Source organism: Camelus dromedarius, chromosome 10 (assembly GCF_036321535.1).
Source record: "Camelus dromedarius isolate mCamDro1 chromosome 10, mCamDro1.pat, whole genome shotgun sequence".
NCBI classification, from domain to species: Eukaryota; Metazoa; Chordata; class Mammalia; order Artiodactyla; family Camelidae; genus Camelus; species Camelus dromedarius.
In genome coordinates this window covers 46,695,666-46,949,338 of record NC_087445.1, presented here as the reverse complement: position 1 = coordinate 46,949,338, position 253,673 = coordinate 46,695,666, and the positions used below count along the sequence as shown (strand labels likewise).

Sequence of the window (253,673 nt, the reverse complement as noted above, 5' to 3'; positions counted from 1 at the left end):
CCAGCCAAACATCAGAAAAAACAATGGCCCCAGCCCCACCCCACCAGCAAAGACTAAGCTGATGGCCTAGATTTCTACCCTTGCCAGGCTATGACAAGGCAGCCCAACCACTCCCCTGCCAGTGTGGTATCAGAGGAGGCTGAGCAGGGAGGTGGGATGTTTATGTCCCCTGGGAAGAGTAACAAGTTCCCACCCCACACTGTCAGTGGAGACTACGTGGGAAGCTCCTTCTCCTTCCCACTTGACTGGTATCAGAGAAGGGGGCCTAATGGAAAGTCAGGACTTGTGTCTATGCTTATGAAGCCACCCCTTCCCATGGTGTCAATGGAGATCATGAGAGTCATACTAGGCACTCCTGCCTCTGCCAGCCAGAAGGGAATCAACAGAGCCCTAGTGAAACTCCTGTTCTTCACCCAGCAGTAAGAAGGATACTATCCTCCTAGGAATGCAAGGCTGGTTTAATATTCAAAGATCAGTCAACGCAATCTACCATATTAATAGAATAAATAGGAAAAAATCGCATGATTGTATCAAGTCAAGCAGAAGAAACTTTGGGAAAACAACACTCATTCATGATAAAAACTTTCAGTACTGAACCTGTGGTCCCAGCCAGTGAGGTAGGGCAAGAAAAATAGGCTACAGATCAAAATTTTTGAAGAAAGGAAAAAACCTGTCATCATTCATAAATAAATATCATTCATAAATGCCTACTACGTACAGAATCTAAAATAATTTAGAGATATAAGTATATAAAAGAGAGTTTAGCAAGATCCCTAGATAAAATAAATATACAAAAACCCAACTGTATGTCTATATTCTAGCAATAAATATGAAACATTTTTAAGGACACCAAGAAATATAAATAAAGATATTTATATATTGAAATAAAAAATAAATACTACCATACAGAGGTAAATCTAGCAAAAGAGCTCTAAGACTTTTATGCATATAATTATAAATTATTAAGTGTTTTGAATGATATTAAAATAAAGAGAGAAATATTTCCCATTCATAGGTAAGAATATTCAATATTACAGAGATGTTACTTCTCCCCAAATTGATCTATACATTCAATGTAATCCCAATATTTTAATCTCTAAAATAATTATTGTAAAATTTAATAAGCTGGTTCAATAATTTATATGAAACAACAAAAGACCAAGAACAGCCATGACATATTTGAAAAAGTATTGAGTGGGAATAAAGGGATTTACCCTATAAGAAATCAAAACATAGAATAAAGCAATATTTATTAGGGAAGTGTAGCATTGACACAGGAATAGACATACCAATGGAAAAGAACAAAGATCTCAGCAACAGACCAATTTATGTTTGGAGACTTGACATATGACAGAGATGGTAATGAAGATTGGTGGAGAAAGGACAGGTTGTAAATGCAATGAAGACAAATGGGAATACATGTGTGTACCAGGGAAAACATATAAAATACTTATAGCAGCATTCAGTTGGGAAGCAACCCAATTATTCATCAAAATAGAATGTATAAATAAGCTGTGCTATGGTCATATAATGGAAGTCAGCAAAAGAAATTAATGAATTTAGCTACACTCCTAAATATCAATGAATCTTACAAACGTAATATTGAATGAAGAAAAAACAAAAAAAAAGAAAACCTCAAGTGATCTGATTTTTATAGAGTTCAGAAAGACGAAAACCTAAACTATACTGTTTAAGGATGTATCCATACATGATAAAATTCAAAAAAAGCATGGAAACGATTGTAACTAAAATCAGGAGTGTGATTATCTCTGTAAGGAAAGAAAGACGACTAGGAGTAGGGAAAAATACTCAGGGAGGTTCCCAGGTGCTGGCAATGTTCTACTCCTTAAATTAGGTAGTGATTACTTTATTATTCTTTCGATTTAAAATTTGTTTTATATATTTTGATATGCATTTACATATGTGTGCTATATATCACATTTTAAATTATTTTAAACACAAAACTTTAAATACTGCAATGAGATGTCATTTCTCAACTCAGTTTGGCAAAGGCCAAAAAGTCTTAAGACCAACATATTATGTTGACAGAGCGTGGGAAAACAGACATTCTCACATACCGATGACAAGAATGTGTAAATTGGCAATATCTATCAAAAGTACAAACGTACATTAAACCATATTTTACTATATGTACTAAGTTATTAATATGCAAGTATGTTTGTTGTAGTACTGATTGTAATAGCATAAGATTGGAAAAGCTTTGAAAATCTAAGTGTCCATTAATATTAGACTAGTTAATTAAATGATGATACAACTTCACAATGGAATATATGCAAACATTGAAAAGAATGACGCAGTACTATGTATTTTTTCCCAGGTATATATCTCTAAGGTATATTGTTAACTGAGAAAAGCAAGACAAGACAGAGTGTATTTGTGCTAAATTTATTTTGGAGGCAAATTTAGCACAAATGCACACTGTCTTACTATCTTACTTTCTCGCTTAACAAATGCATAGAATATCTCTGAAGAAAAAGCAGACAAGAAATTGCTAACATTGGTTGCCTTGAGGGAGACGAACTGGGGGACTAGAGACAGAGGTTTAATTTTATTATACCTTCTAAACCTTATGAAGTTAGTTCCAAGTACAAGCCAGACCTATTAAATAACAGTGATGCTGCTGCTGCAGCTGCTGCTGCTGCTGCTGATGATGATGATATCAATGGTGATAAAAAGAATTAGATGTACTGAGATTGAAATCCCTGCTCAGCTGTTCACAAGACATGTGGTTTTTGGTAAATTGCTTAATTTTTTTAAAGCTTGGTCCCTCAAATAAAAAAAAAATAGGGGGATAGTAAAACGATCTCCCAGGAAGACTGGAAGTAGACACTCAATATATATGTATTGCCGGATTTTACTGAACTTATATAATATGTGTGAAGCACTTATCATGGTGGCCAGCACGCGGGGGAGCCTCAATGAATGCAGCTAATTCTGCAGTGGCTGCTGCTGTTAGACATCTGTCCTGCCTCTCCATTCTGGGTGTCTAGTCTTTCAACTTGGGGACAAGGTGCTCTGTCCCTGAAGCAAACACTGGCTTCTCTGAGATGCCAGGAAAGGCTCAGGAGGAGGCCAGCATCTGCTGTGCTCCCCTCGCCGCCTCCAGTTGGCCATGTCCCTGTCACTGTCTCTAATTGTGACGGGTTGGGGGGATGTGGTCCCTGGAGCCCCCAGGTAGGCTGGGCCCCTGCACCCTGTGCACATTTTACATTCCAAACTTTAAATTGCTTCTGGGACTAGAAGGGTCCCCGTAGGAGTCCATGGCTGCAGCCTGAGGACTCTCTTCACTGTTGGGGAAATAGGCTCTTGGGATTCCTGGGCCTCAGACCAAGATGAGAGGTTCTCTACATGAAAAGTCTGTAGCAGAGATGCCCAGGGCTCATCGACAAAGCTGGGAGGAAGGAAACACCCACAAGAGGCTAAAGTTCCCACAAGGACTTTGGATGAAAAAGAAGAAAGAGGGTCTCAGAGGTAAAGGAAGTCAGGCAGGGGAGTGTCTGGGTATTACTCTGGTATCCAGGCTCTCACCCCGGCGTTCAGTCAGCAGTTGAGGATTGTGTCTGGGATCAGGGGACTCAGAACAGCGGCCACAAGCAGGAATCAGGTGGGGAGAGCTGGGCTGTGGCGGGGACAGAGGTGGTGGCCATGCCTTCTGTAGAGCATTTCCTGTACAGACTTTCCGCCTAGCCCTCCCTCTGTTCCAAGACACCATCCCATGGCTGGTGCCACAGCAGGGAGCAGCAACCAGAAGTAAATGCCAGGCGGGCCCTCACGCTCTCCAGTGCTCACCACTGATCCAGCCCCTGCCCTGCTGCTCCATCCTCACGAGGAGCCAGGGAGGGGAGCGGGAGGGGTCCCCAGCCCCTCCTGCAGAGATTTCTCAGAAGAATGGGGCTTCCTCTGGGTCAGAGGGTGAGCAGACTGGTGGGCCTCAAGGCTAGTCCATGTGGTTCCCACTCTGTGGCTACTTCTTCCCATTTTTCTCACTTTCCTTTGATAAATACTAAGATTTTTATCCACTGACTACAAAGTAACTTGTGCCTGTTGTATTAAGAGAAAATTTGGTCATACTAAAGAGGTACAAAGAGGTACAAAACCGCTGATTTTGCTGTAATTTCCTTTCAGTCACTTCTAGCCACGCATATCATCTACCTAATTGAGATTGTAACGGTGTGTACAATTTCCTATTCTCCATTCTCATTTATCACTATAGTGGAATAATATTATAGTACAAAAAATTACAAACATAATGTTCATGTCATTCCATTATATGAAATGGCATAATTTACTTAGGCATTTATTAGTGGATGGTGATTTTTCCCATTTTTTGCTCGCAAATACTGCTGTGGTAAGAGCCTTTACTCCAAGATACTGGCCCTCCACTCTCATGGATTCCGTACAATTATTTCTCAGAGCTGGAATTGCTGAGGTGATGGATATGCAGGTTTTTCAAGTTTTCCCTCTTTCGAGGCAAACAGCTCCTCAGAAAAGCTGTATGAGCGTGTAAGCGGCTCTTTTGACCACACTGAGCTGCCTCCCATTCCTCAGCTGCCTGCTGGCTCCAGAGACAGGCAGGGACAGGACCACAGCAAGACCAGGCCTTTGGGACAAGCCGGGAGCCACACCTACAGGTACGGGCACAAAGTGAAAGCTTCCCTTCCTCTCCCTGCTCCTGCCTGGCCTCCCCACTCCTTTCATGGGCTGTGGGAGTCAGAGCTCTGTTTTCTTCCCTTCTGAGTCCCCTCCAAAACCTGACACAGCACTTCCTGGTGACCATTCCTTGATGGGAAACCAGGCATTCAGATCTCCTCTTCACACACACACACACACACACACAAACACATATACCCTCTCCCCACACCCGAAGGAGTGAGTAGCCACCTTCACCAAGGACTGCTGCTTCCCTGCACAGGGCAGTCCACGAGAGTCAGGATGCCCAGAGAAGCACCAAATTCAGCCTTCTCATAATGCACATGGGGAAACTGAGGCCTCGGGAGGAGAAGGGACTTGCTCAAGCGACATAGAAGATCCATGTCACGGGCAGGGGCAGGTCCCACAGCTCTGGTCTCAATGTGCAAGGTCTTCCTAGATGTTCAGTCTGTCCCAATTAAACCAACTTTTATTTAGCACCTTTCATATGATAGGCACTAAGACTTCCACGGATGCAGCTCTCACACAGGTCAAATCCTGGACCTCATTCATGCCCACACCACATTATTCATGGGCAGGGGCTTCTGTGTGCGAAGATCTGTCTGAGGGCAGTGGACAGAAGGGCTTCTCTAACAGTAGCCACCTTCCTTGGCTTCTGTAAGTACAGCATGTCCTTGTCATTATTGAATTTTGTTTGTGACAGTGACCGTAATGTTTACTTTTCATTTCCTGGAGGGGCTGGGAGAGCCATTGGGAGGAATGAGATCCGCTGGGGCAGGAGTTCATGGCGGGGCACCCAGGGTGGGCTTGCGCTGAGCAATCAGGAACACCCTCACGTGCTGAGCCAGAAGGCAAGGCAGGGAGGTAACAGGCTTGTACAGGAAATACGATGAAATCCGTAACTGCATACTGGGGGAGACTTCTCCTGGATTAGATCAATGGTTCTCTGCTGGGTGCTGTTTTGCACACCGCTCGCCCCCCAGAAACATTTAGCAATGTCTGGAGAAAGTTTTGGTTGTTACAACTCTGGGAGCGGGTACTACTAGCAACTGGTAGGTAGAGGCCAGGGGTGCAGCTAAACAGTCTACAGTGCACAGGACTGTTCCCCCACAACAAAGGATGATCAGCCCAAAATGTCAATGGTGCTGAGGTTGAGAGACTGGGTTCAACTCAGGGCAGGAGCTGAAATGCCTGACAATACATCTCACATAAATTCTTTCACGATGAGTGAGGCAACAGCGTGCTGAACAAAGAGATGGATCAGAGAATACACAGAGCTGGTACTGGAGAGACAGGATCTTTTAAAAATCTGTGCACCAAGACATCAAGGCAGCTATTTGGTGAAAAGAACTCAGAATTGGGGCCTGCAATTTAACCCCAGCTCTGTCATTCCACCCTACAGAGCAAAATCTTTTGCTCCTCTGAGCTTTGGTGACTTGCTCCATAAACCTTGAATGACAATATCTTCTCCATGGGATGTTTCAAAAAATATGGTACAGAGTAGATGCTCATTAGTATTAACCACTCATCCTCCATCGTCCACCCACTCCTACACATACGCCCCACTGCAATTAAGAAAGAGCTAGAGAAATATTATCAATGAGGATTCTGGATTTAGCGTCTGAGCAATTGCAGCTAAAAGACTAGAAACCCTCTACACAAAGACACATAGGTCTCCCTATAAGCTAGCTGCCTGTATGGAACACAAGGATGGGGTCAGAGAGCCGGAATATTACACAAGAATAAAATACAAGCATAAAAGGACAAAGAAAAAAAAATTCCTAAGTTACCTCCAAGCTACAAATTTCACCAATATCCCAGTGAGATGAGGTTAGAAGTTGATGCTGTATGGTCTCCTATCTGTTAACTGTAGTGTGTATGGTTATTAATCACTGAGTCAACTGGTCAGTAAGCTGCACAGCTGTCATCCCAGAGCAAGGTTCAATCACTCCAGTCAATACTTGTGTTGACATCATAAAGTTCCTCCCCATATAGGAACCTCCTCATATACTGCTGTCAATCTGTATTAAAATAGGCAGATCCCAATGCTGATGACAGTCAAGTTTGTGTCACTGATGGTGGGCAGACTGGAAAAGTCTTCCTCAATATGGCTGAGCCTTTATCTGGGCTTGCTTCTCTCTGGAAGTGGATTAACACTTTTATACAAGTTCCTTCCAAATGTAATCAAAATTTAAGGAGGCTTTAAAATTTGCTGCTTCTAAGAATTGGATCAGCTTGAGGATTTTCCTCCCTGAGAATCTAAGAAAACTCAGATGAAATCAAATTTCTGTATATTTACATTAAAGAGAAATTATTCATAGCATTTTCCAGCCATTAAACATAAGACAGAGGAAAAGCTCTCCTTGGCTGGGGATCAGCTCCCCTGGGTTCAAGTCCGGTCTCTGTCACCAACTTAGAAGACCTGAACAGGTCACTTCCCTCTCTAGGCCTCCGCTGCTTTGATGGGCAATGAGAGGATGCAGCAACACGAGAGAAACCCCTCACATAGTGAGACTGCTGGACACTCTCACCCAATCCTGGCCCACTGAAAGCTCTGCTCCAGCTCTGACCTTCTCTCATCTAAGAGCTGAGGACACCTACTGTCTCTTGTGGTCATTTTTCTCTAAGACACACACGCTCTCCTGTTATGCAGCAGGTCTTGACCATGTACCAGATGCCTGGGACTCTTCTTAAGAAAGCCTGATGTGCTGCTTTTGTACTTTGCTCACGACAGATGGGATATTACATGGAAAAAGCTAATCAGACCTCTCCAGTGCTGGGGTTCATTCTCCTGGGCCTCTCAGCCCACCCGAAGCTGGAGAAAACGTTCTTTGTGCTCATCCTGCTGATGTACCTGATGATCCTGCTGGGAAACGGGGTCCTCGTCCTGGTGACCGTGTCTGACTCCTGCCTGCACACGCCCATGTACTTCTTCCTGGGGAACCTCTCCTTCCTTGACATCTGCTATACAACCTCCTCGGTCCCTCTGGTCCTGGATGGCTTCCGCACACCCAGGAAAACCATCTCCTTCTCAGGCTGTGCCGTGCAGATGTTCCTCTCCTTCGCCATGGTGGGGACAGAGTGTGTGCTTCTGGGCATGATGGTGTTTGACCGCTACGTGGCCATCTGCAACCCCCTGAGGTACCCTGTGGTCATGAGCAAGGCTGCCTACGTGCCCATGGCTGCCAGCTCCTGGGCTATTGGTGGTATTGCTTCTCTGGTACACACATCCTTGGCAATTCAGCTGCCCTTCTGTGGGGACAACATCATCAACCACTTCACCTGTGAGATCCTGGCTGTCCTGAAGTTGGCTTGTGCTGACATCTCCATCAATGTGATCAGCATGGGGGTGACCAATGTGATCTTCCTGGGGGTCCCTGTGCTGTTCATCTCTGTCTCCTATATATTCATCATTGCTACCATCCTGAGGATCCCCTCAGCTGAGGGGAGAAGAAAGGCCTTCTCCACCTGCTCTGCCCACCTCACTGTGGTGATAATATTCTATGGAACCTTATTTTTCATGTATGGGAAACCCAAGTCTAAGGACTCCCTGGAGGCAGACAAAGAGGATTTTTCAGACAAGCTCATCCCCCTCTTCTACGGGGTTGTGACCCCCATGCTCAACCCCATCATCTACAGCCTCAGGAACAAGGATGTGAAGGCTGCCCTGAGGTACCTGGTGGCTCAGAAATACTTCAGTCAGTGATGTAGAAGGAGCTTTCAGTAAGTGGAAGTAAGGACTTCAATCATTTCAGCTGCCATTCAAAAGCCAAGTCAACTTAACTGGAACAATCTCTTGCCCTTAAGTCCATTTTCAAGGGATGTTTAACTTTTCAGAGTGTATTTCCTGAGTTTTGGCCATATGTCTGACAGCTTCAACAGATGCCAGAAAATAAATACTCTAATTAAATGATGAAGATACACCGAACACGTGCTAGAACCAACAACACAGGAAACTGAGAGCAAGCCTAATGGCCCATATTGTGTCTAAACTGCAGAGTCAGTACAGAGAAGCGAGGTGGCCACCCCAACTGGAATCACCAGGAGACTCAGGGGAACAAGGAGGAAGTGGAAATTTTCATCTTGGACTTCTGTTTATTAGATTCAGATGTCTGAAATGCTAAGAAGGACAAAGAAGCTTGACCACATAGAAAGATTTGGGGTGGGAATAATCTATTTTGATAAGCTGAATTTCTTTTGAGCTATGAAAAAAAATTGAGGCTTTTTTTCTTGATACATGGCACATTCTGAAACACTGCTAGTAAATTAAATTAAATTACGGTACTTCAATAAAAAAAGAAAAGACGGAGTAGAGTTTGAATTTGACACTCATCACTTATAGCAATTCCTAATCAAAAAGCTAGTATTCTGTTAGATAACTCACATTCTGGAAAAAAAAAAGATACATGATAGGTAAATAGACAGATAGAAATAGATAGTGGCTAAGTATGTTTGTAGACTTTGGGGTTGGGGGCTAATGTTTGACAGGTTTCTCTGCTCTGGGAATTCTCAGAGACTTTAATATGCTCAAGTGCATGTGAATGACCAAGAGATATAAAGTCTGTAGCATTTCGTGAGTCTCCATAGTTTAGCACAATAAAACTGGGAAGTATTTCTTACTTATGACCTTGGACAGATTGCTTACCATCACTCAGCCTGTTTCTTCAGATTTTAAAAACCTAACCACTTTATTTTACATGGATTTGATGAGATACTATAAATGAGTGCTCTACAAATAGTAAGCATCACAGTAATGTAAGATATTGTCAGAAGTATTATTATGAGTGCTACACAGTGCTATGTGCCACGTGGAAAAAAGTGAGACATAGTTCCTATTTGGAACAACAGACACAGAAAATGGATGGCAGTGGATGAACAGAAGCAGTTTTATGGCAAGTTATATTAAATGCTGAGAATTCTGGAAGAATAACTTAAAAGAGAATTTAGAAAGTGAATCCAATTTTAAGAATACAGTAAATACTGGAAATTTTTGCTTCAAGTGATATTTAAGTTTTCTTATATTTATTAAAAATGAATTGCACAAGATAATGATGCACATTGTGTTGATAAAATTTCACTTTCTGTTTGTCAGTCATGTTCCTGATTTCTACTTTGCATCAGCCAGAGTACAATCTAGCTCTTGCAAATATACAAGAGTGACATCTAGTGGCCACTCAAGCAAACTTCAGACACTTGCGGAGCCATGCAATATCATCCTTAGAGGAAGCTTCAGAGGCCTTTTCCTCTTGTTCAACCTTAGCTACATGATGCGTGGAGCTCCTCTCCAGTATCCCTGACCTCAGTTAACCATCACCTGCTTGGACACCTCCCTTGACAAAGAATTCATTACTTCTGGATTCTAGCTGTTTCATTCAGCCCTACTAGCAAATTCTTTCTTGAATTATGCTGAAATATATCTTCCAGTAGCTTCCACCTTCCAGTCCTAACTCAGCTTTGCGTCTCTACGTGAAATGCACCTAATCTGCTTCCTTCTGACATATGAAGGTAATTCTTCTACTCCCAAGCCTATTCCCCTCCAGCCTAACCCACCCCAGCCCTTCCTCCTGTGCCAAAATTAATCAACAGTACCCACCTGGCAGCTACTGAACTGTGTCTAGAGCATCATCTCTTATTTTAGCAAAAGAAAGACTGTGATATTTCTGAAAGTACCTTGGGAATAACAACAGCACTGCTTGATCAGACTGACATAGAGAAACACTTTGAACAACCCCACCTTCTTGGTAGGCTGTCCTCTATTCCCTTTCTTTTCCTCTGAGTAATGGCAGCCCTATCCTTTTATGTTGCAAGTTACATGATCTTGATGTATTGTTAAGTTAGCAATCACATAAACTGTCTTCTCTAAGAACAAAGGCTAACCCCACTCCAGTTACACATTCCTTGTCTTTTCATTGACTGGCATCATCAGTCTTTCTGAAAAAGTATTGCTATGATACCACACCATATAGGAACTCATTTCTAATATCCCCCAAATGAAAATCAATAGAATGGATAAAATTATTTGGTGGGACAGGTGGAAACAAGGACTTGCTCCGTCCAATTTGCTTCCAGTTCCTGGCTGTGTTGCCCCAAAATGCCCTTGAGCAGCAGCAGCTGGTTACAATGTCCTGCTTCTTTCCGCATTCTTATAACCAGGCTCATTGTTTTGGGTCTTAGTTCCATAAGGCTCCTCCCCAAACACCAACACAAATTCCAGAGGAATCAAAGATTAAAACGTAAATTTAAAATCCTAAAGATTCTAGGTGAGAATCCTCCTCTAGGTGAGGATGATTCTGGGAAAACGGCAGTTTGTTCTGTAGAATCCATGATGCTTCACGACCCAACCCCAACCCAGCTACTCTTATTTCCTAGAACAAGCAGCTGCTGAGGCTCAAAGGCCATGGGCAATGCCCTGGCTACGGTAAGGTCCCAAAAGATGTAGCAGCAGAGGAATTTTACTCCTCTGTACCAGGAGGTCCTGGAGACAAGCACCAGGGTGTTGGGGCAGGAAAGGAAAGAAACACTGTGGTAGCTAAGTCAGGTTGGGTGATTCCTGGCCACAGAAGGGCAAGGCTGTGGCTTCCATGTCAGGGTTGCTGGAAGAGCCCAAGGTCTCTGGCCCTGAGCAGGGGATGCCCCAGGCTTTACTAGCCTTGGCAGCTTGGGGCCTGTTAAAGGACTCACAACTGGCTGAGGTCTCACATCCTAATTCACAAGAGATGACTACCGCACTTGCCCCACTCTCAGGATGCAGCAACCTAAAGTGTGCCAGCAGCAGGGCAGCTAGCATCCAGACAGAACAACAAACAGGACCTAGAGAAACAAGTCTCCTAACGTAAGTGAACTGCAAGAGGAACAAAAACATGCCAAGAGTATTCCAGGAGCTTTAAGTCCAGCACATAAAGTCTTTCTGATAAGATGGCAAATTAAACACTTGTACAGAATGAAGTTGGCCAAGAAAAAACACAGTATGATGCAACTTGAGGAGAATGCAAGGTCAGAGGAAGGTTTTGAGGGAAAGAGAGGGGAAGTGAATAAGAGGACATGAAAGTGTTCAGAGAAGGAAATGCCAGGATTCGAATCCAACTCCAACACCCTATGCCTTTCAGCTCCAGCAGCACTTACCTCGGCTTCCAGTGGGGCCCAGAGATGGGTAAGAACGAGCACAGACCCAGCCGGGGGAAGCAAGCAAGCAGGTACAGGAGAATTCTCCTGTTCTTTCTCCCGGTGAGGGGACACACACCCTGTGTCCCACAAGTATAGCTGAAAGAAAACACAGGAGGGATTTTAGGCCCTGGGCCCTAGCAAAAAGGCTAGATGTCGCAGTTTCGTCTGCAGTTTCAGCTTCTCACCAGGCCTCACAAGGACTTAGCTCACTGCTTGTTCTAGGAAACAAGTGTAGTTGGGTTGGGGTTACCAAGTGTAAGATGCCTATAAAGAGATTCCTGACCTGTCCCTGCTCAGCTCCACACCTACCCCACATGACAGTTCAGTAAGGACTTGCATTAAGGCCTGGAAAGGTTATACCACTTTTCAGACAGTGACTCCTTTTATTTATTCATCTATTTTATTTTTTTCAGAATGACAACGTTTTCACCCAATGACATATGCTACAAGAAGGACTATTGTGACTTTATTGTTTCAGGCACAGACACACTCACCAACTTATTACTCAGCACAGCAGCTTCTAGTTGGACAATATCATACAGAAAAAATAGGAACTGTCTGCCACATATACTGCCAAGCAATAGGAATGAAGAGGCAGTATCTCCTGTGACTTTTTAGTGGGCTGTACACATGGACTTTTTTTTAAATTGAAGTATAGTTGATTTACAATGTTGTGTTAGTTTCTGGTGTACAGCAGAGTGATTCAGTTATTCATATATATGTACTTCTTCATTATACGTTATTACAAGCTACTGAATATAGGTCCCCATGCTATACTTTAGGACCTTGCTGTTTATCTATTCTGTATATAGTGGTTTGTATCTGCTAATCCCAAACTCCTCACTTATCCCTTCCCACTCCCCTATCCCCTTTGGTAACCATAAGTGTGTTTTCCATGTCTGTGAGTCCTTTTGTTTTGTAAATAAGTTCATTTGTGTCATTTTTTTTAGATTCCACATATATGTAATATCATATGGTATTTGTCTTTCTCTGCCTAACTTATTTCACCTAGTATGATAATCTCCAGGTCCACCCCTGTTGCTGCAAATGGCATATTTCATTATTTTTTATGGCTGAGTAGTATTCCATTGTGTGCATGCATGCGTGTGGTGTGTGTGTATGTGTGCATACACACCACAACTTCTTTATCCAATCATCTGTTGATGGACATTTAGGTTACTTCCATGTCTTGGCTATTGTTAATAGCACATCCACTATTTTTTACATGTTTTGAAGAACTTGTGGATTTATTTTTTTTGCCCTAGAAGTATTTCCTGTGCTATGATTTTATTTATAGCACAGTTTAATCACAAGATTATCATGAACTCCCAAAATGTTGAATTACTTTTGAAGAAAATAGAGCAGAAAGCAGACTGCACCTTCCAAAGAACCCCTTCTCCACCAGCCCCTCCCACTATCCTCCCTTGGAAAGTACTGTAAACTTCATTATATTACATTTCACATATAAACTCCGTTTACTTCCTAATTGCCATTTGTTACATACTTGTTTTCATTGTTTAATTAATATATTTTTCTATCTGTGAATACTGTTTAGGGTATCTTGGGTCAGGATGAAATGTATTCTAATTTTTCCCGTTAAAATCAATAGAAAACGTTTTCTATCCATTGACTTTCTTCCCCTCAGCAGCAAAGTTTTTAGGAATGAACTGACATTTTAAGCCAAGGATAAAGGTACTTTTGGGATTAGCAATGCTCTCTGCAGAGTAAAAATGGAGTCACGTTGCCTCACAGAGCTTATGGCTGTTATCTTCAGAACCAACTGGCCATGGAATGCTCAGATTAAACACTGTTTCTAGATGTGTCTGTGAGAGTGTTTCCCAATGAGGTTAACGTTTGAATCGGTGAATTTACAGTACACTGCCCTTTCCCAATGTGAGTGGGCATCACTCAATCTGTTGAGGGCCTGAATAGAACAAAAGGTGGAGGAAGGAGGAATTCACCAGGATATCCCATCTCGTCTTCTCCTACCTCAGACTCAGATTTACATTATCACCTTCCCTGGTTCTCAGGCCTTTTGGTCTCAGACTGAGTCTCCAGTATCTACAGACAGCAGATTGGGGACTTCCCAGACTCCCTAATTGTTATGAGCCAATTCCTCATAATAAACAAACAAATAAGTATCTCCCATTGGCTCTGTTTCTCTGGAGAATACTGACTAATTGGAGCTAGAATACTGATAGGGAGCAAAGGGCCTATACCAGCTGTCCTACAGGAAAGGTTTCTCGAAGCTGTCATGCTACAATTCTGCTTGCAACCCACTGGCCATAACTTGGCCATGCGGCCATAGTTAATTGCAGGAGATGCTGAGAAATACAGCCTTAATTCTGGGCAAACATGTGACCTAGTTAAAAATTGAAGATTCTTTGATTGTGGAAGAAGGGACAACCAGATATCAGGGAACAAGAAAATAACACACCCACCAGTGCCATGACGACCACCATGACAAGAACTGGAAACGCCCACACGAGAACACAAGGCAAGGCAATTGGCTCCATCATCCCCAGAACAAGGACATTATGGCGGAAGCCTCCCAAAAAAGTCCACAGCCCGTCTGGGGCTGGAACTGTCTCGACCGGTCATCTTGGCTGACATCTAGGTGCACCCACTCAAGTGCTTTTCTTTCCTTTTCTCTTTTGAGCAACAAAGCAGCCATTTCATCCCTCTGCCTCTGCTGCGAATTCTTTCACAGCCAGCAGCCAGGAGCCACACTTTGGTGGGTCTCCTAATTTAGGGGTCTCTCTCTCCTCTAACAAAACCACTTTGGAGCAGAACTGATATCCCCAGTAGCGAAACACTTCACTGTTCTACTTCACCAACTCTTGTAAATAGTCCTCAAAGTGCACAGCTGAATCTTCTGGCAGAAAATACCAAGTCTCAAGACACAGCTGGGCCTGATGATTTAATTAAACCAATTTCACCAAACTCAAGGACATACAAGGGGGCTGCAGGAACCATCAAGAGGTGTTCAAAGCTGGTTCACCATCCATTTGAAAATACTGAGAATTCATAACATTTTGACTCATCCACAGGTGTTAAGTGTCTATAATTAATGACCCATAGGTTTTGCTGAAGGGTCCTACTCTACCCAGATTTACAATTCAGATTTAGTTTTAATAGTCCACAGCTCTCAAGTACCTCATGGGTCTCTCACAAATACTTATCTCTAAGGGAACACAAAGTTCTCACCAGAAGTCTCAAGTGACTTCACCTTTCTGGACTGAAACAGGTATACTTGGGGGCCAACTTCTGTTTCTGCTGGTTAATCACAGGCTTCAGCATCTGAGTAACAAGCACTTGGAAAGTGCTGTGCTATTCAAAGCTCCCCTGAGGCTGGCTACACCTTGGGATCTGACCTGTGGGATAGGCAGATGCCATATCACAACTGAAGGTGTAAGGAAATAACATTTAATCCACATGCATCTGGATGGGATGACCATGAGAGTTTGTCAGCATGTATGCCACGCTGCTCTACAAGGTGATCCAGGGACCCACTTCTTTCTTTTTGCCCTACTGTCCCCTATATCATTGTCCTCATTCAATTGATCAAAGCTGGTTTGACACTTTATCTCAAACATTCCAGCCCAAAGAAAGGGGACAGAAAGGGCACGGACTGTTTTTACTGAAGGATTTGACCTGGAAGTTGAAAACATCATTTCCACTCAATCCTATGGGCCAGAATTTAGTCACACGACCATACCTAGATGAAAAGAATGGTGGAGAATAGAGTGTCTAGACAGGAAACCAAGTGCTTAGTTAAAATTTAGGGATTTCTATTAGTGAAAGGGAGAGGTGAAAAATGGATATTAAAAATTATTGGTCTCTGCCACAATGACATTTATTTAACGGATGATTGCTAGATCATGGTTAGTGGTTGACAGGATGACTCGGAATGTTTGGGAGAGGGGATTTGATCACTTTTGAGAGGAATTGATTACTTTAGGGTAATTAATTAGGTTTAGGTCTGAGTAGGCTTGAGAAAAGGAAGACCATTGAGTATGTCTGGATTGACAGAGATTATATTTGGTGAGAATGCATTTGTTGATTAGAATAGGAATTTTGACAAGATATGTAACTCCCAGTTTAACATCAAAATGCAAAGACAGGATTCACTTACATTTGGTCATTTCTTGAGAAGTAACATTTTTGTTTGCTAAATACTAAAACTTTGAAGTAAAAATTGGTTATACTTAGCTATTCAAAAAAGTTAAAATGTTCAATTCTCTCTCCTCCTTTTCCTTGTGCATTGTACGTTAACATCAATATTCATACCATTTCAGGTCCATTTGGTCTCTTAAAACCTAGCCACAAGTAGTTCTCAATAGCACCTCTGGGCAGACACCAAAGAAGTACATCTGATCCTAAGTAAAATCTAGTAGCTTGCCAGGATTTTCACCAGTTAGGAATTATAGGAATTTAGCCATAGAATTTGAAAATAAATTGAAGTCTCTTTTTAGCCACTTTTTGTTTTTAGTAGAGACCAAGATCCCATTCATTGCGAAATGTTTTCATAGGCATGAATGCTTGTGTTTGATCCAGGAATAATAAATGATTGACTGTTTGTTACCCAGCGCAGGGTGGGGTGGGATTCCTGGCACTTTTTTTTAAGCAAAGGAAAAAACAACTGGGCAGAAATTTGTTCTTTCAACAGCTTTTTGTGGAAATGTAGATTAGAGAGACTAGGGACTTTTTTCAGCCCTTACTGCAGTAATTACAAATATGGTTACACAAAGCCAATGGGAAGGCTGTTTTAAGTCCACTATAACTTACCTGACTTAGATGTTGCCATTAGGGGCATCAACTAACAAGACATCTTCAGCTTATTAACTTTTTTATTTTAACGAGTTCTGAGTTCAAATATTTTCTTTTTAAATAAAAATATTTGCTTTTGCTAAAGCTAATTTGAAATTCTTGAGTGTTGACTTGAGTATGCACAGAAAAGATCAGTTTTGTTGGAAGTAGCTGGGAAATCACTGTTGGAATTTAAAAACAGCTAATGTGTTATGTCATTACATTTCATTGTAAACTTTTTTACAATACAGAATAATATTTAAAATTCTTCTTAACCAAAACCTTAATGCTAGGCATCACAAAAGAAAAATTTGTCTCATTTAACTGGTCTTAACCAGCAATTCTTAAACCTTTTTGTCGTGAAGAGTAGCAGAAATTAAAAGACTAAAAATATTTTAAGTTGCGAATAGCAGGAAATAAATACTCATATTCTGTTGGCGCTAGTGTAAACTAGGTCAGCTTTTTAACATAAATCTGTAATGTGAGGTAGACATGCAAGACAAGGAGACTGAATAAAGAAAAGAAAATTCAGTCATGCTCTAAGAAAGAAAACTAAGGGGCCTAACGGTCAAAAGTCCGGTTTCACAGGTGGGGTGCCTACGCATTAACAGACTGGCAGCCGAGTTACCAAATTTAGCAAACAGAAATACAGAATGGCCAATTCAGTTGGGATTTCAGACAAACAATGAATACTTCTTTAGTATAAGCATGTCTACACACCTGGAGCGGTGTCCGGTATTTCCGCCCGAAGCATCTGCGCCTGGGAATCTTCGCCGCAAGCATTTCCGCACCGAACATTTTTGCCGCAAACATATTCGCGGCATCGCTAATTGGCCGTAAGGCAATTTTGCCGTAAAAGATAAACTAAGGCACAGTGTGAGTCGGGGGCGTTGAAAAGGACGTAATGAAACGTGAGAAATGAATAACAAAATTAAAGACTTTATTTCAAAATACAAAATATTTTAATACATTTAAAATCTGTGTAGATTCGTGGCAATGCTGCACAAATAACTGATTTTATTTTGTGCGTTGTACCTAAGTGCTTGTCTTCCGAGTCTTTTATTCATAGTATTTTACACTTTTTTTTTTTTTGCTTGTTGATTCATCTTCTTGTTCAGCATCACATTTTTTCTTTTTATAAAATTTCTTCCTTTGTTAAGAGAGGCTTCAGTTTCCAAATTGTAGGATATATTTTGTAACGGAGCTTTGTACTGTATTGTGAAAGTCTCTACACTGTTACTTGTTCTTGGCATATTGTCACACACCCACTGATAGACGTTTCAAAGTTCTGTGGGAGATGTGGGTTCAACCCCATGCCTTGAAGGACCTCGAGGCCTCTTTCCCTTACAACTGGTGTGTTTCAAAGTAAGAAGCCAACTCTTGAGGCAGATCATCATCTGTCAGCTCAATAAAGTCACTCATAATGTCACCAACTGGAAGAAATGCTAACGCATTTCAACTGGTTAAAACCAACCTGTCAAACCCCAAACCGGCAACCCATTATTCCATCTTTCACGGCAAAATTGCCCTACGGCCAAATAGGCAGCGAAAATGCTTGCGGGGAAAATGCTTGCAGCAAAGATATCTACAGCAAAAAAGTTTATGACAGAAGTACCCAGAACCCTTTGGGACATACTTTTGCTTTAGGAAGTATTCATAGTTGGAATTGAAATTTTACTGTCAACCTATGTTTTATCTGGCAGCCCTAATTTAATATAAAACAGGAGGAAGAAGAAAGGAAAGTTTCACCTTGGATTGTTGCTGAAAGTCCTGCCTTGAGTCTCCTTCCTCCCGTCCCCCAAGGAATAGTACTGCCAACCTTTTATCACAGGAATTGCTCAGCTAGTCCCTTTATTTTACCCTTATCCTCAGATCTGTTTTACAATATCCTCCAATATCCGTCATAAATGTTCTCTTTCTTTCTTTTTCATTCATAAGCCTTTTCAATTTCAAGTTGCAATTAACAGCCCCGGGTACATTCCAGAGTCCATCCTCTAACCAATCTCGAAACTAGAAACTGCTAACTTTCCCAAGGGAAGGGCATAAGATGCCAACTCCAAAACAGAGGACACAAATAAATAAAGGGCTAAATCTTTGGGAGGTGCTCAACCCCAAAGATACAATTGTTTCACTACTCTAGTGCTTTTGGAAGGAAGCAAATATCCTGCAACAGACAGGTGGGAAAAGATCCTTTCAAGTACTTGTATATGAAGTTTACCAGGAGCCTGATTAGTTCAAACCCCATTTATCTTGATTGAGGACTAACTTCCCTCTACCACCACTCAGATCTTTCCAGGCTTAAAATGGCCTTACAAATATAAGAAAATATAATCAACTGAAACATTAAAAATTATATAGAAATTTGGACACTGGCGTGATATCTGATGATAGTAAAGAATCATTGTTAAATGTTTAAGGCTGTGATAATAGTATTATGGTTACATTTTTAATAAGAATTCCTATCTTTTAAATACATCCGGGAATGTTGGCAGATTAAGTGGTATTTCTGGAATTAGCTTCCAAAGGTAGAATGTGGAATGGCTGGAAGTATAAATGCAATACCCAAGCTTGTTGAAGCTGGATAATGGGTACCGGGGAGCACAATATACTAGTCTCTGTGCTTTTATATATGTTTGAAATTTGCCATAATAGAATTTTTAAAATTAAAATTATCATATCCATTCAATGGAATATTATTCAGCCTTAAAAAGGAAGAAAATTCTGACACAGGCTACAACATGGATGACATCTGAAGACATGCTAAGTGAAATAAGCCAACCACAAGAAGACAAGTACTGTGTGATTCCGCTTATGTGAGGTATTTAGAGTATCAAAATTCATAGAGACAGAAACTGGTTGCCATGGGATGGGGGTGGGGGAAGTGGGAAGATAGTGTTTAATTGGTAGGGAGTTTCAGTTTGGGAAGATAAGAACAGCTCTGGAGGTGGATGGTGGTAATGGCTGCGTAACAATGTGAAGGTACTTAATGCTACTGAACTATTCCCTCTAAAATGGTAAATGTTATGTTACGTATACTTTACCTTGGTAAAAATCATCTCCATCTAGTTTCATACGTAAAAACTGTAAAAAATGACTTTCATAATGGACAGCACAAATCAAAATGGAAAATAGCAATACAATCTGAATAAGGGGACTAGAAAGTAACTTGTATTATTGAAGAATTAAAAAAAAAACATTCTTTTCACGATGGGAAAAAAATCTATCCTCTCAGTCTCGCCAGATGACAAATTTAAGTGTCCTTCTATCTTTGAATTTACAGAATAAAAAGATCATAATAATAAATAAATAATAATAAATAAATAAAAAGTATCACATGGTTCTAAATTATTGCAAATGGATTAAATGAGCTTTTCTTACAAAAAAAAAAAAGATTATCACAGAAAGCAAGCATTGCCATGAGACAACTTTTACCCTCAGCAGTTAAGTCGAGGTCAACAGTTAAGTGTGACCATTTCCATAAGCCCTTTTCTGCCACAAGACCTGGAATGTGCTTTGTCCAGGTCGCCACACTTCACTCTCCATCACATCACTCAGGTGTCTGCATGAAGGGCACCCCCTCACCTACCTAAGACAGACACACTTCCATAGTTTTCCATCCCCTACTGTTTTGTTCTTCTCCATAAAACTCATTACCACCTGAAAAGTAATCTCTTCATTTGTTTATCTCCTCATTAGAATGTCCACTCCTTGGGGGAAGGGCTTCATCTGCTGTGTTTATTGCTAACACATAGTGCCCAGCCCAGGGCACAGTACAGAGCTTAATACATAATAGTGCTCAATAAATATTTGTTGAATGAATGAATGAATGATTGATGTAGGAAGCTTTCACTGTGAAGAATGCGCATTAGATTCACTTTTGCTTACTGCAAAGAAGGACAAAGGAAATGTCATTCTCTGCAACTTGAACTGCCATTGACAGGGAGTAAACTGTAAGGGCTTTGTAGGGGGTAAACCACCAGGCAAATGGAGATTACCATCATTACATTAATGTGACATTGTGCTAGATGCTCTGTGCTCTGTAAAAATGACAGGACATATTCCCTGCTTATGTGAATGAAGTCATCAGCCAGTTGAGATGCTCCCAGAAGAGCTCACAGATATTCTTGACCAAGAGAAACAGATTGTGGCAGGTAAATTTCTAAGAATATTGGAGACTTTTATTCAAAGAAAGCTTTGGGGAAAATAATCATTTCAATTTTAAGAATAGAACTTTGAAAATTAATTTTGTTTGCCAAAACATGAAAACGACCTAAATGTCCATTAACAGATAACTGAATAAAGAAGATGTGGTATGTTTATACAATGGAATACTACTCAGCCATTAAAAAAATCAAATAATGCCATTTGCAGAAACATGGATAGACTGGGAGATCATCGTACTAAGTGAAGTAAGCCAGAAAGAGAAAGAAAAATACCATATGATATCACTTATATGTGGAATCTAGAAAAAAAAGACACAAACTTATTTATAAAACAGAAACAGACTTACAGACACGGAAAACAAACATATCGTTACCAGGGAGAAAAGAGGGTGGGAAGGGGTAAAATGGGAGTTCAAGATTTGCAGATACTAACTACTGTATATAAAACAGATAAATAACAAATTTATACTGTATAGCCAAGGCAACTAATTCAATATCTTGTAATAACCTATAATGAAAAAGAATATGAAAAGGAATATATATGCATACATATGACTGAAACATTATACTGTACTCTAGAAATTAACACAACATTGCAAATTGACTATACTTTAATTTAAAAAAATTTTAATAAATAAAAGCCAAAAAGAAAATTAACTTTGTCTTCAAACACTAATAAAAATTAAATATTTATCAAAAAGTAGCTCTATATAGAAAAATGAATATTTTGTCAATAAAGTTTTATTTACTGTGAAGCAAGTAGATCCCATTTCTGGTTTCTCCTTATTTGCACCAAATCACCAAGCTGCTGTAAGTACACAGGGTGGCATCTAGTGGCCATTCTAATAAACTACAGCTCCTTGAAAGCTCAAGTTAGAGAGCCAGCCAGAGAGCCATCTTGCCGGTTTCCAGACTTCCAAATTTCACAGACATACAATTTATTTCTAATGGAGACTTATCTGGAGACTTGTCAAGATTGTATTTTGTCACGTTAGGATGTTAAATAACAACAATAATAAATACCATCTACTAGCTAACAACAAGCTAGAAAGAACATAATGTCAGAATAAAGGAAATGTTCTTTACATTGCAAATATTTAGCATTGTAAAAAATGGATCACATTGTCTTTTCTTTCCTCAGTAGGAAAATGAAACCTGGAAAACTTTATGGACAGGTACCAATGTACAGACTGGTAATTGGGAACGGCTGCTCAGTTGATGAATTCTTTCTACAATGTCCTCTGCTTAAGGACTCCCAGCAGTGGAGAGGTGCTCCCCCACCACTGCTACCTCCTTCCAGCCCTGCATGGTAGGAGGTTTTTCCTTAAGTAAGGGTAAAATTGGCAGCCTCCACCCATAGGTCCTGATTTTGGCCTAGGGGGCAAGAGTCTCCCTGAAGTAGCCTAAACCGTTTTTATTTTCATGTGTGAAAGCGTCTCTCAGATCCCCAGTGCCCACCTCCCATAAACCTCTTCCCTAGGCTGAATCCCCCATTCCTTCAGTCAGTACTACACTCAGCTGGCAGAGCAATAAAGTACATTCTATGCCTTCCAAGAATCTGGTTGCTACAAAGTTAAGATTACAGATATTCGTGAAAAGATCCTGTGAAAGATTACAAATCTGAAAACGTCTTTCCCTAGGCTAGCCAATTCAGAGCAGTACAGAAGTTTACTTATTCACCAACCTTGGCAGACAAGCAGCAGGCACCCAGGGGGCTACAGTCTCTTATATCACAAATTATATCATTTGTACCTTTAAGTAAAATCTCCTCCACCATGCCTTTTGCGTCACTGAATAATGCTGAGTTGTTTCTTTGATCACACTCCATTCTAAGTTTCTTGCTAGTGGCCTATTCTTTCAGTAGGAACACATGGGTTAATCTGCCACTTAATTTGTTTTAGCTGTGAGTGATTTAAAAACCACAACCTCACACCAACAGTGGTGAATAAGATGGTGTATCTCTCTTTGGTGTGCCTGGAAATAGGCATTCTAGGGCTGGATGGTGCCCCCTGCAAAGTCAGGAGGCCAAGTTCCTTCTATCTTGTTCCACCATGCATGGTTTCCATTCCCAAGGTTACTCTATGGTCCAATGTGGCTTCTGTAGTTCCAGCCATTATATCCACATTCTGGCCAGACAGAAGGAGGAAAGGCAAAGAATAGTACTCCCTCCCTCTTTAAGAACATTTCCCTAACATTGTCCCCCACTTCTGGTGGCCATTCCTAGCTCCAAGGGAGGCTGTGTTGTTCTAATAATAAGGAAGAAGGGGAAACTGAGGTTGGGAGCCAACTAGCTAGTGCCATATGTATAAGCGCAGACATAAGGTCAAATGATGACTAATCAGTCCCAGGGCTCAGCCTCTCTGGAAAGTCGCTAAGCTTAACACCAAACTATAGGACTCCACACCGAAAATTCCCTAAAATAAGATCAGTGACCAGTGGGCAAAATTGAGACCAATGAAAACGTATCCAGTAGAATCACGATCATTCAAGCAAATAGGTTGTTTTAACCCAGATCTTCTGGATAAGTGTTTCCATGCAGGAATTCCTTCCCAGATAGAGACGTTATGTATTTCCAAAGTCCAAATCCTAATAAAAATAAATTGAGGAATCTAGAAACCTGGGGAAAGTATTCTCCTCTGAGCACTGAAACTTAATGATCAATATAGCAATGTCACTAGTTCAAAGGAATCCACTGATACCAAATTTAAAGTAAGAGAAGAAAACTTTAAGGCATGTTTGGAAAATTGAGGTCGACAGTTCCTGAATAGAATGGGAGCAGGAAGGAGAGAAGTGGTCACAATCTAATCAGTCTTGCCTGTAGCTGTTGCCACCTTATAAGCAGTGGTGTCCTACAGCTGGCTTGCAAAGGAGAGAGAGACAGAGAGAGAGTGAACCAGCTAGTTACGCACATCTCTTTCTGACTCTCAGTGGCATCACATCAGTAGCTTGAAATTGACCACAGTGGAAATATTTACACCTCCCCTCAGAAATTGGCAAAAACTACATATCAGGACTTTTCCTGCCCCAGAGAGTCGGTATACCAGCACATACTAGTCATAAGTGAGTGTCTGTGTCCTGGTCTATTTCTAACGGTAAGTCATTTTTACAAATAAAATAAATATTAGTAAGTTCATACACATGGAATCCTATGAGTGGTGTCAGAAAAAATAACAAACTTTGGAAGCAAAATAAGTCCTTATATTGGCAATTGCAATAAGTGATTCTGTGTAGTGCTATTAAATTTGCTGGTGGGTCTGAACGTTAATGTTATTTGAAAACTTCCCAATAATGATTGCTGCCATTTCCAAGTGTTTGAGTATTCACCACAGGCTATAGTTCTCTGTAAATATTCAACAGAAGCGATGCAAAGAGAAGATGTGATTGTTGTTGTAGAACACTCCAACGTGAAATCAGAAACTGCTCTAAAATCTGAATTGGCCAGGCACATGAAAAAATGCTCAATATCGCTAACTATCAGAGAAATGCAAATCAAAACTAATAAGGTATCATCTCACACCAGTCAGAATGGCCATCATTCAAAAGTCCACAAACAATTAATGCTGGAGAGGGTGTGGAGAAAAGGGAACCCTCCTGCACTGCTGGTGGGAATGTAGTTTGGTGCAGCCATTATGGAAAACAGTATGAAGAGTCCTCAGAAAACTAAAACTAGATTTACCATATAATCCAGCAATACCACTCCCGGGCATATATTCAGAGGGAACTCAAATTTGAAGACACATGCACCCTAATGTTCATAGCAGCACTATATATAATAGTCAAGACACAGAAACAACCTAAATGTCCATTGACAGATGACTGGACAAAGAGGATGTGATATGTATATACATATATGTATATGTATATTTTATACACACACACACACACACACACACACACACACACACACAATGGAATACTACTCAGCCATAAAAAAGAATCAAATAATGCCATTTGCAGCAACATGGATAAATCTGGAGATCATCATTTTTAGTGAAGTCAGCCAGAAAAAAGAAAGGAAAATACCATATATCACTTATATATGGAATCTAAAAAAAAAAGATAAATGAACTTATTTATAAAACAGAAACAGACTCACAGAAATAGTAAACAAACTCACGGTTATGGAAAGGGGAAGAGGATAGGAAGGGGTAAATTGGGAGTTCCAGATTTGCAAATATTAACTACTATATATAAGAGATTAAAAAACAAATTTCTTCTGCATAGCACAGGGAACTATATTTATATCTTGTAGTAATCTATAATGAAAAAGAACATGAAAATGAATGTATGTATGTATATGTATGACTGAAACACTATGCTATACACTAGAAATTGATACATCATAAACTGAGTATACTTCAATTTAAATAAATAAATAACAAATAATCTGAATTGGCAAGAGCAATTTTTTTTGAAACCCACGGGCTGGATTTATTTGCTCTCTATTCATTTTCAGATCCCACCATCTCCACAAATTTCAGTTAAGTAAGGACAACCCGACAGGGGTCTCTAATCAGTCCAGGTGGCAGTAGCCAACAGCAAGAGCAATATTAAAGTCAATGGCAAAATCAAGACTAGGGCAAGCAGACCTCCCCTCCCCAAAAAAGTTTTCATTAAAAAAGGAAATGAGTGTTTGTGAAGCAACATGTACCCTAACGCCCAACTTGAAGATATTTGGGACACACCCTTAGCTCAGCCAACATCAATGCAAAATGAAAGTTTTCCACGTCTGGAATATTTGTCACATAGTAAAGATTAAGACTATCAGATGGAGCAATTCTTTGTGTTTTTCAAGTTCATTTTTAAATGACAACTTTTTAACATCAAATATTTGTGGTATTCTCTTTCAATTTTTAAGTGATTTTCACTTGGCATTTATTTGGGGTTAATGTTCCCTTCGTTTTAACATTTTCTATATACAATGTCTATATCAGGTACAGATCATTTTGAAATAATCTTGTCACAATATATTGGTTCATAATAATAGTAAACTATAAACTGTATTACTTACTGAAAACTTCTGAGACTTTTAACATCATACTATCACAGAAAATTGTTCACTGTTTATTATTGTGATCAATCCTTATTTAAAACCATGTAAGCAAGTGTTATGAAAAGTACAGAATAATTGATGATTTCAGGAATTCTCAAGAAAGTCAGTTCCCCTCTTGGAACCTCAGATCAGCCACCTGTAAAAGGCCAGGAGGGCCAGGAGAACTCCATTTCCCACTCACAGGATTCATGCTGCTTCGTTCCCCCGCTAAGCTCATGCAGGAAGAGGGATCAGTTTTGTTCATCTGTGTTCAGTGTTCCTGCTAAGTGGAGCTTTGGCATTCCTCAGCCCAGGAAGCTCTTTTTGCAAATAACCAGTCATGGTAAAGTTTGCTTTTCTGAACCTTTGTACCATCTCTTTTAAAAATTATTACATGGAATAAAAAGCAACATATGCTTGTTAAAATAAATTTAAACAATGCGAAGTATATAAAGTAAACGATGTTTCTGTTTACTTTATATACTTCTATCCCCAGTGGTAATCATAGCCTTCCAGACTTCTCTTTATGTTTATACAAACACATATACATATGTGTCTGAACGGGGGACCTGGGTTCAGGATCCATGAGCTGTCTCAGGAGGCAGAGGTGGGTGAGAGTTCACCCAAGCCTCCCCCTCAGGATAGGCTGAGTCCCAGCACACCCTCTCCACCCTCCCCAACCCATCTAAACACACCCCCTCAGGCCCGGAAGTTCCTGCAGTCACCCTCACACCCAGATCCCAGTGTTTTCTGGAAACTTAGCAACCACCCCCCAACTCCTCAGCCTTATCTACCTCAGCCATGTGAATTAGTCAGAATGTGTGTGTATTTGTGTGTGTGTGTGTGTATTTGTGTGTGTGTCTGTCTGTCTGTCCTGAGACTTTGTCACCATTTCTTTGTGTTTGTGATTTTGTATCTTTTTCTCAGATTGGAGTTAGTTCATTTTGTAACTTAGAAAAATAAATAATAATAAATAACAAACAGTGAATAATTTTCTGTTCTTTTCCTTTGTTAGTTTCTTGCTTTTTCTTATCTAAAAGCAAGCCATTTATTACAGGAAGGACAGATAGACAAAAAGGGAAAACATGAAACACATAAACAGCTTCACCCCCCCAGAGACAATCACCGGTTAGCACCAGGGCGTGTAGCTCTCCGCACCTTCTACGCATCTAAGCGAATTTTAACAAAGATAGAATTTTACCATAGGGCACATTTATAGTTCTCCAATTTTCTCTACTTTTTACTTACTAATTTATGATAAATGCCCTTTCATGGTAATAAGTTGAAATTTACCTCATTGTTTTTAAGCCTGCCTGGTGTCCGATGTTATGTCTGCTAAAATTTGCCTGACCAGCCTCCCTCTGATTGGCCTACTTCTGACTTTCACTGTTAGAAATGCACTGGAGGAATGCATCTGTTTGTGTGTGTGTGTGTGTGTGTGTGTGTGTGTGTGTGTGTGTGTGTGTGTGTGTGTGTGTGTGTCAGTGACTGTCTTTTCAAGTGTCATGTCCTGAGGGGAGCTGGGACTAGCGCACAACAGCCCTTTTCTACTCCTTGGAACAAGTGGTTTCCTTTAAGGAAGGAACATGTTCCGGAAAACATGTTATTTCAGGGCCTCCCTGATTCCAGGATCCAGCCTGTCCCAGAGAGAAACTCCAGGCTGGTTGCAGGGCCAGGAGTGTGGAGGAAGAGCAGGGCAGGGGGTGGGAGTGTCCTGACAGCTGGGTTTCCAGGATCTTCCCTCTATCACACATCCTCTAGACAAGGGGACAGGATTCTCCCCTCCTCCATACCAGGGAAACTGAGACCCAGCTAGTGAGTGGGGGGCGGGGGGGCAGGGCAGGGCTAGGGCAGAGCAGAGATGAACAGAGCAGGGTTCTCCCTGCCCTTTGTCCTGGGGTGGAGCTGGGAGGGAAGTGGGATGTGGGCCAGGAGAGACACAGTCCATACCTGTGCAGGTGCGAAGGCTTAGGGAGGCCTTGGCAGACCAGCTCAGGGCTGAGGTCTGTTAACCCAGAAGTCCAGCCCTGGGCAGATGTAATCTGGGATGAGGCTTCGTGGGCTGCCCATTCAAACTGTATATGGCAAGGACTCCTTTCTTCTTCAAAGACAGATCTGAGGGGGGCTCATGTGAACAAGGCTATTACTCAGGGAAACCCAGGGCAAATCAGATCCCCGGAACTCCAGCTTTCCCTTCATCCTGAAGATGTGAAATGGGCCAGCTGAGAGTTTGCTGCAGACCCCACTCAGGAAAGGGCAGGTTAGCTTTGCACCTGCAAGTTCCAGCAGCGCTGGGAGGCACCGGCCCAGAGTGCCCCACAGCGACGGGTTAGGTCCCTCAGGTGTAAAACAGATGATGGGGTTGCTGTGAGCATGGACTAGTTGATACACAGAAAACACAGTGCCCGCTCCATAGTAGGAGCCCAGGAAATAGGAACCAGCATTAGTAGAATGAATAGAGATAATGCTGCATTTGGAGACTGGGAAGCCGGGGTTCAAGTGTGGCTCCCCCCAGATTTCCAAGTGACCTTGAGCAGCCCCTTCCCTCACTGCCACCAGGTAAACACTCCCGGCTTTGCCAGCCTCCTGGTACCAGCCCTAGTCTCTGACCTTATATTGCCACCTCCTTCCCTTGGGACAGAGGGGCTCCCTGCTGGCCTGTTACAGAGACCCTCCCTCTTCTTACACAATGGGCTGCACTGGGCCGAATGGCAGGAGCACTTCAGGCCAACACTCCACAATGTATGCACACGCGTGCGGCGTGCGCGCGCGCGCACACACACACACACACACACACACACACGGAAGAAAAGTAGGACTGTAGCGCTGCTCACCCCTTCTCTGGGTCATCGTTGCAGGCGCCCCTTAACCCCAGCCTCCCATCATCTCTGAGCAGATGCTCCTGCTTCACGGAGAAAACAATCTGGCACGAGGCCCTCATCTCGCTCCTCCCCCCACACACGACATGAGCATTTACCTCTATCCTCAAACATCTTTCCAGCAGCATCCCCCCACACCCCGCCATCCAGGCCTGGCCCCTCGGACCGCTCCCTGTGCTCCAGCTCCCAGCACCCCCCTCCCTGGCTCTCTTCCTTGTTGGTGCGCTATCCGTGTCTCCCTCTGCGATCCTTTTACTTTGGGCCTCACACACACACTCAGCCTCCCCTTCTTAAAAGAACTTATTGTTAGTTCTTGAAAGACTAATAATAAACTCTCCTTCAAGGCACCCTCTCTGACCACAATACATGTTCCTTCTTCCCTTCAAATTATCTTCAGCTGTGATCTCCTGCTGACTCAGCTTCCACTGACTACACCACCCCAGCACAAGCACACACACCCACACACACACACACATACCCTACTCTACTCCCTTCACTCAAGCTATTCTCACCAAGGTCATTGTTAACTGCTATGTTGCAAAATCAAAGGCTTCTTCTCCGAGCTCACCTTCTCCGGTCCCCCTAATGCTTTCAACCAGTTGACCCTGCCTCTCTGAGAACCACTCTCTCCCTCATAGGGTTGCCAAATAAAATACAGGACACCCAGTTAAATTTGAACCTCAGATAGACAACAAGAAATGCTCTAGTATAAGTATGTCCCAAATATTGCATACTAAAAATTAGTTATTGCCTGAAATTAAAATTGACCAGATGTCCTGTATTTGTATTTGCTAAATCTGGCAGCCCTACTTCCCACTTCTCTGCCCCTCTTGCTCTCCACCTTCCCGTCCCTTGTCTAGCTGTCCCTCCTCGGCCCCTCCCTTTTGTCAGCCTGCTCCAGGACTCTAGCCTTGATTGCCTGCCCTTCTCAAACTCCCTGCTCTCCTGGGACTGCCTTGTCCTCGCCCTCGCCCTCAGCTTCGCCTCCACATGGGGCTAGCCACCCCCTTAGTCTCCAAGGACCTTCTCTCCAGCTCCTAATGCAGAAGTGACCACTCCCCTGTAGCCACAGCAGATTGCAATGCTGGTGTGTGTGTGTGCACGCTTGGAAAGACTGCACCTGTCCTGCCTGACAATCAAGGCTGTCTCTTTGTTGCCTTCATCTTCTGTTGCTCAGAAACATGTTGGCCAAATGTGGCAAGAAGGGGTTCCCCCAGAAGCTGGCTGTGGTCTAGCCTCATCTCCTCATGCCCACTCTGGCTGAACCGCATACTCCCTGCCCCACACGTTCTCTGAACTTCCAGCTCCCTCTGTCTGGACACACTACCCTCAACTAAGCTTGTCGAAGGGCCCTCTTTTCTTCAAGTCCAGCTCAAAGGCCACCTCCTCCCAGGTTTCCCTGAGTCTCTCAGCTCTCCCTCCTCTGAGCACCTGTGTTATTTGCACTCTTGTCCAGGTGACTAAATTGGGAGTTCATCATGTGCTGGGACCAGGTCTGGTTGACTCCCACGTTCCCTGGGGGGTGTGGGGGCCAGGTACACAGTCAGTGCTCAGCCATGTTTATTGACTGGAGGAGAGAATGACTGAATGAGTGCATGAGTGATGGAACCAATGAGTGAGCAGATGAGGAAGTAAGGCTCAGTGAATAGATGGAGTGGGTAGATGGACAGACGGACAGACAGATGGCCGGATGGTTGGATGGATGTGTAAATGAGTGGGTGGTGAGCCAGTGAGCAACTGAAGAGCCCTGAGGGCTTCATAGAGTGCCTGCCACCTGCAGAGGGAGGCTGCCCCCCACTATTGCTTTGTTTTCAGAGCTGTGTGAGTCCAGCCTACAGACTCTCCCTCTACAGACCCAGGGAGGGTTGTGACCACACTGTACAGAGGCAAAGTCCTGGGCCTGGGGTCCTGAGACTTGGGTCCAGCTGAAGGTGCTCGTCCTGCAGCAAAGCTAACCCTGCTGGATGACAGAGAGGGGCTGAGGCTCGTACTTTTCTCCCCTCCCACATCTTGCACCTCTGTCTCCACCCACCTGGAGGTCCTGCGGCCAGGTATTTCTTTGTGCCCGGACAGGCTCACCCACCTCTGAATGGTCTGGGCGCCTCAGAGATCAGGCCCCTGCTGAGTTCCTGTGGAGGTGCACAGACCAGACCCCTCAGGGAAGAACTTCAGGTTGCAGGGCTGCTTTGCCTGAGTCAAACTCTGGTTAGGGGAGGGGGAGGGAAGAGCAAAGGTGGGGGAGGGTGATACTAAGGGCCTGTGTCATGTTTTGCATAAATTTGCATAATTCCCTCTGTCTAATCCTGCTTCCTCCTCCTTACTCTTACTGATGTTGATCTTATAAACATCTCACACCCCATATTCTGTCTGGGTTTCACCTTCAGAGAACACGATCTGAACAGTTCATTCTGCTCAGTCTCCAGGTCATTCCCTGCAGCTGGTGGCCCTTCACATGCATCTATAAAGGCCCTACTTGGGGGCTCCAGGGTCCAGAGTGACCAGAACATGGTCCCCAGGAGCTCCTGTCCCTGGGCTGTGCTGCTCCCTTCCCTGTGCTCAGCCCCCTCCACCTCTCTCCATCATCCTGACCCTCTCCCTGGCCCCTTACCCTGCTGCATCTCTGCAGCCCCAAGCCTCTCTCTCTGAGAGTCCCTCCTGTGGCAGCCACATGGCCAGGGTGGCCAGACCTCCTCTCAGGGTCAGTCCTGCCCCTCCTTCAACAGGCAGATTCTGGAAGAGTCATCCCTTCAGGGCTGGACTGAGACAGGAGTCAGGAGACTCAGAATTCTGCACCCTTCAAACTATACTCTAAATATGGCACGGCATTTACTTCATGGGTTCAGAGAAAACAGATTTTCTATAAACAAAAACTGAACATATCTTTATTTGTGCTGCAGACAAGAGTTTTGTTACATGCTGTCAACTTAACATAATGTTTTAACTTATTCAGAATTAGCTTTCAGTTCAGGATTTTTCTATCATTCCTGAGTGAGGCAAATCACTCACATTCTCTAAGAATAGAAGTGACCTATAAGAACACAGTAACAAAGTCTCGTTCAAAATATGTTTCAAATTCTTCTTTCTGGCCTTCCTGTTAATAAAACGTCTCGTACATTCTGTGACTTTTTTTCCTCTTTGGTTTCCTTTTGTGGTTTCCCAACTCTGGTTCTCAGGAGGTCCATAAAAGGATATGCATTTTCAATTATAAAATAAATCACCAGTTCCCAGGACGCAGCCCTCTGGCTTCAGAATTTCAGGGCTGATTTCAGGTACCAGGTAGGGGGGCAGATCTCAGGGCTGGGCTCCCTAGGATGTGCTCGTTGGTGCAAGTGGCAAAGTAGCTCACTGGGGGAACAGATAAGGAGCGGTTTGTAGAACTGTCCACTTGAGGGAGCTGCTTCCTCTGGTGGCAATAGAACCACTTTCACAGGCATCCTGGGATAACTTGAGTTCTCCAACACTCTGCTCATGATAAAGCCCAGTGATATTTCAGTTCACCATGTAGATCAGAAGAGCTGGCCCACCACGCTGCCCAACACTGCTGGGTCACTCACTCTCCGGACCTCTCCTTAGCTCCATCCTGTGGGTAGAGTCCAGCTGAGCTCTCAGGGGTCAGAGCTGACTCCCACCTGGTCTCATCACTGTGCGTCTCCCAGGCTGGAGGGCAGGGCAAGCCAGAATGGGATGGGACGGGAAGTTTGCTGGACAAAGGCAGGGAAGGACAGGAATGCCACGCTTGGAGGAGTAGGTCACCAGGGAAGGGAAGGCTTGCTGTGGGGGCAGGTGAGTCTGACCCACTAGCAGAGCAAATTCTGGGGGCCGTTAGGCCTCACATGAAGGTCCAGAAGTCCCGGGCACCTGCCACTGGCTGGGCGTGGCAACTTGGCCCCGTGAAGAGAGAAGCCTCCTGGCGAAACGTGGCCACTGTAAAGCTGCGGCCCGGGCCCCCCTGAAGATCCTGGGCCCTCGAGTCACAGCTGAAGCAACAAAGGACGCAGGTGATGGCCACGGTGACCACGAATAGCACGGCCACCACTCCGATCACTGCGGATTCCATGGCCCCACGTGGCAGCTGACCCCCTGAGCAACCTGGGGTGTATCTTGGAGGCTTAGCTCCCCATCCGAAGTGGGGTGGGAGTCTCTTGGTGACGGCAAGTACCCTTGCTCCTCTGGCCGCTCTCCCTGTGGTCTTCTAAGAAGACACTGGTCTGAGGCCTTGGCTCGTGCCCCCGCTGGATCGCTGGGCACCCCCCATGGCCCTATCGGACCTCAGAGTCTCTGTCACCGTTTTCTAAGCCTCAGGCCAGGCTTCCAAGAGCTGCGGGCAACTCCGCTGGCAGCTCTGGAAGAAGTGCTGTCCTGAGAGACGTGAGCTCAAGACTCTGGACGCGGAGGAGCTGGAAGGAGAGGGCAGAAGACTTTGCTCAGAGGGAGCCTCGCTAACCCGGCCCTCCGGTGACGCCTCCGGATTTCAAGAGAGTTCATCGCTCAGACAAAAGACAAAATACTCCCCCTCCTGTGGATCCGGGATGAGCCCAGGCTCCTCCCCAGGAGGAATAGTGGGCCAGTCCTGGGATCAGCCTATCTGCTCCTCCCGAGGCCCTGGCCCAGGGCTGGGGGCAGGGACGAAGTTGGGGGCAGGGCGCAGGGACAAAGGTGGGGAGAGGCAGTGGCAGCTCTGGGCAGACACGGGGAGCACTGCTAGGTCACCACAGGTGCCCGTTTCACTTGGCCTCCTTTTCTGCACGGGGTGGGAGACCCTGTTTCGATGGGGTAGGTCGTGCTCTGGGCGGGATATCTGAGCCCTTTCAGTGACTGATGCAGGCTCCTTAGTTCCGAGGTTCCCGAGAAGCCCTCCTCTGCACCAGCCCCCAGCCCACCCCACTCCAACCCCCCCCCCCTTGCTGCCCACTGCTCACAGATGTGAAAACTTACCCCAGGCTCCCTGAGGGACAGCTCAGCTGTATATCACGCCGTGGCCAGGAGTCAGGCCTTGGCATGTTCATCCCTGGGTGCTGCAGCCTTGGGCCTGCCTGGGACGAGGCTCTGAGCTGTCTAAGCGGCTGTGACACTTCCTGAATTCCTTCCTCCAATTGTGAGTGAGGGCCCAGGACCCGCACAGCTGCTGGACCCCTTGGTGTCTGTACTCACGCCACCCCACCCCACCCCCACGCACCCCCGTGCCACTCCAGCCCTGCCCCTGCCAGGGTCTCCCCTTTCCCGAGTCAGCATGGGGCGTGAGCCAGGCCCAGGCCACTGAGTAAGTCTGCCAGAAGGGGCTTCATCCTGACTGTCACTGGGTCACAGCCTTTCCACAACCAACACTTCCTGAGACCACCACCCTGTCCAGAAAGGAGGCTGGGTGATGAGCCCCACTTTACCCAAACTCAGAGAAAGGGAGTCGTGAGAAACTAATTCCAGGTGCTAGACACAGCCGGGCATTAGCTCACGTAATGGTTCCGGCAACACTGTGAAGTGATATTATCTCCATTTCACAGAGGATGTCACATAAATAGTTACAGAGGTTAAATGACCTGCCCACGGCCCATTGCTAGTTAGTGGTGAGAATTAAAGCACCAACTGGCCAGGGAGGGGCTTCCCTTCCTTCCCTGCTAGTTCAGTGCTCTCTCCAGGTACCACAGGTCCACAGAGCAACTGCCTCATCCTGCGGTTTCACTGATCAGCATGCAAAGGCTCAGAGAGGGCCAAGGGCTAGCCCAAGGTCACACTTTCCAGTTTCTCCAAGAACCCAGTCAACTTTCTTTAGCAGCAGTTTTAGGAAACTGCCTACACACAGAATGGGAGAGTGACTCTGTGGAGTGAATGATACTCTACCAAACTCTCACTCTTTCCTTTTCTAAGATGACTAGACAACCTGGGCTCAGGGCTCCCCCTCCATGTGGGCCAGCTGGGGCTGTGACAGGAAGCTGGACATCTTGAATTATTTGTATTAACCAGGGACCAGAAACAGGAGGCAGGAAACATGCTGAGCCAAACTGGGGCCTGTGGTTTCAGACTGAATTACCGAAGTCAGTTACTCAATTTAGGAGAGGGAGGGCTCTGGGGCCACTGCTAATCCTAAGGGTTTTTTCCTGGTATCGTCTCTTCTTCTTGTGACATTTGTAATCCTGTGATAGGCAGTCCCTGCCCATGAGCCCCAGACACAAGGAGGCTCTCAGATATATCTACCGCTCAGGTACACATCTGTCCTTCCGGCACCCATCTTTGTCAACTGACCAGAAAACAGGCCACACCCTGTAAATTCCTCTTATACCAATAGGGAAAAAGGTGGTGACAGGCATCCTGGTTCCCCTAGAGGCTCGAGGCCACACTTAGGAAAGGCAGGCCATCTGAGGCTGACATGGGGCTCTGCAGACAGATGAGAGGGAGGAGAGGGCCAGGCCAGTGGGCCACAGACCTGCACAGGCCTCCAACACTGGGGACTTGGGGTGGGAGCACGAGCTCCCTCAGCCAGGCCCCAGGAGCTCAAAGGCCTAATCTTTGCAGGGTCTTACTGCTCTACTTGGTGTCCCTTGAGCCCCAAACTTCTGGTAGTGGTTATTCCAACCACATTTACTTTTCCAGAGAGCTTGAGGCTCTGAGACTCCTTCCTGACCATCTGTTGTGTGGGCTGGTCCTATGTCGGGGGAGCGGGGAGCCCTCAAAGAGTTCTCATATCTATGAGGGCAGGGGACTTTCAATTCCGCCAAAAACCTCTAGGGAAAGAGAAGTGTGGTCAGTGCGCCAACAGAAACAACAACAACAACAATAATAATAATAAATTGGAAACCCATAGGAGTGAGCAACAAATTCTTCTTGCGCAAAGACACAGAGAGGGGAAAGTTCAGGGTGTTTTCTGACCCTGAGTATTGGAGCAGTGTGAATAGGACCAAAGGAATCAGACCAGGGGGCCTTGAATGGCCAACCAAGAGGCAGAGACTTGCCCCAAGGGCAATAAGGAGGTTGTGTTGTAGAGGTGCTTCGTGAAGGGCCAGGGCTGGTGCTGGGCAGACTCAGAGGGGCTGTGGCTGGAGTCCAGGCTGGGAAGCCACAGGGGATGAGGGAGGGGAGGTGGATTCAGACAGCGCTGTAGACCCAGGGTCCACTTTCCCAAGTCAGAAATCTAGAGTGGCTGTCCCTCCCTCTCCCTGGCACCCTCCTCCTACCCCAGCCCTCCCAGAGAATCCACCGGGAAATAGAAAAGAAACAGGACATTCTGTTCCAGTGAGTCACCAGGCCCTTGACTTCCTGGCCTGTTCTCGAGCCCCTCCCCACCACCTTGCCTGGCCCCCAAGACTCTCCCTGCACACCCCTCCCTCACTTCCCACCCCAGCTCACAGGAGTTCCTTCCTCACTGAAGGCCCCAGAACAAGATTTCCATCCTTGCTGTGGAATTCTGCCAGCTATTCCAGGCTATTTGGAAACATGTCTCCAGGCTTTGGCAAGAAGTTTCTGTTACCTATCTATCCCATTTTAAGGAAGAGGAAACTGAGACTCCAAGGAGGCAAGCACTCCACCAAGCCACCCAGCACCACATTCTCCCTCTCAACCACACCACCACGCAGACATAGGCACTGGCAGGGACAGGCTAGCTGGAGACTCAAGGCTTGGGTGAGAAACTCTGACCGACCCAGTTACCAAGGAAACAGTGAATCCAACACAGCCCATGAGTAGGGCCACTGCAGGTCCACCGCTCAGTCTGCCCTAGAGATGGGCTGGAAAGAGGACTGGAGATAGAGTGCTAGGGGACAGCCTGCCGGCCTCCCCTGTCCTCTCTGAGCCCCTGGACCATCTCACAGGACCCCAGAACCCCACAAGTACATAGAGAGCCCTCTCTGGGCAGGGCTGCATGCAAACCCTAACTCCTCTCCCAGGTCTCAGGCCCTACGGCATCTCACCTACTGTCCATGGAGCCCTGCAGAGTCACCCAGTCTCCCCTACGCACAGCTTTCACCAGGCACTTACTTCCCACCAGAGAGGAAGGTCCAGGGCAATGCAGACACAGGCCTGGCCACTCTCTCCCTCCCACTTGAGTTACAATCAAGAGCCTCTTCACAAAAGCCTCTTTGTGGTTTTTATTCTCTTATATTAAGGCACCATTGAATTGACTGTGCAGCCTCATACCACCTTCTGTAAATGAGAGGGCATTGCCAGGGCCCCTCCCAGCTTCTGGCCCGGCCAGAGGCCTAAGAATTCGGAGAGAGCAAGGTGCACCTTCTGTGCATCTGTACACACCAGAGCACTGGACGGGCAGTCACTTCCGGTGTCCAGTGAGAGTTACAATCACAAGGTGGTGTCCACCCCAAAGGACCACCCATCGTACACTGGGGCAGAGTATGCAAATGAAGTCCAAGCAGACCCTGGTGTTCACTGGAGAGGCACCCTTCTGCATGGGAACTTCGGGGTCCACTTGTCCTGGTGATGGTGGGACAGGCAGCGGCTGTCGTTCACAGGCATCAGCGGCGGCCTCGGTGGGCGTGGTGGTGGGCATGGTGGTAGGTCTGGTGGTGATGGTGGTGGAGGCCCGCATGGGACATGTGAGTCCCACGTCTGGGATGACGGGAATGGTACAAGTGGCCTAGGTGACCCCGACCTCGGGAGACCCAAGATTGGGCCCACCTGACTCGGTTTCTCCTCACAGGACGGTTCCTCTCCACGTCATGTTCCTCCCGTCTGCAGGACAAGCAGGTGGCCAGCAGAAGCAGCAGCAGCAGAACAGCCACAGCAGCGCCTGTGATCAAGCCCACGAGGGTTGTGCTCCCCAGGAGGCCGAGCATCTGGGAGCTGGACCGGGCCCTCCGCTCGAGGGCTCCTTGCTGCTGCCTCCCCTCCGGTGGCCTCGGCTCAGCCCTCACAGTCGCTGGACTTTGTTTTCTCAGCTCCTGTGGGCTGGAGAGTGGCCAGGGAATGTGGGCACAGCCTCTCTGAGCTGGACACGCCAGCCAAGGGGAGGCCAGGAGACTATTAGCTCTGGGAGGCCCACAGCAAGGCTGGGTGGGGACAGAGGAGCTGTCAGGAGGGGCTGAGCAGGGACAGCCCTGAGGCTGGAGATAAGAGGTCTAGGGCCCCTATCCCTGCCACCTAGCCAAGTGACTAGGCCAGCCCCTTCCCCACCCTGGGCCTCAGCTCCCTCCTATTTCAGAGACAGTACAGCGCAGCAATTGAGAATGTGGGTTCTAGAACTGAGGTGGGAAGCCCCATGAAAAGACTGGCAGGACCCCTAGGTAGGGCCACTACTTTCCCACCGGCCCCAACCAGTTCCCTGGCCTGGCAGCATTATCTCACTTTTGTGTTTCTGTAAAACGGCTTGCTTCTAAGAGGGTGAAACTTACCCCTAAGATTCTATTGGTTCCCAAAGCTCACTCCTGATTGGTCCATTTCTAACACCTTGTTTGCATATGATGTTGCAAAACGTTGCAAGGTCTTGACTGGTAGCCTATAAAAGCCTGTGTAAACCTATAGACGGGGTCCAGAGCTTGGAGTGTTAACTCCTCTGGGCCCACCAGCATAATAAACCTGAGTTCTCCAACCCTCTGAGTGTCGCTTGGTGTCTCGCCAGGATCCAGGTTGCTGTAACACTCTGCTGTGACACTTTTCTGTAACAGAACCACATGACTCACTAGCCCTGTGACTGGGCACAAGTTTCCTAAGCTCTCAGTGCCTCAGTTTCCTTATCTGTAAAATAGCTAGTACAAGTATGTTTCCTCATAGGGTTTTCTGAGGAGTTAAGATTTATCAAGCACTTAAACCAGTTCCTGACACCTGTTTGCCATCAGTGATATTGCAGTGGGGTTTGGGCAAGGAGACTTGGGAGACCTGGTCATCTGCGAGTCTGTGGCTCCCTGTCCTGCAGTGCAAAGAGGCCTCCGGCTCCAAGTCAGTTTCTGTTGAGCAAACCATCCTGCACTTCAGGAACTTGGGCAGGCCCTGCCAGCAGATTTTTATCATCCAGGGAGGCTGAACAACTGTCTCTGGCTCCTCATTCCTGTCGGGTCTGGGAGGAAGATGGTCTGGGTGTGAGCCCAGGGCTGCAGGAGGCAGGAAGGGGGCCGCTGAGGTCAGAGAGGTCGGGACTGGGGCCTCCTCCTGACTCCCAGTCAGCAGGCTCAACTGGCCATAAACGGAAGGCTCCTTTCTCTGTCCCACCCTCCCTGCCCAGCAGTGGTGACATGCCATTCCTGCCTGGTGGAGAATTTACAGAGTGGGCAGGACTTGAGCAGTCATGGACCCCCCTCTCCCTCTCCCACTCCTGGTCCTGAATCCTCTGTTCATCCTAGACAAGCAGTTATCCATCCCACCCACACATCCAGGGATGGGCGCCCACTATCTCCCTGGGCAGCCCTTTCTGCTGTGCGCTTGTTGGGCAGTTCTCACAGCTCTTCCGCACACGCTGCAGGGCCTCCCCAGAGCCCCAGCTCTGCGTCTGATTCTACGGGTGCCCAGGGTGGTGGGGTGCCTCCACAGTGAGCCCCCACCCTGCCCCTTCCTCTGCTTTTCCCCTTGCCACCCAGAGGGATGTTTCCAGCAGCCCACCTCTGTGTGACCTTGGCAAAGTTCCTCCCCTGCAGCCTGTTTCCTCACCTGGAAAAGTGCCAGGGCAAGAGGTGACTTCTGGGATCCTCCCTCTGTGAGCTAAATTCAAGATGAGCCCTCTTAGGGAAAATCTCCTCTGGATGAAAAGGCCAAACTTTCCCTTCAACCAAATTGGGCTCAGGGGACAGCGGGTCTAATGAGTCATGGGGCCTTCACCCTGGGGATTGAGGGTGGAGGGAAGAAGCCACTTGAACTTGTAATGACGCTCAAGTGAGAACTCCTTCCTATAGCTTCTGGAGCCCCAGGAGCGCAGCTGCCTTCCCTGGGGGCCTGTTAAGGAGGGAAGTCTGCTGGAAGGAGGAGGAGGAAGAGGGCAAACAGAGAACTTTCTCCTTCAGAGCTCATCCAAGGAAACTCCCACTCCCACACCAGCCACTGCAGGGCCCTAGTAACCGGCAGCCGTGCAGAACTCCTATCAGCACAAAGGGCCTTTTGGAATCACCCAGACCCAGCCCTCGCTGCGAGTTGGAGAAACTGAGGCCAGAGAAGGGCAGGAACTTGCCTAAGCTGCCCCAGCTTTGTACAGCAGGTCATCAATACAGCATGATTTCTACAGTGAGGCGGCACCCAGAGTGAGTGTTTGATATCAGCTGGGGACCATTCACAGAAGTAACAGTGAAAGGATGTGGGGATGTGGATGACTCTAGCGGGGCAGGGATTTGGGGGAGAACACCCACCTCCCCACAGTGCACATTATTTTCTTTCTTTTTTATTAATTTTTTAATTTTTATTTTTTAAATTTATTTTTTGAATAGAGGTACTGGGGATTGAGCCCAGGATCTCATGCATGCTAAGCAGGCATTCTACCACTGAGCTACACCTCCACCCCCCCACCCCCTACCACAAGGTTATTTTCTTAACTGCAGGGTCACTCCCCATCTGGATAGAAGATGGAATCCCAAGGTGGGCATTTGATTTGATGCTTTGGGCACTCAGGGGCAGATGTTGAGACCACAGTCCTCCAGGACTTCACAAGTGACCAAGCTCTTCTTTGAGGGCTTGCAGCTCTGATGACTTTAGAGGATGGGTGGCTGTGTCTAGGGATTCCCTGCCTCAGAAAAGGCTGATTCCCTGTCCTGTAGCGTTGTTGTTGCATTTCTCCCATAGGGTCAGCGCTTCTGCCCATTCCACAAGCAGGCTTCTGAGCTGAGGGGCAGGAGTTCCAGACCATACATCTGGCTGATGGGTCAGCCTTTTGGAGTTCATATCATTAGCTTCATGTCCATACTTTCCAGGGTGCACAGACCTCTGGCTGTACTTATACGCATGCATACACTTGAAAACCAACATTGCACTGCAAGAAAACTCCTGCACCAAGAATTGTGTGTGTGCACACTTACGCACAAGTGCACACAAGTTCCCTAAAAGCTCACAGACTTATGCTTGTATTAGCTGCAAGTGGTTTTTCGCTGTCCCGAGACAGCAACCATTGTTTTCCCTAATTGGTAGCACCACCTAGCGGTGACACTGTAAATAAATCAGTTTTGTATTCTGACCTGTCAAAAGTTGTAGTTTCCTGATCTTCTCTTATAGATCATAATTTAAACCCATCTGTTCCAAATTCTGGTCCAGAAACTTCAAGGAATTTCTACAAGATATAGTGCAGATGGAACCAGACTGATGGGTGACTAAGGGAGAGCATCCCTGGGAAGCAATGGAGGGGCCGCCCCAGCAGAGCCATCCTAAGCCCCACGACAGACAGCCAGGACTAGGCATTAGGATGAGGTCGGCACAAGTAGGAAACAGGTTGGGTGATGTTGGGAACTACACAAGTGTCTGCTTGCAGAGCATTTGGCCAAGATTTAGCCCACCCTCTGGTTTGCACAGAAAAGCAGGGACATTGGCCAGCAGGTTCCTAACCTGTACGCTCATGCCAGCTAGAGAAAGGAGACGCTCCTCCAGCTAACCTTGGGCTGTCTCCATAAATACTGGAAAGAAGTTGCCTAGCACAGCAGCTAACTTCTCTCTTCAGGAGCCCTCCCTGCACTAATCATGGCCAACTGGACACCCCCATATAGAAAACTAAACCACAAACAATCAGGCTTTTTTTTTTTCTTTCTTTCTCCATTGCCCGGAACCAATACACTTGAAAATAATTTGCATAATCTTTTCTAGAACCATTTCAAATTCCAATCCCAAACACACACAGATCTGGGTAGGTCCCTCTACAAAGTGAGCAAATAGAGAAAAAAGATTACATATATGAAAAAAGATTTAAAGGTATTCTGTCCTCATTACTAAGGTTGCTAGAATCTTAAAAACAGAGACTTAGTAAAATTCCCGAATTTATATTCTAAGTAATATTCAAAGGGTTAATCCATATATGAATTTGGGAAAATATACAAAACAGGAAATTTACTTTCACATCAAAAACCAAATCAAGAAAGACTGCTTTGAGAACCCTCCCCATAACTCTGAAAGAAAAGAGAGAGAAAAAAGAAAGGCCCAGGAAATCAAATGCAGTTGATCCATAAACAACGTTGGGGTTAGGGGGGTCGCCCCCATGCAGTTGAAAATCCCCTGTAACTTTACAGCTGGCCCTTGGTTCCGGGATTCTGCATCTGTAATTCAACCAACCACGGATCGTGTAGTACCTCGTGTAGTACTGCAGTATTTAGTATTGAAAAAGATCTGTGAGTAAGTGGATCCATACAGTTCAAACCTGTGTTGTCCAAGGCTCAACTGTATACCTATATAATTGACATTCCAGAAGTAGAGAACAGAGCCCATGGAGAAATAATCATTAAAGAAATGAATTGTCCACCTGAAAAATTGTCTTTAGATTAAAAGTCACATTGAATCCTAGGCAAACTCTTTGAAGAGGCCAGGCCAGACCATGGAGGTATTTCCAGGTAAAAATTTTAACATTAAAAATGTTAAGTGAAAAAAAGTATAACGGACAGCAAAATGGTACAGCCACCATGGAAACAGTTTGGCAGTTTCTTCAAAACTAAATCCACTCTGCCATATATGATCCAGCAATCCCATTCCTTTGTGTTTACCCAGAGGAGTTTAAAACTTATGTCCACACCAAAACCTGCACATAGATGTTTGTAGCAGCTTTATTCATAACTGCCAAAATTTGAAAGCAACCAAGATGTCCCTTCAGTAGGTGAATGGATAAATTAAAGTACAGATAATGGAATATTATTCAGCACTAAAAAGGAATGAGCTATCATGCCATGAAAAGACATTGAGGAATCTTAAATGTGAGTTACTAAGTGAAAGAAGACAATCTCAAGAGGTTCCATACTGTATTATTGCAACTGTATGACATTCTGGAAAAGGCAAAACTATGCAGGCAGAGGGATCCATGGTTGCCAGGACCTAGCAAGGAGAGAAGGGTGAGCAGGTAGAGCTCAGAGGATTTTTAGGGCAGTGAAACTATTGTGTCGGATGCTATAATGGTGATACATGTCATTATATATTCATCAAAATCCATAGAACGGACAGCACCAAGAGTGAACCCCAAAGTAGACTATGGACTTTGGGTAACTATGACATGTCAATGGAGGTTCATCGATTGTAACAAATGTACCCAGTGTGGCTGTTAATAGTGGGGAAGGCTGTCTGTATGTGGGGCCAGGAAGTATTTGGAAACTCTCTGTACCTTCCATTCAAGTTTGCTGTGAACTTAAACTGCTATAAAAAAAAAAATCTATCTTTAAAAAAAGAATAAAGAAAATAATCCTACAAACAACAGGAGCTTTTTAAACCATTTCAAAGAATAGAGAAAGGAAGAAACCTTTAAAAGTGTTTAAAATTTATATAATTTACTTTATACAACTAGCCTAACCCTGATACCAGCCCTGGCAACCATAGCACAAAACTTCAAAAAGGTTAAAAAATAAGTAACTTATGTATAACCCTAGCAGAATATTGAGAGACAAACTACTCCAGAAACAAGTAAAGTTCATTCCAGGAATGTTGAGTGGTTTGATGTTTTTAGAAAGCTATTGTTGTAATTAATTAAATAAATAGGTGCAAAAGTAGAACCATGTAATCATCTCAACAGATGGCCAAAAGACATTTGACAAAATTCACTAAGGATTCCTGATAAATTATGCAAGTGAACAACAACAAAAATACACGTGTACTATGAGAAGAATACTCTCTTAACACAATCAACAAAAATACCTCAAACAACAGCAGACATCACGATTAATGATAAAGCAGCACGGACGTTCCCATTCGAATCAGAAACAAGCAACTACTCTCACTACTGTCATTTAGCTTAGTATAATTAAACAAAAGCATAAAATAAAAGGTGGAAGTACTGTACTAGGTAACTGCATATCTAGAAAACTTAAAAGAATATGCCAGAAAACTATTCACTCTAATAAGAGTTCAGTGAAGAAAAATTTTAAATAAAAATACAAGAAGCAGTGACTTTCCCACATAATAGAAACTTAGTCAAAAACAGAATAAGTGCATCAGTAAAATTGGCAACAAAAATATGAAATGTCTAGGAATAAATTGAAAAAGAATGCTAATAGGTGGGGAAAAGACACCCTGTTGCTGAGGGCTGTGAAGGAAAACCTGAAAACTGGAGGGAGGCGCGTGTGTGTGAAGGGGAAGAGCCCCCACCGTAAGTCCATGTTAATCATGTGAATCCTAATCGTGTGATCAATGTTTACAGGCATCTGTTGAATGACTGTACAAGTGATAAAGGTAATTTTTGAAATTACCTTTCAAAAGGTAAATTTTGAAAATAAACATGCTTTTTTATTTTGCCTTTCTAAACACATGAGCTTCTTCCTAGTTGGTCCAGGGAATCCATCTGGAGAAAAGTTTGAATTATTACAGAAAGAATACAAAGAGAAGGAGTTCATACGTCATCTTTGACATTTAGAGTAAGACTTTGCCTGGCAAGTCAAGCCGTTTTCCTGAGAGGATCTGCTCAATTCTTTTTTTCATCCCCTTTCAACATTAGTCAAGAACCAAGCTGAGGACCCAGCCCATGGAGTTCCCCCTTCACGTGGAAAGCCACCCCATTCCACGTGTGACAGCCGGGTGGCAGGTATGAAGCTCTAAGGGAGATGAAGGCCAAGATATCCAGGGCCAGGGAAGCCTGGTCCCTTCTGGCCCCACGTGACGATGGAAAGGGGAAAGGAGACAGGAGAAAGAGGGACCAAGTGTGAAACGCGGGAGGCAGCCCCTGGGGAACTTCCAGAACAAACAGGGCACTGCAGAAGGACGGGGGTAGAGATGGAAACACGGAGACGCCGAAGTTATTTGGATGGGAAGTATGGGCAATGAAATCTGGGAATTCATGGAAAAGGTGTTTTCTTTTACATTTTTTATCAGAATATGTTATATCAAGAGTTAATTTCTTCTTCAAAAATTAAAAATAGAATTACTTTCCTGAGTATAAATAATCCTATAATAAAAGACAATGACAAAATTAAGCAATTAGAGGTACACAATTCTCTGCATTCCATTACAAATTTATTCTTAAAAATCTCATGTATTTTGGGACTTTGTGTTTAAAAAAAAAAAAAACCCCAAACAGCTCATTTTGCACCTGTGATGTTACAGTATGTCTGATTTATCTTTATCAAATTCCGCTTGTGCATTTGAGGCGGTGAGTGCTGGGAATGCTCACGTTACAACTGTAAACACACCCAGACAAAGGGCTGGAGAGCTCACGGTGACCTGACAGGGCTTCCCAGGTGGCGGGGTTACAGGGGATCGATTTTTATTTCTGGCAATCTATATTTTGAAAATCTCAACCATAAGCATGTTACTTGTATAATAATAAAAGCAACAAAGTTATAGCAGTTTTAGAAAAATATTCAGAAACCATGTCCACCCAAGCAGAATAGGTCTGAATCCTAGTCAAGCCATCTCCCTCCTCCACCAAAGAAGAGAGCAGCCAGACTCCAGAATCATCAACTCCACTGGTGTCAGTAACTTAAAGATGCCCCAAGGGGGAGGGTATAGCTCAGTGGTAGAGTGCATGAGGTCCTGAGTACAATCCCCCGTACCTCCATTAAAATAAATTAAAAATAAATAAATAAACCTGAAAAAATGCCCCAAAGTGGAAGAAGTATACAGACTGGCTGTCCTCAGGGGTATGTGGGAGCTGATTCATCCAAAGGGACCTTTTCCCCTCCTCCCCCAGATGGAGTGCCCATGGGCCTTTAGAAGTGTGTATGCAGGTAAATGCAGTAAATTCTCTTGAGCCTCAGTTTCTCCTTATGCACAATGAGGGAAAGATTGGAGACAGATTGAATCTGTACAGCCTAAGGTTCTTTCCTTTCTGCCTTTTCAGGTCTCTACCCTTCTGAAACTACTATTTAAAGACACAGGAGTGACCTTTAAAAATTGAGAATCAGTATGTTGTACACCTGAAACTTATGTAATATTGTACGTCAACTATGTCTCAAAAATTAAAATTAAAAATATATATTTAAAAATGTTTAAGTATGTAAAAAAAAAAAAAAAAAGCCCTGGATAAATTGTATCCTGGGGAGCAACTCAGTGCTCAGCCTTTCCAGGTTGGGCCAGGATGCATGAGATATGTCACAGACAACATCAAGAAGCCTTTATTCAGTATGTATTGGCAGCGGCTGCTAGGTTGAGCTCGGATCAAATAGAACAACCCAGACACAGCCCTTTCCCAGCCATACCTTGCAACACACACAAGATGATAATGAGCCCAGTCAGTGCTACGGGCCTTTTTGGTTTACAAAGAGTTTTCAGCAGCACAGTGAAGTAGGTAGAGCAGGTATGAAAATTATTTCCACTTTAAAAGTGAAGAAACCATGGCTCAGAGAAGTTAAGCGTCTTGCTCATGGTCACACAGCTTATAAGGGCCAGAGCAAAGATCCACTTCAGAGCATACTCAAAAGGGTAACTGAAGATGTTTCAATGAAAAGATTGTTTAAAGAGCTAGGAGCAGGGCTAAGAGAACTGACAGTGGCCTAGGAAGCAACCCCGAATGTTACCAGTTGAACTGTGTCCCGCTAAGATGACACGTCGAAAGCCTAGCCCCCCAGTACCTCAGAATGTGACCTTATTTGGAAATAGGGTCACTGCAGATATAATTAGCAAAGATGAGGTTATCCTGGAGAAGGGTGGGCCATTAATCCAATATGACTGGTGTCCTTATATGAAGAAAAGAGACACAGAGCTGTGGGGAGAGCGCCCTGTGACCACGGAGGCAGAGACAAGTGCTCCACTGCGAGCGAACCGAGGAACTAACACCAAGGATCCCCAACCAGCCGCCAGAAGCTAGGAGAGCACGGATTCTCCCCTACAGGTTTCAGAGGGAGCTCGGCTCTGCTGTCACTTTAATTTTAAACTTCTAGCTGTCAGAACTGTGAGAGAATACATTTCTATTCTTTAACAACAACAACAACAAAATACAACAGTGCTACCGAACCCGAACCAGGTTTGCTTTGCCCTGCGTGCAGCAAATCAGAATGCTGAGATGCCCAAATTTGCAGCCAAATGAGAAAATGAGAGAACAAGCCTCAGCTGCGTGTCCCTGAAGGCACCAGGCTCAGGCTTGGGGTATTTATAGGCTAAAGATCAAAGCAGCAGGGCGGTCTGAGGCGCGGGGAACGTGGGGAACACAGGGAAAGGTGATTGGAAAAAGGTGTGTAATCATTCTTCTGCGCAGGCGTAACTAAGCTACAGGCGCTGCACATTGAAAAATGGAGACCTTAGCACGATCTAAGGGTGGAGTTTTCAACCCTCTGATGTCAAGAAGTCACCAAGCAGACATCCAGTGGGAGTGTCGGTGGTCCTATCCAGTCTTTACTTTCTCAGCTTGAACACAACACAGCTGACTTAAAGTTCCTGGAAAACGACTCAGACAAACATCTTGTTTCGGCTACTTGCTGTTTGGAGGGCATGCAAGTCTTAAAATGCCTTTGATTACTGAAGGCAGGTGATGGATTTGACTAATAATTACCCACATTTTCAGTAACCCCCCTTACCCATGAGAAAGATATGTTCTAAGTCTCCCCGGGGATGCCTGAAACCATGGATGGTACCAAACCCTAAGATATCATGTTTTTTCCTATACATACATATTTATCATAAAGTTTAATTCATAAATTAGGCACAATAAGAGATTAGCAGCATTAACCACTCATAAGATAGAACAATCATAACAACATACTGTAATAAAAATTGAGCGAATGTGTTCTTTCTCTCAAAATATCGTATTGTACTGTACTCACCCCTCTTGTGATGACGCAAGATGATACAACGCCTACGTGATGAGGGAGATGCAGTAAGGAGAATGAGCTACTACTGACTTTCCGACATATCTGCTTCAGGTGATTGCCTTTTCTTCACACTTCCACAGCTAGAAGATTCATTCATACTGTCAATCTTATCAACCTCCACATACAAATTTTTTTTCTTTCCACATTAAGAACTTTCACCCTTTCACTAAAAGGAGGCACTTTAAGGCTTCTCTTGGCATATCCAAATTGCCAGCATCACTCCTCTTGCACTTTGGGGCCATTATTAAGTAAAATAAGGGTTACTTGAACACAATCCCTGGGATCCCGCGACAGTTGATCTGATACCCTAGCAGGCTACCAAGTGCCTAACCGTCCTGGGCAGGACAGAGCTGGACATCGCGAGATTTCATCATCTTACTCAGAACGGCACACGATTTAAAGCATGAATTGTTTATTTCTGGAATTTTCCATTTAATATTTTTGGAGTGTGGTTGACCACAAGTAACTGAAACTGCAGAGAACAAAACTGCAGATAACGTGGGGGTGGGGGACTACTAAAATTGTGACCCTTAGAATTATACTCATTTCCTTAACTAACAACTATCTAACCAGGCCCTGTATTTGGTGCTGAGGCTACAGAGAAGAAAAACAGTCTTTGCCCTCCCAGAGTTTGTTACCTTGGATGGGAGACAGAAATATAAATGATCACCATGTACCAGGTAAATTCCAGGACTTAAGTGTTCTCAAGGCCCCAGGGAAGTGTGAGGAGAGGGTCATTCGTGAGCAATACAGTTCTTTCCCACTCTACTGTTTTAATAATTGCCACAGTAATTACAGATTTATCTCACTTAAACCTCATAACAATTCCATTCCCCACACGTTACACAGGAGGCTTACAGAGTCACTGTACTTGCTCTGGGTCACATAGCTAGGAAGCGGGGGAGCCAGGATCAAGCCCAGGCCTGCCTGACCCCAAAGCCTACCTCTAACCCCCAGAGAGGCTGTGCTGGATCGAGAGATGCAACAGGATGCCTCACTCAGGAAAGAGGATTTGTGTCTCTGAGAATCCACAGGAGAGGAAAAGGAGGACATGAGGGGATGATGGAGAGGAACAAGGAAGAGTTTTTCAAGGACTTTGCCCTAAAAATTTGAAAAACTGATTAGGCTTTTGTGGAACAATGTTCAAAGTCATAATAGTTTCCTGTGGGGATTTCCAACCATCCTCCACCCACCTCCCAAAAAAAAAAAAATGTTCTTAAAAGCAGACAATAATCAAAAGTAAGATGGTTGGATAGATGGACTGATATGTGATAAAGCAAATGTAGCAATGGTTAACAATTGAGGAAATTAGAGTTTTAAGTTTATGGCTACTTACAATGATTTCAACCTTTCTACATGTTTGAAAATTTTCACATACACACAAAATGTTGGAGGCAGGGGAAATAAAGCAATAGTTGTGGGGGAAAGTAGGAGAATAGAATTTTCTAGTGTTGTCCCACGTGGCAGCTACTAGCCATGTGGTGACTGAGCACATGAAATGCAGCTCATCTGAGTTGAGAGATTCCATGTGTGTAACATAGATTCTAGATTTCAAAACCTTAGTACACAAAAGAATGGAAAATATCTCTATTAATTTTTATCTTATTTACATGTTGAAATGATCATTTTGATATACTTGGGTAAATAAAATATATTATTGAAATTAATTTCACCTGTTTCTTTTTACATTTAAATTACATATGTATCCTGCATTGTATTTCTACTAGACAGAGCCCTCTAGAGCATCCAGTTACCACAGGTCCTGGTCCTTTGCTCTGGACCAAGCCCCATGCTGGGGGTGCTGAATCAAACAGTCACAGGCTCAGAGAGCTGAAGGTCTAGGTCCTGGGGACAAGCAAAGACAGACCTGAAAACATGAGATGATTTCAGTATCTTAGGAATCTCAGTGACTTCCTTGCTTATGGGTGCCCACTTCATGCTTTTTGGATTAGACTTGGGGGCAGAACCTCCCTTGGGAACACCCAGAAATATGTGGGAGTGTTTGAGGTTATCAGGATGACTAGGGAGATGGGGTCAGTATTTCACATGCAGAAGCCAAGGATGGTAAACACCCCACAATAGGAGGGATAGTCCAGTGTGAGGAAGAACTGTCCTGTCCAAAACACCAGTAGGTACCTGTGGAGAAGCCCAGAAGTAGAGGAAGAATGACACACCTCTTTCAGCCCTCTGGATGGGGACTCTGAGGTCTGCTTTCCACCTGACACCATTATTTCTGTGGAGGCAAGAACATGGAGCTTCCTGGGGTACTGAATCACACAAATTCAATTCATATCTCCTCAAGGGTAGGAAAAACACTGTGGGACAGTCAGGGACACCCAAGGGCTTGACTCCCAGCAGGAAACCTCTCTGCTTATGAAGACTGACAATGGCAGTGCTCAATTAGCCCAACTTAATTAGTCTTCTGGGAGCCTGTCTCCAGAGCTTAGGGCACCACCCTCCAGTATCAGGCCACAGGAACAGAGCATTTCTGGGAATGGTGCCCAGTGAAGATGAGTCATCCCTTTGGTCTGATCTTAGGGCTGGAGCTATGAGAGTGGGTGGGAAGTGTGGGCAGGTGTCCCATATAACTTAGGTGGAACAAACACGGAGGTCCCGAAATTCCACAGATCCCAGAAGGCCTTAGTTGAGGAAGAGGTAAAGGTGTAAGGACTCAGAGGGAGGTGGGGAATCACTGCCAACTTGTGAAAGGATCAGAAATCCCACCTTAGAAGATGCAGAAGTCCAGGTGAGAGATGATGGGTGCCTCCCTCACGACTGGATCAGGGAGAAGAACAAGTGGAAAAGATTTAAAACATATTTTTGAGATGGAATGAAGAGGACATTCTAATCCATTTGGTGAGGAGAATTAAGGAGAAGGAGGAGACAAGTATAGCTCCCAGGTATCTAGAATGAGCCACTGAGTAGTAGAATGGGCAGGAATAACTTTTAAAGAAACTTATCAGTGAAGGTAGGAGAGAGATGAGGCAGCAGCTGGAGGAGGAACTTATATCAAAGAAGATTTTATTTTAAAGATCCAAGAAGATTGAGCCTTATGTTCTCAAGGGAGTTAGCAGGGGAGAGGAGTGATTCACGGAATGAGGATCCTCAGAAAGAGAGAAGGATTAGGGTCAGGGATAGGGATGGAGTGGGATGTTTTGAGATTGATTCCTTGTCTCAGTGCCTAATGTTGTGAGCCTCCCTGGCAACTAGATGCTTGAAGTGATCCTCCTCAGGGTTCATGTCTCTTCTTTCTTGCCCATTTTTTTTTTTTAATTTAAGCTATGTGCTATTTGCTATAAAAATCTAAAAAAAGGTTATAGAAAAGTTGAGGGGGGAGGGTGATAGCTCAGTGGTAGAGCGCATGCTTAGCATGCATGAGGTCCTGGGTTCAATCCCCAGCACCTCCGTTAAAAATAAATAAATATATAAACCCAATTACTCCCCCCCCAATATTTTTTAATTAAATAAATAAAACAAAACAAATTTTAAAAAGAAAAATTGAAAGCAAAAGGATAGAAAAAGATACGTCAATCAAGTATTAAGCAAAAGAAAGCTGGTATAATAATATTAATAATAGACAAAGTAAATTTTTAAAGCAAAAAGGATTATTAGAAATAAAGAGGGTCTCTATATACACAGAAAAGATTATTTTCACCAACAGGATATATCAGCTTTAGTTGTGTATGCACTTGATAACATAGTCTCAAATATATAAAGCAAAAGTTTATAGAACTGTAAGCAGAATCTGATAAATTCATAGTGAAGAGAAAGATTCTAGCACATATCTTTAGGTAATTGAGATATGAATTAGACAAAATAGTCATTAAGTATTTAGATTTGAACAAATAATTATAAAGCTTGATAAAATGGACATATATAGACACATTGCCCTCAACAGAGAGGACACATTGTTTTTAAGCATACAGATAATGTTTATGAAAAACGTCCAGGGAGTAGGTTATAAAGCAAATCTCAATACATTTTAAAGAATGGGTATCATATATACCATATTCGCTGACTAAAATGAAATTAAATTAGAATTCAAGCTGAGATCAATTTTAAAATTAGAAGGTTAACCTAAAAACCTCCATTTGTATGGGAATTAAGAAATATACTTCTATAACAATTAGAAGAAATAATAGTAAAAATTAGAAATTATTTACAACCATACAGAAACAAAAATAGTATACCAAAACTTGTGGAATGAAATGAAAAGAGCACTTACATTAGAAAAAAAAAGTCTGAAATTTAATGAACTTAAAAATTGAGAAAAAAGCCAAAGTTAGCCACATAAGGACAATAATAAAGATTAGAACAGAGATTAAATCCAACAGAGAATAAAAAAAATAGGAAAAAACCAACAAAACCAAGAGTTGGTTTTTTGAAAAAAAAAAAATCAACAAACCCTTAGCAAAACTAAGAAAAAAAAGAGAAAAGACTCAAAGTGAATCAGAAATCAAAGACTAGACGTTACAACAGATGACACAGAAATAAAAAGGAGCGTAAGGGATTACTACGAACAATTACACACCTACAAATTGGATAATCGAGAAGAAATGTGTATGTTCCTAAAAACACACAACCTACCAAAACTGAACTGAGAAGAAATAAAAAGCCTGAAGAGACCAATAACAAATAAGGAGATTAAATCAGCAGTCAAAAACCTTCCAACAAAGAAAGCCCAGGACCAGCTAGCTTCACAGGTGAATTCTACCAAACACTCAGATAAGAATGAAAAACCAATCCTTCTTAAATTCTTCCAAAGAAGAAGGAGGAGGAGGGGGAGGAGTGGCGGCACATGTGCAAACTCATTTATCAGGCTAGCATCACCCTTACACCAAAGCCAGACAAACCCCCACAAGAAAACTGTAGGCCAATATCCTTGATGAACAGAGATGCAAAAATCCTCAATAAAAATACTAACAAACTGAATTTAACAGCACATTAAAAGAATTATACACCAAGACCAAGTCAGATTTATTCCTGGACTGCAAGGGTGGTTCAACATATGAAAATGGATCAGTGTAATACACCACATCAACAAAATGAAGGACAAAAGCACAAGATCATCTCAATTGATGCAGAAAAATCATTTGATAAAGTTCAACACTCTTTCATGATAAAAACAGTCAACAAAATAGGAAATAGAAGAAAACTACTTTCAGCATAATAACAATCATATATGAAAAACCCTCAGCAAACATAATACTCAGTGGTGAACGACTGAAAGCCTTTCCTCTAAGATCGGTAACAAGGCAAGGGCACCTGCTTTCATCACTTTTATTCAACATGGTACTAGTTCTAGCCAGAGCATTTAGGCAAGAAAAAGAAATAAAAGGCACCCAAACTGAAAGGAAGAAATAAAATCATCTGTTTGCAGATGATATGAGATTTTATGTAGAAAACCCTAAAGACTCCACACACACACACACACTCACACACACACACACTCACACAAAAGCTGTTTGAAATAATAAAGGAACTCAGCAAAGACCAGGATACAAAATCAACATACAAAAATCAGTTGCATTTCTATACATGAACAATGAATAATCTGAAAAGGAAATTATAAAAACAATTCCATTTACAACAGCATAAAATGAATAAAAGAATAAAATCCTTAGGAATTAACTTAACTGAGGTGAAAGACTTGAACAATAAAAACTAAAAAAAGAAAAAAAAAAAAAAAACCAGATGTTAGAATGGCAATAGATTTCTTGTCAAAAACAATGCAAGCCAGAAGACAATAGTGCAATATCTTTAACGCACTGGGGGGAAAATACTGTCAGAATTATGTCCCAAACAAAACCACCTCTCAAAAATGAAGACAAAATAAAAATATTTTCAAACATACAAAAGTTGAGAGACTGTCACAAATAGGCCATATCTACAAAAATGTTTAAAAAAAAAAACTCATTTAGGTAGAATAAAATGATACACCAGAAGGAAATTTAGATCTACACAAAGCAATTAAGATCCCTGGAAGTGTAAAATGTATAAATAAATATAAAAGACTTTCTTCTCTGATTTTTAAACTTCTTTTTTAAAATAGTTGACTATTGAGCAGCCATTGTCAAAATCAGTATCATTCCATACCCACTAGGATGGCTATGATCAAAAAGGCAGATAATAACAATGTGAGGTTTTGGAGAAATTGGAACCTTCATAGGTTGCCGATGGGATGTAAAACGTTGCAACCATGTTGGAAAACAGTCCGTCAGTTCCTCAAAAGGTTAAGCATAGAGCTATGACCCAGCAGTTCCACTCTTAGGTATATACCCAAGAGAAGTAAAAACATATGTCCACAAAAAACTTGTACAGGAATGTTCGTAGCAGTATTATCCATAATAATCAAAAAGTAAAAGCTCAAATGTCCATCAACTGATGAATGCATAAATAAAAATCCATTGCCATAGACAGTGATTGTGTCCCCCAAATATTTATAGGTTGAGATCCTAACCCCTAATGTGACAGTGTGAGGAGATGGGGCCTTCAGAGTGATTAGATCGTGAGAGTTGAGCCCTCAAGAATGGGATAGGTGCCCTTATAAAATAGACAAAGAGAGCTCCCTCACTCCTTCTGCCGTGTGAGGACACAGCTGGAACACGGCAGTCTAAGAACCAGGAAGTGGGCTCTCACCTGACACCAAATCTGCCTGAGCCTTGATTTTACACTTGCCAGCCTCAAAAATTATGAAAAATAAATTTTCATTGTTTATAAGCCACCCAGTCTATGGTATTCTGTTATAGCAGCCCAAATGGAAAAAGACATCCATACCATGGAATCTGATTCAGCAATAAAAGGAAATTAAGTACTGATACATGCTACAATGTAGATCAACCTTGAAAACACTATGCTACAGGAAAGAAACCACTCAAAAAGGGGCACATATTGTATGATTCCATTTATATAAATAACCAGAATAGGATTATAGAGACAGAAAGTAGACTAGTGATTGCCTAGGGCCAGAGGAAGCTTGAGGGGAAAAGGAGAGTGACTGTTAATGGGTACAGAGTTTCTCTTGGAAGTGATAAAAATGGACTAAAATTGATTGTGATGATGTTTGCACAACTCTCTAAACATAATAAAAACTGTGAAATTGTACACTTTAAGTGGGCAAACTGTATGGCATTTGAATTATATCTCAATACAGATGTTATTTTACAAAAGAGCTATTGATACATACAACATGGATGACCCTCAAAGTAATTATGCTGAGTAAAGGAAGCCGTATTTTAAAGAGCACATTCTGTAAAATCTCACATAAGTAAAATTCTAGAAAAATGCAAGGAATCTACAGTTATGGAAAGCAGACCAGTGGCGGCCTGGTTGGGGGAGGGCGGAACAGATTACCAAGGGACATGAGGAAACTTTGGGGGTGATAGATAAACTCAGAATCTTGATTGTGGTGGTGGTTTCGTGACTGTATACATATGTTAAAATTAATCAAATTACATGACTTAAATATATGCAGTTGTACATCACTTATCTTCAATAAAACTACAACAAAAAAGCCTCCTAAAAACCCATACTTATATATGATCACAAAATCTATTTCTATGTGTAGATACATGTATGTAAATGACCAGAAAAGTACCTGATAGACATACATAAAAATAAGAACACTGGTTACCTTTGGGGAGTGAGGAGGAGAGACATGAAAGGGGAGACACTTTGACATTATGTACTTCTGCCTTCTTTGTATTTTTTACGAGAATGCTCTATATATACAATTTGTATAAATAAACAAAAAGTTAATAAAATCACTTTTAATTTTAAAATAGTTAAATAAAAATCCAACAGCAATAACAATACCCAGTTCCAAAATGAAATGTCCCAATTTGTTAAAGAGGCCCTTAAACCAATAGAGGCAGGGACTCTGAAAACTAGAAGGAACCTCAAGGAAGAACCATCACAATGACTGTTTTAAGTGCTGTGGAGAGGGGCCGGGAAGAGGGGCCAGATGGAGGTGAGAGGTTCCCAGTGACTAACAGACCTGGGCGGACTGCTTTGCATTGAGGGACATACAACTCAAGGGCAGACAAATCAGTGTTGTAAAGCCAACTTAGGTGACCTGAGCCAGCTCCCTCAGTCTCTAGGGCAGTTGTCCCGTCTGTACAATGAGGATTGGTCAGGATGGCCCGGGAGGACTCTCCTGCTCTGCTCCTGTGAGATTTGAGCCAAGACCTGTAACTCTCCTGGAAAGCAACTTTGCTGATCATTTGTTCACTCACGCATTCATTTCTTTTCAAATGTATTCACTGAGAACTGCTTATGCATTTATTTAATGGTTCAACCACCCATTCGTTTATTGATTGTATAATCACTCACGGGCCAGCACGGACTGGGGACTGACCTGTGAGGGTGGATCCCTGGCCCTGAGCCACCTTCTCTAACTTTCCCACACCAATTAAGATTTCTGAGTAGACTCTATGTAATTGGGTCTTTGGGACATCATCCCTGAAGCACTCCAAAGTTTCTAAGCGGGGCCCATTTCCCCTTCTCCCTCTAAATTGCCTTGGGGATTGTGCAGTCCCTTGGCACAGGGAGCTTTGAAAGGTACCTGCTTCATTTGGCCCACCTGCTCCCTGGGGCTGCTGGCTGGCATGGAGCTCGGAGCTGCCCAGGTCAGGCAGTCCCTGTCTGCCCACAGCAAAAGATACCCTGTTCAGCCTTGAGGCCACCAGAATTTCCTAATTCTACCAAAGCTGACATAATTCAGAGAATTCCACTGAATTCTAAGCACTTTGTCTACTCCCACTAAATTCTAAGGTCTCCGCTTAATTCTATCAAGTTGCAAACACCTCACTGAATTCTAGGAAAGCCTAGGCACGTCTTCTCAGTTGGGACAGCCAGGTCAGTGTGAAACTGCGTGTCCTGCCCACTGGGGTTCCCTGCACAGAGGAGGCTCAGACCTGCTTCTTTGGCTATATTCTCCTAGCTCCAGCCAGAGAAGCTTCCTGGCCTCTGAAACATCTTCCCGGGAGCAAGGGACATGGATCTGGAAGAGCCTGAATGTAAGTGAAAAAATGGGGAAAGGGGGGCAGAGAAAGGGGCCTAGGTTGGGAGACAGGAGCCCCAGGGAACTACAGGAGTCTTGGCCTCCCCCTCCAACTCACTGCGTGGTGCTGGGGAAGCGCCTTGCCCTCTCTGAGCCTCAGCACCCCCAGAGATAGCAAGGGGGTGGCCTCGCTGATCTGTAAGACCCCTCCCAGCTCAGCCAGGTGTCATCTAGGCTGGGAGCAGCTTGTGTTTGGCAGCCAGATGCTCACTCCCAATTTGTCTCAGCCCCAGGAAGTCTCAGCAAGACAGGAAGAAGTTGGCTGTGGCCAGACTGGGGCTTCAACTTGGTCTTCAGAGTCTGGGTGAGGAGGGGAGGGGACGGCATCCCAGTGGGCTGCAGCGGGTAGGCAATGGGCAGGAAGTGAGTGAGAGGGGCGAGCACCAACTTCCAGGCACAAACAGAGCTGTGAGGCACAAACAGCGGAGGACTAGACATGGCTCAGGAGAGGACAAAGGAAGGCTCCCCTCGGGGAGGTGGCATTTGAACTGCTTTTCAGATGGCATTTGGCCAGGAGAGAGGCGAAGGCATGAAGGACACTGTGGGGTCTGTGGACAAAGCTTCCTGGCCCTGCTTTGGGAACCAGAGTTCCACAGCCTGCAGCCACATCCCTCCTCCGCCCCTCTTCATGCAGGGCCCACTCCAGGCAGAGAGAGAAGCAGAGCAGGAGGCTCAGATTCTCAGTGCTCAGGCCAGAAGGCAGACTAGGCACTGGGCGGATCTGGTGACCATGTCCCTGGCCCGGTTCATCCCGGGCAGAATTTGCTCCCCACCCTCAGATTTGCTTCTTTAGTGATACCTCCATGGCCCCTGCCTGGTCTCCATGAACTTCCTCCTGGGGGAAGTGGTCCTGCCTGGTCTGCACTACTAGTTCTGTGTGTGTGTGTGTAAGAGAGAGCAAGAGGGAGTGCCTGCTGCACACGCACATACACTCAAGGGAATGACCGTACACGTACACATATGAGCCTGTGTGGGGCATGTACACTCACAGGCATATGTGTGCACCTGGGTGTCAGGCAGGGGTCTGTGCACACATGCAGGCGGGTGCAAATGTGGTGACCTATGTGGGTGTATGTATATTCCCAGAGGTAGTCGATGACTGCAGGTGTTTGCCAGTGACTTTAAACTATGGTGTGTAGAACCTGACAGAGAGGCTGTGGCCTGACGCAGCCACTGGGGCTGCAGGAACGCGCCACACCACCTCTGCACCTGCCCAGCCCTGGCGAGGCGCCTGCTGCTCTTGATACTCTGTCCAATGGGGGTGTCTCTCCAGGAAACCAGCCTCGGAGTTTCCCTGCTGAAACTTGAAGGGAGCTGGCAGCTCACGTTCCCCTGAACCCACAACATTCTCTAGTCACAGTCAAACTGAGGCAAGACTTCTATGTGAGTTCGCAGGACTAGGGCAGAGCTCTCCTTGCTGCAGAACAGGCCCCTCAGTCCCTGAGGTAGGGCCCAGATCTCTGGGCCCTGTGTTTTTCTGTTTTGTTTTTTGGGAACTGTGTTTATAGGAGTAAGAGGAAAGAGTCCCCCAGGCCGCCCTGCCTGGACCTCGCTGGGTGGTGGAGGCCCAGGGAGACCCAGAGAGACTCCATATCAGGAAGGATTGTGTGGCCCTTCGAATGGCCTGACAGCAAAAAGAATAGAAGAAAAGTCTGTCTAAGGGTGTAATGTGCTTTCCATCCCTAGAGGCGTGCAAACTGAGGCAGGAAGAAGCTAGGTGTTGGAATGGGAGGGGATTTCTGCCCGGGAATGGTTTGGATTCAGTGGCCTGCGAGCACATGTGTCCTCATTTGTTCCCCTAATGCGTAGCACGATGCCTGGCGTGTGGTAGGAAGGTAATCAGTTCTTGATTTTGAAACAAATAAACGTGAGGGAACTAAGGGAAGGCAATTGTGTCCTGTAAGGAGGCATTGACAGGCATTGGTGCTCAGCCCAGACTCCGGCTTGGGCAGTGCATCCCACGGGGTAAGTGACATCATGCTAAGTGCCCAAAACACTAAGGAAAGGCTAAGTCATGCTCCTTAGCTAGTGATAAGGGCATGTGGGGGTCCTGGGAGAAAGACTTCCATCTAGTGTGATAAAAGAACCACCAACATTTGGAGTTTAACAGAAGCAAACACCTGCTCTGAGCATGGTGCAGCTGTCATGCTGTTGGGAGGACTGGATTCTAGACTCACTGAGCCAGGGACCCACTGTCTGGCCTCAGTTTCCTACCTTCACGATGGGAGATCCGTGAGTTGACCTCTCAGGATGTTTTCCACACTGATGCCTAGGAGTTCATGAAGCCAAAGCAGCCCTGGCTCAGGTTCAGAGAAAATGGGAGGTTTGGAGCAGAACCAAAATGTCCATCCAATTTTAGCCCAAAAAACACATGACGAAGGCAGATTCTGAAGGTGCGTCTGCACGTGGTAGCTGATGAAGCAGGCCCTGTGGGAGGACAGGTGGAAGAGCCTCCTGATAGGCTCAGAGGCCAGGAGCCCCTCCAATGCGTGCTCTGTGCGTGGAGACTGAAGCTGACCTGAAGAGACAAGATTTCTGCAGGCTGAGGGATAACGGAGAGGGCATTCCCAACAGTGGGAATGGCGTAAACCAGTTCAGAGGATTCCTTAAAGCTGAGAGGGCCCTCAGAGACCATCTAGCCCAGTGATTCTCAAAGTGTGGTGTCTTGACCAACAGCAAAAGCATCACCCAGACCTACTGAATTAGAGGCTCTGGGGGTGGAGCCCAACAATCTGTTTCAACTAACTTTCCCGTTGATTCTGGTGCATGTTAAGATTTGAGGACCTCTGATCCAGCCCACTGTTTCCCAAACTATGTTGGTGGAATACTTATCTGCAGGAGGCTGATGGGTGCTCTGTAAAAGGAGAATCTATAGTCAAAGAAGTTTGGGAATTACATGCTCTATACTGGTTTTGGAAAGTCACAAGTCACACTGGTATATTAAAGGCTCTGAGAAGTCCTGCAGTAAAGAGCTTTATTTAATTTTGATTAACCCAGTGTTATCTCAAACTGATTTTTCAGATTGCCTACTAACATTTCCATTAATCCTCTCTTAGAGAAATTCTGATCCAAATCAATCCTTTTTCATAGGGATGAATCATGGCCTAGAAGTATGGGGATTGCCCAAAGTCCCAGAGAGAGAGTGTGTGTCAGAGCTGGAAAAGACCCTAGCGATATGCCTCATCCCAAAAAAGACTCCGTGGGCTCCCCGCCACCCTGTACCCTCTTTCCCTGCATCCCCACTATGTGTCCCTCCAGAGTATGGAGCCAATCAATAGGACAGAGGTCTCTGAGTTCTTTCTGAAAGGATTTTCGGGCTACATGGCCCTGGAGCACCTGCTCTTCCCTCTGTGCTCAGCCATGTACCTGGTGACCCTGCTGGGGAACACAGCTATTGTGGCGGTGAGCGTGCTGGATGTTCACCTGCACACACCCATGTACTTCTTCCTGGGCAACCTCTCCATCCTGGACATCTGCTACACGTCCACCTTTGTGCCCCTGATGCTGGTCCACCTCCTGTCGGCCCAGAAGACCATCTCCTTTATTGGTTGTGCCATCCAGATGTGTCTGAGCCTGTCCACGGGCTCCACAGAGTGTCTGCTGCTCGCCATCATGGCCTACGATCGCTACCTGGCCATCTGCCAGCCGCTCAGATACCCTGTGCTCATGAGCCACCGGCTCTGCTTGTTGCTGGCGGGAGCCGCCTGGGTGCTCTGTCTCTTCAAGTCAGTGACCGAGACAATCATCACCATGAGGCTGCCCTTCTGCAGCCACCTGGTCAGTCACTTCACCTGCGAGATCCTGGCAGTGCTGAAGCTGGCATGCAGTGACACATCAGTCAGCGAGGTCCTCCTGCTGGTGGGCGCCATCCTGCTGCTGCCTGTGCCCCTGGCCTTCATCTGCCTGTCCTACATGCTTATTCTGGCCACCATCCTGAGGGTGCCCTCAGCTGCTGGCCGCCGCAAAGCCTTCTCCACCTGCTCGGCACACCTGGCAGTAGTGCTGCTTTTCTATGGCACCGTCATCTTCATGTACATGAAACCCAAGAGCAAGGAGGCCAGCATCTCGGATGAGGTCTTCACGGTCCTCTATGCTGTGGTCACGCCCATGCTGAACCCTGTCATCTACAGCCTGAGGAACAAGGAGGTGAAGGAGGCCGCCAGGAAGGTGTGGGGCAGGAGACGGACCTCCAAGTGAGGGAGGCCTTCATTCACCTACAGTGAGGATAGGCTGGAGCGCAGGGCTGTGAGTCTGGAATCTTCATCCCAGCAAAGCAGCCCTGAGTCCCACTGATCCTGCCCCCTGGTGTGGCCCTAGGCCAGCTCTCAGCATCACTCCCTGCATCTTCACACCAGCCTCCTGGCTGGCCTCGAGAGTTCAGTCTTGTTCCTCCCAATCTATCCTCTGAGGGGCATTCAGAGGGATCTCTTTGAAAAGCACATGTGATCATGTCACTCTGCTGACTGAAACCCCTGAAGGTCCCCCCAGCACTCTTAGGACAAAGTGTAAGCTTTCCCAGGGGACATTCAAGGCCCTCACCAGCTGGCCCTGCTGGCCCTGACTAACCTCCCTTCCCACCCTCTGCCCACAGCCCCCCTCCTGTCAGCAACGCCACAGCCACACGTGAGCCTCGGTATTGCCCAGCCCTGCTCAGCTCAGTGCCTTCTTGGTTCTTCCCACAAGGCAGCCCCACCCAGCACCCAGGTCTGCATGTGAAAGGACTGCCTGACCCTTGAGCCCGTCTTGAATGCCACCTCCACCGGGAAGCTTCCCCACTCTGTGCCTCTTGCTGTGCTCCTCCTGCTTTGTTTTCAGTGTCACTACAGGAACAAGGAGTGTTAGGTTCCACTCTGTCCCAAGGTTCAGCCCTGCCCTCCCAGGTGTCTTAGATAAATAAATGAACACGTTGATGTAGGGGTGACAGTGGCAGAGCCTGGGTCCTTCTCAAATCTGAGCAGAGCCAAGATGGGGTTCACAGGTGACAGGCATGGTCTCATGCCCCTGGAAAGGAACAGCAGAGGCAGTGATAAGCCCCAGCATCCAAGATTCCCAGACCCATCCAGCCACCTGGACACCAATCTCCCCGAGCAGCCCAGGCACTGGATTCTTCTGTCTCCTTTCAGCAGAAGCAGCTTCTGGTGCCCCCTTGCCCATCATCCAGACCTCCCCTGGCTTTGGGGAGATGGCTCTACCCCTCCTCACCCCACCCCCTAGGACCCTGCTACAGCTGCCCCTTCCTGGTGCTCAGCCTCTTCCCAGCTTTCCTCTCTGAGAGCTCAGTGAACACCTGGTGGACGTGGACTTGGATTCACAGAGCATCTCCACTCCCTGCTCTCCTTTAGCCTCAGTGGCACCGTCTGTATGATGGGAGACCTGGCTTGACCTCCCAGCGGTAGGCTGGCTCTCCTGCCCCCTGGCTGTAGGTAAGCACAGCCCTGGCTTGAGCCACCTGTTCCCTTCTAGTCCCTCCTTGGTCAGAACAGAGGCACAGAGGAGGGAAGCTCAGCCCCACAGCTCCCAGCCTGACCAAGCCAGGGTGGCTGCTGCTACGACATTCTGCTGGGCCTCTGATGCCACAGCAGGATTTGGACTTTATCCTGTGAGCATTGGGGCTTTACAATCACGCTTACTTCAAGGTCATTGATTAGGTGCCATTCTTCACCAATGAAGTTGGTGAAGAATTTTCTCTAATGTCTATTGTTAACTAAGGTGCAGTGAAGTAGGTACTGTCACACACTGCTGGCGGGGATGGGGATAAATATATATGAACTTCCTACAAAGTAAGCTGTAGGTCTGAATCAAGAGACTTCAAAATTTCAGACCCTTTGACCCAACACCTCCACTTCTAGGAATTAGTCTAAGAAAATTATTAGAGCTGCAGTCAAAAATTTATGTATAAGAGAATATACACACACACACACACACACACACACATATATACGGATATTAATCATGACATTATTTATGGTGACAAAAAAAATTTCAGAATCATAACATCCAACCATAGAAGAATGCTTAAATAAATCCTGATGGAACCCCATGATAGAATGTGATACAACCATTAGAAATCTTATTTTTTGAAGAATATTTGATGATGAGAAATGTTCACACTGTAATTAATAGAAAAAAGCAGAATATATAACTTTATACTCAGTATAATCCCAATTTTTAAGGTATTTTTCTTATGGATATATAAGTAAGTATGCATGCAGAAACTTTTGGAAAACGATGACAAATTATTAACTAACAGTTGTTTCCTCTGGGTGATGGGGTTACAGATAAATGTTTTCTTAATTATTCTTTCCAAAATTGTCCAATATTTCTAAAATGAACATGACTTTGAACTTAAAAAATACTGTTACCGTTCTGAGAAATGGAAGATGTAGAGCACAGATGAGTGGGGCCCCAGCCTGAGGGCAGGATGTGAGGAAGCTGGTGCCTTAACCAGGTGGGCAGTCAAGGGGAGAGGGTGGAACTGAGAAATGCTGGGGATAGTGGAAGTGGCTGAGGGACAGAGGGGACTACAGGTTGCTGCCCAGGTTTCTGGCTAATTGGGTGGACAGTGCTCCACCCTCTGACAGGAGATGGGGATGTTGACAGAAGCAGGTTGGAGGGGGTGAGAGGTGTGGTGATGCTGTTTAGACACACTAATGTGTTTAAACAGAGGCGGCAAGAGGGAGCCATTCCTGAGCAGCTGGAACATAAGTGGTGACAACAGTCCAAAATTTTACTTTGATTTGTGTGCTTGATCAAAAATTCCAAAAGACAAATCATAGTATAATGGGAAAATCTGCAACTGCTGCTGCTTTGTTTAAGGCTGTTCTTCAGTCCCTAAACTGTGTCAAGTTGTCCTTCTTTTATTGTGAAGGAAAGAGAAGGACATGGGAAGGGAAACGGAAAAGGAAACCTGTAGAAACACACGCACCTGGCTTAACCCCTGTCTTAATGGTCCCTCACAAGTGCTCTGGGTCTCCCCCTGTACAGCAATCTGCTTTCCTTAACCTTCCACGAGTGCAGGTCCCAACAGCACTCCTGGAGGAAACACCCATCTCACAGACCAGGGCGCCCAGGCCTAAGGCAGGGGGTCACAACCCCTGAGCCTCAGGTCCCAGGGGCAGGACTGCAATGAGACCCAGTCTTCAGATTCTCAGTCCAGCGTCTCTCCTGTGCCTGGCACACCCAACCAAGGCCCTCTTGGGGCAACACAAGGAACCGGGGGTCTCTGAAGGCCCACAGCTGCCAAACCTGCAAACTTGTGCAGCTGCAGAGTTTGAACTTTAAATTGGGTAAGGACTGTAAGGTCCCCAAGATCAGGGAGCAGGCGAGACATCTATGTGGCAGGGGACTGGAAGGCTGGTCCTCGGGGCCTCGGCCCTGGCCCATCCCAGCACAGTGAGTCTGCTGATAATGAATTCAGCACTCCCTTGCTCCACTCTCCCAGAGCCTTGAGCCTCTGGTAAATACTTACCATGTGCCCAGCTTTGTGCTAAGAGCTTTCTCTGAATCCTCCAAAGAAGCCCTTGAGGAAATACTATTCTTATCTCCACGTTAGAGGTCAGGAAGCTGAGGCTGAGAAAACTGTTAGCAAATGGCTGGCCTGGGACTTGGGCCCTGGTTGGTCCGACTCCAGAGCCCACACTCACCTGCTCTGCTAACACAGCAGGGGTGTGTGAAGCGGGAATCCCGGGTCCAGGCATTCCGGGGAAATTTTAACAGGAGCCTTCTTCTTTTTGTCCCCTTACTTTTCTTTTAAAACAATTTGTGACATCTAAAATAAGTATTCAGTGGTTCAAACTAGATTTACCAGCCAATGAAACTGATATGATATTTCCCTTGCAAAGTGACCCTGGGTCTATCTGACCTCAGGATTGGAAGTTGCTGGAAAGATGTGAGGGAATGTTTTGGTGGTTGTGCAGAATACGAGAGACCACCTAATTGAATGGTTCCATTTCACACAAGGAGAAACCTGACCATACAGCAGAATCGGAACAAAGGCAAGACTCCAACCTAGACCCTTCACTCCTGGTCCAGGGCTCCTTCCATCCCATCCCCTGCCTCTCAGGAGGTGTAAAACAGGGGAGGGGATTAGACAGTGATTCTCAGAGACACTCAATTTCCTATCACTCTGTGAACTAGATTTTCTGGGGCACGACAAAGGGTGAGACACGGGCAGATAGATGCTAGAGTGGTTTTCTGAGTGTACTGTGAAATGCCATCATACCCAAGTGCACAGCAGTATTTCTGGTTCTCCTCTTTCTGGGCATGTGGTAGGGCTACGCAGGCCAGTGGGTTGTGGGCAGATGGGTCACATGTCACTTCTGGGTTGGAGCAATTAACTGCTGTTGGAGAAGCTCTAGTGTGTTCTTCTCCAGCCATAACAGCTTGTGATGTCCCAGATGGTGAAGCCAGGCTCTCTGAGTCCCTGAAAACATACAATGGTCAGGTAGCATGAGAAACAAACCTTTCTCATGGTCACTAAAATTATGAGGTTGTATGTTACTGCAGCAAAACCTAGCTCATCTTAACTGATGGACCAAGGGAACAGCAGCTGCTCTCTGATGACGCCTGATGTCCCAACACAGGGGTTCATGTTGCAGTCAAAGCTGTCAGTAGCCTGGCCACATGGTATTTTCCAAACACAGCCTCATTTCTTTGGGGCCATAAGCCTACGGCCTTGTGAGCTATTCCTAATTTCTGTGAATGTGTTATGATCAGACTCTTACATTGTGAGGAAACCCACCACTCTCCTGATTTAGTTCTTCAGAGAAAGCAGCCACTCCTGCAGGTAGGAGCCTAGCACCCCCAAAGCTCTTCTTCCGGCAATCCTGCGGCTGCATCACTCTGCTGTTGTGTGTGCATAGGGGGAGAGGAGGGAAGGTGATCCCAAGGTAAGATATTTGGGATGAGAATTTTGGACAGGAATATGACACTGGATCTCCAATAGTGCCTTCCGGGTGCAGGGACTGGAGGGTGTTAGGGATGAACTGGACACAGCTCTTTGATGTCCGTAGCTCAGGGTCTACTGTGAAAGAGAGAATGGCACACACAACAAACTGTGCAAATGGCTGGGTGAGCGTCATGTCAGGGTGGTCAGTTCTGTGGAGGCATCTGAGAAGGCCCCGCAGAAGTTCCTGTGAGCTGAGCCTCAGGGGGTGAGTGGAAGAGAAAGGCCACCCCAGTCTGAGGAAAGAGCACGAGAAGAGGGATGAGTCAGGAGCGCGTGGGGTTCGTCCATCAACAAGGCTGGAGCAGGCGTGTGCAAAGGGATGTATGAGGCGGTGAGGCAGGAGGGCAGGCCAGATCACCAAAGCCCTCAGATGCCTCTGCCATTCCCACCTGGTCTTCTTTTGAAGACAAAGGTAGGAAAGGGAAAAGCAGTCAGGGGGTTTCCCACCTTCTACCTGCCTGAAAACACCCCCACACCGGAGCCCAGCGTCAGAATTTAAGGTTAATGGGTCTTTTTGTAGCAACACACCCGACAAAGACCAAGCCCTTATCACTGATTCTGAAATGAAGCTGGTGGCTTGTTGAAGCCACATGAAGTTATAATGCTGAAAAGATGCTTCCTTTCAACTTCTTTTTGGACCCGGGTTTTACTTTGTCTTTACACCAGATTCAAAGAGAATTTCAGAGGTTTCTAAAGCCCAGAGAGAGGAAGGGATGTATCCAAGGTCACCAAGAGAATGAGGGAGGGAGTGTAAACTGTTAGGGCAGAAGCTGCCCCTGCCTCTGCTCTCTTCCCAGCACATAGCACATAGCAGGTTTTCAGTAACAATTGGCTAAATGAGCCATCACACTCAGGCAATTCTTTACTTTTTTTGGTCAAACCTCAGCAAGAGAATCCCTACCTTTAAATGTTTACATGGGTAAGATTTGTGGCCAACTGCTGACCCAGATTAATCAACTATCCCTGTATGTTCCATAAACTCCCTTAACAATCACCCTGAATCAGGCTGGAGGAGGGAAAACCAGCACAGACTCTGGGGGGAGGGGGTCATGACAGATGCTGGAGCTCCTGCCTGGGAGGTCTGGTGAGCACAAATCCAGCAGGTGCCTTGTGGCTGAAGACACAGTCTTCCATCTGGAGCCTCCACGCTGGGCGGCCCACCAGCACTTGTCTGTGTATGTTTCATCGGAGCTGCACAGCATCCCCATTTTTCAGAAGGAAACTGAGTCTCAGAGGCCAAGTGACTTGGTCGATATCACACAGCTAGTCAGTGCTGAAGCTGGGATGCAATACTGGGTGTTTGAGTTGCGTGTTGAATGCCTGTTGAGCGACTACCCTTGGCAGCCCTCACTGCATGAGGTGCAGGAAGGAAGGAGACAAGAGTCCTGCTCTCAAGAGTGGCAGAGGAGACAGGTGCACAGCACAGGAACACGGAGGATGGCCAAGGGCTGTGGAAGTACAAGAAGGGAGCAGGTGACTCTGCAGGGGCAGGAGGAACAGGAGAGGAGAGATGGAGCTGCGCTCTGAAGGATGAGCAGGAACACCCCCACTGGGGAAGAGGAGGACATGCCTACAAAAGGGAACTTCTTGGGCAAAGATGTAGTGCTGAGGAGGCACATGGTTTATTCAGGAGAGGGTGAGCCCATCAGCCCCTACAAATGGTAGGTGTAATTTCAAGCAGAAGGAATAAGGAGAAAAAAAAAAAATCCAGCCCTGAAGGAGGGACAGGGCTCCAAAGCGGTCACAGGACATTGGCCTCACAGTCAATCTCTGGGTGAAGGAATGGGGTAATTATATCTTCTGAAAGATCAGAGTTCACACTCAGCTCCTATTTCCCCTTAGACTAGGGGTCACCTGGGCCACAAGACAGCTTTCCCATCTAACACATGATACGTGGCTCCCTCCTGACACTGGCATTTCCCAAGGAGGCCAAGACCAGCTCAGAAGAGCAATGAAAGCTACCTGGGTGAAGCCTCTTCCCACCCTCCCTTCATAAAACTAATCAGTGACTGACAACATCTCTGCCAGATTAGAAGCTGGCTTTCCCTCCTCGTGTGACGTTGCCAATATTGTTCATCCTAAAAAGCAATATGGAAGCCAAGGAGTGACTTGGCTTTCATAACCGGGGTTAAATGCTGTGGGACATGGGATATGTAGGTTTTGTAGGTTCTTTCAAAAATCAATGGGTGGTCCGTGATTCCTTAAGGAGAGATGACGAGAAATCAGGCTTACACATCCTATGGAGTGGAAAGGTTTGAACTTTATGATCAAAGGAGCATTAGCTGAGCATCACTCATCACCCCTCTGCCTTCCAGAGCTCATCTCACCTAATTCAAGGAAGAAGAGCAGCACTGTGACAGGTGTGGCATCTTTTTGTCCCCTTTTCTTATTGCTCTAGCCCCAGCACATAAACAACACCTAGCACAGAGTAAGCATTCAACAAATATTCAGTGAGTGAATAAATCTGAAATGCTCTGGGCATTATTCAACCATATGAAGTCACAACCTGGAAAAGATGCTTCCTCTTTAACAGTCAAGAATGCTTTGCATTCCAAAGGAGCATGCGAAACATGAATCCTATTCTACTGTCTCCCCTGAGCCCACCCTGGGGGTGAAGAGAGATGAGCCAAGGGGATTAGAATGGGCCCCATCTCCCATAAGTTCCATCAGAACCACAGAGCTGAGAGGGCCAGCTTGCAGATCTGAAGTCAGCTCCCTCATTACACAGATGGTGAGACCACATTCCAGAGGTAGGGCTGACCTGCCCCAGGTCACACATCCAGGGTGCTTGGCTCCCAGGACAGCCAGTGCTTTTTCCAACACCTTTGTGGTGCAGGTGGGAAAGGAGGGAGAAAGAGATGGAGGGGGCCAACCAGATGGCTGTGACAGAGTATGTCCTGCTGGGGCTACACGAGCACCATAACCTAGAGGTGGTCCTGTTTGCGCTCTGCCTGGGCATCTACTCCATGAACGTGCTGGGGAACTCCCTCCTCATCGGGCTGAACGTGCTGGACCCCTGCCTGCGTAGCCCCATGTACTTCTTTCTCAGCAACCTCTCCCTCATAGATATCTGTGGCACATCCTCCTTTGTGTCTCTCATGCTGGTCAACTTCCTGGAAACCCAAATGACCATCTCCTTCCCTGGCTGCGCCCTGCAGATGTACCTGACCCTGGCGCTGGGCTCCACCGAGTGCTTGCTCTTGGTTGTGATGGCGTACGACCGTTACGTGGCCATCTGCCGGCCACTTCGGTACCCAGAGCTCATGAGCAGGCAGACGTGTGCGAGGATGGCAGCACTGAGCTGGGGGACAGGCTTTGTCAACTCCCTGCTGCATTCCACTCTCACCTGGAGCCTCCCCTCCTGTGGCCACAATGTCATCAACCACTTCTTCTGTGAGATCTTGGCCGTGCTGAAATTAGCCTGTGGGGACGTCTCTTTCAATGTGCTGCTAACAATGGTGGCCACGGCTGTCCTGACGCTGGCCCCACTGCTGCTCATCTGCCTGTCCTACGTTTTCGTCCTTGCTGCCATCCTTAGGGTGCCGTCCGCTGCCAGCCGGCGCAAAGCCTTCTCCACCTGCTCTGCCCACCTCACAGTGGTGGTAGTCTTCTATGGGACTCTCTCCTTCATGTACTTCAAGCCCAAGGCCAAGGACCCCAACTTGGACAAGATCATTGCACTGTTCTACGGGGCCGTGACGCCCTCCCTGAACCCCATCATCTACAGCCTGAGGAACGCAGAGGTGAAAGCTGCCGCCAAAGCTCTGCTGAGGGGAGACCTGCTCTCCAGGAAAATGGCCCACTTCTCCAACGCCCTCAGGCAGGACAGGCTAGGTTCTATGGTAGGCACAGCTTCAAAATCTCAGTGGCTTAAAACCACAAAGGTTTCCCTCTCCCTCACGCTGCAGGTCTGTGAGAGGTTGGCTGGGGGATCTGCTCTGCATCAGCGTCTTCATCCCTCTGGGACTCAGGATGATAAACAGCTACTATGCGGCATATTGCTGGTCAGAATGACAAAAGGGAAAAAGAAAGTGACAAAGCCTGCACTGATTCTTAAAGCCTCCACTTAGAAGTGACAGGTTACTTCCACTTCCACCTCACTGGCCAACGCAAGGCATGAGGCCACGGCTAATACCAAGTGGGAGGGACGCACGTGCCCACGCATCTGGAGGGAGGGGGAGGACTGAAGAATTTCAAAGAGCATAATGACAGCCACAGCATCCTACAGCCAACCCAGGAGCTACTAGAGACTTCTAGAGCCTCCTTTTCTCTGGAGGTTTATCATCCCAGGAAAGCTCTGGTTGCTTACCTGTGGTGGCTCTGGATTGGTCGAGCTAACTTGATTGGAACTGTGCCTCCCAGAGTTTCCTGCCCTGTGAAGTTCTGAGTTAGGCTGACCACAAGAGAAATCTGCATGAGATCTGAAAGGCAAAAGCCAAGCAGCCCAGACGTGGTGGGAGCGCTCACCTTGCTGTTAGTGCAGCCCCTCCTAGGGCTCCTGCATCCCCGCCTCCAGCTGCTCTGAGCCCTGCTCCACGTGCAGCTCCGGGGCAGAGAGTGTCAGCTCCTCCTGCAGGTCACAGTGTCACTGCAGTTGAAGGAAGGCAGGGAGGGCCAAGCACAGGTGCCAGCTTGTCCTCCTGGGGGATAGTCTGTCCTCTCTGCCCCCTTTATGCCTGCCAGCCCAGATGACCAAGAGAGGCTTCAGACCCAATACCAAGGGCAGAGGCACAGCTCTGCACAGACTTCTCCAATTGCTCCCTTAATTTACAGGTCCGTTCTCCGCAACAACTCCCTTATATCACTCAGAGTGGTCCTGCTACTTTTTGGCCAAACCCTGGCCAAACTCTTCTGATCAAGAACATACCATGGCTCCCCATTACTATAGTATGAAGCCCACATTCTTCAGCTGAGTCCTCAGGCCCTCTGGAACCTGGCCCCCCTGCTTCTTCAGCCCGATGCTCCACTAATCCCCTTCACACAGGCTGACCTCCTCACTACAGTATCTGTACTGCCCATACCTCGGTGTCTTGCTCACACTGTTCTCTGGTGAGACCTGGGACTATTTTTCAAAGCCAGCTTAGACACCGTCTCTCCCACGCAGCATTTCCTGGAGCACTTTGAAGGAGTTCTCTTTCCTTTTCATCCAACAGCACTTCGTTGGAAACTTTTGCTCGGTATCCATTGCATTCTGCTTTGCATTCATGATATTTTACCACAATGTGGGCTCCCTGAGGGCAGGATTCAACCAGTCCAACTCATCTCTGCAGCTCCCACAGAGCTTTCCCTAGAGAGGGTTTACTGAACTGAACTGTCACTCAGAAACCCTCACATTGTCACATTTGGGGTTGAATCCTGCACTACTGAGCCTGCCCTAGGCAGCTGTTGGCAGTCAGGGGTCTTAGTCTGACTGTGCGGACAGAAAAGAGCAGGGAAGCAACAGTATCTGCTGGCCACAGCCCTGTATTCCAGGAAGTCACCAAACAAGCCAGGAAATAACAAATGACCCCCATCTGGGGAGCCAGAAGTCCAGGGTTCTAGACCTGGTTTAGCTGCTTTGCCCAGCACAGTCTTCTGGCTGGCTCTCTCCCTCCAGGAATCCCACAGGCTCCTCCAACTCAGAATGTCCAAAACTGAACTCATCATTCTGTCTCCCAAAGGCGTGACACCATCTCAGGGAATAGCACCAACACCCCCAAGTCACCAAGCCAGAAACATGGCAGTCATCAGAAGCTGTCTCATCCCTCACTGACCCACACATCCAGTCAGTCACTAAGTCCTATGGATTTGACCTTGTAACAGCTTCTTGAGTCAGTCCCCTCCCTTCCACTGACATCACCTTAAGAAGCCTTCACTATTTCTCTCTCAAATAGTGCAACAGCTATGTCACTGAACTTTCATCCTCCAAACTCGCTCCAAAGTCCTCTACACTAGCCATCAAAACACCAATCTGAAAAAAAAACTAAAAAAAAACCCCCACCAATCTGATCATGCAACTCTCCTGCTTAAATCCCTCCAAGAGGCCACTGCCCATTTCCCATAGGATGAACAGCAGACGCCACCCGTCTGCCCAACATCATCCTTGGCTACCTGCCTCCACCCCAACTCCACCCACAAACGCCCTCCAGGCCCAGGCACACTGAACTATTCCCAACTCCCCGGTAAGTATCAGTCTTTTCTAACTCCATGTCTCCTCCTTGTTGTTGCTTCTCATGTCCAAACACTTCTTGACCTTTAGTTAACATGTACTGGATACTTACCACATACCAGGCTAGGCACTATGCTGCATTCTAAGTGCGTTCCTGACTGAGACCAGATGGGATGATGGAAATCTCAGGGGAGGAATGCCATATAGATACTGGTGACCAGAGAGAACACTCTCCCAATATCTTGGCATTATTAATCTCATTCAATCATCACTCAATGCCCTCCATACCCCAGCTTCCAGAAAGCCCCTTCTGACCCCTCCTAGCTGGGCAGGGTCTGTCCCAGCTCTGTCTCCCTCTTCAGTGCCTTTTGTACTCTGCTGTGTCCTGAATTCCAGTTATTTGGGTTCAAGTGTCCCTAGTAATCTGACTCTACATCCTAATGTGACGGAATAATATTTCTGATACAGAAATAGATTTCTAGCCCACACCTCTCATTCCTTCTCACCATTCAGTTGGCCACATCATGCTCTGCTCAGTGCCCCAAGGAAGAGATGTGATTGCAGAAAGCAGACAATAAAGAGATGTCTTCCTGGCGCCTGGCTTTTGAGTTTCAAAAGCCTAGGCTCTAAAGGGAACAGAAGAGACCTAAGGCATAAACAAAATCTTTGGGAGAAAGCATAAGGAAAAGTAGGCTTTTCACCTCCAGATGAGTAAGATTCCTAAGCTAGGGAGAAGGAAGAGAGAGGAGGAGGGGACATTGTGAGAGCATTGGCACAAGAGGGCCCCCAAAGGGAAGGGCCCTAAGACCCATTCTCCAGGCCAAGACCCTGGATGGGTTTCCAGGATCTGAAAACTGGAACAGCTCATGCCTTGATGGTCAAGTAAAATGCAGAGCAGGATCCCAGGAAATAGCTTCAAGGTGTGTCTAGGGATCCAAGGTCTCACAGGTCTTTGCAGATGGCACAGAAGTGACGGAGAGAGCCTCAGGACTGAAAAGGATTATGCAGACGGAGACAAGAAACCACTCTGGGATGACCTGCCTGCACTGCTGATGGGTGACCAGGTAGGATGACAGAAATCTCAGGGGATGGCTGCAGTTTGGACCCTGCTGACCAGAGGGAAGGCCTTCCAACATCTTGGCATTATATAAGATCCTCGGGACTCAGCTGTGACCTTTGTAGAAAGAGAAGAAATCCCAAAATGACAAAAGATTGTTTCTGGCACGCAGGCAAAATGGGGGCTCAAAATAGAAGTAACATTCTTGTGATATTTCTTGCATATCTGAGATCTGTACCTGCTAGTCCAATTTTCTGAGCCCTCAGCTTCCTTCCCTGTTGGTGTGGACACCACAAGGGAGGTCTGTCTCACTGATTTAAATCATTGCAGCACGTCCGCATGCGCACCCCTCGCTGCTCCCAGCTGCTGCAGCCTGACATGATGGGGCAAGAGCCTCAAGCAGTAGCTTCAGCAGCTCATTCCAGCTGGGCTGTCACCCCTGCTGGATTTCCACGAGGTCCTCGTTCCTTCCCCTCCCCATACCCTTTGCCCCCAGGAAAAAAGGCAGTACAGAATCAGCAAGTACTTCATCGGAGACACAAAGACTCCACCTGCATCAACTCAGGATACCAGCCATGGCAGCCCCAGCCCCAGCCCCAGCCCCAGCTGTCCTGCAATCCCCTCCCAGCACAGCACAGCCCAGATGCTGCCGCTGGGAGGGAGGCCTAAGGCCAGAGTTGCTGAGCTGCTGGGAAGATTCGGAGACTCAGCTTCCCCAAGATGCACTCCATTTCCTCAGGGATGATGCCTTGTCCTGAGAGGGCTGTGTCTCCCTGGGAAGGAATCCATGTCCTCGGGGGGCTCCACACCCCTAGGAGGGGCTCCTTGGTACTCAGGGTGCTCTGCGGCCTGACACAGGCTCCAGTCCTTCAGATGCAGGAGGACTCCAGGCCCTCGCGAAGTGTGCCAGGTCCCTGGAAGAGTCCATGTCCTTCAGAAAGACTCCATATCCTCAAGAAATACAACTTGTCTCTTAACCCTGAGAGGGCTCCATGCTCCCAGGAAGAACCCCAGGAAGGGCTCTCTGCCCCTAGGAAGGGTCCATGTTCCCCAAGGGCCAGCCCAAAGCCCCTCTCAGCTGGCACAGATGCTGCTGACTGTGGCCCCTCCTGGGCCCACAAGGCCCAGCTCCTCCTGCTCATTGATGCACAGCTGGTAACCGCAGCCCCGGGCCCGGGCTCCAGATGGGACCCGGTGATCAGTCTTGGCACGAGGGGGCAGCAAGAAGCCCACACTGCCAGCGATGAGCATGTGCCAAATGCTGTGGATGTAGAAGTAGTTGTCTCGGGTTTCCACAAAAGCGTAGAGCAGGACGGCACTGCCTGCAATAAGGCTGCCTGGGCACAGGTAGAAAAGCCAGCGGCGCCACGTGGGTGGGTAGCAGTGCCGGCGGCGGACGCTGCGTACTGTCTGAGGGAGGCAGAGAAGTGCGGCTCAGGAAGGTGAGGCCTTGGAGCCCTAGCCAGAGCCAGTCACTCTGAGGCTTCCCCTGAGCCCTGCTTGTGACCTGAAGGCACCTGCCAAGACTGGAGTTAGGCACTGACCATAGGATCCAAGCCCACCTTCCTTAAACTGGAAACCAGATACCCAAGTCTCTGCACCCAAGTCCTGCTGGGGCCTCCCCTCTCCCCCGGCCCTCCCAACCTTACCCAGGCTGTGGCCAAGATCCCCAGGGCAAAGAGGCTGGGTCCAAGCAGGTTCCAGAGTCCATGCCGGTCAAGCTGCAGAGCCATGGACAGCAGCATAGCCCCCAGCAAGTACAGCACCTAGAGAAAGAGGTCTCCAGGGGCTGGGCCGGGCAGTGAGAGGCACTTGGCGATGCCTCCGGGGGAGGATGGGAGTGGGTTTCACCTAGACTTTGTCCCCCGGGGCCCACTCTGGACTGACCTGCTTGACCACAGGCTGTAAACGAGCCATGGCAATGACAGTGACCCACACGGACATTAAGGAGCCCAGGAAATCACAGAACTGCAGCACATCGTAGTCCATGATGCAGAAAACCACAATGCCTGGCTGGTCACAGGCATGGTAGAACTGGGGGGAGAAAGGACAGGCATTGAGAGAATGTGGGGCAGAGGTTCAGGTCCACAAAGCCGGAGAGAGAGGCCACAAGGGAGGTCAGAGGACACAGACTAAGCAGAACTGGGAAACGTCCGACCCCACTCCTGAGAAGAATATGGTAGAGGCCCCGTCTCTCTCAAGCTGAATGTATTTGGCAGGCCTGACCCTCACCCTCACCTTCCTAATCTGCCTGCTTCTGGAATGTGCTGTGGAGAGCACCAGGCCAGGGGGTCCAGATCTCCCAGGCTGAGGCCAATCCTTGCCTAAATCTCCTTGTGCTCGCATAGGTTGTCTCACCTATAACCTTGGCCAATCTGGACCCCAAGCCTCCACCACACCCCGGTCTCTCCTGGTAGCTCAGACTCTGAGTTATGCTTCACCTTCAGACCTTGCACTAACTGGCCCTCTGCATCCCCTCCCACCCAATGCCATGGGCAGGGACACAGTAAGAAAAGAGGCAGTCCCTAAAGCCATGGAGAAGTGCATGGCACTTTACAGCATGGGGAAGAACATGGGGAAGGGACAGTGTTCACCCACTCTACACCATGGGAAACACAGTAAAGAACAGAGTGCTGAGGAACTTAAAAGGGGGTGCAGGGGACACAAGTAGAACTGGAACAAGCTATACTGGGCACCCCAGTTAAGAAACCAAGGTCTCCTGTCAGCCCTTGGGTCTGTGGTCTCCACTCCTGTGCCTCTCTAAACGATGCTATCACGGCCTCGGGCAGCCTGTGTCCCCTTATTTGTGAAAAGGGTTCCCAAGGAGAACTTGAGTTCAAGTTCATTTTGTCTTGGAACATTTGCTGTCACCTTTCTCTAAACTTCTGTATATAATTTATGTGATTTGAGTACTTATTGATGCCAAACACTAAGACCATATATGGTTTTAAGAATATCTTTGAGGCAAAGATGACAGGAACATGCCTCCCTCTGTGTCGTGTGCCTTATGAGCCCATCCAGAGAAAAGAAACTGGGTAGGACCTCTGAAGACAAAAAGCTCTGTCCGAGATCAAGCATCACAGTGGCACGCTCACGCCTCCCATCTCCTGACAGCATCCCTGCTAGATGTCAGGAAGAATGGGTTGTTATGGTGATGGAAGCAGGGTTAAGAAGAAAACTCTCAAAGCTGTAATGGGAAAAGAAAAGGTTTTGACCTACATAAACTTGATCAAAATCTACTCATCGGAGCTGAGCTTGAGACATGCCAGCAGATTTTAGGGGATCAAGAAAGTTTCTTAAGATTCTGTGAATCAATCTGTTTGACCTCTGTCCCCTGCACTGTACCCCAGTGCTCAGGGAGCCATGGCTACTGAGGGCATCTCTTGATAGGAGAGACAACCCTGTGTAATTGCCAGGATTGGGCTGAAATGCATTTGGCTGAACTGAAGCTGGGGCAGGAAAGCTAAGCATTTACCATCCAAAGGTAGCCTCTGAAGTGGCCTGATCACTAACTGGTGGGGCCCTTTAGTCACTACTTTCAGCCCACATCAGTTTCTTCATCATGCTATTAAAAGGCAACCCTAAGTCACAAGGGCTCTCAGCCCAAAAGAGAGGTGGCCTTACAGACTTCAGTGAGACAGGTATCCAGGCCTCTAGAGGCACAGCTCTGGGTGTGGTTGGGATATCCAGTCCACAGCTGAGGACAGGGACAGTGGAGCAACACAAGTTGTTCACTCACTGACAGCAACAGGGTCTCGGTAACTTCTGAGGAGAGTGGAAGTGAAAGAAATCTAGTCTCCTATTTGAACAAGTTAGAGTTGAGAACAAGAAGGTGGCGGTGAGGTCAGGAAGCAGAGTTCAGGGAAAAGGAGCAGTATATCCTGAACCTGTATCTCAAACCATGACACTCCAATCTCAATCACATAGCAGAGCCGTTAAGAAAAAGCGAGTGGGAAATGGAAGCAGGTCTGTTGTGAAAACTGACAGAATCCAGACCAGATGCAGAGGTGCCCCCAGTAGAATTCCCCAACAGAATGGAAAAACAGACTCAAAAGTTCAGTCTCAAGAGACAAAGGATGAGGAAGAAACCGCTAATGTTTCTTTTCAACCTGTTGAAGATTGCACCTGTCATTCAAATTACAAAATTTATAACTTTAACCAACAGAGGAGAAAGGGTGAACAATATAAGAGCTATAAGATAATAAAAATTATTATTACATAATATATAATCTTTTAGTATTATTATCTTGTAGCCCTTATATTATATAATAGTATTATATAACAAACAATACTATTAGTATTATATAACATATAGCTGTTATATAATATAAGGGCTATAAGATAATAATATAAGGGCTTTATATAAGAAGATAGGAGTTTAGAAAAAGAAATTTTAAAAAAACTTAGGGATATTAACTGGAATTGCAAAACCCTGGGTTCAATTCCCTCAAATTTCAAACTGCAGGTCTTAAACTTGTGTATCTATCTTCTTTCTTTTCCTTCGCTTCGGAGGTAAAGCATGTTGTCCCTTCAGGAAGAGCCTGTTTTGGAATGATTGTGTGTTAAATGAGTATCCCAGGCTTTAGAGAGGGTTTACAAGTCTGAGGACATGGATCCCTCTTATGCATTATTAAATTGAGAAAATGAGTTCTCACTGGGAAACTCTGACTTTTCATATGGGTCCACATCAGCATTAGAATTAATGCTTGAATATGCCAAAAAGGCTTATTTTCCAATTCTTTTTTTCTCATATGTTATTAATTGGGAGCTAATTTGGTTCCTAAACAAATCAATATTTTGGTCTTTTTCTACTCTACTTCCAAGACCAGATACAAGTACTACAGCTCACTGAATTACCCAATACCGTTTTATGATTTGAATTTTATTTCAAAGTATTAATTTTACTTTGCAGCTTCACCAAGCACTTGTTCCATATGCCTGACTTTCAAGCATATAGAAGGAATTGGCCAAACATTTCTGGAATAAACCCTTCAACCTCAAATAAGAGAGGATATATACCAGCAGAAAAAAAGCAAAGCTGAATCACTTAATATTGAAAACACATCTAAGAAAGTAATTAATTGAAGGCTGATTTCCTCCTAAGAATTCCTGCACTGAAAAAAAAGAGTAGGGAAAAATGGAGAAATCAGCTCTGAAGCAGATTAGGGGGAAATCATCTCTCTAGTATTCTATGACTGATTATTCTCCAAGTGCACTAAGAGGTCAGAGAGATTAAGGTCGTAGAAAACATGTAGGGGTAGAGTCCAATTAAAATTACCGTGTGAAGTGAACAACATGATCTACACTTCACCAGTACTGATCTGGCTACTGTCACTGCTGAATGTCTGAAAATGCCATCAGTGAAGTCCATCACTGACTCCCTCACAGGGCACGATTCACTAGGGAAACCAGCCAACAACTTGTGGCAGCTTACTTCATTGAAACTTCTCAACCCTGAGGAGACAGCATCTTGTCATCATATATCCTAGGTATATATCTGTCTCTTCTACCCACAGTGCTTCAGCCTGCTTTATTATTAATACATGGAGCAGAATCCATTATCTATTGCCATGGCACCCCATCCATCACCATCTCTAACCAGGAGACACAATTTATAGTAAATAAGGTAAAGCAAATTGCTCACCATCATAGATTTCACTGGAGTAACCATTTATCCATAACCTAGAAGCAACTGGCTCAACAGAACTCCGGAATGGGCTACTGAAGGCTGAGTCATGTGCAGTGGCACCTGGGAGACTCTACCCTGAGTGTCTGGAATACTCTCCTGTCTGTTTGGCACACAGTATGTGCTCAGTAAGGTTTTAGTCATCTTACACTTCATGCCATGTATACTCATGGAAGAATATCCCCACACCAATAAACTTTCCCCCGTGCAAAAAAAAAAAAAAATATATATATATATACATACATATACACATATACACACAAAAATATGTTGCAGTATTGTCTCACTGAAAATTGTGGACTAATTTTTAGATTAGTATTCCCATTGTCAATAGAATTAAAAAGAAATGGTAGAAATAACACAGAAATATTGGGGGATTTAAGAAGAGAAATTCAGACTACAAATTGGCTTCTATCAGTGTAATCTAATCTAATTTGACACTTTCCTCAGCTTTGCATTTTTTTTTACTTAAAAGGTAATTTTGGAAAATTATCCTAAATTGTTTTTTTCCTGTGGATTTTATATTTTTATAACATAACTACACAGTTCATCTAATGCTCCAAAACAGAGTATCCAGGCAGTACAGAATTAAAAACTAGAAATGCAAATATACTCAATCCAGGCAATCCAGGAACATTAGCACTCAAGATAGAAAGAAACCTATTGCTGTTTCTTATTTTCTGCTTCTGTTTCCCCTTGGCAACAGTCATGGAATTTTGCCAAGGGCCATTGAGTATTACTTGTATGATGCTATGAGAAACAGAAGAGGTAACGAGGAGGTAGACTTGCAGCCAGGATCTCAGAGATCAGCTAGGGGGCTTCAGGGGCCCCAGGATGTCAGCTCTGTCTGGGTCTTCTGGGATCCAACTATGAGGACTCAAGTAGCCCTGCAGGACATGTGGCTTGAACCATATGGGTTTCAGGTGCAATGCCTGTTTTATTTTCCCTGTGATTTCTTGTATTTGGTTTAGTTATATTTTCTGATCTTTTGAATGGCTCTTCTTACATTTTAAGAATTTGAGAACTACTAAACCGAGGTCATAAGTTTCTCTGTATACTCCAAGAATTCTGAGAAACTGAAGTCAGTTTAGAAAAGTATCAATGCATACTCACTGTCCTGGTGCAAGGGGAACACTACAGCTCAGTGATTACATGAGAGGCTCTGGAGGCAGGCTGAGTGAGAATTTTGGTTGTACCACTCAACTCAGACCTTAGGTAAAGTATTTAAATTCATCTGCAAAAAAGGGATGATGACAATATAATATCTACCTATTATTACAATGCTATTGGGGGGAGTTGATGAGCAGTGTCTGACACACAGCATGTACTCAGGAGATGTTATTTTTCTGTTAGTGTTATCTGAACTGTCCAGCTAGATACAAAGTCAAGTACTGGGTTTGTGGCCTGTTTTTTTCTTAACATATTTTACATATTTACATTTTGCATTTTAAACTCCTGAAGAACAGAGCTACCAGGCCCTGGATGGGACCTGACGCACTACTCCAAGGTTTTGAAGACAGGGAAGACTGTCATCTACTGTGCTGGTACTGATACCTGTGATATGACCAATGGGCCTTTAGATGGAGGATATGGAGGAATGAAATAAGTCTAAACTAAATAATGAATGGGAAAGAGGGACAACAGGGAACCTCCCTGGGAAAACTGAATCACAAGCAGCTCTCCATTTTGGCCCTTGTGGAAAAAGAACAGGACTTAGAGCAGGACTTTAGGCAACCCCTCAGAGCCAATATCTTTTCCTTGATCTTTGCTTATTGCCTCATTTAAGAAAGTGGAAGCTCTGTATGTGGTGCCAGGCACTTTTGGCTCCCCCAGCATTCCTACCAGGGGAAGGTCTTTTCTGGTTGATATGCCATCAAATCCCGAAGATGAGGAGTCATCTGGTACCAAACTCTGGAGCCAATGCCCAGGATGCTTGTGCGAAGTGCAGGAGAATGGACATGCTCACCCCACTTAGGTATTCTTACTAACTGTGAACCATGTCAGATCTGCACATAACCAAAAGGGCACTGGTGAAACAGCTATTGCTAGAGGATTTGGTGAGCAACAGTATAAAGGGTGTCTGGCAACAAAAAAAGAGAAGCAGTGTCTAATATAAAATAGCATGAGGCACTGTCAGAGCAGGTCTAAAAAAGGGTCCGGTGAAACAAAATTGGGATGTGCTGTTCTCATGAAGCTTAAGGGGCCAAGGTCTCTCTCTATGGAATGGTACAGCCCACTCTTCCTCACCTGTGGAGGAGCGTCCAGGACCTAGGACATGACCCTCAGTCTCAGGACATTTGCCCCCTCTTTCTCCTAGATGATAAGTAGATATTTGTAATTTGGACATGTGTCTGATCTGTTCATGCTGGACAACAGGGAGGCATGTATTAGTTTTTAAGACATCCTTGTCACTAAAACATGAGAAAAAGTCTGGATTCACCTAAGATGTTTGCAGTGCTCATAGGCAGGCCCTATGTATCACAAGATGCCAAGAGCCCAGGGATGAGATGAAAAGATCCCTAGATGCAGCATTTCAGGGGGAATGTGTACACACTACTCCATATTGTAGGTCAGGGGTTCTCAGCCAGTGTGTTGAGGTAAAGGTCCCCTCTGCCCTTAATGTAGACAGGCAGGGTGGGGGACAGCTGGAGACCCATACTGTCTCCAGTGGCTGTTATCTTAAGTCGCAAACAGTGTAGTTCCTTTACCCCAAGTGCCTTACAAAAATTACCATGTTCTATGCATGCCATGTATATATGAAATGACCAGGAAGTACTGCTGTAGAAGACACAGTTTAGAGGAGCCATCCTCATACTATGAAAGTGTAGACATCCCCAAACTCGTGGAAACCACGGTGGAAATGTAGACCCTCACCCACCACCATGGATAGGGACTCGGTGAAGGCCACATACCGTGGAGAAGAACATGGTGAAGGTGTAGACAGCGGCTTCTAGCACGTATCGGCTCCGAATGGCCAGGACCACGGGTGGCAAAAACATGAGGTTGCTCAGGCACAGCAGTAGTGTGGACAGCAGCTGGAATCCATAGGTGAGCGCATCCGCACTGTCGGTGCAGCCCCAGCCCCGCCACCCTGCGGGTGGGAAGGGCACAGGATGGAAGACAGAAGGCAGCCATGGGTTCGGCAGACACTTCTGCTGGCGGCCTCTGGCCAAGCCCGACACCACGGCCAGGGGACACTCTGCCCCCGCTTTCTCTCCAAACCCAGCAACTCAGGCTGCCGCCTCCCTCCCGTCCCCAGCTGGGCTCCCTTGCCAGCCTGGCCGCTCACCGGCCTTGCACTCGCAGGCGGCGTACAGGTAGTTGTGCGTGCGCAGCAGCTTGCACTGGCCGTAGGGCCCGCAGTCGTCCACGCACGGGGACAGAAAGGTGCGCAGCCGCACCTCGGCCGTCGCGTTCCGGCACCGCACAAACCTACGCACAAACTGGCCGTCACCTGGGGCCTGGGGTTGCATCCTCCCAGCCCCGCCCCGCCCCGCCCCGCCCCGCCCCGCCCCGCCCTGCCCCGCCCTGCGCTGCTCACCGAGGCCCCACCCCGCACAGGGAGCGCAGGGTCAGGAACCAGGTCCCCGTCTGCGGGAACGGGATTCGCAGCCTGGCCACTCTGGAGGTGGCACTGACCGTGAGGAGGAAACCGGCCAGGGACTCTGAGGGGAGAAGGGAAGGGGCACTGTGGGGTCAGGACTTAAAGAACCCTCATCCACCTACCCCTACTTCCCAGACGCCCAACCATCCTTCCTCCATACCCTCCTCCCCCTTGCCCCAAACTTCCAGCCCCCTCCCACTCCCTAATTCCTCACCCCACCTTTGGAACAGGTCACGGCTGCATCCCCCTGGCTCAAGGGCACCTCATGAGTCAGGCATCCGAACACTGTCACATTTTCCTGGTGCAGGGAGCTCTGGGCAGGGCAAGTATAAAGATGAGGCTGTCACACCCTCCAGGTCCTCCTACCACCACCTCCAAACTCCTACACCTCTCAACCCCTCCCCAGAAGCCCCTCCCGGCTGTCACTGGACACCCCATTCTGGCAGGTGCTCACCACACTGAAGGCTCCCCTACCTCCTTCATTCTTACAATAGAGAAACTGGGAAACACCACCATCTTCCACAGCAGAGATCTTTCAAAGACTGATGAGAAGGCAAGGCTAATTCTTAATCTTTTCTTTGGGCAGAATGGTTTAAATTCTGTCCAGGCAAGAGAGAACACCCTCTTTCTCAGTCTGTCTAATTTGTTGAGGGGAAGGGGAAGGGCACTGTTGCTGGATGTAGAAACTGGTTGTGAACAAAGGTAACTGCAGTTTATCAATCATCTTCAGATCTTCACCTGGGCCTGAAGGCAAGAGTCATGTAAAGAAATGCACTCATCCTCAGGTAAAATGATCCTAGGTACTGAACAGTAGTAACAGAATGCCTGTGGGATTAAATGTAGCAACTGGCTGGGATGAAAAGAAACCGGATATCCACAAGAGTAAATGGAAAGGGTTGTCCACAAGAATAAAGGTAACAGGAAGCTATAAGATCACCTCATTCAAGAAGGATTTGAGGCAGCTTATTAAATACATATAATAGGATAAAATAAATGCATGAGGGAAATTTACAAATCAGGATAGGAAAACAAAGTCTGTCCCTAGACATGGGCCAGATATTTGATGCTGACTTCCAAGCAACCAAAGCAAAGAAGGAAACATGATGAGTGACCAGATTTGCGAGTCCACAAGATAAAAGTTAATCAATCTCAGAAGCACTGCACCCAAAAGGGTGGTTCTCAGTTAACTTTGAATCAAGGAAGCACTAAGTTATTTGCAAAAGATGAAACTGACAAGGGCTTAATTTCCAGAATATATGAACAGCTCATATGATTTAATAAGAAAAAAACCAAACAACCCAATCCAAAAATGGGCAGAAGACCTAAACAAACAATTCTCCAATGAAGACATATGAATGACCAACAGGCACATGAAAAAATGCTCAATATCACTAATTACCAGGGAAATACAAATCAAAACTACAATGAGGTACCACCTCACACCAGCCAGAATGGCCATCACTCAAAAGTCCACAAATGATAAATGCTGGAAAGGGTGTCAAGAAAGGGTCGTTTGGTGCAGCCATTATGGAAAACAGTATGGAGATTCCTCAAAAGACTAAAAATAGACTTACCGTATGACCCAGCAATCCCACTCCTGGGCATATACCCAGAAGGAACCCAAATTTAAAAAGACACCTGCACCCCAGTGTTCATAGCAGCACTATCTACAATAGCCAAGGCATGGAAACAACCTTAATATCCATCAACAGATGACTAGATAAAGAAGTTGTGGTATGTTTATACAATGGAATAATACTCAGCCATAAAAAATGACAACATAATGCCATTTGCAGCAACATGGATATCCCTGGAGAATGTCAAAGTGAAATAAGCCAGAAAGAGAAAGAAAAATACCATATGACATCACTCATATGTGGAATCTAAAAAAAAAAAAAAAAGACAAATGAACTTATATATAAAACAGAAACAGATTCAGACATAGAATACAGACTTGTGGTTGCCAGGAAGGAGCAGGGTGGGAAGGGATAAACTGGGAGTTCGAGAATTGCAGATACTGACATATAATATAAATAAGTTTATACTGTATAGCACAGGGAAATATATTCAATATTTTATAGTAGCTCGTGGCAAATAGAATATAAAAATGAATATATGTATATTCATGTATGACTGGAGAATTGTGTTGTACACCAGAAATTGATACATTGTAAACTTGACTATAACTCAATAAAAAGAAATAAATTTAAAAAAAAAAAAGCACTAAGTGCCTCCTATCCTTAACTGCCAGAGTGAATTTCATACAACTTGCTCGTAACCTCCCTCAGTGCAAGCCCAGGGCAATATGCCAAATTATTCAGCATAAGCCCTTCTGGTGAAAGCCAAGCAAAAATGTCCTCTAGGTATGCAGTTTTCTGATCCAAATGTCCAATTCTTGATCCAAGGGAAAAATCAAAATACTTGGAGGGAAACATCAGAGTAGAGGTGCCAATATACCTTTCAGAATAAACATAACAGGCTGTCTGAGGTGTGCAGCAAGTGTCAAAGCATGCAGATGGCTGGAATGTAAGCATATGCCCTTTAGAGAAAATGGACAAGAATGCAGAGAGGGATAGGGTTAGGCAGCGAGGGCTGGGCCGCTCCTCTCAGGATCCTGAGGAAGAGAGAGTATGGATGAGGCTGGCCTCTGATATAAGCTCTATGGTTTCAAGGTCAAATCAAGACTTCACTGTCACTGACCAAAGTCATGGTAATAAGCAAACACAAAATATATAGTCTTAGCCAGAACAGAATCAGAGAGCAAGATGCAAATAAGGAACATCTCGGGGTTGAAATCAGCTCTGTCCTGACCAGCAGGACCACTAGAAAGTTCTGAGCCATGTCCCATAAAATACCACATCAAGCCACAGACCAGGTCTCAAGTGGGCTGACAGGAAAACTGTCCCTGCCCCAGAACTGGGGGATAGTAGAATTAAAAGGATTCCTGGCTGAGGGAACAGTAGTTAAATTATTAGATCAACGGCAACCCAAGACAGTTGCCAGTGGCCTGACACAAAACTCTGCCCTTAGCCCAGTCTTATTCAATGCTGAAAATAATGACTAAGTCATGTAGAAGGCTAGCTTTTCAAGTGTGTGAGTTACATAAAACAGAGAAGACCCAAGGCCCAAACCAGTATTAGGCAATGCCTCAAAGATGGACATAAATTCTTCCACTCGGGTTAAAAAGTGCACTGCAAAAACACAAGATAGGAATTGGCAGTGTTTATATGTACCAGGCTCAGGGCATGAAAATGCGCATGCCCCTTGGTTACAACTAGCTAAATACAGCAGTCAATGTGGATAAGGACTAGGGGGGCAATGTGGATAAGGCACTAGGGTGCCTTCTTCTATTTTCCAAGGCTTTCATGTGTGATCCTATTACTTCTATAATTAAAAAGTAAATGTATACAATTGTTTTGAAGAAAAAAAGATGGAAAGGAAAAAGACCCAGAGGTCTTAGTTCACCACAAGCCTCAAGTCCCACAGTGTGAGGCAGCAGCTGAAAGAGGTAACTTGATCTCAGGCTGCCTGTCACCCAGCTCAGACCACCCCAGATCACTTATTTCAGAGGCACAGTGACAAGCAGTATGAGGAGAGAGCGGAGGATGAAGAGAAGTCTCAGACACTGAGGTTCAGCTTTGGTGAGATTGAGAGGCATCTGAAGGGCTGTTAAAATTGGATAGAGATGCAACAAATGTACCACACTAAGGTATGATGTGAGTAATACAGGAAACTGTGCGGGGAAAGAAAGGAACTCTCTGTACTTTCATCAGTTTTTCTGTAAGCCTAAAACTTCTCTGAAAAATAAAGTCTATTTATTTAAAAAAAATGGACAGAGGTAGATGACTGGATATTGCTTCTGAGGTAAAACAAAGATCAGTGGGTAAAAATCCACGGAGGCAGACTTCAACAGAATGCCAAGAATACCTCTGGCAATCAGAGCTGTTTAAGTACGGACTGTATGGTCTCAAGAGGTGGTGAACTCCCATCACAGGAGATCTGCAAGAAAAAATCCACACCTGCCACAGAGAGAGGCCCTTAGTGAGTGGCAAGTTGGCCTGCAAAACTGGGAAAATCTGGACCATTCTGAGCTGCCCTGGCTTCCTAGCCCATTTGCAATAAATACTCAGGGCACATTTGTTGACCAGAATTGGGCTGATACATGGTCTCTAACCATAAAACTGGGTGAAAGCAACCTGGATAGGCTTCCTGGAGGAGGTAGGGCCCCTTCACCCCTGACACCATCTCCTTCAAGTTCCACCACAGGGCGACCTCCCCGTTCTCCACAAAGAGTACCGCATTGAGCTGGAGCTCCAGGCTGAGGACACCTCCGCTGTCCAGCACTGGCAGCAGCCTCAGGGCAAACACAGCTGGACGCTCAGGGGGGAGGGCCACGCTGGGGCCAAAGAAGATGTAGAAGTGGACGGAGAAGGTGTCCAGTTCATTGCGCAGCGTCGGGCGCACCGGCCAGCAGTGCTCGGGAGGGGTTGTGGCCCCAGGCCCCTCAGCAGGGGCTCCGAGGGATGGCGGCTCTGGGGGCAGTGACTGGCTGCCCAGTGACTGGGGCATGTTCATGGCAGCTCCAGGGACCAGGGCACGGGACAGGCTGGGCTGCGGGCACTCTGTGGGGCAGAGAAAATTGGAGCTGGGGCCTGCTGCCCTCACAGCCCTGCAGCCCCACCACAAAAGATCTGAGCCAGACAGGATTTATCAAAGGGTGAGGAGGGTGACAACTATAACCAAATGTCTCCTAGGAGTCTGGCATCTAAGTTCACAGGACAGGGTCCAGGGCCTTCCTAATGTTCACAGCTAACAGAATGTCACGTTGAGGAAATCAAGGTCATCTCTCCCTCCCCAAGGGCAATGAGAACACTGCTGAAACAGATGATGGACCCTCTTACTCACTTGCAAGGGCTTTGGCAAGGACATGACCCAGAGGTCCTAGCTGTCCCTGCCTACCCCAGGACACTGAAATAGAGATTAAATCAAGGAGAGTAATGAGGTCGCTTAGTTAGCCCCCAGTCAGGTGCCAAAAAATGATCTGAAGGCCTTCCAGTGAATGGAAGCTCCATGTAGGAGGGCTTTGGGGAGTGTGAAGGAGCCTGGGTAGGGTCAGGGAGGTCACAGGGACATAGCCGAGGATCAGTGAACACAGCCACTATGCCTGCCCCTTCCCAGCTACAGGTGTGGACAGAGGCTGGGTGGCTGGACAGGTGTGGGGCTTCTAACCTTGCAACCGCACACACAGCTGGAAGCGGATGGTCCTGCCAGGGCCCCGCGATGGTGTCTCCACACGCACGTAGACCCAGTGCCCCCAGGGGGGTAGTGCCAGCTCCAGCTGGCATACTGATGTACCTCCACAGGCCACAGAGCTTGAGTTGTGCAGGGGTGGGGCCTTGGGACGTAGGCGCAGTGTCAGGGGGCAGGCAGATGCCCCTCGGCCCCCCACACACACCAGCTGTGCTGAAACCCTGTAAGTGAAGCTGGGCACAAAGACCCTGGGCAGAGGGGAGGTTGGGGGTAAGAAAAGACAGGGTACAGAGAGGTGAGAGGGACACAGGATGAGGGAAACACTGGGAAGAAGGGGTCATGGAGAGGTAAGGGACACAGGAGAACAGGAGACCTTTTGGGGGTCTTCCCCTCTGTCCTGGGAGAGAGGGAGGGAGGGTCGGGCCAGCCCTCAGGCTCTGGGTGGCCCAGCAGTCCAGGTTGGCTGGAGGGAGAGCAGGAACAGCAGGCAGGCTAAGAAGCCAAAAGAACCTTGTTCCCTTTTTGAGGTCAGGGAAGGAAGACAGGAAGGGCCCGGTTTACGGGAGCATTCCACTTACTTGTACAGGGCTGAGCGATTGTGGGGGGAGAGGGTTTGTTCTGAGGGTCGCCCAGGCACCAACACAGCAACGTCCAGCAAACGCCGGACAATCAGCTGCGGCTGAAGGAGGTACTGACACTCATCCTGTAGACCCTGAGACAAAAGCAGGGGTGATAGGAGGGGAGAGACAGAAAGGTGCACTAAAGCAAGGCAAACAGCCTGCTGAGGACAGGGACAAACCTCCTCCAGCCCTCCTGCTTCTGGGGCTATGACTGCAGTCTCTCTAAGCTCTGGGTCCTTCCTAGGTCTGCAGGATCTGTTGTGACCCTCAGCACTGGCTGAGGTTTAGAGACACAAAACCAGGCCCTCCTGACAATCAGGCCCTGCCTACCCTCCTCCAACCCAATCCCTCCTCCTGAGTATCCCTGGACAGACCCTCAAGGTAATTTTGAACCACTCCATTCCCTGACCCTCAGGAACGCAGAGCACTAGCACTCCTTGAGCATAGGAAAGCTCCTTAAAGGCCTCCAGTCCAAACCTCCCTCCTCCCCCAGCTGAATCTTTCATTTCCTTTATTCTCCACCTGCCCCTCCCAAGTGCTTGTCCAGCCTCTACTTAAACACCCCCAGGAAAGAGCCAGTCTACCTCCCAGGCAATCTCCAGACTATAAGCAACCCGAGAACAGAAACCTGGTCTGCCAGACACAGAGCCTAATGTAAAGTGCACCCTTCACAGATGAATGTTTGCTGAATAAATGAATCAACCCAGCTGGGGGCAGCTCTGACCTTTATGAAGCAAAGCCTATCTTCTGTCTCCCTTCCCACCACTCTGCCTCATGGGCCCCCAGATGCATCTGCTCCTTCTGCCCCAGTCTGGGTTTCTTCTGTTACTGGAGGAGAACAGCCACATCTCCCCAAGCGCCTCTTCTGGATAGAATCCCTAGCACTCCTCTACTCAGGTGACACCACCAGGCCCAGGCAGCCACAGCATCTTCAGGGAGCACGGTCCCAATTGTTCCAGCTCCTCTTCTGCAGCCTTTGCAGCAATCTGGGCCCTCGATACTAGCAGTTCAGGGGAAAAGGGGCTCCTGATTAGGCTTCTCTCATCTTCTGAACAAATGGCCTTATGCCCAATAAACCAGAGGCTATTGTTCACTTACTTGGTTATTCTTACCAAGACATACCATTAACCTTGTTCGGGGACAAAGATCCCAGGCTCCGACGTCCCACTGAGTTCCATGCCATGGAACAAGCCAGCCAAGGCATGTCTGCTGACTTCTAGCAAAGTTCCACAAGGCTGGAAAGAGGCCTTGATGGATGCCATGCTGCAACATCTCATTATCCTCTGCCTTCTGCATCACTGCATCCCCAATGCCCAACACACCACCTGGCATACACTCGGTGCTAGAAAATATCTATTGAGTTAAAGAACTGGTATCAAAAAGAGGGTCCCTTCAGAGAGCTCCTGAACCCATCTAGTTACTCAGAGACCTCCATCTCTGGTATCCAAAGCAGATGTCCCTCATATTTGGCATCAAATACTAAAAACCAGAAATACTCTCACAAGTTATTTCATTGACCCCACTTCCTAAGGTCAGGAATCACTACCATAATAATCTTGCTGTGAATGATCCCCAAGGCTGAGGACTCACACTCAGAAAATGGCCCATTTCCTTACTAGACAGTCCAGAGGGAAGAAACACTTTGTTCCACATTTTGCTTGCTGTTGGCCTAACTAAAGGATAGTGGACAGGACCTCTCTGGTTAAGAAGTGCTCCTTCCTTAAACTGTATAATGTGCACATCCAATACCTCCCTTCTTATAGATAGGAGCATTCAGTCAGCGGAGAGCAGGGAAGACGCAGTGACCTTCACCCTGTACTGGGGCCACAGAAAGGGCACCAGAAGTCAGATCCTCAAGAGCTGCCATGGCAGAAGCCAAGTGAGAGAATCCAAACTCAGTCAACATCCGTAGTCATGAAAGGAACAGCGCTAAAACAAGGGAGCTTGAGAAACCAGGAGGGCCAAAAGTAAGAAGGGGAGTGAGAAGCAATCTGAAAGAAGCTGGAGTGGAAGGCCTTAGATTGGTTCCTAGACTGTCCTTGATTCCTAGACTGTCCTAGTATGGGTGGGCTGGATGTCTTCAGAAAAGTCTGAGCCTCTGGGTGAGGTGTGCAGACTGAAGATGCCCAAAGACACTTGGCCTTCTCTGTGGGAATATTTCAGTGCTTAGCACTGCCCCAGCCCACAGTCAGCCAGCACCAATCAACATGGAAGTAAATAATCGCTGGACAGACTTCAGGGGGCAAGAGTGGAAGAAGGGAGTCCACTTAGGAGGTTACTGTGGTGGTCCAGCAGAAGGCTGAGGGGAGGTGTGTTAAGGGCAGAAATAGAGTAGGTGCACCCAGTGCATGCTTTAGTAGTACGGTCAACAAGACTTTCCCTATAGATCAGTTGTGTGGAAATAAGAGAAAAAAGGAGAATAAAGTATGACACCTAAATCGGGCTTGAGCAAATGGTGAATGGCAGTGCCATTTACTGAGATTAGAGAAAGAAGAGGCTTAGACTGGGAGATGTGAACTAGCAATCAAAGAGATTCTTACATTAGTCTCTGGATATGTACTTGCTAACTCTGAGATGGGCCTTAGGCATCCAATCGGAAATGTCAAGCAAGACATCGAATATGAAGTCTGAGACTCAAAGAAATTAGGACCCTCTCAATATACTTGGAAAACATGAACTTATAGGTGGTATTTAAAACCATGGTGCTGGAGACACCTAGCAAGAGAATGGAGAAATAAAAAGGAGTTTTCCCAAGACCAAGCTTTGGGGCATCACAACATGAGTAAGATCAAGCAGAGGAGAAGCCAGGAAAGGAGACAGAGGAGTGGGTGGTGGGCAGGAGGAAAACCAGGACAGTGCTGTAAAGTCACAAAGGCCAAGAGGAGAAACTGTTTCAAGACGGAATGGGTAATATGAGTAACTAGGTAACAGCTGGCTACTAGTTACCTCTGGAAAGGGGACGTGGGGACTAAACGGGGACCAAGGGAAGAGGAAAACTTACTTTTCACTGTATGCCTTTTGTACCTTTCGAATGTTGTATCAGGTGCATATATTACCTATTTGAAATACAAATAAAATAATTTAGAAGGAGGAAGAAAAGCAGAAGGAAGACTGCTAGCAGATTTTAACCACAACAGTTGAGATACTGAGCCGCGCTTGGTCCTAGCTGGTGGATTCAACCGAATCTTCTCTTCTGTACAATCGGCTTCTTTGCTTTCCTCACTGTTGTTTTCATTATTTATCTGCTTTTATTTACTTTCAAATCTTGGAGCTGGTAAGAGGAAGCACTCAAGGAGAACTGTGCCCAAGGCACTTGGAGAACATACTCCTAATAAGCCATTTGGGTGCCAGATGTTACCCACAACCCAAAGGCCAGCCCTTCAGGGCAGACTGGCAACTGGACACCACAGGGTGCACATATGCTCCAACACAGGAAACACAAGGAGATGGAGGGCATGGGTCAAGACAGAAGGGGTTGACAGAAGTAAGAAGAAAAGGAAAGGAGGAGAAATGAGATCAGTTTTAGGCAACATGAGTTTGAGAAAATGGCAAAAGGGCAACAAATATTTGCCAGGCCCCAACAATGTGCCAGGCTCTGTGCTGGACGCTAGGAATACAGTCGTGAATAACACAGACACAGGGGCCAGAGCTCAGGAAAGCGCCTGCACCAGATAAGTCACTTCCCTTTTACAACCTCATAAGGCTTCCCCGTCACTCTCAGGATAAAGTTCAAGCTTCTAGGTCCTTTATGATCTGCCCTCTGTTCACCCCTCCAGCTCCCTCACTCATCCCAACAACCGCCCCACACTGAACCAGTTCAGTTCTCCCTTCTCAGCTTTAGCCCATGCTACTCCTACCACCTGGAGTGCCCTTCCCAGCTTTCTCAACATCAGGCCTCACTTCCTAACAGTTTCCTAAAACCACTTCTCCACCACACTACCGAGCGGAGGTATCCACCTCTCCTTTGTCCTCCTAAAATATCTCACTAATATACATCTTATTTATCTGTGTCCCTAGCATCCAACCCAGGGCCTGGAACAAAGCAGGTGCTCAAAGACTAAGGTCTAGTGGGAGGTCTGAACTCATCCCAATGCTAAGAAGGCCCCTAGAAACAGTGCTGCCTTCTTATTGCCAGGACTCTTCAGTCCCTACCCAAGGATATCCCTGAACCCACACCACTTCCTTTGTTGGCCAAGTCCCATGGGAAGTCAGAACCATGGTACAAGGAGGAGACAAGTTGAGAGTCAGAGCCCTGGAGAAGCGCTCTGGACAATCCACTCACAGGCTTGAGTCTAGGGAATCAACCAGAGAACTTAAGAATACTTAGAGGCCCACAGAATATTCCAAATGGTAATCAAATTCTTAGAGGAATCACAAAGAAGATCCTTGCCCCCTAACCTCCAGAACAGGCCTGAATGGAGAGCTATGTCTCTCAGGGGGTTCACTCATGGCAAGGGAATTATGCCCTCTTCTCTCTAATCTCACTGTGCCCCAGGGATCTCTGCTGGCTAGGACTCCAGCTTGCAGTACCCAGTTCCCCAGGCCCCACTGCTATGTCTAGGTGCAAATGGGCCTGATCTGACCTCTCCTAACCAGGCTTCAGCTCCCATGATCCTAGCCCTGGCCTAGGCACCAGGCTGGTCCCACTCAATCAGAAAGGTTTTTGGATAACTAAAGCACGGCTTCAGAAGGATTTTCTCTTCTCGCAAAGAAAGTCAAAGATCAGAGTTGGGATCAGGAACAAGGTCTTTGGAATTTGGCCACAGACTTAAGAAGATATCCCTCCCAATAAAGGAACACTTGATTCTGATGAGAGTCAAGAACCTAGAACCCAGAGCCATTTCCAGGTGAGCTCCCAACATGTTCTCACTAGAGAGTTCCCAGGCCTGGACAGGAAGTTCTCCTGCACATCACTCCCAGGAAAAGCAGGTCTACCACTAAGCCCTAGAGATGCTCCCTCAGCCTGAGTTCCCAACTCTGCCCACAGTAGTGCCTGTACACTTGTCCCTGTGTAAATCTCAGCTCATTCAAAAGCATTATAACACCTTGGAACGCTGGGCTATTGCAAGAGGAGAGGGGAGTCTGACACAGTCACAGGGCCTGAGCCCTCAAGGAACTCACCCTGAAGAGAGACATGCGGGTCAAAACTTCACCTGACTGGGAATTTCTGCCCCTCCCAATTCTCAATGGCCAAACTCCACCCATTTTCTAGTTCTTCAAGTCCTGTTCTTTAAATCCGGCTCAGCTCATGCTGGGTCCTTCGCCCTGACCACTGGCTCCACATACATGGCCATCCCACTCTGACATGGCCACCTCATCACACCCTCCCTCCCCACCAGAGGACAAGAGTAAGCAACCTTTAGATCTTCTCACTGTAACGGAGTGGTCTAGCCTGCCCAGTACATGGGAATGGCAGGAAAATTCTGCGGCATTTCCTTCCCTCCAAACTAGAATGGAGAAGTAGCCTGACCTTAACCCTGTAACACTCCAGACTTTAACAACCTCTGCTCTATGAAATCACTGCCAATATTTGGGGTAAAGAGAGGCAATAGCTGGTTGGACACCAGTTGCTCAAAATCTCCCTTTAACAGTAAAGGGTTTCCCTGCCCCCAGAGTTCCCTTATCATCTTCCATAAGGCGCAGGGAACTGAAATTAGGATAGATGAGGAATGTATTCTCATGTATTCTCCCAGATGGACTAACGACTGGGCTGCAACCTACAAGAGTCTTCAGGGCTATCACCAAGATGTAGAGAAAGACTAGTCCTGGGTTTGTGCCGCAGCATCTGACTGGTCCCTGGCTGGCTTCTGATCACCTTGACTAACCCTGCGCCTTCCAATAGGAAGGGACACCACTTCCCAGGGCTGGGGCCTCTGATTGACTCTGGACTTTCCCTTCAGCTTACCTGAACCCACTATGTCCTCTAAGGTTCCCAAACTGCCTCCTGCAGGTCACGGCCTCTGGCCTACCAGGTGACCTGCTGACCCCTAGCTATGCCTCACCCCAGCCACCTTCATGCTGTTGCCCACACTGACACAAGGCTGGTCTGCCAGGTAGCCCAGAGATGGAGAAGCAGCTCTGGCCCCTCTTGTCCTGGACAGCATCAACCCACCTTGACAGAGATGTGACCGTGGGCCTGGGGAAGGTGGGCAGCCAAGAACCAGTCCCCAGGTAAGGGGCTGCTGATGTTAAAGATGCCGGAGGTGCGGTTGGGCAGTGTCCAGCTGAGAGTCAGTGAGAAAACCCCAGGCACAGCTGTGTCCCCTGGGAAGTGTGTGTGCAAGGGATTGATGACAGGGGGTGCCCCGGACCGGAAATACCTGGAGGACCAGAATGAAGAGAAGAGGAAAGCAGGCAATGGGGTGGGGGGCAGGAAATGGGGGAGAGAAAAGAGAACTGTCACTCATCACCAGTAAAACAAGTGGATTCTCCAGACTGACGCATGCAACGAAGTGGGTCCAGGTCAGGAGTCAGAACATAAAAGGCAAGAGGTCAGCTCAGGCACTCATACAGTCATACAGCAGTCAGGAATCATCGGGAGACAGAGGTCTTGGCCCTCACTCAGTCACACTTCAGTCTGGACAAGTGTCAGGGTCAGAAGGTCAGTTTAGATACTCATAAAGTCACATTCTAGTTTGGAAAGTGGCCTGGGGTTGGAAGTGGGGGTCAGGAGGTTAACTCAGACACTCACACAGTCACACTTTGGTCTGGGCAGTGGTCCCCAAAGGTTCCCCCCTGCTCTTTGAAGATGATGAGGTTCCAAACGGCCAGGAATGTGTCTTCAGGAACATGGAAGTGGAAGAGCTCGGTGCTGGCAAAGGAGCGGAAAGGACTCAGCTTGCGGGGTGAGCAGGTGGAGTAGTCAGTCAGGAAGAGGCCTCCTGGGGAGCAGGCAGAAGAGAGAGGAGCAAAGTAGGACAGGCCTTTGCCAGAAAGCCCCAGGCACACCAGTCCTCCCCACACACAGCACCGACTCAACAAATGCTCTCCTCTGAGCCAGGAACCAGGTCTCCTGCCGCCCCCATCATCTGCTTTAATCCTGACAATGACCTCGGGGAAAATGACCTCTTTTTACAGATAAGGAAACTGAGGCTCAAACCTAGACCAAACTGAGGATTCAAACCTTGATCTGTCTAAATCCAAAACCAGGACCCTTTTTTTAGGGTCCCCACAGCTGCTGCCTTCACTTAGGAGCCATTGTTCTCTTTTAATATGCCTAACAAAACAAAGGTGTGGATGGAGGGGTGGTGCGTGTGTGCGCGCTGGCATGGGCTCCTAGGCTACTGAGCATGCGGGAACTCCACCTGTGGGCTTGGGCGTCAGCATGGAACTGTGAAACTTCCTTGTTTATTTTCTCCCCCTCTCTGTTCCCCTGCGGTCAGGAGACGTAAAAACCCTCAGAAGCTTCACAAGAGCTGCCTGTATACTGGCTCAGGGCAGTGGTAGGGAGGGGCGACTGTGGTGAGGCTCCAAGGGGCCTGCTTGGGTGGCAGAGGCAAGGACAGGAGCTGGCAGACCACCACAAGAGCCCCCAGGAGAAGGGGAAAGGAGAGTCAGCAAGGTCTCTGGGATTCAGAAGGAGCAGCCGGGGGCGCTTCCCGGAGGGAGGCCCCGTGAGGCAGTCAATCGGTGAGCCACTGGAATCTCGGACCACCTGGGAATACTCATATTCAGAGCAGGCCAGGGTTGGCAGATTGGGAGGAAGTGGTCCTCTGTAGCTGAAAAGCCAAGATACCTGATCATGGTTGTTAGGAGCAGAGCCCAGTGGCCAGGAAAGTCTGGTGAAAGCAGCTACCAGGCAAACACATAGGGACCAGGACTGCTGTGGCAGTGAAAAGAACACAGCAGCTTAGCTGGATAGAAGAGAGCCCCAAATGGCAGGCAAAGCTCTAGGGAATCTGACAGCTCTGGAGACTTAAGACCAGCCCCAGCAAAGCCCAGAAAGATGTCCCCAGAACATATGAGAAGGTTGGAAACTCAAGCCGCTTCAGAACAAGAGTAGGGGCATCAGGTAGGGGTGACCCTGAAGCCAAGTTTCCAGCCAAGTAGTAAATACCCACAGGCTTGCTTATTCTGACCATCTACCCCTCTGGAGATGAGAGATGTAACTCCAAAATTGAGGTATTTGAAATAACAGAGAAAGGACATCTGGAAAGGGAGGCTGCTGAGGAGGGAACATGGGACAAGGTTGGCCCCACTGAACTACAGCAACCTCGAGTCACCCTGCAGAGCTGTCCTATGCAGGTAGAGATCACTGGCCCTAGATGGGCCTGTGCTCATCTTCAAAGGCCATGGGTACACCCAAGGACTAGCCTGCCCAATTTAGACCACACGATCTGTCTCAATGTCAGCAAGGAAGACCTGCCACCTTGCAAGCTGAGCACTGCCCAGGAACTGGAGAGGCTCACAGGGCAGTGGTGATGTACCCAAGAGGGATGACAGGAAACGAACCAACTGATGGGGAAAGTAGGTTTCCTAGGAGCCCTGGCTGGGAGGCAGAAAGCTGAGGGCTGAATAACCTGGACACTGCAGTCACAGGAAAGCAGAGTGCTAGTGCACCCCCTGCTGGAGTCAGGGAAGGGCTTCTCCTCCTCAAAGCTGGGACCAGGGATAGGTCACCAGATGGGCCACTGCTACTGCTGGGAAGAGGCCAGGCCCCCAGCGCAGATGCTCAGAGAGCTGGTGGTGAAAGCAGCTAATGACCTTTGGGAAACAATGGACAGACGTGCACAAAGAGCCCTGTGATGAAAAGAACAAGGCATGGACTGGAGAATTGGGTAACTAGTTACACCACCTCAAAGCAGCGAGGGGCTACAGAGGTCACAGGATAGGCTGGTGGGAAAAGTGAATAAAAAGCAGCTGGGCTTGCTGGAAGGAACACAGACGTTCTGAGGGCAGATGTTTGAGAAAGCGAACACAGCCCCATTCACTCCAAGCTTTGGTTCAGGGTTTCACTAGGGCCTCCAGAGCTGGGTCCCAGAGGAAGCACCTAACCAAGCTCAGATGAACCTGTCCTGAATGTGCCAGTACTTCCGGATGAGGCCAGGGTGATTCTCCATCACCACCTCTGTCTCTGTCTCTGTCTCTCTCACACACACACATACACATAGGCTGAAGCTGGTCCTGCTAGTCACAGCACACAATAGAACAAAAGGTCATTTCCTATAATGGCAAGGCATTCCTGGGTTATGCAACTGCAGTCAGACAAGTCTAAGGAAAAGACTGAGGATATACTGAGGCTGACTGTGCTATCATGGTCCTGTGATACTGCCAGCCTCTCCTCAGGCAAAACCTATCACCACCACCAGGTCACAGAGCACCCCTGCAGGCCAGCAACTAGTAACAGCAGTCAGGGCAGCCCTGCCTGCTGTGAGGCCTAGTCAGTGCTCTTTTCCAACCTCATTACAATCCTCCCGAAGCACATGAACCTGCTCCTGGACAGTTCTGTTTTAATCCACACCTCTCAACTTCCTACAACTCCATGGCTGTCAGTCACCCTGCTCTCCTAGTCAGCCCAGTGTTAGCTCAATGGGCTCATGAACAAAGAAGCTGCGGGGGCAGGGATGGAAGCTATTAATTGGGCTCAACAGAATGGACTCCCTCTCACCCCAATTGAAAAACTGACCTGGATGGGGGCAGATGGGTTATTTATGTATGTTGTGGGAGGCATCCAGTATTGCCTCCAACCAAGGAAGGGATCATCCACTTGGAAGGTGACGCTTTAGTAATCTGTCTACAGGAGGAGCAAGAAGAGCTGAAAAGGAGCATGCATAGGCCACAACGTGTAGCTCCCCTCACACAACAACACAGGCACTAAGGACACATGGGCTCACATGCACCCCACACAACACACACGTGCCTACGCTCACCAACCCACAAGCATATACACATACTGCACATGCCCAGCATTCCCACAGACCCCTCAGGTACACACACAGACACATAAGTGCCCAGATAACAGTGAGCACCCACATAGAGCTTGCACATCTCTGCAGGGGCAGCAAGCTTTAGCGTGCATCGATCTCCTCAAGCTTGGGCATTGAACCAGGGCCCCAGAGCTCACTGAAATGCAGCCCCCACCCCCAGTTTCTCTGCTAGTTGTTACTGCTGAAGACTTCTTGGGTACATCTTCATTCCATCTAGAGAGCCACCCACCAGAGATGGCTGGGGGTTGGGGCTATGAAGACTCTCTATTACAGACTGATCTTTATGGCACATCTCCTACAGCCAGGACCCCCTCCTCCTCCCACATTCCACCCATTAGGAAGTTGGGTATCCCCCTCTCCTATCAGAGTCACTTCCTCACTGGATGGTGGCCCTGGGCTGACAACTGGCAAATGAGGAGTTTGTGGATGAAGCCCCCTTGTGGGCAGACAGGGGAGAGGATAGGCTGTGCTTTGAGTCTTTCTGCACTTAGATCTGTTTTCCTATTGCAGTGGGGGGGAAAAAAACCCACTAGTATGGAATAGGAATTAGGAAAACTTTTTCTAGCACCAGACCTGCCACTGACCAGCTGTATGACCTTGGGCAAACTGATCCCTTGCTGAGCCTCAGTTTCTCCATCTGTAAAATGGTCTCCGAGTTTCAACCCTGCTCTAAAAGCGTCAGGAATTATTCCTAGGCAAATCAAGCTTATTTGAAAGGAGACTTGTGACAAGAGTTAAACTCATTATAATGGCAACTAATCCACGTCCATCTGTTTGCTACACATTTATCTTCAAAAGAGCTTTCTCAACCTGTTTTAATGCATGCCCAGTACCTCAAAGGGTTAGTCCAGATCTTCCCACATGGACTAGAGGCTCTCTGCTGGGGGACTATGTCTCCCCCATCAAACTTCATGAGCAGGAGCAAAGCCCTCAAGACTTTCTTGGAAAAGCAAGGGTCAAAGTGGAGACAGGATGGACGCCAAGAAAGAAAACCTTGGAGTCTCTGTCTTTGGGACTATCAGCCACCTGCTGAGCCTCAAATCCACAGTTACTGCTCTTCTGACCCTCCCAATTCCTCTCAGTTACGTAAGACTTCTCTCCTCCCTACTCCTCTCTTCTTCGCCAATGATCTAGTTGCCCAGGTCCCACCTCTGCTGAATCCCTCCAGTCCACCCGTCCCTGCCAGAACCCCATCCCTGCCTCAGTCTTTCCTGTTTCTGCACTCACCAGCCCCTGGGCCAAGGACAGACAACAGCAACAGCAGCAATAAGGCTGGTGGCAGCTGGAGCCCAGACCTGAGTCGAGGCTGGGAGAGGGGCAGGGTATGAGAGAGAGGGGTGGGCAGTGGGAGAGACTTGGGTAAACACAGAGATGAGGGCAAAGGCTGGGATACAGAGTTGGGCTGGGCTGGACACTGGGGCTTGTACAAGGGCAGGGGATGTGATGGAAGGAGGGGCTGTGGTTGGGACTGGAGCAAAGGCAAGGGTTGGGCCCCAGGCTTAAGCAAATATTGTGAATGGGGTTGGGACAGGGGCTGGGCTGGGATTTGGGAAAAGAGGTGAAACAGGGGCAGGGGCTGGGATGGGTGCCAGGCCAGGGACTGGGATTGGGACTGGAAGGGGAACCTGAGTTGGGACCCGAATCTGGGCATTCGCTGGGACCCAGGCCGGAGCTGGACCTGATGTGGAAAGCGGGGCGAGGGCGGGGTCGGGGGCCAAGGCCTGGATGAGGATAGGACAAGGGGCCGGGACAAGGGCTGGGCCATGGCCCGGGGCGGGGGCGGGGCCGGACAGGCCAGCGCGGGGCGCTCGCAGAGCTGACCCGCGGCTCCGCTCCCACCCCCCGGGGGGTGTCTCCGGTGTTCTCGCGGGCCCGGGGCCGGGGTCGGGTCGGCTGGGGTCGGGCCGGGGACCTGGGTAGGAGTTCAGGCCTGGGCGACTCCGGGCTGCGCTGGACCGGCGATAACCAGGCCCCGCGGCGGCGGCGGCCTCGGCCTGACGTCATATGGTGCTCCGCCCCTCGATTAATTCTATTGGTCCTTGTTAGTAAAGCCCGCCCCCGGCCCTAGTCTATTGGTCTCTAACTTGGCCCTGGGGGCTCGAGGACAGACTGCCCCAGCCCCAGCTACCAGAGCCCTTGTGTCTCTCACCCCAACTGCGAAGCCCAGATGCCCCCATCAGATCCTCATAGCCCCCACTGACCACACAACAGACAACTCATAGGAGCCCTACAGAGAACCTCACAAACCCAGACACCCACAACGTCCCCACAGAGATCTGCAGACCCTACCCAGAGACTCTCACAGAGTCTCACAAAAATCCCACAAAACCCCCTTAAAAGAAGTGAACTCTCTAGGTTTGTCCCCTCCGGGTCCATTGCAGCCCCCTCAGGAGACCTTACTCACCGGGGCGGTGACCAGACTGCTGTTGCCAAGGAGACTGCTGGGCGTTCAGGTTGCCCTGGTGACGGATCCCTCCACTCCTGGCCCGGGTTCCAGAGGCTTTAGTCAAGCTCCTCATCATCCCTCCCCCTCACACCTTTCCTCAGATCTGGCCAGAGTTCCTTTGTGAATTTCTGCAGGTGTCCAAGTCCCCTCCCTAAGTCGTAGACTTGCAAGCAAGGCCTCTCACCAACAGCGCCTGCAGCCAGGGCTCATCCACGGTTAAGAGCCTTCTCACCCTCGGGACCAACACTGCCCCTTCCCGACTTCAGACAAGACCCTACGTAAGGACTTGTAACAGCCAAGACAAAGCCCAGAGATATGTAGTCTCTCAAATGCCTCCTCCTCCAAATCCTCCCATTCTGTCCTAATTCCTTCTGTCCCTTCCTACCTACCTCAGTCCAACCCCCTACCCCTCTCCACTTTTCATCCTTATCTTCCCCATTCCCCATGTCCCCCACGTTTCTCCACTCAGTCCCCTCCTCCCATCCTCCGGTTCTTCACCCTCAGGCCCCCTTTTCCTCTTGCTGAAGATCTGGCCATTTTCCACCCCATCATCCTACCTTTCCCCTACTTGCTGTCCCCTTCTCCTATGGAAAGGCCCCGATGAGTTTAAGAAATTATTAATGTAATATCTCTGGAGCATGGGCCATATTAGAGAGCAGCAGAAGTTAAGTAAGGCTGGACTCCTTAGGCAATGTTGCAAAAGATGACAGGCCTTGAGTGTCAGGGCCAAGAAATTTGGACCCAATTCCTAGCCAGAGTCACTGAGTGTTTTTAAGCAAGGGAATGCCATTGTCGGGTTTGCATTTTAGAAAGGTCTTGCTTGGGTCGTTAAGGACGGCTGACCCCTCTTGGACATCCTCCCAAGATAAATTAGGCACAGTCCACTCCCCACAGAATCCTGGGCTTACCTCAGCATAACACCAGCTCATTTGTATTGTCATTTTGGTTAACCTGTCTCCTTCCCAGATTCTCTCTACTGAGTCCAGTGCCTGAATAAAAGTGATAAGATTAAGTTCTTTGTAAAAGAAGAAGTTACATAAATCAATGAAAGAATAGGTGAGTGGATTAATATGCTGGGGAAGGCAACAGAGGGGCAAAGTTATTACATAATCCAGGTAGAAAATGACAAGAACTTGAACAAAATTGGCGGGAAAGGAGAGGAGAGAATGGATTTGGGGGATATTTAGAAGATAGGAAATATAGTTATTGGTGCCTATTTGAAGATGAGGGCTGAGGGGAAAGGATAAATCTCAGAGTTCAGTTTTGATGCCCTATGGGACATCCATTTAGCAATGTCCAGCAGGCAATTGGTTATGACTAAGTACAGGGGTTTAAAGAGGTCTAAGCTGGAAATATGGATTTAGGAGTCATCATCATACACTTGGATATAGCTGAAAACCTGAACATGAATGATCTCACCTAGGGTTGGTGGGTGAGGGGGTGTCCCTGGGCAAAACTAGACTGTGAATAATTTAAAAAAAAAAGATGTCTAGGTTCCATGAAAGACCAACTGGGGAAAAAAAATCATATTGGGCCCTGCCTAATGTATCCTCCTGCACTCTTGCGAGCAAACCCCAACTTTGGCTTGGTATTCCCAGCCTTTAGAAGTCCCTAGCCTGACCTGCATTGCCCTCAGGTATGCCCAGAACCCTGTCCTTGGACTAGCCAAGATACTATGTTCAGGCCCCCTCCTCTGCTACCATGTACTGATGGGATTCAGACTGCTTCAGCCTTCTAGTATGCCATATGGAGTCTAGGCACATAAGTTAACCTCCTGGCACTGTACCCTGACCCAGAGCTCACCTGGCTTCCCCCTTGTATCTCGGGTACACTGAAAACCTTATCCTAATTCCAGAGCCCCCTGTGAATCCTGACTTTGCAGACCCTCCAATCCCAACCTAATGAAACATGTACCCTGTTCTACCACTAGATGGAAGCAGACAAGGTCACAGAAGAGCCTCATACCACCATGGATGCAGAAGAGCACCTTTCTTCAAAGGACTCCTCCGCTGAGGACTCACGGGAGCCCCCTATCCCTGAAGAGCCTCCCATCTCTGAAACCCCTTTAGAGCCCTTTGACTCTGAATCTCATATGACGCCATCTATTTCCCAGGTCCCGTTAGAGACCCACACCTCTGAAACCCCTTTGGAGCCTTCCATCTCTGAGACTCCTTTAAAGACCGATAACTCTGAAACCCCTTTAAAGCCTTCCATCCCAGAAACCCCTTTAGGACACTCTACCTCTGAGGTCTCTCTGGAGACCCCTAACCCTGAGATCCTGTTGGGGACTCACATCTCTGACATCGCAGAGAAACACCTTACTTTTCATACCTCATCACTAAGCCAGGTCCCTGCATCTTTCTCTGATGATCCGAAGGAAGAGCCCTTTGAGTCTTCCTTGGACTCCATCCAGACCACTGACTCTGAGAGCCTTCAAAAGCACTCCCTTTCAGGCCCTCCAGCCTCACTCCACCTGGACACACCTGCAAAAGAGGGGGAAGAGGAAGAAGAGGGCGAGAAAAGGGTGGATGCCACAGACAGCACCACTCACACAGCTCAGCCTGAACAGAAGCCGGGCAAGAAGAAGGGGAAGAAGGGAATCAGCCGTAATTGCTCCAGCCCTTCCCCCTTTCTCAGCACTGTCTTTGACCTGCCCCAGCAGGAGGGGATTGGGTTACTCTTTGACTGGGCCCCTTCTCTCAATTTTCGAGCCTCCTCACCTCCCCTTAGTTACTCAGCCCCTCCCTCCCTAGGTTACACAGTCCACCCAATGATCCCTGCTAAGCAGGCAAACCTGGCGAAAGTGGCTAAGGCACTGCACAGAGAGAAGTCTGGTGCTCGGGTGGATTATCTTTTCCAATGGGAGAAGGATGCAGCCCTGAATGCCATCCAGACAGGTGAGCCCAGGCAGCCTTTCAGAGGCCCGTGACAGGCCCATGGCCATCCTCCAATCCAACAGGATCTAGGAACCTGCTTGTTCAATGGACAGCTACTCCTTGTGGGAATGGCAATGCTACCTGCCTAGACTAGGTCTGGGAGTAGGTGGGGTGGTTGGTGGAGCAGGCAGTTAGGCCAGGGTAGATGAGGGGAGATGCAGACAAAAAGTAGGGATATTCATAAAAAGCCCAGGCAGGAACAGGTGGCTAGTTCAGTTAAAAACAGAAGGACCACAACAGGCCAGCCCCAGATCTAGGACTCAGATAGCCTGCACTGAGCAGACCCTAAGGCTGAGTTGGCCGAGGACCCTGGACAGTTTCCCGGAGACTTGTTGCTCTGACATGGCAAAAGGCCTTAGTCCCCTTGGTGGAACTCCATTAAAAGGCTGTCACCCTTGCATGCTAGACCCATGATCACCTGGGAACCCAAAGCTTTGAGTTTCCTCACCAAAGAGGAGAGCCATGTCTTCTCACCCTATTGATTCCAAGTCTCAGCCCAGAATGAATACCTGTCCTGTTAATGGCATGCTGGGCTTACCTGCATCTGTGTAAAGGGTATTCAGAAAAATCGTGTGAACACATGCCATCCTGTGTGTGAGCACATGCACCTGTGTCACTGAACTTTGTATCTATAGGAATTCCCTTCAGTAAGAGGGCCACCCTGACCTGTTATAAGGATTCTGGGGCTTCTAGACTGAACACAATAGATATCACTGTATTTGTTTTCATCTCTCATACTTCCTTTTCCCTTATGTCAAACCTAGATGAGCCTAAGATATAAAGATAACTGGGTAATTCTATGTCCTTATCTCTCCTTCATGTAATTTACTTGCCTTATTCCCATACCGGGCCAAGAAAGTCAGAGTGATCTCATTTGTTTCTCAGCCTCGTTCAGGCATTGAAATGGCTTTGCTTATTGAACATCCTCTGTCATGCTTACTTATTCTTCTTGCAAATGCAGGGTCTGTTCAGTCTCCTCCTTCTCAGAACCTCCGATCTACTCCCTACTCTTCAAAGCCACTGCATTTCCTCTTCAGACTGAACTTCTTCATTTTCCTGTTTAAACTGGCAGTTTTATACAGAAATTTAAGTGTCATTCAATCCTAAACAAAGATATTTGGGGCTGCCTTCGAATATTGGGGAACTTGAGTCCCTAGAGACACCAAGGGACTCCATCACAGTATATGTGATGTATAGAGAAATATCAAGTGTAAGCTTTTCTTTTATTCATTCAGTATTTATTGAGCTCCAACTACATGCCAGGCATTGGGCTAGCTGTGGAAGTGGTGATGCTGGTGGGATTTCAAAGACAAAAATCCCTGAAACAATTTGTACTCTAATAAGAGATACCGATAAGTAAATGAATAATTATAACTCATTTTCATAATTGCTATGATTGAGGTCAGCCCAGAGTCCTGCATGAGCAGAGAAAAGGGGCACCTAGTCTTGGGGACTTGGGGGAGGGATGATTTCTCGGCCAAAATCTGTGAGATGAGTAAGAAGAGGTGGCCAGGTACAAAGTGGTGTAAGGTGACACAACAGGGCAAGGCACCAGTAGGAAACTGTGAGCAATGCAGTACACCGCTGCGGAGAGCAATGGCCAGAGGAGCCTAGCTAGGCACCAGAAAGGCAGAACTGCACAGGCATTTCTGTGCCAAACTCAAAAGTTGGGATTATATCCTGAGGGCAACTGAGATTCACTAAAAAAAAAAAAAATTTAAATAGGATAATAACATGAACAAATTTGTATTTTTGAAAGATCTTCTGGCAGTAGGATAGCCTGGAGAGAGACAAGACTGGGGACAGGAAGACTACAGTGTGGGGCACTGGTAATAAACCAGGTGAGAAGTGGATGGGCAGAGGTAAAGAGAAGTAGACTGATTCAAGAAATGCTAAGAAGGTAAAATTGATCATTGAATCATTGGATGTGTAGGATAAGACAGAGGGACATGCCTGGAATGTCACCGAGGTTTTTGGCTTTAGTTACTGATTGGATGATGGTGCTATTAACTGAATGCCTAAAACAGTGTAGGTGTTTAATATGTGTTGGGTGAACGGAGGACAAAGGATGAGGGCCAAGTCTGGAAGGAATCATTGGTTATAACACATTTGCAGAGCTTGTGGAAAAGGCTGGTAGAATAGTAGAAAGCTGGCTATTTGGGTCTAAAGCTTAGGAGAGAGGTCCAGGCTGAAGACATCTTTCACATAAAGACAGCTGTATGTTGTGTGATGTTCTAAGCATAAAGAGATATTATCATGCAAATGAGACTGTGACTGTGGGATTGACTGTGTTGTGCAGAGTCAAAATAGTGTCCCAGATAATGTCTCCTCCCCCTGCCAATCTTTGTCTAATTATAACAGGAAGAAGGTTTGGAATCACGGCAGAGTAGAAGGCTTTCTGCCGGAATACACAGCCAAGTGGTCAGTTGTCCCACTTTAAGGGCACAGACACCTGTAACAGAGTCTGAGGTGTAGTTGCCATTCTGATTCAAACTCTAGTCTTATTCATCTGAAACTGGGCAATGACTCCCACATTGGTGCTTGAACTTGACTCTCCCAGGCCCTCAGGCCAGGCCTTGATCAATGGGCACTAACCCTTGTTCACCTCTGCACCTCATCTGTTCATCCACTGCTTCCTGCTATTCCAGACAGAGTTCAGAATTCCTCTAGTGGAATCCTGGCCCCCTCGCACCTCCATTGTGACTTTGTCCACACTCTGCCCTTTCAACCAAGCTTCCCTGATGTAAAGGGGCATTGACACTACGGGCTGTCAGTGTCAAGACAGAAGCATCAAAGGCAAAAGCCACATCTGGTCAGGCTTCAGATCCCCAGAGACCATGGGTAAGACAAGAAAACCTAGTCTGACAATTAGGCACAGAATTGTATACTGTGGCCCTGGCCAGAGTCAAAGACCGCAGGACACTAACTCTTTCTCATTCTCCTTATGGAACTTCAGGCTTTGTCAGGAGTACTGGGTGTCTCTTCCTCCTGAAGGAATCTGCTCATTTATTTAGCCAAGCAATTCATGTTCTCTAAGCACCTATTTTGTGCCAGATCCTATGTTAGGACTAAAGACATAGATGAAAAGACAGGCCTTCCTTGGAGAAACTCACAGGCTAATGGGAATACAAGTGAACAGTCCATTGTAATGCACTGAACTGGCATAGGAGTAGCACAAGGAGCCATGGAAGGCAAGAGGAGGGGCCCCCAGACAGACAGGGGAAGTCAAGGACAACTTTTTGTGGAGGTGCCTTCATTGCCTTTAAATGGGAATAAGAGTCCCACAGCTAAAGGTCCCACTCCTTGGGGATGCAGACAAGATTCTTGGCTAGAAGTACCCTCAGCTCTTGTGGAGGATAAGGAAATCTGAGTGGGAAGTGCCTCCCACATTTACACCGCACCACCCTTGCCTTGTGGTGAGACTGACCGTCAAGCCAAACAGTTTCAGACCTCACTGCTGAAACCATGCTTTCGGGGGTTGTGGTCTCTTGCTGGTGCCTGCTCTCAGGGATGCATCTTAGGCTCACCTGCCTTTCCATGCCTCCTTTCTTAGTCTCACATGCTTATATAATTTTTGCTCTCCGCCAATCATGACTTCTGGCCTCCCCCTTGCTCCTACCCTTGGAGAGCCATAGGCAGCCCTTCTCAAGTTCATAGAAGGCATTAGTTCAGTAACACCAGGAACACAGAAGCAAAGTATGAAGGTGACAACCTGGAGAAGTGAGAGAAGCCCTCCTCCTGCCTCCTGGCATCAGGGCTGCCCAACCACCTCCCCCACTTCAAGGCCCTTGCATACCATGCTCCTGAGGAGCCAGTCCCCACCATCTACTCTGCACCTGACCAGTCCTCTTCCCTTTCCCTCACCTTAAACACTTCAAGGAAACAAAGCTAAGTTTGACTCTAATGTTGGGAGGAGAGATTGAGAATTCCCACAGTCACAGAGAATTCAGCGAGATACATGTTCATCATCAAATAAAACTTCACTGATAATCTTCTTGCTCAGAACTGGACTGTCTTCAGTCACTTCTGACAGGCAGACACAGATGGAGTAGATTCCAGGGTGAGAAGGGATCTGAAGACACTTGTTGGGCATTGAGAAAACCTTGAGGAAAAAAGTCTAATGGGGTAGGGATGAAGACTGGTGGTTGAGATAGATAACACACGGGGGGAGCTTGGGTAATTTTTCCTTCTTACTCAGTCCTCCACACCCAGGTCTCTACATTGGCTGGCGCTGCCCCCATTATCTATGGGACTGTTTCCAGATTGGGGATGAGTCCAAGTGCTTTTGTGGACACTTGTTGAGAGAGCATCATATTATCTCAGGTAGGGGAGAAGCGACCATCCCTTGTCCGTGTGGAGCGAGAACCGCCCTTTGTTGTGTGTTGGGAGGTCTGAGAGCAAATGTGTGTGTATGTTTGTTTGGGGGAAGACAGGCCAAGCCCTAGCGGGTCCTGGTCTAATCCTACCACTGCCCCCTTCTCCACAGACATATCTGTGCCCTGCAACGTGGGCCAGTGCCGCTGCCTCATGTTCTGCTTTATCCCATCACGCCCAGAGGAGGTGGGTGAGTTCTGGCTCAAGAGACGGACCACCTTTGACCCCAGGGCTTGGAGGGCCCAATGTCGCTGCAAACACAGCCATGAAGACCACAAAGCTGCCGGGTCACATTCCTGCAGGGTCAAAGGTACCTTCTAGGGCAAGGGGAGTGTAGGGGTAGGGATAGGTGCAAACAGTTTGGGGATGAGGATGGGGAGCTGGAAGGAGAGACTTGGGCTTATGGTTGGTGAGGAAGAGATGAGAATGCAGTCAGCCCTGGGGGAAGCCCCAAGTCCCTGTACTTTTCTTAGCTGCTCCCTTGCCCTAGGCTGTTCCTGCAGATGCTTTGAGTCTAATTTTCTCTGTGCTGCCTGTGACCGGCGCTGGGAGGAACATGAGACTTTCTTTGAAACTGAGGAGACCCGGCGACGAGGAGGGAGGCCTCACGGTGAGGGGGCAACCTTGGACAGGGGCCCATTCCAGGGTCTGTAATCAGAAGGCCAGGCAGGAAGGCACTCCTCCCCTCAGCCATCCCATCCAGGACTGCTTCACCCACTCCCTCCCTGAATCCCATACCTGCACTGGTTTCCACTCCCCAGGAGCAGACTATATGCCTTTTGCAGAGATGCCTACTGTCCAAGAAGCCATCATCAACAACTCTGACTTCGAGATCCTCCAGAAGGAGGGGCCCTCTTGCCCTCCCAGCCCCCACCCTAGTCCCCCTGGGCTCCCTAGCCCACGCAGCCTCCAGCCTGGTCCTATGTCTAACCTGCGTCCCTGACCCGTTCACCTCTGCTCTTCCCTCCTCCAGGGACAGACACTGTCAACACCTGGCACAGGCCTCTGTGAGCCTGGCCCAGTTCAGCAATAAAGGGGAAGCCACTGGAATCTGACTGGCTCTGTATGAGGCAGATAGAGCCCGCCCAGGGACAGACACCTTAGGACCTTAGAGTCAGCACCTACTGGGGGAAAGAGAGAGGACCACGCAGGAGAGAGGTTGGATCCAGCCATCTGCCTCCACCATACCCACATTCAAGCTGCTAGCTCTGGCTTCAGAAGGAGAGAGTGGCTTCAAGGAAGCCAAAGAAGGAAAGGATTTCAAGAAGGATAGAGTGAGCAGTGATGTTAGATGCAGGTGGGGGCTCCAATAAGATAAAGACTGAAAAGTGTCCATTGGATTTTGTAATTAGGTCTTTGGTGACCTCAGAGAGTGCAGTTTCAGTGGTGCAGTGGAGGCAGGAAGCAAATAGCAGTGACTGTGAAGGAGTTTCTTTAAGAAGCTTAGATGGAAAGAGCAGGGAAGAAGTCAGACAATACCCACAGGGGGATGTGAAGTCAAGGAAGCATTTTTTAGGAAGGGAAAAGGGAGGGGCCAGTAAAGACCTTGAAGGATGCACGAGAGAAAGAGAGATGCCTGGTGGAACCAGATCTCAAAGATGGAGGGGATGAGGTCAAGGCAGAGGTGAAGGGATTTACTCTGGATGGAGAAACACCACTTCCTAAGACGAAGAAGAAGGAAGAAAGAAAGGATGGGGCCTTCCCTGAGCTGCAGGGAGTAGGATTTTGTGGAAGTTCTCCTGTGAAATAGGAGACAAGGTCAGTTCATGGTGGGGGAGGAGAAGAATAAGAGTCGGGAGTAGGAGACAGGAAGAGAAAGGTGAAGTTTGGGAGGGCTAATGAGGGGAACTGGAGAAAAACCTCACCAGTGGGTAACTGAGGATTCAGATATAGTTGGAAGCAGGAACCTAATTAGGGAAGCAAACTAGATTAATGGGTGGTGATGGGAAGGGTGTCAGGGAGGATGATCAGCAAAATACAGCAAAAGAAGGCTTGAGGATGTGGAAGGCACTGACCATACAGATAGGGAATGAAAGTGAAGCCCGGAAACAATTGACAGATTGAAAAAAGGAACAGAAGTCTCTAATGAGATCCAGTAGCAGCTGTAGTGGCAGGGATCGAAGTATAGGAGACAGTGGCCAGAACCTGCAAAGCGCTGCTTTCCAATGAGAGCAGCTGCAAGTGATCACAAGGGCCTGGAGGAGAGAAGACAGTGGGCCAGGAGCCAGCATCAGTGAATGCAGGGGAGTGACTAGGAAGCCCATAGATGATTCTTATGGGGAATAGGAGATTCTGACACTAGTGGCCTCTGTGATCTTGGGCAAGTCACTCCGTTTCTGGATCTGTAAAATAGTATAACCTCTGTGCTACCTGCTTCTAAGAGAACCCAAAGAAATAACCAGTTTCAAAGGATTTTGTACTCACCTACCTGTCCTGGCTGGTTTCATTCCTGTCTTATCTGGAACCTCTTATCTCTTGCCCTTCTCCAGAGCAGCTCTAAGGGATGCTACTGTCCCAGAGGCACCACAGAGAACTGCAGCTTCCAGGGCACAGAGGCCATCTAACCTTCCAAGGAAAGGAATGCAACTTTGCTAGAACTCCTGGGGGAAATCACAGGGTCAAATGTCTGCCCTTTGGAGGAGAAAAGACTCTCTAACAATAATATGGCTATTCAAAAGAGATCATTACTATCTATAGAAGAAGAGTTTCTCATTACTGGTTATATACAATTAGCACCATGATGACCATTCACTAAAACCAATTCAACTAATAATCAACAACAAAGGAGTGGTTACTATGATAAATTCAGTCAAGGAAGCATTATGCAGCTATTTCAAAGCGTATTTACACAGACTATGTAATAATATGGGAAACTGATTGTAGATGAGAGAATAAAAATATGCAATACATTGCCTTATATTTTATGAAAAAGGAGATGAAAACACCAAATGTTATTCATTCTACAAGTAATTATTGAGCACCTATATACACGTCAGGCCATGTGCTAAAAAAAAAAAAAAAGGTACAGTGGTGACTTCTGTCCTGTGTTAAACTCAGACTAAAACTTACCTGGTGTGAGCATATTAGCATTTTGTGACCCCATATTTCTGATGTCAAAATATATATTCCAGCAGAACGAAATATACTTCTGACGTAGTCATAACGCATTTCCCTTGTCCTTCAAACCCGCCCTACTTACAGAAAATGCCAGGCACAGAGCTAACATATCACATATTATTTCTGATTGGGGAAGAACATTGAATACGTACTCTTCTGCTTATTAGACAAGTAAGTTAATAGCTTTGAAACGATCAAGGGTCTGAAACTGTCCTTGTAGGGTAAACGCTGGGTATCTATCCCACCAGTTAAAAAATGACCCCGTCCCAATTCACCTTCAGCCCCACCCGCTTGGCGTCCTCCACCCGCCTCTTTCTTCAGGGACTCCTGCCGCCTGGGGACTCTGAGGGCAACAGTGCCTCTTGGAGCCAATAAACGCCGTATCCCGAACCCCGCCCTCCTCCTGGCCAATGGGGTGAAAGGGTCTACAATCTCGGAGCCTCCGTGCGGCAGGTGAAGGAGTGCCTCCCCCTTCCTCGCAGCCCACCAGTAGGGGCAGCCCAGAATAGGAGGAACCAATACGATAAAAGCCCTGCCACCCACGAGCCGCAACCTAAGCCTGGCGGACGTTGTGTTGAGAGCCAATAAGACGGAAATCCCACCTCCAGGTCTCTCAGTCCTTCCAATGGAGTGAGAAACTATCTCATAGCGAAACTAGGGAGGGGATCCAATGGAAAAGGAACTTTCACGCTGACTAGAGGACGAAGCCAATGGAATGGAAAATGCGCCCTTTAGTTGATATAAGAAGCCAATGAGATTAAAAGATCCCGCCTCTACCGAGGCGGTGGAGCCAGTGGAGTAGGTTTGGCCGGCTCTGGGCTGAGCGCGGCGTGCCGGGCCCAGGAGCGCGACCCAATGGGGTGGCAGGGTTCGCTCCTGGCCGCGGGCGGAGCCAATGCTCCGCGAGGAGCCGGCGCGCTGGCTCAGGTGGGTGGGTCCTGCGGCCGAGGGGAAGATGGCGGCAGCGGTGGTGCTGGCTGCCGGGCTCTGCGTAGTGCGCCGGGTAGTGGCGGTCGCGGGGCCGCGGGGGGCTCAGGTGAGAGGTGGCCATGGGGCAAGGAGGGGGTGCCGCGGGCTCTGACGCCCTCCAGGGCCTGGGACCGCGCTCCTTGGCTCCCCGCGGCGCGCAGAGCCCTGCTGCCTCGCGGGGCCGGAGCCTGAGCGCCTGTCCGGGAACATTGCCTCTCCCGAGACGCAGGCTCCAGGGCTGTACTGTGAAGTCGGACTGGTGGTCGCGGCAGCCTCTCCAAAAGCCTCGGCATGGGAGAAGTGATGACGGACGCCCTGAACAGGCCCGGGCACCGAGGTTGGGACAGGGTCAGTGCAGCGGTTGCTGCCTTCTCCTAAGCTGGCCTGAAGCCTAGGCAGCTGAACCCCTGCTCTGGGCAGCTCCTCAGTGCCCCCTGCAGGACGTGAGCTTTTTCTCCTGGGAGCCAGTCTTCTGGTTCTGCCCCGTCAGGCCCCTGACCTACTGAGAACTACTGTTAAGCTTTATTCTTCCTCCTTGCCAGACCGACTCAAAAGGTCAGATTCATCCCGTCCCTTTCTCCCACAATCTGACTTGAGCCTTCTCTCAGCCCCTGGGAAACTGGGGCTTCTCTACCTTCAGTCCCCTTGGGGCTGGGGTTAGTTGTGTTCACTAAACTGAACTCCTTCCACTGACTGATTGAGGGGACTGTAGTCAAAATTCACAGTAAGAGTTCAGATGTGACACCCAGACGCCCTTGTGTCAAAGAGGGCAATTGTATCGAAACCTGAATAAAACAGGTAACATGGCTTAAAGATCAAAAAACAAGTAATGGAAATAAGTGGAAACTTCTTAACAAGGTAAGAGTAAATGGAAAGAGCTCCAAGTAGTCTTCAGAGATGATGCAAACCACCCCCTTTATATTTGAAGCCAAAGGAAGGGATTTATTTAGGTAATTCAGTAGTAAAATAGGAACTGGGACCTAAGCCTCCAGGTTCTCCTTCTGGATCCTTTCCCTGAACAGTGCTAGATTTCCTGGACAATTTAGGGTTAGGAATCAATTGTATTGGTGAATTCTGCGTTGTAATACTGCATGTTATCTAACCAGGCCCAGCACTATCTGGCCCTACTCTCTGCTGCTGATGCTCTGAAATTGAGAAACTTTTCCTTTGAATGGGAATGCTAATAGGTTATTAGAAGGGCGAAGTTAATGGCTATCAGAGCCCAGCCTCTGCCAGCCCCGACTAAGTACATGAGAGAGATATTGCCAACTCCCTCCCTTGAGTCTGTCTGACCCACCTTCAGGTCCGAGGAGCTGCAGGTGTGATTGATGGGAATGAAGTAGCAAAGGCCCAGCAGGCTGCTCCTGGGGGAGCAGCCCCAACCATCTTCTCCCAGATCCTGGATCGAAGCCTCCCAGCGGACATTCTATATGAGGATCAGCAGGTGGGGTGCCCTTGGGACCCCTCCCCTTAGGAATTTCATAAATACTATCTGCCCTGTTGAAGTAACATGGTGGCCTCGGCCTGTCATTGCTCCCAGTGCCTGGTATTCCGTGATGTGGCCCCTCAGGCTCCTGTGCACTTTCTGGTCATTCCTAAGAAGCCCATTCCTCGGATTAGCCAGGCTGAAGAAGAAGACCAACAGGTGGGAAGAACAGGACCAGGGTTTGGCTAGGGGAGGCCTATACTCAGAAGTTTTGCTCCCTGTAAATGAAGCCACCTGTCTCCCGTCCCTTTCCCTGTAGCTTCTAGGACACCTTCTCCTTGTGGCCAAGAAGACAGCAAAGGCTGAGGGGCTGGGAGATGGATACCGACTTGGTGAGTGACTTTTGGCCCTTGAGCCCCTCACCTGTGAATTCTCATTCCTACCCCTCAATATAATCTTCATTTTTTGACCTTTCCCATGATCCTGACCTCCTAACCCCAAGCTTCATTTCAGTGATCAACGATGGGAAGCTGGGTGCACAGTCTGTGTATCACCTGCACATTCATGTACTTGGGGGCCGACAGCTCCACTGGCCTCCAGGTTGAACCTACCAAATGATCAAGGACCCTTGACCTGGATGCTTGGATTGGGTGGGGAGAAAAAGGTCCCTGTGATGCTAATAAACTTGCTCTCCTTCAATTCTGGATCCCTGTCTTAAATATATATTTATACCACAAATAGGAAAGAAAATTTGTTGAAGACTATGATCCTCCTTGACTATGATCTGAGACACTAAGGAGGCCCATCTTATAGTAAAAGTAGCATTTGCCTATTTATCTGTGAGCTCATGACTAGTGGTCCACCTGGGTCAGGCTTCAAGAAGAGTAGCAGTAGGAACAAATCTGGATGAGTAGGAAAAGACTGAATCCCAGGAGTGAGACTTGCTCAATTCAGATGCCAGGCCAAGTTCTAAAGGGCTGGAAGGAAGGTGGTCAATGTAGGGGCTTTCTATTGGAGAAGTAATCACACCCAAAATATTTGCTACCCGTTAACTAATCCCCGTGTCTCACCATTTTGATTTTAAGCTGTTGTCTGATGTATTTTCACCCCTAAATTCTTTGAAAAGATGCCCCTACTTTTGAGACTGAACTAAGGGGAAGCTACTGTTGCTCCTACACAAATACACCAAGTAGGCTTTTGTCTGATACCACAGCCCTTTACCTGTCTTCAACACAAAGAACCACCTTAGAAAGACTCCAAAAGTCCTGCTTAGGTGTGGAGGGCGAGGCCTTAGGCCAGCGGAATCTTAAAAGCCGGACAGAGGCGTAATCGAGTACGGACGGACAGAAAGCGAACTTCCCAGACCGCACCAGGCTTAAGACTTCCGCCCCGCAGCGCACTTGCCTCCACCCCCACCCTCCGCATCCGCCCAGCTCTAGTTCTGCGCAGTCTCCTGGAATGATTTGCTGTCTCTATGGCAACCCAGTAGCTGGCGTCTGAAGATGGAGACCAGTGAGTCTACCAAGCGATTGCGTTCACGGTGAGAGCCGCAGCTCTGGCTGCAGGCATAACGGGACAAGAAAGGTGAGCCGGCTTCCCTTGCTGCACTTTTACAACTTTGCTGCTTTCGCTTTTTTCAGATCTTTAAACGTACAGCCCTGCTCCGAAGAACTAGGATCCACTTCGGATCCCATTCCTGCTTTGGATGGCCGTCATAGGTCGGCCCTGGCAGCCAGTGCAGCCAGTGCAGCCGCCTCTACTGCCAAAGCATTATCTACACAGACCTCAGCGCCCTACTCCGGTCGGAGCCTTCTCATGGAGCCCTCCTCTGACAGTCTTGGGGAGCGCCACTCTGCATCCAGATTTACCCACAAGACAGGCCATAGGAGGCTTGGCTTTGAGCCAGCCTACGTTTCCCATGTTACTTGGAATCCCTATGCTGCAAATGACCTTCGCTCTAGCCATGGCCCTGTTCCTGGCTCCAGCTCTGGCCCTGTTCCTGGCTCCAGCTCTGGCCCTGTTCCTGGCTCCAGCTCTAGCCCCGGTCCTGACTCCAGTTGTGATCCTGGCAGTGGCTCTGGCCCTGGCCCTGGTCCTGGTCCTGCCTCTGATTCTAGGCATAGTCCAGGCTATGGTCATGCCCCTGGGTTCAGTTCCTCTGCTCCGCCAGGCTTCAGAAGCCCCAGGGCACATCTGGTCCCTAATTATGCCTCCTGGAGTTACCACAGCCACCGGGAGCCTCGGAAGCAACCCTGGAAATGTTTGCAAGTCTCAGAACCTGGTGCCCGAGGGCTATGGAAGCCCCCTGAGGTTGAAGGGACTAGTAAAGTTCTCAATGAAACACTGCCACGGGGCCAGTGCCTTCTCTACAACTGGGAGGAGGAGGTATTAAGGTTTTGACCTGCTCCTTTTTCTTGAAGGCTGTCCCCAGCTGATGAGGGTGGGTACCAGGAAGGATTATTGTGGTAATTCGACTTGGGGCCCACAGAGAGCCACCAACCACCTGGATCAAGTCCCAAGCATGCAGGATGGCTCTGAGAGTTTCTTTTTCCGACATGGACACCAGGGACTGCTGACCTTGCAGCCACAGTCACCCATGTCCTCCAGCACCACCCAGAAAGACTCATACCAGCCTCTAGGAAACCACTATCAGCCAGTTCGAGGTATGAAACATGAGAGAATGGGCCAGAATGACTCCATTAGAGAAAAAGAGAGAGAGGATTATTGGGTGGGACTATGGATTGTCCAATGGATCTAAGGGTAAAACCCGATTTTCCTTCCTTTTCTCAAATTCATTTTCTTCTGGGCCTGTTTCTTAACCAGCCTCCTCAACTCTGTCCATTCCCTGACCTCCCACAGGGAAGCGTGAAGCCATGCTGGAGATGCTCTTGCGCCACCAGATCTGGTGAGATGCTGGATGAAGGGGAACAGGGAGGGGGAGGACAAAAATTGGCGGGGGAATGGCCTTGACGCCCCCTAGGACTGTGTAGTAAAGAGGTGCAGGCAGAGCAGGAACCCACAAGGAAGGACTCTGAGGTCGAGTCTGTGACACACCATGACTACAGGAAGGAGCTGGAGCAAGCAGGGCCTCCTGCCCCAACAAAGGTGAGAATGCATCCCACCCCACTTGTATAGCTGGGCCCTGACAGGCTGTGGGAAAGCAGCCGGCCCAGAGGCTGAGAGAAGGAGCTTCAGGCCAAGAGTTATTCAGTCTCTCTCCCTCACAGCCTCATGACTACCGTAAGGAGCAGCCCGAAACCTTCTGGATACAGAGGGCACCACAGCTACCGGTGTGTGAGGGTGACTAGGTGTGGGGAGTTGGGGAAGGGGAGAGGAAAAGTCTGTTCTGTTCTGCTTGGTGGAGAGCAGGATCCGTCCTCATTCTGGCACTCCTCCAGGGTGTCAGTAACATCAGGACACTGGACACGCCATTCCGGAAGAACTGCAGCTTCTCAACACCAGTGCCTTTGTCTCTAGGGCAGCCTTTGCCCTATGAACCTGAGAATTATTCCTACCAATTGGGAGAAATATCTTCCCTTGCCTGTCAGGGAAGAGGGCAATGTAGTGGAGTGGGTGGAACTACTCCTAAGGGTTGAGGGAAGTCCATGTGGAATTTCTTTCTATCTGTACTGGAGAGGTGGGGAGGAAGTGAATTCTGTCTGTACTTGGTGAAGGAGCTTTACATAAAAAGGATTCTCTCATCCTGAGCCTGCTGATTTCAGTGATTCTGTGAGCTACCATGACCATACCCCATAACCCTTCCTTGGAGTTGCCCCTAACCCAGACTGTGTCACCATGACTTTTTTCATTTGTTTGTTTTGTATTTGGCCAAAATATTCTGGTTTAGATACAGATATTTACAGAGGTAGGGAGGAAGGGGACCAGGCCAGAGAGGGGTAGGTATATGTACAAGGCTGAACTGCAAAGGGCAACAACTTCCATAGAAGATGGGGTTTTTATGCATGTTGGTTTCCATCTCATGTAACAATGTCCATTTCTGCTGTGTGGAGAGATGATGGCCATGGCCCACCCAGGTCCCAGCAGCAGGAGACAGCCTGACTTGGGAAGAAGTGGGGTTTATAGGAGCCCAGCAGGTCCTTTCTGCTCTCCTAGGAGCCAGTAAGTTCGCATCTTTCCTTTTCCCTGAAAGCGGGGGCATAGAATTCAGATTCTTCTGTGTTATTCCCCTTTCCGCCCTCTTCCCCCCATGATCCCCATAATCACGTTCATCCTCCCTTTCCATGACTCCTTCCCCATGGCCTGCCATCACCTTCATCTCCACATCCCCTCGAAGCTCTAGCTGGAAGCATCCTAGCTCATCCAGGGCATCCTTGGTGGTAGAGGAAACATGAATCTTCAGGGCTGGGGTGGGATGGGGGGAAAGATGGAAAGAAGAATCAGAGAAAAGGCAATCGAAGAATTGGCAGTATCGGAGAGCGCTTTACCCAGCCATCATCCCTCAGGAGGCTCTCGGTCCTCCCAAGATGATGCATTAGAACCAAAATATGTCCAAGGATGGAGCAATCAGATTGAGAGATTTGGAGGAATTCTGAAAAGAAGAAAAGGGCAACACAGATTGAGGCTGAAGCTGGGGTTAAGGGCTAACATCTCACCTTGACCGTTAGACTCCATTCGGGAAGCAGTGTTCACTGTGTCTCCAAAAAGACAATAGCGGGGCATCTTCAGGCCAACAACCCCAGCACAGACGGGCCCTGTGAGAAGAAACAGGTTGGGAGAGCCTGGGAAAAGTGGATACAAAGGCAGGAGTGAGAGTCAGCCTTACCCGTGTGGACCCCTATGCGTAGCCTCAGCTGGTCATGGGGTCGGTGGCGGATCCGGAAGGAAGAAACTGCATCCAATAATGCTAGGGCCATGCGAGCAATTTCCGGGGCATGTCGTTGCCCGTTTCGGCCTGGGAGACCAGATACCACCATGTAGGCGTCTCCAATCGTCTCTACCTGATTGAGAGGTGGATGAAAAGGTCACCTCTATCTGTGTCACTGGGAATGTAGAAGGAGACAAGCTGGATTCCACTATAAGTTGTCCTGATGGCCTGGAGGCCAGAACATTGACTAGAAAGTAAGTGCCATGGTCCTGAGAATCTGGGAGAAGGGGATGTCAACAGAATCTTTAAATCCTCCTGCCCCACCCCAGCACCTGGCAAATACTCTGTAAACGTTTGCTGAATGGACACCTGGTCTGCAGCAGGACATAGTCCAAATAGGCTCTGCTGTCAGGAAACAGGAAGCAAGACAACAGGGCTGCCCTGAAGAGCACAGAAGCTGGTGAGGAGGTCAAGCAGGTGCAATGAAATGGGCCTCAGACAGCCTAAACTGTCAAAGGTAAGAAAGCAGGCACTTGGCTGCATTAATAGTACTTCATTAATAGTTATAAGAGAAGGTCCTTGTTTTGGGGAACCACACACTGACCTGTTTTAGGGATAAAGGGACACAATGTCTATAACTTACTTGCAAAAAGTTCAGAAAATAATTATATGGATACATAGATTTAAAAAAAATAAAGCAAATGGGGGGAAATATAAACAATTGGCGGATCTGGGTAAAGGGTTTATGGCAGTTCTCTGTTATAGTAATAAGAGAAATGGTAGAGTAAGTCCAAAGGGAAGGGGCATGAATGGATATGTATTATCTGCACAATGTTGGACACTTTCCACAATAAATCTATTATTCCTATCACACAGATAAAATATCTGAGGCTCAGGGAGCTTCTGTTACGTGCCCAAGGCCACACGGCTTGCTACAAAGCCAGATCATTTTTACTCCCAAGCACAGTAAAGCCCACCCTGTGCCAACTCAATGACTTCAACAAAAAGCTTTTCCAATATAGCTTGTCTCTCACCCCAACAAATCATTCTATACGCATTCTATACCCATCCTGTATGATTCTTCCATGTCTGGAGGGGATGGAGAAAAGAGAAAAGACAACTAGGCTAACCTTATACCCCGAGGCAAAAAGTGGCAGGGGCTAAATCTTGTGATGATTCTGATTAGGAGAGCCTTAAGGATTCACAAGAGGTTAGACAGGAGTGTGTACAGTTACAGTGCCAGAGCCTCATTTGTCTAGGAAGGGCACTCTAGCACTAGGATGCTGGGGACCCAGGTGGGAAAACTGACCATGGAGCAGATAAGATATGTGGGAACAGGGAGACTGGGTTTTAAAGGAGTGTCAGTGGAAGGGCAGCCCAGCTCTCACCTTGTAGACGTCAAAGTTGTCAATTATGGCATCAAAGCAGGTATACAGATCATTAAGAAGTGTCACCACCTAACAGGGATAAGAAAGCAGAGGACTTAAGACTTGTGCCCAACTTTCTAAGAATTCTTAACACATGAGCCATAACAAGATATGGGAACTCCAGAAAAAAAAGCTACTGTTCTCTATTATCAAGGATCCCTATGCCCCAGTGAAGCTGCCCCACGTCCCTACCCCGCCCCCTACCTCTCACCTGCATGGGGGTGCTCTCTGCTGACAAAGCTGTGAAGCCAACGATGTCACTGAAGTAGATGGTAACACTATCAAAGGCCTCGGCCTGTACAGTCTCTCCCCGTTTTAACTGCTCTGCCACTGAACTAGGAAGCAAGGGTGCAGTCTCAGCCAAAGGCAGAGGAGGATGGGAGGGGAAGAGAGAGAAAAAGAGTGTGTGGCTGGAGCAGCGATGAGTTCTAACATGAAAGCTGAGCCCGGTGAGGGGGAGAAGGCAGGTGGCTGGAAAGACATTACAGTGCAGGACAAGGTCAGGTGTACAAGTAGGGGTGGGGGTTGGAAGGGGATCCCTCAGGATGGGGGCTAAACATCTCAAGTTAGGATTGTTCTACATACACCCGCTACAGCAGAGGTCTGGGAGAGCAGTGTCCTAAGAAGGGATGGGAAGCCAGGAAGAAGGCAGCACAGCTCATTTGGAGACAGAATGAAAACCCATGGCCTATAGCTAGCATGGCTCATGGTAGCAAAATGTAACACAGCAGGGTTCTAAGGGCTGGGAAGTGAGTTCTCAAGAGCTTGCAGAGGCAGAACCCAACAGAGCAGAGTACCAAAGGAAAATTCAAGAAGGGGGACAGAAGTCTCACTGGGGCAGAATTTGGTAGAGCAGAGCCTCAGCCTTGCGTTTCTCCTCCAGATAGGCCTGTGTGCGTTCCTCCACCAGCTTCTCCAGGTTATTGGCATACTGCTCCATGCGCAACAGGAGGTTGTCCAATATGCTGGTGCCACCCTCCCTGGAGGGAGGCCAGGATATGGTACCTGCTCCAAGATTCTCAAGACTCCCAGGACTTTCTACCCAACCCACCCTCTTGGCCCCACCAACCCCACCTCATCCACTAAGACTGATGAGGCTTCTATCCCTGGGGAGCCCCTGCCCCGTACTGCCCTCTCACTTGTTAAAGCGGCGAATGAAGCCCTTAATCTGTCCAAAGTCTGGGCGCTCAGCTGGGTCCTGGGCCCAACACCGCTCCATCAGCAAAACTAGCTCTTCATTCAATTGGGTCCGGTCAATGCTCGGTCGGAAATAAGGCCGCTGGCCATTTCGGACCTTCTGGACAATCTCTGAGGGTGATAAGGTGTTTAGATGAAGAACAGGGCCCCCCAGGTAGAGGAGGCCATGGGTAGCAGACTGACTCACCTTTGGGGCTGAGGTCCAGGCCCTCCAAGTAGAAAGGACCACTGCGAAGTGCTATCTCCTGTAAGATGATCCCAAAGCTATAGACATCAGCCTTCTGCATGCCTGTGGTTGGCAAGGAGTTCCCACTGAGCAGTTCTGGGGAAGTCCACAGCTTCTCTGAAAAGAAGGAACAGGCTGGCCAGGTCCTCAAAAAAGGTATCCCCAAGCCCACCTGGGCTCATCCCCATAATGCTCACCATATTACTGTCACTCCATCTCCCTCTCCCACCCTCCCTAGGGAGAAATGATCAGGGCCAGCGGGGCAATATGAAAGTGGGTTGCCGGGGAAGGCCTCACTGGCATAGAGGGCGTGGCTGTCATCGGGTTCAGCAGTTGATCGGAAGCTGGCCAGGCCATAGTCTGTGATTTTGAGCACAAAACGACTATCCACCACACAGTTGGAGGACTTGAGACTCCCATGGGATGCAATAATGCTGTTATGGAGAAAGGCCATGCCCTGCAGGATACAGATCAAGACATGGGATTGGATCATATCTGGTTTAGGATACCCCCTCTCCATGAGATGGGCATTAGCTAGCTGTTTAAAGATCTTGGGGCCATAAAAACAATAAGCTAACTTTGGAAGGCATCCTTTCCACATTTTCCACCCAAGGACACAAGTGAAATAGGAGAGTCATCCCTTCCTGGTACCAAAGCAGTATATTGGCACCCTGGCACCAGGAAGAGGAGTTATGCTTAAGAGGAGGGACAAAGGGGAGCTTTAAGTTATTCCCCTAGAACGGGCAGTTTGTCTTCCGAGTAGTGAAGGGAACAGAATGATGCGGGTGAACTCCAAGAATATGACACCCATTGTGGCCTCAAATGCATGGCCACTACTCAGGAAGACTGGCTCAAGACCCAGGTATCAAGAGTACCTAGATGCACCAAGGAAGACTAGCCAGTTGTAAATTTTAATGTACATCCATGTATAGGTGGGCAAGTTGAGATGGAGGGGGAAAGTGATCTACTAGAGGGGATGCTGGGCCAGAGAGAAAGTGGAGAAAATAATAAATTTGAAAAACCTGGAAAATGGACAAAAGTAGGAGGCAGTTGCCAAGCTTTTTATTCATTTTGATAGCAACAAAACCTTTGGGAATTTGTGAACATAGAAATGATTAGGCTTTGTTCTAAATCAGCTTTCAATCAAATCATTGTTCTCTCAAGAGTCACATTTTTCTTGTATTTATCATCACACCTCTAGTTGAGCACCACATGAACTTTACCTAATATTTTATCTTTCATTTCATGGCAGGCTTTAACACAAAGAAAAATGTTTTTAAAATAACCTCCTGAGAACTAAGCAGAAAAATCAAAGCCAGCCTCAAGTGTGGTACAGGTGATCCACTAGGCTAGCTCACTGGCTATGGGACTTGCCTCTAAACACCTGTCCCACCTGTTCAAGATTCAAATTTATGCCTCCACAAATCCACGGACCTCTGGGTCACTTGAAAATAGTTGAAATTTAGTGTATCAGGAGATACCAAAGGTTCAGTATAATTTTCCTTAGCTTCTCTTAGTTTTACTAGTAAGTGTTCTTTTTTGAATTTCAGTATTTCTGAACAAAAGAGCAGACATGCCAAATACTGGCTAGAGAGTAAATGATGAGAAAGAAAACCAGGAGATAAATGTTTAGAGACCCCATTCATCTTTTCCCTGCTAAGAAAATTTAATATAAGCTCTTGGAGATAAAAATTATATATATATATGATGGAGATAGATATGAAATTTTGAGGGCAGGAAGACAAAAATTCTCAACAAGTACAGGACTCTTTGTGGCAGATTAAACTCATCCCCCCTATTAAAAACCTCAGGCCCCTTGTTTACCCACTATTACCCAACCATAAGAATAAGGGGAAGTAGAGAGAATGGGATTTTCAGAGGACTAGGAAGAGAAGTTGTAAGTAAAGCTAGAAAGAGGGAGGCATTTTTAAAGCAGATAAACTCTTAAGGAAGAGTGAAGAAGACTCACCTTAACAAGGTCATTAATGAGTGAGTAACGAAACATCCAGTCCAAATTGATGCTGTCATTTTCCAGAATATCCTGGTAAGTGACATGGAATAGATTATGTGCCGATCCCAGTCCCACTAGCTACCACCTACAGAGTCAATGCCACCAGCCCTTATAATCTCCACCTGTCCCTCACCTGTAAACTCCCCCGAGGACAATACTCAGTGATGATGCAAATGTTGGGAGGGTCTATGCAGGCACCAATGAAGCGAGTGAGATGGTTGAACTGAACATCTCTCATCTAGTCAAAAAAAAAAAAAAAAAAAAAGAGAGAGAGAACTGAAAGATGTAAAAATTAGATACAGAAATCTGCCACTACATGAGAGGACCTTTCTCTCAACTGTGCCTACAGCTTGAAATCATTTATGAATAAACCCCTCACCCTCCCAGCCAGTTTTACTCTTCCCTAGTTTTCCCCCTTCCCCTTCCCCCCTTGCCCTCAAGCCATATGCCATGACATACATGTTTGAGTTCAAACAGAACCTGCCGGGTCAGCTCAATGCGCTTCTTGTTCACATGTTTGATGGCGACAACGTTTCCCTGAAGGTAGGAGTGAAAGGGGAAAAGAAACATTAGTATCAGAAGGGGTTTCTGGCTGTGAGGAAAGACTGGAGAACTGTGGGAGGATCCAGGAGCTCAGCTGGACAGAGAGAAGAGGGTGATGAGGGGCAGAGGGTCAAGGGAAGAGGTGGCAGATGGGGATGAGTCAGGATGAAATGGTGGGGACCAGAACAAGCGGATGACTTTTCACCTTGAAGTGACCGGTGTTGGCAAAGATCTGGTATTTCCCATGGGCTGTCATGAGCGAGCCGTAACTGGATCCCCGCTGGGGCCAAGGGCAACATGGAGGCGGAAGGATGAAAGGAACATTAGATGGTGGTGGTGATAGTGCAGGGGCTATCATTACAGGCCAATGTGCTGGGAAAAGTCCAGGGTACGAAAGGACAGGCACTCAGAGGGAAGCAGAGGGACAGCTGAGACAAGGGCTCACCAGTGACAGTGTGAGGCGACTGCCTGCCCCTTTATGGTATCGCTCTGAATTGCCAAACTGCAGTTCTTCCCAGCGAATGCGCCATAGCATGCTAGCCAGCTCCTTCTCCAGCATCAGTTTTCTGTAAGGACTGCACACCTCAGTTGACTGGCAAGCCCAATCCTACCACCCCAGAAGCCAACAGGAGGGTTGCAGGGGTATCTCCGCAGCTCCTGAAGCTGCAATTGTGACACCCAAGAGACAGGACTGAGAGAGGGATGCATTCTCTAGGGGTCTGACACATGCCCTATGCTCTTTCAAACACAGAAGCTGAAGGTAAAAGTACTTTCTTAAAATGCTGGCATCCATGGAAAGCTCACCTTTGCCCTTATAAGAGCCCTCTGAGAATCACTAGTTAGTATATCCAGTCTCAAACCAAAACCCTGGGGACAACACCACCTAGGCTAAAAGACAACTAACAAGGAAGGCTAAAGGGGAAGGTGTTGGGTCTCAGAGGCAACCACCAAGTTAAGAGACCTGCTGGCCCTCCCTGGTGTTTGAGGGAGTCCCTGCCTCAGCCAGGAGGGAGGGAGGGAGGATGTCAGTGGAAAGCCCAGAACTCACCGGAAAATGAGGAAGCTGGAAACACCAAACATGATGAAGGTGATGCCTGTGCCCAGCGCCACAATTGCCAGAGTTGAAAGTGGAGCTGAAGGGGAGAGGGGAACCCTGAGAAAGACTGTGCGGTGTTGTGAGAACGGAGCAGGGGCGATGCCCAGGGTCAGGGAGCAGACAGATCTCTTGAGGGAAGGAAGTTAGGAGGGGGTACAGGAGAAGAGGTGAAAATAGAGCTAAGGGCAGGGGAGTCCACGAGGAGGAGGTAAACGAAGGGAAAGTAAAGGGAGGAAGGATCGCTCCCAGTCCCTGCACACACCCACTTTTATCACAGGATGGGTCGTCCACGTCAAAGGCACAGGGAGGATTGTCCAAGGGGGGGGCCCCCTTCACCCAGGGGATGGGGCGTCCCGTCCACCAAATCTGCTTCTCGGCTCCTGAGTAGTGGGCTGCAGGCTGTGAGGAAGGAGAAAACGGGGCCCACAGGCCTGCTCCCACCAGCCTCCTCCCCCCTAACCCAGCTATTTGGCTGCCTCTCTCTCCAATCTACCACCCACCCACCGCACAGCTCCAGCAGTGGAAAGAAGTCCCTGCCTCTAGTACCTTTGATTCTGCCCCTGTTGAACCCCTGAAAGCTGGGTTGGCAGAGCCCACACTCTCCTCCCTGCCTCCTCCCCCATCACCTGAAAGTCCCCAGAATCCAGGTCTCCCATGGCCCACAGGACAAAATCAGTCTCCCGGTCATTGTTCTTGTCCATAACAACCAGTCCAGTTACACCTAAGATAGAAAAGAGTACCCCTTACTTTGTGTTCTGCAGGTCCCTCTCTTATCCCCTCCAATCCCCCCAGTCACCTCAGAGCCTGCCCCTGCCCCATTCTCAATGTGAGTCCACCTCTGCCATGTCTTCTGACCCCTAATAACTCTCCCTCCTGCCCCTGGGATCTGTTTTCGTCTGCCCACTCCACTCCTGAGCCTGACAGCAGCCCTCTGGCCTCCATCTGACCCTCTCCATTACCATGGTATCTGCGTCCCTGCATCTTCTCCACGATTCGAAGTCCATCTTCCCGAGTGCCCCCTTCCTGTATTGTCTCATTCAGGACCTCAGCATAGAGCAGGATCCCATCGTAGAAGCAGCCAGCAATGAGGTTCATCTGGGGGCAGGTGGTAACTTCAGCAGTGCTTTCCAAACATCCTGCCAGACCCCTTCCCCAGCCCCTTTCCCATCTCTGGGGTCTCCTTCTACCTCTTTTCTCTTCTGGTTTGCTTCCTTCCCTCCTCTCATTCCTAAGGTGCCATCCCTACCTCATTGGACACTAGGACAGAAGGAAAATTCCTGGATGGAAGCACACAGCCCCCAAAGGGGTTGGCTCCATGGCCAAGGCTTGATGCTGAGTTAGGGAGAAGAGCCTTTCTTCAAAGCCTGGCCTGACTCTCAGGGAAAGAGAGATCTGCTTACCAGGGATGGGGCCAGCTCCACACCAAAATCTTCCCGGGCTCTTATCAGAAGACGATTCTGGAATTCCTGATACTCAGGGTTCGGGGGTTCTCGGTATGTGATGACCAAGACCGTCTGTACCAACAGCACATGGGAGAGTGAAAAGGATTCAAGTTGGGCATTAGGAGAAGAGAGGAAGCAGGACAGGGAAACCTGGTGAAATATACATGACATAAAATATCTATGGGTGAGTCTGAAGGCTGAGAGGATACTAAAGTCTGTGTTGAGGGGGTGGAGGTGTATGTTTAACACATTTGGGGAGAGGGGATGGCATGCCTCTGTGAGAGGTAGATAGGATGGTTCTGGGAAGGCAGACTGGGAAATAGATGAAGTCGACTCCATCCCCAAAACCGAGCTTCTCATCTTCCTGAAGCCCCTACTACCCCCAGGCCTCCCAGCAGGGCTGCCACAGCTCTCACCGCTCCTCTGTCCCATCCTTTCTCAGTACCTATTTATCCGCAAGGACAACACAGATCATAGCTCATCTCCCAGGTGTTAATTACTGCTAATATTATCGGCAAAATGTTTACATTTTCATTTGGGCCACTTGAGCACAGTGCCTCCACCCAGTGAATTAAAGAGATTTCAGGTCCTAGGACAACTGGGGGAATACTTTGAGACAGTGATTCCATCTGTAAAAAGCCATGAGCCCATTCCTTTAATGTGCGTGGAACACCCACCATAAGCAGCACCGTCCTGCATACTGGCATGGTCCTACACACATCCTGTGTCACAAGGAAGACACACAGTCACATGCCCACGTGCACCTCACAGATAGGCCAGTGACACACGCGGTCTCAGCCATGCACACTTCTCACTGGCCACAAGTCAGCATGTCTGTCTCTCACTCGGGTGCCTACCTGGCTTCCACCAGTCACACATTTCCCCTTTCTTGGCCTCTCTTCCACCTTAGGCCTGCACAATCACTGAGACCAGCCTCTGCCTTGATCAGGAAATTGGCATTGCAACTTTAGAAAAACACTTCAGATCAACACATTTTGTGAAATGTGACTTTGTGAAATGATAGATTAAAACTTATCACTTCTACCAGTTTTGTTAATTCCTGTCAGAGAAAGTATTTGTAGGCCATAGAGATACCAAATATATCACGTATGATCTATTACAGATCAATTCATTCCAGGTAGGAAATAATGAAGTCAATTCCTAATAGACATTCATTATTTTAGGTTGGAGTTTGCTTCATGATGTAATTATTCTTACTGGAGCCTCTGGCTGCTTGATCACACACATCTAATACTCTCCCACTCTCAGGCAAAATTCAAAAGGAGAGGGACACTGAGGATGGGGTTGGAAGAGTTCTTTCAGTAACATCTATTTAAAGAATAAAAGAAAAATAGAGGGGCGGGATATTGTTGGCAAACAATGTAAAAAGTCAGTTAAAAACTCGAAAAGATCAGGCTTAATACAATTAATACTTCAATATAAAGATTGATAATAGGTTTTTAATGGTTTTAAATGCTTGGTAGTTCCCTAGGCTGGTTTGTTTGCTAGATCAGCAGTTCTCAATAATTTTGCTCTGATGACCCCTTTACACTACTAGAAATTATTGAGGACCCAGGGAGCTTCTGTTTATTTGGGTTCCATCTATCAATATTTACCATATTAGAAATTAAAACTGACAAATTTTTCAAATAAAAGAATACACAAGCACACCTTCTACAGCTGCCAGAGTGATGACATCATTACATGTCACGTAACCTCTGGAAAACTCCACCGTACAATCATGGAAGAATGAGGGTGAGAGAGGCAAATAACATCTTAGTGTCATTTTGAAAATAGTTTTGACCTTATGATCTCCCTAAAAGGGTTCCAGGGGCCCCGAGGATCCCATGACTACACTTTGAAAACTGCTATGCTAGACTCTGTTTTGCTGTGGTTACTAACTACTAAAAAAAGAGAGAGAGAGATGGAGAAGCAGAAGAACCTCTAAAGAATTTCCGCTCTTGCTCAGGGGCTAGAGAGAAAGTAAAGGGAGGTGACTGTCCCATTTCACCTGGGGACCCCAGGTGGGGAAAAAAAAAAAGGCAAAAGCAGCTAAAAATGGGTACAGCAGTGACTGGAAGCCAGAAGGGCACCTAGGAAATGTGCAGATGCCTGGCTCCGCCAGTGGGCTCACCCACACCGAGACCTGCTCTGGTCACCGCAGGAAACGCTGTTGACAGGGGCCTAAATAGACAGAATGGTCTCCAGAAGAGGTGCTGCCTTACACAGCCTTGGTCTAGTGCTTACTTCCATTCAAGCCGCTGGTGGCCCCCATCTGTAACCCAGTCTCACGCTGGTCACCTAAGTTACCTCTGCCTGGTTTCTGACCCTGTAGTACTCAAATGCCCAGACAGAGCCTCTGGATCCTTAGAGCCTGGTCATTTGCTTCTTTAGTTCCATTGTATCTACTCATCCTTCCCTAACCTGGTTGATCATCTTGGTTTTACAGTACCTGCCAGCTCTACTCCTGTCTAGATGAATTCCCAACCCTATCGTCCCTCTTCCCAATGCACACCTTGATTCAATTCAGCAAATACGTGCTAGGCACAAAGAATACAAAAATAAGCATGATCCCTGCCCTTAAGCACCTATGGTTTAATGAGAGAAAAATCATAGGAACATACTTAACTTCAGAGCCCTCTCCCCCCAGTAGCTAGTAGTCAGCATGAGCTGGGACCCTTTTCTTAGGCATGACACCCTCCTAGAAAGCCTGTGGGCATCGGGATCAGGGACTCCTTGCCACCTTTTCCCAGCTGGCCTGGTCTGAGACTCCAGTGGGCCAGGCATCTCTGAGGTAAGGGTCTCTCTGCTCTCACATCCTTGGCTGGAGCTGACCACGCAACTTCCCTTACCCCCTGCCTAGTTTCAGCATTGGAAAAGGATGTGCATAGCTTTGCCAGAGGATACCTCATCACCCCTTCACCCCTACTCCACCCCAACACCTTGATTTTCTCCTCAACATATTCGTGATTGCTGCTTTTCTTATGTTGTGGCAAAATCTCCTTCTTTGTTTATCTGTCTGAATAATGCCTACAGGGAGAGCTGAAAATTAATTTACAGTTGGTCCTTAAACAACACGGGGATTGAACTGAGCAGGTCCATTTATGCATGGATTTTTTTCCAATAAATGCAGGCTACAGTACTACATGGTCCATGGGTGGCTGAATCCACAGGTACAGAACCTCCAATAGGGAAGCCTGACTGTAAAGTCATATTCAGATTTTCGACTGCACAGGTGGGTGCCCCTCACCCTCCAACGTTCAATGTAAGTAACTAATTGGTAACTGGCTAGATCCCTCCTCCCTTTACCCTCAATGCTGCGGCCCCTTGGTTGTAGGAATTCTCACACAACAAAGAGAGGTTTTCCCTCCACAAAGAGAATACAGCCCCAAAGGCTGTGACTCTTCCCACCTGGGAGGCTCAGAGAGACCTTCTGTGACCACACTAGCTAAATTACAAGCCCCCTGTTACTCTCTTCCCATACCACTCTATTTTTTTTTAAGTAGCACATCACAATTCATTCTATGTTTATATTTATTTGCTTATTTGTTCATGTCTGTCTAGTCTACTAAGTATAAGCGCTACAAAGGCAGGGACTACATCTGTTACATTCTCTGCTGGACACCAGTACCTACCACAGTGACTGGGATATAACAGGTGCTCAATAAACACTAACAGAATGAGTCAGTCTTCAAATGAATCAAACACTGAATAATGTGGTAAGTTCTATAGGGGCCTGAGTTACGCACAAGAGTAGGAAATTCAGTCCAACCTGGGGGTTCAGGGGATTGTTTCCCAAAAAGGAAAATAACTGATCTGAGTCTTAAAGAATACACAAGCATTATCCAGACAGACACAGGTGAGAAGGCTGTTTGTGGCAAAAGTTACAGCATCAACAAAACTTGTCCTGCCACTGCCCATGTTCAAGTGTGACAGTCACAGACTCATACTCAGGCATGTAAACAGATATGTCATTCACAGTCAGACACAACCAAATATATAATCATTGGAGAAGGTGGCCACCCAAGTCCAGCCTTTATACACATCTACTTAGTGTCAAAGACTCTCAGGACCTTAAGGTTATCACATATGCCACCTCAAATCCTTTTTGGGAAAAGGAGGGGCATGCATAAATAAGTAAAATAAATACTTGTGTATATGTTAGTGAAAAATTGGTGGGAGAACCAGGGAGCAATTCATGGGTATGATTTTGAGAGGCAGAGATTTGGAGTGAGGAAAGGAAGAGCACCCCAGACAAAAGGAGCAAAGAGCACCAAGGTGGAAGGGGGAGCAGGGAGGTCCAGGGGTAGTGGGTCTGAGAGAGGTCTAGCCTGCGGGGGTACTCAGCAGTACTAGGAGGTAAGATTTAAAAGTGGGTTAAGAACAGACTGTAGAAAGTCTTAAATGTCACAAGGAGTCGGGACTTCATTCTGAAGGAAATAAGTCACTGGAAGTTTTGAACAGAGGAGTGAAATGAACAGAGTCACATCAATTTCCCTACAAATTGTTTCTTAAATCCATTTCTTTTCATTCCTGCTATCATCACTGTAGTTCCAGCCCGTATCTCCTCACCCACTTCTAACCTATTACAGGGGGCCTCATTGCCTCTAGTCTCCTCTTCCAATCCAACCTGAATTCTGTCAGTATATGTCTCTTCATAAAAATACTCAAGGACCCCACCGTTCAGGTCCAAGTGCCTCAATCTTAGGTTCAGAGTTCTCCATAATCTGAGTCTACTTCTGCAGCATTACTTTCTATAACCTGCTTTTAGTGAACCCTTCTTTCTTGTCAGGTCAGTATCTTCTTGGACCCCCAAACATGCCCATTCCTATCTTTTTCTCATTGCTCTAGCTGCATGGATCCTCTCTCCCACTCTGATTAGGAATATGACATCTATCTTTAGAGTCACAATATAGTCTCACTTCCTTTATAAAAGCCTTCCCGAAACCCAGCCCATAGTGACTCTCTCCTCTGAACCACTCAAGTTTTTAGTGTATGTTCCAGGGCACATAATCACATCCTTTCTCGTACTTGTATCTGACTGTACCACAATCATGCCTCACCTCTCCGGAACGGGTAGAAACCCTCCCAGGGGCTGGCACCAGATCTTTTCCTCAACTTTTCTCCCCCACCATGTATCTACTACTGGTACTTAGGAAAGTCAGTGTTCCAGGACCTTGGGAGGTAACCTTGGCAGACACACTAAGAGCGAGCCACAAAGGTGGGGGAAACAAGAATGAGGCTAGAATTGGAGAGGCTCTGTTCATTTCACCCCTGTAGCTCACAATTCCTGCCCTGTTTCTGGGCCCTTGTGAGAGACAGAGAATCCCCAAAGAAGCTCCTCTTCCACCTCCCTTCAAGCTGGGCTCAAATGATACCTGAAAGGCTTCTCTGAGGGCCTGGGCTTGCTCCCGGGTGCGATTGTCCTGCCAGGGCCGGCCGGTGGAGCGTGTGGGGCCGGCACGGAGACTCTCCCCAAAGACATCCAGGTAAAAGAAGACATAATCTCCATTGGTCAGGTTCTCCCTCTGGGCCTGAAGCAGGATCTCATGCAGCATCTCCAGAGGGCCACAGATGTACACAACTGGGAGCAGGTACATGACAGAGGTACACCCTGAGAAAGTATCCAGGACCCCAAGTGGCCCCCTCTCTGACCATCTACATTTCCATCTTTAGCAAGGGAGAGAGGCCCTAACCTATAAATCACCCAGCAGATGTTCCCCATCTCTCCTCCTTGGAGACTATGTTATAAGTACCCTTGGGGCCGTGGGGACCATCTGGCAGAAGTCAACAGCCTGACTCCAGACCTCAGAGGAAGGGAGCTAGCCCTCAAGCCCCTCCTTTTCCTAGAGCTCTGTCTGCTGCTCTCCACCCAGCCCTCCTCACTCCCCGACTCTGCCCTGCCTCTACCTAGGCTCAAAGGCACTGACTGCTCAGAATTTCTCTCAGAGAGAACTTTTACCTGTCATTCCCAATCAAATCTGCTGCACCCTAAGCCCATTTATGGAGTCCTCACTGTTTTTACACCACCAAGGGGTCTTGGCAGCCCAGTCTGAGAAGAGTCTCTGCTCACAGACAGACATACATTTTGAGTGACCATCAACCACATTCACTACTGCAGAGCACTCACACTGCTCCCCAAATCCAACTTTCCCCAATCCCACACTCTCCCCTACACAAGCTTCACCCCTCATGCTACCTTATTTCTTGTTTACATCTGCCTGTGACATCCACTGCCCCCTAACATAGTGCCTTAGCCCTCTCATAGAAGCTCTGTCTACAAGTGCTCCTTGATCCCGACCACCAACTTCAGCTCCTCTACAGCTCTCCATCTACAGCTTCCCAGTGCTGAGCTCCAGGGACATAGCGACCCTCCTCCCCTGACCCTAAAATAGCCCGGGCCACACTCACTGCGCCCGTTGGCCCGGATGAAGTGGGTGGCTTGCTCAGGGCCCCCTGGCTCACGGGCATACACCTGGTGCTGCACACTGAGGTTGCTGCCCTGCAGGGCCTCAAAGACGCCCTCGATGGTGAAGTAGTGAGGCCGGTCATCTGTGCGAGCATCCAGATACAGCAAGGCAGCACGGGCAGTCCAATTGAAGTGCCCATGTAGCGTCACTACAAACTCACCCAGCTTGGGAGCAGAGGGGCCAGTGCGCACCAGGGTACGATAATGCTCATTCTTAGCGGCAAAACCAGACGCCACAGCACCCGCGGTCAGCAGGGGAAGGCGCCAGTGTGAGGCAAAGCGGGCGACAGAGGCAGCGGGGTACACACAACCGGGGCCCAACAGGAGGTCGGGGTCATGGTACAGCTTGAGGTCCACAGCGCGCAGCGGGGCCAGGTACTCCGAGCAGGCGCCGTCTAGTTCAGAGCTGACAAACCGGAGGTCCACGGGCAGCGCCCGGCCCAGCGCCTCCACGGCTAGTGCCACAGCAGGACCCACTCGTGGCCAGGCCCAGGCATAGCTAAGGTTGTGTTCTGGCAGCACCACCGCCAGCGTCAGGTTCCGGGCCCCGGGAGGACGCACCCCACCTGCCAGGGCTGCCACCAACAGCAGGAGTGATGGCAGTGCCATGGGGAGAAAGCAGCAGCCCGACCACCCCCAGAACCTGGGGCCACTCTGGCCTTTGGGGGAGGCACAAGCACCACCCAGCCTGGAGCCTGAGGAAGGCCAGGAAGAGAAGTCAGGATAAGCTAGGTCAGCCGGGATACAGAAAGTGGCAGGGACTGGAGAGGAGGGGGTGGGAGGAAGCCCCAAGGGGTGGGTAAGGAGTGGGTCTACCAGCCTATGGCAAGGACTGAGGACTGAGAGTAGGGTAGCAGGAGGAGGGAGGGACCAAGGGGGCCTGCAGCTGGGATGGGGACAGTGAGAGGTGAAGTCAGCTGATGAATCTATAGCTCAGCAGGAAAAGGGAATCCGAGACTGGGATGAGGTGGAGGTGCAGGGGGGGGAGGCCGGTACAAAGAGAAGGCCTGGGGGTACCTCACAGCTGAAGGGGCTAGGAGGGCAGAGGGCTGCGAAAAGGAGGGCCCAGGGGATGAGGAGGGAGGGGGCCGGCGCCGCGGAAGGACTGGGACCATGGGCAGGCGGGGAGCGAAGCGAGGCCTGGGCCGGAGGGGTGGGAAAGGCAGGGGTAAAGCTCCCTGTGAAGGCTTCTCCCGAAGCTCCTGCTTGGACTAACGGGCCCAGGGCGCTGGTCCCATCCGGAGCTGCGGCGGCCCCACCCGTGTCCCAGCTCCTCTCTGCTCCGCTTCTCCTGGGCCCGGGCGGCCGGCTCTGCCCGGCGCTTCCTCCCGCCCCCTGCCTGGGCCCCCGGGCGCGCCGCTCGTCCAGGTCAGGTCGCCGCGGCCGGGCCGTCTCCGCTCGCTGCGCCGGCGGCGGCCGAGAGTGACTCCCCGGGCAGGCCGCCCGCCCCCGCCCCCGCCCCCGCCCCCGCCCCGCGTCTTCCCCGCCCCCACCCCCGCCCCGCGTCTTCCCCGCCCCCTCCCTCGCGGCCCCTCCCCCTGCTCTGCCGGCCCCACCCTCCGGCGCCTGCTGGCTCCCCCCACCCCCACTCCCACCCGGGCGCCGGGCGACCTCCCAGGTCTCAAACCCACCCGGTGACAACTCGGGACTCCGCGCAAGGGCCTCTCAGGCCGGCGAGGTTCCGGGCATCCCCTCACTTTAGGGCCTACCCCAGGCTCCCCCAAGGTCCTGGGCCACCGTCCATCTCGCACCCTCCGACGAACCCATGGCCTCTCTTCCCACCCCTCACTTTCTCAACTCCTCTGAGTCCCTCAGACACTCTGGTCTCTAGGAAGCAGTCAGGAATCCCCATATATTTGGTATCCTCACTAGTTCTCCACCAGGTAAAGCATACCACCCTTTTCATTGCCGGAAAACCCTCCCTCCTTCACCAGTAAGATCTGCCTGCTCCCTGGAAGACAGCCCCCTCCAGGACCAAGGGGCTCCCGTGACCGATTTTCCCTGAGTCCTTAAAAAGTCCAAGATCTCCTTCCTTAGGGCTCAACCCTCCAATCTCCCTCTTCCTATCCCCATTCCCCCTTTGCCCTCCTACGCCCCCAGGGGCCACCATAGCCTACAGGGCTTCCACTGCACCATCTGCTCCAGGGCGGGGGCCCAGTAACTGCCTCTGCCCTCTTTTGTCTCCTGGCACAGCCGGGTCTGTCACCTGATAAAAGCTCAGGACTGACTAAGCAGAACATTCCCCAGCAGTGGAAGCCCACTGTGTTCCCCTTGGTTCCACCCCACTCCCAAGCTTCCAACCTAGAAGGCTGACCCCAGGCACCCCATTATCTGGAGTGCTGATTTGATCCTGAGGAACAGTTTGTGAGGGATGATATCATGGTTGCTGGGAGGGATTGGATAGGACCTTGGGGAGTTTTCCGCAAATTGTCATAAAGGAGATACACATAAACCCATACTCCTCCCCCTGCCGAGAGCCACAGTGTGTCTCCCCCTTCAAGCCACTTCTCCAGAAATCACAGTGCAGAGAAGCTGAGAGCTCCTTGAGTAGAGGGAGGCGATGGGTGTGCAGGGAGAGGAGGGGCTTAGTTTCTCTGAGATGAAGGCGACACCTAGTGGTTTGGGGGGAAATTAAAGACAATGCCATTTTATTCTTAGGTACGTACGTCTTTATTGAGCACTGGCTGTCTTGCACGAGCTATGGAGGTGAATACAAAAAGCTGAATGATACAGACTTACCTTTGAGGAACATACAGTTGGAATCCCTGGGGCCAAATTCAAGTCCCCAACAAAATCTCTTGCCCCCAGCCCAGTAGAAATGGAAACTTGAAGACAGCTGTCTTTAATACAAACAGATGTAACTCCAGTTCCAGCTCCTGACACTGTTAATGTAAAGAAATTTCATTCTATCTGAGCAAGGAAAGGAAGGACAGAACAGTCAAAAGGGTGATGGGACAATCTGAAAAAGACATGGCTCTAACTTCAGACCCAGTCAACCAAATAATACTTTTCAAGCAATTAGTTTAATGAAAGAAGCAAATCCAAAGGATATGATCTCTGCCAGAATCCCAGAATCTTATATTATTCACTCCTCTTTTCTAAAGATAATTGAAAACTGAGTCCCAGAAAGGGAAGTCTCATAGCTTCCTCCCCCATCCCTCTCCTCCAACCCTATATGGTTTTTTAATAGCGCAGAGAGTAGAATCCAGGTTTCCTGGTCTCTAAGGTGGGGCTCTGTGCAGATACTCTGCTAACTTATCTAACTCACTGTGTGAAGCCATGCTTAGAGGGTAATGGCCATCAAAGACCCAAATGATTCTCTTTGGAAAACCTGCAGACCCAGATGAGGATCAACACCACTGTTGCCCAGACTCCTAGATAAGTTCAAATGCATGATATGTCATTTCAAGCATCTTGCCCCTTCCCCCTTCCTTCCAACTGGCCACTAACATTAGGAAGTGGGAAAGGGAAATGAAGGATTAAAGTTAATCACTTAATGCTGTCTCTTCTTAACATCCGATGAAAGGTTTTTATTTTGTTTTTTCATTTTGGGGGACACTGAAAATATTAGATAAATGAGAACTTTGATAATCTACATATTTCAACTATCTAATTATGTTCTCACTGATAAGGACAATAAGATTTGACTGTATTTGGTGGCCCTACTGCAACTCATACAAAGCCTGGGAAACCTAAAGTTCCTGCTGGCCTGAGCAGCACCCAGCTAGGATCCAGCTTTCTCTCTGTAGGGTCACTAATGCCTCCAACTACTTTGCTGACACCATCTATAATTTCTTCTGGGACAGAGCCAGCCCTAACACCTCACATCTGATCCAGAACTAAATCGTGGAGCATCAAATTAGCTAGCTGCTAGAAACTACTGTAATTTCCAAGCTGCCCTGTTCCTTAGTGCAAAGAAATCCTGACCTCAGTCATGTGCAGGCCAAAGGAGCCTCAAGACCCTTGCTGAGTTCTGAGGTCACCATGGGGTTCGGGCTCATGCCATTCTCCATGTCAAGCCTTGATGCCCCAAGCAGACTTCTAGTTCAATCCTGAACTTGTAACTCACCTGATTTCACAGCTAATTCTGGACCCTCAGGTTTGCTCTACACCAGACCATGCCTCCTGGCCTCTAAGATTCCAGAGAAATGAAACACTTTCCAGTTTTCTCTCTGCTTGACCAAACTGTTTTGCAGAAAAAAAGGCTTTCATTTATGTGTGATTGTCTCCTATGCACAAGACAGACAGGTCCAAGAGAACTTGCCAACAAAGGGCAGAGAGCAGCCACAGAAACTAAGACTAAAAAGTCAAAAGGGGATACATTTCAAATGCAGCATTTCAAAAAGGGAGAGAAGGAGGCAGTATAAAAAGAGAAACATAGTGAAATGTATTAAAGGCAGAGAAAGACTTTACTAAAATTCCACATTATTTCTTTTAGCCCCAGTGAGGGAAAGACAGAAAATTCTGAAAACAGGTCAAACCCCCATTATTGTTCATGTGGCCCACTCTCCATCTCCCCATTTCCCTCACCCTCCATAGCTGTGCACAGTACGGTTCTAGACCTTGGGTCCAGTCCACTTCTCATAATATTCAACATCCTCAAAGAGCTACTATTATTGTTTAAAGGGTCAAGGTTTTTACCTTAAATTCATGCATCGCTTTCATTTATAAGTTAAGAAGTTTTAAATTTTAAAATGTTTTCAAATCAGATCCCAGCTTCTAACTTACCCATCTAGATATGTATTCTAAGAGTTGAACTGATACATACTGTGAGAGTCATAAATATCAGTTTTCATGGAAAATGCTTCATGGAGAACCAGTGATTCCTAAGAAGGAATTTAAGGACTGTCAAGAGAAGCAACCATGTATATTCATCTTCATAATGATTCAAGCTCCAGGTGAACCCATTTTTCACCCATTTGCTCCGTCCAAGCCTGGACTGGCACCTCTGTGAGTATCCAGAAAAGTCCCAGTGGTTTCCACTGCTTGTCTACGCTTGGCCTCTTTTCTCAGGTTGGTATACTGCTTCCCTATGTTCCTAGTCCCACCCTTCACCATTACTACCATTCCCAGTAATAACTTACCACCCTTTGGGAGCATCTGATACCATGAAGTCCCAGATATAATATCCTTGGTTATATTTCCTTCTCCACTCTATTTAAAATTCTACTCACTTCACAAAATCTCACTGAAAAAAAAGTGGCATGTGTTCCCTCACTTTTTAGGTCCTGCTCAATTTACAAATATCTCAGATAAAAAGAAGCAAAGGAAAATGATCTAGATCTAAACAAGTTTCTAGAGAATGGAAATGTATTAATCCCCATTTTAATCTTCTGTTTTACTTAGAATTTTCTAGAGAAGCCAAAGACTGGAAGAGGAGGAGAAATCTGAAGCAAAATTTGACAGAACTGTACTCTCTTTGCATGGCTGCAATATGTCATGGAAAACAATACGAGTAGCTACAGTGGCAATGTAGGATTGGTTGGCAGACAGATTGAAAGCAGGAGATAGGTTAAGAGGCTCCTGGAAAAAATCTAAGTATGAAATGTTAAGTGGCTGGTCTAAGACAGTGGCACAGTAACTGAGAGAGAGAAACAAATATGAGATAATTTGAAGGAAGAAACAACAGGATTTGGTGGTAGACAGGATCTACAGGTGAGGAGGAAAGAGTCAAAAATTCCCTAAGGCAGGGGTCACAGAGGCAAAGGCCCTCCAGGGCCATCCAGGAAATGCAAACTGAGAGGCAGCTGGATGGGGATTTGCAATCCATGAAGCCCCTGCTCCATCTAAAGGGGATACTGATGCTCTGGGATGGAGCCGAGAATTGCTAGTTCTTACAAATTTTCCTTCGGATTGTTTCAACAGCCTCTGTGACAAGTCTCTGGGCCTCGAATCTCACCTGCCTCAAATCCATCCTCCACGATGATATGTTTAGGTGCCAGAGTGATCTTTTGAAACAAAAACTTAATTGTGTCACTTCCCTGCTTGAACCTCTTAAATGGTTCCCCATGGATGCTGTGTTTTTCAAATTGTTATTTTTAGCAGCAAAACGCTCCCTTCAAACAAAAGTTTAAAGTGGAACAGAAAAGAAGCCCAGCTGTTTCAGATGAAGTAGCGGAGGTGAGCCCACAAACCCACGTCCCCTGCCCTTCGTACCTCTCAGACAGAGCTCCTGAGCCTTGAACCTCTGGGCAGCAGCCCTCGGACAGGGGGATTTTCCAAGAGCCATGTATGTACAGATGGTTTCAGGGGAATCCCTTTCTAGACCCTCGTCTTCCACATGTACTCTTTCCTAAAACTGATCTGCCCAAGAATGCGCTTGTGCTCACACAGTCCTTCCCCTACTTTAAAAAAGAAAGTCATGTCCCTTGCCCCTGCCAAACCTTACTATGATGAATTGTTCTAGAGTGTAAAACTGGGGCCCGTAACAAAGGGATCTATAAATGAAGATATTGGTCTAGGGAAACATTGAAAGATTAATCAAGGTGCCTTAAACTAATGGGACTTCCTGCCTTTCTCACCGTATACATACTTCTGTTAAGGGTAAACCTGGCATTGGAAATGGAGTGGTTAGTAGCTATGCTGGGATTCTCTACATTGGTATAGCCAAAGGAAAATACGTTTGTGATATATTTCCTTTTAAAAGTAACTGGGGTACACATTTAAGTTGAATTTCACTGTATATAAATTATACCTCAATAACATGACTTCAAACAAACAAACAAAATCTAACTGGAAAGTTTTATAGGCCACCAAAATATGGAGATACACTGAATAAAACCCATGGATAAAAAATTAAGTAACTGATTTTGGTTTTGGTGTGCTTTTATTCAATAAGACAGTTAAAAGTCTACTTTATCAAGTCATCATGAATTTTTTTTAACATTATAGTCAATCCTTAGCTTATTTCAATTTATAAAATGATTAATATTTTCTATCTCTTATTAACAATATATAAATATAAGTGTGGATAATAAATGTTAGATTTCAACGTAAAACTGTGGTGCGGTAGGTATTATTATTTCAGGGCACCCATGAGTAAAACGTTTGAGCTCTGTGGCTCGAAACAGCACTTTGAAAACCAATGGCTACACAGTGACTCTCGATGCTATCAGACCTAAGCCTCCTTTCTTCCAATAAATATTTTAAATAACAGCACCTTTACTAACCTAAAATGAAACTCATAGATAATACAAGATATCTATACACGTAATTTCAAAACATCAATAAAATGTCCTAACTCTAATAGAAAAGAGAAATAAAGAACAATAACTTACAATAAATTAATAGGTATTTCAATACATAAATGATTGTACAAGACTATGACAGAAGACTTATGGAAGTGCTCAGATGTTTGCACCAAATTATAAGGAATGAGTAAATTAGGATTTAAGAGAAGCCATTCCATTAAAAAAATACTAAATTAAATACCGTGTTAGGATAGGTAATAACAGATGAGATTTCCTTATGTATGGACACTCTATACTAATGTTTGGTGGAACATTTGAAAATCATGCAGAACTCAGGGTATTTGACATCTAAAATGTATTGCCAGTGTTGAAGTACCTTGATTAACAAGATAACATTCCTTCTTTCATAAAATACATGACCTAGTGGAATAGACAGAAAAGTAAATACTTACTTTAAAACAAGGTAGTTGTTATCACAAACCACTGTTGGCTGTGGATGTTTGGCAGATGTGAAAATGCTGGATCTCTTATGGGGCACTTGTGCGTGTTCTGTAGAAAGTCCCATGGGTCCTCCCAGCTGATTTGTGACTTAATGTAGACAATCTTACTCCAGGTCATTTCCTTTAACCCTCCTAACTCCAGCAGGCAGCCTCTGGCATAGGCTACCAGCAAGATGGCTCAAGCTCAGCTGTCTTCCTCAGTGTCCCTGTGACCACAAGAAACTCGTATATCCTTACTCAGCCAAACAGAAAGAATACAGGCTATTCCACCACTAACCCACTCTCTGTCCTTCCACTTCCAGTTGCCTTTCCTCTTCTCAGATAAATGCAGAGCTAAACAAGTCCACTGTCCAAATAGACAGTCTAAGTAGGGAAGGAGAAAGTGGTCTCTCTTTCATGTAGACTCTCTTTGATATCTTCTTGCTTGGTTTGGGAGGCAAAAGGAGGGGAAAATACTCCCTACTAAGCTCATGACTCCCTCCTTGAGTCATTTTATACCTTACATTGACTGGGAATGAGGTAGGGTGATGAGGGACGGGTGGTTAGTGGTGTGAGGTACCAGGGCCATCTACTACTTCCTTGTAAGCCTCCGAAAGGGTGAATGTCCCCAATCATTAGCAACTCTCTCCAGAATGTGTGGTACTTACTTTCTCTGTCCTCATTTTTGGACCCAAGTCACCAAATCCAGGACAATAGGAAAACTTCAACTCTGTATCTTCTACAACATGCTGAAGTGAAGGAAAGGTTGTATGAAACAAGGGGCTCAACTGCATTCCTAAATGAAGAGGCTAAGTCATCTTCTGAATGAGGGAAAGAATCAGGAGCTGAAGGTTCAGGCAGAATAAAGAAAGAAGACAGAAACAGACTGGGGATAGAACACAGGATGAAACACTTTCTCTCCCCACCCCTGCCCCCACAAAAGGCACACCACACATATACTACATACAAAATTTTGCATATAAATCAGAGACACATGGACCCAGGATCTCCTGAGACCCTCGAAGGGGGCAGGACCCGAGATTAACAAGTCATAGGCTAATAGAAAGCAAGCAGGAAGGTAAGAGTTCATTGTTGTATATGTAGGAGGAAGGAGGAGTATTCATGCAGATAAAGCAAATTCTGGAAGATCAGACATGCATATACCCAGAAACATTTCATGCCAGATGAAATGTTTAATCCAAACTATTCTAATTGTTTAACACTATTTAACCCATTTTTCAGTATCTTGCCATGATATCCACTTATATGTGGATTTTTTTTTTTCACTTAAATAGGTACTGTAGTACTACACAGTTGGTTGAATCTCCAGAAGAGAACCACATATGGAGGGTCAATTGTAAAGTTATACACAAATTTTGAACTGTCTGGAGGTTCGGCGCCCCTAACCCCCACATTGTTCAAGGGTCGACTGTACATACACACATATTTGGATGAAAATAAGGCTCTAAAAACAACAGATGTGCTATAAATGACTACAAAGACTCCATGTGAGTAGATGAGACAGTCGTTGTCCTCAAACACCTGCTAGGTCCCCGAGAGAGAAAACTGGAGCAGTAATGTGACGCTAGCCTCTCCCACCAAATGGCAGCTGAGAACACCTCCCATCAGCTACTGAGAGTAACTAAACTGTCTAGCAAAAAGGGCAGGGAAGGTTGCCCACCATCTGTGCAAAGGTTTTCAAATGTTTCATCTCACTAAAAATTCCGAGGGGAGCCGGTCAGTGATACACGACTAAAAGAGAGCTGAGAAACCGTTAAATTGGGTTCAATGTAAACAATATTTATGAGAGGCTTTTAAAGGACACAAAAATAAAAGTCAGAACATAGTTCCCTGCCTCACCCACCCTTAAGAAGTGGACTAACTAGAAAGAGACAAAAGCCAGCTTACGCAGCAGAGCGATCACGTGCTCCCTCCCCTCCCACTGGCCCTACCCACCCGTCAGTCCGCGACCTTGTTCTTATCAGATCCGCTCCTCTTCCTCTCCAGTGAGGCTGACACTCACAGACCGCGCCCTGGGCCCCCTGAGTCCCTGCTGAATTCAGTCAACGAGAGGCACCGACGAAGAATGGAAGTCAGAGGGACGCCGGAGCCAGAGGACCTCCTTGTGTCCCTCCGCCTAGGCCAGCATCTCCGATAGAAATCGCGTGTCCCCTGTGACTGCAGCTGCCCTCGGGCTGGCGCTCCAAAGTTCCAGCTTCTAACTTACCTTTGTTCCTTCAGCTGTTGCTGATCTCTGGATTGCCTCGCCTTCCCTTGAGTGGCTTCCCAGCTCTTCCTTCACTTTTATAGCTAATTCTCTGGATGAAATTCCCTCTAATTTAAATACTTAGAGTGATTTCTGTTTTCCTGGCCGGAAACGTGGCAGTGAAACCAAAAATGAATTGACCGCTACCGAGAACAAAGACCCTGATTCCAAAATTTCTAATTCAGAGTTCACTGCTATTGGTGTGAATACAGACTGAGTTATACGGAGGAATGAAGAGACAGAAGTGGTTTTCCTCTTTCCCCCAAAGAACACAGGAGAGGAGAGAAAAAGAGTTTGGGGGAAAGAGAGAGAAAGGAGCATTATGGACTTCCTACTTCCCCATCCTCAGGATAACTTGGGGAAGGGCAAGGACATGTACTGCTAGCAGGAGCACAATCTGTTACAGCTTTAGAGAGCAACCTGGCAATTTCCACCAAAGCCTTTAAAGTGTTTTTACCATTAACCCATCAATTCCACTTCAAGAATTTAGATGAAGAAAACAATCATAGATTTCGCTTCAAAGATACTTAACATAGCACTGTTTATAATATTGAAAAATTAGGGAAGATCTAAGTTTCTAGTAATAGGACATTGTATAATTAAATTAGGTTACACTCATATATTAAAATCCAAGCAGCCCACTAAACATTGTTTCAAGAGATGTACGGTATCAAAGATTGTTCACCATACATTATTAAATGGAAACAAAATTGAAAAATGTATGGAATAAGTCCAGTTTTATTAAACACACATACACACACACACAGACACACATAGTAGAAATCTGGAATGGTAGAAATCAAAATATTGAGGATGGCTATCTTTTGGGGCTAAGATGAGTTATAATTTTATGTATAAATGTATTTTTAATGATTATGTACTATTTTATAGTAAGAAAAAAACTACATAAGGGTTTAAAAAAAAAAGGCATCACAGGAATGAAAGGATACCAAAATATGTTTTTTAAATGTCACTGAAATAGGTCTGTGGTTTCCATTTAATAAATATACCAGTCAAAACTGATAGAGATTTTATGTATAAATTACTGGTATATTCGTTTATAAAGACAAATTACTTTGAAACAATTTGTACCTCTTTTATACAACTCCACCACAGTTAGGATTCAGCACAATAAATACTTGTTGAATAGAATTGAATAATCTAGTGTAAAATTTTTATAAATGATGGAGATGAGGAAGTTCCTACTTTACAGATGACAGCAAGTCCCTCCCTTATTCTTCAAACACACTATTGGCCATCACCTTCTTCTTACCATGGCTTCAACCACAGCTCATTCTCCTAGTCATCCTTCCATCTCAGCGTCTGCTCATTGCTCAGTGTGGTGCAGATCCTCTTCCTCCTCTGAAATGTAGCCTTCCCCTCTCCCACGCTCTGGTCCTCAGCTTTCTGCATCCTTCTTCCTATACTCATTTCCTCAGTGAGTTCATCCACAATCATGGCATCATCTATCACCTCAGTGGAAATAATTTCAGGTGGAACATCACCTTGTTTCCCTGGGTGTGGACAAGTGTGCTGCAATTGCTACATAAATAAGGCATTTTGATATTGCACAACAGTAATGATTAGAATTTTACAGTACAACTCACCAAGGAAAAGACTGCGTGGAGGATATGAGGAAGAGTTGTTGGCATCAGTGGCAGTGAACTCCCTCCCCCTTCACATAAAGTAAACTAAATAAAAATAAATAGAAAAAGTCAGCAAAGCATGCATTTAAAATTCACTGGTTAATGGTATCATACTTTGGGGAAGGAAGAAACTAAGTAAATGAAATAACTAGTCAACAAAAGGTTTTTTTAAAGGCCAGAGATTCTACATTTGTTAAACTAACTTCTACGAACAAAGTATGTATTTTTATTAATCATATCTTTGTGTTTATTTTTCTGGTGGTCAGTCCTGGTCAGCTAATCACATAACTCACACTCAACTTCAAGACAAATCTTCTGACTCCCTCCCCTCCCAATCAGATTTCTGCCCTTAAGCTTCTATATAGAAATTGCAAACCACCACTGGACTTGCAACTTCATTATTTAGACCCAGGGTATGTTAATCATAGGTCCCAAAATAAGCTAAGGGCTACAAGCCTCCCTCAGACCCAATACATGGAACATAGAGTTGACTTTTGGAATAGGAAGATGGCAATTTGGGGCTAATTTCTGACTAATCCTGGCAGGAAAGAAAGCATGTGGTAGAAACCTCCACAGAATATTACTCAGTAGGAAAAGTCATCAAAAGCCCTAAGACCATGAGTGAGACTAGGCCCAGATACTAGACTAGGATAATAGCTCTAAAAGCCAAGCGTCCCTGAAAGGTAGAACCAGCCTTAACATCTAGCTAATGAATATGCTTCTGACAAGCAAAACAGAAGAGAAGGAGATGATTGAAGAGAACAGAAATTCCAAGGCTAAGAGCCATGAACACCTCTAGAGGGGGCAGAGGAAGCATCTATACTTATCTAGGCCTATAAAACTGGGCTGTGCTCTGTGGTGACTGCTTATTGGTGCATAAGGAGGCAGCTTCTGGGCCAGCCAAGCAGAAGGGTTATTAGAAGTATGTATATGTGGAAGTCACTCCTCAGAAAGGGGGAGCTAGCCAAGCTAAATCAGAGGTCAAGAACCAAGGGGAACTAACTGGGCTTCCGAATCAGAGTGGCAAAGGCAGGGGAAAAAAGAGATGAGGATATGCTTCTAGGGAGTGATAAGAATACAACAAAATCTGTGGGATGGTTCATGTCCATAGACGGGGATTCACTCTGATCCTACTGAATCTCGCTAGGTTAAAGGCAGAGCCTTGAACATAATACATCCATGGGGAACCATTTCCTTCCTCTGAGCCCCTGTTACCTCCTGGAGTCCAGGCTTCTTCAGATTTGAAGGCAGAAGGCTGCCGTGTTACTAGAGAGATACTCAAGGCAGGCTGGGAGTTCCAGGTTTGCTCCTCTGGTCCTCTGAAGGCCACCCACCCCATCAAACATTATAGGTAACTTCAGCACCATCAGGAGTCCAGCCAAATGCTCTGGTACATCTCCACAGCAAACTGTAGTGATACACCTTCTGTGTTCCCTCCAACCACCTGGCAGTTCTCTATCAGTCCTTCCCGTTCTACCTGTCCATTGGGGTGACTGGTGCTTCTTGAGGCTCTACTCCAGATTATCTCTGCTCAACTCTCTGTCTACAATTCTATCTATAACCATGATTCCAATAACCGCTTCTATATGCCAAGAATGAATTACCAGTCCAGCTGGTAATTCAGCTCTAAATTAATATATCCAATTGCCTACTGGATGTCTTCACTTGATAGACTTGTAAGCACTTCAAACTCCAATGTCCAAAACCTGGCATGTGATTTTCCCTGAAAATAGCTTCCCACCCTAATATTCTCTTACTCAGTAAATGACACCACCATCCACCCACATGTTCAAACCAAAAACTTGAGTCATCCTTGAATTCTCCATCTCCCTTACTCTCCACATCCATGTCTTGCTGGATATTCTTCCAAAATATGCCATCCACTTCTCCACTACCTCTGCCCTATGTAGTCCAAACCACCATCATCTTTCACCTGGACTAATGTAAACAGTCCCTTAACTTGTCTCCCAGCATCATGTGTTTACCCTCCCCATCTACTGCCTATAATAAACAGCCAAAATGCAGTGCTGGCAAAGTCATTCCTCTGAGTAAAACACTTGAATGGCCTTCCCTTGGTAGGGATGAACTATGAACACCTTATCATGGATTTCAAAGTGCTCCATGATCTGGCCCCTGCCTACCTCTTCAGCCTCGTCTCACATCACATCCCTCCGGTCCCTCTCTAGGCTCCAGATACACTGAACTTCTTTCATTCCTTTTATATCTATCACCCTTGCAATACTGTTCCCTCTGCCTGAAGCATTCTTCCCATCTTTCACCTGATCACCTCAAAATCATTCTTAAGGTAAGTGTTAACATCACTACTTTTATAGACAAGGTCCCCCCCAATACACATTGTATTCCAATAATACTCTCTATTTTCTCGGTACTATTTTTCAAATTTAATATTGCTCAAACGTCATTATATTTATTTGTGTTTATTCCCTCATCCCAACAAAATGCTGTATTCTCAGTGCCTACGACAGTATATGGCATAACAGACTCAATTAATATGAGAATAAATAAGAAAAATGAGTAAATGACAAAATCCAAGTCATCTGGATGGCTCCTCAAAAAATGGGTTCCTCAAGGTGAGGACAACTGAAAGGTGGATGCCAAGGGAAACAGCAGGTCACAAGAATCTGTCCCCACAGGTTTGACAGGGCCAGGTGGATGTGTTCCAGGATGGTTCTCCCTTGCTGATGGGTGCAACCAGTGCTGGGACACTGGTGATACAAGGGTAAGCAGTCCCCTTGCAGCTGAGTGCACTGAGCTACCTGCTCAGCTGGGTGACATGCCCCTGGCATCTATCCTAACCTACCTCAGATGGGCCCAATCGGCCCCCTGGGAAACAGGGACACAGGCCTGCATCATTCCACATCCAGTCCTGCCTTGCCTCGTCCAAGGTGGTGGATGAGCCGACTGGCACCTTTTACTCACATGATGGTCTTGTACATCATCACAGTTGCTGAAAACCCCATCCGTCAGAAGTCCTCAAACCAGTTTAATATAGTGAAATCTGATCATTTAAACAGTCTTTAAGGTACTGCTCAGACTCTCTTGAATAAAAAGTGCTTGGTCTCTCAGATAGCTACCTCTCCCCCTGCTTCCCTACCTGGAGGCAGAGCTGGATGGACGAGGGGAAGGGGATTTCTTAGCAGCAAGTAAGAGTTGAACTCCTTGAGCAGGTGGTCCTCTGGTTCCCTAGATCTTCAGAGCAAAGTTCCTTTGCCCCTGTTTGCTGCTGACTCTGCTGGCAACAGGGCCAACTTCACAGCTTGTGTTAACTCAAGGGTCCAAGGTTCTCTCCCAGCCTAAAAACTGCCTGAGTGGCGCCCTCTGGCAGAAAAAATTGCACTGCCTTCCCCAGCACTGTCTTTCTGAGTCTGGTGGTGACTATCACACCCCTCAGATGCTTGTATTGTCAGCATAGATGCAACAGAAACACTTCACAGTCTCTGTTGCACATGGGAAAGGCCCCACATCCTGACCTCCAGGGTCAGACATTTTCATGAAGTCTCACTGATGCCTCTTTGAAATTATCTCTCCATTGAATGCCTACATTTATTTTCCTCTTACCTAGTTCCAGTCTTGCCAGGCTCAGCAAGAATGAGTGCCATGATGGACTAATGACATCTGCTATGAACAGATGAGAGGGGAGTTACACCATGAATGGGGTATATGCTGGTCCTTAATCTCTTCTTTCTCAAACCCACTAATCCAAATTAATCTGCTCTCCTTATTTATTATCCACCAAAACCCTACTTACCTTTCAGAACTAGTTAAAGCTTTATTTCTTCCATGAAGGTCAATCTAAGCCATAGTGGTCTCATCCTGCTCTGAATTAACACCACTCATTATCTGGTTTTTCGATATTAGTACTAGGTTATAAATGTTAATAGTAAATAGCACTTATTACTGATACAAGAAGTGATTTGAAGAATGGTGTATCATTGGCACAAACCATGACTGGTTTTGAGGAAAGATAAGATATCTCATTCTCTGACTATCATGAAAGAGATCTAAGGGTTCTCTGAAGATACCATCAGTAAACTCTTTTGGGGAAAAGATACCAAAAACAGGACTGGAGACAAAACAAACTGTTTTGCTTAAATCAAGGACAAGAGTATTAAGTCTGGTCACTATATCTCAGCAGTAACGGGAGCATGAGACCACTTACTCTGATTTTCCATCCTGTGCCGCTATACCATTTCCCATATTGCATTATAGCTGCCTGTATGCAGCCCAAGAGTCCCTTCGTTCTACAAATCAGTGCCCCTTTGTAGGACGTTCCTGCTCTATTGTACAATAAGATTAAGTACTCCAAGGATTTGAAATACTTCCTTCAATTGAGGAATCACAGGTAGAGGCAATAATATTTTCTTGATTTTTGCCATGCATACAATGGATGCTCACTAAAACACAACCTCTCCCACTAAAATGTAGGCTCCATGAAGCAAGGACATTGTCTAATATGTTCATTACTGAATCTCCAGTGCCTGGTTCACAGCAGGTGATGATATGTATTTCACTAATGAATAGTCAACACTTAATGTTAGATGAGGACAATAATACACAGAAAAAAAGGTTAATATTTTTGTCCTACAATATATCTGTTTTTGAGAGAGGTATCATCTTTATTTCAGATTCTTGCTTTCCTACTGCATCTGTTGTGCAGTGAGGACAAAGTTAAAGAAGTGATCAAAATGGATCATAAACATAAAAAGATCTAAATGTAAATGTTAAAACTATAAAACTTTCAGATAGAGAAAAATCTTTGTGACTTCGGTATAAGCAAAGATTCCTTATGCAGGGCACAAAAAAACGCTAACTACACAAGAAAAAAAAGTAAGAAATTAGACTTCATCAAAATTTAAAACTTCTGTTCTTCAAAAGACACCATAAAGAAAATAAAAAGGCAAGCCACTGATTAAGGGGGAAATATTTTCAATTCATAAACTCACAAAGGACTTGTATCCAGAATATATAAAGAACTCTCATAACACAGTAACAAGACCATATAAAGAACTCTTACAATGCAATAAGAAGAAATCAAACACTCCAATTTTTCAAATGGGCAAAAAATTTAAAGAGACTTCACCAAGAGATATTGATGGAAAAATAGGCACATGAAAAAGTGTTCAGTGTCATTAATTGTGGGGAAATGCAAATTAAAACCATAATGAGATACCACGACACACCTACTAGAATGATTTTTAAAAACTGACAATACCAAGTACTGATGGGCATGCTGGACTCTGGAACTCTCACACAATGCCGGTAAATGTAAAATTGTACAGCCACTTTGGAAAAGTTTGGCAATTAAACATTCCCATATCACAGGACCTAAGATTTCACTCCTAGGTATTTATCCAAGAAAAATTCAAACACATGTCCACAAAGACTTATATGTGAGTGTTCACAGGAGCTTCCAAAAAGTGGAAAACAACCTAAATTTCCATCAACAGATGAATGGATAAACTAATTGTGGTATATCCAACTATGAAATACTACTCAATAATAAAAAAGGTGAACTATTGATATACACAAAAACATAAATGGATATCGAAACAATACTGAATTAAAGAAGCCATACACAGGGTAATACTGTATGAGTCCATTTATATGAAGCTCTATAGTAGGCAAAATTAATTTACAGTGATAGAAATCTGATCATTGAATGTCTGGGGTGGGGTGGTCAGAGACTGACTGCAAAGGGTAACAGGGGGATTTGGGGAGGGTGACAGAACTGTTCTATATATTGACTGCGGAGATTACTCTGGTGTAAACATCTGTCAAACTCACTGAATTGTACCCTTAAAGTGTGTGCATTGTCTTTTATGTAAATTCTATTTCAATGCAGTTGAAAAAATAAATCATTTTGCAACAGTTAAAGGGTTATTTAAAAGTCTTTTTTGTTACCAATAGTGGCTGGCAGACAAATCCTTACAGAAGTTGGTTGGTTCATTGGTAGTACAGGATCATTCCTGATCCATCAGCCTTCTGAAACATATCAAAGGAATGGATTCTCTGCCCAGTGGAAACAGAGTAGGTGAGGGAAATTCTTTTCCAAGTCACAGAAGTTAAGAGTGTGAATTTGCACATCCTCTGGTGATTAACCCAAGTTAACTTTTTAAAAAGCATGCCTAAGCTATGATGAGAATTGGAGAAAGGTATTTTTTATCAGAAGGTTAATGCTTCAAAAGTGAAGAATTCCCACTGTCAGAAAACAAAGTACTTCTGGTACATACTCTGACTGGGGTCTGGACCTTCCAAAAAGGTCAGAAGATAATCTGGCATGTATGCTGGCAGGCACGCGCGCGCGCGCGCACACACACACACACACACACACACACACACACACACACACACACACAAAGGGAGATGAGCAGAAATGTCTCCCTGGCCACACTCTTTATGGCACAGGGGAAGAATAGCTCCACCATCAGAGGAACAGGTTGTAAGAAAAGCCAGATGGATATGGTTTTTACTTGTAATCCAATTCACAAATATTTATTATGATCATTTTTTTAACTGTCAGGGACTGAAAAGGCTTTCTGTACAAGCACAGGAAAGGGAGAAAGCAAAGTAAAACCTGCTAACTGCCCTCCCTCCCTGCCCTGCCTTACACTTCTCCCCTCCCCAATCCCCTTAATTTGTTGCTCCTCAATCCCTAGTAAATGTTAAAACCACACCGAGGGCTTGGTTGGACCAAAAGAAAAGAAAAGCCCAGGATCCAAGTGTAGATGGGAGGGGTGATGAAGCCAATTTGTCATTTCTAGTTCCCAGGATCCTAAGAGTACTCTGATGTCCTTTCAGGCATTTAACTCTCTCACACTGTGCACAGCCTTGTTGGGAGAGTAAAATCAAATGTTTGCTCTCACTCAACAGAAACCAAGGAGTTTTCCTAGGGGTTCCTTCCTCTAGATCCTTTCCTGATAGAGCCATAGATGGCCCTTAATTTAAGCTTGACCAGTCAAATAATCTCGTGGGACTTCAGTTCTTTCAAAGAGTGATCCAAAAGGCAAAGAAACGGCTTGCAGTGGTGCAGGCAAGACAGTTGAGCAGTTCTTTCTCTTATGAGTTCCAAGCCTGGTTCTTTAGGCTTCCCTTCTATCCTGGGAGGCTCTCCTCAGTGGAGAATTAAGTATTTTAAGTTCCCTCCTTCCTCCCCAGTCCCCCACCCTTTCTAAATCCCCCTCATCAAAGTTAATGTCTATTATCAGTTTGGTGTGGGTTTTTTTCCCCCAGTTTCTATACATCTCATTCTAGTTTTTAAAAAATACAAGTATGTGTCATATAAATTGGATTATATTATACTTATTGTAATACAACTTGCTTTTTATGAGCTGCGATCTTCTATTTCTTTTGTATCTTATCATCCCTGATTAAAACTGGATACACAAAAATCCTGTCAAAGTTGTAGTCCAGGGGTAGGGAGGACTCAGTTAATCTCACCATTCCGTAGCCCATTTATTACCCATAACAGAATGGGCTCAAATTCAGTTAGTAGAATAAGGATCCAAAAATGCTAACTATGCGTCAAGCTGTAAAGTTCTTACAGGCAATAGGGAGAAGGTTCTTCAGCAGGGAAATCTCATGCTGAAGACAATGTTTGATGAGGAATAACGTGGTAACAGTGTATATAACATAAACCAGAAGAAACAGAGATTGGACAGCAGGGAGAGTTCAGTGGCTAATAGAGAATAGTGGATCCAAAGAAATAAAATTATGGATTATACTGGTGGCCTGAAAAGTGGAAAGAAAACTTTTACCAAATTATAAGAAGGTAAACTAGTAGAGTGGAAGAAACAAATGATTGGAATTAGAGGAGCTAGATCTGAATTCCAACTCTGAAACTTATTAGCTGTACGATCTTTGGCAAGACACTTCCCTGCTCCATATATCAGTTTTCCTGTCAATAAATGAAGAATCTGAAATATCAGGGTCCTTAAGGGTTTTTTGGTTTGGTTTGGGTTTCAGCAGAACCCCCACCCCCAGGAGGAAAAAAAAAAGCAAGATTGCTCAGTGCCCCAGATATCCTTCATTATATTTCTCAACTACCTCTGCATCATTCTTGAGGAATCAACAGAGGACTCGGGTACAACATTTGAGAACTCTCTAAAGACTCTACTACCAACTCTTAATATTCAATGACTTAATGGGGTAAACTTGGTAGAGGTGCCTAGGAAAATAGTAACACTATAAAAGCTACCACAGAATCATATAACAGAAAGGGTGAATTGACTTCCAAAAAATTTGCCTGTTTCTCCTTATAGGTCAAACACAATTTAATGTCCAAAAATCTCATCCAACCCTTGTGCAAATGATAATCTAACCTCTATATAAACAACACAGTCACAAATAATTCACTGTCTAACAGTTCAGCTCATTCCAACTTGAGGTCCTCTAACTATTCAAATATTCTTTCCTTAATAAGTCAAAATTTGTCCTCCACCACTGTCATCTGGAATAAAGGTCCCTATTCCACCTTCTGGAGCTAAATCAAGTAAATCTAACCCCTCTTCTACAGGACAGTCCTTCAACTGTTTGAAAAGAGCTATCAAGTCTACTTTACTCCCCACCCCACCCCTTATTCTCTCTTGCTCTGACCTGCCAGGAACGTTCCATGGAGGTGGCCTGCTCCAGTTTTGGATCAATTCAACATTTTTCATGCATCTGAGTACAAGCAGATCTGCACTTATTCATGGCTTTAAAGACTTAACCAAATCAGATGATCTTCCTTAAGAAAAATGACTAGCTTTATAATAAAATGTAAACAGAACCCAAATTCATTATCTGGTAACTAATATTTTCCTGGTGAAAATTAGCTGCTCCCAGTCAGAAGTAGATTGCTAAATCTTTTAACGGATAGCAAATTGTAAAAACATCTAGCCAGGGATCCAAAAAGATCCAAGATTCAAGGTCCAATGAAGCAAGTATAAGTAGTATAAATTAATGGAAGCACCCTGACTCCAGGCTTGTAATCTCATCAGCTCTCAGGGGGCTTCGTTTGCCATTCCTCATCTCACCATTCCATATTCCATCACCAGAGCTGCAAAATCAGGGTCTATGGCTTGGGCCTGGGTATCTTCCAGTCTGGATAATTTGGGGATGGGGAATAGGAAGTATGACTGAGTCCCAAAGGAGAAAGCGAGCTGGCACAACTCGTCTGTGATGCCAGTGGGAGTGCTGAGCCTTTATGGTTTCCTGTGCCCCGGTTGTCCTAGTAACCTGAGGCCTCCCTATTTGTGTTGGCATCATAGGGCCAAGAGCGGAAGCAAAGCTGGAGCACCAGGAAGACTCGCAGGAAAAAATGTGGGTAATGCAGCAGTTATGCCACAGGAGGGTCAACCCTAGGGCATAAGAATTACCAGGTTGGGGAGGGGGGCTGCTATCTTATAAAAATCAGTTTCCAGATACTGCTTCTAGCATTTCTGATTCAGTAGGTGTAGGATGGGCTCAGAAACCTGCAATTTTAAGAAGCTACCTCCTACGAAGTAAGACAAAGATCACACTTTTGAAAACAAATCAGCAGTTGGGGAGAAAAAGTGTAACTACCTGTCAATTTCAGAAAGCTGATATTATAGCACAGTAGTTCTGAATGCAGGGGTTGGGGTGAGATTTCCCCTCCAGAGGACATGTGGCAATGTCTAGAGACATTCTGGGTTGTCACAACTGAGAGGGTACCTCTGACATCTAGTAGGTAGAGGCCAGGGATGCTGCTAAACATCCTACATTGCAAAGGACTGCCCCCTGCAACAAAGGATTATCCAGACCAGAACGTTGGTGCCATGGTTGAGAGGATATTCTGCCCCTCAACCCCATCACCCTCAATCCACAGAGATCCACACACTCTTGGGTCACAGTACAGAGTCTTAGATGAGGTCCCCTGGAAATAATTTGAGACCCTCAAAATGATTTTTTAATAGTGAATGTTATTAAATATATGAATAAAAGGAGATGAGAACAACAAACAACAAAGGGAGGTAGGTATGGACAACAATGGTGAGCCAAGAGAGGACTCAAAGAAGGATGAAGCACTGGGTAAAATCGTGGGAAATGAATGCTGCTTCCTTGGTGGATGCAGCCCACCCACATGCAGAGGACTAGTGAAGAGAAGATAAACCTATTAAAATAACATATACGCCCAAATAAGAAAAACAATAATGAAAGAAAATGGATAAGGGAACTGTGAAGAAGTATCTTTAGGATTTGCCAAGAATAGATCTGGAATGAAAAGAATACATTAGAGCTGCTTCTGCAAGAGTGCTAAACAGAGACTCTGGCAATGATAAGAAATTGAGAGGACTCAGAGGAGGTCAGGAATTACGTGAGAAAGGAAAAAAATAATCATTTATGAAATTCTAGCCCTAATCACCCCCTAAGAAAGATGGGTCCAGAAAAAGTTCCTTGGTTTTACTGAGCAGAGATAACGAAAGGGTAGGGGAATTGGGGGAAGAGGAGCTACCCAAGAATCCTCCAAGGAGAAGGATGCTCAGAGGCGGTGGTCAAAGAGCATGGAGGAGTAAGGCTCAGAGAGGAGGGGGAAAGATGCTTCTGAGGAGGAAGGGAAAAGAGAAGGGAGGGGGAACGTTAGAGACTCTTAGGGAAAGAGATTAAATGAGGGATTTTTTATAAGTTTTGCTTAGATATGGAGATGAGATATAACCTTCATCTTCTACCCCTTCTAAGAAACTTCCAACAAAGACTGGCATTACTCATAAGGGCTTTAGGGGCTGGGTTTGTGGGATTTTTTTTTTTCCCTAATTGTGACAACATGTAAGACTGGACTCCAGACAGATCAAGAGCCCAGTTACACATGTTTTTACCATGGTTAAAGTGACCATAAGATTGCTGGAGCAGACAAAAGACAGCCAGGGGACAATGTACTGACTCCCAGAGTTTAGAGCTGCACCAACACAAGAGCCACTTACCTCATCTGGTTATTTACATTTAAATTAACTTAAGTTAACTAAAATTTAAAATTCCATTCCTCAGTCACACGAGCCACATTTCAAGTGCTCAATAGCCACATGTGTCTAGTGGCTACTGATTAAACGGGACAGGCAGGGAGCATTTCTATCATCACAGGAAGTTGTTTTGGACAGTGCTGGAGTAAAAAAAAAAACTTAGGTAAATAGCTAACAAAAAACAAACGCTTTTCCAAATCTTTAAAGAGCTGCCACATTGAAAAACAAGTAGATTTCTCCCATATTGTTTCAAAGAGCAGAACTAAGGGGAAAAATGAGATGCTATAGCTACGCAGATTTCAGCTGAACAACCCTCTAGTACCTAAAGCCAGATAACAGTAGAATGGGCAGCCTCCACTGCATGTGGCAGAAATCCCTTCCATCCAGGAGAGACAGTCAAGCAAAGACCCACTTGACCATCTTTCAGAGATCATGAAGAACTAGATGTCTTTTCAATATCTAGTTCTGAGTCTACAATTAAAAAAAAAAAAGAGCAATTTATAAATGAGCTAAAAGTGAATCATAAATAGAATTTTAAAAGTCTACCACCACAAAGAGACTGTAGAGCAGGCAGGAAAAATTAAAGTGTGTAAGTAGATACGGAATTCAGTAAAAATTAATGGTGGTTAGTTGAGGGTTAATTATTAGTGGTGGGGGCAACTGTGAGTGCAGCAATTTGTAAGCAGAAAAAAAATTTTTTAAGAAAAATTGGGTAAGAATGATTCCAATGGTGCAGAGACAAGGTAGGAAAACTTCAATATGGGCTATCAATGGAAACTTCACTATAGTTGAAATCAGCACTATAACCATAAAATCTTTCATATTCTTTGCCAGAGAAAATACTGTCTGGGTATAGTAACTGTATGTTCTTGGGACTCTGGCCCCTCCAACCCATCCTCCTGCCATTCACCAGTCTTACAAGTCATCTCTCTCAACTCCTGAAACTCAGCCTTCTTCATGAGGTTTCTTTAACTCGGCGGGAATGACTCTGTCCTCTCATCCTTCTCGTCTGGATACAGAAAGCCAGAGGATATTGTCTCTTAACCTTCCATCCTAGCTATGAATTTAACCATCTTCACCTTCCACCTCAAAATGTACCTGGCTTGATTATAATATATTGAATATATATTCATATATTGACTTATGGTTCGATTATCTGTGCACTTTCGTGTGTAGGTGTACATGAGAACATTCATACATACACACGTGAGACATCTATTGTTGGTAAGCATTTAGGAATCTGGCACCGGGATTATGAAATGCACTACAGAGTGCCTAGCACAACACCAAGCTTAAGTGGTCACTCAATGGACTTGACAATAATGGCTATATCATGCTTCTGGATGCAAAATGTTGGAAGAAGAGACTGAAGTAGATGTGAAAACTTTGAAAACTTTTTTTATTGCAGGAAAAATAATGGAAACATAAGCATGTTTTGCTCTATCTAGAGGAAAAATGTTTAATCACAAGGTGAAAGCTGCAGCTTGGTGACAGCAAGCATAACAGAGTTTACAAACAGTCCAGAATAAGAAAAAGGTAATAGAAGAAGAAGGAAGATAGAAGTGGGTTGTGCAGAATAAATAAAGCCTAACCTTTAAAAAATATGAGGTCTTACCAAACAGAAAGGAAGAAAAAGAGAAGATTTAAACGAGAGACTGTTAAAGAAGGAAAAGAGCCAGAAAGGGCTGAAGGGTTTTGTTTTGTTTTTTTTTTTAAATCAGTGAAGAAGTAGTGGTATATGTTGGCAAAGTGAAGTGTAGAGTTGAGGGGAGGGAGAGAATTTATAGTAGAGGAAGTTGGTGTGAAGTTTTCCTCTAAAGATGCCCAGCTGAGCAAAGAAGGAATGAAGGCAAAGGCCACTGGGAGTAAGATAGGGCTGGGGCTGAAACAGCATATGAGAAAGCACAAGGGCCCAAAGTAGGAAATTATTTTCTTTTTAAAAAATTAACTGACCCAGATTTTCTTGTTTGGGGCAAAGGTAAATGCAAAGTTTAAGGATCTTTAAAATGAGTTGTAACAATCCTCATCCTTGCAATTGCCTTTGGCCCAAAATAATAAATTTAAAAGATGACAGAATTAGTGTCAGTTTCTGAGACAAGTACCAAATACCACTGTAGAATTAATTTTAGAAGAGAAATCAGACTAATAAATTGCTATGTTTATAGAAATACTGTCGTGAAAAACAGCTTTAGCTGTCTCTATCAGCCACAGAGTAAATATAGAAACTTTATAGTTACATACATGTCCACAGAAGATAATAAGTAACCTAACATAGTGGTAAAGTTTAAGTTACTTACTTGTCTTTGTATATTATAGCCCAATACCCGCATCCCCAAAAATGTTTTACTTGATTTAGGATACATAGGGCAAGTTAAAGGGCAGCAAAGAAAAGAAGTTAATTTAAAAAAAAAAAAAAAAAAAAAAAAAAAGACCACAAGGTGATGATGAGGAAAAGTAGAACTGTAGAACCAAGGCATTAACAACACAGAATTTCCCTATATCAGCGAGGGGAAAACAGCGCAAAAGGAAGACAAAGGAAAACACTCAATTCATATGTAACGGGTCTTGATAGCCTCACTTTGGGTTTTAAATCAAATATTGAATCAGACTTTTCAACTTTTCTATTTTTTAAAATTCAACAAAATTACTCAAGTTGTTTGATAAATGTAGTCATACAATTTTAAGTGACTATAAAAACCAGATCAAAGCCTAATCCTTTGGCAAAGACCGAATGGCAGGCAGCATTGCGAGACCCAGGTATCCTTGCCTTTAAGCTCCTCACTACTCTTCCCGCTTAGAAACCACACCTGCGAGGCCAAATCCGAATTTATCGCTCGGCATTCAAAGCCTTTAGTGACCTAGCCACAACTGTACCCAAGGAGCCCTAAGGCCCCGCTGCTTTCTAACCTACCCCTCACTCTGACAGCGCACTGGACTCTGGACAGACCTTATCTCTGGGGACTGGCCATTTTCCCCTTCCTACCTCGGTGTGAGCCTCCTTCCACCCAAGGCTCTGGCTCGCCCAGGCCTACCCTGGCGCGGGGCCACGGGCCGGCACTCCAGCCAACCGCGCTCTCGCTCCGTAGCCCTGCACTCCTTCCTCCCGTTTCTGGGCCTCTCAACCCGACTCTCGACTCTCGGCTTTGCCCCACCCCTCTCCCTTCGACCCGCGTTGCCCCGCGGCTCGCCCGGGTGCAGTCACAAGCTCTGCGGTCCGCGTCTATAAGGAGTTTCCCCCGGGGCGAAACCTGGACCCGACCCCTCAGGGGCCCCTTCTCTCAACTCTCTCGGGCGTTTCCACGACCCTTCCCGGGCTACCCGCGCCTGGCTGCCCCTCGGGGCTCTGGCCCCCAAATCTCCCCGCCGCTGCCGCCGGTCCCGCCTATCCGGCCCCGGCGGCGGGCGGGGGTAGGCGGTGACTCACCGGAGGGCCGGCGGCTGGGGGGTCGGAATGCTCTCACTTCCTCCCCGTCCTCACTGTGCGCACCTGCCTGGCGCGCTTGGAGCGCCGCCCAGCTGGGCCTCCGGCGGATGTTTTTCTGTCCCCGCGGGGGCAGCGCGTGCCAGCCGCCCCCTCCCACCCCGCGCGCCAACCGCCGCGCCCCCCACAACTGGCATCCCCAACGGCGGTGCCCTAGGCATCACGGAGTAGGACCCTGACCATTGACACCCTCAACCACCCCATGCACACACGTACACACACAGCAACCACAACAGTGGCCTCCGGGCCCAGTAAGTTACACAGATGCACACAGGAGTGTGTACGCCGGCAGGCTTGCAAGAAGCGAGCACAACCAACAGCTCCCTGCCGCCCACCCCCACCAACTTCTGGGAGAGGGCTCCAGGGTCCACCCTATCCTTCCTTTCCAGAAGCCCCCTACTCCTACCCCTGTGTGCCCACCTCATCTTCATTACAGGCGGCTCTCACCTCTCTGGTCCTGTGACCTTACGCACACCAATCCCCACCGGGCCCCTCTGCCTACAGCATCACCACCACCACCTTCAAGCTCTCTAGCTCCCTACTCGTGTCTCCCTACTCCCTACTCCAGGTTGCAGGAGTAGAAAGTAGTCTATGGTCCAGACATCAGGGTGTCAGCTGGTGCTTCCATAAAAGCAGCAGCAGAGCTAGTGACCACTGACAAGACTTTTGGGTCCGTATGCTGGTCAGATGTTCTAATTCACCTGCTCCAGCCAAGAAAGCAGTCCAAGGCCATGCCCCCGCCCACACCAACCTACATCAGGGCACCCTGCTCCCTCCATGAGTTTTCTTTTTCCTCTTGGTGCTCCTCTGAAATGGAAAGGGTATCAGACCTGACTAGATTGGAGGTGCAATAGAGTTTGCATCTCCAGCCACTTGAACTGTCTTCTTGGAAGAGGACAGATGGAGAGTTTGAGGTGGACTGATGAAGCTCTTTAGGAATGGTGAGGAAATGAGAGAAAGAGTAGCCCTCTAAAAAAGTCAGCCAGAAGTAGTTGTAGCTGATCCACGGGGTGACCAGGAGTGGTAATCTTGGAGTAAATGGAACTGGAGACTTAGAAGTAAAAATAGAATAAATGCGAAAGTGGCCCTGTGAGTAGGAGCAGAACAGCTGCAACAGGGGTCTTTAGAATGTGGAAAAGTGGGAGAAATCCAGTTTGCCAAGGGCAATTAGTACCAAAGAGATGGCCAGCATCAGACTGGTCAGGAGACCTTGAGAGTTCACGAGTGGAGATGGGAAGAAATGGATCAGAATCCTAATGAGAAAAAGCAGAAGTCCTAAGGTTAGCTGGAGGATGATAAAATGATACCTCTTCCCAGGGTAGAAGTGAGGGTGCTGACCTAGGGAAAGTCAGCAACAATTCTCAAAGCAGACATATAGAATTTCAAGGATACAAGGACCAAAACCAAAATGTTCCTGGAGGTAGTTTTTGACGGAGGTGGTAGGGATGACATGGAGCATAAGTATGAAGGGGGCAGAAGTCTGTGCCAGGAGATAGCAGCCCCAACAGAAGCCCTCAGCTGTGCACACAGAGCTGCTCAGCATCATTCAAAGAAAGGAACATCTACTCATTTTGTCTCTGAGCTTCAGCACCAACCACACTAGTCATTCTTTTCTGAGGGCTGTGTGCCAGGGACTGTGCTAGGAACATCACATTCATTATCTCATTTAATCCTCTTGACAACCATATGAGTTAGTGTTACTATTCCAATTTATAGATAAGGAAACAGGTTCAGAGGTAAGCTAACTTGCCCAAGGTCACACAGCTTTTAAGTGGAGTCAGGATCTGAATCCAAGTAATCTTGACTCTACAACCTATACTCTTAATCACCCATCTGGGGTTTCTCCAGAACCTGTAGGAAGCCCCAAAGAGGATCTCAAAGGATATGTTCCTAAATTCTCATTCTCTAGGGCATTTAGAGATGTTCTTCTTTGAAAGAATCATCCCCAGATATGGGGCGATCTTATATCTGCTGTATGTTTGTGGTGATGAACAATGGATAATCTATTTCTAAGATGTCTGTAAAAAAGAGACCCCTGCCCCACTCCCTCCAATCTCTGAGGGGCAGTCATGTCTCTAGGATACTTCAAGCAGACCCTGTGCTAGGGTCTAAGAGAAACATTCTCCACTCCAGGTGCCTGTTCGCTCTCCTGGAGCCTCTGGCTGTCGCACCCTACTGCATCTCCTTGGTTTGGCTGGGGCACAGTATTAGCCATCCCCAGGAAATGCCTCCCTCCGGTCCAGGCAGGGATCCCAGCATACACACCCCTGGAGAGTGTGTGTGTGTGTGTCTGTGTGTGTGTGTGTCTGTGTGTGACAGAGAGAGGGGCAGGGAGAGGGAAGGAGGGAGGGAGTGGGGGAGAGAGAGAGAGAGACAGGGCAGGGGGAGATGGTGGAATGCTTCCTTCTCTCCAGGTCAGGGAAGAGCTCTGGGGACCACCTGGGGGCCCTCACCCCTCCTACCTCCTTGCTGGGGAAGTGCCCAGTCCAGTGCCCCTTCCATGACCACCCCCCCTCCCTAGCTGTGTGGGGGCATGAATCAGCTCTCACAGCTTGTTAAAGCTAGACCTCTTGTTTTCATGCCCTCACCTCAGGAAACAGAGTTACAGCTTTTCCAGCTCCACTCAGCAGGGGGCCAGGGTCCTCACTTTATAAACATCCCCAAGACTGCAAGAGCAGAGGGCACGGAGATGGTGTGAGACAGGAGCCCAGTAGAGAAAGACAGAAGCTAAGATTCAAGGTGAGAAACAAAGAAAAGCCAAGGAGACAAGACCAGAGGAGCCTGAAAAGAAGCCAAGAAGGGTCTGAAAGGCTGCACCCTAAGGATGCTCTGGGCTGGACAGACTAAGGGGATACTGGGCGGCTGGGGGATCATCTGCTTGGTGATGTCTCTGCTCCTCCAGCACCCAGGAGTCCACAGCAAGTGCTACTTCCAAGCTCAAGGTAAAGCTGGGTGAGGCATTAGGGAAGGACAAGGAGCAGAGGGCACTGGGAGGAGGGAGGCTCAAAGACAATCCTATGTCAGAAAACCCAGCCCCCTCCAGCTGGGAAGCAGGAGAGACTAAATGTGGGAGCAGTGTGCACTTATTCCCTCCTACTCCAACACACTAACATTTTCTCTTCTTCCCTAGCCCCCTGCCACTATGAAGGTAAATATTTCACCCTGGGTGAATCTTGGCTCCGCAAGGACTGTTTCCATTGCACCTGTCTGCATCCCGTCGGTGTGGGCTGCTGTGACACGTGAGTGACCAAAGATGGCCAGAGAGGATGGCTCTGACAGAGTAGCTGAGAGCTGGCCAGCAAGTAACTAGATTGCTGTGATGTGAGAGTGAACAGAATAGCAGTATGAGGCTGGCCGAACCAGAAGGTACCAATAAGAATGTGAGAGAGAAGGCTTCAGGCTACAAAGTGAAGGAAGAAGGGGTGGATCTAGAGGGAAAATATTCCTGCTATGAAATGAAAAAAATCCATCTATGGTAGGCAAGTGCTCAGCTAGGGGGAAAAGGGGGCACTAGGGGAAGATGTGGGAGGAATGCCAGTAGAGGGGGGATGTGGCGCAGGGATAAAGGTGGACCTTCACTGTTCTGACTTCTTCCTCATCCTTTGGTTCCCCAGGTCCCAGCATCCTATCGATTTCCCGGCTGGGTGTGAGGTACGTCAGGAGGCAGGAACCTGCCAGTTCTCCCTGGTACAGAAATCTGACCCCCGGCTGCCCTGCAAAGGGGGAGGGCCCGACCCAGAGTGGGGCTCAGCTAACACCCCTGTTCCTGCGGCTCCTGCTCCCCACTCCAGCTAAACTCAACTGATCCCCCTTCTGCTGACTGCCCACTACTGCTGCCACTTCCAGGGAAACCACTAGCAGCTGCCAATTTATTCTGAATAAATAAGTTAATGCTACAGCTGAAAGCCTGCCTCTCATTGTCTATGACATTGAACCCCAGGTGGAAAAAAAAATGGGCCCTACTGGAGTCCAGGTGCTGAGTTCTCAGTATCCTGAAGAAAGCAGTGCCACGGTGGGCCAGTTTCAGATGGTTATGGTGCTGGTGCTGGGCCCTGGGGCTGCATATGAGGCCAGGGTAGGGCTTGTAGGCAGCACCTTGATGGGGAGGTCCCAGCTGAAGGTGTCTACAGGCACTTGCTCAGGCCCTGTCCAAGTGACAGGCTCAGGCTGTTCCATGGGAGGTAGGAGCACCAAACCTGGTTCTCGGGATGTTACAAATTCAAAATGCAAACGCCACTTCAGGGATACTGTGGAAAAAAGGATAAAGGCAGAGTTAGAAGCATTAGAATCCAGGAGTAAAAGCTAATGTGGTTAGTAAATGAAAAAACAAACAAACAAACAAAAACTTGTATTCAGAAAGAGGGGGAGAGGTCATGGGGCGGAGCTAGGAACAACGGTTTCTCTGAAGAAATTTAGTGTGCTAATGGGAAATGTGACGATAAGATAGCAGCAGCAAACGCCTAATAACCCAAGTGTGGGACAGTCAGTACTTGGTAGCTTGAAGTAAACAAGCTCGGGAATCAGAGATCAGTGCATCACAGTGTCCCAGTGGAGGGGGTAGGGAAGATCTGCAAAGCTGTTAAAGAGTGTGGGTGTCAGCGCACCTAGGAAACAGGCTGAAGGTCTGAGAGAATGTTAAGGGTCGTGGGCCTAGTGTGGGTATGTCTAGAGTGTGTTAGGAATCAGTCCATTATTATACTCTATGTAAACACAGCATTTCACTCCCCTCAACCCCACCCCAAGTAATGGTCAGGGGCTCACCAACGGCTGTGCAGAAGCCTGGGGTGGAGCTGAGAGGGATGGGGAGGGAGAAGCTGGTTCTGGTTGTATGGAGGCAGGACTCCTGGTGCCGGGCATGAGTGACATGAGACACAGAGGGGGCACCCCCTGCCCCGCGGCGCCGCTGGTACTCAGGCTGTACCTGCTCCTCGGTCTGTAAGCTTACTGAAAACTGGGAGAGAAATATGTGTTAGCAGGCACTGGGAAGTGCTGACTCCAGGTGAGAGGGCACCCCAACATCAAAGCTGGCTTACCAGAGGGACTCCAAGGGACCCCACTACCCACTTCTACATCCCAGCCCTCTTTATGCAGGCCCTCTCCTTCCAGGCCTCATTCCTCAAAAGCCACTCTCCCTTCTTACCTGCAAACAAGCTACAGTTCCTTCCCCTAAGTTTAAGGTCCCCACCACGTCCTCGCCGAGTCTGTATACAGATTTGAAGATGCCAAATGTCCCAACTTTTCCTCGGCCATCACTGATATTATACAGATCTGGGGAGAATGGGACACTGTTAGCCTGGAGTCCACGCTGGGGAATGTCTTAGGCTAGAAGCCATAGGCCAAAAGGTGGGGCTTTTCTTTTCAATCTGGGGTGAGATATCGGTAGATCCTCAGAAATACGTATCAGTTAGGAGAATCTGTCTCCAAGACAGGAATACTGTGAGGGAAGGATGGGGAGGGGCAATTCTGAAAAGATTCTCACGGAGGCTGCGACACGATGTGGCAGCCATGAGGCGCTCCCCAGCGAGCTCAGCAAGCCATGAATCCTTCTTCCCACCTTCATCCTCCTCCAAGAATGGACTGGATGGGGCTACAGCCTCATCCTGGGGAAACCGGACATCTTGAAGGCCTAGAAAGAGAATGAGTGGAGAGGTAGTGAGAGGGAACAGCAAAAAGAGTAGAGATTAGGGTTTTAGACTCCCTCCTAAGAGGGCTGAAATGGTAAGGGAAGCCATGGCCGAGGTACACATCTCATCTATTCTCCAGAACCCTCTCTCCCCAACTCCCTCACACCTTCACTAAGACCAGGAAGCTTCCCTCCAGCCCTTCACTAGCCCTCTAAAGGTCATTTCTGCTTGGGGGAGGCTCTTCCCCTGCACTTCGTTCCCAGAACCCTTACTTACCAGTCAGCACAAGAACCCTCAGAGGGACCCTGAGTAAAGTGATGGGTGAGTTGACACGCTGGCAGCCAATGGTCAGTTTGTAGACATACTTGACTGACTGACCCCGAAAGGAGGGTGGTCCTTCTATAGGCAGCACTTCACTGTAGGAGTCTGGTTGGGAAGTAGTAGTCAGGGCAGCCAGAAGCAGCCAGAGAAGTCCTCCCTCCAGGAGCCTTAGAAGGCAATCCAGGGGTCAGGAGCAGTCACTCACATGATTTGGACTCTCCAGGGTCTAGCCTCAGGTCACAGAACAGGATTTTTGGTGGAGTGGAAAGGATACACTGACCCCTCTCACCTAAAAAAGATAAGAAAGACTGCAATTTAATGATCCCATTGTCTAGTACTGGAGTAGGCTGGCACAGCTAGTGGGGGCAGTAAGCACTGCCAACAAAGGGCAACCCAAACTAAGCTACTCATCTTTTTTTATTGTGAGATAGGAACAGTTTTATGCCCCTAAAGCAACAATTACACTCCCCCACATCCCCAATGGGACAGAGACCATAACGACCCTCCAGAACAATTTGACAACTTCACCCTTGGCTAGCAATGATTCCAAACCCCTCCAAATGTCCCATTTCTAACCTCGGTGTGGTAGGAAGACAGTCTGGCTCTCAGGCTGGACATCTGGCTGACTGGAGTCTGGGGGAGGCAGTGCTACTCGACTCTCACTGGCATGGAACTGGCAGTGGATTTGGGCACTGGCCCAGGCCAGAGCCTCGCTATGAGAGGAGGAAAAGCGGACATCAGAAGAGAGTTCCTGACTTCACAAATGCTCTCCCACACACTCTACCACACTGTCTGAGAAGACCAACACAGTGAGGTGGCGGTCTTCGGGATCAGAGAATCCAGAACCCCAAAGACAAACCATTAAACAAAGATACGTACCTTGAGGGTAAAAGGCAGAATGGGGGAGGAGAGAGGAAAGGAGAGTGGGGGGCTATGTCACCCACATCTGTTAAATAGCCCTTTCCTACAATGAGAGCACAATGAGCAAGAAAGTGGTGATGTAGCCACAGGACAATCTGAGCTCTGGCTCAGCACTATAGACACCAGGCTTCCTCCCAGAAGGACCACCTTTTTCAGTACCAGCATTCCCACCTTGATGCAGAAGTGGCAGTGGGAGGCAGGGGGTTGGTGACAGTCACCACACACTCCAGCGCCTCCCCCGCCAGAAACACAGGACCTCTGCTCAGCTCCGCTACCACTTCAATCATGGCAGCTCCGGAATCGGATCTAGAAGGAAACAGGTGTCAGAGGTCAGTACCACGGCAGGGAGGGGTGTCTCAGGCGAGCCTAGGGGTGAGGACCGAGGAAATGGGCGGTCAGAACCCCGGTGTCAAAGGGAAGCGTCCAGATTTGGGGCGCGGGAAGGCGGAAGGGAGGTACGGTGACAGCTGACTCGGTACTGCCTAGGTGGAGGGCGTAGCTCCGGGGCCCAGCCCCCCGCCCCTCCACGCGCCGGGTCATTCCCCCTAAACCCTCCGGAACCCCCCGGTCGCCTCCGCCCCTCTTCCCTCAAGGTTCCACGTCCCAGTCCAGGGTCACAGCCGCCCGTCACCTCGCTCCCCAGCCCGGACACCTCGCACGGTCGAAATCTGGGGGCTCGGTGCACCGAGGCCCTCCGCCGCCCGCCCCTCCGGGCCCGGGCTAAGTGCGTGGCTGCGGCCGCGGCAGAGGCGGGACTTCCCTCGGCCCCCCTTCTTCGAGCCCCTTCCGACCGGAAGCGCCCGGCCGGCTGGGCCGGAAGGGGCTCGAGTGGTGCCGCCGCCCTGGGTCACCTTCCCACGGGCCGGCACCCGGGTGCGGGGCCTGCCCCGGACACCGGCCGGCGGGACCCTGGGGGGCCTGGCTCCGCGGCCGGGGGACGGGGCCGAGGCTGCCGCCAACTGCCAGGCTGGTCCTGGGGGCGGTGCCTGGCGGGCTGGTCCCGGGGAACTCCTCCCCTCTCTGCGGGCCCAGTCGCCCTTTGCCCGGGCCAGCTAATCACCACGGCCCAATGACGACGAGGCCCGATCCTTCCCGCCCAGAACCCAGAGAGAACACCGAGGGGGAGCTCCTGGCAGCTTCATTGCTGTCGCCGCCGCCGCAGCAGCAACAGCTTCCCGGATCCACGGAGACACCAGCTCACCTCCCCTTTCCCAAGAGGCCGGCCCTCCGAGACGGCACCTAACAACAGTCGGCGCCTGCATCTGGGCTTGGCTGACCAGATACTTTGCACCAGAAAGCTCGGGACCCGAAACTATCGAGGTCGTGGGGACCCAAGATCCACGGAGCATGGGAACCGGAGTTCCAGCCTCGGAGCAGACCAGCTGTGCCAAAGGGGATCCACAGGTTTATTGCCCTGAAGACACTGGAGGCACTGAGGCTGTGCAGGCTACAGACTGCGAGAGCCCTGAAGACAATCAATCCCAAAATGAGCCGGGCTACAGCAGTCGGGAGGACACTGGGCAGCTTATGGCTTCCTATGAGGGTAAAGCTAAGGGCTACCAGGTGCCTCCTTTTGGCTGGCGCATCTGCCTGGCTCATGAGTTTACAGAGAAGAGGAAACCCTTTAATGCCAACGACGTCTCCCTAAGCAATCTGATAAAGCATTTGGGCATGGGCTTGAGGTGAGTAGATCCTATTGCCTAGAGTACCTTAGGCCTCACTTTGTTCCAGCAGAGGCAGAAAAGGGTGAGAAAGTAAGTGGGTGCTTTGTCCTAGTCAGGTGGCCCCTATCCCCAATGTATTCTAAGCCCATGGTTTTGGAAGATGAGATCAGGTCACACCTCTTTGCAACTCTCTTCTTTCCAGTAATTTGTCTTTTTAGCAAGAAAGAGCAGGAGCATTTGGGCTTGTAGTCAGCCATTCCCATTTAGGCTCCCTCTCACATACTCTCTATTTTCCAAAGACTGCCCTTTGGGATTCACTATACTTTGTGGCAAGGTAGGAAAAGATAGTCTGGCATCTGTGGTACTGACACAATGTTGTTTTATTTGGGGATGAGAGGAGAGATTAGCCTAGATTCCCCTGAGCAGCTGGAGTATTCACTGAACCTCATTAGGGACAGCACTTTACAGTCCCAACACCCATCAGCTTCTTTCCTCAAGCTATGGCTCCGAGTGGGTGGAGAGCCTGCCTGCTCTCAACCCTAAGGAGAGGGCAGTAAGAGGTGCTGTTCCCTCTGGAATAGGTGGCCTCTGATATAAAAAGCAAAGACAACCTTTGACCAGAGAGGCACTTCCTTAGGTGTCCCCAGAGTTTAGTAATAATCTTTCAGAGCATTTCCTGGTCCCTGCTCCACCCCAACTCCCCTCCCACACACAAGCGTTGCAGACACTCCAAGAGCTTATCCTGGCCCGTGGAACTCTTCTGGATCCCTCCAAATCCCCACTGAGTTCAAAACCTAGTGATGGAGCCAAGACTTATTAACAGGAACAGGTGGATGTGAAGACAGAAAGCATCACCCTGAGGTCATTCTGAGTCAGTGTACACGGTAAACACAGAGCAGGGGAGGGAGGCTTAAAGTTTGGGAAACCCAGCTCTGACAACCTCTTAAGTAGGGGATCCTTCTCTTCCCCAGTCAGTGCTGTGGGGCTGGGGTGGGGAGCCCATATACCTAACCCAAGCCCTAGGCAGTGGGAAGGGCCTGTGCTGCCTAGATATCTGGCTCCTTTGCCAGTTCCTCTGGGTGACCTGTACCAGAGAACAATAATCCCTCCAGGCTGCTTCTGAAACTGACCCAACCCAGTTCTGGCCCCAAAAGGCTTTGGGTCAAAATAGGATCTAGGGCTAGAGTACTGAGAGAAGCACATTGGGGTGCATGTGGTGGGGACACCGAGGTCAAAAACCCATGGGCATCCTAGCCCCCAGGTCCCTAAGTACGAGCTGAATCACAGAGGCCTGAAGCTCTGCTCAGCCCCCTACACTTGGCTTCCCATACGAGGATGGGGTGGGGATCGCTGACATGGATTTTAGAATGAGATGAGGTCCTGCACTGAGGAGAAGGCTGGGGTGAGACAAGGAAGAATTCTGAGTAGGGCTGAAATTATGGACAAGGCCAAATAGTGAGGAGTGGCCAGCTGCTAAATGAAGAGAGTGAGAGGCCGTAAGAGGGAGCTGAACTGGGGGTACTCTGATCAGGAACAACAGCAAGACTGTTGAGTCTGTTGGCCTCAGAGTGGTAAGAACTTAATTTTGGTTGCTCTCCCTTACAGCCAGAATCTATTCATTCAATAAATATGTATTGAGTGCTTGTTTTGTGCCAGATATTCCTTCATTCTACCTATCTTCATATCTTGCATTTCTCCCTCGTAGCCCTGATCCCCGCTGTACCCTCTCTCCCTTCACCAGTCCTTTCTGGCCTCTAGTTCCAAAGTCTAGTTTACTCTAAGCTGGCAGAGAAGATCTGCCTTCCCATCATCTCATTCTTTGTTTTCCCTCCCTCTCCCCAACCCTTAGAATGTACCCTTCATATTCTTTAATCATATTTCTCCTCCCCTTGCTTCTCTCCTTGTTCATCTCTATGCCCCTTTGTTTGTACGTGCGTTCTTTGTAAATTCAGCAAATATTTATTGATTGTAGACCATGCACTCTGCCCTACACTTGAAGCTGTGGGTAATAATCAACTAGTCTTTGTCATTGTCCTTTTTCCCAAGGAATTTATAAGTATGTCACACCCACATGGAGAACACTAAAATAACAAGACACTATCTGATTGGGAGTTGAGATAGTGTATGTTCAAGTAATGATCAGATGTGACACAGATATGCTACTTTATGGCTTTCCTATCAATTGTGTCATTTGCTCTTTCAACCATTCCTTGAGGTAGGAAGGGCAAGAGGCACCCCCATTTTGTAGGCGAGGAAACTGAGGCTCAGAGGGGCCCTTACCCAATTACATAGTTACAAGTGGTGTGCTTGAACAATGGGGATAAACAGTGGGGTAGAGGGGAAAGCGGAATTGGGATAGTCTGGCAGGGCAGGGGTTGCTTCATGAGAATGTACCCTGAATGGAAATTTGTAGGAATTAGGATTAGAAAATAGGCTGATACAGATGTCAGAGCCTTGAATCCCAAACACTCATTTGCCTATCGGATAGAGAGCTTTGATAAGACCAGGAAAATGTTGGGTTAGAAGGCTTTCCTGGGATATTATGAGAGAGTAAAATCAGAAAGCTTATAGTTTGAATGCTGAACTTAAAAAAGATTTGAAAGGAAATGAACCAAAATGTAAACCTTGGGGGGATTTTTTTCACCTTCTACCTAGTGTATTCTCCAAATTTTCATCTTACATAATCAGGAAGAAAAGTAATTGTTTTTAAAGGAAGAAAGTTATCCCAGCAGCCTAAGCTTCTTTGTCGGGTGGGATGACTGTAGGTCAGAAAACCGTAACTGGCTCTTTCAGCAAGTCAGACAAAAAGCTCGTGGGGTAAACCAAAGCAGTGGTAGTGGAGTTAGAGGTGAGGAAAGATCTGAAAGCTTCTAACAAGGAGAGTAGACAGGGGAAACAAAGACAGTCCTACACTGTGAGCCGGGGTGACTGGGAAGATGAGAGGACCTTGAACTGTAAAGAAGTCAAGAGGATGAGAGGCTTTAAGTGAGGGTGACAGGTCCTCGGGACATTTAATGGGAAGTCACAGCTGGGCGTCAGGAGAGAAGCAGGTGACTTCAGCGCACTGCCCCTTGCCCCCCAGGTACTTGCAGTGGTGGTACCGGAAGACCCAGGTGGAGAAGAAGACACCTTTCATCGACCTCATCAATTGTGTGCCCCTGAGACAGATCTATGGTGAGCCCCACTCCAGCTCTGCCCTGTTCGGAGAGGGCTCAGTGTCTAGGCCTACTGTGGGGCTAGGCAAAGAGGCTTTCAGCTTATGCTAATTGCACTGACCCATCCCCTAGGGTTTTCCCAGCTTTATTGAGGTATAACTGACATATGACAATTGTGTAAGTTTAAGGTATACAACGCATTGATTTGATATCCCCCATGGTGTTTAGAGGAAAGCCTCTTTATAGCCTAGAAAGTGAGAAATGTCTCATTTTCCTCTCCTATGCCCCACTAACCATCCTGATTCTTTCTCTAGGTTGTCCCTTGGGTGGCATTGGGGGAGGCACTATCACTCGAGGATGGAGAGGCCAGTTCTGTCGTTGGCAGCTTAATCCTGGAATGTACCAGCACCAGACAGTCATCGCTGATCAAGTAAGAGCCAGGAGGTGGAGAAGAGGCCCAGGACAGTACTTACTAGGCCGGAAGGGTCTCTTGGCTATTGTAGGATTTGGCAATTAGATACATACAGGATGCCCTGTGCTAGGATATGCTATAGCAATGAGACACTCAGAGCACACATTCCTTGAAAGAGTAAAGGTACCCTGTGCCTTCCATTTCCCTAGTAAATGCCTCCTACCTACTTCACTGCCCTAGTTCTATTAGCTGAGCTGGTACCCAGCCACAGAGAGTCAGAGAATTCCAGAATCACTTAACCTGGTTGAAAGAACATGTGATAGGATTAGAAGAGAAAAACAAACCAGAAGTCTACAGATGCACTCACTGGAAACTAGGATGCACAGAGCACCCATGGCTCGCCCTGACTTGCCAGCCTCCAGCCAGAGGCCAGCTTCTCCGCTGGTGATCACTCCTCTGGAGGTCTCACTGGCAGGGGGCCTAGGAAACCCCTCTCCCAGGCGTAGATCTCTAGCCTTCTTCCCTTTTTTGAAGCTTCATTTCTTTTCCTTCTGTTCCTTCATCACTCCTAGGCCTTCCATTGCCAGAGGGATGTGATCTGACTTTTATCATCTCTCTCTAGTGCCCTGCCATGTTGAATTGTCCACCAGGTTCCCATTTGCTGTCTGAGGGAGGCCTCCAGCTTTCAGCTCATCTTCAAAGGAGAAATGACTAGCCAACCTTGAGTCCTATTAATGTCAATGCCCTTCCTGGCTGAGGTTTACCAGCCCTGCCCAATGCCCCAAGCGTCCTCTCTGGCTCATCCCTTAGGTATCCTGAGGGGAATGCCCTCCAGACTTGTAACTCTGTAAAGTTAAAGTAATTATTGCACGCTTAACATGTGCTAGGCTTTTTGTATAATATTCAGTATTTAAAGACCATCCTGTGAGGGAAATACCATTATTATGCCCATTTTATACATGAAGAAACTAAGCTCCAAAGAGATTTAGTAACATGCCAAAGGTCACATGGTTGGTAAATGGAAGCACTGGGATTCAGAACCAGTTTTCTCTGTTAAGAGCCCATGGTCTTAACCATTATTTACTATTTCAACAAAATAAAAAATTATCTTATGTGTATATTAAAAATATCAGGCATACTTTGAACCAAGGGAAGAATTTAACCTTTCACAGCCCCTTCCCTCCAGAAGCTTACATTTTTATTAGAGGAATAGGACTTTGAGCAAATGGAGGCCACATCACTGCCAAAATGAGAGGGACGGAGAGCACGCTGAGAAAAAAAGGGACCCTGCTGCAGATTTTGTGCATTCTCTCCCTACACATGCCAGCTCTGCCTGACTGCTGTGGAATCATAGGGGAAGGGGGACCTCAGTGAACTAGAGAGGGTCCCTGCCTTCAAAGAACCCACAGAGCAGCCAGTGAGTCAGACTGTAAACACACTGTAACATGCCAGACTAGAGGGGTAGGGGGACACACAAGAGAATGACTCACTGCTTGAGGAGAGGAGATGGCATTTGACCTAGATCTTGAAGGATGAAGGGTTTTACCAATGGAGAACAAGCATGAGCAAAAGCATGGAGGAGGAGATGTAGTGTGCTCAAGGGACAGTGAGTGTTTGATATGACCAGAATATAGGAGTTTGAACAGGTAATGAGTCTGATGGGCAGGGAGAGGCAAATCTAGAAGGGCCTTGAAAACCAGGTGAGTTTAGACTTTAGCCTGAGGACCATGGAGAGTCACTGAAACATTACAGACACAGACTAACGTATCTTGACTTCTCTGTAAGAAAGATCACTCTGAAAGCCAGAAGAAAAGGAGCAGAGCATAAAAGGAGAGATGGTGAAGGCTTGGGTTAGTAGTGAGAAGTGAGAGGAAGCTGGGAGATAGAGGAGGAGGCCCAACTTGGTGGTGACTCACTGAGCTTTAAGGAAAGGCCTGGAGGGGTGGGGGTGACTGTGGTTGTGGTGCACTGGTCGCCACTGCAGGCTCTGGCAGGGAAGAAGCTACCCCAAGGAGAGGGAGACTTGTTTGAGGTACTTGTGGGTTACCCAGTTCCAGCCCATGCACCTTCTTGGTTTAGTTCACAGTGTGTTTGCGTCGGAAAGGGCACACTGTGTACCAACAAGTCCTGTCCATGGAGCGCCCAAGTGTCCTGCGCAGCTGGAACTGGGGTCTGTGTGGATACTTTGCATTCTACCACGCCCTCTATCCCCGAGCCTGGACTGTCTATCAGCTTCCTGGCCAGAATGTCACCCTCACCTGCCGCCAGATCACACCCATCTTGCCCCATGACTACCAGGTGAGGCTTCCCTGTGTTTCGTCCATTGATCTCCCTTCCCCAGGATCTGTCTCTCTTGCAAGTTCCATGACCTGTGAAAGAGGTGGGGTGGAACATGAACATCATGCTGGTTTTCCAGGCCCACTGCCCAACTGGTCTTCTGTCTCCTGGTAGACAGCCTGCATAGGAATATGGGGAGATGCAAATGGAAGGCAGAAGAGTATACTGGGGAGTATTTGAGTCAGGTCCTTGGTGCCAAGGACTAATCCTGGTGAGTGGGGACCAGAAGAGATACACTGGGACCTTCTGAGTCTGATCATCTGCTCCCAGGACAGCAGCCTGCCTGTAGCAATCTTCGTGTGGGACGTGGAAAATGAAGGGGATGAAGCCGTGGATGTGTCCATCATGTTCTCCATGAGGAATGGACTGGGGGGTGAAGATGATGCTCCTGGGGGTTTGTGGAATGAGCCCTTCTGTCTGGAGCGTGATGGGGCGACTGTACAGGGGCTGCTGCTGCATCATCCAACCCTTCCAAATCCCTACACAATGGCTGTGGCTGCACGACTCATGGTATGGAGGAGCCTGCCCTACACCTTAGCCCCTGAGCCACCACTCTCAGCCTGGCCCCTGAACTGCCCCCATCCCACCATGGTCTCTTCATGTCCCAACTCCTGAGTCCCACCTGCACCACAACCCTTAAGCCTCTGGAAATTGGAGGTGGAAATATGTACACTAGAGTTAGTCAGAAGCCGGCGTACCTGTGGAGCTTCTCCTCACAGAGTCTTTGGCCCCTTAACAGGCAGATACCACGGTAACCCACATCACAGCCTTTGACCCTGACAGCACTGGGCAGCAGGTGTGGCAGGATCTACTTCAGGATGGACAGCTGGACTCCCCCGCTGGTGATGGGGGGGGGTCGACAGGGAGGTGGTGGGAAGAGAGGTTGTCCTTGTCTTCAGAGCAGGGGTGGGAGGCCTGGTAATGAAGAGGCCTTACTCCCATGTTAGGGATCCCTGCGGCCTGTGCTGATCCATCTTGTGCTTCTCTCAGGCAGAAGCCCCACCTCGCAGAAAGGAGAAGGCATTGCTGGGGCTGTGTGTGCCACGGGCAAGCTGCCACCTAGAGGCCGGCGCAGCCTGGAGTTCTCACTGGCTTGGGACATGCCCAGAATCATGTTTGGAGCAAAGGGCCAGGTCCACTACAGGTGACAGGAATGAGAGAGTCCAAGGATCCACGGTGCTAGGGCTCTGGCCTGGAGCCCACATTCTCACCCCTCCCTTTCTCTCCACCCCAGGCGGTACACAAGGTTCTTTGGCCCTGATGGTGACGCAGCACCCACACTTAGCCACTATGCACTGTGCCGATACACAGACTGGGAAGAGAAGATCTCAGCTTGGCAGAGCCCGGTATTGGATGACAGGTGCCAGTGGGGACCATCTCTTGCCTTTCTCCCAGGCACTCACACTCCAGCTGAGACTCCTTGATTTACTCTCCACCCACTGAAGTCAGCAGGGATTCACTTAGTACCCCTATTCTGCTAGACCCCAGAATTCTGCCTTTCGTGGGAGGTCCACACTCATTAGACCATTCCCTCCTCCTGACTCCCCAGATCTCTGCCTGCCTGGTACAAATCTGCACTGTTCAATGAACTGTACTTCCTGGCTGATGGGGGCACAGTGTGGCTGGAAGTTCCTGAGGCCTCGCTACCAGAGGAGCTGGTGGGGAGCATGCATCAGCTGCACCCTATCCTGCGGGAGTACGGTCGATTCGGCTACCTTGAAGGTACAGGCTGCTGGGGGGCACAGTATGGCGGGCCGTACCCCTGCCCCAAGGCAGGAGGGTGGGTTTTGCCTATCCCAGGGTTCTGGTTGGGATGAGGGGTAACTGGCAGGTATGGAGTGTGACACTGCCTCACCCCCAACTCTAGAGGACTAGCTAGAGAGGGCAAGATGAAGAGGAAGCAGGAATTCTGGCAACAGTTGTGTCTCCCTCATTCCTCCAGGCCAGGAATATCGCATGTACAACACATATGATGTCCACTTCTATGCTTCCTTTGCCCTCATCATGCTGTGGCCCAAACTCGAGCTCAGCCTGCAGTATGACATGGGTGAGGGTCCCTTTGGTGCCTCTTCTGCCCTCTTAGCTCCCCACGCCCCTGAACCTTTGTGGCCCCTCAGACTGTCTCTTCCCCCAAACGTACTTGCATTCTGCTTACTGGTTCCCCTCTGGAGTCACACACAGAGCTCTGTGCCCCATCCCAAGCCCACCCATTCCCTGCCCCGCCCCCCCCTTGTGTATCTGCTCCCCCAGCTCTGGCCACTCTCAGGGAGGACCTGACACAGCGACGGTACCTGATGAGTGGGATAATGGCACCCGTGAAAAGGAGGAACGTCATCCCCCATGACATTGGGGACCCAGGTAAAAGTCCCTCCACCACAAGGGAGCTCCCCTCCCTCAATTTCAGCACCGTCCACCCTACCGCCCAATGCAAACGAGGCAGGTTTCCTCTCCTCCCACAGATGATGAGCCGTGGCTCCGGGTCAATGCATATGTGGTCCACGATACTGCGGACTGGAAAGACCTGAACCTGAAGTTTGTGCTGCAGGTTTATCGGGACTACTACCTGACGGGTGACCAGAGCTTCCTGAGGGACATGTGGCCTGTGTGTCTTGTAAGGGATGTGTGTGCAGTGGCCAGCATGCCAGGGGTGTGCCTGGTGTTAGGGGAGAGCCCAGATGGCTACTGTCATCTTTCCTTAGTATCTGGGTCTTCAGTATCTTGGTCCCTCTCTAGGCCGTGATGGAGTCTGAAATGAAGTTTGACAAAGACCAAGATGGACTCATCGAGAATGGAGGCTACGCAGACCAAACCTATGATGGATGGGTCACCACAGGCCCCAGGTTGGGGGGTAGGGATTTCCGGGGGTCTGAGGTGGAGAACTGGGCACCAAGGGATTGCGAGCTCAAGAAGGGTGTCTCTGCCTGTTATACTGCATGGGAGTGGCTGGGCTGCCAGTGTGACCCCTGAACCTGTGTCCCTGACTAGTGCTTACTGTGGAGGACTGTGGCTGGCAGCTGTGGCTGTGATGGTCCGGATGGCTGCTCTGTGTGGGGCACCAGATGTCCAGGATAAGTTTTCTTCCATCCTTAGCCGGGGCCAAGAAGCCTATGAGAGACTGCTGTGGAATGGTGAGCTGGGGGATCCTAAGGAGTCTTAAGGTAGCCGTGGGGACGCAAGGAGCCTTACTTTGTCTTTCCTCTCCTCCAGGCCGCTATTACAACTATGATTGCAGCTCTCAGCCTCAGTCCTTTAGCATCATGTCTGACCAGTGTGCTGGCCAGTGGTTCCTGAGGGCCAGTGGCCTAGGAGAAGGAGACAGTGAGGTAAGAGACTAGAAGGAGGAGCCAAAGATAAAGGTGGGTTTTTCCTGGACGTGGGAAGCAAGTTTAAGAGACCCTATTTCTTCCCTCCCCCTCTAGGTATTTCCTACCCATCATGTGGTCCGTGCTCTCCAAACTATCTTTGAGTTCAATGTCCAGGCCTTTGCAGGAGGGGCCATGGGGGCTGTGAATGGGATGCAGCCCCATGGTGTTCCTGATAGATCCAGTGTCCAGTCTGATGAAGTCTGGGTGGGTGTGGTCTACGGGCTGGCAGCCACCATGATCCAAGAGGTAATGCTCTCCCTTCCCTATCTCTCTGCCATCTGTACCTTGGCCTAGCAAACCTCCTCAGCTATCAAACTTCTGTTCAGCCTAATCCAATACATATAAACCATCCAGAAAGCCTCCCACTCTTCCCTAATGTGCATTTCATCTCCTGCCTTCAGGCTTCTGCCTGAGTCAAATTTGTCTCCCCTGCTAGCTGGGAACTCCCTGAGGGCAAAGACCCTTATTGTCTCCATCTATCCAGCTGAAATGGCTTTTCAGGGGTTGCCAAGAAATATGACTGTCATCTCTCCCTACAGGGCCTGACTTGGGAGGGCTTCCGGACAGCCGAAGGCTGCTACCGTACTGTGTGGGAGCGCCTGGGCCTGGCTTTCCAGACTCCTGAGGCATACTGCCAGCAGCGGGTGTATCGCTCGCTGGCCTACATGCGGCCACTAAGCATCTGGGCCATGCAGCTGGCCCTACAGCAGCAGCAGCATAAAAAGGCCTCTGGGCCAAAAGCCAAACAGGGCACAGGACTAAGCATGGGACCCAAACTTGGACCAAAAGAAACCATGGCAAACCCAAGCCCAGAGTGAGCCCTCTGAACTGTGGGAAGGAGGCACTAACAGCTCAGCCTCCAGCCCGGCCTTTCCTCCTCCACCACCCCAACCCCACCCAGTCTCCTGCAGCCCTGAGCCACCAGGACAATCATGCCTTCCCTTCTCCTCACCCAAAGGCGCCAGCAGAGAGGGGTTGAGGGTACCCCAAGCATCAGAATCACTTATTTATTTCTTTCTTCACCCCATCCCCTCACTGCATGAAATGCTCAAGGAGGTCCCAGGTCCATTCATGGGGTGAATGCGTGATTGATTCTCCCAGGCCCATTCATGGGGTGGCAGACATACGTGGGTACAAATAAAAGACCCAGAAAACCAGTAAGTGTAGTGTGTTTGATCCTGAGGCTTCCTGACAGGGCTCAAGACCTGAGGCTAGCCCTCTCCCATTCCTTTTCCTTTGAACCTGGACTGGGGGCACCAGTGTCTGGCTGAGGAACCCCAAATCCTCACATCTAGCCTGAGTATCTGCCCTGCAAGATAACAGACATGGGGCTACAGCTAGGGAGCCATCCTCCCTCTCTCGTGACATTTGCATGCAGGGGTAAGATAGGACCTGGGCAGGAGGACTTTGAGAAATGGTCAAGCAGTGGCAACTTCAGGGAACACTCTGCACCAGGAACCTGAGACATGCGGTAGAACAGGCAGCAAGAGTTGCTAGGAGCCTGGAATTTGTGATCTGAGTTGTCCTTTGGTACCTCTGACTGCAGGGCAGGCAGCTCCAGCTGGTGAGGGTCCTCGCTGGGGAGGGCACGAAGCTGGCGGGACAACACTGAGGAGACAAAGACTGTTCAGGGGCAGGCTGGGTTCTGCCCTAGCCCTCCCTTAATGGCATGCTCAAGCCTCTCACCTCTGTGCTCAGCTGGCAGGTTCTGCCTTGTGTTAGAGGAGTACATAGCAGGCATGAAGAGAAGACAGAAGGAGAACAGCAGGACCTGGAGCACAGGAAAAAAAGAGATAAAGGCTCTGGATTGTACCCCTGTCCCTATGCCACCTGAGGAAAGAATCTCTCCATCCTCACCAAGACACAGGTACTGCTGCTGCTGGCTTTGTCTGCTGTCTGAATCACCATGGCCTGGAGTCTCCTCAGCTGATCCAAAAGGGACCTAGGGGGAGAGAGGGGGGCAGTGACCAGGCTCTGGCCTGGCACCCTGACATAACATACAACAAAACCATCCTGTTAAGCCACCCTCTCCATCTGTGCACTGGATCCTCTCTTTTACTTTCTGACCTATTTTTGCAAGTGATCTCTTCCTCTCTGTAAACAAAATGCCTGAAGTTCCTCATTAAAACAAACACACACCCTCTGCCCTGCCCTGACTTAAACTCCTTTTGCAAACACCTTCAGTGGTTCTCCTGCTCCACACAGAATCCTCACCAGGGATTCTACATTCTCTGCCTTCTGGCCCAACTCACCTATGTTAGGTTCCGGCTGGACTAGACTGTGCTGTGTTCTCTCTGCCTAGAATGCTCTCCACCCACCCCAGAATCCTATCACTATCAAATGCCATCTGCCACAAAAGGTCTTTCTTACTCCATCCTTTCTCTTTCTTGATACATATCCATAATTATTTGTGAATTTATTCCCCATTACTGTGAGCCTCTTGGAACTAGAGACCCACTAAAGGCCAAGCATCAGACCTCACATGGGGAAGCTACCCAGTCAGAAATGAAGTATGGAGCAGGGGAAAGAGTGAGACAGTATTAAGTGGGAAGGATGAGAAAAGACTGATGTTGAAGAGTTGCTTACAGATTCTGTTCTTCCAGGAGCTGGACTCTGTTCTGTAGCTCCAGATTCTGGGCTGTGTATTTCAAGACCCTGGGGGAATAACAGGGATGTGGGGATACAGCCTGTATCCTCCCTTCAAAAACCTAACCCTTCCAATGACCTGTTTCCCCACCACCACCCCCGAGTCCCTCTACCCTACATACCTACTCTCTAAACCCCCCACATACACCTTCTTCTTCCTGCGGCTCTCTTGAGCAGACTTTTTGTTTCGAATCTTCCTCCGCACCCGTTTCAGAACTTGTTCCTCCATCTGAGAGAAGGGAAAAGGGGTATCATCAGAGGAACATTAGATCAAAGAGTTTGAAGGCAACTGAGTTCAATCTTCCCAATGTGGAAACTCCTACAGCTTCCCTGACCAATAGGCACTCTGCTTCTGTCTGAATGCTTCCAAGGACCAAGCATTAATGCCCTCAGAAGCCAGACCACTTTAGTAATTCTATTAATTAAAAAAAAAAAGACTTCCTTATCATGAGCCAACATCTGCCTTTATTATTTCCACCTACTAGATTTACCTAGCACCCAATCTCTGAGGCCATATAGAAAAAAGATCTTTAGCCATTTTAAAGCACACCTTTTTTTTTTTTTCAGAGTTAAAAAAAAAATTTAGCCAAAATTTTTAAGTCATCATCTTCTCTCCTCAGGATGGACTTCACCGTCTTAATATCTGTCAAAGATCTGGGCTCAAATTTGAACACTAATGTGTTTTGTCCAGTATAAAGGAGAGCAAGATGGTTACTACCCTTCTAGAGATGACACTATTAGATACTAGGCATCTACTGACACAGCTTCCAAACCTCATTCACTTTTTTAGTAGTCATATCACATGTTGACTCATCTTGTACTATGAAGAAATTAAAATTCTCTTAACCTTTCTGTCAACAAACAATTGATTTCATCACAGTATCACAATACTGCACATGTGAAGCTGCCACCCATTGCTTGAAACTTAAAACTCAGGATTTTACATTTATCCTTGTTATACTAGATAGTCCAGCCTTGATGAACTCTAAAACTCAATTTTACCATTCAGCTATAGGTGGATTAGTGTGAAACCAGTGAAATCTGTGTCAGGGCCCCTTGCTTCTATGGTACCTTCCAAATTCTTAACTAATATTACACTGATAATTTTGAATTCTTTTAAAGAGAACACCAAAATGTGCACAAGCCCTACAAAACTAGGATCTGCCCTTTCCATCCGGCATATGAACTATGTGCTCCAGCTTCCAACTAGCAGCTGATTTGCTAATCTCTCACTTTAGTCCTTTTTCAAGTTACTGATATAAAATTAACAGAATTGGCCTACTTGGGACTCACAACCCACCTCCAGCTTCTGCTTCTCCAATGGGAGTCTTACCTTAGTGAGAGGAAGTGTCCCAGGCAGAGTAAGTCCCTCCTTGTCCAATAGCCTCTTCTCCTCATCTGTCAGTATTAGCCCAGCAATCTCCTGGGGTTTCGGAAAGGTGGGCAGCAGAGTTGCAAGGGGATGTCGGAAAGGAATGAGGAATCCTGCCCGAACCCGTGGAATGTGGGAATAATCTTGTAAATCAAGTCAAGTACCTGCTCTGCTGGCTCTTCCACAGAAAGTGGAATCATCTGCGCCCCCTCTTTTCCATAGCTCTCAATCTCTGCAAAATAGAAAGTATGAATAGCCAGGCCCATGAGACCTCTCTTCCCCCAAAACTTCACTTATTTCAGACTCACCTAGATCTATGGACACATGCTCCTGTGGGAGAGAATAGGTGTGATCGTGGTGGACAAGACAGCGGCGAGAATTGCTGAGAACGTTCAACGATGGTGGGGGGCTCGACAGGGAGCTTAGGAAATCCTCTATGTCCCAATTGTTCAGTGCCTGCACAGGGTTCAAACCGACAGGCCTTTACCTATCACCACCCCCAGCCACAGGGACGCCCCCCTACCCCGCCCCGCGCCTGCCCGACTCAGAGCCCCCACCCACCTCAGAAAACGGCAGCTCCCAATCCAGGGAAGCCTCAAGGGCCTCGTCGGGCGCCGCCCCCAAACCTCCGCTTTCCTCGAGCAGGAAGTCCAGCAGGTCATGATCACCTGGGTCCAACGCCAGCTCCGTATGAGACATCTGCGGCAAAGATGAGCAGTAACCCAGGAGTTGAACCCTCCACCCGGCCCCATTCCCAAATCCCACGCACGACGCCCCCACCGGCCGTCGATCGGCCCCTACCTATCCGCTCGCTCTTTAGCGGGTTCTCCTCAGAGCAGCTAGCTGTGGCTCACAAACCGGACCCACCACCCAGACTCCAAGTTATCCGCAACTTCCAACACAACACAAGTGACGCACTTACCCGCGAGGCATCCCGGGACTTGGAGTCCTCCTGACGCGGAAGCGCCGCGGTCGGCGCCACGTCCCGGGCTCTATGCAAATAGAGGGGACGTCCCTGCCGCCGCTCACACCCCGGGGCGGGCATTCTGGGGAGGAGGCTCCACCTTCGCCCCGGGCTAGAAAAAGGAAAGCTTAGAGCCTAAAAGGGAACTCGGGCGCAGTTCGAACGTTTTCTCCGGATTGCGCCGCACCCTCGCTTCCTGCCGGGGAGGGGCTGCCGGTGGGCGGCGGGCTCACGAGCATCGAGAGCTGGGGCCAGAGTAGCTTCCTGCAGTCCCCGCGACCATAGAGCGCCGGCCCAGGGCGCCGCCCGCGGGTGGGGGACGTTCCCGGGACGGAAGTGGCCGAGAGAGTGTCGAAGGGAGGGCGAGGCCGTAGCCCCAGAGCCACCCGGAGAAGCAGCGGGTTAGCGGCCGGCGGGCGGGGCACAGAGCCGGGCAGCGCAGGTAGGCCGGACCGGGCCGAGCTGGGGCTTCAGGGTGGGGCTGCGAGGCCAGGCCCGGGAGGCGGGCGGGCGGGCGGGGCCCCTGACTCTACTGCGTCTCCTGCTTCGGGTCCTGTTGGAGAGGTCAGCGTCCAGTGTATCTCGGCTGGGGCTCGGAGTTACATAGGCCGTTTTGCGGGAGCCAGACCCTTCCTCGGAGCCGTCCTCTATCTGAGATAGGTTTGGGGGAGGGTGAAAAGTGGGGTGGCAGGGCGGGGATCGGCTTTGAGGTTAGCTGATAGCGGTTATGTGGGTAGAAACGAATTGGGTGAGTTGGGAATTAGGTGGAGTTATTTTAGCAGTTAAGGTTAACTTTAGGAGTTATAAAGCTGGGGTTAAACTTTAGAGTTATTAGTGTGAGTCAGGTTTGTTTTGTGTAGGTGAAGTTTGGATTGAGGGCATTACTTTCTTTTCTAGGATGGCCAACATAAGTCAGAGAGTTCAGGGTCAGGTTAAGGATCAGCAACAGGAATTAGGTTAGAAGTCCAGTTTTAAGGATTAGAGAACGTTGGCATAGCTAGTATTAGGGATAAACAGTGAAGAGGTGAATCAGGAATCAAGTGACAAATGAGCATTATTTAGGTTTAGGGGGTCAAGATTTAGGATTAAGGTCGAGATTTGGTGCTAAAGGTAAAATTAGATCAAAATTAGGGGTCAGGGATTCGATACAAGTGTCTGCTAGGAAAGGGATAAATGTCAAAGCCAGTACTGGGAATCAGGAGACAAATTAGGATCGGGGTTAATATTAGGAATTAGGGACAGTTTTAGCGGTTGTAGTTGAGGTCAGGGTAGTTGATCTTGGGCAGGTAAAGTTTAACACATTAGCAATAGGTAGATGCCCTTGTTTTGTGAGGAATGTTATTCCTGCGTAGTCACGGGGGCTTTTGTGGCCCAGAGAAATGACAAACTAATTTCAGGCTAGGGTTCTGAGCTTCAGATAGAATTGCGGACATCTGGGATTCCAGCTTCTTCCTTCTATTCTCTAAGGCCAAGGCTCTTGCTGTGGCCACCACAGTTGAGGGGCAGGGGCTCTTGGACCACGCTGTTTACCAGATAGGAGGTGGGAAAGGGTTAGGGACTGGGGAGGTATACATGGCCTAGTCATAAGTGGAGGACTGCCTAGGGGAGAAGGGACTGGTGATTAAGGGGAAGCTGACCAAGGAAACACTGTTGCCATACGAAAGTGGGATGGCTTAATCCTCTGAAAATTCAGCCCTGCTGCCTCCTATTTCCCTCATTCCCTAGAAATTAAGCCCTCTTCTCCAACTCTCCTCCCTGGCCCTGCATTGCACACCCTCCCTGCCTCACCCCTTACATACTACTTTCCTTGCATTTGGCTCTCCCATGCTGTTCACCTTAAACCATTCGTTCTCAGCCTCAATTCTACCTCCCTTCCCACCCCTTAATCCACACATGCCGTCTTAATTTAACCTCGCACAAATCTGAGCTTTCCCATCATTTTAAAGCACTCACCATTTTCACCTGCTCATTCACCTGCATACATTCTGGTCATCTGCTGAATACCCCACCCCTAGCCCACCACAACTTCCAAGTCCCTGAGGTCCCTGCTATGTGCCATTCCCTGATTCTAAACCTCCTTAATTTCTTGATCCAGTTATAGATCCCCTTCCCCCACCCCCAAACAGAAAAGAGGAAATGAGAACCAAAGAGGAAACTGGGTCTTGCTGATCCCACGCCCAGCCAGGCCACTGACCACGCCCCCATTTCACTCCCAGCCTGACCCTGGCACTGACCGCAACACTATCCCCTCCCCAGCTTGATCCAGCCTCTGGCTGCATCCCATCCCCCTCAACTCCATCTTTACTTAGACACTGCTAATATCCCTTCAGTCTCCTCCCCGCCATCCCAGTCTAATTTAGCCACTGACCACAGCCCCATCTCTTCACAACCTCCTGCAGCCTAACCTGGCCTCTGACCTCACTCTGTCATTCCCTGTCTTAGCCACTGTGCACATAATTATTCTTCCTCTTTCTCCGGCCCCATCCAGTGACTAATTATATCTGTATTTTTCCTACTGTTATCTTCCCCAGCCTTTCTCTACACTGTCTTCCCCATTTCCAGCCTGATACAGTCATTAACCCTATCCCTTGTGCACCTACTTGGTTACTGACCACACCCCCTAACCACAGCCTCATCTTCACATTCTCAGCAACACCTGATCCTTTCTTTCCCCCTCTTCCCAGTTTCTTACCTAAACTCAAGCTGCTCTAGCCACTCTGAATGGCTGCTAATGACTGGAAGCTATGGGACCCCACCCTGACTTTGGGCCCTGGTTCCTGAGGGATGACAGGACAGACTATCATCAGGTCTTGTCAGTTCTACCTCTTAAAATTTCTAATGAGAGACACTCTCCTTTTCACTGTTCTAACTCCACCTTCATTACCTCTCACTTGTACTAATGCAATCTCCAAGGTAGCTGCCAGAGTTATTTTCCTACAGGCTAGTTCTGGTTATGTCCTTTCCCTGCCCAAAGCCCCCCTTGGCCTCCTGTTGCCCTCCGGATGGTGAAATTCTGCATACTCCTCGAGTCCTCTCCTACCGTCCCATCCTAACCTTGACTTCCTCATCGCTGCTCACTTGCAGGTACTCTGTGCTTCAACCAGCCTGCCTACTCACTTCCCTGAATGCTCTTCCATGATTTCCTGCTTCTCCACCTTTGCTTATGCACTTCTGTCTGCCTGGAATGCTGCCCTTGACTCATCTCTGGCTGACTGGCGGCTGGCTGGCTGGCACAGTGGAGAGAGCTTGGGCTTTGGAGTCAGAGAAACCTGGGTTCGGATCCTGGCTTCACAACTTATTAGCTATGTGACTTTGGACAAGTACTTGAATAAGTGTTTAACTTCGTTGAGCCTCAGTTTCCTAATCTGGAAAAATGGAAATAACGACACCTAACTTGCAGGGTTATAAGGATTAAATGAAAAATGTACACTAAGCCTTTGACGTATAGTCAGTAAAAGACAGATTATTGTTCTTTTTTATTATCTTTATTTTTAAAAATCCTAACTTCAAATGACACTTTGCATGGAGACATTTTAGTCCCCTTTCCCTAAACTAAAGGGATCTCTCCCATGAGCACGTACCGCTTGCCTCTTAACCACCACATCCTGCCTCTGTCATAACTCTATAGTGGTTTATCCACTCTGTTGACTGGGAGCCCCTGGAGGGCAGGGAGCCCCTTGAGGGCAGAGGCTAGGGCTCTTCTTCGTTCCCAGCCACTGAGAGTTTGGCCAAGGGCCTTCCCCACAATAGGCCCTCAAAAGTACTCACTGGATAGTAATGGGAGGAGAGATGTTAGGGCCAAATGTTTTGTGTGTTTGCCAATAGAGGTATTTATGGGGAAGCTGTGTACACGGGATAGTCTTTTCAGGAAGATAACGTGGTTGTGATGGATCCGTGTAGGGGCTGTGTGTTTGAGATCATGTGTATGTAGAGACACTGCAAGTACTTTTGGAGGAAAGAGCTCTGTGCATAAGCTGGGGTACATTTAGGGAGAATGCATGTGTAAGGATGTAGGTGGGGAAGGACTGTGTTGGGGGAAGTCAGGTCCAGCCCTTCAGCTGCCCAGTCCAGCCCTAAATGAGCCTCCAGCAGCCTGAGGCCGGATATGTCAGTCTCACCCACAACCCTCCCCCACTCCCCGCGGTTACAGACTCAGAGGCCAAATTTGGTAACAGAGTGAGCGTTACTCCCCCAACCCTCTTACTATCTGACTCTATCTTCAGCTTTCTCTCTCCTTTGTTCCTCTCTGTAACTCCCTATCTTTCTGCAGCTCCCTTTGTAGGTATCTGCTCGGACTATATTCTCTATGAACCCCTAATTCCTTACCCCCAGTACACTTACATTCCATTCCTTGCTGGGATTTGACCTCCTGTCCTCCATTCCCCCCCCTCCAATTGCCCAACTCTTCTGGAATGCATCTCAGGAATGTCTTGAGGGAGGAGGAGTTCTCTGGGAGGGGGACATGGGGGGGCATTGTTGCTGTTCCATAAAACATGATGGAAAGGGGAGCAAAATTCTCAGGCCAGAACAGGAATTGCCTAGCTTCTCACCATACTTCAGGGGCCTGATTCTGTTCTATAGTTACACCCAATTCACTCCTCAGTCCCCTCTCCTCCCCCACTCTCTTGTAGCCATGTGGATGTCCACTCAGGGCCAAGCTGAAAGTGAGGGTGGCCATGACTCAACTCCCTTATCGGGGTCTCACCAGAGGTTTCCGTGCTTGAGGAAGAAGGGGGTGTCCATATGTCCACAGGAAATGGGGGGAGACATGCAGTTTCAGCTTAGGGTGCCAGATCTTTTCATTGTGCCCTCAGCTTCGCAGACCCTCCAGCCTACCAGCGACCCGACAGCCAGGTCTGTCCAGCTATTGGGAGAAATGCCCCAGGAATGGGGAGGGGGACAGAGACTTGTCACTGGGGGTGCTGGGAGTAAAGATAGAGGGCAAGTGGTTTCTTAATTTTTGAGACTCTAGGTTATTTATAAGGTTGGAAATGGTGTATCAGACCCCTGATCCAGACCTTTCCCTCATCTGCCTCCTGTCTCTTTCTACCTAGATTTTCAATCACTTCTAATCTCTTCATCCTCCCAAAACACACTCCTTCGAAACTTCCCTGGTTTTCAACTGCCTTCTGTTTCCTAACATCCCCGTCTCTGCTTCCAACCTTACCCCTAGTCCTGCTTTTCCCCCCTCAGGGCTAGCAGTTTGCCTAGAGGGGACTGGGCAGTCTGGATTTGCTCATGCTCTTAGGTCAGGGGCACCAATCCCTGTATGGAGCCGGGTCACATCATCAGCTGCCGGGCAGACTTGTCTTGTGCACTGTGCGCCACCTGCTGCCTCCACTGAGTGGTGCTGGAGGGTGGGGGAGGGTGGAGGGAGGGCTGTGTGGTACTAGTATCCCTGGCTGCTCTGAAAATACTATCAGCGGAGGCAGCTGAGATAGAGGGCAAGGTTTGCGAAGGACTTACTGAAGAGGAGAGAGCATAAGAGTTAACGGTGAGGACTTAGTACTAACTTGGTGACTCAGAAGGAACAAAGACTGTGTTAGAAGGACTGGGGTCTTCTCTGACCTGCCTTGAAACACACACACACCACACCCGGTCTGATTCCCCTTCTGCAAAATTGAAAAGTTGACTAGACTATTTCTGAGATCCTCGTGCATTAGAAAATCATAATTCTAGCTTGACTGCTGGGGAAGCCAAATAAGGGCCAAGCTCCTCTGGGAGGCCCCCAGCATGTCAGGTTAGAGGAAAGTGGAGACAAGTGAGCCTGGATGGCTTGAACAGTCAGTATTTGGCCTCCCTGCCAGACTAGCTAGAGTCAGTGTTCAGTGTTTGCAGGCCTCAAGAGCCCTTGGGGATTATCTAATATAACGTCTTCATTCTGCAGAAAAAGAGGCTTGTGCCTTGTGTAAGAGGGAAGGTCATATGAGTCAGGGCAGAGCTCTAGAAATCCCAGACAGAGAGAAGCCAGCAGGACTTAGTAAGAGACAAAAAGAGAAAAAGACTGAATGAGGAAAGATGAAAACAGGGCAGAGGCAGGGCTGAGAAAGGAGATGAGCAGGGACCCAAGGGGTAAGAAAGAAACACTTGGAAGAAAGAAGGGAGGCACATGTTCCAGTGCTGGGAGCAGGGCAGTGTCCTCAGGTAACACTGTGTTTCAGACCTGCTTTTGTACCTTGCAGACCAGCCTCTCCTTCAGATGTCTTAGATAGTTAGGACTGGTCCTCTTGATAAAACTCGTCTTTCACTCTTTGAAATTATTAAATAAAACAAAAACAACCTCATTCTTACCTGCTTTGGTGGATCCCTTTCCTGGGGCTCCATCTGGGGGGGGCCCATCTCCTCCAGTGAGGGTGTATTCTAATGCCCCGATGCCACGGACCAGGTGTAGCCAGGCTGGAGAGGAGAAGCTGCCACCATGGTTGCACTTTCGCTGAAGATCAGCATTGGGAATGTGGTGAAGACGATGCAGTTCGAGCCGTCCACCATGGTGTACGACGCCTGTCGCATCATCCGTGAGCGGATCCCAGAGGCCCTGGCTGGCCCCCGTGAGTCAGACTGCCCAGGTGGCTGGGGCGGGAGTTCCTTGGTCCTTTCTCATCCCCAGGCTTTTGGCCTTGGGAAATCACCCTGTTGTCCCCCAAGGCTACTCATCCCTCAGGTCTGTGCTTCTTGGTTCCCTCTCTCCCCTTTAGGCCCAGGGCCACTGGGGAAATAATAAGGGGTAATGGTACAGCCACTCAGCCACATTAGGGCCCCTATAAGTCTGAGATGATCCATCCTCTCTTTCAGCCAGCGACTTTGGGCTATTTCTGTCAGATGATGACCCCAAAAAGGGTATATGGCTGGAGGCCGGGAAAGCTTTGGATTACTACATGCTCCGAAATGGGGTGAGTATCACTTCATCAAGGACCACCAACATCTTCTCCCGTCACTTCCCCCCTTCCTCCTCCTGTTTTCAGCACCCACATCTGTTGTCTCTGACCTCTCCCATGCTTTCTTTCCACTCCAGGCAGTCGTAGCTTTCAAGTGAGCCACCATAGTCTTCCTTTTAGTAATCTACTTTTCTCCCTTGTGGCTGCTTAAAAGGGAAGTAATAGCTTTAGTTTAAAGTGGGCCCCTACCTTCTATTCTTGCCCCAACAGGACACCATGGAGTACAGGAAGAAACAGAGGCCCTTGAAGATCCGTATGCTGGACGGCACTGTGAAGACTGTCATGGTAGATGACTCTAAGACTGTCACCGACATGCTCATGACCATCTGTGCCCGCATTGGTAAGGGGCTGGCAGGGCTGAAGGCTTGGCAGGGAGGCCCAAGCTCTGCCAGAGGAAGTGAGTGCGGTGTCTGGGATGCTGCCAACCCATCCACCCCTCTACCCCAGGCATCACCAACCATGATGAATACTCTCTGGTTCGAGAGCTCATGGAGGAGAAAAAGGAGGAGGTGACAGGGACCTTACGAAAGGACAAGACACTGCTGCGAGATGAAAAGAAGATGGAGAAACTGAAGCAGAAATTGCACACAGATGATGAGTGTAAGCAGAAATGAACAGGAGAGGGCATTAGAAACAATTAGGGTGGCAGGGGCAGCAGTTTGTGCATTATTTGTAGAGCGCTTGCTTTTACCAGGCACTGGCAAACACTGGGGTGCATCAGTAATAAAACCGTACACTCACGGAACTTACATATTAGTGAGAGAAGGTGGGAAATAAACAAAAAGCCAGAGGCTAGATGGCGCAGGGGCCGGGGTGGGGGGGTTTGACACTGAGGGGACTCTCTGTGTCCCAGTGAACTGGCTGGACCATGGCCGGACACTGAGGGAACAGGGAGTGGAGGAGCACGAGACGCTTCTGCTCCGGAGGAAGTTCTTCTACTCAGACCAGAATGTGGACTCCCGGGACCCTGTCCAGCTTAACCTTCTTTATGTGCAGGTGTGCAAAGGACTTGCCTGGGGTGAGGGGGGTGAGGAGGGGCAGAAGCACACTGAGGAGTATCCCTGCACCCCCCACAACACTGGCCTTCTTTCGCTGTGCTCCCAAGGCACGAGACGACATCCTGAATGGCTCCCACCCTGTCTCCTTCGACAAGGCCTGTGAATTTGCTGGCTTCCAATGCCAGATCCAGTTTGGGCCCCACAATGAGCAGAAGCACAAAGCCGGCTTCCTTGAGTGAGTGACCCCCATTCTGTGCCCTGTCAGGGCTCAGGACTCCCTCCCATTGTGACCCCAGAGGGCCTGTCTCCATCCCAGGCCTTCCCTTATTTCCTCTTTCAAGGTACCAGGGTCTGACCCACATGGGTACCTTTTCAGTGTCCATCATCCATTTGTCTCCTCCCTGGCCCCATGTGGAATATCAATGTCTTTCAGATTCCCTGCTCCTGCCCCCTACCTCTGAAATAAGCATTTAATTTTTTTGAGATTCTCTGAAGAATTTTACCATGGTAGCCAGAGGGAAACAGGGTCCATTTTCATCACAGGGAACATCAGATCTCAAAAATCTCACAGGTCTCATCCACTGGTATTTCTCAGAATACGTAGAGTTTGGTGTGGCTTTCTCAGCTTCTTACAAGCATGGTTGTCCCTCTAGTGAGCTCCTTCTGATCTTGGTTCCCTGAAATCGTGCTCGAGACCCTTTTTTCCTCAGGGAATGAGCCTCCAAGTCAAGTTCCCTCAGTCTGTTTCCCTGCAGGGAGAGACACAGGCTGCATTCAAGAGCAAATGCTAAGTCATCTTGATTACAGGGCATTCCAGGCTCTGTTTCCTTGAGTCTTCCTTCTCCCCAAAGATAACACTGTGTAACACTGTCCTAGACACTTCCTCACCCCCTAGACCCACAGTCCATGGCCCACATGTCCCTGATGCTGTCCGCTACATGCTGACCCTCCCTTTTCTGGTGTAGCCTGAAGGACTTCCTGCCCAAGGAGTATGTGAAGCAGAAGGGAGAGCGTAAAATCTTCCAGGTGAATGGGGATAGGGGCAGGTGTTTGGGATGACCCGGGAACTTTGTTGTTTAATCCTGCTGACTAAATGGACCCCGCCCCCTCACTGTCACCCCTACCCCGCTTCTGCCTGCCAGGCTGTTCCCCCACCTCTCCTGTGCCAAGAAAGCAGAAGACCTGGGCTTCTAGTCTCAGCTGCATCACTGCATATGCTGTGGAATTCAGTTCAATATTCTTGTTTTCTTCTCTTTATCTCTAACATGGGATAATGATACCTGCACTGCGTAGGGTTGATAGGGGGTCAAATGAGATAGCACACCTGAAATCACTGTGAGGGGTATATCTTTGTACAAACGGAAGGTGTTATCCCCACTCTGAATCCTCAGCCCAAGAGGCCTTCTATTTGACCTTCCACTTCCTACCTGTCCATTCATGTCTCCAGAATGTCTGCAAGTTCCTTAACTACATCCCTCGCTTCTTGAATCCTTGCTTCTGCAGAGCCCTTGTCAGCCCCGTCCCGGCACCCTCTCATTTCTCATAGCCTGCACTCCCTAACCTTTCCATGTTCCCGTAATATTCTCCCATTATAGTTGACATCCCATCTTAACTCTTCGTCTTTGATATCATTCTTCCCACATTTTGCCAAACCTTTACCCATTTCATATTTGAAGGCACACAAGAACTGTGGACAGATGAGTGAGATCGAGGCCAAGGTACGCTACGTGAAGCTAGCCCGTTCCCTCAAGACGTACGGCGTCTCCTTCTTCCTGGTTAAGGTGAGTCATGGACCCTTTTCCCTGCCCTCTCTTATTTCCGCTCTTTCCCTTTCCTCTCCGAAGGTCTCTGACCCTGCCCTTGGTCACATTTCCCATCGTTCCCGATGAGTCCCATTCTCTTCCTTGTGAAAACTTGCCTGGTTGTCAGTCCTCCACCACCACTCCCCTCCCTATCCTGCGTTTTCCCTCCCTTTCCCTTTATCCTAGCATGGCCTTGTCCTAGGTCCATCCAGAGACACACCCTGGTTTAGCTCTCCTGCCCATCTCAGCACCCCTCTGTGGTCTAGATCTGATCCCCTGACCAGTAACACCAGCGACGGCCTCTACCTCACAGGAAAAGATGAAAGGAAAAAACAAGCTGGTGCCCAGGCTTCTGGGCATCACTAAGGAGTGTGTGATGCGAGTGGATGAGAAGACCAAAGAGGTGATCCAGGAATGGAACCTCACAAACATCAAACGCTGGGCTGCCTCTCCCAAGAGCTTCACCCTGGTGAGCGGGGGGTGCTCAGGGAGAAAGGGCTTTGGAGTTTTGAGACAGGGCAGCTGCAGAGGTCTTCCCCTCCTCCACGGGTAGGTGCGCTGAATGTGGCTCCAGTAAAAAGGAGAACTTTGGAACTATTGCAGGAACCTGGAGGTTAGAATAGAGGAGAAATTTTCTCCTGGAGAATGAGGGTAACTTAAATGAAACATTCTTTAAAATCAACAGAACAAAACTAACCAGCAAGCTGAGATCACAGGAATCTTGGGGAGAGGGAAGGAAAAAAGAGATAGAAAGAAAAATAAGCCTCCCCTCTTTCAGCAGCAGCTACTTATGGTAGTTCCCCCCTCTGGCTTTGTGTTTTGGTTTTATAAATTGAAAACTGATCCCACCTTGAGGAAGTGCCCCACTGAGAAAGAGAAATCTGTAAAGGTGGTTTCCCCTTTTGGATACTAATGCTAATCCTCAACTGTGATCATTAATGAAAAATATGTCCTTCCAATTTTATTATCAGGGTGAGAGAAGAGAGATTTCCTAAATGGCTTATTTGAAACTGTGTAGCATAAAGATCACTGCTTGAAAATAAAGTATTTCCCTTCAAGAAAAATAAAGAATTAGGAGATTGAAGAAAGGTAGACTTCTTCCTTGGCGTGGGAGGCCACCCTCATCAGCCCAGCCTTGGGCACCCACCCCGCCCTTTTCTGTCCTGGGTGGATTCAGGCTTTCCCACTGAACCCCCACCTTGTCCCCCTAGGATTTTGGGGACTACCAGGATGGCTACTACTCAGTACAGACGACCGAGGGGGAGCAGATTGCACAGCTCATTGCTGGCTACATCGATATCATCCTTAAGAAGGTGAGCACTGCCTGCCTCGCCTTCTCCTTCTCCCCAAGCCAATCCTTTAGAAATGGGAATCCAGGTTCTGGAGAGTGGCTGACTGGGGAAAGAAGAGGCTGTTTTCCACTTCCCTCTTCTTTAACTCTTGTTCTTTTTTTCTCCCTACAGAAAAAAAGCAAGGATCACTTTGGACTGGAGGGAGATGAGGAGTCTACTATGCTGGAGGACTCGGTCTCCCCCAAAAAGTAGGAAGTAGAGCTGGGCTGACCTCATCCCTCTGGGGCAGGGAAGGCAAGGCATGACTCCAAGGAGTGTGAGGGGTGGGGAGTCCTCAGGATGGTTCTTTACCTAGTCGCAGGCTGTAATGTGACCTCACGCACCCCCAGACCACAGGGCCTGCAGAGGTGGTAGAGCAGGGAGGGAAGGGGACAGGAGGAGGCAGTCCTTGGAGTGCTCCCAATACGTCCCCTCTCTAGGTCAACGGTCCTTCAGCAGCAGTATAACCGGGTGGGGAAGGTGGAGCACGGCTCCGTGGCCCTGCCTGCCATCATGCGCTCTGGAGCCTCTGGTCCTGAGAATTTCCAGGTGGGCAGCATGCCACCTGCCCAGCAGCAGATTACCAGTGGCCAGATGCACCGAGGACACATGCCTCCTCTGGTAAGAGCGCCCCCATGGCCCCCACTCGGCTGGGCCTAGCCAGGAGTTGGCAGTCTTTTCCCATGTCCCTGTGTGTATTCTGCTCCTTGGGCCCAGGCTCTCTTTTACCTTCTCTTTCCTCTAAGTGTTCCCTGTTCCTCCTCTGTCTGGTAGACGTCAGCCCAGCAGGCGCTCACTGGAACTATCAACTCCAGCATGCAGGCTGTGCAGGCTGCCCAGGCCACTCTGGATGACTTTGACACTCTGCCCCCTCTGGGCCAGGATGCTGTGAGTATGGGATGGAGGACAGGCCGACAGTACTGCAGCTGGGACTCCATGGAACAGGGTTGGGTTGACTGGAGCAGAAGGGACCCTGAGGTTTGTTTCTCTTTCTCTCAGGCCTCGAAGGCCTGGCGTAAGAACAAGATGGATGAATCAAAGCATGAAATCCACTCCCAGGTAGACGCCATCACAGCTGGTACTGCCTCCGTGGTGAACCTGACAGCAGGTAGGCCGATGCCAAACTTTGGGGGCATGTGGGGGAAGCGGAAGGTGAGCGTGTGCAAGCATGAGTGTGACGCTCAGTGTGACTGCACCTTGACTCATGGAAGGGACTGTGTGTGTACGTCTCACTCAGGACATGTGTGTGACTAACTGCCTATGACTGTGCTCCTCCCAGCCCCCCGTCTAGCCTGCTCTGTCCCTCACACTTGCTCCTCTTCCTCCTCCTCCCCCAGGGGACCCTGCAGAGACAGACTATACTGCAGTTGGCTGTGCAGTCACCACAATCTCCTCCAACCTGACGGAGATGTCCCGCGGCGTGAAGCTTCTGGCTGCCCTGCTGGAGGACGAGGGCAGCAGTGGCCGGCCCCTGCTGCAGGCAGCCAAGGGCCTGGCGGGGGCAGTGTCAGAACTGCTGCGCAGTGCCCAGCCGGCCAGCGCTGAGGTCAGGGCCCATGGGGCTGGCACTAGGGAGGAGAGCGGGTTCAAGCCCAAGGAGGAGAGGCCAGTCCAAGTTGCGTGATGGGAGTGTGAGACCCACGGGCATGTAGGACCCATGGGTAGGGACTGGGCAGCTTCTGACTGGTGTCCACTCTCCACAGCCCCGTCAGAACCTGCTGCAAGCAGCTGGGAACGTGGGCCAGGCCAGTGGGGAGCTGTTGCAGCAAATTGGGGAAAGCGATACTGACCCCCACTTCCAGGTTGGTGACTTACCCAACCCCCAGAACCCCAGTTTCTAGGAGGTAGTCTCTGATCCTGAATCCAGCTCCTAGTCCTGCTACTATAAATTGACCCCTCAGACCATCCTGAACCTCTGTTTCCAGGAGATGACACTGGGAACCTCTAGTCCCTTTTTTGGGGATGAGAATTCAGAAACCCTGAATCCAAACTTAACCAACTAGTTTACCCTTGGCCCTTATTGGTGATATTTTTTAGCTGCCTGTCCTCTTTCTCTGTCTTCCCCATATGTAGCCCTCACCCTAACTTGAGGGCATCTTGATCCCTCAGTTTCCTCAGCTGACTTGTCATCCTGGATTTCCTACACAGATATGTGCACCCAGAGGGGCTGGGGTTCGATCTCCCCCCGATCCCCCCACGGTAACGGCCTCTGGCCTGGGCCTTCCCAGCTTTGTTCTCTCTGAGCCGCATACACTCGCTTCTGCCCCCTCCCCTGTCCCCCTGGGGGAGCAGAACATGCCAGGAGCTGGGGAGGCAGCCACAGGCAGGACTTGAGAAAATGGGGTTGTGGAGAGTAGTACAGGGACTTGTTCTCAAGACTCCAGGGTGACTGTTTCCAACCAAGATTGAGAAGAAATGGAGAAAAGAAGCTGAGGGGGTAGGCGGGACCCCAAGAGGTACCTCCTCCCTCCATCCCATTGTAACAGCGCTGCCCTCCCTCCCCAGCGCGGTCCGAGTGTATCCGCCTCACGCATTTCTCCCTTTGGTGTAGGCTCTGTTTCTCTTGGTGTGGGTTTGTTCCTCGGTGTAGGTTCTGTCCTACTCGGTGCTCGAGGCAGGGGCTTGGGGTAGGTTCTGGTTGCTCTGTACATACTGCTCTGTGATTGGAGTCAGTGGGAATAATGAAACAGCTTATGCGTCCGAGAAGGGTCCATGGATCCCAGGCCCAATCCCGATTCCAGGCCATGCTGACTGCTGTTTTCTCACAGGACGTGCTCATGCAACTAGCCAAGGCCGTGGCAAGTGCTGCAGCTGCCCTGGTCCTCAAGGCCAAGAGTGTGGCCCAGCGGACCGAGGACTCGGGGCTTCAGACCCAGGTTATTGCTGCAGCAACACAGTGTGCCCTGTCCACCTCCCAGCTGGTGGCCTGTACCAAGGTGAGCCCCGAAAGCTTCTCCAGCCTGTGCCGAGTGGTGTTGCTACCACGGACACAAGAGCTTCTCACTTCATTTCTTTGACCCCGGAGGCCTCACTCCGCAGCCTAACAACTACTGTGAACGCCACAAACACTTCACCTCACAACTCATTTCTCTCGCCTACATCTCTGAAACTCAGTTTGCCCACAGGTGGTGGCACCTACAATCAGCTCCCCCGTTTGCCAAGAGCAACTGGTGGAAGCCGGACGACTTGTGGCCAAAGCCGTGGAAGGCTGTGTGTCCGCCTCCCAGGCAGCCACAGAAGATGGGCAGCTGTTGCGGGGGGTAGGAGCGGCAGCCACAGCCGTCACGCAGGCCCTGAATGAGCTGCTGCAGCATGTGAGGGCCCACGCCACAGGGGCTGGGCCTGCTGGCCGTTATGACCAGGCCACTGACACCATCCTCACTGTCACCGAGAACATCTTTAGCTCCATGGGTGATGCTGGTAAGGACAGCCCCCACCCTTTCAAGAAGACAGAGAACCCCAGTGAGGTTCCTCGAGGCCCAGTATGCTGGGTGTTTAATCTCTGAAACTTCTGGTTCCCCATCTGCAAAGCAGGAATATAATCTCTGCCTTCTTTGGTGCATTTAAAAAACATACCAAAGTATACACAAAAATAGATGGAAAGAGGCATTATTAAGAGACTGCCATGCCCACCCCACTCCCTCACCCCCCAAATCCTTCACAAAGATTCTCATCCTCTCAAGACTGCTGAAAATACCCACTGGAGACTGTCTTTCCCTTCATCAAAGCCCACCAGGAAATTTATTCCTTTCTGAGAGCCTAAACTCAGAAAATAATAACTCCAGGGAAATCACTCAGAGAACTTTCATGTCTCCTTACTGTCCCCACAAGCCCTGTCTGCCTTGTCTTCCCCAACTCCTGACACCCTCAGTGTCTCTGGCTTCCTTCCCTGACTGTGCCTGTGCTCCCAGGTGAGATGGTGCGACAGGCCCGCATCCTAGCCCAAGCCACCTCTGACCTGGTCAATGCCATCAAGGCTGATGCTGAGGGGGAGAGTGACCTGGAGAATTCCCGCAAGCTATTAAGCGCCGCCAAGATCCTGGCCGATGCCACAGCCAAGATGGTGGAGGCTGCCAAGGTACAGATCCTTCTGTGCAGACCCCCAGACCGGGCCCTGCAGGGAAGCAGAAAGGTCCAGATGGGTCATCCTCGTCTGATGGGAGGGACTCAGGAAAAGCAGAAGATACAGAAGAACAAACATAGGAGCACTGAGGAAGTACATGCTCCCCTAGGCGGTGGTGGATGGTGCCAGGCTTCCAGCCAGTGTGACTCCCAGAGTCCTCACTGACAGGAAACTGTACCTTTTTCTTCTTCTAAGTCCGAGGCCTGCTATTCCCTCTTCCCTACTCTGCTGCCACCACTTGCCTGCTTCCTGGATCCCTCTGCTTCCTGGTCTCCTGTGAAAGCACATAGGCTTTCAGTTCCAGGGGTCTGCTGCTAGCAGAACAGAGAAAGACAAAGCAATGGGCCATAGGGGTGTAAGGGTGCAGAAGACTGTCAGGAAGATGCCCCTGGGCTTGGGGGCTCTTCAGTTTGCAGGAGTCACCAGGGCCCCTGCTTTGGTATCCCTGAGATCCCTGCTGTAAACTGCATCCTCCTTGTCCCAGGGAGCCCTGCTCACCCCCATTTGTTGGTGGTATGTTTTGGGGAGTAGGAGAAGAAACATGGCCTCTTCCCCAAAAAGGGGAAGCAGGAATAATTCCACCTAAGGAAGGGATTTCAGCATCCCAAAGGGAAGCCAGGGCCTCCTGAGGCTCCCCACTTGCCCATTTCAGGCAACTCATCCCAGCCATGATTACCTTCCAGTGGGGATAGAAGTGACTTCAGGAAAATAAGTCTGAGTCTGGAGGGGTCAGAGAAAAGCTTATTTAGGGTCCACAGGGATGCTGGGTGATAACTGTCCCTCTCGCCACCTCTCAGGGAGCAGCCGCCCACCCTGACAGTGAGGAGCAGCAGCAGAGGCTGCGGGAGGCAGCTGAGGGTCTCCGCATGGCGACCAATGCAGCTGCGCAGAATGCCATCAAGAAAAAGCTCGTGCAGCGCCTGGAGGTGAGGCTGGGAAATACAGCAGTGTAGGTGCTGTGGGAGGAAGGAAACCGGGAAGGACGTGCGGAGAGAGCATCCGTTAATATTTCTTTGAGGGATAGTGTGGGCAGGATAAGCCAGGGACAGGGTACAGGAATGCCTGGGGCTGGTCATCACTATTCTGTCCTTAAAGCACGCAGCCAAGCAGGCTGCAGCCTCAGCTACACAGACCATCGCTGCGGCCCAACATGCAGCCTCCACCCCCAAGGCCTCTGCTGGTCCCCAGCCCCTGCTGGTGCAGAGCTGCAAGGTGAGACTCCAGGAAGTGTACGGGGGCGGGAGGAAGTGTGGGAGGAGGGGGACTTTCCCCCAGTCTGTGGGGAAGTGGCTCTTATAACATTTTCACCTACAGGCTGTGGCAGAGCAGATTCCACTGCTGGTGCAGGGCGTCCGAGGGAGCCAAGCCCAGCCTGACAGTCCCAGTGCTCAGCTAGCCCTCATTGCTGCCAGCCAGAGCTTCCTGCAGGCAAGGCATCCTCCGCCCACGTCTCAGCCCAGGCCCTTCCCACTCTTCTAAGACCTCTAATATTTAATCAGATTAACTCTCTGCCAATAGCCTCTTCCCCAGTACTGAGCTCCAGTGAGGGCATAAGATACGCTTCATCTACCCTCCTGTTCCCCAACAGCCAGGTGGGAAGATGGTGGCAGCTGCGAAGGCCTCCGTGCCAACAATTCAGGACCAGGCTTCGGCCATGCAGCTGAGTCAGTGTGCTAAAAACCTTGGCACCGCATTGGCTGAACTCCGTACCGCTGCCCAGAAGGTATGGGAGCTGACTCGCTGCTTTGGAAGTTGAGAGTGGAGCCCTGGGGTCATGGAGCATCTGTGCAGAATACCCTAAAGTGGATAACTGTGCAACCTGAGGCATCAGTGAGATACAGCTGTACCTCCTACACCTCAAACCCCATATCTTTGTAGGCTCAGGAAGCATGTGGGCCTTTGGAGATGGATTCTGCTCTGAGTGTGGTCCAGAATCTAGAGAGAGACCTGCAGGAAGTGAAGGCAGCAGCTCGAGATGGCAAGCTGAAACCCCTACCTGGGGAGACAGTACGTATTCATAAGACCTCATTCTTACTCAAACCCTGAAGTCTTCCTTCCCACCTGTGCCCCAGAGCTGCCCAGAACATCACTTAAACTGCCAGCTGTCCCCAAGTAGCTTCTCAAGTTCCATCTTCCCCATTCCTTCTGCATCTGTGCCCCTGAGTCTCCCCCTTCATCTCTAGATGGAGAAATGTGCCCAGGACCTGGGCAACAGCACCAAAGCAGTGAGCTCCGCAATCGCCCAGCTCCTGGGAGAGGTTGCCCAGGGCAATGAGAATTATGCAGGTACGTGGGCAGGGCCAGGAATGGGGCATGTGGTGAGGAGGATGGGGGAATAGGAGCTGGGTAAGGGATGGGGCTGACAGGAAACAGCCAGCATCAAGGCCTGACGGTGAGGGTACCTTCTCCCTTCCTTCCTCTCTCCTCGTCTCCTACCCCAGGTATTGCAGCTCGAGATGTGGCAGGTGGGCTGCGGTCCTTGGCCCAAGCTGCCAGGGGTGTAGCTGCCCTGACATCAGACCCTGCGGTGCAAGCCATCGTGCTCGACACAGCGAGTGATGTACTGGACAAGGCCAGCAGCCTCATCGAGGAGGCGAAAAAGGCAGCTGGCCATCCGGGGGACCCTGAGAGCCAGCAGAGGCTTGCCCAGGTCAGGTATTGGGACGGGGCCACTTACACCCTCTCTCCCAGATCCCAGCAGAAGGCCCACCCTGCCTGGAGAGAATCTCATCTGCAGTGACAGCTCCTCTCTGGATTCTACCCTTCCTTCTCTCAGTCTTAGTATAAGCGTCTCAGCTAGACTGAGGAAGGGGCTGCGCTAAACACCACATTTGGGGAAGTTTGGACACCATCACTTGATACCCTGACTGCAGCCTGTTCAGCTACAACACCCCCCCTTTCTGCTTTCACTTTCAGAGGCTCCCATGTCCCATGAGTGGAGGAGGGGATCTCCCAACTATTTCCGTTTTGGCAACCCCCATCTCCTTTCCTACCTCAGGTGGCCAAAGCAGTGACCCAGGCCCTGAACCGTTGTGTCAGCTGCCTGCCTGGCCAGCGCGATGTGGACAATGCCCTGAGAGCAGTGGGAGATGCCAGCAAGCGACTCCTAAGTGACTCGGTAGAGGGGCGGGGTGAGGGGGGAACCTAGGGGATGAAGAATTCCAAGCTCCTCCTCCTACTTCTGGACCTCTCCTTGACCCCAACTTCCCAGATGTACCCCCCTTCACTGAGCCCAGGCTCTGCGCACACCTACCAGCCCTCCTTTACCAGACTCTCCCTCACATCCTTTCCCATTCTTACACCTGACTTCCCCTCTGACCATGCAGCTTCCCCCCAGCACTGGGACTTTTCAAGAAGCTCAGAGCCGGCTGAATGAAGCCGCTGCTGGGCTGAATCAGGCAGCCACAGAACTGGTACAGGCCTCTCGGGGAACCCCTCAGGACCTGGCTCGAGCCTCGGGTCGATTCGGACAGGACTTCAGCACCTTCCTGGAAGCCGGCGTGGAGATGGCAGGACAGGCTCCGGTATGAAGAGGCACAGGGTGTAGTTCACGGGTCAGACTGGAGGCATCTGTGTGACCATGGAGTCCTGTCCGGCCCCTGGCTCCCTCCCCTCCCCAGTCTCTAGCAGTACTTGAGTGTCTGGGACAGAGGCCCCTTTTAGAGACAAATAAGAAAGGATCGGACAATGTGTTGACCTTCTCACCTACAACAGAGCCAGGAGGACCGTGCCCAGGTCGTGTCCAACTTGAAGGGCATCTCCATGTCTTCAAGCAAACTTCTTCTGGCCGCTAAGGCCCTGTCCACAGACCCTGCTTCCCCCAACCTCAAGAGTCAGCTGGCTGCAGCTGCCCGGTAAGCAGAAGCTAGGAAGCCCAGCCCTAGAATGTTGAAGAGATTGAGGAGGGGGAATTTCATGAGAAGTCCCTGGCTTAGGAGTAATTATAGACAAAAGAGAAACAGCTGGAGACTTCCCATGTGTACAGGATGCAGAAATGATGACCTAGGCACCCATTCACTTGACTTCCTTTTCCTCCCAGGGCAGTGACCGACAGCATCAACCAGCTCATCACCATGTGCACCCAGCAGGCGCCAGGCCAGAAAGAGTGTGACAATGCCCTGCGGGAATTGGAGGTAGGCTCTGGCAGGCCAAATGGGGTTGAGGTTGAGGAAGGTGTTCTGGGTTTGGGGTGAAGGGATGTCTCGGATCTCACGTCAACCCCCGCCCTACACAGACAGTCCGGGAACTCCTAGAGAACCCAGTCCAGCCCATCAATGACATGTCCTACTTTGGCTGCCTGGACAGTGTCATGGAAAACTCAAAGGTAGGTGTAGCCAGGAATCCAGGAGGGCAGAGGGCAGGAAGAGGAAACTAACTAGGGGCTGCCCTACCCCTCTGAGGAAGGATCTGACTCTCCTGATACCCTCTGTTCCTCAGGTGCTGGGTGAGGCCATGACTGGCATCTCCCAAAATGCCAAGAACGGAAATCTGCCAGAGTTTGGGGAGGCCATCGCCACAGCCTCCAAGGCGCTCTGTGGCTTCACCGAGGCAGCTGCACAGGTTATTCTCCTGAGATGGTCCCTGGAACTCCCCTGCCCTCCCTACCCCTCCTCCTCACAGCCTGACACGCAGAGCAGTCAAAAGTTATGTGGAAAAAAAAAAAAAAAAGTTATGCTTACAAAGCCAACTCTATGGAGAGTGGAGTTCTTAACCCCTCCTAAAGTGGAGATATTTGTCACCAGTTGTAGAACACCAACAATTCTGATTGCTGTCACCCCTGAGCCCTGGTGCTTTGGGTTATGATTACACTGTCCAACCACTGGGCCTTCTCCAGCCCTGGCTTTCTTGCTATATACTGATTAACGTATGCAAATTATTTTCACATAATTTTTACTTTAGTACCAGGGACTATATTTACAATTACTTGAGTCACCACTTAAATTTGCTTTTTTCTACATTATGAATTATAAACAGTCAATTAGCTCTGAGAGTATTTTGCTTTAGTATGTGAATCCTTAAGACAAACTGGCATGAGAGTTCATCTGAGAGTTTCCCATCCTGCCTCCCTTTGCCCTGTTCTGTTGGGTGGCCTGCTCTATATGGTTTGACTTATTTCTGGAAAAGCATGAAGAGGAAAAAGCAAAGCTACCATATGTTGGGTGAAGTAATAATCAAACCTTATGATGGTCCTCCAATCAAAACAAATTTTGGGCAACTGTTACACCCATTCCTTCCCCTTTCCAAATCTAGAAGCCTGGAGATACTGTAAATGTTAACCATCCCCATAGTTTTAAAACTGTCTCTAAAAGAGGCTTTCAGTATATATGTGTTTATGTGTGGCTTTCAAACTTTTTTCACTGCTACTTATAGTAAGCAATATTTTTCACCTTAAGACCAAACATACACACGCATACACATCTAAATAGAATTTTGATAAAAACTTTATTATGTGGCTTTCCTTTTTTCCTTTTTTAATCTTCTGAAATGTTTGAACACATTTAACAGAACAGGAAAGGGTTTTTTTCCCTTTTTTTTTATAGTGTAACTGTAGCTGGTTAATACACCTCCACTCACATAGAACCCTGGCCACTAAACTTACCTCTGCTGCCCTTTGTCCCCACCATCACTATTTAATTCCCACCTGAGGAATATTCCTTATTCTTCACCCCACTTCCTCTCTCCTCAGGCTGCATATCTGGTTGGCGTCTCTGACCCCAACAGCCAAGCTGGACAGCAAGGGCTGGTAGAGCCCACACAGTTTGCCCGAGCAAACCAGGCAATTCAGATGGCCTGTCAGAGCCTGGGGGAGCCTGGCTGCACCCAGGCCCAGGTAACTCCAGGGTACAGGTACCATGGGCAGGTCTGGGAAGGGCTGCTGAGCCAGGCTGCACCAGCCCTGTTGTGGGGAGAGGGCACGTGGAGGGGGGACGTGTTGGGGAGAGAGCGGAGCCCCATCTCTGACCTTCCACACGCAGCTTCTCTGGGTAATTGTCTTCTCCTGCATGTTTCTCATCATTCCTTCAGTTACTGCCAAGCTCACCACTTCTGTATGGACGTTTGAGATCACTTTCCTACTGAGTCTGTTACGATTTCTCCATTAGTGTGTCAGCCCTTCGCCTTCCTTCCCCCCACACCCTGCTTATCTTTGGGCATCTCTGTCTCCCAAACCTTGACTTTTCAGGTGACTCTGTCTTTCCTAATTAGACTTCCAAGGGTATTACTCTCCACCCCAACCTAAAGGGGCTCCTCCCTGGTGTGAACACTTCCCTCCTGCCCTCATCACAGCTCTTCCACGATTCTGTCTCCTCAGGTGCTCTCTGCAGCCACCATTGTTGCCAAACACACCTCTGCACTGTGTAACAGCTGCCGCCTGGCTTCTGCCCGTACTGCCAATCCTACTGCCAAGCGCCAGTTTGTACAATCAGCGAAGGAGGTGGCCAACAGCACAGCCAATCTTGTCAAGACCATCAAGGTTCCCAGTGTTTGAATTCTCAGCCTCTCCCCGACCTGTCTAGTCTTCTCTCCCCTGACCTTCCCTGTCACTCCCTGAGGCCTTCTACCAAATCCCACTGCCTGAGCCCAAGCCCTTTCCTATCCACGCTGGTCATCACCACCCTCTCCCCACACCCTTTAACCTTTAAGCTCAGGAGGGAGACCTGGGCTTCGCTGCCTTTGCCTACAGTCCGTCCTGAGGGCCTCTGTGTCATTCCCACTTCAGGCACTAGATGGGGCCTTCACAGAGGAGAACCGTGCCCAGTGCCGAGCAGCAACCGCCCCTCTGCTGGAGGCTGTGGACAATCTGAGTGCCTTTGCATCCAACCCTGAGTTCTCCAGTGTTCCTGCCCAGATCAGCCCTGAGGTGAGGCAATGTGAAGGAAGAACTGATGGGGTGGCTGCCACCTCATCTTCCTGGAGTCTTGAGACTCACCTCCCTGCCTCCCTTCTCTCCAGGGCCGGGCTGCTATGGAACCCATTGTGATCTCTGCGAAGACAATGTTGGAGAGTGCCGGGGGCCTAATCCAGACAGCCCGGGCCCTGGCGGTCAATCCCCGGGACCCCCCGCGCTGGTCAGTGTTGGCTGGCCACTCCCGTACTGTCTCCGACTCTATCAAGAAGCTCATTACAAGCATGAGGTATGGGGGTCAGGTAGAGAACCAGTGTGACTGGGGGACATACGCTGTGGCAGAATGGAGGGGTGGGCACTTACGTGCAATGAGATGGGACAGTGTTAGAGGACACCTGTTGGCCAAGATTTGGTGGGTGCAGGGGAAAAGGTAGGCTAGCCTTGTATTCAAGGGATGTTCTTCGTGCTGAAGCCTGTGATGTGTCTGCAGGGACAAGGCTCCAGGGCAGCTAGAGTGTGAGACAGCCATTGCAGCTCTGAACAGCTGTCTGCGGGACCTGGACCAGGCTTCCCTCGCTGCAGTCAGCCAGCAGCTTGCTCCCCGTGAGGGTATCTCTCAAGAGGTAAGGGGGAAGAGGGTCCTATGAAAGCGTGTGTCTGGGAGGAGGGCTGACAGGCTTAAGGAGGATGGGCGATCTGGGAGTGGGCTTCCTAGAGACATCGAGGGTATGAAACATGCCGGGGGTTGGGGGGATAGTTGGATATGAGAAGAGTAGGGTCCTGTGCAACTGGAGGGTCCCATCACAGGTCATAGTCAGGGCTAAATTTCACTTCCTCCCCAGGCCCTGCACACCCAGATGCTCACTGCGGTGCAGGAGATCTCCCATCTTATTGAGCCGCTGGCCAGTGCTGCCCGGGCTGAAGCCTCCCAGCTGGGACACAAGGTATCTGGGGAGACAAATGGGGAGTCCGAGGCAGGATGAACAAGGGTACTTGGCCCAGCTGACCCCTAGTCCAACCCCCTGCCTCAGGTGTCCCAGATGGCCCAATACTTTGAGCCACTCACCCTGGCTGCCGTGGGTGCTGCCTCCAAGACCCTGAGCCACCCACAGCAGATGGCGCTCCTGGACCAGACTAAAACCTTGGCCGAGTCTGCCCTGCAGTTGCTGTACACAGCCAAGGAGGCTGGCGGTAACCCCAAGGTACTGAGGGCTAGGGTGCGAGGCGGCTGCTATAAGAAGTCGGAGATGCAGGAACAGCGGGGCCCCCCCTCATTCACTGTGCCCCACAGCAAGCAGCTCACACCCAGGAAGCCCTGGAGGAGGCCGTGCAGATGATGACAGAGGCCGTGGAAGACCTAATAACCACCCTCAACGAGGCAGCCAGTGCTGCTGGGGTTGTCGGCGGCATGGTGGACTCCATCACGCAGGCCATCAACCAGGTGAGAGACCCGGGGTGCCTGTGGACAGAGCCGACCGCAGGCCAGGTCCCTGAGCCCAGTGGCAGGGACCAACAATCTTTTCCCTTCCCTCATCCTCCTCCCTCAGCTAGATGAAGGACCAATGGGTGAACCAGAAGGTTCCTTTGTGGATTACCAGACAACTATGGTGCGGACAGCCAAGGCCATTGCTGTTACCGTTCAGGAGATGGTGAGTTTGGGAGAGTTTTAAGAGGACTGCCCTTGGAGAGTTGAGTTTGGACATAACTCCCCTTTTTCCACTATCACCAGGTAACTAAGTCAAACACCAGCCCTGAGGAGCTGGGCCCTCTCGCAAACCAGCTGACCAGTGACTATGGTCGTCTGGCCTCACAGGCCAAGCCCGCAGCTGTAGCTGCTGAAAATGAAGAGGTAACTTGGAGGCAGTTCTGACCTCCCCCCTGCCCCTCACAGAACATCCCAGTGGTGTGCCCCCTGTCCCATCATGTCAGTCTCTTCGGCTGTCCCATCCTTGCCCCCTCTGGTCTTTCATAGAAGGGGGAGTTCATCCTCAGGGCCACTCCACGAAAGAGTGATCAGAGTTCTGTGTAGGGGTGGCATCAAAGCCTTCAGGCACAGGGACAAAGGAGACAGCCCAGGACCTAGAGATTTCCTGGTCTGCCGCCGTATCCTCTGCTGCCCTTCCTCTGGGCCTGTGGCTGCTGCTCTGCTGTGCTGCAGTCTATTTTCCCTTCTTAGTTCTTTCTTCTTGCAAATCCCTGAAGCTCTTCCTTCCCTAAACTCCTGGCTTTCCAAGAAAGCCAGTAATTGGATCTTCACATGACTCACTTAATCCCCAACCCCAAGCCCCTCCACAGCCACACACAGGCCAAATTGTAATCCATGGCCTCTGATTCAAACACCCAGCATGAAGCGCTTCTCCCCCTCCTCCTCACTCTGCTTAGCACAGCTGGTGCCCACAGGCTATCATTTCCATGTGTGGGAAGTGACCTCCTGACTAAAGGCTGTGAAACAGGATGAGTCTACATGCTGGGCACTTTTCTCACAACCCCTTTAGTCTGCAGTACATGTTACTTTAGGTCTCTAGTGACTCCTCAAGCACAGTGGAGGGACGTGAGTGCCTCTTGTAAAATCCATCTCCCTTTTCCATCTGCTCACAGATAGGTGCCCACATCAAGCACCGGGTACAGGAGCTGGGGCACGGCTGTGCTGCTCTGGTCACCAAGGCAGGCGCCCTGCAGTGCAGCCCCAGTGACGCTTATACCAAGAAGGAGCTGATAGAGTGTGCACGAAGAGTCTCCGAGAAGGTGACTGTGCTCATCCCTGCGGACCGGGGCCAGGCTCCCCAACCCTGCAGCCTTTCATGTTCCCCTCCAACCTTCCCAGCCCTCTCTGTCCCTTCTCTCAGGCACTGGTGACCTATCCCTTCCACGGGGCACCTACCACAGTCACCACGTGACTCTCCTCCCCCAGGTCTCCCACGTGCTGGCTGCACTCCAGGCCGGGAATCGTGGCACCCAGGCCTGCATCACAGCCGCCAGTGCTGTGTCGGGCATCATCGCTGACCTCGACACCACCATCATGTTCGCTACCGCCGGCACGCTCAATCGCGAGGGTGCTGAAACTTTTGCGGACCACCGGTGAGGGGGGACCTGGGCCTCACGGAGGCAGGGTTGGGTATGGGGCCAGAAGAGGCTGGAGGGGTTGGGGGAAGCATGAGAAGAGCTGATTGGGCCGGGCCGTCTCTCAGGGAGGGCATTCTGAAGACTGCAAAGGTGCTGGTGGAGGACACCAAGGTCCTGGTGCAGAATGCAGCTGGGAGCCAGGAGAAGCTGGCACAGGCTGCCCAGTCCTCTGTGGCCACCATCACTCGCCTCGCTGACGTGGTCAAGCTGGGTGCAGCCAGCCTGGGAGCCGAGGACCCTGAGACCCAGGTATCCACCTGACACCCTTAATTCTGGCCGGAACCACTTCCTGTTCCTCCTTTCCTTCCCACAGACCAGAGCCTCTGCTGTCCCACACAGGTGGTGCTGATCAATGCAGTGAAAGATGTGGCCAAGGCCCTGGGAGACCTCATCAGTGCAACAAAGGCTGCAGCTGGCAAAGTCGGGGATGACCCTGCTGTGTGGCAGCTCAAGAACTCTGCCAAGGTCGGAGGAATGAGAACAGCCTGAGGAGAGGAGGTGGATCAAGGTGCTTTTTCCCGTTCTTTAAAGTGATCCCTACCCCGTTCCTTTGATGCCCCCAGGTGATGGTGACCAATGTGACATCATTGCTCAAGACAGTGAAAGCTGTGGAGGATGAGGCCACCAAGGGCACACGGGCCCTGGAGGCAACCACGGAACACATACGGCAGGAACTGGCGGTGAGCGCGAGTCTGGGGCATCGGGGACTTGGGTCAGAGAGTGGCATCATGACTGGTTGTAAACCTGTGCCACACCTACACTCACAGCGACACACTCACTCCCTCATTCTCTTCGCTCACCACCAGGCTTCTTACTCAACCGCACTCATGTCTTCCCCTCCTCGCCTGTTTACTCCCTAGCATTTGACACCTACCTACCTTTTGTTCTCCCATTTTCTCCAGTCACCAGTGGTCTCTTAGTTGCCATATTCAGTGGCCACTTCTTGGCCTTCATCTGTTTTAGACATCTCCAAAGCAGTTGACTGTCTTAACCAGCCTCTCTTTGAAAGCCTTTCTTTCTTTGGCCTTCTTGACACTGGCTTTTCTCTTGCCTCTCACATCTCTTCTATGTCATCACTGAATCACCTTCAACCGAGTAAATGCACACAGGCCTAGAGGCCTTCCCAGAATTGCACAAATCGCCTTCCTATTCTGTCTTCCTCCTTGGCAATTCAACCACTGTCATTGTTCTCTAACAAGTTCACTTCCAGTTCTGAGTTTAGTTGTTTTCAACTCCCTATTTGACATCAACATGGAGATGCAGCCAGCTGTTCTTCCTGACCTGCTGCTCCTCACTGACAATTGAAGGTTAATGATTGATTCCCCTTCTGTCACCTTTGACTTTACTGTCTTACTCACCACATGCAGGCCGTTGCCAGGTCCCCCCAACCCCCCTCCTCTCCCATTCCACTGTCAGCTCTCCCTCGCTTTGATGGTTTTCTACCTGGTCTCCCTGCTTTCAGTCTCTATCACGTTCATCTTTCCTACTTCTGAATTCATCTTTCTTACTTCTGAATTCATCTTTCTGATCTGTTTTCATCTCCCCTTGGAAATGTCCAAATTGAAACTCCTAACTTTCTGCCTCCCATACCTGATCATTCCCTCATCTTTCCCATCTTAGTAAATGGCACTTTTTAGTAACTCAGTTCCTAAAGCCAGAAACCCAGCTTTAACTGCTCTCTGGTTCCCCACACCCAAGCCCATCAGCAGTTCTTATAGTGCTCCCTCCAGATAGACCTCATTTTCTCTTTTCCCCATCTCTGCCACCATGGCCTTATCCAGACCATCAGCAGTCCTTAGCTGTGTTTATGTGATAGCATCTATCTAACTCCCTGCTTCCACACTCACCCCCTCCAATCCATTCTCCCTACATAGTACTCAGAATAATCCTTTAAAAATATAAAGTAGATTATGTTACTTCAGTGCTTACAGCCCTTGAGTGGCTGTCCTGGCATCTGGCGTAAAATCCACCCTCCTTACACGGCCTTGCAGGCCCCACGGCCCCTGCCCACTTCCCCAGGGTCTCCTTATCCTGCTCTCCTCCCTTTCCAGGCCCCCTGCACTCTCAGCTCTCGCCCACTGCCGGCCCCTGCACTTGCTCTCTTGCAGCTTTTTGAACATCTGGCTCCTCCTAATCCTTTAGACCTCAGCTTAAACATCCTCTCCTCAGAGTCCTTCCCTGACCACCTTTCTGAGAAAGGACTTCCTTTTTCTTTCTCATCACAGCATTGCCTTTTTCCTTTACAGCCCAGATCAGTCTCCTTTTTTGCACCTTTACCTAATTATTGTCTGTATCCAAAACCAGGATGTAAGCTCCATGAGAACAAGGACCTTGCCTACCTTACTCCCCATCGCATCACAGCACCTCACATAGAATCTGCCACCTAGCTGATCTTTAGTGATTTGTTGGATGAATACAAACATCAAAATATTTTTATGACTTTTACATATTATGTAAAATTCTAACTTCCTTTTTCTGATATTCAAGGCCCCAACAACCTCTTCGCCACCATCTCCATATTCTAGAACATTCCTTGATACTCTCGCACTTGACATCCTGGTTATTCACACTCTACCACTTACGTAAAATGCCTTCCTGTTACCTGTATCTCTTAAGACCCAGATCCTTGCCCCACCTTTACCACTCACCCCATCAAGGCTTCTCTATAGTTTAGGAATAAAAACGCAGTTCAAAGTTACTTCTTTAATTTCAAACAAATAAACTTTCCCCAATCACTGCAGTCAGAAATGATGACCAGCTACCTTCTTTTATATTACCTGTCAATGTGTGAACTTCTCCAAACCCTTCACCTACAATAAATTCACTAGTGAATGCTTGTTGAATGAACTTACGGACGAGTGAACCAAATCACACGAGTGCTGCACTGTGTTACAGCCTCACTCACTGTGGAATTTTTCTTCTTCTGCCGCAACAGGTCTTCTGTTCCCCAGAGCCACCTGCCAAGACCTCTACCCCAGAAGACTTCATCCGCATGACCAAGGGTATCACCATGGCAACAGCCAAGGCCGTTGCTGCCGGGAACTCCTGCCGCCAGGAAGATGTCATTGCCACAGCAAATCTAAGTCGTCGTGCTATTGCAGATATGCTTCGGGCTTGCAAGGTAGAAGTACTGGTGGTGAGGCAGAAGTTTGAGGCCTTGAGGCAGCTTTAGGGTAGAACATGGTAGGGAGAAACTGAGGGGCTTGGGGGACTGGGAGCTCTTTGGGGTCCTCCGGCTAACATGTTTCTCTGTGTATAGGAAGCAGCCTACCACCCAGAAGTGGCCCCTGATGTGCGGCTTCGAGCACTGCACTATGGCCGGGAGTGTGCCAATGGCTACCTGGAACTGCTGGACCATGTGCTGCTGGTAAGGCAGGAGTTGTCTGCTCCTCATACCAGCCTTCCTGAATATACAGTCCTCTCCCATAAGCCTCAGACCCAGCTCTCTGATATTTGGTTCAGATCTCCCTACCCCACCATCTATTCCCCAATCTGTTCTTATTTCCCAGCCTCCCTTTCACTGGGGCCCCATCATTCTTAGCATCTTTGGTTCTCCCACTCACCTCTTCCTCTTTTTCTTATCTCCTCTCTTCCCACCTGACCTCCTACTTCTCTCCTTTGTCATCTCTTTCTTCTCATTTCATCATACTCCTTACTCATTGTCAGCCGGTGAGTGACATACAGCCCCGCTGTCTTCCCATGCGTGCAGTGTGATACCCGAGTGCACTGGCATAGGCCATGTGGTGTTTGAGGCTGTGTTCTGGAGTAGTCCAGGGATGGGGTCGGCAGGGGACTGTAGTCTGCCCTATTATTTCAGAGATCAAGGTAGAAGCTAAGGCCTGATGCCCTCTGCTCCCTTCCCGTCTTCCCCAGACCCTGCAGAAGCCAAGCCCAGAGTTGAAGCAGCAATTGACAGGTCACTCAAAGCGTGTGGCTGGTTCAGTCACTGAGCTAATCCAGGCTGCTGAGGCCATGAAGGGTGAGGAGGGACCAGGGCAGGGAGGGAAGGGAAGGGAAACCCTTGTCCTGGGGAAGTCTCTGCTTCTGGGTTATCTGCCCTGAGCTCGCCTCTGCTCGCAGTCCCCACAGGTGCCAGGGCCCTAGTGATCATAACCATGCTGCCCAGTGCTCCTGACCTCCCTGCTCTGCCTTAGCCCCCTCCTTCCCCCCTCCCTCCCCCCAGGAACAGAATGGGTGGACCCAGAGGACCCCACAGTCATCGCTGAGAATGAGCTGCTGGGAGCTGCGGCTGCCATTGAGGCTGCTGCCAAAAAGCTGGAGCAGCTGAAGCCCCGGGCCAAACCCAAGGTCAGTCCTGCTCCCTCCCTTTTCCCTACCCTCAGAATGGCAGAACGTCACCACCTCCAGCCCCTTTTACTTCACATCTGTCTCTGCAACCTTTGTGTCTTCTTTGCAGGAGGCAGACGAATCCTTGAACTTTGAGGAGCAGATATTGGAAGCTGCCAAATCCATTGCCGCAGCCACCAGTGCCCTGGTGAAGGCTGCATCAGCTGCCCAGAGGGAACTGGTGGCCCAAGGGAAGGTAAGGACTTAAGATACCCAGAAGAATGGGGAGAGGAGCAGCTTTGTATTGTCGCCAGGAGGCTCTTAGGACCTGCAGAGAGCACAGGTCTAAGCAGGCTCCCCTCCTTCCTCCACAGGTGGGCGCCATTCCAGCCAATGCACTGGATGATGGGCAGTGGTCCCAGGGCCTTATTTCTGCTGTGAGTGTACAACTTCCGCTAGATGCCTCTGAGCTTAAGAGACTTGAGAAGGCTGGAGAGGGCATGGACCAGGGCAAGAGGCGTATTTTAATCTAATCTCCCTGCTTTAGGCTCGGATGGTGGCTGCAGCCACCAACAATCTGTGTGAGGCAGCCAATGCAGCTGTACAAGGCCATGCCAGCCAGGAGAAGCTCATCTCATCAGCCAAGCAGGTCGCTGCCTCCACAGCCCAGCTCCTCGTGGCCTGCAAAGTCAAGGCTGACCAGGACTCTGAGGCAATGAAACGGCTTCAGGTGAGGAATTCTGACCCATCCATTGTACCTCGAGCTGTGCTGCTTTAAACTGTCACCCCCAAGACAAGCTTTCTGTGACAGAGTCGAGGGACTCTCTTAGCTGGGGCCCAACCTGGATTCTGAATTCATGCTGCCTTCTCTCTGCCCAGGCTGCTGGCAACGCAGTGAAGCGAGCCTCGGATAACCTGGTGAAGGCAGCACAAAAGGCTGCAGCCTTTGAAGACCAGGAGAATGAGACAGTGGTAGTGAAGGAGAAGATGGTTGGGGGCATTGCCCAGGTGAGCTCTGCCCCAGACACTCTGAGGGACACATCAGCAGGGCAGTCACAAAGCCCGTGCTGGTCCCACCCACCCTAAACCCTAATGCACGTGCTTACTGAACTGAGTTCCCTGTCTCCGTCCCTCAGATCATTGCCGCCCAGGAAGAGATGCTTCGGAAGGAACGAGAGCTGGAAGAGGCACGGAAGAAGTTGGCGCAGATCCGGCAGCAGCAGTACAAGTTTCTGCCTTCAGAGCTTCGAGATGAGCACTAGGGCAGCCGCTTCTATTTAACGCAGACCCAGCCCAGAGACTGTGCCTGCCACTACCAAAGCCTTCTGGGCTGTCGGGCCCAGCCTGCCCAACCCCAGTACTCCCCAAAGTGCCTGCCAAACCCCGGGCCTGGCCCTGCCCAGTCCTGCTGCACATCCCCTGTCCCTTCCTGACTCCAAGTGCCTTCATGCCCTAGGGCCCCCGAAGTGCCTACCCCTCCCAGAGTATTAACGCTCCAAGAGTATTATTAACGCTGCTGTACCTCAGTCTGAACCTGCCAGGGCCCCAGCCCGCTGCACCCGGCCAGCAGCTTCCAGCCAGTCCCCACAGCCTCCGCTCTACTCATCCTTTTTTATACTATCTACCCCCATCCCCACCCACCTGTGGGGGTCATGAGGGTGTAAGCCCCAACAGGCCATACTCCAATAAAGGTGATTCTGCCTGCAGCCTCCGCCTGGCTTCATGAGGAGGTGGGAGAGTTCCCCAGGGCTGTGGAGGAAAGAATGGGACTGAGTTCTGTTACCCTGCTTGATCTGGCTCTGAGATGGAGGGGCCCCTTCCTCCTACTTGCACCCAGATCCCTAAAGTCATCCTAGTTGGGACACTGTCCCCAAGAAGCCATACTTCTGTCATCCCCTAGCTCACTAGCCAGCACCTACGCCTCACCAAGTGTCATTCTTCTGTTGCTGGGACAGCAGCTGCCAGTGCTCTTTGTGGCTACCAGGACACTGTGTTCTTCATCACTGCTCAGGGTATGTGAACAAATCCAGTCCCTGGCCAAATCCAAATTTTCAAAAGCAGCTTTACTGAAAATAGTAAGCCTATGGATCCAAGTGTCTGAGCCTAAGAGAACTGTGGCGACAGATTTGGTCGAGGCAGTTAACAAGCAAAAGTCCAACCTGTGCTCCCTCTGGTAGGGTCCACTGTTGACCAGGTTGGGCACTTCTAGCCCCCTGCCCCTTGCTGCTACTCCTGCCTAGAACAGCACTAGGAGAAAAAGAACTGAGGTGTGAGGCTAAATAGTCAGGGGGCCAGTGCGCCCCCTAGTGGCCAGGCAGGTGCTGGCAGCCTTGTTCCAGCCGCCCTGCTTACTTGGAGGTAGAGTGGAGGAAGGTGGTCAGGGAGGCAGGGGCTGTGTGCTTCCACTTCCTCCTGCATTCACGCCCTCTGCCCATGCTGTGTGGACCACCTGGCAGACCTCTCAGATCTGCCACTATTTTCATGCATGATTCTTTAACCAGCCCTGTGGCCTGGTATGTTATTTCCTTGCTTCTCCCTCCAAGTAGAACACAAACAACACCCATCTGTTGCTACTCTGTCACCTTCCGTCACCTTGAAGTCATGACATCTGCTACTCCCACCCCATTAGAGTGAGTTTAAAGTAGACAGAATTACTTTGTCCTCCCCAGGGCAGTCTGTTAGGGAAGGTGCCAATTTTCTACCATCATTCCTGTCACCTGTGGTTAATTTTTTCAATATTTACTAAGCCATGTCTATGCCTAGCATGGGAAAAGAGATGTACTATCACCTCTGACTCAGGCTGGCAACTCCAGTACATACTGCTGTGGCCTCCAACCCCAGATTCAATGTCCTAGCATCATTGAGGACTTTAGAGATCAAATCCTTTTACAGCTTCCCCAACAAGTGGTAGTCCAGACTGTTTGAACGCCTCCAGCTATAAGCCCAAGACAGCTGCTTACTCCTGCTACCACTTCCCTGCCATGTCCTCAGGAACTGTGACCAATCACGGACCTCTTGCTAGTGATGCCTTGGGGAGCTGGGAGCCTTCTTCGAATACCCATTAGACCAGCAGTTCTTAAAATGCGGTTGGCTCTTCAGTGCCCTGGAGGTTCCCAAGAGCCTTCAGGGGTCCATAAGGTCAAGGTCATTTTCATAATAGTACTAAGACATTATTTTCCTTTTTCACAGTGTCAATATTTGCACTGACAGTGTGAAAACATTAGTGGGTAAAAGTGCCTTAGTACAAATCAAGGCCGTGGCCCAAACTGTATTCAGTCATTGTAGTCTTCACCACCACACACTAGCAATTTAAGAAGTAAATGCTGGCTTCACTTAAGAATGTTCTCGATGAAGCAGTAAAAAAAATTACTAACTTTATTAAATCTTAACCCTTTAGTAACAAGTCTTTTCACTATTCTGTGTGATGAACTGGGAAGAATGCATGGCACACTTCTGCTGTCCACTGAAGTGTGATGGTGTCTCAAGGAAAGCACTTAGATGGTGCTTTGAGTTGTGAGCTGAACAAGCTGCTTTTTCATGGAGCGACACATTTACTTGGAGGAATGACAAACACACAAACCATGGTTATCAGACTTGGGTATCCGCAGATCTTTTCTCAAAAAGGAACAGAGTCTGTCACTTCAGGGAAGAACCTGACAGCATTTGTTGCCAATGATACAATGTGAGCTTTCAAGTGAAGATTAGAATTTTCGCCAACTTGTATCTGCCACTATGAGCTTTACAGCTTCCCGAAACTTCAACTTTTCTGTTGAAACCATCATGATTCTTTTAATAATATATAATGAAACGTGTTGACATTTGGAATATCTCATAGCTCAGTGAATCAATATTTTCTGAATGATTGATGCATGATGTTACAAAATTATCCCTGGGTAGAAAAGCCAAACGAAGCGTGATATAGACAGGCATACGGAAGAGCCATGCATACAGAAGGCTGACTATAAGTTACAGATTTTCAACTTCACAGACCCCTGCCTTGTTCAAGGGTCAGCAGTATACTGTTTTCTTTTCCAATTACTTACCTGTGTGAGACTAGATTTTCTTCCTGTATAATACCTCAAACAAACCAACACATAGCAACAGACTGAAAGCACACGTAGATTTTGAGAACCCAGCTGTCCTCTATTAAGCCAGATATTAAAGAGATTTGCAAAAATGTAAAATCACTACCATGCTCTAATTTGGGGAGGTGAATATAGTTATTTTTCATTAAAAATGTTAACATGGTAATGTATAATGGGTTTGTTTCTGTCATTTTTAATGAATTAATAAATATTTAAATTTTTTCTCAGTTTCCATTTTAATATGGTAAGTGTTGATAGATATAACCCACTCCAACAAAAGCTTTTTGGATTTCAAACCCCATTCTTAGTTCTTAAATGTGTAAGGGGTTCTAAGACCAAAAACTTTGAGAATTGCCCCACTAGACCATGAATTTCACTAGATCCACATAGTATCTTTGTGCATCCTGAACCTGGTGCACAAAAAAAATCTCCCAGCAAATGTTTATCAAGTGCCAACTCTATACCTGATGCTACGCTAGGCATTGGGGATTCAGAATTGAAAAACAATCCCTGTTCTGGAGGATTCACAGACCAGTGGAGGAGGCAATCAGGTACAAGGACAGTTATAACAGGGACTATGATGAGAATGTTAGGAGCTTGCACCAAGATCATGTACCTATATTAGGTGGAGAGGGTAGGAGGGGAAGTGGCCAGGGACTGCTTCCCAGAAAAGCTGACACTTGGTCTGGGTCTTTACAGCCACCAGGAATCAGCCAAGGAAGAGCATTTTAGCCATAGAGAACAGAATGCATAAAAGGTGGAAGCTCTGAGAAAAGCATGGTGATTTCTAGCTCCTGCGCTTAGCTTAGTATGAATGCTGCTTGAAGGGCAAGTCTGTGTACTGGGGGTGAAGCTGGAAATGAAAGGAGGTGAAGCTGGAAATGAAAGGAGGTAAAGCTAGAGAGGTAGGCAGGGGCCAAAACAAAGGGCCTTATCTAATACCATATTAAGAAATGTGGATTTTTATCCTCAAAAGAGCAAGAGTGAAGGGAGGGGTTTTGGAGGATTTTAGGGTTCTATTTGCACTAACTTCAAAAATATCTTTGTGTAACGATGTCCAGGAGAGTTGGGGAACCAGGAGTAAGACCACCAACCACCACAGACCCAGGCAGAAGGTAATATAAGGAGCTACCCAAGGCAACCCCAGAGACTTGGAGGAGGAACCTCATTTGTGGGAAGTAGAACCTACAGGATTAAGTGGATGTTGGAAGTGAGGGACAGAGGAGATCTTAACTAACCCCCAGGGGTCTGGCACTGAGTATGAGATGGATGCAAGTATCTTTCACAAGTTAGGGAAAAAAACAGGGAGACAGACCCAACACTGCGAGGTAGGTTTGTTCTATGTGTAGTAGCAGTCAGCTAAGCAGATCTAAATACATTCTGTGCCCCTACCTCCCCCGGCCTTGGGCCCACGGTTCCCACGATTCCCACCCCACAAGCAAAAGTCAGGCCTCCCATCCCTCTGCCCCAGGGGAGCAAGGCTTCTTCCGCCTCCTCTCTCCTACTCTCTCAATCCCCCACCCCCGTCAGAGGCGGCTCTCCACTTCCTCTCCCTCCACCTCACCCCGAGGAAAAATGAAAACAAACAGCCTTGCACCCCGGGCCTCCGACCTCCTGACCCTAGGCCCTGGCTCCCAGGGCTGTTTCTGGAGGCCTCGGTCAGAGGGGACATCTCACCCCTGGCTCCCGACGCCCAGCAGCTCAGTAACTCTTTCCCTCGCCCCCTGCCTTCCTTGCCCCAGCTAGGCCCCGCCTCCCCAAGGGGAAACATCCCAAAAAAGGGCAGAAAAGAAATTTCGGCGTAAAGTTGGCCCACAAGGGAAGAGAGGAGTCCGCCAGGAAGAGGGGAAGAGAAGGGAGGGCGCGTGGGGCGACAAGGGAGGCAAGGGGGAAGTGGGGATGGGTAGGGGTGAGTGGAGGGACAATGGGGCTAGTGGAGCCGGGTGGGGGACAAGGAGGGGACAGAAAGGGACGAGTCCCGGGTGGGGGTGGGGGCAGGGAGCGCACCGGGTCCTGCCGGGCAGTAGCCACGTGGAAAATATGCGGGGCACGTGGGGGGCGGGGCAGGCGAGGCTCTGAGCTGGGTTCTGAGCGCTGCGACCTTAGAGGAGGGGCCGTGGCTCCGGGGGCAGGGGCTGGGAGGGGAAGAGCGGTCAGGCCCAACCTCGGGGGCAGCAAGCTGGGCGGCGACCTGGGCTCTGGGCTCCCCTCCTGCCTCGGTTTCCCCAAGGCCCTGGTGAGACTTTCCACTCACTGCAACGTCGGTATCACAGACCTAGACTCTGGATCTCAGGGTAAACTGAGGCACTCCAACAGCGGAGAAGCCCCGCCTCCCAAGAGACATTTAATCCGGGGGGATTTATAGGAAACTTCTAAATTAAGGGCAGCAGCTGGGGGGGGGGGGGGCACTCCGGTCCCTGCGCCCGGGCAGCTGCCGTGAGCTCAAGCCCCAAAATAGCCCCAGGGGCCCCAGCCGCAGCTGCCGCCGGGCCTGCCTGTCACTCAGAGGAAGTGAGGAACCCCCAGCCCCAGGGTCCCCTCCCCTCTGCAGCGCTACGGTTTTTCCAGCAGACTAACCCAGCTACTTTCCCTTCGACGGCTGATGAGGCGGGGAGAGGCGGAGCACCGAGGGGGCGGTCCCGAGGGGTGGGCGCAGGGAGGGCAGCCGCGCCCCCCGACCCTGCAGTGCTTCTGCCCCTACAAGGTTTGGGCCGCGGTGGGGGAGGGTCCCAGCCCCCGGCTCCGCCCGGTCCCTCCCCGCCTTTTAGGCGCCCGCGCGGCTGGGACATCCCAGTCCCGCTAGGTCCTCCTTGCCCGCCACTCGTGCGCCCAGTCCGCGCAGCCAGCCCAGTTCGCCCGGTCCGCACTGCCCGCCGGCCGGCCCGTCCCCCACCGCAACCATGGACGCCATCAAGAAGAAGATGCAGATGCTAAAGCTGGACAAGGAGAATGCCATCGACCGCGCTGAGCAGGCCGAGGCCGACAAGAAGCAAGCAGAGGACCGCTGCAAGCAGGTGGGGGTCCTAGGCCCTGTGGAACCCTCGCACCTCCCAAGGAGGGCAGCATAGGCCCTGCCCTGTGCCCCTCTGGCCTGCTGTCCAAGGCTCTACCATCCATATGGGGGCTGGGCCTTCACAGTACTGCCCCACCCCGGCCCTAGCCAGAGCCACACTTCATGTCACCCACCACAGCCTGGAGATCCCCAGTCCCCCAGTTTCCACTCCTGCCCTTGCAATGATAGGCTCTGCTCCTTGGGACTGGAAGCTTTCTTGCTACTCCACCAGGTCCCTCCAACACCCCTGGCTGCACTGTCCCTCCTCTGCTATCCTTATTCCTCCCTGACAGCCTCTGATTATCTTAGAATCCCATCACACACAGCCCTGCCTCCTGCCTGGGCCTGGGCCTGGGCCTGCTGACTGAGGCTTCTCTTCCAGCTGGAGGAGGAGCAACAGGCCCTCCAGAAGAAACTAAAAGGGACGGAGGATGAGGTGGAAAAGTATTCTGAATCAGTGAAGGATGCCCAGGAGAAACTGGAGCAGGCTGAGAAGAAGGCCACCGACGTGAGTGTGGACTGGGGGACAGTGGGAGAGTTAGTGCACTGGGATGGGACCCAGACAAGGGGGTAAGGAGGACCCAGATATCCCTAGGACAGAAATGGTTTCCTTTCAGGAACCCAGGCTAGGGCAAGCTTGCACAGATAATCAGAGGCAGTGGGTAAATCAAAACCACTTACCACTTCCCCCAGAGGACATAGCATTGTAATTTCATTTGGTTCCAACTCTTAGAATGTACAGTGATCAGGCAGTGAGTCATCGTGGGGGTGAGTGGTACAAGAATTTACCATCCACCTCAACTAATCCTCCAGCTGAAAAAGGAAAGGAGACTGCAGCTACATTTGTAGGGTTGTGGGGTGTGGGTGTAGGTGCTGTTGGGCAGGAGGAGGGGAGACAAATCCAAAGATGGGCTCTGACTTGAGTTATACCCTTGGCAGGGCCATTAGAAATTCCCTGGCTTTGACCTCTGGCTCTGTGGCCCTGCTGTGCACTGGGGCCCCAGCTCAAGTTCTAACGGTCCCTCATTTACCCTCATTAAGCTGTCAGCCTCGAGACCATGCCAGGACACAGGGCAGAGGGACAGGGCCACAAATGCCAAGGCAGCCACCTTGGCAGGTCCTGCTCACTCAGATTTCTCTGCCCACCCTACACCCCCTAACCAGACTTCTCTACCTCCTGCCATTCCCAACCCCCACCTTGAGGTAGGATAATGGCCATAGACTTTGGACATGGTACCTTCTTTGCCTCATTTTCCCCATTTGCCTTCCACCCAGGATTATGTTTAAGATGAGCTGATGGTTGGGTGGATGGGAGGATTAGCTTAAGCACAGTCTGAAAATCTGAGCGCAGAGATGACATTACTGTTTGTGTTGACCATTATCCATGTTCCCCATCCCCCCTGCCCCTAAGGTTGGTGTCTCTGACCTCCAGCCTTTGGTTTTGGTCCTCCACCAGCCCTGGCACTTGGGAGGGAACTGACCTGCAGCTGCTAGTGAAGACGACCCTAGGCATCTGACACTCTATAAATAACTAAGGCCCAGTGCAGCTGGAGGCAGGACTGGAAACCCAAGGAGCTGGGTGGGGGCTGGAGGGGACAGGGACAGAGCTGGGGAAGTGGGGCAGCAGTGTCAGGAGTAGATAGGAAATGGTGCCTAAACTTGTGTGACCTTGAACACGGCACTTAACTTACACGGTGCCTCAGTTTCTCCTTTCTCTCTTGCTTCCCATTTGTCCAGTAGGGACAGGAGTGCCTGTCCTGTGGTTAGAGAGCAACACCCATAACTGGGAAGAGCTTGAGAAGCAGAAAATGGCAAATGCCTGTTCTGTGATGAGGGCCCCAGGACTTCCCAGATTCTCAAGTCATTTGTCACTCCCACTACCATGAAGAGAGTTCTCCTTTTACAGAGTCTCATGTATCTCTAGGAGAGACCTCCAGTGTCCCCCAGAGTCATTCCTCCCAACCCCCAGTGCTGTCTCCAGAATCCTTCCACACTGAGTCATCCGGCCCTGTGCCCAGGATGGGCTCCTGTCAGTCTAGGTGGCCTTCAGCACCTGGAGGATAAGCTACAACTACTTTCTATATATGGTTCTGTTTGCCCTGCCTTATAGTATCACACACAACCTGGCTTCTACCCACTCTGCCCCCAGTGCTGTGACCCATCCCTTCCCTCTCACTTTCTTCTTCCCCTACACTGGTCGTTTCTCCTTTCCAATCTTAAATCTCAGGGTCTCTATGTTTTTATCTTTGAGGGAGAGACAAAGAATAACCTAACATTTATGGGGTGAGGACTCTGCAGGCAACACTCTCAAGTGCTTTCTGCATATAACTTTATTATTTCCCAAGCTTGGCTTATCATCAGAATCACTTGGGAGATTGAAAAAAAAAAAAAAAAAAAAAAAAAGATGGAAAGACTTTCAAGCCCCTGCCCTGGAGATATCAGTTCAGTGGCTCCATCGTGGAGCTAGAGCACCTGTTTAGTTTTATAAACCTCTCAGATGGTCCTGTTATTAATCCAGTATTAGAAGCACTGCATTCAGAACAGCCTACAAAGAAGGAACTGCTACTGTCAACTCCAGTTTAAAATGGAGGAAACTGAGGCTTAGAGAGACTAAATAAGTTGCCCAGTGTCACACAAGTATTGAGCGCTGAGCCACGGCTCAAAGACAACAGTCTGACTCAGAGCTGACGCTCTTACACAAAACTGCACTGCTTCTCTCATTTTCCTTTATTGGAGCCCTTCTTGCTCTGTCTTCTTTTTTCTCAAAGTATATGTTTCTGCAGACTTTCTCTAAAACCTCCACGGTTCTGCCTCTGTATTGCAGGATCAGGGGCTGCGTATCTGTCACTCACACTGCCCTTGCACCGCCCCCAGTTGCCTCCAGCCTTGGCAGAGAGCGCCTTGCCACAGCCCCGGATGTCCTATATAGGCCTGGCCTGCCCCCTAAGCCTCTCGTTGGGAGTGTGCCTGGCAGCCAGTGCCATCACAGAGCTTGATTCTGCGATTGGCTGTTTCTAGCAGCACTGAGGTCTGGTTGGCCTGATTCTTCCCCACCCCTCACCTGGGCCAGGCTCTGCTGTGGAGGAGTCAGGGCTGCCTCAGACCTGGTCCCAGCACTTGGAGTGCTCTCAGGCGGAACAGAGGGGTCTGTGCACAGACAACCACTGGGAGACTATGCACAGTGCCAAAAGAGGCCCTGTAGCAGGGGAGTGGAACTTGTCCAGGAGTGCATGTTTGGTGCTGGAGCACAGAGTCTGCAGAAGACAGCTGATAGGGGAAAAAAAATAGGTTGTAAGTCTGGAGGTCAGGAAGCCTAGGTTCATTCTGACAAGAATCTTAATCATCCTCTGGAGCCTCTCTGAGCCTCGTTCAAGGTAGACAAAGCCTCTCTGACCTCTGACTTTTGACTCACAGGCCGAGGCAGATGTGGCCTCCCTGAACCGCCGCATTCAGCTGGTAGAGGAGGAGTTGGACCGGGCGCAGGAGCGCCTGGCTACAGCCCTGCAAAAGCTGGAGGAGGCTGAGAAGGCAGCTGATGAAAGCGAGAGGTGGGCAGGGAGGTCCTCAGAGGGTGGGCCAGGGAGGGGGCTGGGAGCCTGTCTCTGCTGGTCCTAACCCCACCCCCATGCCCCTCCCTGCCTCTCAGAGGAATGAAGGTCATTGAAAACCGAGCCATGAAGGATGAGGAAAAGATGGAGCTGCAGGAGATGCAGCTGAAGGAGGCCAAACACATCGCTGAGGATTCAGACCGCAAATATGAGGAGGTGACAGCCTTGCCCCATTTCTTTCTCACTTCCAAGCCCCAGACACCCCCAGTCATTCACCAAGCATCTCTTCCTCCTCTCTCCTCTCCCCACAGGTGGCCAGGAAGCTGGTGATCCTGGAAGGAGAGCTGGAGCGCTCAGAAGAGAGAGCTGAGGTGGCTGAGAGGTAAGGACACCCTGGGGTGGCAAGTGAGACTCGGCCTGAACCCAGGGCTGTGGGCCGCTCTGCACAGTGGGGAGGCAGCTTCCCAGGCTTGGGGCCACAGGGACAGGTTTTGTCCTCTGACCCCTACCCGCTGCCCCCAGCCGAGCCAGGCAGCTGGAGGAGGAACTTCGAACCATGGACCAGGCCCTCAAGTCCCTGATGGCCTCAGAGGAGGAGGTAGTCAGCTCTCTGGACCTTTCTGGGCAATGGCACCTTCTCTCAGCTCACCTTCCCCTCAATCTCAGGCTGATCTCTCCTCTGCTGGGGGTCAGGAGGGCCTGGGTCTTCCAAACTCTATCTGCTGTCACTCTCACAACTTTGCTCTTCTCTTCTCTCCTCCGCCCCTCCCCCACTGTGCCATCTCCACTGTCTCCCCCACTGTGTCCTCACACCCACCCCCGCCACACACCCCCTGCAGTAAATGTGGGGACCTAGAGGAGGAGCTGAAAATTGTTACCAACAACTTGAAATCCCTGGAAGCCCAAGCGGACAAGGTAGAGGAGGGTAGAGGGGCAGTAAGGACGGGGTCCTTCAGGGGAGGGAGGCGATGGGCCCAGGCAGGGTGGGGCTGGGTGTTTGATGGAGACAAAATTAGGAGTAGCCTGTGGAGAAATGAAGGACTTGTGGAGACGATCTACTGATGGCATGTGTCTGTCCCTAAAGTATTCCACCAAAGAAGATAAATATGAAGAGGAGATCAAATTGCTGGAGGAGAAGCTAAAGGAGGTAAGAGTCCTTCTGGTCCACAATCGCCACTCAAGCCCCCCAGTCCCCACCAGAGACCTCCTGTGGCAGTGAGTTTGGGGACAGGGACAGAGAGCAGGTTGACTTAAGTGATAGTGTCTGGGAGGGCCTAAGCTTTCATCATTTCCCCCATTTTGCCTTTACGCCCAGGCTGAGACCCGAGCAGAGTTTGCCGAAAGGTCGGTGGCAAAGTTGGAGAAAACCATCGACGACCTGGAAGGTAAAAGAGATATTCGCCTGTACCCTCAGACCTTTTAAAATAGATCCACACTCCCCATGATTGTCAGTCTGTCCCTGTCTTCCTGTCCCATTATATTTGCCACCAATGAATTAGAGCTGGACCACCTAGGACTTGACAGACTCCAGTGGTCTGTGCCTCCCACCCAAGTAGAGGCAGCCCCGTCAACTCCAGTGCTTCTCAAACTTGAGCCAACAGGAGAATCCCCTGGATTGTTTTTAAAACAGATTCCTGGATCCTACTCCAAAGTGACTGCTAACCTTGGGCTGGAGAATCTGTATGTCTAACAAGCTCCCTTGTACTGCTAACGCTGCTGGTCCTCAGACCAGCTCTGAATAACACAGATCTAGTGTCTCTAAGTGCAACACAATAGAGCTATCTCACAGAGACTTCTTTATTAAATAGAGAGCTATTTGGTTTAGTAGCTAGGTTTTCATGACATTAATGGAAAATAGTGTTTTAAGCTAGATTTGGTGAAAACAACCATCCAGGTATTTGCTAGTCTGTAGCCACTTCTCACTGTTACTAACAACACTGTGCCTAAAACTGTCTTTCCTTTTTATTCTGTTATAACCCTTTCACTCTCCTAATTCCCACTTCTCTTTCCTCCAGCCTTCTCAGGCAAGCCTCAACTTTATCTCCAACTTTGGGACTTTAGATCTTTCTGGCTAAAGTGGCCTCCTTTTGAAGCAGGCACTCCTGCTTATCCAGAGCACGGTGCCCTAGATCCCTGGTGGAGGCAGGAGCTCCTGGGGGAAGCACCAGTTAGGGGTGCAGAGAAGGACAAAAGAGACAGGGGTACAGAGAGGGGAAGAGGGAGCCCTGACAGCTGTCCAGCCTGTTCTCTGGTCTGTCTCTTTCCATCTTCGTCCACCTCTCTGATTCTTGTTCTCTCTTTCCATTACCCTCTCTCCTTCCATTCCTCTTTCCCTCCTATTCCCTCTCCCCACACTCCCACCCGGCACCCTCCCCTGAACCCCCAGACGAAGTCTATGCACAGAAGATGAAGTACAAGGCCATCAGCGAGGAGCTGGACAACGCGCTCAATGACATCACCTCTCTCTGAGCCTCTCACCAGTGTGGCCCCCTCGGCCCTTTCTCTCCTCTCCTTTCCATTCTCTCCACGGGGAGAGGGGCAAGCAGGAGGAGCAAAACTTGCCAACATTGCACAGCCAGACTGGGCACAGTCTAGGAGAGCCCCCATCACATCTGCCGCCCACCCTGGCACCTGCTCCATCCTTCTATCCATCCACTCACCCCTCCACCCGCCGGCCTCTCCCACTCTCTGCTGCTTAATAAACTCAACTTGGTCTCCATGCTGTTTTCCTGCCCTCCAGAGAGCACTTCCATCACCCCTACAGCACTGGTTCACTACTGAGACCCTTGCCTCCTTTGGACACCCCTAATCTTGTGCCCCCTCCCCCACTGAGCTCACCCACAAAACACTGGCCCACACAGGAACCCCCACTGCATGGGCACTCCCAGTCTGACTCTCACTGCTGCATGTGGGCACGTATGACAGCATTAGTCACCAAGGGCCCTCGGGTGCCTCCAAGACACACACCCTTCTGCAGACCCAGGCATGTCATTGCCCTCAGAGCGCTCAGCTGGGATTCCAGGATCTAAAGGAATGACTGGAGGGGAAGTGGGATGGTGAGGAGCAGGGGAGGGGCACGAAGGTTGTGAAAGGTATGGGATGAAGTTTGGAAAAACACTGGATGCCAGCAACCTGGGGCTTTCACTGCAGGTCCGTTTTCTGCCTCAAGTCTGTCTGTCTGTCTGGCCCTCTCTTTCCTCTTGTTTCCAACTCTTTTAAACCTTCTAAAGAAGGAGGGTAAATTTGTTTATGACTCAGGCCTTCCCATCCCACCTCCATGGCCCCAAAGCCTTGAGTGAGGCATCCCCATCTGTCTTGGTCAGTCCATCCATTTCCCCGGCCAGGGGGTCCTCAGATCCCTGAATGCTTGTGTCTTCCTGTGCCTCCATCCCACTCCATGTCTGTTGTTATGTCCCCTGTCCATGCCTCCCCATGTTTCTCCCCTTGTGTCTCCCCTCCCCCTCCTCACGTGTTGCTTCCCTCACAGAGACCTTGGCCAGTGCCAAGGAGGAGAACGTGGAGATTCACCAGACCCTCGACCAGACCCTGCTGGAGCTCAACAACCTCTGAGGGCTGGCCCTGCCCCCAGCCAGGCTGTAGATGCAGCCCTAACCAATAAAACTGATGTTAACAGCATCACGGGGCCCTTTAAGCCTTTCTTTGGTATTGGTGATGGTGGGGGTAGTTTTCCAAAATGCAGAAGGCTGAGAGAATGCCTGAGGGGAACAGCAGCTTAGGAAGAGCCCCTGAGTGAGCAGGGCCTGGGTCCAAGCCCTGCAACAGGACTTCCTTTTCTACAGGAGCCAAGGGCTGGCGGCGCTGGGCTCAGGAGGGGTTGTGAGCAGGCTGTGTGAAGGAGAGAAACCTGGCAGGGCTGGGGGAACATTTAGGCCCTCACTCTCTGCAGAACAGAGGAGCTGCAGTCAGCGGCACTGCCCCATTCCAGCAGGCAGCTGGGCCAGACAACACAATCTGAAACCAAAACCGCAAAGCTACACAGATTTACTTGAGCAGGGTGAAAGCCGAAAAGCCTCAATGTGATTGTAAGCCTAGAGGCTGATCCTGCCCCAAACCTAGATACATACACACACACACACACACACAGCCATTCCAACACTATCAACAATTTCTGTCCACTTACTGATAATGTCTTCATTAGGCAGAATCGTATCCCCTCCACCAAAGATATACCCTAATCCTGTGAAACGTTACTTTACATGAGAAAAAGGACCTTGTGATTAAGCTAAGGATTTTGAGATGGGGACGTTATTCTAGGTTAACTGGGTTGGCCCAACATAAGTACAAGGGTCCTTATAAGAGGGAGGCAAGGTCAAAGGCAGTTGTAGACAATGGAAGCAAGAGATTGGGGTGATGCAAGGAAGGGGCCACAAGCCAGGGAACGCTTGACTTCTAGAAGCTGAAAAAGGCAAGAAAATACTCTCCCCTCAAGAGTGTCCAGAAGGAAGGAGCTCTGCCAACACCTTGACTTTGGCCCATAACATTCATTCTGGACTTCTGACCTCCAGAACTCTCAGTTCATAAATTTCCATTACCATTAAGCTTATGGTCATTTGTTACAGCAGCAATAGGAAATGAATACACCATCCTTTTGATTTGGGGAACAAGAGTGCCTCCCACATATTTTATTAGAAATGTTTATTTTAAAAATATCTTTGGAGATTTAAAAAGGAAGTAGTGTAATAGGCAGGACAAAGTCTCCAGCTCCCCCTCAGATTCCTCTGGCTGGCTTCTCTGCACATTCTCCAAGTTGCATGCCTCTAGGCAACAGTCTCAGTGACTTCTGCTGGGTGGTAGCTAACATTCCCTTTGGTCCCACTTGGGTGTCTACACAACAGGGAGACTTAATGAGAAATCTCACCAGGGATGAGCTCATTTGCATATAATTTGCATGAAGCTGTTCTGGACTCCATGTGGGGAGGTGGGGGCTGTGCCTGAGCGAGAGGGTCTGTGTAATACCTTTGCTGCCTTCTCATTTGCACAAGGAAGGCAATGCCGGTAACAGCAAAGAGGAGGCCAAAAACCAGGGCCAGGATGTCACCTGGAGGGAGGAGGAAAGAGGCTGCCTCAGGAAGTGGAATCTGTAGGGTTCCTTCAGAGCCTGCTTCCGCCTATCCCCTACCCTGCCCCAAGTTCTCCAGCTGCCCCCAGTGTCTCAGAATCCAGCAGAGGCCAGCAAAGGGATGGGGGTGGATACACAAGAAAGGGTAAGTAAGATAAGCATATTTTTCCCTCCCTAAAAGTGAAGTAAAAAGTTGTTTGGGAAGGAGGATGTTAGGAGATTTCATTCTGATCAACTCTTGCCCTGGGGACCACAGGGGAACCCCCCACCTTGATCTCACACTATCCTACTGGGGTTGGAGGTCTGTTCTACAGAAATGGAGAGGTAGCAGTGGTGGTCCTGACTAGCCCCTGGGGCTGAACGGTGCCAAGGGGTGTCCCCAGCCTCAGGAGCCAGAGGAGGGACACAGACTCACCAGCAGCGAGACAGGAATTCAGGTGGACTGAAGAGAAAAAGGAGACATTAGAGCTGGGGGCTATGACCACCAGTGACAGACAAATGAGGACACATGGGAAGATGAGGGACCTGTGGCTGGGGAGACACAGCAGTATGGGACAGCAGACAAAGCTGCACCTGGCTCAAAGGTCTTAGGGCTGCTGTCCACTCCGACAGGGAAGGAAGCCTCAATTATTCGCCCATTCAAAGGCTGTGTCGCTCGGAAGTTCAGCTGGAGCCGAGAGTCGTCAGGTCCCCACAGGGAGTCAGAGAGGGTGTGGAGCTATGGAGGTCAGCAGACAGTGGGGGTGGGCTCATGGCACAGAAGCAAGAGTCACAGGCTTACTCAGAGCCAGCACCTCAGGGCTCCACCATCCCTGCCCCCTCATCCCCCACACGGCCCATGTCTCTTCATGCCTCCTCTTTCTCACCTCATTCTACCCCCCCTATCCCCTTCACCCCCTATGTCACCACCACGCCCCAACCCCACCTGCTTAGCACTCAGCTTTACTGTCTGGTTGAACACAGTCCAGATGACTCCCTGGGCACAGGGGGGTGTGGTGAGAGACCCCTCATATCGGAAGTAGCGGCTGAGGTCAGAGGGCAGCAGTGCAGATACGTCCAGTCCTGGGACCCAGGTCTCTGAGTCTGTGGAGAGGACCTGTGCTGGAGCCTGATCTAGACTGTCCCCCCCAGTACACCAGAGCTTTGGATACAGGGATACATTTTCATCTCCCAGAAGCCAAGCTGACTCAACTTCCTGAGACCACTTCTTCACTAAACGTATCCCTTCCCATAACTCTGCACAAGACGTAACTCATAAGAAAGTAAAGGGCTTTGGGGCTCACAGAGTGAGAGAACTGCTCCCTGGGCCCTCCCTCGGAGCCTTCACTCCTACTTTGCACACTGTGATAACACGTTGGAATGCAGATTTAAGCCCAGAGTGAATCAAAAGAGAAAATGGGTTGAATAACTTGTAAATAAATATTTACACGCCTAAAAGACAGACCCAAAAACACAAAAAGCACAATTCCTCTAGTTTAGCAAAACCTAAGATCCAGTAGGCTAAGTGAGGTTTAAAATGACCTAGAGTGTCTGAGAAAGAAAAGAACAATAGTGTTTACAAGTATAAGTATTTGATGCTTCTGAAGGAGAAATACAGTTCTCAGAAAAAATTTACCTCTCCAGACTTAACCCCTGAAGTTCCAAACACAATTTGTTTGGTCTTATTCTATTTTTGTCTTACTTTGGTTTCTGTTTGGTTTTTTAGACATAAAGCCTGTGGGCAGCAGTTTGCCTTTGCCTGTTTGCCTGTGTGCAGCTTCATAGTTATCAAGGTCACAGTTGGCCAGTTCACACATCAACCCCCTCCCTGTGAGAGGGAGAACTTCTCCACCCTCAGACCTGAGGCTGCCCAAGAATGATTCTTTATGAACAAGGGTGTCAGGGGTAGTGGCCAGATCAACAAACTGACCTTCCTCAGCAATTTCTCCCAAATGTGACAGCAACTGTTCGTAGGCGCTGTTCTCTTCTGGACCTTCCTAAGAGATGACAGTGCAAGACAGGTGAATATACATATCTAGGGTCATGGCTGGAGGCCTGAAGGTGAGGTGGGTTCCCCTAGTCCCACATTCCTCAGCTCTGAGAACTATGGGGAACACAAAATCTTATGCTATTATTACTCAAGGTTGAATTACTCTTCCTCTGCAAACTGACCTAACCAGGTGGACTAGTTTTCAATGGCAAATTGGAGGAGGAGGAGGATGGTGGGCCACTTTACTAGGATACAAGGCTCTCAATGATGGACTCTCCTCACTTTTCCAGTCTCACTCATCACTACCTCCGGACACATTCCATGGTCCCACCACAGAAAACCACAATAACCTTTGTATTTATGCTACCTCTGCATTCACCTTAAAAATTCATTTGACTTTGGGAGCCAGCACATGCTATTTCTAAGCTGCTTCTCTGAACTTTGTGCTGTGAGGCCGGCATTAGGGAGTCAGGGAGGGAAGTGAGCCTAACAGGTGTCTCATCATCCCCAGGTGTTTCACGATCCTGCCATCTTATTAGCCGCCTCTAACCACTGTATAGGCAGCCTTGACCAATACGGGTCCAAAGAGGTCACTAAATGCATTTCTCTAGGTTCTACTGCATTTCACAAAGGGGAAATTATGGGTTATAGGAGTATTAGAGAAATGACTCTTCCTGATGTCCATTCTAGTGCATCTGCCATTCCCTGAATGGGCCACACTCTGAGTCTTTGCACAAACTGTTCGCCCTACATGAAATATCTCCTTTACTTCCCCACTAGTGAAGGCTTCAAGTTTCACCTCTGTGAGGCCTTCCCTGACCACTCTTTTATCTGTGTCCTGTGTATATGTCTGTCCTGTCAGCCTCCTTCATTGGCTGTGGGCTCCTTAGAGACAAGGACCCACAGTTTCTGAATCTTTTTTGCACCTCAGTGCCTGGCTCACAGTGGGCGTTGAATGAAGGAACTAATGAGTGAAGATGATAGCCAGGTGAGGGGATGGGGTCTCTGAGGCAAGATACTCTGAGCTCAGCGGTGTGGGGAAGCAGGGGTAAGGAGGTGTCCAGGGCTGGTACCTGCAGAAAGGCAGCCAACACGGCCAAGCCCCCCGGGCGCCCCAAGGCCTCGTCAACATTGGCAAATGCAGTGCTGAGGTGAACCACGTGGATCTGGAGAGGACACGGTAGAAGTCGGCAAGATCCCCTGCCCCGCACCCTGCTTCGACCCTCCGCGAACAGCCGCGTGCTCACCTCGGCAGGGAAACGGTGACCGCCAACCGTGTGCTCCGAGCCCGGGCGACCCGCAGCCCCCCAGTGCAGATGCAACTGCAGGGCCCGATACTCCTGCCCGGGGCCCAGGGCCATCTCCAGCCCGGGAGGCAGACTCAGCTGCACTGCGTGAAGAGAGGCCTGTGAGTCGGGCCCGCCCCTCTGGCCGAGGAGAGCCTGCCTAACTTCCGACCACCGTTCCTCTTCCCCACGCCCAGTCTCATCCCCAAGTGGCCTCCGCCCCTTCCCTGGGGCTCCGCCCCGAGACCGCCTCACCCGTGTGGCCATTGTTGAGCAGGCGCAGTTCTGGGAGTGGCCGGAGCTCAAAGCCAAGGAGTTCTAGGGGTCGCAGGGCGGGGCAAAAGGCGGTGAGCTCCGGGCGGATGTCTACTGGGGATTGGAAGCGGCCTGCGCAGGCTGGGGACACCTGCGGCCATGGCGGGGGGCCTGGAGTGGGAGAGTATATACAGGAAGTCTGATGACAAGGTCAGGAACTTTTAGGGAAGCGGAGTAGGAAAAGTGCCCGGGAGGGGGGTGGAGTCAGGAGGCATCCGGGCGGGAAATAGAAATGGGGGATGTGGACAGAGACAGGCAGCGGGTGGTGTCGGCGACTGGCAGTCGGGGATGCCGGAGTTGGGGTGGGGGGCGGGGATCAGCAGAGCTGGGTGCCCAGATTGGGTCTGTGCAGGCGGTGGGTGTCTCACCTCCATAGCGCCAATGACTGTGGTCATCCCCTGCATAAATGAAAAGGATGAAGAGGCTAATCTTTGAGCCCAGTCCTTCCCCAGCGGCCAGAAGGAAGGTGGATCCCCGCATTAGCAGGGGTTCACAAACTCGGATGTCTTACAGAAGCCTAGCAGTAACAGAAATGCCTGAAGCAGGCCAGGTGTAAAGCACAATAGCTCCCAGCCAAATACAACACCGCAGCTCGGTGGGGCACACAAAGATCTTACTGGCCCGGAAGATACCAGTTTGCAACTACTGTCTTAGACTCTGTAAAGTGGGTGGAAGCCTCAGTCTCCAGGCCCAGATCAGCAGACCATCTTTCTCCCTTACTGGTTCCTCCTCCCCACTCATCCCTGTTCCCCTTCTGGTCTCCAACTCTTTTCCCAAAGTTTCTGGCTTGGGAGTCAAGATACCAGGTTCCCCTACCTGCTGTTTCCTTCTTCCGAGGTCTCAGTTTCCTCATCTGTAGACTGAAGATGAGGCGATCTCTACAAGCCCTTCCTGCTCCTCCTCTGGTACCCCCCAGCTTTCCTCTTCTCTCCTCTCATACTCTTACTTCTCTCCATCTTTGTTTTCTCTCCCCATGCCTCATCTCTTTCTCCTCTCCAACCTCCCCCTTTCTTCTTTCCCATCTCTTCCTACTTAGCTCTCTCCATCTGTGCCCCTTTCTTGTCTCCCCACTTAGCTCTGAAAGCGGGGAAGGGTTTAGTGGCATGGGAGCCCCTGGGGCTGGGAAAGACTCCTCTCAGAGTTCTGGCTCCTCTCCTTCCCTGAATATTCCCTGCCTGGGCTGGTTTAGTGAGGGGAAGCACCAACCTCCTGGAGCCTAGATTTGCAGACCTGATGACCACTTACCTTTTTTGTCTCTGTGGGCATTATTCTGGGCTCCCTGAGTATCCCTGGGAGCCTCAGCAGTAGGTAGATCCTCTGACTTCAGAGAATCCTCTTCTCCTGGTTCAGTCTTCATTCCAGATGGGTCCTCCTCTCCAGGTGGGTCCTCTTCACTGGGCAGGTCCTCCTCACCCAGTGGATCATCTTCCCCAGACGAATCTCCTCCCGTGGTGGGAGCCCCCTGCGTGCTCCAAGGATGGGCAGGAAGCAGGAGAAGCAGTAACAGCAGCAGCTGTACAGCTGGGCCTGGGGCAGGGGCCGGGATCAGCATGGGGAGCCAGGGGCTGGGGCACAGGGGAGCCATGTGGCTGACTGTGGGGTGTCCTGGACACGGTATGAGTGTACGGGCTGTACGTGCATTGGAAACAGGAGCTGGGTTGGGGAGGAGCAAGCCTGGAGGGGAGCAGGCTGACTCACAGAAGGCCCTTTTGTAGAGATGGAGCCAAAGTCCTGTGGGTCTGTCTGGCCCTGTGCCCCCTCCCTGATAGCAAAGCAGGGATGGGGTGGAGTGAGGGGCAGGTATGTGCGCAGGCAGAAGGTTATCGGGGTTATGGGCTCAGCCTGGAACCCAAGGCACCACCTGGCACTATGCAGGTTCTCCCTGGCACCGCCGGGCCGCTCGCCAGCCAACCTCAGCTAACCCTGGCCTGCTTCCCAGCCCTGGGCAGCAGAGGCCCCCACGTCCTTTAGCTGAGGGGAAGCAGCCCATATATACTTCCCTGGCCCAGACAGGGAGCAGGTAAAGAGGTAGGGCAAGCTGCTGGGGGGAGTCTAGAGGTGGCTGGGTGGATGGGTAGGTGGGAGGCAAATTTGAGTGTGAATGGAAAACTGCATGTATTTGTGAAAGAGACTCTGACGGGTTTAAACTAAATGGATTATTCATCATATCACACCTCTGCTCAGAAACCTGCATTAGCTTCCGACTGCCTATCAAAGGGTCTTCCATGAACCCATCTTCTCCCTCTAGTTGACATCCAAGTCCCTTCAAAATCTTACCCAGTAAACTTCCATCTCATGTCCTACTACTCTCCCTCATTTTGTAGCCAAATGAAACTGTTCATTTTTTTCTCCAAACCTTTGATCACTTTGTTCATCTAATTCTCACTCCTCTTTATTTAGCATCTACCATATGTCAGATGTTGGGCTAATGGCCTAGAGAAATGGAAATGAATAAGACACAGTCCTTGTTCTGAGGCACTCACTGCCTGGTGAGTGAGGGCAAAAACTATCATCATATTTGGGGGAGAGAGATGAATTCTGCCTCAGAAAGTAATACAGAAGTAGGCAAAATCTGATAAGGGCTTCAGGAAGTACCAGTTCAACTGGTTAAAAAAAAAAATGGGGAAAACAGTATTCTGGGCAAAGGAGAGGCACCAAATATTTTGAGCAGGAGAATGACAGAATCCACTTCTCATATTAGGTTATAGTGAGGGCTGGAATGGAGCATGGATTCGAGGGGGAGAGTGGGTCCAATGAGATGAAGAGTGAGAGGACCCCAAGAATGGGCTTGAGGTTTCCAGTCTGCCTATTGACTTAACAAACATTTAGCGGGCCTCCTCCAATCCTCCAGGCACACTGTTCTAGGCCCTAGGGATGCATCATCAAACTGCAAAGTAGTCTCTGCTGTTCTGGCCTCACATGTAAGGCCCCTGTGGCTTTGACAAACCAGAAGAGAGTAAGGCCATTTCAGGAGTTCATGTCTGGGGCTAATACTCAGTAGGTACGTGCACCAGTATGGTTGTATAGGTTAATTAAATATATTGAAATAGCCATAATCTGGTTGGTAACTAGCCCCTAACTCCATAGTGCTCCTGCTACCCTACTTCTCCCTGGGGACCCTCCTAACCTCAAGACCTCTTATTTAAAGAGGTAATGCTTGGCACAGCAGGGGCTCCAGGACCCCACTTGAATGCCCCATCCAGCTTCCACTCTGATGGATCAGTACTTGTGCCACTACCATGTTAAAGAGTTTTACTGTCTCCTCTATCTAAATCCCTTCTATTATTCAAGATTTAGTTCAAAGGCCACCTCCTCCAGGAAGTCTTGCTTGACCAACTCTACACCACAAGAAGAGATTTCTGATGCCTCTGAGCCACCACAGTTCTTTGCCTGCCCTTCCTAATAACCCTGCCTACTACCCAAGTCATATTAAGGTGATTTATGACATTTTATCTGCTCTAATAGCCTTGAGCTCCATAAGGACAGAGTCCAGTATTTGATTGATTGAGTCAGTCTTTTATTATTGATCATCTTTCTCTCTGCAGTTCACTTTACTGGCTTTAGAAAAACCATGTTGACTAAGATGCTTCCCCTGCTCTCAGGGAGCTTACTGTCAATGGCCTGTGTGTGTCAAACCACAGTTATTCCAGAAGCAGGACAGCACATTTCTACAGCACCCCGGTTGTCTGCCTTGTCAGAGTGACTGCCATACTGTATGCCAAAACTTATTTTTTTAAACTTTTTTTTATCGAGTTATAGTCATTTACAATGTTGTGTCAAATTCCAGTGTAGAGCACAATTTTTCAGTTACACATGAACATACATATATTTACTGTCACTTTTTTTTTTTTGCGGTGAGCTACCACAAGATCTTGTATATATTTCTCTGTGCTATACAGTATAATCTTGTTTATCTATTCTACATATGCCTGTCAGTATCTACAAATTTTGAAATCCCATTCTGTCCCTTCCCACCGCCTGCCCCCTTGGCAACCACAAGTTTGTATTCTATGTCTATGAGTTTGTTTCTGTTTTATATTCATGTTCTTTTTTTTTCTTCAGATTCCACCTATGAGTGATCTTACATGGTGTTTTTCTTTCTCTTTCTGGCTTACTTTAGTTAGAATGACATTCTCCAGGAGCATCCATGTTGCTGCAAATGGCGTTATGTTGTCCGTTTTTATGGCTGAATAGTATTCCATTGTAGAAATATACCACATCTTCTTTATCCAGTCATCTGTTGATGGACATTTAGGCTGTTTCCATGTCTTGGCTATTGTAAATAATGCTGCTATGAACATTGGGGTACAGGTGTCTTTTTGAAGTATGGTTCCTTCTGGATACATGCCCAGGAGCAGGATTATTGGGTCATATGGTAAGTCTATTCCTAGTCTTTTGAGGAATCTCCATCCTGTTTTCCACAGTGGCTGCACCAAACTGCATTCCCACCAGCAGTCTAGGAGGGTTCCCTTTTCTCCACAGCCTCTCCAGCATTTGTCATTTGTGGACTTTTGAATGATGTGTATGCCAAAACTTGTATGGAGGGACACCAGCTGGTCTCCAAGCTGTCATCGTAGGAGCTAGTCAGCCTAATAATCTAGGTTGCCATTTCTGGAGCCAAATTATGAGCCATCCATGGCAGCCTGATCCAGTGTGCACTCTGGATGGTCAGCTGTGTTGTCAGAACCTTGGTTGGATCCTGAGACATGGAAGGTACATGGTAATATCTAAATTGGATGAGCCTGGACAAAACTGAATGTGGTAACTAACGACTAAGCTAGTGGCGATGGAAGAGGTCATGGGAAGCACAGAGGACAGAAACACCATGCACACTGAAGTCTGGAGTCTGTATGTCTAGATCTTTCCCCAACACCAATTGTAACTTTATTTCATATTCCTGCTTTCCAAATGTTCTGGATGTTTCCATCTTTTTTCCTTAGATCTGTCAGACTCTCCGTGTACACTTCTTTGTGACACTTCTACCTGTACAAATCTCCCCTCCACCTCTGCTGCTTTCCCTCAGTATTTCAGAGTCCAGATTGACTTCTAGGTACAGCTCTCTCTGTTACCGCTCCCTGATTTTCAAAATGCCATTCTCCATGGTGCTGTCTCTTTCTTGAGCTCTCTGTCTCTGTGTGTGACCATGTCTCTGGTCTGGGTGGGGAACACGGACTCTGACCCTGGATCATGCCTTTGCAACTGGGAGTCCGCCAAACCCTAAAACAGGTTTGAACTCCCAGAATCTTGTTTCCTGAGCCTCCCCAGGTTGGGACAGAGTGTACTCAGTACTAATTGACTAGGACTCCGCCCCACCACCCCACCCCCAGGCCTGGTACATGACCTCTCTTTGGTTGTTAAAGGTCAAGTCTTTGGTCATTAGGCTCTATGTCTTCAGACATCGAGGGCTATGTCTCTGTTTATCCCAGTGCTACAGAGGAGTGACCTATTTACTGGTGAAGCAGAAGAACAAGCCCCTACCACCCACACGTGGATTGGAAGCAAAGATAGGTCCCAGCCCTTCTGGGGCCCTAGGGGCCCACCTGTAGTTCTGCCCACCTTACCATCTGTATTACTTTCCTAGGACTGCTGTAGCAAATTACCCACAAACTGGGAGGGAGGAGTCGGTTAAAACTACAGAAATTTATTCTCTCACAGTTCTGGAGGCTAGAAGTCTGAGATGAAGGTGTTGGCAGAGCTCCTTCTGAAGGCTCTAAGGCCTCTTCCAGCTTCTTGTGGCTCCAGGCATTCCTGGGCTTGTGGCTGCATAACTTCAGTCTCTGCTCCCGACTTCACATGGCCTTTTCCTCCTGTCCTTGTGTCTCTCTACAGGATGTCTCTTATAGGAACACTTGTCATTGGATTTAGGGCCCACCAGATAATCCAGGATGAGCTTATCTCAAGATTCTTAATTTAACTACATCTGTAAAGACCCTTTTTACAAATGAGGTCACATTCAAAGGTTCCAGGGGTTTGGACATGGACATAGCTTTATGCGGGCCACCACTTAGCCCACTACACTATCAGATATTTTGGAAGTAAAGTGGATACACAGGAGGAGGAGGAGTGAGCTTGTGTTGGAGACCCTCATGCCTTCTGCCCGTATCCCTCTTCATACCCTTTGCAGGCAGTTTCATCCATTCTCTGGCTTCTGTAAGTTGATGAAAGCCGCATATCCCCAGGTTGGACCTCTCCACCATGTCAGATCTATAACCACCTGCTTAATGGATATCTCCACTTGGATGTCCTACAAGTATCTCAAATTCAACAGGCCTCAAGCCGAATTCATCTGTCCCAAAAACCTCTTCCACCCTCCACCAAGTGGTCTAAGCCAGAAACCTGATGCCATCTTTTCTTTTATCTTTTCCCACCTCTGACATTAAGTCATCAAGCCCTATAGATTCTACCTTTAAAACTTTTCATCCACATTTTTCATCCTAACTCACACTTCCATCACCTCTCACTTGGATAACTGCACCTGCCCCCTAATGTGTTTGCTGAGTCCAGCTAGTCAGGGTGATCTCTCTAAAATGCACATATCATTTCACTCCCTATTTAAGACCCTTCAATGGCTTCCCCTTGCCCTTAGGATAAAGTCCATAGTACTTGACATGGCCTTCAGAAGGCTAGCATTGCCCTGTTCTCCTTGATGGGTTTTCAGCCTATGGGGGTCCAGTCAGAGGGAAGCTCTGTGTCTCAGTATTTGATAGCTGAGGGAATTCACTTTCACTGTGTCCAGACATGGATAAGGAAGCACACAGCCACTGGAACTGTGGGCAGCCGTCTTGTAACCGCAAGATGAAGGTTTTACCTTAAGGTGAAGGTGAAACCATGGAAGGGCAGAAAGCAGTTTTTAGTGACTTGCTTAAGCGATCCCTAGGGCCCACTTGCATCTGGACTTCTCAGTCACATGAACCAATAAATTATCTTGTTCCGCCACTTTGAATTGTGACATAGTCTTACTGATATAAATTCCCTCCATGGTTTTGCCTCTGTCTACCTCTCCAGTTTCCTTTCTCATCACAGTCTGTGCTCTAGTATTACTAAACTTCTTCCAGTTTCTTGAATGCATTGAATGTCCATGTGTGTGTGTTTTATCTCCAAGTCTTATCCATGCTATCGTCTCTCTTTCCCACCTCTCCCCTGCTGCCAGCCCTGTCTTGCCAGGTTTTGTTTTGCTCATCCTTCAGGTATCAATTCACATGTCACTTCCTCTGAGAAACCTCCCTAACTCCTAGACTAGGGGCAGACCATTCACTCCTGCATGCACAGAAGCCTGTATTTTCTTTATAACGTGTGTCTCACTTCATGGTGACTCCTTACCATGTCTGTCATACAGGACCATAAGCATTCATAAGGACAGGGGTCATATTTCTCTCGTTCACCATTTCATGTCCATGCCTAGCACAGGACCTGGCGCACCAGAGGCATTTAATTTTGACTGTGATTATTGTTCACAGCCTCCCTAGGACTTCTCCAGCATCCAGTAAGTTGAAAACAGAGGTTGAAGGTAATTAAAGGATAGAGAGGTGGTTGACTACCCTCTGATCGATCCTCTTCCCTGGCCCCTCCTTCCTTTGGCTTTGGGAGAGAGTTGAGGGTAGAATCAGTTCCAGGCAGAGTACAGTGTGCCTGACATGCTCTGTGGGAGACTTGGTTCCCTGGGAATCAGTTGTCTCTAAGTGTCCTCAGTATGTCTTGCTCAGCTTTGCCCTCTCACAGCAGGCTTTGCCCTTTGCTCACAGCAGGCTTTATTCCCCTCCCCTCTTCCATCCCCACAGAGCACAGTCAGACACTGGCAGGACACCCAAACACACCCATCACCAACTGCGCCCCAGGAGTTGTGCTCTGTTCCCATCACCTGGGCTCATGGTGATACCAATTATCATGAGATTATCTGTCTCCTTCTACCCATGAGCTCTTAGTGTGGACTGCCCCACATTCACTTGAGACAGTGTAACCAGTCCTCTACCTATACAGTATCTCCAGTTTCCTTGTGATCTGTCCAAGGTACAGTCTGACCCAAACTCTCTCTTTTCTCCAGCAAGCCCTTCAAGTTGTTTTTCCGTGATCTAAGCTCAGCATTTCTCCTTCCTCCAGATTCTTAGAATGTCAGAGAGCTAGAGGGGACTTCAAAACCCCGACAATACCCTGGTTCTTGGCTAGGGGCCCAGATTCCTAGGAGTCCACAGTGGAGGAACAGGGTCTAAAGTTTCTAACATTTTGGGTATTAATAGCATTTTTTTCTAATTACAAAGTAATTCATGCATGCTCAAGCAGAAAACTTCGGAAAGGCAGAGAAGTATAAGGGAATTTTTTAAATTACCCTGTTTATCCCATTCACCCCTTTAACCTCAATGATCCAGTGCCTGGCACAGATAAGGTACTTAGTAAGTATTTGCTGAATGAATTATCTTTGATGTCATCACCCAGAGATAAAAACCACAATTACCTTTTGGTTGTTTATACTTCCAGTCATATGTATGTTATATCTAAATAAGATTATATTATACAAACAGCTTTGTAGCCTGCTTTTTTCCTTTCAGCAATATACTATGCATTTTCCCATTTTGATAGCTTTTTAACATCATCTTTACGGCTTTCATATTATTCCTTCAAATGGCTGTACCATAATTTTCCTAGCCAGTTCTCTACCTCTGGACATTTAGGTGAATTCCAGTTTTCTGTTGTTACAAACATTTTTGCCACCCTAATTCTAGTAGATATATTTTTGTCCACATAGTAGTTTTTTAGGATGTATTCCTACAAGTGGAACTGCTAGGCCATAAGAGTAGGCACTTCACATACTGACAAAATAGCACTGCTAATTTGCCCTCCAGGGCTACTGCCAGTTTTCCAAAAGACCTACGATAATACAGACTAATTAACTCCAAGCTTTTGCCTTTGGCCAGAATTACAGCAATTCCGAACCACCACGTTAGTTGTTGACACTTGCTGACAGGAAGCTAACTGGCTCTCAGGTTTGGGATCAGTATGAAAGAAGGAAACAAGTTAGTCATTTAAAACCTGTAAACTTTTGTCCGGGGCCCAAATACTTAAAACCTGGTGACCCATGAGGGTTTCTAATAGTGAAAGCATTGGGGATGACTGGACCCTAGCGTATGGCATGGGCTCAGGACAGAATATGTACCGAAACTACTGCCCCTTTCTCAATTCTACAGATGGGACACTGCAGCCCTGTCAGTGTCTGCACCCCCAAGTCTCCTGACTCAAAGTCCAGGCTGCTGCCCCAACTTTGTGCCACTCAGAGGAAGGCCACCCACCAGCCCCACCCCGCCCTGCCTGGGCAGGCGCCGTCCACCTACAGAGAGCCCTGACGGTGGGCCGAGGCCCTACGGAAAAGACCTCAAATATACCCGTCCTGAGCGCAGCCTCCAGACGCCAGGGGGCGCGCTCTCCTCCCAGGCCGCGGCCCCGCCCCCGGAGCCGTTGGCGTTTGAATCTCCAGCGGGCTGAGACCGGAAGTGTTGACCCTCAAGCCGGTATGGAGAGCCTAGGTCCCGGTGCCCGGTGCCCGGTGCAAGAGCAGCGTGCTCGTTGGGAGCGGAAACGCGCCTGCACCGCCTGGGAGCTGCTGGAGACTGAGAGGCGCTACCACGAACAGCTGGGGCTGGTGGCCACGGTGCGGACCCCGCACGCCCTCCCGTATGGGGCGGGGACCCCAGGGTGTGATGGGCCCTGGCCTGTGCGCCTGCACGTAGGGAGCTCAGGCAGAGTTCTGGTTTCCGGTAGCGCTTTGGCATTAGCCTCCTCTGTCTGTGGACTACAAACCGGCATTCTCTCCTCCCGCAGTACTTCGTGGGGATTCTGAGAGCCAAGGGCACCCTGCGACCACCAGAGCGCCAGGCCCTGTTTGGGCCCTGGGAACTCATTTACGGCGCTAGTCAGTGAGTAGACGCGGCATAGGGTGGGAGAAGGAGGGAGAGCCCTGGCCTCTGGCAGTGCACGGAGCTCAGAGAGACCCAGGTTCACAGTGAGAGTCTGCCAGTTTCCTCACCTGTAGTCTTGGCCGAGTGCCTTAATCAGCCCCAGCTCTCCAACTGTAAAAGGGATAATAGCACTACCTCCATAGCAGGGTTATGAGAATTAAAGGAGATGGTGCTTGAATAGTTTGGGGGCTGTTCTTTTATTGTCTTAACTCACGCAGAGAGCTGCTTCCCTACCTCGAAGGAGGGCGCTGGGGACAGGGTCTGGAGGGCTTCTGCCCCCACCTGAAGCTCTATACCCAATACGCTGCCAACGCTGAGAGGTCCCGGACCACCCTGCAGGTAACATGAAGATAACCTCAGGTCCTTCCCCTCTTAACTCCACACATTCCCTCTTCATCTGGAGACCCAAACTTCATTAATACTCTTCGTGCACTTATGGAGTCCTGTGGGTGCCCAGCTCTGTGCTAAGATCCCTGTAGGGAGACGGGGTTCTCTCAGGAGCACAGCTTCCTGATGGCTGGGGATATGTACCCAGGATACAATACAAGGAGTGGCTTCTCTCCCTGCTACCAACCCTTTCCTTATCACTCCAGGAGCAACTAAAGAACAAACGGTTCCGGAAGTTTGTGCAACTTCAGGAAGGCCGCCCTGAGTTTGGGGGCCTTCAACTCCAAGACCTCCTCCCTCTGCCTCTGCAGAGGCTCCAACAGTGAGTGAACTCACCCTGACTTAGCCAACTTCTCTGTTTGACTGCTGCTGTCAGGTTTGTGGGATTCCATGAGATCTGTCCCACAGTGTCTCTCCTGAGACAAGTTGCTCCTAAAATTTTTTTGCAAGACTAAGTGTGACCCCTCTGGAGTATCTGGGCTCTGCAGCCTCAGGCCCTTAGCTGGAACTGTAGAACTTACATTGAAGTGAGGGGCCTGTAATACAGCTAGCAACAGGAGACACTAGGCTTGCCTAGCTTAGAATTTCTGTCTCTGGGGATGAGTTAAGAACTTATAGTCAGGTTGCCAACAACACCCTCCTTGGGTTGATTAACTTTCATCTTGGGCTCTAGCCTCCATGAACTATGATCAGTCTGCCCTTGACTCTTCAATCTGGGATGGAGGAGGGCCATGTGATGTGAACTCAGGTTCTGAGTCCCAGATGAAAGGGGGTGGGGGAAGGGAATAGCCACAAGCAGATCTTTCCTTGCAACTGAAATATGTGTAGGGGGTGATCTGTGTGTCAGGCAGAAGGAATTCTGCCAGCTCTCCTTCCACTCGTAGACTCCCCAACTGTCTAATTCCAGGTATGAGAATCTTGCTGTTGCTTTGGCTGAAAACACAGGTCCTAACAGCCCTGACCACGAACAGCTCACAAGTATGTTCCTCTGCAGCAGTCCTTGGGGACTGCCTCTGCTGTATCCCTTTCCGGTTCTGACCTCCAACAATGTCTGATATGCCCCTATCTTCCAATGACATATATACAATGTCCCTATTGCCCCACCTACTCTTGAAGAAGTTAGACTCTGACCCTAGCTCTCTTCGGAATAGCCTGTCTTTCACCACCACCATTCACTCAAAGTCAAAGTTGTGCTGGGAGTGGGGCACGGGATGTTATTCCAGGGGCTGCCCGGCTGATAAGTGAGACTGCTCAGAGAGTCCACACCATTGGTCAGAAACAGAAGAATGACCAGCACCTCCAGCGTGTCCAGGCTCTGCTCAGTGGACGGCAGGCAAAGGGGCTTACCTCAGGTAGTCTGCATGCTACCCCCTCAATCTTCAAACTGCCCTTTTCTCACCTCTTTTCCACTATATCGCCAGCACACACCCTCTATTTCCTCAGCTTCCCTTTCATTCTCTTCCATGGATCACAGTCCTGGAGCTGCACCAAAATAACAGCTCTCCCGTCCCCCAGGTCGCTGGTTCCTACGCCAGGGCTGGCTGTTGGTGGTGCCTCCCCGGGGGGAGCCTCGGCCTCGAATGTTCTTCCTCTTCTCTGATGCACTCCTCATGGCCAAGCCTCGACCCCCATTGCACCTGCTGCAGAGTGGCACCTTTGCCTGCCAGGCTCTCTACCCTATGGCTGAGTGTCAACTCCACAGGGTCTTTGGCCACTCAGGAGGCCCTTGTGGTGGACTGCTCAGTGTAAGTAACAGGCGAAAGCCCTAGGTAAGGTAGGAGAAGCCCAAAATATACCTCAAGTGTCTGTGCACTGTTCATCTCCTTGGTCTGGGCCCCACTCATAGGAACTGAGCCACCTACATTGAGAGGATACTGGCCCTGGGGGGTTTTAAGTTCTCACCTTAGCCCTAAATTAACTTCCATGGAAACAGCAAGGCCTTCAGCTTATGCCTGGATCTTTCTGAGCCAATGCGCTAAGAAGCGGTCTCTCCCTAGCTGTCCTTTCCACATGAGAAGCTACTGCTTATGTCCACAGACCAGGAGGAGCTGTTGGGCTGGTACCACAGTCTGACTCTGGCCATCAGGTAAGCTGTCTACCCTTGGGAAGAGTGCTGTAATGAGGCCCACAAGCAGTTCCCAGCCTATCTCATGTCTTACATCTGTCTGGGTCCCCCTCGCTCCCATGCAACCCTGCGGGTGATTTTGTCAGAACAGAGTGCTCATGCCACTGCCTAAACTATCATCTCTCCACAGCAACCAGAAGAACTAGAGGAATCTGACAAATTCCAGAGTCCAGGATGCCTCAGGGATTAGGTCAGCGTCTGGAATACAAAGAAATCTTCTCCAGTACTAACACAGACTCTTCATGGTCATTTTGTGTCTGCCTGGGACCAAGACAGCCAGGTCACTTGATCAGCTCTTAAGAATCAGGACACCAAGTCTGACCCAACTGAACCTCTGCTGAACCAGTCCCTCCAACTCAGAGGAGGGGATTTGGGACTGAGACCCTCGATGCTGTGTCTGTGGACAGCCATTTATCACGGTTGCAGCTGTGCAACTGTGGCTATTTTTATGTTGTATGTGGTTTCTATAATTTATTTTCCCACTGGATTTTAGTAAAGTCTTTTCCTTTTGGAGAAGTCTTTCTCAGCTATGCCATAAGAGGAAAGGGATTTTTGTGCCCTGAAGGCTGGCACGATGGTGGCCTCAGGAATACAAAGAAAAGGACTGGAGCTCCCTCTATCTTCTCGGTTCCTGCACTGGAAGGCGGCCTCTTTTTGTCCTAATAAGGGAAGATTTTCAAGAAGGCCCAGTTGTTCTTAGGCACCTAGTATGGATGTGGGGGTAGGAGTGGGTGTGTGTGTGTGTGTGTGTCCCCGTCCAGCTGGAATGGAAAAAGCACACAGGAGCATCCAGTCACAAGAACAGACTTTGTTTTACTAAACCGTCAGCTGCTGTCCCTCCTTCCAGGTAGGGGCTGTGCCTGGGGCCCTTGGCTGCAGCCTTTCTGCATCTTCTCCTTAGCCCCTGCACCACTTCCTTGGGAGTAGCTAGGTTCCTTGTCCCTGCGCTCCAGTTTAGGGGCTCCTCCCAGGCCTGACTGTCACCATCCTCTTCCTCATCCTCCTCTATACATAAATCCTCAGGAAAGGGTGTGCTGGCCTCTGTGAGGGGGAAGATCAGGCACGTTCCAGTGTCAGAGGCTTTGTCTTTAACTCCACCAGACTCTCACCTCCCAACCTTTTACCTGGTTCTGGAACCTCCACACCCTTGTTTGGCTTGCTCTCTTGTAGCAGCTGGTGGATGGTCTGTAGCTTTACTTGCAGAAGCTCCTGCTGGGCTCCCGCCAAGGTCGTCACACTGCAGATATGTCCACACAGCTGCCCAATTGATGCCCCCACCACTCCCACCCACCACAAGTTCCCCTGGCCACAGGATCACTCCTCCTTACCGCTCAAAAAGGGGGTCCAGCTGGGCCATCAGACTATTCAGGTGTTGCTCTGTCTGGGCCAGCTGTTGCGTCAGCTGTTGCTCTAGGGGTAAGGGAGAAAAGGAGAGCAATGGTTATTTACCTTCTGCTGTCCCCTCACCCCCCACCAAGCACACACTTCTGCAAAACCCACCTGACTGCAGTAATTCCTTCCTGCTTGCCTCCTCTTGGAGAACAGCAGCCTCATCTTTCCCCTGCTGTGGAACAAGGAAAGGGCAATACTGCAGCAACCAGGTTCTCTATAGCCTCAGTCTCCAAAGGCAGTATGAGGAGAATTTCAGGTAGAGAGCACTTAGTGGGTTTTTCCCTCAGAGAATAATAATCACATCCAGTCCAGCTCCTCACCCAAGACAGGAAGCAACATGCCCGTAACCCCCACATGTGGACAGTCTAGGGAAACATCTCTGGGAAGGAGCAGCTCTCTCCAGTTTTATAAAGCTCTGGTTGTTACTTTATATACAAAGTCAAAAACAGTCCTTCGTGTATCTTTTCACGGTGCTGATTAGAGCCTTCCAAAATCATGTTTTCACCATGATAGCCCTGACAGCCCCTCATGAATTTGAAGGCAATGGTCGTACCTCCTGCCCCTTTCCTTATGTCTTGTCTGGTTTAATAGTGCCAATCTTCTTCAGTCAGTGCTCATTCAACCTTTTCTCTGGTTGCTTTACTGAGCATGTACTGTGCTCTTAAAACAGTGCCCTCAAGAGAAAAAAATTCTCGAGGAGTGTTTCGATTAGAAAATAAGGCACAATATCTTGTTCCTAGCATTGGTTTGGGAAGTAGGTTGTCACACCACACAACCGAACTTCTATCAGTTCAACTAATAACTGCTACTAAATTGTGTTCCTTTCAGACTATATATTTGAGCCCAAGAATTCAAAAGAATAGAATCTACCCTTGTTAAATTTCATCATTAAATTCAGTCTCTCATCGTAGCCTGTCAAGTCTATTAGGGATCATGATTACCTATCCCTCCTTGTTTCACATCATCTCCAAATTGGTTCAGCCTTGTTTCCCAATGTAAGTAAGTGATAGGGCCAGGGCTGAAAAGAGCCCTGGGAAGTACTACTTTCCATTTCAACAGTTTCAATCCACTAAAATGTACTGTCAGTTCACATTTCAGGGCCTCTATCCCAAGGAGAACATGAGGCTGCTTGGTACCTCGAACTCTAAAAACACTTAGGCTACAGTTATCAGCTGCTCGTGCCAAGGCTGCAATCTCACCAGGAATTGCACTTAATTGTAGTCTGAACATTTGCTGGGTTCAAATCCCAATTCTACCAGTTACTAGCTTTGGGTGACCTTGAGCAAGTACTAAATCTCTTCGCTGGATTGTTGGGAGTATTAAAAGTGATGGTCATTATTTACCTACAATTTACCAAGTGCCTTTCAAGTCCATTACCTTGCTGAATGTTCAGAATAACCCCGTAATGTTGGAAAACGAGGGAACCGTCTTCATTTCAGACTGACGGGAAAATGTCTCGTTCTTGGTACCACAGCGCCCCCATGGGAGATTCAGGCCCGGGGCATCCCCACCCCTGGTCGTCCCGCACCTGCAAACACTTGAACAGCACAAAAGCCACGACGGCCGCGGTGTACAGCGCCCCCAAGGGCAGAGCCCCGGCCCGAGCCCTCTCGCGCTGGTCCCTGGGCGGCGGCAACCGCCGCCGGGGTTCCGTGGCCCCAAGGCTGACCTGGGCGGCGTCCCCTGAGGAGGAGGGCAGAGGGAGATCAGTAAAGCTGGCGCCTGGGACCCAGGGGCAGTCCCTGCCTCCCTCCAGCAGCCCTCGCTGGTACCTGGGTGTGTCCAGTGCTCAGGGCTGGGGCGGTCTCCGAGGACCTCGGGCAGCGCAGACACAAGTAGCAGCCCCAGCACACCCACGAGCAACACCACCCTCGCCATTGCAGGCCGAAACCGGCACAACCCGGGTAGCACCGCCTTTGGCCGGACGCACCCATGCGCGCACGCGCGCGCCCCCGCCCACCCCCTCCGGCCTCCAGAGAGGCCACGCCCACCCAGTGTGTGGGCGGGGCTAGTTTTGCATAGGCCTCTGGGCCCTCTTTAGTTCATTTAAGAGTTGTTCACTTCTTAGCTCTATTTAGGTATTGTTCAGCCCGAATGTCTCCAGAAGCCTACCAGGAAGATATACCGGATAGTTGTTTTTATTTCCCATGCCACCAAAATCCTCACCCTAACCAAAAATTTAATTTCCTCTTCGTGCTATAAAAGGTTAGAACGCGAGACCTACTCGTAGAGCTCGTGCTGAAGGCCTGTTTCCTAGGCAACACACGAGGGACTAGTTCCTTACTTTCGCCTAGGGGAAAGTCCCCGGACCTCTGGCAGAGAGTGCCGCGTGCGCGTGCACGTAGACCTCCCCCTACTTCCACGGTTAAAACCGCCAAGAAGCGAACCCGCCCTTGCGGGGAGCCGAGCGGCGTGCTGTAGGTGGTTGTCATCCGTCAGATCTTAAAGTTACGCAGGCAGTGCGCCTTACGCGCGTACCAACCACACGGGGCTCATTCTCAGCGCGGCTATTTTTACCTTTAGAAAGTTGCAAGTTACACCCCTGAACTACTCGCTAGATTGTAAATTCCATGAGATCAGGGGCCATATCTCTTTCTTTGCCGTGAATCCTCGGTGAATGAAATTAACCTGTTCAAAACGACCCAACAGGTATATGATATATATTACATAATTATTTTAAAGAATAAGGAAACTAAGGTTCAGGAAGGTTAAGTTAGTAATCAGGTGAGAAGCCGGGTGGAGATTTCAACCCTTTTGTCTCCCGATCATCTGCCTCACATCCCCACCCACCCCAGCCCTTCCCCCTCCTTGCCTTCCACGACTTCTACAGGCCGACTTGGGTAGTTTTCCTCCATTCAACACTGTCTTTTAATTGTCTGCCGTACATAGGGTCGTCTTCCTAATCAGACCAAAAACTCTTGGAGGAAAGAAACCATTTCCCACTCACATTTGTATCTCCAGAGCTTGGCACATAAGCACGCAATCCGTATTGTGTATTTCATGAATAAGGAACATGTGTTTAATAAGGAGGCAGGGGCAGAGAGAGACCCGCATCCAGAAATGTCCCTCTAGCCGACTACCCAGAGGCAGCCTGGGCTGCAGAGCAGAGTAGTCCAAACCCCGACTCTAAGCCAGTTGACAAAATCAATGTAAATAAGTGGTTCGGTCCATGTATAATATGATAAATGGCTCCCAGCTGGCTTTTGCCTTTAGGGAATTAGGGTTCACTATTTCAGGTCTTCTCATTTTTTCCCCAAAAGATCAACAAATTGAGATTTTTTTAAAGTTGCAAATCTCTCATTTTTTTAGTGCTGAGAAGGAATCAGTGACATATTTTGCATATTTGACACCTGAGTGGATCATTTTTAAAAAGTCCTCTTCCACATGACAAAATTATTTTCAGTAATAATCAGGAAATGAAACAAATAATAGGGTACAGAAAAGTAATAATAATAAGGGCCAGAAATTCAGACAGTGAATTACTCTTTTTAATTGAACTCTGTAGATATAATCATGACAATATAAAAAAGTAGTTAAAATATATGTATGACTGAACCACTAAGCCATACACCAAAAACTAACAGAACACTGTAAATCAACTATGCTTCAATAAAAAAAAAATTAAAGAGTTGTTAAAAATTAAAGATATAAAACAAGAAAGGGTCATGGGTTAGTATTTCTTAGTTACATTATTGTATTTTTTGAGAAAGGGGCAAAAACCTGATACCTACATATTAACCTGTCTGATGAATAACACTAATTTCTTTTTTTAGAGTTAACTTCTGCAAATTTGTCAAAAGTAATCTTTGCATATTTATATCCAATAGAGAATATAGCTAGATTTGTCAATTTCCATACATAGTTGATTAAAGACTACCTTATTTTTATCTTCATTTCAAAAAAATTTCCTTCACATGAAGCAACAGACATACAAATAGGAAAAGTCTTAAACATAAGGATGTTTGGCAAAGATTCATAAAAATTCCTTTTCACAATAAATTCCAGAAATTTTCAGTATAAATAAAAAGTAAGTGGTTACCTAGAATGACAGAATTGAAGTAACTCAAGCTCAATTTATTTGGCTTTTCAATCACTGTGCTATCATTGTTTATTTTAAACCTACTTGTTAACTGCAAGAATATGTAATATCATAGGGGTTAGAGACTGAAATTGTGCCCAAACCAAAGAACAATTCCAAATTGTTAAGAACTAATTCTAGATGTAAACACATGTAGATGAACCTGCTTGTGTCAGAAGCCAGTTGTATAACTTGGTTCCATGTAGATTATGTTTAAAAGATAAGTAATACAAACATGCTAATTTGAAGCTTATATGGTATTAAAAACTCATCAGTTCACAGGGAAAAAAAATTGTGACAATGAATATATATGTTCATGTATTACTGAAAAATTGTGCTCTACACTGGAATTTGACACAACATTGTAAAATGACCATAACCCAATAAAAAAAAGTTTAAAAAAAACAAACCCAAAGAGATACCATTAAAAAAAAAAAAAACTCATCAGTAACCGCAGCAATTTGGAACATAGATCTACAAAATATTTTCCAGAAAGGAATATTTTATCATTGATATTTTTTAGAATTGCTGGAACATGGTGATAAAAAGATACTGAATTTCAGTCAATTTTGTTTTTCAATTCTCTATAGACAATACCGTCTTATTGCCTGCGGGGAGGGGTAGGACCTCCGCCATCCCCATCCCTAGCACATTACTTAAATAATTTAAAAATTTTTAAAAACATTGTATGGGCCAGACAAAACATATTTCTGACCTCTGATCTAAGGTTTATATTAGGAACTGAAAATCCCTCTTCCCACATCAATAACTTCCCACATCATTGGGCTGTCTCGGGGCAGGGCAGGTACCCCACCGCTCCATGAAGTGAACAAGTGCAAAGACAGGGCTATTGCCCAGGATAGGACTGGGGCAGTTTTCTTTAATTCAACTAACTTTTGAGATTAAGGGTTCTTAGGGACAGTTGGACGAAGTGGGTCAGGAGGAGGAAATCAAGCTTCCTGTATCCCCCAAACAATTATACCAGTAATAGTAACAATGACAAAGATCATCTTAATACACGTCCCTTGGGTCAGACTTTGGGTGTGGTGAGATTGTAGGTATCAGGGGGGCCTCCCCATCCCACTGCACTTCAGAGCATGTTCATTGAGAAATACATTCTCTGTCATGGGATTCCGAGTTGGAGAAAAAAGCAGACACGCTGGGGCAGAAAGGAATCTCTGTCATAAGGCCTGGCTTCCTTGTCTTATTGGTACTGCCTCAAGCCACTTCTGCCCCCGTCAAGGTCTTCATGAGCTCACCTGCCCAGTGATTCAGTAAACTGAAGCCTGCATCTATCTTCTATGCCTGAAGAGGGTGCAAGGCCTGGGGACTAGGGTGGGGGCGGAAGCCTGGGAGCTGTGGGGTGGTGCAGGTGCAGGCACAGGGCGGTGTCTTTGTTCTTTCACTCATCCTTCCCCTCCCCCTTCCTCCCCGGAAACCGGTGACTTTGCCACCACCAGTATTGGAGATGCTGAGCTGTGGGGGCCAAGTCCAGGGAGGGGTGGGAGTAAGGGGGACTGCAGCAGCTGTCAGGCCATAAACCAGGCTAGCCCCTCCACTCAGGGCAGGATGCTTGCAGTTCTGGCTTCCACATTAGCAGTCCAGAGCAGAAGTGACAATTGCACGGATACGGATCGGCTAGCACCTGGTGAGCTGGGCGGGGCAGGGGCAGGAGGAGGGGTCATGTGGCCCCATGTCCCACCTGCTGGGACCTGGAGGGGTAGGCTGGGCAGTAAAACCCCCACAACCTCTCACATCCACAGGAATCCCCTCTTTGACCGAGGGCTCGGTACTGTGGGCCCTCTTAGGAGCTGTGACACTGCTGCTTCTCATCTCATTGGCTGTGCACTTGTCCCAGTGGACTAGTGGCCGGAGCAAGAGCCATCTGGGAAACGGACGGTGAGTGGGGGGTAACAGAGATGGGTTGATCAAGAGTTCCCTCTTACCAAGAAGTCCCCACTAATCCCCTAAACTCTGTGTTGCAGCTCTGGAGAGTCTGTGGAAGACGTCCCTCTGTATGGGAACCTACATTATCTGCAGACAGGTAGGAAGCTGGCAGACGGGAGGGGAACAGTGGTCAGGTCCTGGGTGTGTGGGATGAGGGGGTGCAGGGGGAGGAATGAGAAGTGACCAGATTCCTGTTCCCTGTCCCAGGACGGCTGTCTCAAGAACCAGGGCCAGACCAACAGGATCCAACACCTGGAGGCCCCGCCAGGGTAAGTCAGTTGTAGCTGAAGAAGAGGGGAGGGAAGGAAGTGGGGGATTTTTCTAGGGTCCAGTGAACTTCTAACAGTCTTGCATCTCCAGGCTGCAGAGGAGGTGATGTGCTACACTAGCCTGCAGCTGCGGCCTCCTCAGGGTCGGATCCCCAGCCCTGGAAGCCCCATCAAGTACTCGGAGGTGGTGCTGGATTCTGAGCCAAAGCCCCAGGCGTCGGGCCCCGAGCCGGAGCTCTACGCCTCAGTGTGTGCCCAGACCCGCAGAGCCCGGGCTTCCTTTCCAGACCAGGCCTACGCCAACAGCCAGCCCGCACCCAGCTGAGATGGAGAGCCTGGCACAGTGGGGCATGCATTTGCCCCGTCTCCTCTGTTGTAGAAGTTACTGCTATGCTCTCCGGGGTGTGACCTTTCCTAACCATCCTCTAAAAACAGGCAGCCATTGCTCAGTCTCAGGGGTGATGTTCCTCGAACTTCCCATCTGAGCTGTGAGGGAGACATCTCAGAGGTACGGCAGGCCCTCAGTTTCTTGAGGATGGAGGAGGCAAATGCAGTGGCCCCCTCCCCACCTCTCTCTTTTTTTTCCTATATCTATTCCTCCCAGGTTCTCGCTCCTTCTTCCAGAGTTAACCAGATCCTCCCCACTCTGACTCCCTCATAGTCTAACCCTTAAACCTCAGTGTCTCATCAGACACAGGAAGTGGGGGAGGGGAGGGGGTAAGAAGACACAGATGGGTATCCTCCTCAGGAGCCCACAGGCTGGAGGGGTCTGGGAACTCAGTGACCTGAGGAACCCAAGCCTGGCTTCTGATCTGAGGACCCTGGCAGAATACCGGTCTCCATCCTGCTGCCTCTGTCATGTCCCTAAATTTTTAAATAAAACTTCTGAAAAAGTGTTTTGATTTTACATAGAGAGCTGCACACCTACAATGGGCCCCACATGGTGGGGGTGTGAACTCTGCTCTTTGCACAGAGCAGTCTGGGGACAGCTACCTGGGAAAGAGGGGCCAAGAGGGGCCACAGCATCCATGCTGCAGGGGTGGAAGCTAGAGGTGGGGGCCGGGACCCAGCTGCTGCTAGAAGATCCCCACGATGTACACACAGAGCCACCTCACTCCCATCACCGGGGTTTGCAAGCTCCGCAGCCTCTGACCTACATTCCTCAGGGCCACCCCCACAACCTGAGGTCTGGGCCATTTCCCCCTACAGCCTCTGTAGACCTCTTGACAGACCTTTCTGAGGTTTGAGCAGAAGAAAGGGGAAGCTGTGGCTTTTACTTCCAACTTCCCTCCTTCCCACCTAGAATCTCAGAGAAAACCACTGAGTAGGGAGCCTTGCGCCTCAGACCAGCCCAGTGGTCCCAGTGAGAACAGGGACCCGCCTCTACACACACACAATAATCCAAATGCCCCAGGCTTCCTGGCCCTCTGAGGACCCCAACCTGGGCCTCCCCAGAAAATGCCCCAGTCGCAATTAAAGGAAGGCAGCAAGGGCTGTGTGGGAGGGAGGGTGGCTTTGGGGGTTGGGCACCGGATGCGCAGAACCACTGGCAGCGGGATGTGGCGTTCCGAGAGCTGCTGTGCTGAAGGCGGCTCAATGTGTCCGCCGCCTGAGAGGCGTGAGACCCTGACCCTGGAAGAAGCAGGAGCTGGGGTCCTGCAAACCTCCTAGGATGAACAGGGAACCGCAGCCGCGGTCTCAAACGCTTTCAGAACCCCTCTCTCGACCGGGATAATCTGACCCGCTGCCTCCGCTCGCTCAGGACCAAGGCCCGAGCGCCCCCACCTGGCGCAACGCGGTCTCATCACCACCTCTGCGCAGGCGTAATTCTGTCCATCCCACAGCACGCCGGGAGATGTAGTCCTGAAAGGGCGGGGCCGCCCCAGAGTCTTTCCTGGGAACTCGTGGACCTCTGGCCCAGGGGCTTTGAGAGCTGTCGCTTACCAAGTTCGCAGAACGTAGCGGACTCTGAGGCTGGGTGCGATTTAACTTTGTTTTCCTTACTGTTCCCAAAGCCTGGATCCTCTGCCTTCTTTCTCCCCTACAACCCTTTAATTTTTCTTACCTTCTTACCTCCATCACCGAGGCTTGTGCCGTAGCCTAGGTTCTCAGGACTGAACGCCAGGACGGTGGCAACTTACTAATTGATCCCTACGTCTAGGAAATAAGCCGGGGCAGCCAGATCTACCTCAGACACCTTCCAAGGGTCTCCCTTGCCATATAGCGCTAGTTGGTCAATTCATCTCACCAAATACCTGGTAGTTCTCCTTCCACAGCTCCAGGTGCTTTCCTTAGCGGCCCCACTCCCCTCACTGGTGTCTGTTTCCAGCCAGAAGGAAGGTCCTGTCGCTGGCAAGTTCCCAGGGGCTAATCCTTAGGGGAAGCCACTAGGGCCTTCTGGGGCCCCAGCTTTTCCCCTCTTCATGAGATCTGAGCTGGAAGCATAGGAATAAGCCCCACACCCAAAGCATAAGAGTCTTTGAAACGGTTGAAGGTTCAGTAATAGAAATTCTTAAGGAATTACAGGTAGGGAGGGAGCCCACCTTGGAAGCCATTCAGCCAAGGCCCCTCCGATGTTGGCCTTGATCTGCACCCTGTCAAGATGAATCTAAACTTCCAAAGTGGCTTTCCTTACAAAGGAGGGAAACAAAGCTGGCATATGAGGAGAAATCAAGTCTTAATGACTTCATTTGAAACCTTGGATCCAGCCATGCTCAGAGCTAGATCCTGAACTTTTTGGTTATGTGAGCTAATGAATTTACTTTTTTTCCTTAAGTCAGACTAAGTTAGATTTCCTCTCTCTTGCAACCACGAATTCTGACTAATTCTGTGGGGAAAGACCAGCTGAACAGGGCCAGCTGAAGATGCTAAACCTCTAAGCTCTTATTGCTCAACTGCTCCACTAGCCAGCCTCCTCTGACTGACTTAAATGTGCTATCATGCCATTTGACGCTAAGATATTTCTGCTTACTGTGTGAGTTAGTCTCTTGCCAGCCTTTTACATTTCTAGAATTACATAGCTGGAAGGAGGCTGAAAGATCTGACCCAAATTTATCATATCCACTGCAGGAAGCACCCTATGAGCTTCTTAAACACTCCCAGAGATAGGGAGCTCACTACCTTACCAAACCCTCATTTCCAATCTTTCTTATTGATAGAACTTTTTTTTTGGAGCCAAAATCTGCCTCCTTGTTACTTTTGTCACCAGTTCTGTCTCCTGAGCTACAATCATACAGCCTTCTCTGTCCTGTATATTACAGCCCTGGAGGAACTGGGAGCCAGCCCTGATGAATGGGCTAAGGCTTTTTATTTTTTTTCTTCCCAGGAAAAGCTTTCTAAAGTTCCTTTTACAGTTTTGTTTTTTGGTTTTTACAGACCTAGTTTGCAGCCTACTCATCCTTCCCATTGTTTCTTTCTCTTGACTAGAGTATCTCAAAGCGTGGTGCTACAAAATGAATATAAAAGCTGACATGAAACTGTAGGGGCACATCTCTTTATTGGACACTAAGCCTGCAGGGCCTTTGTTTATAAGGAATACACTCATTTAGCCTAGCTTAAGTGAAGGAGTGTTTATTGTAAG

General features: G+C 48.5%; 20 protein-coding genes across 43 annotated transcripts; 12 read left to right on the top strand and 8 right to left on the bottom strand.

Moving 5' to 3' along the window:
- The first annotated feature begins 7,417 nt into the window (after window positions 1-7,417).
- On the top strand, window positions 7,418-8,377 carry LOC105102279 (olfactory receptor 2S2). Its single transcript, XM_010995581.3, has one exon. It carries the CDS (start codon window positions 7,418-7,420, stop codon window positions 8,375-8,377), a length of 960 nt encoding a protein of 319 aa, XP_010993883.3.
- Window positions 8,378-31,602: 23,225 nt separating this feature from the next.
- On the bottom strand, window positions 31,603-33,886 carry SPAAR (small regulatory polypeptide of amino acid response). The gene is made up of 2 exons (XM_064490868.1): window positions 33,654-33,886; window positions 31,603-33,115 (listed from the first exon to the last, which is right to left on the bottom strand). The coding sequence occupies exon 2, from the start codon at window positions 32,773-32,775 to the stop codon at window positions 32,548-32,550; it is 228 nt and encodes a 75-aa protein (XP_064346938.1). The 5' UTR covers window positions 32,776-33,115; window positions 33,654-33,886; the 3' UTR covers window positions 31,603-32,547.
- Window positions 33,887-36,785: 2,899 nt separating this feature from the next.
- HRCT1 (histidine rich carboxyl terminus 1) lies at window positions 36,786-37,744 on the bottom strand. Its single transcript, XM_010995583.3, has one exon. The coding sequence runs from the start codon at window positions 37,493-37,495 to the stop codon at window positions 37,175-37,177; it is 321 nt and encodes a 106-aa protein (XP_010993885.1). The 5' UTR covers window positions 37,496-37,744; the 3' UTR covers window positions 36,786-37,174.
- Window positions 37,745-59,873: 22,129 nt separating this feature from the next.
- On the top strand, window positions 59,874-60,809 carry LOC105102281 (olfactory receptor 13J1). The gene has a single exon (XM_010995584.3). The coding sequence runs from the start codon at window positions 59,874-59,876 to the stop codon at window positions 60,807-60,809; it is 936 nt and encodes a 311-aa protein (XP_010993886.1).
- Window positions 60,810-62,550: 1,741 nt separating this feature from the next.
- TMEM8B (transmembrane protein 8B) lies at window positions 62,551-99,665 on the bottom strand. Of its 3 annotated transcripts, none has more exons than XM_031450014.2 (13): window positions 99,078-99,665; window positions 94,616-94,805; window positions 94,037-94,244; window positions 87,883-88,016; window positions 87,284-87,552; window positions 86,351-86,676; window positions 82,274-82,367; window positions 81,992-82,115; window positions 81,740-81,882; window positions 81,363-81,541; window positions 74,652-74,798; window positions 74,414-74,530; window positions 73,277-74,174 (listed from the first exon to the last, which is right to left on the bottom strand). In XM_031450014.2, exons 1-13 carry the CDS (start codon window positions 99,613-99,615, stop codon window positions 73,839-73,841), a joined length of 2,805 nt encoding a protein of 934 aa, XP_031305874.1. In that variant the 5' UTR covers window positions 99,616-99,665; the 3' UTR covers window positions 73,277-73,838. The 3 variants fall into 3 exon arrangements, with proteins under 3 accessions (XP_031305877.1, XP_031305874.1, XP_031305872.1); XM_031450012.2 differs by having other exon boundaries at window positions 73,277-74,170; XM_031450017.2 differs by lacking the exons at window positions 73,277-74,174; window positions 74,414-74,530 and adding an exon at window positions 62,551-65,034.
- On the top strand, window positions 68,410-73,433 carry LOC105102283 (olfactory receptor 13C7). Its single transcript, XM_031449554.2, has 3 exons — window positions 68,410-69,401; window positions 71,603-71,720; window positions 73,261-73,433. The coding sequence occupies exons 1-3, from the start codon at window positions 68,418-68,420 to the stop codon at window positions 73,431-73,433; spliced, it is 1,275 nt and encodes a 424-aa protein (XP_031305414.2). The 5' UTR covers window positions 68,410-68,417.
- Window positions 99,666-102,226: 2,561 nt separating the features above from the next.
- FAM221B (family with sequence similarity 221 member B) lies at window positions 102,227-108,617 on the top strand. Its single transcript, XM_064490887.1, has 6 exons — window positions 102,227-102,864; window positions 103,042-103,193; window positions 107,445-107,555; window positions 107,719-107,916; window positions 108,097-108,216; window positions 108,580-108,617. Exons 1-6 carry the CDS (start codon window positions 102,227-102,229, stop codon window positions 108,615-108,617), a joined length of 1,257 nt encoding a protein of 418 aa, XP_064346957.1.
- Window positions 108,618-111,563: 2,946 nt separating this feature from the next.
- On the top strand, window positions 111,564-113,817 carry HINT2 (histidine triad nucleotide binding protein 2). Of its 4 annotated transcripts, none has more exons than XM_064490311.1 (5): window positions 111,564-111,650; window positions 112,996-113,136; window positions 113,233-113,337; window positions 113,438-113,510; window positions 113,632-113,817. In XM_064490311.1, exons 1-5 carry the CDS (start codon window positions 111,579-111,581, stop codon window positions 113,721-113,723), a joined length of 483 nt encoding a protein of 160 aa, XP_064346381.1. In that variant the 5' UTR covers window positions 111,564-111,578; the 3' UTR covers window positions 113,724-113,817. The 4 variants fall into 4 exon arrangements, with proteins under 4 accessions (XP_064346381.1, XP_031305868.1, XP_064346383.1 ...); XM_031450008.2 differs by lacking the exon at window positions 111,564-111,650 and adding an exon at window positions 111,660-111,759; XM_064490313.1 differs by lacking the exon at window positions 111,564-111,650 and adding an exon at window positions 111,660-111,759 and having other exon boundaries at window positions 113,621-113,817.
- Window positions 113,818-113,961: 144 nt separating this feature from the next.
- SPAG8 (sperm associated antigen 8) lies at window positions 113,962-116,825 on the top strand. Of its 3 annotated transcripts, none has more exons than XM_031450007.2 (7): window positions 113,962-114,630; window positions 114,759-115,503; window positions 115,607-115,781; window positions 115,978-116,023; window positions 116,109-116,223; window positions 116,346-116,408; window positions 116,517-116,825. In XM_031450007.2, exons 2-7 carry the CDS (start codon window positions 114,934-114,936, stop codon window positions 116,712-116,714), a joined length of 1,167 nt encoding a protein of 388 aa, XP_031305867.2. In that variant the 5' UTR covers window positions 113,962-114,630; window positions 114,759-114,933; the 3' UTR covers window positions 116,715-116,825. The 3 variants fall into 3 exon arrangements, with proteins under 3 accessions (XP_031305867.2, XP_064346380.1, XP_010993890.3); XM_064490310.1 differs by having other exon boundaries at window positions 113,962-114,658; window positions 115,685-115,781; XM_010995588.3 differs by having other exon boundaries at window positions 113,962-114,658.
- Window positions 116,826-116,916: 91 nt separating this feature from the next.
- On the bottom strand, window positions 116,917-133,753 carry NPR2 (natriuretic peptide receptor 2). 4 transcript variants are annotated; one of them, XM_031450002.2, is made up of 22 exons: window positions 132,297-133,753; window positions 131,264-131,469; window positions 125,844-125,957; window positions 125,403-125,538; window positions 125,070-125,164; window positions 124,710-124,842; window positions 124,396-124,480; window positions 123,793-123,922; window positions 123,553-123,627; window positions 123,264-123,341; window positions 122,938-123,042; window positions 122,763-122,834; window positions 121,091-121,250; window positions 120,755-120,910; window positions 120,510-120,678; window positions 120,204-120,350; window positions 119,582-119,705; window positions 119,332-119,400; window positions 117,902-118,076; window positions 117,732-117,830; window positions 117,389-117,480; window positions 116,917-117,261 (listed from the first exon to the last, which is right to left on the bottom strand). In XM_031450002.2, exons 1-22 carry the CDS (start codon window positions 132,961-132,963, stop codon window positions 117,196-117,198), a joined length of 3,153 nt encoding a protein of 1,050 aa, XP_031305862.1. In that variant the 5' UTR covers window positions 132,964-133,753; the 3' UTR covers window positions 116,917-117,195. The 4 variants fall into 4 exon arrangements, with proteins under 4 accessions (XP_031305862.1, XP_031305863.1, XP_031305864.1 ...); XM_031450003.2 differs by having other exon boundaries at window positions 123,793-123,913; XM_031450004.2 differs by lacking the exon at window positions 123,553-123,627.
- Window positions 133,754-134,932: 1,179 nt separating this feature from the next.
- Window positions 134,933-176,108, bottom strand: RGP1 (RGP1 homolog, RAB6A GEF complex partner 1). 5 transcript variants are annotated; one of them, XR_010382717.1, is made up of 11 exons: window positions 165,887-166,014; window positions 165,427-165,561; window positions 164,911-165,047; window positions 164,540-164,623; window positions 164,290-164,439; window positions 163,869-164,015; window positions 163,530-163,657; window positions 163,151-163,340; window positions 162,353-162,636; window positions 143,897-143,980; window positions 134,933-143,803 (listed from the first exon to the last, which is right to left on the bottom strand). XR_010382717.1 is itself a non-coding variant. In XM_010995594.3 (9 exons), the coding sequence occupies exons 2-9, from the start codon at window positions 165,540-165,542 to the stop codon at window positions 162,413-162,415; spliced, it is 1,176 nt and encodes a 391-aa protein (XP_010993896.1). In that variant the 5' UTR covers window positions 165,543-165,561; window positions 176,010-176,108; the 3' UTR covers window positions 162,230-162,412. The 5 variants fall into 5 exon arrangements, 3 of the variants coding, with proteins under 3 accessions (XP_010993896.1, XP_010993897.1, XP_010993895.1); XR_010382716.1 differs by having other exon boundaries at window positions 134,933-143,980; XM_010995594.3 differs by lacking the exons at window positions 134,933-143,803; window positions 143,897-143,980; window positions 165,887-166,014 and adding an exon at window positions 176,010-176,108 and having other exon boundaries at window positions 162,230-162,636.
- On the top strand, window positions 157,640-162,184 carry MSMP (microseminoprotein, prostate associated). The gene is made up of 5 exons (XM_064490885.1): window positions 157,640-157,665; window positions 158,175-158,323; window positions 161,179-161,331; window positions 161,520-161,628; window positions 162,004-162,184. Exons 1-5 carry the CDS (start codon window positions 157,640-157,642, stop codon window positions 162,182-162,184), a joined length of 618 nt encoding a protein of 205 aa, XP_064346955.1.
- On the top strand, window positions 166,111-177,345 carry GBA2 (glucosylceramidase beta 2). Its single transcript, XM_010995592.3, has 17 exons — window positions 166,111-166,937; window positions 170,002-170,093; window positions 170,389-170,504; window positions 172,566-172,784; window positions 173,094-173,333; window positions 173,563-173,665; window positions 173,814-173,967; window positions 174,058-174,183; window positions 174,373-174,545; window positions 174,766-174,870; window positions 175,074-175,181; window positions 175,283-175,434; window positions 175,557-175,663; window positions 175,809-175,951; window positions 176,031-176,146; window positions 176,243-176,434; window positions 176,728-177,345. Exons 1-17 carry the CDS (start codon window positions 166,603-166,605, stop codon window positions 177,004-177,006), a joined length of 2,760 nt encoding a protein of 919 aa, XP_010993894.2. The 5' UTR covers window positions 166,111-166,602; the 3' UTR covers window positions 177,007-177,345.
- CREB3 (cAMP responsive element binding protein 3) lies at window positions 177,182-181,276 on the bottom strand. The gene is made up of 10 exons (XM_010995591.3): window positions 181,129-181,276; window positions 180,768-180,905; window positions 180,515-180,662; window positions 180,371-180,438; window positions 180,168-180,257; window positions 178,957-179,063; window positions 178,775-178,843; window positions 178,046-178,130; window positions 177,875-177,959; window positions 177,182-177,796 (listed from the first exon to the last, which is right to left on the bottom strand). The coding sequence occupies exons 1-10, from the start codon at window positions 181,249-181,251 to the stop codon at window positions 177,480-177,482; spliced, it is 1,230 nt and encodes a 409-aa protein (XP_010993893.1). The 5' UTR covers window positions 181,252-181,276; the 3' UTR covers window positions 177,182-177,479.
- A 55-nt stretch (window positions 181,277-181,331) lies between these two features.
- On the top strand, window positions 181,332-212,319 carry TLN1 (talin 1). The gene is made up of 57 exons (XM_031449992.1): window positions 181,332-181,612; window positions 187,556-187,718; window positions 187,963-188,060; window positions 188,316-188,445; window positions 188,553-188,705; window positions 188,959-189,101; window positions 189,211-189,338; window positions 190,069-190,129; window positions 190,780-190,884; window positions 191,219-191,374; window positions 192,117-192,218; window positions 192,369-192,445; window positions 192,677-192,857; window positions 193,011-193,124; window positions 193,236-193,344; window positions 193,574-193,782; window positions 193,940-194,038; window positions 195,005-195,172; window positions 195,362-195,656; window positions 196,148-196,314; window positions 197,157-197,285; window positions 197,455-197,571; window positions 197,674-197,787; window positions 197,948-198,082; window positions 198,238-198,366; window positions 198,543-198,645; window positions 198,801-199,009; window positions 199,358-199,477; window positions 199,686-199,883; window positions 200,074-200,213; window positions 200,399-200,492; window positions 200,594-200,683; window positions 200,797-200,919; window positions 202,046-202,189; window positions 202,670-202,831; window positions 203,078-203,218; window positions 203,311-203,492; window positions 203,694-203,826; window positions 204,046-204,147; window positions 204,235-204,405; window positions 204,495-204,644; window positions 204,751-204,852; window positions 204,933-205,052; window positions 205,802-205,948; window positions 206,115-206,281; window positions 206,392-206,575; window positions 206,666-206,791; window positions 206,890-207,006; window positions 209,262-209,447; window positions 209,586-209,693; window positions 210,200-210,305; window positions 210,510-210,634; window positions 210,744-210,869; window positions 210,988-211,050; window positions 211,161-211,343; window positions 211,493-211,621; window positions 211,750-212,319. The coding sequence occupies exons 2-57, from the start codon at window positions 187,589-187,591 to the stop codon at window positions 211,873-211,875; spliced, it is 7,626 nt and encodes a 2,541-aa protein (XP_031305852.1). The 5' UTR covers window positions 181,332-181,612; window positions 187,556-187,588; the 3' UTR covers window positions 211,876-212,319.
- Window positions 212,320-217,420: 5,101 nt separating this feature from the next.
- TPM2 (tropomyosin 2) lies at window positions 217,421-224,934 on the top strand. Of its 4 annotated transcripts, none has more exons than XM_031450000.2 (9): window positions 217,421-217,712; window positions 218,133-218,258; window positions 221,165-221,298; window positions 221,397-221,514; window positions 221,610-221,680; window positions 221,821-221,896; window positions 222,383-222,445; window positions 222,614-222,683; window positions 224,786-224,934. In XM_031450000.2, the coding sequence occupies exons 1-9, from the start codon at window positions 217,599-217,601 to the stop codon at window positions 224,866-224,868; spliced, it is 855 nt and encodes a 284-aa protein (XP_031305860.1). In that variant the 5' UTR covers window positions 217,421-217,598; the 3' UTR covers window positions 224,869-224,934. The 4 variants fall into 4 exon arrangements, with proteins under 4 accessions (XP_031305860.1, XP_031305859.1, XP_010993901.1 ...); XM_031449999.2 differs by lacking the exon at window positions 221,821-221,896 and adding an exon at window positions 222,138-222,213 and having other exon boundaries at window positions 217,487-217,712; XM_010995599.3 differs by having other exon boundaries at window positions 217,487-217,712; window positions 223,685-224,934.
- Window positions 224,935-225,905: 971 nt separating this feature from the next.
- CA9 (carbonic anhydrase 9) lies at window positions 225,906-231,829 on the bottom strand. Of its 4 annotated transcripts, XM_010995597.3 has the most exons (11): window positions 231,194-231,815; window positions 230,317-230,346; window positions 229,889-230,059; window positions 229,595-229,737; window positions 229,421-229,513; window positions 228,288-228,354; window positions 227,304-227,461; window positions 226,952-227,096; window positions 226,794-226,820; window positions 226,276-226,357; window positions 225,906-226,143 (listed from the first exon to the last, which is right to left on the bottom strand). In XM_010995597.3, the coding sequence occupies exons 1-11, from the start codon at window positions 231,531-231,533 to the stop codon at window positions 226,077-226,079; spliced, it is 1,323 nt and encodes a 440-aa protein (XP_010993899.1). In that variant the 5' UTR covers window positions 231,534-231,815; the 3' UTR covers window positions 225,906-226,076. The 4 variants fall into 4 exon arrangements, with proteins under 4 accessions (XP_010993899.1, XP_064346379.1, XP_010993900.1 ...); XM_064490309.1 differs by lacking the exon at window positions 229,421-229,513 and having other exon boundaries at window positions 231,194-231,818; XM_010995598.3 differs by lacking the exon at window positions 229,889-230,059 and having other exon boundaries at window positions 231,194-231,811.
- ARHGEF39 (Rho guanine nucleotide exchange factor 39) lies at window positions 230,055-242,923 on the top strand. Of its 3 annotated transcripts, XM_031449996.2 has the most exons (10): window positions 230,055-230,098; window positions 239,128-239,588; window positions 239,759-239,853; window positions 240,114-240,234; window positions 240,489-240,604; window positions 241,190-241,260; window positions 241,506-241,634; window positions 241,798-242,027; window positions 242,280-242,368; window positions 242,538-242,923. In XM_031449996.2, exons 2-10 carry the CDS (start codon window positions 239,451-239,453, stop codon window positions 242,551-242,553), a joined length of 1,005 nt encoding a protein of 334 aa, XP_031305856.1. In that variant the 5' UTR covers window positions 230,055-230,098; window positions 239,128-239,450; the 3' UTR covers window positions 242,554-242,923. The 3 variants fall into 3 exon arrangements, 2 of the variants coding, with proteins under 2 accessions (XP_031305856.1, XP_010993906.1); XR_004136261.2 differs by lacking the exon at window positions 230,055-230,098 and having other exon boundaries at window positions 238,695-239,588; window positions 242,216-242,368; XM_010995604.3 differs by lacking the exon at window positions 230,055-230,098 and having other exon boundaries at window positions 238,701-239,588.
- Window positions 242,924-243,195: 272 nt separating this feature from the next.
- CCDC107 (coiled-coil domain containing 107) lies at window positions 243,196-245,728 on the bottom strand. 2 transcript variants are annotated; one of them, XM_010995602.3, is made up of 6 exons: window positions 245,572-245,728; window positions 245,328-245,482; window positions 243,908-243,971; window positions 243,736-243,817; window positions 243,532-243,644; window positions 243,196-243,448 (listed from the first exon to the last, which is right to left on the bottom strand). In XM_010995602.3, the coding sequence occupies exons 1-6, from the start codon at window positions 245,675-245,677 to the stop codon at window positions 243,201-243,203; spliced, it is 768 nt and encodes a 255-aa protein (XP_010993904.1). In that variant the 5' UTR covers window positions 245,678-245,728; the 3' UTR covers window positions 243,196-243,200. The 2 variants fall into 2 exon arrangements, with proteins under 2 accessions (XP_010993904.1, XP_010993905.1); XM_010995603.3 differs by having other exon boundaries at window positions 243,908-243,968.
- A 3,589-nt stretch (window positions 245,729-249,317) lies between these two features.
- On the top strand, window positions 249,318-251,000 carry SIT1 (signaling threshold regulating transmembrane adaptor 1). The gene is made up of 5 exons (XM_031449515.2): window positions 249,318-249,525; window positions 249,641-249,776; window positions 249,863-249,921; window positions 250,032-250,093; window positions 250,185-251,000. Exons 1-5 carry the CDS (start codon window positions 249,447-249,449, stop codon window positions 250,416-250,418), a joined length of 570 nt encoding a protein of 189 aa, XP_031305375.2. The 5' UTR covers window positions 249,318-249,446; the 3' UTR covers window positions 250,419-251,000.
- The last annotated feature ends 2,673 nt before the right edge of the window (window positions 251,001-253,673 follow it).

Bases quoted from the DNA above. Each gene is read 5' to 3' on its own strand.
- HRCT1 (XM_010995583.3), bottom strand. From the start codon at position 37,495: ATGCTCGGCCTCCTGGGGAGCACAACCCTCGTGGGCTTGATCACAGGC.
- NPR2 (XM_031450002.2), bottom strand. From the start codon at position 132,963: ATGGCACTGCCATCACTCCTGCTGTTGGTGGCAGCCCTGGCAGGTGGG. The intron at 123,043-123,263 runs GTATGTCATGGC...TTTTTTGACTAG, and splicing joins TTCTGTTTGAACTCAAACAT to ATGAGAGATGTTCAGTTCAA. The intron at 117,262-117,388 runs GTGATGGCAGGC...CCCCGCTTTCAG, and splicing joins GAGGGGATGTGGAGATGAAG to GGAAAAGGAAAGATGCGAAC.
- HINT2 (XM_031450008.2), top strand. From the start codon at position 111,679: ATGGCGGCAGCGGTGGTGCTGGCTGCCGGGCTCTGCGTAGTGCGCCGG. The intron at 111,760-112,995 runs GTGAGAGGTGGC...ACCCACCTTCAG, and splicing joins CGGGGCCGCGGGGGGCTCAG to GTCCGAGGAGCTGCAGGTGT. The intron at 113,338-113,437 runs GTGGGAAGAACA...CTTTCCCTGTAG, and splicing joins CTGAAGAAGAAGACCAACAG to CTTCTAGGACACCTTCTCCT.
- LOC105102281 (XM_010995584.3), top strand. From the start codon at position 59,874: ATGGAGCCAATCAATAGGACAGAGGTCTCTGAGTTCTTTCTGAAAGGA.
- TMEM8B (XM_031450012.2), bottom strand. From the start codon at position 99,615: ATGGCCCAGCCCTTGTCCCGGCCCCTTGTCCTATCCTCATCCAGGCCT. The intron at 82,368-86,350 runs GTACTCTTTGTG...TGCCCTGCCCAG, and splicing joins TGGAGCTCCAGCTCAATGCG to AGCTCCCTGCACCAGGAAAA. The intron at 81,542-81,739 runs GTGAGCGGCCAG...TCCCACCCGCAG, and splicing joins CGCCTGCGAGTGCAAGGCCG to GGTGGCGGGGCTGGGGCTGC.
- RGP1 (XM_010995594.3), bottom strand. From the start codon at position 165,542: ATGATTGAAGTGGTAGCGGAGCTGAGCAGAGGTCCTGTGTTTCTGGCG. The intron at 165,048-165,426 runs GTGGGAATGCTG...CTCCTCTCATAG, and splicing joins ACTGCCACTTCTGCATCAAG to CGAGGCTCTGGCCTGGGCCA. The intron at 164,624-164,910 runs GTTAGAAATGGG...TATCTTTTTTAG, and splicing joins TGTCTTCCTACCACACCGAG to GTGAGAGGGGTCAGTGTATC.
- FAM221B (XM_064490887.1), top strand. From the start codon at position 102,227: ATGGAAGCAGACAAGGTCACAGAAGAGCCTCATACCACCATGGATGCA. The intron at 103,194-107,444 runs GTGAGCCCAGGC...CTCCACACCCAG, and splicing joins CCTGAATGCCATCCAGACAG to GTCTCTACATTGGCTGGCGC. The intron at 108,217-108,579 runs GTGAGGGGGCAA...TCCCTCCTCCAG, and splicing joins ACGAGGAGGGAGGCCTCACG to GGACAGACACTGTCAACACC.
- ARHGEF39 (XM_031449996.2), top strand. From the start codon at position 239,451: ATGGAGAGCCTAGGTCCCGGTGCCCGGTGCCCGGTGCAAGAGCAGCGT. The intron at 239,589-239,758 runs GTGCGGACCCCG...CTCCTCCCGCAG, and splicing joins AGCTGGGGCTGGTGGCCACG to TACTTCGTGGGGATTCTGAG. The intron at 239,854-240,113 runs GTGAGTAGACGC...TAACTCACGCAG, and splicing joins CTCATTTACGGCGCTAGTCA to AGAGCTGCTTCCCTACCTCG.
- MSMP (XM_064490885.1), top strand. From the start codon at position 157,640: ATGGCAGGCAGCATTGCGAGACCCAG. The intron at 157,666-158,174 runs GTATCCTTGCCT...CCGACCCCTCAG, and splicing joins GGCAGCATTGCGAGACCCAG to GGGCCCCTTCTCTCAACTCT. The intron at 161,332-161,519 runs GTAAAGCTGGGT...CTTCTTCCCTAG, and splicing joins GTGCTACTTCCAAGCTCAAG to CCCCCTGCCACTATGAAGGT.
- SIT1 (XM_031449515.2), top strand. From the start codon at position 249,447: ATGCTTGCAGTTCTGGCTTCCACATTAGCAGTCCAGAGCAGAAGTGAC. The intron at 249,922-250,031 runs GTAGGAAGCTGG...TCCCTGTCCCAG, and splicing joins CCTACATTATCTGCAGACAG to GACGGCTGTCTCAAGAACCA. The intron at 250,094-250,184 runs GTAAGTCAGTTG...TTGCATCTCCAG, and splicing joins CACCTGGAGGCCCCGCCAGG to GCTGCAGAGGAGGTGATGTG.
- SPAAR (XM_064490868.1), bottom strand. From the start codon at position 32,775: ATGGAATCCGCAGTGATCGGAGTGGTGGCCGTGCTATTCGTGGTCACC.
- CREB3 (XM_010995591.3), bottom strand. From the start codon at position 181,251: ATGCCCGCCCCGGGGTGTGAGCGGCGGCAGGGACGTCCCCTCTATTTG. The intron at 180,439-180,514 runs GTGAGTCTGAAA...TCTATTTTGCAG, and splicing joins GCATGTGTCCATAGATCTAG to AGATTGAGAGCTATGGAAAA. The intron at 177,797-177,874 runs GTGAGAGGCTTG...TTGTCTCCTCAG, and splicing joins CCTGCCAGCTGAGCACAGAG to TGTTGTCCCGCCAGCTTCGT.
- LOC105102283 (XM_031449554.2), top strand. From the start codon at position 68,418: ATGGAGGGGGCCAACCAGATGGCTGTGACAGAGTATGTCCTGCTGGGG. The intron at 69,402-71,602 runs GTAGGCACAGCT...CATTTCCCATAG, and splicing joins AGGACAGGCTAGGTTCTATG to GATGAACAGCAGACGCCACC. The intron at 71,721-73,260 runs GTAAGTATCAGT...CTTTGCCCCCAG, and splicing joins GAACTATTCCCAACTCCCCG to GAAAAAAGGCAGTACAGAAT.
- SPAG8 (XM_010995588.3), top strand. From the start codon at position 114,621: ATGGAGACCAGTGAGTCTACCAAGCGATTGCGTTCACG. The intron at 115,782-115,977 runs GTATGAAACATG...GACCTCCCACAG, and splicing joins CCACTATCAGCCAGTTCGAG to GGAAGCGTGAAGCCATGCTG. The intron at 116,409-116,516 runs GTGTGTGAGGGT...GCACTCCTCCAG, and splicing joins AGAGGGCACCACAGCTACCG to GGTGTCAGTAACATCAGGAC.
- LOC105102279 (XM_010995581.3), top strand. From the start codon at position 7,418: ATGGAAAAAGCTAATCAGACCTCTCCAGTGCTGGGGTTCATTCTCCTG.
- GBA2 (XM_010995592.3), top strand. From the start codon at position 166,603: ATGGGAACCGGAGTTCCAGCCTCGGAGCAGACCAGCTGTGCCAAAGGG. The intron at 174,184-174,372 runs GTGCCAGTGGGG...CTGACTCCCCAG, and splicing joins AGCCCGGTATTGGATGACAG to ATCTCTGCCTGCCTGGTACA. The intron at 175,664-175,808 runs GTTGGGGGGTAG...GTCCCTGACTAG, and splicing joins TGGGTCACCACAGGCCCCAG to TGCTTACTGTGGAGGACTGT.
- TPM2 (XM_031450000.2), top strand. From the start codon at position 217,599: ATGGACGCCATCAAGAAGAAGATGCAGATGCTAAAGCTGGACAAGGAG. The intron at 222,446-222,613 runs GTAAGAGTCCTT...CTTTACGCCCAG, and splicing joins TGGAGGAGAAGCTAAAGGAG to GCTGAGACCCGAGCAGAGTT. The intron at 222,684-224,785 runs GTAAAAGAGATA...CTTCCCTCACAG, and splicing joins AACCATCGACGACCTGGAAG to AGACCTTGGCCAGTGCCAAG.
- CCDC107 (XM_010995602.3), bottom strand. From the start codon at position 245,677: ATGGCGAGGGTGGTGTTGCTCGTGGGTGTGCTGGGGCTGCTACTTGTG. The intron at 243,645-243,735 runs GTAAGGAGGAGT...ACATATCTGCAG, and splicing joins CTGGACCCCCTTTTTGAGCG to TGTGACGACCTTGGCGGGAG. The intron at 243,449-243,531 runs GTAAAAGGTTGG...TCCCCCTCACAG, and splicing joins TGTGGAGGTTCCAGAACCAG to AGGCCAGCACACCCTTTCCT.
- CA9 (XM_010995597.3), bottom strand. From the start codon at position 231,533: ATGGCTCCCCTGTGCCCCAGCCCCTGGCTCCCCATGCTGATCCCGGCC. The intron at 227,462-228,287 runs GTCAGTTTGTTG...TCCTCTCCACAG, and splicing joins GGGAGAAATTGCTGAGGAAG to ACTCAGAGACCTGGGTCCCA. The intron at 226,144-226,275 runs GTATTACACAGA...CCTGTTGTGTAG, and splicing joins CAAATGAGAAGGCAGCAAAG to ACACCCAAGTGGGACCAAAG.
- TLN1 (XM_031449992.1), top strand. From the start codon at position 187,589: ATGGTTGCACTTTCGCTGAAGATCAGCATTGGGAATGTGGTGAAGACG. The intron at 188,446-188,552 runs GTAAGGGGCTGG...CCTCTACCCCAG, and splicing joins GACCATCTGTGCCCGCATTG to GCATCACCAACCATGATGAA. The intron at 199,884-200,073 runs GTATGAAGAGGC...CACCTACAACAG, and splicing joins AGATGGCAGGACAGGCTCCG to AGCCAGGAGGACCGTGCCCA.